The following is a 288,358-nucleotide window of genomic DNA, read 5'->3' as shown; positions in this document are numbered from 1 at the left end:
TTTTTCTGATCACCTGTACCTCAGTGCAGTTAAGACAAATTTAAATGTGCACTCATATTTTACAAAAACGTGAAAATTAGTGTTCAGATATATAATAATGAAACTAGTATACATTGAAGTAATAATAAATCACAATTACAAACCAAAGTAAATGTATACAAAGAAGCTTGTCAATAGATATATGATTTCAATGTATTGGGCATGAAGAGTTCCGCGTTCACTCCCCCAATATTTCATTAATAGATTTTTTTTCCAGTAAAATTTCGTAATTAGTTTTCTGGCATGATGTATAGCCATGTTTATTCCTCTGCTACTTTTATTTATATGTTTTTATTCTTCGGTATGACGTCATTCTTTTGTGTCTTTTTTATATAATAAGCACGCTTCTTTCAAGCCTACAACCCCAAAACATGCAGAAAATATTATTCATTCAGATGTTCATAATTGACTTCTCTACTTCTTTAAGATTATGTGGTCGTAAAAATGATGTATCTCGACGAATGTCAATGACTTTTCTTTTACGCAGTTATTGTCGAAATGCGCATCTGGTGCAACAAAATTGGTACCGTTAATTTTATTACTACCACTGGGTCGATGCCTCTGCTGGTGGACTATTAGTCCCCGAGGGTATCACCAGCCCAGTAGCCAGTACTTCGGTACTGGCATGAAAATACGGATTTTTTTGTGATATTAAAATTTGCTGTTACAAAATGATGGAAATTATTATAAATTAAGGAATGTATCTCCCTCATGCAAAGCTCTGATTCCTTTCACGGATTTGACTATACTTTTTGGACCTTTTGGATTATAGCTCTTCATCTTTTATATAAGTTTGGATTTCAAATATTTTGGCCACGAGCATCACTGAAGAGACATGTATTGTCGAAATGCGCATCTGGTGCAACAAAATTGGTACCGTTAATTTTATTACTACCACTGGGTCGATGCCTCTGCTGGTGGACTATTAGTCCCCGAGGGTATCACCAGCCCAGTAGCCAGTACTTCGGTACTGGCATGAAAATACGGATTTTTTTGTGATATTAAAATTTGCTGTTACAAAATTATGGAAATTATTATAAATTAAGGAATGTATCTCCCTCATGCAAAGCTCTGATTCCTTTCACGGATTTGACTATACTTTTTGGACCTTTTGGATTATAGCTCTTCATCTTTTATATAAGTTTGGATTTCAAATATTTTGGCCACGAGCATCACTGAAGAGACATGTATTGTCGAAATGCGCATCTGGTGCAACAAAATTGGTACCGTTAATTTTATTACTCTTTATAGCCTTGATGGAAGAAGTTTGTTAACAGGTATAATTATTGAAATTATTAATTAAGTTGTGATAAATAAGTATTGCAATTTCTTTTTTATTAAATCAAAATTTATCCGGAATCAGCTCTTTCATAAAAGAAATTAATATCATAATTTTGGACAGTCCTAGGGGTTCCAAACGGTTGACCGACTAAATACAATCTTAATTAGTAGGAGAAAATACGCCAAATTTTAATGCCTCTCGTATCGACTAGTTTGATTTGAAACATAACCGATGAACGAGATTTTTGTGATGAAACCGGAAATAACATTTTGGCATATTCTTGCATATTCTTTTTTTAGTGGAATAATTTATCTCTTCGTGGAAACAATTATATTTTTGAAGTGCTATTTATTTTGTATTACTTGGTTTCGTTATTGTGTCTTGTTGTGTGTTTGTACTTTTGGTAATGTCAACCTTACGATGTTAATTGATTAAAAAAACTGTCTGTTTGAAAAAGGGTCGCCGAAATATCATATAGAATTTATATCATTAGCTTGTCTGAATGGTTCGACTATATTAAGAAACAAATGACAGTAATGATATGTTATGGCTATGAAGGTCAGTACACAAATTGCAGAATACTAGTCATCATTTCAATATTAACACAATCGTAAATGTATGAACTGAACTAGAGTATACTTAAACGTGTTGAAGCAGCTGTCTTGCAGGTTACCCTGAGCTTCTTTATAATTAGTTTTTGTCAATAAAATAGTGTCCAAGATTTAATGTAGATAACTGAATAATGATTACGTCCTGTATTAACTTTTTGAATTAAATTTATTAGTTAAAGGGAGTTAAAAGAATAAAATTTATGATACATGCGAAACCTCTTGTTTGTGTAAGAGGTCGGTCATTTGAAAACGTATCCACCGTATCATATACGTTGACGTATACGCATCTGCATATATACCCAGAAATAGTATGTGATACCAAACTTGAGACTATTATACTTTCGCTCCATTTTCTTTTTATCTAATTGGATCCTCTTGAAAACAATCAAACACAAACTTTCAATATTTACGATGATGGTGTTTTGCAAAAAAAGGGCGTCTATCAAAGACTGCTGCATGCTCTCGAAAAGGAGCACATGTGGGGCAGTGACACGAATTTCGTACAAATCCTTTCTTAAAACACGTAAAAATATTACATGATCTTACCTGAATAAACACCAAAAAATCAAACTGTACTAATTATAAATATGTAAGAGCTGTGAATATGTTCATTTGCGATTTTATCAAAAATGAGTAATAGATACATATACTGTTTTCGTACATACACACTGAGCATCGCTATATTCGTCAAACAACAATTTGCATGGTTCTACGAGCGCACATGTTAGCACATAAACAAACGATTTTACCGTATTCACTCATATCATGTCTGTAAACTGTACTAATCTTTGATATTAATAGTCGGATTACATGTTTCTCAAAAATCGATGTTTCGCAATTGTTATCAAGTGAATGTCACATGAAAAAATATATCATACACGCGAGTTTCAAGTGAAATTAATATGAAATCAGTTCATATGAATTTTACGTATTCATAAGCTTATTTTACCCGAAAGGGATATAATTCAGGGGAAAAAAATCATTACATTAATATTCTAATACCCGAAAAGATGAAATATATATACATTCCGCATCGTGAATATTCTTCACATCAAAAAAATATAAGATTTTCTTGGGAAGTTGACGAGCTATTATAAAACTAGATTTCACACTGACCTAATCCTGACAAAAGATGCCTTTCTTTGATTTATAATTAGAAAAAATGATTAGTATATCTTTGAAATTATGTTTGTCAATGATGTTAAAGACATTGTAAAGCAATACCTACCACATATACATGTGCACACATCGTAAGTGAACGACATTTAAATCATGTGAAATTGAAGCAAACATATTCAAGACGTTTACCAAACATTACGTCAGATACACAGACAAATATATACTAACATTAGAAATTAATCAATTCCCTATCTGCATTATTGAAAGGATATATACAATATTAAGACTTGAGATCACATAGTATTTTTGGTATATCTTCAGATTCGTACACGTCAACTGATATGATACAGTTGATTACGTCTTTAAATGAACGACCTCTATAAATGACTAAATGTTATACATCCAATCAAAATACGATAACATTCTGAAGGCATTTCCTTATTTCATTTCAAATATCGAACCTAGTTGTTGGTTACATAAAAAGTCTGATATACATTGAAAGCAATAGAAAAGAGGCTACAGAGAGGCACATTCAAACTCATATGTCGAAAATTAATTTACAACGCCATGGTTAAAAAAAAGATAATAGGCAAACAAGAGTATACAAAACACAACATAAAAAGTGCAGAGTTAGTAACACAAACATCATCAGGTGCTCTTGAAGGGTTAGCAGGTTCTGATCTATAAGTTGCATTCGTCGTGTTGCTCATGTTAAGTACTGGTCTTTGTAAAAATCATGCAGAAGGGGATTCATGATATGTCACAGAAGTAATTGTTTTTGCCCTATATCATAAGAACTTTGGTAGATGAGTAAAATTCTGTCTTTATTTTCCCTGTATTATACCCGTTGCCATGGTAACCATCAAATCAACATTTTGCCTGAATATGCGAAAAAAGACCCTTTTGAAAATATAAAATAAGGGAATTTAAAGTCCCATAGAAATAAAGTTAATCAATTCAAACAATATGAATATTTACAATATTGACAAACAAAACCCCAAACTATACACAAACGTTAAAATTTTAAATTTGATAAATAGTTTGTTTCCATAGCAATCATTTAAAATGTGTTTAAATTCGAAAATGAAAAATTTCAAAAAACACCTAAATTTTAAATCTGTTTATCTCCCAAGACCAACAGTATTATGACATGTTTTTCGATTAATTTTTTTTTTCAAAATTATAAAATTTGTTGAAGAAAATGTGGTATCTCATTGTGTTTACTTGTGAACAAAGTTTTTTACGTTTTTTAAAAATTTTAGCATAACACAACTTCTAAGGTTGAGGGCAGCATATGTTCCCCTCCCTTCAATCGTATATGTAAGATTTGTCATTTTGTTATAAAATTTGTTGAAGAAAATGTGGTATCTCATTGTGTTTATTTGTAAACTAAGTTTTTTAAGAATTTTAGCATAACACAACTTCTAAAGTTGAGGGCAGCATATGTTCCCCTCCCTTCAATCGTACATGTAAGATTTGTCATAAGTTTTTTAAAAATGGTAATACGCAAAACCCGTTGTCGTGACTTAGAATTATGCTGTCAGTGAAAATGAATAATGTTGAATCTAAAACTTAATTACTGGTAAGTCTATGTATAAAAATAACAGGATGTGTTTTAATTGTCAATGAGACAATTAACTCTCCACCAGAGAGCAAAGACATAGAAATAAGCAACCACAGGTCACCGTATAGCCTTCAACAATGAGCATAACATGATTATCTATAAAACAAATCTTAACGAACATTTAAGAAAAAAATAGCTCAGGATACTTTCTCTTTCAAAATGGTTATAAAAAAGTTACAGTAACAATTTAATGCAACTCATTGTTGGTTTTTGAAACAGATTGATTCTTTAAAAACTTTAACCATAGGGTAAGATCTGCTAAACTAGAAGTCTTACCCTGAAATGTCTGGTTGGTTTTATTTATCATTGAATTACTTTTACAACTATGTAAGTGTTATGTAAAGATTATATAATACAAGTATCATTACAACTTAACATTATCAATGTTCTAAGAAAATGGGGTCAGGGTAAGATTGACAGATGAAAAAGAGAGAATGGAAACGGAAAATTCAGCACCTTTTCCATTTTTCAAGGGGCATACCTTATTGACAGCACAAGTAATTCCAATAAAATTCTAACTCTTCTGTATTTTATGGAAATAAGCATTGTGAATAAGTTTCAAAACATTTGGTTGTGGCAAACTTAAGTTAGAAAACGGAAACAAAAAAATCTGGATTGTTTTTGTATATTTGTATGGAAGGGACGTACAAAATGTACTTACGGACAAAGGCACAACGTAATGCCCCCTTTGTTACGGTGGGGGCATACACATTCTATATATTCTATCTGAGGAAATATATACCAACGATTTACATTAAATTGTGCAAGAATTTGTCAATGTTTCTATTGTATATGGTGGAAAAGGAAAGCTTGTCTATTATTTTTTTTTTTAAAACCTAACTGAATTACTTTTGGTATACAGCAGAATAATCGCATCTTTTATGGTCCTAACTATTATATACTGTTTTGATTCTAAAACCTTTATGACAACCATGTGCAATGACCATTCATTCAATTTTGCCTAATTTTGTGTTATATTTACACGTTTTTATGCCCCCGTCGTGGCGGAGGGGGTATTAAGGTTTATCCTTGTCCGTCCGTCAGTATGTCCCAAAGTTGGTTTCTGTTCTCTATCGTTATAAAAAAGAAGATGTGGTATGATTGCCAATGAGACAACTGTCCACAAGAGACAAAAATGACACAGACAGTAACAACTATAGGTCACTGTGCCTCAACTAAATATTATGAGACTTAATCACATTGCTTATTACCATAAAACACAGACTAAGTTTGAATTTTGGTGGTGTCACTTAAACCGTCCAAGAGTTATGCCTTTTTACAAATGGAAGTATTGCTGAATTTCCCGTTTCTGTTCTCTAACTTTATTTTGTTTTACCAAATGCTATTAAAATTATACACAATGCTTCAATGCTTCAAACCACCAAACACAGATCAAGTTTGAATTTTGGTGGTGTCACTTTTACTGTTCTATGCCATGCCTCTTTATAGAGGGAAAAAGTTGCTGAATTTCTTGTTTTGTATTTATTTCTTTAGTTTGCTTCAACCAAATGTTATGAAACTTTTATACACTAGTTATCCCCATAATAGTTAGTACACAATTGGTAAGTGTCACTTTTACCGTTCTTCAGTTATGTTCGTTTATAACTTTTATGATATGCAAACAGGAGCATCATCCTTCTGAAACTGAATTGTTTGCATGAACACAGAAAAAACTGTTTGCAGATGTTTGCCTCTAGCTGCAAACTTCCAGCAAACTTTGCTGCAAGCTCGCGGCAAGTTTTCAGAAACATCAATGTTTGCTGTAAGATTGTCAGAAAGTTTAAAATAATAAAGAATGTTTGCCGTAAGATTGCAGAAAACTCTGACCATTCAATATGTTTGCCGTAAGATTTCAAAAAACGTTGACCATTCTATATGTTTTCCAGAACATTGCAGGAATTACACAATATTGACTGGACATGACTAGTTGGCACTTCCTGAATGCTAACAATTTGAAATTATGGCTAGGTCATGTTGGTTGTGTTTGGAAATGCATTTCACATATAAAGAGATCAAGGAGGCATTTTGGTTCAATAATATGGGATAATTAGTATGTAATTTTGTAAGTACAAATGATTCATAGAACTTCATGTTTTAATGAAATAATTAATGTTATCATCATACAAAATTAAGTAAGCAACTATAAATACATGTATACATGTGTTATTGAAAAACTAAAGCCGTTATAAGTTTGAATTTCTAACTGATGTACTGCACCACCGTAATCATGTTTATTAAGATTAAGTTAAATTCTGTAATGCAATTATCATGATTATAACCTACCTTTATAGTCTCAATACACATTTGAGATTTTACCTAGTTCATTTTTTAATACAGGTATTTTATGTCATTTGAGAATGATTCCTGCCCCTTTTTCAAAACTCAAATGCATGTATGTATTTCTCTAAATCTCATGCGTTTGCAAGAGTTCGTCCAATAACAGTTTGTATAAAGACAGGAATTGACTTTTTAAAAATGTTGCTGTGTAATTTTTGAAAGAGATAAATTGAATGTGTCTTCACACATGACATGAGTATATGTGTAGTTCCTGCAAGTTTGCCGCAAGTTTGCAACAAACAATTGCCGCAAGCTTGTGGCAAATCTAATTTGCACAATTATGTTTGCAGCAATGGTTGCGGCAAATGTTTGCCGCAGGGCTTTTTTTCGGTAAGGGTGCATCTGTGTCAAATGGACACATTCCGCATTTATTTCAAATCTTTTGCATAAGTTAGATTATTATATATTATAATAGAAAGAAAGGTTCTGTAGTTCTTCTTTAATTTTATATTTTAACACAGTTAAATCGACATAGTGACAAATAAGTGTTTGCATAAAGGTTTCGATACATGTCGATTTACATGGGAGGTAAATAGTAACAGCCATTGTGGGTACATACATGTAATCTGACTCTGCGCAATAGTAAGTATACTAATCAAAAAAAGAAATAATACAAGCAATGCATTTTCTATAGATAATGAAATTAGATACACTATATTTTAGTTTATTTCTGATAGAACGGACGTAGTTTTTTTTTAGCTCACCGTTTCAAAGGAACTGTGAATTTTGCCATCACTTGGCGTCCGTTGTCGTCTGTACGGTGTTAAATATTTGAAACATCTCTTCTGAAACTGCTGAACCAGTTCCAATAAAACTTAAACTGAATGATCCTGAGGATATCTAGAATAAAGTGTGTTTTATTTTCTATTTTGTAAAAAAAACATGGCCACCATTGGTAAAAATAGAACATACGGGTACAATGCAGTGTGTGGCTTATATCTCAAACACTAAAGCCTTAAGGTAGATACATGGTATACCGACATCTTGGATTGTACAATCACAGTAAAAAATCGGTCAATTTATTTGCCTAAATCTGCAAATTTGGAGACAGATTTGCAATTGAAAGCATAGACTGTTAAATAATATTAAGAAAACTTGGTAATTTACTGTATAATACAAAATTTTAAACAAATATACTGTTGCCTTTATTATTCAGTAAAGTAAATAGTTATCAAAAGTACCAGTATTATAATTTACTACGCCAGACGCGCGTTTCGTCTACAAAAGACTCATCAGTGACGCTCATATCAAAATATTTATAAAGCCAAACTAGTACAAAGTTGAAGAGCATTGAGGATCCAAAATTCCAAAAAGTTGTGCCAAATACGTGCCAAAGTAATATCTACAAATAAGTTTATATGACCAAAATTGTCACTTGAATCCATATGGAGTTATTGCCCTTTAAAGATTTTTTTCACAATTTGTTCATCTAGTTTGCTTACTTAAAAAAAATCTTCTTAATCTGAATATGCTAAATCAGTTTCAGCCCAACTTGGGAGTATCTTGTATAAATTTTGCATTTTATTTCCTTGTACTTCAAGAAACTTAACCACTATGGCTAAAATGGAACATCGGGGTAAAATGCATTTTTTGCTTTTGAAGAAAAAACGATAGATACAAAGAACATTTAAATAAAACTTTTAAGCCACTCATTGATATATATTGAAAAGCACAGATAATCATTGATGCAAGATTTAACCAAAAAATTACAGGTGATCGATTCAGGCTCTTTACAGCCTGTTGTTTAGAAGTAAAATTTAAAGACAGTCTGAGACTAAACTTTTATTTACATAGATTGAAAAAAAACTTGGACAGAGTCTAATTTTAAAAATCATGAAATAGCATCTAAAGGTTTTTAATTTCAATTTGCACAAAACAAGTGTATTTAGGGACGCAGCTATCCTTCATTCAGTCATCAGCTTTTCGTCTATTTTCTGCTGCTGTTTGTATGGGTTGTTGTCTCTTTGACACATTCCCAATTTGTAAAAAAAAAATCTTAATATATAAAAATAGTGTAGGGGTTCTATTGTTGCCCTCAACCTTTAAAGAAATTTCATATTTTAATGCTCAAAATGTTCACAATTAAATTCCATCTTTTGAATTTTTAATATTTTTTGGAATTTTGAAAAAAATGATTTTTTTCCAAAAAAAGGGGGGGAACATGCCCAGAGAAAGAAAAAATTTCCTTCTCTACCAAAATATCTGTATCAATCATATATTTTCATTTATTTATTACCAAATTTGTGTCAGAAATTCACGTATAAATGGAATGATGTTCAAAATGTTTCAGTATTCATCTGTTTGGTAATCGGAATTTTGGTGAAAATTGACAATTTTTTGACTAAAATTATTTTTTTAAAGAAAAGAAAACACACGACTTTCTTTTTTTTTTTTTTATTAATTTATAGAATGTGGTCTTTTAAAATTTGTCCATGACATGTCATAGTATTGTTGGTCTTGGGAGATAAACAGATATAAAATTTAAGAGTTTAAAAAAAAAAAACATTTTCGAATTTTAACACATTTTTACATGGTTGCTATGGAAGCAAACTATTTAGTAAATTCAAAATTTTAACATTTTTGTATAGTTTGGGGTGTTGTTTGTCAATACTGAAATATACATATTGTTTGTATTGATCAACTTTATTTCTATGGTTCTTTAAAATCCCTTATATTTCATTTTTCAAAGGCTACTTATTTACGTATTTAGGCAAATTTTGTAATGATGATTTCCATGGCAACCAAGGTTCACAAGAAAAAAAATAATACATAAAACTTATTTTCATACCTTACCTTCTTCATAAACAAAATATAAAGACATTTGAAGAGGGATCATGAATCGCCCATCAACAGGAACCTGCATGATTCTTACAAAGACCGGTACTTAATACAAAACAAATAGTTTTTTTAAACACTTAGGCTTTTCTCTATCAGGAATAGATTACATCAGCTGTATTTGGCAAAACATTTAGGAATTGTTGGTCCTCAATGCTTTTCAACTTCGTACTTTATTTGGCCTTTTTTTTTACCTTTTCAGATTCGAGCGTCACTAATGAGATTTTGCAGGCTCGTCTAGAGCAAGTACAAAATTTCAATCCAAGTTTATTTGGTAAGTCACATTCGGGGAAAAAATAATTTGACAACAATACTCAAATATTGTCAGAGATTTGTCTTCTGTGGGGAATAATACACTTTCGTTGACATAGACGTTTATTAAGCTATAATGAAATTCAGTAGGATGAAGCCTAACTAAATAGGTTTTCCTGCTATTATGAATGCATTGTGACGTCACAAAGTTTTATTGAATAAGCATTCATTACATATGATCTGAAGATAGTTTTAATTCCTTTCATCTATATTTAATAATGTAAAGCATACTGTTGGTGTCACAAGATGGTATGCATAACTGAAACTTGAACGATGATTTGAAATTTATTGTAAGTACGAATTAAGTGTTGTGTTAGTCCAAATTATTATGACGTCGTCACAGCATTTATTTATAGTAGACTTTTAATACCGTCATAATAATGATAATTATTTAGACTAGTATCGTGAAAATAACTGTATGAACTTCATTATATATTTGTTACCAAAAAAACGTCAATGTTTGTGATTACCTGTTCTTTTTGTCGTTAATGGAAGGTGTCCGTTGTTATTCTGCAGTTTACATGGTGTAACAACTAATATATTATTTATTTGTGTGTTTCTCTGTGATGAATGTGTTTGTGCTGTATTTCTGTCACGCACTGCTGTTATTTTAGCGATAAGTCAGGAATATGGTAGTTGTTTTCAAATAGTTCTTTTCTATTTATGTTGGTGTTTGTTTCTATTGCACTTCAAGGTCTCTGTAGTTCTTATGTTTTCCTTTATAGTTGATCTGTTTCCATCGGTTTAGTTTGTAATCCGGATATGTTTTCTCTCGATTGATTTATGACTTTTGATGTGGTATGATTGCCAATGAGACAACTGTCAGCAAGAGACCAAAATGACACAGAAATTAACAACTATAGGTCACTGTACGGCCTTCAACAATGAGCAAAGCCCATGCCGTATAGTCAGCTATAAAAGGCCCCGATATGACAATGTTAAACAATTCAAACGAGAAAACTAACGGCCTTATTTATATAAAAAAAAGATTATTGTACAATGCGTTGTAGATCTGTGAGTAGGATTCTGTTGCAATTTGATACTAAAAGACTTTTATATAAATACAATAGGACAAAGAGTATAGTACAATTTTTTTTCATATGAGTGTGCTTACATAATTAAATAAAATATAGCATTGTTGAATGAAATTTAAACAGTCTATTTAAAATCTGGATAGTTCAAACTAACCAAAGGCAAACAAAATGATGGAATATATTAAAATGCGCTTTAATATCTACATGAATATTTTCCTCTTGGCCTTGGACAACGAACGTAGCAAATATTACACTTAGTTTTGCAGTTAGCGGCACATGCCCAGTACCTCCCAAAGTTTGTCGTTCCCGAACAACTGCTCACACAATATGATGTGTAAATAATAAGGCACTGCAATGAACAGGAATATGCATATGATCTCCCAAGAGAGATCAAAACAATGCTTCAGACAGCTGCAAACACGAACTTCATTTTGATCTGAAAAAAAAGAAAAAAAGGAAACTTCAAAATGAATGGTCTCAAAGAAAAAAACTGATAATATTAATGTAAAATAAACATTTTTTTTTAAACTTGAAAAGTGATTGAATTTTTAAGACTGTTCGAGAAATAACAGGACTATTTATTGTCGATTTTTTTTATGCATTGGTTACCATTCAAGGTTTCATGACTATGCATTTTTTGTTTATAAAGATAACAAAATAATCGGATTGAAATAATGATTGATATAAACAGTATTATACACACATCATGAAAAGAAAATGAAATATGATCTGTAACGAATTTAAAACATCCATCAAACCACATGCGTCAGCATATAAAACATTCAGGCTTTTTTCTCAGATCAGTATTTCACTTTAAACATCTACTGCATGAGAAAATTATAATGACATTGAGATAAGGCTAGTTAAGCTTGTTTCAAAAGTAATGTGTAGTGTCAGATTTACCTTATAGACATGCTTATTTTATAGTAAGAAAATACTGTATATGTATTGAAAAAATGAGTTTAATGCAAAGGAATTAAACATTCATAATGCTAGTATCTAACAGGATTCGACAATTGATTGGATAGTAGAAGTTAACTACAATTAAAGGGGCACTAGCTTCGAGATATATAAAAAAATCTAAAGTTTGATTTGTTTTTGTTCAATCAATAATTAAAGTGAAATAGTGAAATAACAATTCGCTTTCTGCAACCAAAAAGGTTTAATTTTGTCAAATTACGCTAAGAAACATTGATAATTAGTTATTCACTTGCAAGTGAATGAGTAGACCTCTTTAAATCCGTAGTCATGTGAACTTCAATTTAATCCCTAGCTAGAGATTGACAACGCATGCATTGTACATGTACTGGTTATTTAAAGAAAAAGAATGTCAACAATGAAAGTTAAACTACGGTGAATCATTTGATTACTAATTCGATGCACATACAATCATTCTTATACGGTTAAAAAAAAATGAGAAACATCTATTTTTAATCTATGAAATAAAATCAAACAGACCTATAAAAATCCAATTGCACGTGTTGGTTTAATCTATTCATATCTTTATTTATGTTTACATCGCTGATATGGTCATATGATGTCAAATCGATAGTTAATTAGATGGCGTTTGGACTAAAATACACACGAAACGAACCTATATATTATCTACCCCATGCTCTGTAAACTGTTTATTTTAGACTTCTGATAGTTTGGATAAATGTTTTACATTGTTATAAATCAACTATGAGAATTTGAGTCCAATCGGTGACCATGAATTTGACAGCTAGTGCCCCTTTAAGACATGCTTAAGAATTACACTTACAACGAGTAAATACACACATGTAAAGAATGAAGAATCCAATATCACAAGCAAATATTACCTATAACACAGTTTATTGTATTGTTCGAATCAGTGTACTGGTATATGTTTTAAAAACATTCAGTTGAGACAAAAGTCAAATAAAAGAAATCAATGATAATTCCCAGTATTTTGAAAATTCATGTTTCAAATATTAGCAACGTATGGCCATCTTGAATTTGTATGTTTACAAAATGTTTTGAAAAGGTTTTATTGGGAATTGTGTCTATTGACTCTTTTATGTTGCATATTATTTACAGATGACAGCAGATATGAATACTACAATCTCGTCTCTTTTTCACAAATATGAACTAACGAATTTAATTTATTCCGGGTTTTTATTAATATTGGCAAACAAAGGACGCACATGTGAAGCAGAATCTGCTTACTCTTCCAGAGCACGTGATATCACCCCCCCCACACACACACACACACACACACACACACACACACACACACATATATATAATTTTAAGTGGGGTTTGTGTTGTTTGTCTTTAGTTTTTATGTAGTGTTTTGTGTACTGAGGTTTGTCTGTTTGTCTTTTTCTTTTTTAGCAATGGCGTTATCAGTTTATTTTCGACTTATGAGTTTGAATGTGACTTCTTTCGCCACTCTTACAGTCTGTTTATAATAACCTTATAAAGCAATGACATAGTTGACACTCCTGCATGCAGAGATGACATATTGATTTTTAGAACTGCGTATAGCATCCAGCAAATATGTTGTTACTTTTTCAACATGGTTTTCACGAGATCCATTTATTTTTAGTCAGTCAGTACTCTGTAGTCTTTTTGAAGTTTTATTCACAAAAGGAGAAAGATTGTGCAATGTGATACTTATTCAGATAAAAGCAACATATACAAATACATTATAAGATTTATTAACCTAGCTAAACAGAACATTCCTTCAGATTTTTCTTATTGTTAGAAAAGCTAACACTGAGCAGCAACGCCCACAAAAAACCCTTACGCAACGTTATTATCTAAATATCTCATGACGAACTTTGAACGAAATAACTTAACAACAGAAATAAGAAAAGCTATAATCTAACTTATTAATCAGATGGACAATTTAAAGAGAAGATGAGTGTGTTGGAAGTTAAAGAAAATAACGGGAATTTGCTTAACATTATTTTAAACATAACAATAGCGGTAAAAGGGTTCAAAAATTGAAACAATAATAAGTTCTTTATTTCCATAAGGTTACACAGTTTATTGAAAAAAAAATCAATCCGCCCCGTGGTATTCTATATTTACAAAATATAAACACAATATTTAAAAAGTATAATCACAAAAATACTGAACTCCGAGGAAAAATTAAAAACGGAAAGTCCCTAATAAAATGGCAGAATCAAATGATAAAACACATTAAACGAATTGACAACTGTCATATTCCTGACTTGGTACAGGCATTTTCAAATGTAGATTAAATCAACATACATAAACCACAGGGTAATAGAACAAAAACGTGAACATACCCCCACACTGTAAACAAGAGTACGAAATCTTAATTCCTTAATTAAAGTATAAGGACATACCATATAAGATTAAAATAAAACGTCATCGTGTTGGGACAACTTATACAAGACAACCAGTAACCCGACAGAAACAATGTCAAAATCTCAATATACTCATACCGAAATACCGAGTTTCCATTGGACATGTATTAAATGATCTTAATTACTAAAATGTTAACCTTTCTAAAAAGGTACGGGGTGATTCGTAAAACAACACTATCGTAAAACAAAAATGCAACATAAAACAATATTTTTATCGTATCTAAAATACTCATACTTTAATTTCAGTCCTTATTTTCTGTATTACTATTTTCTTCCATCTACCAAGTATTTATCAATGCTCATAATTTCGCGTTAATTGAATGCAAGACTTTCTGACCCAATGACCTTGCTTAGTCAGTTGATCGAGGACATTCCAGCTTATAGAACATTAGCCCCATCACACCAATCAACTAATCAAAAACAGTATGTGTTCTTTAATAATTTCAAGATCGTGAAATTATCAAATATAACCAATGCAACTAACAGCTTTACACCGTGACACTATATAGCAAAGCAAAACTATTCATTCATAATGTATCGGATTAGATCCTTAACATACATACTGTCAGTATTTTCAGTATTTGATATCTTCTCCTGTCCGGGACATGTTCTTAATTCTATATCTTATTCTAACAACAAGAATCTTTCCCATATCATAAAGTAACAGTATTAAACTAATGGCTCCGCATCGTGACGCGAAGCATTAATGTTATCATAACTTGTGAGCCATCAATGGCAGTTCAAGCTTGTCGTACTATCGCCTAATTTCCGAAAATTCAAATTATGTCAATATGTTGAATAAGAACATAATATGGTAAATAACATTTGGTACATATGTTTTGTTTGACGGGTAGGGTTCATACATTTTTTGTCAATCTCTATTAGCAGCTGTCAATATATTAATCAGCTTATTCAATTATTTAAATAAAACAAAAAAGTAATGTTGTATGTATAAACTGTATCAGAATCAATGTTATTCTTTTTATATGAAGATGCTAAAGTATTTTGGCATTAACTAACTCTATTGGAATAACTCAGAACCATATGCGTATAATACAATTTTAAAAACTTGGGTACTCAATCCTCTTGAACTTCGTCTTTTATTAAGTCTTCAATTGAATTTCATTCCTTAATTTTGTAAGGTGTCAATAGGTAAAGCCGAAACCATTCTTTCAAAAATTAGTTTTCTGTCTATTGCATTGTCAGTTTGTTTTCGAGTTTGGCTACCTGTAAGTGTTTTTGGTCTCTCATTACTGAATCAACTTGGAGTTTTGGATTTTTGTTTATACCTTTATGTAGACGTGTGTTTGGCGTACACAAAATAGCATGTATGTTTAATGAGTTTTTTACGGGATTTGAACATCAATAAAATATATTATACATTTTATTTAAACATTGTTATTCCCACGTATCAACAATTGAGATACCTGTTCAAGAAAAAACAGTTTGTCCAAAACACAATTTTTTTACTTATTTGGTAAATACAATTCTCCAAAACACTATAACGGAGATGATTGAATACTAAATGGCATTTTACATATATTCATCACTGATTTCAGTTCTTGAAATGATATTTCCCAAACACCCTATTTATCTTTATTTTTTGTCCTCCCAACACTTACTACTGTTATTCCCATTTACAAACACATAATGTAGAGATACAGATTTGTGAATATAAATCCCAAACCCAGAGCTAAATCACCGATTTATGAGATGAAATTTTTGTAAACATAAATAAAGGCAACAGTAGTATACCGCTATTCAAAACTCATAAATCTATGGACAAAAAAAACAAAATCGGGGTAACAAACTAAAACTGAGGGAAACGCATTAAATATTAGAGGAGAACAACGACACAACATTAAAATGTAACACACACAGCAACGGACTAAGCATTAGACAAAATCCGATGAGAATAACAAATTTAACATCAAAACCAAATACATGAATTTGGGATAGAAAAGTACCGTGACACATTTTATAGTAATATGAATTCACAATCAAATATAGGAGAAAACAAACGACACAACGGAAACACAACGTAAAAATGTTATACACACAGAAACGAACTATGATATAACAATGGCCATTTTCCTGACTTGGTACAGGACATTTTTAAAGAAAAAAATGGTGGGTTGAACCTGGTTTTGTGGCATGCCTAACCTCGCACTTTGATGGCATTGTTAAATATAACATTAAAATGACAACATAATAATACAGGACTACAATACAAATAAATAGGAGAACGTATTAGGCAAAGAAACACATGAATAATAGATAACAAAAGGCATCAGGTTTAAAATTCAATACGTCAAAAAACGCGCCTCGTCCACACAAGACTTACCAGTGACGCCCAGATATAAAAGTTTGAAAGTCCAAAAAAGGGGTACGAAGTTGTACAGCTCTGAGGAGCAAAAGTTGAAAAAGGTTGTGCCAAATACGCCATGGTTTTCTGCTTGTGATAAGAACATCCTTATTATATAGAACAATATGTGCTATTGCAAACAGTAAATTTTATCAAATGAATATTAAAGATTTACATGATAAAGCTGACGTCTTAACTAATTACAGAAAACAAAAACCGAATACATAATACATTGAAGACCAACACATAAATAGACACACCTGACGCAGTCCAGGCCTGAAAATTTCAATTGATCAAAACAGTAATACTGTTTCTCTAAATGATATGTTACACGATAAGGTTAAGTGGAAGCACAGTTTTGTGAGAGACAATTGTCTAAATGAATAATATAACCAATAGGCTAAAATACATAGACATAGAGACGATTCTCTCAGAGTTGAACAGATCTGGAGCCCGTATATCTTTGGTTGCTGTCTCTCTTATGGAGTTTTTGTAAATGCTTTTAGCATACAATGTATTGTTCTATTGAATATATTTCACATTCTGTCACATCTTTTAAAGCTTTTCTTGTTTGGATTTTTTAGTTTTTGCTTGATTTGGTCTTACAAATTGTTTATTTGACAGCTGCATGAGGTTTTTCTACACAACATGCTCGTCTGGTGTTACGAATTATAAGCCTGGTAATTTTGATGAATTTCTATATTCATTTTCATCCCCATCCATTGTGGTCTAGTAGATAATTGGAACAAATTCAAGTCATTATTTCTTAAGTGACATATTTAAATATAAAATAGGGTCAAAATTCTCATTTTACGGCTACAGTTTTTTTCAAAATGAGACTTAAAACATACACAGACATAATTAGTCAATTAACACAGAGAAACGTGACCTTTGTTTCACAGAAAGACACCAACTTTACGATTAAGTTCCTAGGTATCCAGTATTGATATTGTGCCATTGATTTTTGACTGTTGCGTGACTACATAAGAAAACAATTGTATTGTTTTAATATCTAATGAGAGTTTTATAATTACGAATAAATACTTGTTGCCAACATGTGCGATTGTGCATCTGTGTTCCCGATTAACAGCAAGTATGTACATTCAACATTCGTAATCAGCGCTACATTGTTTTGTAATTATCTGATATAAAATGTTATCTATTCTAATTAAAACTGGTGTAACGGTAATCATCCTTCAAAGAGTGATAACAGCCAATACTACTTTAACTGCAAGTGTACTTTAAAAATTAGCGTGCAACTTACAAACTGTGAATAATCAAACTGTGTAAAACTATGGTTGTGTTTTACTACCATTTATATTTCCTAATGAATTGCCGTTGTCATCATAAAATAAACTTAGAAATCATTACTGAGCTAATAAGGTCAGAAATCTTTCACTAAGTTCGCTACATGAATTTGTAGTAGGCAATGCAATCACGAAATACACTTCAAAATATGGATTTGTATTCAGCTCTGTCATTAAATAAACCTATGTAATAAAATTGAGAATGGAAATGGGGAATGTGCCAAAGAGACAACAACCCGACCATAGAGCAGACAACAGCAGAAGGTCACCAACAGGTCTTCAATGCAACGAGAAATTCTCGCACCCGCAGGCGTCCTTCAGCTGGCCCCTTAACAAATATATACTGGTTCAGTGATAATGAACACCATACTAAACTCCAAATTGTACACAAGAAACTAAAAGTTAAAATAATACAAGACTAACAAAGGCCAGAGGCTCCTGACTTGGGACAGGCGCAAAAATGCGGCGGAGTTAAACATGTTTGTGAGATCTCAACCCTCCCCCTATACCTCTAGCCATTGCAGAAAAGTAAACGCATAACAATACCCACATTAAAACTCAGTTCAAGAGAAGTCCGAGTCTGATGTCAGAAGATGTAACAAAATAAAATAAACAAAATAACAATAATACATAAATAACATCAGACTACTAGCAGTTAACTGACATGCCAGCTCCGGACCTCAATTAAACTGATTAAAAAAATATGTCTTCATCATATGAATATCAGGCACAATCCTCCCCGTTAGGGGTTTAGTATCATACCATCATAACATATATGAGAAGAACATAACCCGTGTAATGCCAACAACTGGTTTATTAATCATAAATGTGAGAATGTTCCGATGCAAAGACCATATAAGTGAATCAATATTAACGCCAAAATATGCAATCTTTGATGACCTGACAACAGTATCGTAACTATATCCCTTCTTAATAAGTCTATTTAAAGGTTTTGTTAGCTTCTGAGGTGAATACTGACATTTTTGTGCTTTATAAAGAATATTTCCATAAATCATTGGATGTGAAATACCTGAACGTATAAGAAGTCTGCATGTTGAGCTATATTTACGAATGATGTCCTTATACCGATGATAAAATTTAGTAAATGTTTTGACTAGTTTGTGATATCGAAAACCCTGGTGTAATAATTTTTCAGTAATACATAAATTTCTCTCGTTAAAATCTAAAACATTGTTACATACACAAGCGAATCGTACAAGTTGAGAAATATAAACACCGCTTTCAACCATATGATTTCAAAAGATATAATAAAATCATAACTATCTAATAATTATCTTCTATATCAATAAATGGTTGAAATACTAAACTGAATTCGAAAAACAATTGCAGACACAATTCAATTTAATTTTCCTTTTATTGTATTTTTATTAAAGTGTAAATTACAAAGTAATCTCGTCATATTTTAGAAAGCTTTTTATAGAATACTGTTATAAGGAATTGCAGTTGTGCATTTATTAGATTTGATTTTCGAAAGCAACAAAATTAATTTTTGACAATACGGCATAGAAAACTAACCAAGTGTGTATATGAAAAAAAACTTTCTAAAGGAAAACTATGTCAAATCAATGTGCGCAGACAGAACGACAAAATACTGACCCAAAGGAGAAGAAATTAAGACAAAGAACAGAAATTTTCCATCTACATAGTACGTTGACGATTCAGAAAAACTTGGTACAAATCCCAAAATATTTTGATAACTAAAGTGCTATCTGTATTGTGGAGCATGAAGATTAAAGCTGTTATTCGAATACTCGAATTAATTTGGAAATATAAAATCCCCAAAAAATGTTTGAATGCATGAATAATACCGTCATGCCCAATTATCGTGATTTATTTTCGTAAGACGTTTTTTTATTTTGTTTTATTTGAGATATCCAGATCGGCTCTATTCTGACGAGGTTGTCAGTTCAGCAAAGTCACAGTTCTTGACATGAAGGCATTTTCTGTAAGGTGTTAGAATCCGCGATTTTTTTTAAGGATTATCTAATTTTCATGGTGACTTTAGTGATAATATGTTTTCATTAAAATTTTAAGGAATTATGCATACTGACTATGTAACTAAGTTGAAGAATTAGATACAATGTCTTCATTAGAGACATCTGAATGTTACAAAAAAAAAACGTTTCAGCCACCTAAAAAGAGGTACCTTAACAAATATATCGAAATACGGGGAAAATCCGATACGAAAAGTCTGTAATCAAATGTCAATATCAAAAGCTCAAACACATCAAACAAATGGATAACAACTATCAAATTCCTGACTTGATACAGTTTGAGTCCTTTTATAGTATTTGGGCAAAATCCTCTGTTTTGTATTCCTTTTTCATTTTTCATCTTCATTTTCGAATATTGTTTATGAAATCTGCATTGGCTGTTTTGATACGAAAAACGGAAGATAACTTACATCCCAGTTATGACGAGTTCGTGTTTGACATTAAATGACAGTATTGTACCGCTGCTCAAACGACATAAATCGATTTTGAGAAAATTCTGGTTTCCATCTAAAACTGAAGGAAACATGTCAACAATAAGAGGAAAACAACGGAACAGAAACACTCAAGTACTACAAAAACAAAGGCACACAAACATAGAGAGGGATTATTTGAGGTTTTGTCTCTGTTCTTTTTCTTCTTTTTGTTTGTGGCCCTATAAAGTTGATAAATCTGAACAAAGAAAAACGACTTCTACAATACGTTGAGTACAACATAGTCTCTTGTTTCTTCTGTTTTTTCTTCTTTTTTTAATGCACTTAACAACATTTATTTTTTAAGACATTAACCTATTTTTGTCTATTATCTTAATTCAATAAATATGCAATATTTGTGTTTACTTCGATACCAATTTACCAATCTTTAATATAAAACCACTTGATTCATAGAATAATATATATATGTTCTAAAGATGACAAGACAATGCTATTAAAGTGAATGTGCTGACAATGAATTGTTTACCATTACGGATTTACAATTCTTTACGTCATATTTTTTATTTAATAATTTTTTATTTAGTAGTGCAAAGGTTTCATCATTGATCATGTTCTAAGTTAATCTTATCATTCATGAAGATATTTCTAATCCCATTATAGTTTCATCAGAAAAAATATATTGAAAACGAATGAAAACATGGTAAGTGGATTATCCTATTAAATTAAGTGGGTGTTGCTTCCTATGCTTTTATAAAGGATTTTTTTTATATAAATAAAGAGTTTCGGGATGTTCTTCATAATAACATATCTTATGAATATTGACCGAAATTCTGTTTTTTCTATGAAGATTGCAAGATGACAGTTTAGATAATTAACCTTTTGAAGATTTTCTATAAAAAGGTTTTCTTTTACTTAGTGTTAGGTTCTAATGACTTTGTTTTTCGATATGTAATGTATGTTGTCACCGATACTGTAATGAAATACATTGTCTTAATCTTTTTACTTTTCTTTTAAAATTCACTTAGGTTATATGGCATTTTTTAAAATGTGTGTTTATTGTATTATGATTATTCTTAACGTTTTAAATGAAAATGTATTAAAAAACAACAATTGGCACCACTGCTTTTTGATTTACAATCATTTTGTCATTTTAAATGATGGCTTAATAAACCGATGACACCATCTGCTTCACTATGGTAGAAAATTAATCATTTGTCTTTTATTTGAAATTATTTTGAAGAGTTAAATAGATATTCTTCAAATTAACTTTCGACTTTTTTAAGCTGTCATGAAAATATAGATTTTTAAAAGTAAGACTTATGTTGACGATATCAGATATTCGCATAGTCTGAATGCTAACAGAGTTGTCAGTTTATCAAAATGATTAACATTTTCGATATACGAAAAAAAAAAAATTGTTTGAAGCCTATTTTTTTACGATTAAGCAATATCCTAGTTTGTTTCTTAATTTTTTGTTATTTCGTAAGTTTGTAATGTTGATAAACAGAAAAAAAGAAACAGATATAAATAAGAAGATTTGGTATAATTTCCAATGAGACAACTCTCTACAAGAGACCAAATAACACCGAAATTAAAAGCTATAGGTCACTGTACAGCCTTCAACAATGAAGTCTATATTGCATAGTCAGCTATAAAATGTCCCATATTCACAAATGTAAGACAATTCAAACGAGAAAGCTAACGGTCTAATTAATGTACAATAAAAAGAAAAAAAAAACAAATATGAAGCAGCTACAGAGGATAATCACTGAACAACAGGCTCCTGACTTTGGACATGCACAAACATGCACATACATACAGAACGTGGCGGGGTTAAACATTCAGAGGGAATCCCAACTTCTAAAAACAATAATGCATCTAAGACTAAATTATCAATCAGTGCACATTCAACCGCCAATGGATTAAAAGATGGAGACATCATAAACAGTTAATAAAGACATAACCTTGTGCAATGCAAAAATACAAGAATCGACAAACTGTAGAAAGATGCGTTTGTATATAACCAAAAAAAATAGTTTGCTTTCATTTTTATGAATAAATTACAAGATTCTTTTTCAATATGTTCAGTACAAAATAATTTTTTGTATTTTTTGTGTTATTCTTTAATTCAATGCACTAAGCAAAATTCGTTCTTTCACGACCTTAAAACCTAATTTAAATTTATCATTCATAAAACATACAATACTTTTTTATACTCTGATACCAAATAACCAACTATCAATATCAAACCACTTAATTCTGTTAATGATATTTATGTACTATAGATGTCGAGAAATTCACTTAAAACATAAATATGCAGACATTCATTTTTTACCATTACTGTTGAACAAACCTTTAATTCATTTATCTTTTTTATTATTTTATCTTTGTATTTAGCAGTGTAACTTTTTATCAAGGTCAACGCTCGAGGTCTAAGTAGATCGTATTTTGCAATCATTTCGTTGGTACAGTTAAACGAATTATAAGCTGTTTAATCATTCAGGATTTCCCTACAAAATCTCAAGAACTTCGACAACATTGATGCGGCATATTTTCATTTACTATCAAAACTGTTCTGATTACTGCACCACAATTAATTTGAGTACACAAGCGGCACCTTGCAATGGGCCCCAGGTCAGGACTGAATTATCGGAGTAAGAGTAAAATAATCTCTAGATTTCGGAGGTGACATGTAACTTCTTGATGAAAAACAACTTTTCCTTGAGAGTAGCTCGTCTATTTTCGAAATAATTTTATTAAATGTCCGTTGGTTTTGCCTCTCTAATCATAATAGACCCGTCTGCATACGAAATAAAAAGGATGCTAGATACAAAAACGACAGATCCATAGATAGAAAGCAAGCTTTCATTTACGTATGTGTTTTGTTATTATCATTTTTTAATCTTATCAAGAAAATAGAAAGATAAGGGACGAACATTGCAAGACAAAAGTTGCAATAGTTAAATGCCGTCTTATATCAAAGCCAAATCGAATAAATAAGGTGGCAAATAGTTGCACCGGATTTAATAGTTATCAAAGGTATGTATGCCAGACGCGTAAAAAAATTAAATGGTCAAGTGACTAAACAAATGTAGTAAATTTATTGACTAATATTGAAAGAAGTAAGCAAAATATTACATAATGTCTTACTTGCCATATTGACACAGATCGGTAAGTTTGAATCCCTAAATATGATTTTCAATAAGGTAAGATGTCATGCGTCGTGGTATGGATCAATGAATTTTAAACTGGCTTTTGATCATATGCTTTTTTCAGTAATTTTGTGATTAGATGCCAAAAGGTAGTATTGATATAAATTGGTCGTATCATTTCTTTATAAACTTTGTATAACGTAGCTGCTTGAAAATTAACGTCGGTTTTAACTCATTTGTTTATTTTCGTGGTAACGCATTGTGGTTTTGTGATATTTTGTTTCAAAGTAAATATTTTGCCCGGTGATCATGGGCTAGCAAAAAGGAACCGGATGTGTATGCATATTTAACATTTGGAAACTATTTTAAAACCTTTTTTGCTGATGAAAACATTTTCAAATAATCAAAAGATAAAGTGGAAATATCTATCAATATTAACCCTGCTATCTGTATAATCAAGAGTCTAACTCACGATGTGGACGTCCGATTCACAAAACAGACATACTCATTTAGTGTTATATAGATCAACCTATTTCTAAAACAAACCTCGGAAAAAAAGTAAGTCTTATAATTTTGTGAGCAAGATACGCGTTTCATTTTTATGCTCCACCTACGATAGTAGAGGGGCATTATGTTTTCTGGTCTGAACGTCCGTCCGTCTGTTCGTTCTTCCGTCCGTGCGTCCGTTCGTCCCACTTCAGGTTAAAGTTTTTGGTCTGGCATACAAGGTAGTTTTTAACGAAGCTGAAGTCCAATCAACTTTAAACTTGTACACTTGTTGCTTATGGTAAGATCTTTCTAATTTTAGACTTTTGACCCCAATTAAATGGTTCACTGAACATAGAAAATGAAAGTGGGAGTTTCAGGTTAAAGTTTTTAGTCAAGGTAGTTTTTGATGAAGTTGAAGTCCAATCAACTTGAAACTTAGTACACATGTTCCCTATGGTATAATCATTCTAATTTTTATGCCAAATTAGATTTTTTACCCAATTTCACAGTCCATTGGACATGGAAAATGATAGTGCGAGTGGGGCATCCGTGTACTTTGGACAAATTCTTGTTTTTTATAATCGACAATGACAATCGATTAAAAGACGGTGCTGAAGAGTTTGGTACCAAACGTAAAGTACAAAACTTGGTCAAAGTTACTTGTGAATTTACACTTTTTATTATTCTATTACGAAAACAAGAAAATAAGTCGTCGCATTGAATTTTAAAGTAAACTAGACATGATTTTGAATATCTAGTCAAATGCCGAACTCATTACTATTTTTTACTGACTTTGTAAAAGTTTTTGTGTGTTTCCATCCACTTAATATATTTACCTGTCTGTATTTGGCAAACCGTGCAAACTTGTGTACTCAATGTTCTTCGGCTTCGTACATTATTTGTCCTTTTTTTTACTTTTTTATTAGAGCGTCACTGTTGTAGAATAAACAATCATCTTGGGTAGGACATTTTACCTGATTAACTCTGATCAGTTTATTTACAATCACTAAGAAGGTCCTACTTATTTTGAAGGTATCCTGCACGAGGTATCACTATACTTAAAAGTCAGAACATTTGTGTTTGAATGAATGAATTACCATTACTAGTAATTATAAATTTGCTGTTTTCAAAACATTGAATTTTTGAAATACTGAGATTTTTTACTGATAGCAATTAATTACATCAGATGTATTCGTCAAAATCTTTTAGAATTTCGGGTTCGCAAGGTCTTCAATTTCGTTCTTTATTTGACCATTATAACTTATTTGGATTCTGGCGCCACTGATAAGTCTATTGTTGACGTTTCTGACGGATGAATGTTTTTAAGTTTGGTATTTTAGAAGAGTTAATTTACTGCTTGCACGTTTCATCTAAGACTTGTAAGAAAAAAACAATTAATTATATATGTTTTGTTCATCTCAAACTAGGCAGATATAAAACAAGATTCAAATACAGAGATTTACAATGTTGAGAAAAACATAGATGTGAAATTTCTAATGATACCAATAAAACAGAAAATATCAATTAACAAACAAAATAAAGAAAATACAAGTATGATAAATATAGATTTCACAACTTCAACAAGTGTATTACGATATCTCTCCACTCGAGACAGTTAAATTTTGATATTTAAAGCCCGAGGCTTGCCGAGCTTTTTAAATAATTAAAATTTAACTGTTGAGAGAGGAGAAATATCGTAATACACGAGTTACAGTGGTGGAATCTGTTTCTCTTATGATTTTTATCCTTTCTTTTCAAATATTTGATAAAAATTGTGTACTTTTGATATGACATCATCAGGCATGGTCGCCTTTTTTCATGACGTCACAATAAGAAAATTCAGAAGAAAACAAGAAAATTTAATGTCACAATTAAATTACAACCAATCATTTGCCGAGAACAGATTTTTCACTAGTTAGGAAAATTATTTTACTCACACCGGTTAGGAAATGTGAAAATAGCACAGAAATTAGAGAAACTTCGAAAACAATCACAACAAACGTACGATATTCTTTGATTCCTCATTTTATTAATTTTCTCTTTCTGTTATTGCAATTACTTAACAATTGCAGTGTGGTCAACGATCAATTACAAGTTTGATATATATAGTATTCCACTGCATCGAATGTAATTTCACATTTGTCTTATTGTGGTAGTTAAATTTCAAATATAAAACAATTTGAGGAATCGAGTGCTAGTACGAATTATATTTGTACAACGAAATCAACGTTTTCCATTCAACAGAACGATCAGGGCAAACGATACAGTTTTGATCAGGATATGATTGTGTAATTGAAACTTGAATACACAATACTGTTAACATATACTATTCATTTTCAGATAATTTGCATATAAACATATACCCGCATGCGCTTATGTTATAGATACATAAGGTCGACATTTAGACATTCCGGTTTCAGAGATATGTCTATCCTTATGACAGACGTACTTTTTGTTGCAAAAGTAAACCACATGAGTTATTTTGTAAAAAGATTTGGAATAGCTTTATAACTAATTTTGTTCTTGATAATTTGTGTAACATTTAAATACTTTTCATTTTTTTTTTACTTAATCTTCATGATTCAAAAAAGCGGCATATTTTGCTGCATATTTTATATCTAATCTAAAATTATTTTATCGGTGATTTCTTCATAAAGATTGGAAAAAATATTAATCATACAGTATCAAGTCAAATAATCTTCATAATTTTTTAAACAATTCTATGGTTTTCATTTTTTTTTTTTTTATTATTATTATTAAATCTTCATTATGAGAAAAAGCGGCATATATATTTCTGTATAGTTATATCTAATTTCAAATTATTTCATCGGTGATTTCTTCGTAAAGATTAGAACAAGTAGTCATTATATAGTATTAAGTAAAATGTCATTTTTTATAAAGAGAGGGTTACTTGAACTCGTTTTCAAATAACTTAATAGATGCATCATTTCCTGATATTTCGCTGTCAGCGTCGACGAAAATAACAACGTCATTACCTTAACAAAGATGACAACAATGAGTCCTTTGTTAGGAACAAAAAAACTTACTAGGCTAACTGATTACTTAACTTGAGTGTTAAACATTAACAAAAACAGTATTCAAATTCATTCAAACTGTTTCCCCTACACTTCTATCTTTGACTAAATTAATTCAAACGTTAAAGATCAATCAAAACGACTTTAAAAAATCGTTTATTCAATTCCCCTTTTATCATGATTAAGGATAATTATTTGTAAATTCAACATATATGACATAAGTACCTCGAAGTCTCATCTTTATTTAGCAGTCAAAAACTACAAAAAATCAAATCCATGTGGCCTGTATTTTTTTTAACTGATGAAAACAAAAATCCTAACAATAGTCCAGTTTTAGTGATACATATATGAATAAATTATTTCTATTTGCAAATGTATGATTTTAACTTATTTTCCTCCTCTTTATATTTTCGAATTTACTTTATATTATAATAAATTCTTTTTTGTGTAAAAAATTAAATGTTATATATCTCCATACATACAAGAACGAATGTGTAGCTTAAAAGGCAACTCTTATCTATAAAATACGAGATCATACAACAAAACAACTTCCGTCTGTCATATATTGACAAAAACAAAGTAGATGACTTAGTCTCTACATTGCTTATCTGATACTTCTCAATTCTCTCAAGGCAAGTATTTTCATTATCAAAATATGGGTTAATAACACAACTTAATCCTTGAATTTTATCTTATATAAATAAATAAGTAATCTTATAGCGTAAATATCTCTACATTTCAAAGCAATCTAAAGTGTTTGTTTCCTTAAATCTTTTTAAAGTAAATATTAGATATTGTATTATTTGTGTGTACAATAATGAACATAAGTGTCAACTGACAAACGCCAGATTATATTACTAAAAGTTCATAGAATATAAGTTGCATGGCAAAATATCGGTGAAATCGATTCTTAAAATAAAGACACAGTTGCGAAAATATCGTATTGTCCTCGTCCGAAATAAATTATTTGCACGTCACATATGAAAATCGAATGATTTCTTATGACTTGTCAAATTATAAACATTGTATTATACAGTTATCCAATTGGTGTGTCTTTTGATATCGCGTAATTTTCTATTGACTGGGTAAGAAGTGTTTTTTTCTCAAATTTCAAAATCAACTTCTATCAGATTTATATCATGTATAAGATCCGTAAATTAAGAGCTTATCAAATTCTAATTTAAAAAAAACAACCGAAAAATACCAAAGGGCCTATAAAAGTCAAAATTAAAACCTGACAAAAGTTCAAACAACAGCTGAAAGCTTCCTACCCTTCCAAAGCACCTAAGCTCGACTGCAGATTTTGGTTTGGTTTGTGTTGTTCAGACTTTAGTTTTATAGGTTGTGTTTTGTGAACTGTTGTTTGTCTGTGTTATCAAATTATTTTCAGCTTATGGTTATAAATGTCCCTTTCAAATCTTTGGTCTGGTTTTATTTTTCCTGCTCCTATATAAAAAAACAATCTTGCTTGTCTAGTCAATCTAGAAATCTCAAAAGCTGAAAAACGAAATTGTTTACAACCCAAATACAGAGCGGAATATACCAAAGGAATATTCAATCATATAACACGCAGACAAACTGACACCACTGACAAAAACAAACAACGACGAAAGACCAATAACATAATTGTTTAGTTTTATGTGTTGATATTCAAATTAGGTAGAACTCATAAAACATAAGAATCATGTTCAATGACATGAACAAAAAATCAAAACATCTTGCAAAGTTCTTTGTCGGATATCTGTGTTTTGTCCTTGAGATTATTGATATTACTGCAACTTGAAGGTCTTTTTTTGTATTTTACTTTTATCTCGATGTTGACACAGATGAACGACTTCAAAATTAGATTCCTTGACAAACGTTGTAGTTTCCATCAATAAATTGTCAACGTATTATTTTGTAGCGCTTTGTTCTTCCCAATCGAATCGCGTTTACAAATACCAATAGCTGCATGACACTGGTGCATGTTTACTGTATACTGACTTCATGAACATAATAGTGTATGTGTACATACATAATTTATCCAACAGATGTAGAGAGAACGAATCCTTGAAAACAACAATACAAACGTTGTACGTCACCTTTACGAGTCGGTTGCCAGGTTCAATATATTTGTTTCTTTTATGGTTGTGGTCTTTTGTCTATTTCTAGAGATATCGTATCACACTGCAAGGAGTGTGATACGAAAAAAGTATTTGAAAATATGCGTTAATTTGATTGGCTTATTCAGCATCATTAGACGATATACAAAATGTAACGACATTATTATAAGCTATTCATTATTTCATTGATAACTTTCAAAGGTTATGTACATGTAGAATTTCTTCAATAATATACAACACTCACTTTTCATATGAAAACCTTCATTTTGTCATATTTTATTACATTCTGGAGAGACCAAAATATTTTAAAATGTCTGATGTTTAAATTGACATCGGAACATGACATATAACGTCATACTGGATTGTGCAACATACTAGAACAACGATTCGCGTTGAACATGAGATAAATAGATTTTAACAACTTGTGAGAACTGGATATCGTTTGATGTGAACTAATAAACTGAAGGATCAGGTTATATTGAAAATAAATAACTCGAGTTGGTACCAAGCGATGTATCCTATTTTCATGTTCGCATTCGTTATAAGTCTTTTAACTCACCAGCGCCATATAAGCACATCCAGTTTTCTGGATAGGAGATCTTAAAATTTAAGAATAGCCGTTTCATCTAAACTTATATGTCTTAAACCCGATTGTGACACTGTCATCGAGTTTGGATTTGCATGGCAGGGATTGCATGCAAAGCACGAGACGTTATCCTATTGATCGTCTCGTTTATGATTATATTATAGATATTGTTCCATAACGTAAAATTTCCAAAAGAATGATTTCAACTCCACCACTTAGAACTTTTTACATTAGTGTTTTGTTTTTTTTTTTTGGCTAGCTGCGATCCTCTATCAATTTGTATGTAAATATTTTAAAAAGTATTTCGAGCGGTATAAAAGTCTTCTTGAACGTGCTGTAAACGAAAACAAAGTATGTGTCCGAAAGAGAGACGAAAGATACCAGAGGGACAGTCAAACTCATCAATCGAAAATAAACTGACAACGCCATGGCGAAGATCTATTCCGGATATACCTTCACCAGAAACGGCCAATCCTACATATTTAATATTGGATGTATATTTGCGTATAAGTAAGGAGCTTTAATATCAAAAAGTACCTCATAAGAAAAGCTATTTTTTTTTCAAAGACTTGAAACGTTAAAATCTTCTCAACGAGAATTTAAGCGAAAAAAGTTTATGAATCATTTGGGTACCGAAGCACAAACTACTGAGCTGATAATACATTTGGGGACTTACAGTTCACGAGTAGTAGTAACGACCAATGCCTTATAAATGGAGATAACACCTTACACATTTTGTGCATTGGAAGTGATTTCAAAGATACGTTCCCGTATTCTTTCTAGTTCAATGATTCCCAAATAACTGGCAATATAAATGACATCATCGAAATCATTCTTCATTTGGCATATGTGGATATTATGATTTTAAAATATATATCATGGGGGTTTTGTCTACAAATGTTTTTTTCATCCTAGTTTGATCGAGATGAAAGCACTGAAATACTTTATACTTTGACGCAATATCCGACATGGTGAAAATGATTACACTGTTTCCCTTTTCCGTAATTTATATCAATTTACAATCAAGCCTTTAAATTCTTCTATGGAAACAAACTTTACAAACAACGTGCAGATTGTCTATAATAATTAAATAATATTTAACAGGCAATTTTCAAATAATTCAGTGCGATGGATTTTCCTTAACGACTTTAACAGTTAGCTGTATTTGAACATCGTCTGAAAACAATTGTGCATATATTCTGTCCTTGCATTGCGTGAGATCATTAACGTTGAATTTTAATGAATGGTGAAGAATAAACATACCTTAATGGCATTTAATGATGTGTGAAGCATCACCATACCTTAATGACATTTGTACAAAAAGCATTTGTCACTCCACACTGTAACATCCTGGAATAGCTGTTTTCCATCTTTTTTTTTTCACTCTATGAGCTGTTCCATGGTCCGTGAGCTGTTGAAATTATTCAAATCACTTTATCTGAATTCAAACCACAATTAAAAGGTTTAGGCTTTTCTACCTCAGGCATAGATTACCTTAGCTGTATTTGGCAAAACTTTTAGGAATTTTGGTCCTCAATGCTCTTAAACTTCGTACTTTATTTGTCATTTTTAACTTGTTTGGATTCGAGCGTCACTGATGAGTCTTTTTTAGACGAAACGCGCGTCTGGCGTATTTACAAAATTTAGTCCTGGTATCTATAATGAGTTTATTTACTACCACTGGGTAGATGCCACTGCTGGTGGAGATATATTTCCCCGAGGGTATCACCAGCCCAGTAGTCAGCACTTTTGTGCTGACATGAAATATCATTGATATGGTTATATTTATAAATTAACTGTTTACAAAAAGTTGTAATTTTTCAAATACTAAGGCTTTTCTACCTCATGCATAGATTACCTTAGCTGTATTTGGCAAAACTTTTAGGAATTTTGGTCCTCAATGCTCTTCAACTTCGTACTTTATTTGGCATTTTTAACTTGTTTGTTCTCTTCATTTTCTAATTAGTCTGCCTTTCTTTTCATAAATAGGTATACCTTATACTAGAATTACTCATAAGAATAGACCAACTTAAAACTTATGTGTTAAAAAATGGTGTCACTTTACTTGTCCTTTTTTAAGGGAACACATCCAGTTTCAGAGAGTACCTCCTGAAAGAAAAGTAGCTACTTTTGATATACAAATAATACATCCGGTGTCATAATATAACGAAAGTTACACTGATAGAAAAATATAGGTTTTCGGTTTCTATGTTTACCATTTTAAAATTACACAGATAATTGGCTACTTCATGTTAACAAAATGTAATAGGCCAGGTGTCAAATAAAAGCTAACACTGATCCGAAAATATATATATAAGTATCTCCATACTTTTGCTTGAAATAATGAAGAAACTGTGCCTCTTTCGGTATATTGAAAACCATTTTAGATTCATATGATATAAAGCTCTACAATGGGTCAAGAGTTCCAAGTGGTAAAGTTGAAATCCCTTCGTTTATTTTACGGACGCCATCATGATTTTGTTGACCGTTATAGAATATCGGTTTTACATATGACGAAAGATATGTTCCAATTGCCGTAACTATAAAGCCGTCCCCTTTTCTCCGAATTTGACCTACCGAATGAGACTTGTCACTAGGTATGTGCTTATATGAGCAACATGACGGGTGCTAGGATATGACTAAACTTCTGGAGCACCTGAGATTATCCCCAGTTTTGGTGGAGTTTGTGTGTTTAATTTTCTATGTTGTGTTTTGTGTACTTATATTTGTCTGTTTGTCTTTTTTTCTTTTTTAGCCATGACGTTGTTAGTTGATTTTCGACTTATGAGTTTGCATGGCCCTCTGCTATTTTTCTTTATTACCCTTATAGAGCACCTGAGATTATCCCCAGTTTTTGGTGGGGTTTGTGTGTTTAATTTTCTATGTTGTGTGTACTTTTGTTTGTCTGTTTGTCTTTTTTTTTCTTTTTTAGCCATGACGTTGTTAGTTGATTTTCGACTTATGAGTTTGAATCGCCCTCTGGTATCTTTCTTTATAAGATCATAGTGAGTTTTAATAAATTACCATGAATATAAATTTATTGTTTTTTAAGCTTTAGTTTAGTTTAAACATACTTATTTATAGTGGATTGGAAAACAAGTTTTACAACTTATATTAATCCCTTTCCACTTTGCGGGTGCGAGTGCTGTCTTGTAGCGGCATAAGCCTGCTCTTTTTCGAAATCTACAAGGGTGCCTTTAACACGCAAGATATATGGATCTCTCTTAACACGGGTCAGCCATTTATCGTCCCCTTCCGACGGACGTTTCCTCAAGACCATACTCGCAAATGGTGTCAAGGGAGAGCCGAAAATTCAGTCCCTGAAATTTTCATCCCGGAACGGGAATCGAACCAGGAACCTTTGTGTTAGTAGTCCGATGGACTAAACTCTACACCACGGCTCTGTTTTTGCTTTCTTGTAATAAATTATATTCGTTATTGTACTAGCTGAGTTCACCTAGCATCGTGTTGATATGGCATAAAAGAAAATTATCAAAAATAAAGTTTAAATTATGATACTCTAGAATGTTTTATATTGTTAAGCATTTATTTTATTGCTGTTTTTTGGGGCTAAAAAGGTTACTCTTGAACATGTTGACCAAATGAAAGATGTCGAAATTACATTGAAATGTAACCAAAGACGAACATGTAACATGATATAAGTAATTGTCTATTCCATCAAAGTTAAATCTTTGTTTAAATTGAGGCTACTGACAATTCCATAGTACCTGGGTTTTTTTTCTTCAAATGAAAGCATCAAATGATTTGGCAATGTCTAATTAATAGACATATTAAAATATAGATTTTAAATCAACTCCCTTTTTAGACTACGTTTACATTAATACTTCATCATAAATAATATGAGGCAGGCATTACCTGTAAATGGGGTCAAAAAAAAGTCTGTATGAATTATTTTTTTGTAACTTAAATATTAAATTTTGTTTAAAAAAAAGAAACGGAAATACCGTAATGTTTCCGATTTTGGTTCTGTTGTTAGGGATTTAGTTGTGACGTTATTTAAATTATGACGTCATATGCAATGTAAACAAAGAAACGCTATCATCAGGTAACGTTTTTTCATATCAAGGAATTATTAAAAATGAAATTGGTATTGCGCGTTCCTTCCTATCTTATACTAGACTGATAAATATATATTTTTCTCAAAGTTTCATACAAACGAGACCGGAAAAAGGAAGTACATTGTACATTTCTGCGCAGGTCCGGGATTTCAAAACACGACAAAAAAAATTTGAGCGATTTTGAGTTCATTAGTACAATGAAAAATTCGGGACATTTTCCCGTATTTTTTTTTTTATTGAATTTTCTACTGTTATTGGGGACTCCGTCCCCATATAATTTCGTAATCGTGTGATAGTATGCGTGGTTCTAAATTCATATTAGAATAGCATGATTTTTGCTAAGAATAGTTATATAAAAATGATAAAATATTCAATCTAAATTTAATTTGAATGTTTATAAAATATCGAAGTGGACCGTTATCGAGGTAAAACAAATTAAGTGAAATGTCATGTAAAAGGTATTAATTTGTTAATTTACCGTTTTGTAAATAATTCATTTCTGAATTCCTTATGTAGAATAAAAATAATTCTTTTGAAAAATTATACAAAGAAACGAGTATGGTATTGTATTATGTGCTACGGAAACGCGATTAATAATATCAAGAGATATATTGATCGTAAGCTACTTTTCCTAAGTTGTGAATGTTAATTGTCACTATTTGCATTGAATGATAGATCCTTTCATGGTAGATGCATACATCCTCGACAGCAATTTTCAAATTTACAGAAATGACTCTCAAATCAACTTTAATCGTAAGAGTGTCATCATTTGCATGCCAAATGTTGGTTTTTTTCTGGATTCGATGTGAACTGCTATACCTTCAAATATAACAATGTATGAAAACTAGATTAAAAACGCAGAAGAGGCTTTTACCTTAATACAAATTTAACATTGACTTCTGATTGAGACAATTATTATAGTCAAGACATGTCACCAGTAACACGACATTAACCTTGAATTTCATACTCGTTTACACGCCTTGTTTAAAATGCTTAAAGCTACTTAAGTTAAGATTTGTTCTCATAGGACGGATTTTTTTACGTGTCTTATGATAAATTAGTGAGAAAATGCCTGTACCAAGTCAGAAATATGACAGTTGTTATCTACTAGTATTCGTCTGATGTGTTTTAGTTTTTGTTTATGCCTTTTGATTATGGACTTTCCGTTAGTATTTTCCTCGGAGTTCAGTATTTTTGTGATTTTACATTTTAGTACTACGATTGGAAAACTCAACTGAAATGTTTTTATGCATATCGACTTAGAGTCACACAATGTGATTTGTGTATTGCCTTCAACAAAAAATATGTTTATTTGACAAATATGTTAAAACTGATCATGTCGTCTGAAGAAAGAAATCATTCTCTACCATTTCTGAATCTCTCTTAAAAGTTAATATTTAGTTGTTGTTTAGTTTGTGATTGTCAGAAACATTTTCTGTATTTGGCTACCGATAACTCCGGTAATGTAGTTATTAATAGTCTCTAATCCGAATTCAAGTTTAATCTACCTCTTATGTATATGTTCCAGACCATATGAGTATTTGGACCGTACGCGTACGGTCCGGACCGTATACGTATACTCGTACGGTCCGACCATACGCGTACGGTCGGACCGAATGAGTATACGCGTACGGTCCAGCTGATCATACGTTTTGGGATCATATGGGTTAAATTTAAACAAACATTTATCAAAATCTTTATTTTTAGTTATACAAATTGTTATTATTACAAAATAGATGGCCGATGATAAAGTGAATAAGCGTACAATTGAAATTAAATATTTGCTTAATTGTATATTCGTGAATTCTATTTTGTTACTCTGGCCGAAGGTGACACTTGCTTCTAATAAGAACGTCGTATTTTTTACATTTACATGTTTTGTTAATGCATGTTCCTTTACGTATGCATTTCTTTTGTAAAGTTCATAAATATTCTAAAACAATTGTCCTCTCGTATTATGTTTACTTCCGATAACTTCAATTTCAATGAGCATACTGAGCTGCAATTAATGAATTACCGGCCTGCAAAATACAGGAGATTAACAGATTAAATAAGCGTGATCTTTTTAAATAGTTAAAATATTAAGTTTTTATGTCAAATGCTGTTGAACTTTTTATTTTAATTGGAGATATAAGTCATGTTGATCTGTTATATACATTTGTATCTAATAAGCTTGACCAACTTCTTAATATCAGTCAGACCGTACGCGTACGGTCCGACCGTATGCGTATTTTGAAAAAGTACGCATACGGTCCAAATACTCATACGGTCTGGAATATATATATCACTTACATTAATTGTACTTATCATAGACAAGACAAGACAAATACTTTATTAAAGTCTCATCACTTGTTACATATAAAATATACAGCTTTTTAAAACACAAGTTAACAACAAGAGCCACTCTATAAAGAGGTATGAGAGACTAAAACAATTTTTTTTAAATTATAATACAAATACAAGTCAACTATTATGAATATAAAATACATTTTCCCTTTATCAAAATTTCATAGCAGAGTTTTGGCAGTATAAAATACCATATTTTCATTTGTAAAATGAATCAGGCATGTGTAAAAAATTCTCATCAACAATACTAGCATGGTTAAAAATAACATTACGAATATCTGAATATACAGGACAGTTTAACAAACATGTTTTTCATCTTCATAATATTAATATTGATTTCTTATGATGTGAATACTTAATCCTCTCTTATCCTTTGATGTTTATTTCCTTTTGTGACCGATCACTCCTTTAATTTAGTATATCAAGATAAAAGATTCGAAAAAATAATTTTGCGGTAGTCAACCATCGCAATTGTAAAAGATCTAACATCGGATCGTGAATAGAAAAAATACAATTCCACTTCAAAAAAGGTGAAATTGCCTTTGTATTTGTCAACACAAGGGGGAATAAGAAAAAAAAAGAGAAAAATATGTAAAAATTGATCAACTTGCTGAATAATACTGAGCTTTAAGTAAGTAAAACGCAGTGCTTTATAAGAAAACAAAAGGGGCGACCCATAACTCTACTGCAGATCATGAATCACGAAAAATGAAAAAGGTCACATTCCATCAAAACATGATCTATTCAAAACAAATGTGTTGGTATAGCTCATTAAAATGAAATTGATGTTTTCCTAAAAAAAAACGTTACGATAATTTCTTCGAAGAAGGATTTTGTTTGATCATTGTTTAATGTTGTACGGTGATCTATAGTTGCTCACAACTTAGCTAGTTTGTCTAAGGTGGAAAGTCTGATTTTTTTGTTACTGGTGTGGGTTAACCGTAATCTTTATCACTCAAATGTAAGTTTTTCATTTTGTAATTCTCTATATTATTTTCTTTTGATTTGCGTATTTGTCAATTCTTGGCAATTGTTCAAAAAAGAAAAGATTTCAAATTTGTAATACCCGTTATGTAATTAAAATTTAAAAAAAGTAACAGATTTCAGTGTGAGATGTTAGTTTGAAATACTTGTACAAAGTGGTATAATTCGAAACAAAAACTTGTTTAACAACGCGTATCAATTGTCCCTTAAAATTCAATAAGTAAGAAGATACGCAGGGAAAATAGGAAACCGTAATTCGGAAAAAGACATAAGCAACCTCATTTTCAAACCTAAAAAAGAAACGAAAAAACAAATCACAGTCCACAAAACCTACACAGAAAATGTTAGACTTAGTTACACAATATAATGTGAGACAAGTCAAGTCATCTCAAATAGTAAACAGATTTCAGCTCCTCTTAAACACCCTGTGTGTTTCTCAAGACAAGGAATATCCTATGATTAATGACTTTCAGTGATGTTGTTGGTGTCTTAGGCACTAGCTACAAATTGGACTAAAAATTGGAAAGATATTGTATATATTTGTTTTTAATAAAAACATTTATACAGTCTAGCATCCAAGCCCGAGAAATCACATCAAAATAATGTTGGGCTTATCATCTGCACCACTTAGAAAAACACCATAATTTCAAATTAATCTGTCACTCCAATTAAAATTTGTTAGTTGACAGGAACCACATGCTATGTTATTCTGATCCACAAGTGGCAATTGTTGCATAAATAGGTTAATAGTAAATACACAGCACTGTCTCCCCTTTTTTGGCAAGGTTCATATAAAAATGAACCTCGGTGTTTATTACATATTATGTAAAAATGCATTAAAGTTTGATAATTATATACTGATTTGGGGTATGTATGATCTTCATATCATATATAAAATTGCTATTCGGAATCTTAAATTATAAATGGTCAATATTATTGAATTAAACCAATTAATTTGAAAGTTCACCTTCCAAAGAAGTTCCCAAATGAACCCTGGAAATTTGTCTCCTGATTTGTGTATAAGTATATTGGTTATTCTGTCTTAAATATATTTATCTTATTTATATGTAACTACCACAGGCGGATCCAGGGGGCTTGAGGGCCGCCCTCTCCCCACCCCATTTCGTGGGAAAAACTTGGTTGATTACTTAGGGAATCACAGAAACTGAACTGGAGCGGGACCCCCATTTTTTCAATAAGAGGGTGTGGTTCAGAGCTCTCATAGTACTTAAATAACAACACCTTTATTTATCTGTAAATATGAACTTAATTAAGCTGTTTAGAAATTTACCATAAGATTCGATGCTTAAATATTTAACATATAAAACTATGAAAAATTATTCAAAACTTGTGCTTCTTCTTTTTAATATATGATGAGGTAATGTGTAGATGTAAAACTAATCAGAATATTTACTTTTTATTTCGTAATGTCTTTACTTGAGGGTTTATCAAAAATTCAGACACTCAGGTTTTGTTTTCAGCATCTGTTTTATGTAATATTATCTGTCCCCTAATCAGTAGTGGATGCATGATTTATTTCTCTACTTAACCATTTTATAATTGAGAGAAGATATGAAATTTTCACTCTGAAGGGCTTAGTTTTAAAGACTGTATAACAGTAGAATGCAGAAATATTATTTTGCAGTTACATTCAGTTTCTGAAGAAATGCCATTACATAATGCAAACATGATCATTAAAAAAATAAATGTACAAACAAAGGTTAATTATTACGTTACTTCTGACTTTATCAGTTACTTTATCATCCATGGTATATATATACAAAAACAAAAATAAAAAATAATAACATAAACAAAATAGTCACAAAGTACCGATATAAGATTACTCAAAGTTACTGAAATCTGGTCCAAAGCCCATTACAACTTATAAATAAGTTATGTTCGCCATGACAAAGACTTAAGCATCGATCAGTACATAGTAGATTTAAAGACATCGCAGCAGTCATTGAATCTCGTGAGCAAAACGAAGATTGAAATTTAAATTTGGTAGCAAAAAAAATCTTTTTTTAATGGAATCATCGTTTGATTTTTTATTATTTTTTTTCTTCTTCTTCTTTGCAGAAAATAAATCTCCTGATATTGTTTGTTATTACTATCATCGAACAATTTTACCAAGCAAACATACCAGTCAACCAATATTTCTGTAATAAGACTTTCTGTACGTGTGATGCAAAAGGTTCAGCTGTATGCTCCAGCAGATCACTGGAATATGTTCCAAAGTTTCCATTCTTCGTACGAGAAGTGCCAATGATAAATACAAGACTACATTTAATCAGTGAATATACACTATATAATCTTACATTCAATAAACTTGATAAATTAAAATTTTGAGGCAAATTTCATAGACGGTTTCAGTAAAACTGCATTTAGATTTTTAAAGCAGTTAACTACCTTTGAAGTTTCCAAACAACCACAGCTGATTGTTCAGCATAGGTAATTCATAACAAGCATAACTGCAGGCTAAGTTTACAACACATAATTAACTATTGATTACTTAATGTTCAGTGGCAAATATGTCATGCGTATTATATTGATGTATTATATACTAGTGTTGACCAGAAATTAACAAATATATGTCACCATACGGCCATCAATAATGAGCAAAGCCATATCGCATAGTCGGCTAAAAAAGGCACCAAAATGACAAATGTCAACGAATTCAAACAAGAAAACTAACGTTCTTATTTATGTACAAAAATGAACGAACAATGAATATGTAACACACCAACAAACAACAACCACTGAATTACATGCTCCTGACTTCGGACAGGAACATATATACAGAATGTGGTGAGGTTAAACATGCTAGGGTCTTCCCCCCTAAACCTGGAACAGAGTTGTTACAGTACTACATAACAACAAACTATAAAATTCAGTTGAAAAAGGCTTATTTAACTTTAAATAACAGATGAATGCAAATAGAAATACATCTAAGTAACAAAAACATAATGGACTGGACGTTACCGTTACCCAACAAAAAAAGTCACTAAATACAGATCTGAGAGTACTTGCAGTTACTGACAGCTAGTTCAAAGCCACTAACAACTAATAACAAAAATCATGCATCTAACTTCAAAGACTTAGTTCATAGTTTTTTATACTTCTGTTGATTATATTTAATCTTAGTTTTTTCCTTCTGTTAAAAAGAGATTAAATAACAGACGCAATGTTCAACATATTTGTTTTAAGATGGCAAATTTGTGTTACATTCGTTTAATTTATAATAATACACACAAACTAAAGAGACAGAAAGACAAAAGTTTGCCTCCAACGACAAGCAAGAATAAACCAAGAAACAGAAAACAGACAATTTTCCAATGTCCTATTTGGCTGGCTTTCATATTATTCCCATTGTTGTTATAAAATAGACAGGCAAAATTTATAATAAAAAGTGAAAAATGGTATAGAATATTACAGAATACAGAAATGAAGAAACCACTTCAAGACCAGACCCTTTTATAAGTTGCACATTTTTTTAAATTTTTTTTGCCTTTTAAATCTTTCTGTTCGGACACAATATTGGTCCGACACCCCAATAGCCTGACGCCCTATTAGTCCGACGACCCATTTGACCGACACACGAATACTAGTAATCCGACACATAATTATTGAGCAATACTTTGTATGAATAATATTTATATTTCAAGAGGATAATCCCAATAGTTTAAAATGATCCTACTAAGATTCCTCAAAATAATAACATATTAGAGTACATGTATTAAACATTTGCTTAATGTCCAGTGGCAAATATTACACGCATGTTCAAAACAATTGTTAAATAAGTACAATAGGTAAGTCCTGTAAAAGATGTCATCTGGGGTGAAAGGTCAATGAAACTTGGACTGCCACTGGACAACGAAAGCATATTGAAGGTGGACAGGAATTTGCCCTGCTGCATATTCAGACAAAAGGCCACCGACGGCCTCTCAAAGAGTTGTTGCAATAGTTATTAACCTGCAGAGATCATGGCACTCTCTTTCTATACATGCTATATGAGACATCCGATTAAAGGTGACCAATCTTACATTTGTTGAAAATTAAACAGATACAGTCTGCTTTAAAAAGTGTTATAATGAAACAGTACTGAAGAAATTAGTAACGAAACACTACTTACGAAATCAGTACTGAATCATTACTGACGAAATCAGTACTGAAACAGTACTGTCAACATCAGTACTGAAACAGTACTGTCAAAAACAGTACTGACAAAATCAGTACTGAAACAGTACTGTCAAAATCAGTACTAAAACAGTACTGTCAAAATCAGTACTGAAACAGTACTGTCAAAATCAGTACTAAAACAGTACTGTCAAAATCAGTACAGAAACAGTACTGACAAAATCAGTACTGATTTCATTGAAAGTATAACATTATAAGTTTTCAGTCTTTCCTAACAGTACTGATATGCACGAGGGTAGAAATGTACCAAAAAAGTGTGGGTAAATTATTGGTAGTGTACAAGTATTGTTGACAATTTTCTCACAAAGGCTTGGAAAGTGATTGTTATGATGTCCAATGATTTTGCAATGAGTGAATGGTGTCAATGGGAGGTTGATGTTGTTCAAGAAAAACGTCGTAAGCATGGCAAAGATGGAGTAATCATTGTAATATTAGCAAACATTGACTCAAAACCATGACTAGTCCACTACGAACATTATTTGATAGTTCACCTTATTTGCGATATCAAAGAGGAGATGGTGAAGGGCTGTTCTGGAATGCTCTCGTAGAGGCTGCCAACAAACCTATAGGTCATCCACATGTCGCAGTGGTATGAAGTCCAAAAATTGTCATGATGCATGGTAGCATGTCAATGAAACATGAGTAGATTAGTTGTTTTGTTTTGCTTGTCGCTATGATTGATAATCGATTACCATGCAGTCACTTTAATATGATTTTGAAATGTAATTCTTTCATAATAAATTCATGATAATTATAGATACTACAATGTCATATTTGTGCTTGGAGTGCGGTAAAAAACTATCGATACCATGGTCTCCTTTTTATCTTAACAGATGTGTTCAAGCTGAGGGAAAGGAGGACCATAAATGATAATAAATCAAACCATAGACCTTTTAAGTTATGAACTGAAAAAATAGAAATGAAACAAATGTTGGTTCCAATAATGTTCATTTAAACGACTTATATTGTTAAACTGATGATAATTTAATTTTAGAGAACTAAAAACAATTAAATTACTTTAAAAATTCGGATGTGTTATCCCGTTTGTAATAAAAAAAAATTGGCAGGCGCATCCTATGAGAAAATTAACTTTTAGGGAACAAAATATATTAGCAAAACCTAGTGTAGTGACATTCAGAACAAATGGACACCTTAAAAATTAGTCACTGACATTTTTAAATTTTGTGTACATCAATGAATAGTTCAAATACTTGTCGCTGGGCAAGCCGATCATCCGCTTTGCATGGCTAAATGAATTGGAAATGATTCATTTTGGTGACTTTGTGCCAATCGAATTATGTAATTCTAATTCTATAATCACTCTCTGTCCAATATCCAAATTCAGATTGACTCGTGTCGTGTAGAAATCGAAATTTTAGAGCATAAATTGAATCTGTGCTGCTTCCTACTTACACGGGAGAGAAGAACATCAAGCTAATTAATGCCATATGTGGATCTTTTAAATACATAATGGCAAATCTATGATAAAAGTGATGATCTTTCATTTCCTATTGTTAATTATTCCCTTCAGATGGTGACGTTCCTTTATCATCATCTTATGGTGTTTATATATCTCAACTTGTACGATTCGCTCGTATTTGTGACAACGTATTAGATTTTAGCGAAAGAAATTGCTGCATTACTGAAAAATTATTACACAATAGTTTGCGATATCACAAGCTACACAAAACATTTACAAGATTTGTTCACCTGTACAAGGATATCATTTGTAAATATAAATCGACATGTAGACATCTTATACGTTCAGGTTTTTCACATTCAATCTTAAAGGTAATATTCTATATAGACCACGAAAATGTCGTCATTCACCTCAAAACGTTACCATAGTTTAACTTTTAAAAATTCTTATTCAGAAGGAATATAGTCATGATACAGGTTATTCAAGATGCCATATTCTAGTAATAATATTGATTTACTCATAGGGTATTTTCATCGGAAATAAAAACATGTATCTTCTCATATATATTATGACGGTGTGATACTAAACTCTTAACGGGAGGGATTGTGCACGATTTTCAGTTGATGGGGACACATTCTTTCTTGCGGTCTGGAATTGGCATGTTAGTAACTGCTACATGTAGTAGTCCTTAGTAAGTCATGTATCAATTGTATTGTGTTTAGTTCATGTTATTACATATTTTGACATCAGACTTGGACTTCTTTTAAACAAATGGAAGTTTTTAACGACCTTGAATGACTATACAGCCCTGGTACGGTCGGTCAGGTTACTGTGCTTATTGATGTGTGTTAATTTGTTCTACATAGGTTAAATTTGGAGTAGGAGTTAGGTCTCACTAATCATGTTTAACCCTGCCGAATGTTTGATCAAGCCCCAAGTCAGGAGCCTCTGGCCTTTGTTTATACTGTATGATTTGAATTTTAGTTCATTTATATGCTTTGAAGTTTAGTATGACGTCCATTTTCACTGAACTAGTACAAATTTTTTAGGGGCCAGCTAAAGCCCGCCTTCGGGTTGGGCCTTTTCTCGCAGTTTTGAAATTAATAACTCAATTGTTTTTGTTTTTTTTTTATTTCTAATTTCCGGTATCAGTATTAGACTTTGACCTACAAAGAGAAGGAAATGGGAATTTTTTTTCTCATGAAATTTAAAGATAAAAAACACTTCACGTGATGAAGTAGTATCTAATTAAATTGTATTTTATGGAAATATTGCTTCGCCGGATTTTTAATTATTAAGTGCCAGTCTTCGTAAGGATCAGACAATTTAGAAAAATTTCAAAACATGGCCGAAAAAAACCCACCGACCTAACCATCCTATTTTGAAGTTACCCTCATCCTGAGTTATAAATGGTAGGTCTTTTGTTTCTGCGTGTCTGGTAATTCGAGAAATCTCCAGTTAACTATTGGTTAGAATGATAGCAAATTACGGAGTAAGCTCCCCTTAATTTTTATTTTCTAATGCATTTCAGCCAAATGATATCTTGAATTACCAGAACAAGAAAAGGAAACGAATACTATATTCGTGTACCATTATACAATTTGAACATAAATTAATGTCAACTTGAGTGGGTTTTTGTTTGTCATTTTTTCACCACTGCCTGATTCTTAGGCAGATTGGCACTTAAGTGTGAAAACATGTACACGTTCTACGTTCGCTATAAAAAAAAAGTTATTGTAAAAAGATTTTTTTTTTTTTTTTGGTAAACCTAAATATATATATAATGTGTGTTTAGTTGATATTTTCAGTCTGCAAATGAAACAACATGAGGTTTAATGTTGTTAACTTTATTTTAAAAACTAACTTATTCTTTGGTAATAACTCTTAATTCGTCATTCAAATGTATTGCAAGCTTTTAAAAGGCGAACTGGCATATAAAAACTATGACTGTTTTATCCATTGTCAAATACATATAACATTGACCATTAGCTAATACTGTTGTACGTACTTGGTAGCCTGGTAGAAAGGAATATTTCGGAGGTAAAAATAATATTATATCCACGTACACAACATTTTATTTGTTTTAAGTCAACTTTTTTTTTAAAGCAACAGTATTTTTTCTGTTATTAATTACTAGACTAGCTTTCAAGACGGTACTTTTCTTTTTTTTTTTTTTTTTTTAAGACTGTACTTTTCATTTACATATACATATCAAATGAAATTAGTCTTGAAATAAGAATTAAACAACGTGTTTTCTTACCAGATAAAAACAAATACATCAAATAGTGTTTAACATAATAAAAAAAAACATCGACCATTGGGTTTTTTCACACAATACCGAAAGCAGCCAATTGGCGGGCCCAAAAGGTCAGACAACGCAATTCTAAAATATTTAAAATACAAAATGCAATCACGAACTTAAGAGTGACAATGTAAATCAAAAATGGTATATATCGGAAAACTTTTGTATTATGTTAAAGATAACCGATATACTACCTTAAAATTTCATACCATAATCAACTTATAAGCCTGGTATCTTTTTAAAACTATTTACAACCTATTGATTTTTTAGGCCTGGTTATGTTGTAACCTTAATTTTAGCTTCTGTCATATGTTAGTTATTTTTGGAAGCTCATTTATTAAACTGATACTGTTCATTTCTATCAATAAAACATATTTTCTTTGGACTTTGGCGATAGTATTGATGTACGGTCGTATATGAACTTATAATTTTTACCCACATTTATACCTATTTAAACACAAAAATAAAGATCTAAATGTTTCGAAAATCATCACTGCGGAATATTCCATACTGAATGAGAAATTTTAAAGAATGAACATATAGAAAGCTCTACATTTTCATCACGTGCAATATAGTCATGCATGGATCATCAATAGTCTACCCAAAAATCGAAAAGTTATTGATCAGTTGTTTCAACAAGTCGGATAGGATAGGATATGTTCGTGCTATATTTAAATTCTAACAATCGCATTTTTTTTTCCAAAAGGCTATCTTATTGAAAAGTAAATTGAATACACGGAGTAATACAACAGGTAGCAAAACCCCTCGCAGTCAGTCTTAATATATACTTGATATACCTTGAAATGGCATGCTTGGGTTCTAAGAGACGAAACTGCCGGATGCACTATTTAAAATGTTGAATTTTGGTAGTTCTGGTTTTGATACTTTATTATATTAAAGTGAGAATTGATATAATAACTGTTGGTAGTATTGCAAAGCACAGATTCTAAAGGTTCATTTTATGTATCGATCTATCTACGCGGTATTAAGTGAACAAAAAAATCCATTTTTTCGTTGTTGCCAATATGTGATTTTTCGTCCTTTTTAGTTGTATTTTGCAATACCAGCCACACGAAAAGGATTGTAGTGTTAATTCTATCATTGATATACTTCTAAATGGCTTTCTGGGGTATCCAGGGACAAAAGTTTCAAATGCAGTATGGGGAAAATGGGATTCTGCCTACTGGTGATTGGTTGTTAAGAGCTGGTATTTGAACTTCTCTACACAATTAAGGAGAGAATGTGCAAGTTCACATTTTGTAGTGGTACGTAGAAATTGTGCTGCATCGCTGTTTATATACCCCTTGTTTCACATAAGACTACTTCAGGGAAACAAAAACAACATAATGACAGGGTCTACTCCCTTCATTTGACATGGTTGGTGTTACTCCCTCGTAACCGTTCCATCTTCTTTTATTAAAATATGAAGGGGTGTGACCGAAAATTATTCATCCAACACAATCACACATACGTCACTCACTTGAGGTCTACCTTTCAAGGGGAAGGTCTAGAAGGAAATATCATTTTACTGCTGATACCTTTTATGACTCCTGTATTAGTATCAAAAGTAAGATAATTAGAGACCAACTTAAATTCAGAAAAAAAAACATATTTGTCTTAACATTTTTATTTAACAAAATCATTTTAAAATGTAAATGTTCATGTAAATAGATGCGATCATCAAAATAACAATCAATAATGTTTACAACCATATAAAATGCCTGCTTGAAATAATGCGAAAAAACATATGTAAATCAAAAATATGGTAGTTAAGAAATATTGCAAACAAAAAGACAAACTATACATAAAACATTTTTTAAAAGGATTTGCTTGTTGCACTAGAGATCATTTGATTTATATATTTACTAACAAATTTTCAATCAAAAAGATATAATAGACACATTCATATTAAAATGATAAAGAAGAAATGATTGATAGAATAGGAATGAAAGATGGAATGAAATTATACAATAGAAATGAAAGATTGTAACAATGGCAAGACAAAACATTAGCATACTGGTTTCCTTAGTCAGTTACTGTTGTTATCACTCCACACCGTTCACATAACTTTGGTCGGAAACAGATAAGTAATCAGACCGTTCTTTGTTCCTCTTATAAAATACTCAGTTCATATTCCTTTCCGCCACAATGAACTATTCTCTAAAGCGTAGTCAAACAATATGTTTAAATCAATAAATATATTTATTTATTGCTATTAACTAATCCTGCATCTTTAGCCATACCATAAAACATACTTTCACAGTTGTCTAGTAGATTTGATGGTGTGTCAAATTCACTTATATTTCCAGCATCCAGAACCATTATTCTAAAGAACAAAATATATATATGAAAAATTATTGAATGTTATTATAATAAAGATATCATCCTTTGAGTAAGTTATATTTCTTGGAATGTAAGACTCAATAAGTTCTCCCTTTTAAATTTGCTAGTGTATTTTAGCTGCTAATTCGGGTCCTTCATAGACAAACAGCGAGATGTGGTATGATTGTATTGAGACAACTATCAATCATAGTCCTAATTACTTGGATGGAAGATACTTAAGGACACTACGGTCTTCAACAATGAGCAAAACCAAAATCATATAGTCAGCAAAGGCTCTAATATATATGCCGTTTTGATGTACAGCAACGTCAAATCAGAACGTTTAAACCGATGTATTGTACAAGGTGGATTTCATGCAAAATGTATGTTATAGAATCCTTGCTGCAACTGTCTAATGGACCTTAAGTTGCCTGTTTCAAGGCAGTATTTCTGTAACTAAGTTTTAATTATCCGTTCAACATGGTCAACCTCAAACTTCAATGCAGAACTTATCATTTATATATTCTCTTCCTTAATATACATGAAATGTTTGCCACAGTGCGTTTATCGAGGAACGCTAAATCAATTCGATTTAAGAAATGCAGTTGTCCTTTTTCTGGTCTACTCAACAGAACCTAATGATCATTCGTATATATTTAATTTCATATGCGACAGCAATTATCAATAATCACCTCGTGTAGTCCATGATTGTGTTGAGTCTGTGGGCTATTGTGAGGATTGTACAGTCTGAAAACTCTGTTCTAATAGTATTCTGTATTAAATCATCTGTTTCTAAATCTACAGCTGCTGTAGCTTCGTCTAGCACCAATATTTTAGTCTTCCTTAACAATGCTCTGGCAAGACACATAAGCTGTCTCTGTCCAACACTAAAAACAATATAATACTTGATCATTATTTTATATTTCGTACAAATGTTTTAAGAAACATGCACAATAAAATATTAACATTTTAGGACAAAGAGCTATAACTCATATTGTCTTATTTCAAACCTTTTAAAACATGTAGGAATCGCGATCGTAAAAGCAGGTACGAATTATGACTTTTTAAAATTGAATTACCATTTGATAGTTGTTCTCATTTAGACGAAGAATTATGAAACAATAAAAGTTATTAAGAGTTATTCGAATTCAGTTTATGTTATTTTGATTTTAACGTTATTAGCGGTGTTTTAACAGACTTGAATTAGGAAGACATTGGTGGATCCAAGGGGGGGGGGGGGGGGGGGGGGTCCGGGGGTTGGAACCCCTTTATTTTTTGGCGATCAATGCATTTGAATGGGGACATATAGTTGGAACCCCGCCCCCCCTCCCCCCTATGTCCTGGGTTGGGAACCCCCCTTTTTAAAATGGCTGGATCCGCCCCTGGAAGATGTTCTCATTTTATATATTTCGCTATTAGATATGATATCAATAAAGAACTAAGCAGTTTATCATTTAAATTTCAGATCCTTTTATAAATAAAGGCAACAGTAGTATAATGGTGTTCAAAATTCATACATCGATAAAGAGAAAAACAAGTTCGGGTTACAAACCAAAACCGAAGGAAACACATCAACTTTAAAGAGGGGAACAAAGGAATAACAGGAAACCCGAAGTGCAACCAAACCAAACGCCAACACACATAGAAACGAACTATTTGATAACTTGTGCCATATTCCTGACTTGGTACAGGACATTCAAGCAAATCCTTTTTGCATTATATTTGAATTATTACCTAAAATTTTCTCCTCCTTCGGAACACATGTGGTCTAATCCTTCCTCCAAACCATCAACAAATTTCTTTAGATGAGCATGTTCTAAAGCCTTCCATATCTCCTCGTTACTGTACTCTTCGAATGGATCTAAATTCATTCTCATGGTTCCGGAAAACAGAACAGGATCCTACAAGGAAAATAAATTTTTATTTGAATGAAATATAAAATGGCATAAAAGGATATATGATGGATTAAATAACTTAAACATCTATATTTTTATTACGCTTGTGTGTTTATAAACACAGAAACATTTAATATCTGGCCTTGAAGTTATAAAACTTTCGAGTCAGTTTTTTGTACTCATACTCTAAAATCAACCAATCAAAATGCTTGATTTTATGTTTCGAGCATGATTTTTGTGCTCCGAGCCGTGGGAAAGTTTTATGACTTCAACCCCATGTCTCCGTTATATTTTCAAATTATTCTACCGTAATTTTATTTTCTTGAACCAAACTGTAGCAAAACAAGGTTTGAATATGTACCTGTGGTATAATGGTAATTTTAGATCTCAAATCATGAAGACCGATAGTTGATATATCAATTCCATCAATGATTATCTTCCCTTTAGCTTTCTCAAGGATTCTAAACAAAGCCATTGTTAAGGATGACTTCCCAGCACCAGTTCTGCCAACTATACCAATCTGGGAAAAAAAAGAAATAGACATCAATTCATGCTATATTGGTCGCATTTACATACTTATACTTTTTGCTGTTGGTTACGTTTTATGGTACAAATTGGGTTAAGAATTTCGTAAAATCTAAGTCAAGAATATGACAGTTGTTTCCCATTCGTTTGATGTGCTCAGCCAGCTATTGATATGGGACTTTCCGTTTTGAATTTTTCCTTAGAAATTGATATTTGTTATTTTACTTTTTAGATTTTTACGTAATGTATGGACACCTTTTTATTAGTAAAGGCATTAAGTTGACTGATAATTGTATGAATATATGTGTATCGTTTGATTTTTATACAGTATGTAGTGATGCCGCCTCATTGATGTGTACACAAAGTCTCCATTTAACCATGTGTAAACAATGTAAAGTCAAAGTAAATATGGTAAATTACCTTTTCATTTTGTTGTATTGTACACGTGATTCCCTTCAGCACCAAGTCTAGACCTTCTCTGTATCTTACGCCATAATCTTGGAATTCTATGCATCCTATCTCTGGCCAGCTTGAACTAGGTTCCTTCTCTGGGATTTCCCATGCAGCCTATAATCATTGCAAATGATAACTTTTATTTGAAGAGGTTTCGTGCAGATCACCAATTGCTTTGAATAAAATTGTCATAAAAATGGCTTTGAGAATACTAGCTTATTTATTTTGTGAATCGTAATTTACCTAGAATAAGTGGTGTTTAATAATATTCCTGATTTATTGAAATAGATAGAAGATATATATAAATCTAAAGAAGTTAAAATGCATACCTCGGTTGGATTTTCTGTATATTCCTGGATCTTTTCAATCGAAACTGTGTTACTTTCTAAATCAGAAATTACTCTAACAACCCATTGCAAACATCCGGTTATCTGAAACAAAAATATACATATATATTCTTAAAAATTATAAAAATTTACTTTATGCACTCGCTTTTGAATGTTCCTTTGATATCTTCCACTTCTTTTTTAACAATACTCTTTTCTTTTTTAACAATAATCTATCTTTTTAACATTAATCTATGTTTTTTAACAATAATCTTTCTTTTTTAACAATAATCTATCATAATTTAAAATCAATTCCTTTAGAATAGTTACTTTTTACTAAAGTTTTAGAAAATAAATTGAATTTAACAAACTATTCAAAAGATCAACAAGAATCTGTCTTAAGTACAACCTACTTCTAAAGCATATGTTATTATAAGTCCAACTATTCCTGCAGACAATGTAGCTTTTCCAAGCACAGCAAATATACACACAAACAATAAAATCAGAGCTCCCATAAACTGAAGTCGAACTGATAGCCATCTAAAAAAAAATCAATATTGATAAAAGGTTGAAAAAAAAATAACGAGGGAAATTCTAATCAGAAAGTCCTTATAAGCAAATGGTAATAGCAAAAGCTCAAACACATAAAACAAATAGATAACAGCTGAGAAATATTTAGTTATAAACAGCTTCCAATTGCTTTTGAGCATTTCCATATGCTCAAGTCAATGGGTGTTTCGGATAAGCAAGAATTCTGATATAAGAACTTTGGTAAGCGACCTTTTTATTTATAAAAACGAAGAACATGAATTCCCGAATTCTCACTATTAAGCTAAGGAATATAAGATCGACAATGTACATATCAACAGAAACTTATGTTAGCCGAATTTGGATAAAATAGATAAAACCCATTACCTTGGATAAATAACTGCTCTTATCCGAATTCGGATAAGAGGCAATCTATACTTCTTATCCGAATTCGGATAAGAAGTATAGATTGCCTACCTCACAGAGTTTAGTATGCAGTGAGTATCCTTATGCAAAATGGGATAAGTATATCTATATCTAATATTAATTTGTCTTGGTTGTTATCCGAATTCGGATAAGAAGATAAAATGAATAATACATATGAGTACCAATCAAGATTTTTTTTCTTGAATTCAGATAAAAGTGATATATTTTTATATCAATTAGCCATGTGATTAATTTTCTGAGGTAACGATTGATTGATTGTTTCTTGTTGAACGTTCAGTGGCAAATATTTCATGTATATGCACATGAAAAAGCGAAAGTTAGTGAGGGAAGGGCAAATATTCGTTCTACAAACTGCTTCTTTCTTTTGTCATTAATTGTCAAAATCAAGCATAATAGAAAAAAGAGAATAAGAAACACCGTCCGACCATATATATAATAGTTATTACATCTATGGTCCGACATACCATCAAAAGGAACCATGAGAACATCGCCACGACGGTTGAGTATCATAAAACTTTCAGGTCAGACCGGGTACATTGAAATATAGGACATTTTGACGACAGATAATTCAAAGATGTTAAATGAAAATATACTAGTAAATCGACTTTTTTCATTATAATTCCATTCCAGGCGCATATTTACATAATATACGGTTTAAAAAATATATGAATCGAAGATTCACCTAGACAAATGTTAGGCACTCATAGTACATGTAGTACATTACTTTCACAAGTTACCACAAACAGAAATCGATCGTTACATTGATTTCCGTATAAAAACAATGACAGGATCCTCTTTAATAAGATTTGCCAAAAATCTGCATAGAATAACAATATCCTTTAAAAGTTTTATATTGTATTGTTCCTTCTCGTCTTCAATTCTTTTTAACTCATAAACAGAGTCCATAGATACACATTTGTCACCAAGAATGCACCAACTATGCAAAAAGAATCCGACATAAATTATACTTGTTAACCTGACATAAATTGCCACCATTAATAGTGAATGAAAATATACTAATAAATCGACAAATCTATTGTTTATTAAAAGTTCATTCCAGGCGAATATTTATATAAGATACAGTTACAAAACATATGATACGAAGATTCACATAGAAAAATGTTAGGCACTCATGGTACATTACTTTCACAAATTACCACAAACGGATTTCGTTACACATGTTACATTCCCTATACAAAACAATGACCAATACGGTGTAAACAAAAAATAAAAGCACGCAAATTGTTCAATACTATGCAGAAAACACGCAACAGTGTCCTTTACTGTTCAGACAAATAACACAAAAATAAACACAAATGAATAATAATGTAGCACAACATTTCTATGAATCTATAATGGTCCTCCCAATATCTGCCAAAATCTGCATAGAATAACAATATCCTTTCGAACGTTTCATATTGTATAATTCCTTCTGGTATTGAATTCTTTCATCTCTAAAACAGAGTCCTTGTATAAACATTGGTCAACAAGAATGCACCAACTTTGCACCAAGAATTTGATCTAATAAATTTTACTCGTTTACCCGACCTAAATTGCCAACAAATATGCACCAAAAATGCACCAACCTATTAATACATAATACAATTCTAGTTTTAAAACTAACACATGTAAGAAGGCTGTGACCTCTATGAAATCGGATACATTACACACTACTGAGAACTACGATACAAAAATAAATTGTAAAAAGTATGAAATAAATGACTTTAACAGATAAGAGTTATACTAGCTGTCTTATTTATACTCTATCAAACTAAGGATGTTGTGGGTGTTCTTTTACACACTTTTGGACACTCACTGTTCATTTTATACGAGGCATAAGATTTAATCGTTACACCAAACAGATGTGATAATTGGGATGTATGAAAGAAGTGAAGGAATGTTATTATTTCTATAAAACGGTCAACACGTACGTTTCATAGGTAAAAAATGTGACTGTTAACACTCATCCCAGATCACAGGATTAAAATTTAGTAATTACGCCAGACACGCGTTTCGATTACAAAAGACTAAACAGTGACGCCGGTATAAAAAAAAAAGTTGAAAATGACAAATAAGCTAACGATCGACAATGGTTGACTATAAATGTCATAGAGAATGGTTGACTAATGTCATAGAGAATGGTTGACTAATGTCATATCATGTTCCTTCCATTTAACTCAGACATCACTAGGTTAATATAATTGCGAAAAAAGTAATGTCAATTTGGTCTGATCTGCGGCCAGTTTCACAAAGCTGTCTACTAAGACTTAGACATGTCTTAGGATTATATGATGTCGCCGTTTTCGTGTCAGTCGTAAGGTTGCTAATTTATAAACTAGCAAGCGGCTCGAAAAAACGTTCCACTAAAGCAGGAGAAATGATAATGAACATATCATATTTTTTTACAACTGTTATAATTAAATTAAAAATACGTGTCCATAAAAGAGGGTCTGATTGTATTGGGGTAAATTTACGGAATACAGAATAATGGGCAAATACTGCAGAATAAAATACAAAAAAAACGAAGATTAGAGAATGATGCTTAAATATAAAGAATAAACTATATTGGTAACACAAAATAAATATTAATAAATTAATGACCCTCTATCCAGACCCTTATGATAAAAAGAACATATCAATACAAAACACCTAATCATCATGCATAATCAACACTAAGAACATTGGAAACTCATAGCATATTCAATATAATTTAGTTCCCTCTCGGACCATTTTCTAGAAAACGAAAAGTCGGTGACAAATACTTTTCTTTGGCAGCGTATCGTTGCGATGCGGTCTTTAGGATTTATGGAATATTTTTTTTTGGGGGGGGGGGGAGACACACATAGACCAAGAGTAGCAGCATGTTAGTGTACAGCTTCCGGAATTTGTAGTTTTCTGTCCAACAGAGGGTTGTAAATAGGAACAATGAGTTTCGACAGTTTTCTCATATCACTATAACTATAGTTTTCTATACTACATGTTGAAATACTTCATCAAAAATCACATTTCATTTTTATATTTATCCGGCGCAGCCTGTCGGGTTAATACAAAGCAGGGTCAAAATTGATATGTTCTAGGTCTGAATACTTGTATGCATTAAACTTGCCACTGGACGTAATTTATTTGTGAAGTGCTATTTGAAACACATGTGTTGAAAGAAATTACCCAGATGTCGTCCATCTTTCCCGAATATTCCTTTGCCTCTCACTTTGGGGGGGGGGGGGGGGGGGCATGAAAACGAGTAATTTGTAGAGTAATCATATTTATTGAAATATTAAATTAAAATAACGTCAGTTGAAAATCATCCAAAATTTTACATCGGTTTCTGACTGTCGAAATCAAAGAAAATTTAGCACCATATTATATTGTACATGATACTCAATCTCTCTTTAATGTTTTGTTCAGGCTAACATAATTTGGGCACAAAAAAAAAAATCATATTTTGTAGTATTTCTTCAAACTCTCGTTAGCGAACTGTAGGACCAGCAAGTTGAAAATAAGGCCGCTAGACGTCAAATAATACACATATGCTTAGTTATATATTTTGGTACTATTGATGACCTACAGCAACAATAAAATGCTACGCTGAGCGCAGCCTAATACGCCCGCAGAGGTTGAACAGTTTGGGCACGTTTGGCCACAATATTCAAGCTTGATATATATATACCGTCTGAATTTGGATTCTGATTAATTTTTTGACATAACATAAATTTCTGACACAAAATATATGTGGTCGAAGGATTAAACTATTGTGCAATTAGAGATTTCTTCTTGATATATTTCGAAAAGTTTTAAAACTTCAAAAAATTGCAGAATATAATTATGACCCCTTCCTCTTGTAGTAATTACCCCCAGCCTTCTCTTTGTGGTGTGGAACCCTGTAGTACAATTTTAGATTAGATCCATACACTTTAACACAAGTTATTGTAAAATAGTAAAACTAGTGAATTGCTTGTTTTTGGCCCCTATATAATTCCTGAACGTTTGGAGCAATTACATGTACCCCAAACTCAATTTCAGCCTTTCATTTGTGATATGAAACCTTGTGGTGCAATTTCAGAGATATTCATTACTTCTCAATGTCATATTAGAAATGAATGAAAATCAAAACGGAATTTACATCAACAGATATAAACAATTCATCAAAGTTGTATGAAAATTGGTGAAAACATCTTAATAAAGTTAGAGTACAAAAACTGGAAAATCACCCCTTTTTAATGAATAAAACCCATATCTCGGAATCGAAAACAACATCGGTGACCCCAATTTTCTTTTCGCCTAAAATATTGTAATAAGTATGATCTGTCTTCATGCAAAATTTCAATGAATTATGATTTCCCTTTATTATAAGATATATCTAAGACCTTAGTTGGTTTCACAAAGTGGTCCTCAATTAGGACATCTCCAAAGTTGGTCAGACAGTTAGGACTACACGAGAGGTGTCTTATAATGGTCTTATGATAGTCATAAGTTTATTTATATAAATAACACTCATTTTATATATCAATTTTGCAAGTTATCCAATTATTAGGCTAATTATCTACTCTCCTTTTCCTGCTTATAACTAAATCTGTATAGGTTGACGAATAATTCAATTTATCCTGCAATTGGGTGTTCTACTACAAATGTATACAGATACAGCCCTACAGATATCGCTATGCTGTATCTAAAATTGAGAATGGAAATGGGGAATTTGTCAAAGAGACAACTACCCGTCCATAGAAAAAACAACAGCAGAAGGTCACCAACAGGTCTTCAATGTAGCGAGAAATTCCCGCACTCGGAGGCGTCCTTCAGCCGGCCCCTAAACAAATATATACTAGTTCAGTGATAATGAACGTCATACTAATTTTTGAATTGTACACAAGAAACTAAAATTAAAATAATACAAGACTAACAAAGGCCAGGGGCTCCTGACTTGGGACAGGCGCAAAAATGCGGCGGAGTTAAACATGTTTATGAGATCTCAACCCTCCCCCTATACCTCTAGCCAATGAAGAAAAGTTACTGTAATCTCTGTAAAAAGTTACTGTAAAAAAAATCTGTATGCTATACAGATATCGCTTAAAAGCTCCGCCCACTGCCGGACTGAGTATTGTGTGAACCTGCGTGACCTCAGAATGTGTATTGCAGTTGCATTGCAATGACGTTTCAAATGCGAATTAACAATTACTTTTATACGTTCTGTTTGTTTTCAAACATTTCTTCAGAGCAATAAGAATCACACAAATTTTCTGATAGCATAAATACACACATGAAAAGCAGTCTCTTCTACGATGACATCTATCGATTTCAAAACTTGAATGTGTATGATTGTGTATCAAAAACAACCATGTCAATCTCAGCATGCATGTTTAGTGAATGTCGAGTCTGAAGCGTAGTACAACTCGTACACTCCTGTTTCAAATTGGACAATGTTTTGTTATTTGTTTTTACTGTTGAAATTATTTGTTATGTTAAAATAGATAATTATTCACCTTGAACTATGTATTATTGTTGACCATTCGAGATTTATTTTTTTGCGAACCCGTCTTCAGCTGAAATCGATTACTGTATCGTACTACTACACGGGCCCCAAGGGATTTCAAATCGAAAATAAATGCAAAACATATGCTTTTGTGTCTTTCAAAACACAAATAATATACAGAATTAATTGCAGGATAAAGACAATAACTGTTTAGTGTCTTTAAATATCAGCTGTATTTGTACTCGGATCGAAACAGGTGTAATAGCTCGCTAAAAGCTCGCATACAGCTTGTTTCCTAGCCTCGTACAAATACAGCTGATATTCAAAGACACTAAACAGTTATTGTCTATGTATTGATATCATTTTCTATGTTCAGTGGACCGTGAAATGTTGGTCAAAACTCTAATCTGGCATTCAAATTAGAAAAATCATATCATAGGGAACATATGAACTTAGTTTTAAGTTGATTTGACTTCAACTTCACCAAAAACTACCTTGACCAAAATTTTAACCTGAAAATCAGGACAGACATATGAACGGACGGTACGAAGAACGGACGCACAGATCGATTACCATAATGACCATCTTCTATCGTAGGGGGCATAAAAACAACTAGACTGTACAGCTTTGTACGGGTTTTGCAGAGATTGGTTGAATGTTGTTTGATTTTCGTCCAGTGACAAATATTTCATACATTTTCTGGACGAGGTTCACAAGTGGTGTGACAGTACTATGATATCGTAATTAATCAAGTAAAAAAATCAAACTGGCTTATTATTTGATTTTGTTCAAATCTAGAAGTGCATACTAGAAAAATCATCGTCCCTATCCCTTGCAAACACGTATACCTTTGAAATTCCCATCCTACATGTATAGTTACAAGCAATGATATCAGAAAATGATTATTCTAAAATAAATTGTATAATCTTCAATGAACCAAGAATTGTGTAGGGGCGTGTTTTATTTGTATCTTCTGCACATCTCTAGAATGTCTTCTAGTGAAGAGTTTAAAAAAGAATCTTTAATTAATTACCTCTTCCGGAGATATTCTGAAGATCAATAAAACGTGTTTGTTATTTTGGGTGACATAAATGAAGTATACGGTGATTGTTTTAGAACAGGAAGATACGTCCGATAGACATTACTATAAACAGTGTTCGTAACATTTGTCTTTATGCTTTCCTGTTACTCAATTTTGCTAAACAAATCAGGCTACCCCCCCCCCCCCCCCCCCCCCGTTATTGATTTTTAAGAATAATAAACTGTACACGAATTCGTCAATTTCTGTCTGGAATATGATAAATAAGGACATCGTGTCTAACCAAATTTGTTTTTAGGTAACCAAACTGGAATACTTTGGAATAAAGTAAAGTTAACGGAAAGTTATCAGAATTATTTTCTCTTGTGGTCCTCGAAGGAAATCTTTTGGTTCTAACTATTATTGCTATTGCAAATATCGATGGTTAGAACCTTCGGATCAACCTCATTTCAAAAACTTTCATTGTATATGGATCTATATGCAAGTCATACAACTTATCCAGAAGTTTGTACGTCAGACTATGTTATTTTGTATTTAATGAATTCGTAGGTTGTTAACTGATTGATACTTCAGTCCGGGAGAACAAGATTGATTTCAGTACTAGTTGCAATTAGCTTTGAATATATTTCCAGTAATTGCAAATACTATTATTTCGGTGCTTTGTGTCTATGGTCCAGATGTTAGTTTGTTTGTTTGTGTGTCTCGTACCGATCTTCAGAGTTAATCTACTTGCAACTGATTTTTACAGGTTGTTCTTGTATTGTTACACAACTGTCCCAGCGTCGGGGAGGGTTGAGCGCTCATTCACATGGTGTACTGTTACACAACTGTCTCAGCGTCGGGGAGGGTTGCACGCTCATTCACATGGTCTACTGTTACCCAAATGTCTCATTGTTGGGGAGGGTTTAGCGCTCATTCACATGTGTACTGTTACATAACTGTCCCAGGATCGGGGAGGGTTGAGCGCTCATTCACATTGTGTACTGTCACATAACTGTCCCAGCGTCGGGAAGGGTTGAGCGCTCATTCACATGGTGTACTGTTACACAACAGTCTCAGCGTCGGGGAGGGTTGAACGCTCATTAACATGGTTTACTGTTACCCAACTGTCCCAGCGTCGGGGAGGGTTTAGCGCTCATTCCCATGTGTACTGTTACACAACTGTCCCAGGGTCGGGGAGGGTTGAGCGCTCATTCACATGTGTACTGTTACACAACTGTCCCAGCGTCGGGGAGGGTTTAGCGCTCATTCACATGGTTTTCTGTTACACAACTGTCCCAGCGTCGGGGAGGGTTGAGCGCTCATTTACATGTTGTACTGTTACACAACTGTCCCAGCGTCGGGGAGGGTTTAGCGCTCATTCACATGTGTACTGTTACACAACTGTCCCAGCGTCGGAGAGGGTCTAGCGCTCATTCACATGTGTACTGTTACACAACTGGTCCATTGTTGGGGAGGGTTGAGATCACGATAACATGTTTAAACCCTCCACATTCTGTATGTTTTATTTGCCTGTCCAAAGTAAGAATTGTCGTGGTTGTTGTTTGTTGGTATGTACGTTTCACATTTGTTGTTCGCTAATTTTTTCGACATTAGTTAGGCCGTTAGTTTAATAATTTGAATTGGTTTACAAATTCGATTTCGGGGACTTTTAAGGCTGTCTATGCGGTTTGGGCTGTGTTTATCGTTGAAGGCCATATAATGACATATAGCTGTTAATTTCTGTATCACCTGTCTCTTGTAGAGATGCCACATTTCCGGTTTTATATTAACCCTGCCCTATTTATTAATGTGCTTGTCCCAAGTCTGGAGCCCTTAGTTAAGTGGTTGTCGTTGGTTCATGTCTCGACTCATATTTGATATTTTGTTTTGTTATGTATAATTAGACCGTTAGATTTTTCGTTTGAATTGCTTTACACTTTTAATGTCGAGCTTTTTATAGACGACGCTATATCATCTTGTTTTGTCATTTGTGTTGAAGGCCTTACGGTTGCCTAAATTGCTTACATCTTATGAATAATAATGCCCTTTACCTTTCCCAATCCTCCATCTATAAATATAAACTGACCACCACGGAATAGCTCAACAGTTTGAAAACTAACGTTAAACACCAATCAATCAAAATCCCTCTCCTGAAATATCAAATAGTCATACTTCAACTGTCATATAGACTAAACGACGCCATATTTGCCTACACAGTTGCAACACTAGGTCAGCACCTCATAAGGAACATTCATGTCATGTTTTATGTTATTCCATTTAGTAGTTCTCTAAAAGAGTATATTCATATGTATTTCCCAAAGGGTCCCATATTAAACTATGTCTCTCTCATGTGACCGTCTTGGATGATTGATCGGCTTCAAAGTAACAACTTTGGTTTCATTCCATTCAGTGTTTTTTTAAAAGAAGACATGTGTATGTATTTTCAAATTGTCCTATGTTAAATGATGTCCTCACTGGCGGCCATCTTGGATGATGAATCGGCTTCAAAGTTACTACACTTGGTCAGCACATCATAAGGAACATTCATGTCATGTTTGATTTCATTTCATTCATTGTTTCTTTAAAAGAAGACATTTTTATGTTTTTCCCGTAGGGTCCTATGTTGAATAAGTCCCCCGGTGGCGGCCATTTCGGATGATGGATCGGCTACTAAGTAACAATATTTAGTCAATACCTCATAAGGAATATTCATGCCATGTCTGCTTTCAATCCATTCAGTGGTGCTCTAAAAGAAGACATTTGTATGTATTATACATAGGGTCCTATGTTAAACTACGTCCCCCGCTGGCGGTCATTTTGGAAGATGGATCGGCTACAACGTAACAACACTTAGTCAGCACCTCATTAGGAACATTCCTGTCATGTTTGGTTTCATTCTATTCAGTGGTTCTCTAGAAGAAGTTCAAAATTAAAAAAAAAAATAACGACGACGACGCACAACGACGGACGCCATGGGATAAGAAAACCCTTCGGGTCAAGTGAGCTAAAAAAAGGGGGGTATGTTTTTTGGTTTGATTTTTTTTTTCGCCAAACGCGAACCTTTGTTTTTTTTTTTTTTTTTTTAACTTTTTCAGCGCTATCACTAAATTATTTTTTTTTAATATTGAACACTATAAGGTATGACGTAAATCTGGATTCAATATATATTATTTTGATCATCTGCTTGGCCTGATTATTTTTTTTTTAGCATATTGGGGAGAAGAATATTTTTCTATTAAAAAAGCATAAAGTCACCTTCGACTTCGTCGGAAGGGGACTATAACCCCCCTTTTTTAAAAGTTCAATGGTTGTTCCCTTATTAATTAAAATAATAAACGAAAATAAATGCTAAATCTTTCCTATGAATCAAATACTGAACTAATTTGTATATCGCGGCAAAATCAATAGTGTCCTTATATTCTTTTATTGTTTTAACCTACATAATTCATAATTGCTCAAATTAAAATGAACAAGTGAAACTGCGAGCTACTGCTCACTGATGATACCCCCGTTGATTATATAGGGAATTATTCAAGCATGACTGGAGCGCCCCCCCTTTTTTTAGGTCAGTCAGCGGGCCCCCCTTTTAGGAAAAGTTCTAGATCCGCCACTGCTAACATATATATTAGTAGACTTGCTACATGTCTTGTTTACTTATTTTTTATTTTTTTCAATTTTGCCTCTATTTTATGCAATAACTAAGAGATTACCATTATACTGACATCTTTCTCCAAGGGCAATCAGTATACTACCAGTTTTCTCAGTAAACATATATAAGTTAATAAGAATGAAATAAAAGAAAGGGTATAATATTGTAGCAAGTCTACAAAGACGAAAGAACTATAAATTGGTAAATTGTTAGTTATACAAGAGAAGTTAGTTTGAAAAAATATTTTCAAGGAAACTAAAACAACATAATATTATAGTACATGTATATTAAGCACATAGACAAACAAATATTCTACGTTTATAAATTATTTTAAATTGTATAATATGATATATAATTAATATACCATGATCATTTGCATTTGCATGAATTTTTTTTTTTTTTCAATCCATTAGAAAATACTTTATTGTAATATTGATATAATTCTTGAATGCTGTACAATCATGCAAGTGATGGAGAAATGACAAGGTCGATGTCTCAAGAAATGTATAATTTATGAGGTCAGAACATTCTGACAACCCCCTCTGATACAGAAAGAAATTCGGTTAATACTTACAGCAGATGGATAACATTTAAACTTTCTAATCTAAAATGTGTAGTAAATCACAAATAAAGGGTAAAGGCACTAATAATAAAGGCGCGAAGTTTCTCTCACGTATTTTAACACAGTAATTACAAATAGGACAACAGGTCACCTGGAAAATGAAATTGACTTTTTTTTTTCGAGAATTTTACTTTACTAAGCGAACGAATGACGGGGGAGGGGGGGGGGGGGTTATTTTGTTTTTTTATAAAATAATATTCTGATTCCCGAGCTGATAAAAAAAAGTTACCAGAGAACAAAAATATATATTATGTTGAATCCTAATTTCCCCCATACCTTATAGTTGAATAATTTGATTGATAGCGTTGAAAAAATGAATTAAATTGTTAAATGGTTGTTCCCTTAAAGATTTTTCACTGGGTGATGCCTTTGCTGGTGGACTGATAGTCCCCGAGGGTATCACTATCCCAATAGCCAATACTTCGGTACAGGCATGAAAATACGGATTTTGTGTTTTTATTTAAAATAAGCTGTTACAAAATTTTTGAAATAATTTGAAATTAAGGAATATACGTAATGTTTGAAATAATTTGAAATTAAGGAATGTACGTATCTCCCTCGTGCAAAGCTCTGATTCCTTGCCCGACTTTGTCTTTCTTCTTGTCCTTTTTGGTTTATAGGTTTTTTAATAAGCTTTGGATTTTCAATTATTTTGGCCTCGAGCATCACTGAAGAGACATTGATTAGTGCAGACAAATTGGTACCGTTTATGTTATTACAACCATTGGTCTGATGCCTCTGCTGGTGGACTGATAGTCCCCGAGGGTATCACTGTCCCCGCAGCCAATACTTCGATACTGGCATGAAAATACAGATTTTGTTTTATTAAAATTTGCTTATTTGAAATTAAGGAATCTATCCCCCTCATGCAAAGCTCTGATTCCTTGCCGGCTTTGGCATACTTTTTTGTTCTTTTTGGTTTATAGCTCTTCATCCTTTCAATAAGCTTTGGATTTTCAATTTCATTTGGGCCTCCTGAGAATCACTGAAGAGAAATTGAAATATAGTTGACCTATTGCTTATTGTTTCTAAGAAACAGACTTAACCAAGAAAACTAAACATTGACCAATGAACCACAGGGGCGGATCCAGCCATTTTAAAAGGGGGGTCCCAACCCAGGAAAAAAGGGGGGGGTCAAACTTTATGTCTCCATTCAAATACCGTGATTTGTAGGCCAAAAAAGGGGGGTTCCAACCCCGGAACCCCCCTCCCCTGGATCCGCCAATGAACCATGAAAATGAGGTCAAGGTCAGATAAACCATGCCAGGCAGATATGTAGAGCTTACAATCCTTCCATACAACAAATCTAGTTGACCTATTGCATACAGTATATGAAATACAGACCAAAACACAAAAACTTAACTATAACAAGCGATCAATTTCAATTTAAAGGCAAATTGAGAAAATATCCGTTGTTAATAGGAAGGAAATCATAAGAAAAAAGGTAAGGTGTCTATCAAAATGGTTTAATTTTTGGTCCTTATATAAATTTTTCCTATCATTAAGCCGCAAGTCAAATTTAAGACTTAAATCAAAGTACTGAAGTACTGAACATCGGATGACCGCAGGTTCTTGTGGATGGTCAAAAGCACATGTCACAGAAACAGATCACATCTCTATACCTGAAACTTGGGTTAATTTACAGAGATATTTTTTTCTGATACAAGTTCGTGCTTGGATGATGAATAAATGACAGGAAATTCAACCTCACCGTAATAACTATTATATTGTAGTGCAAGAAATCAGTATACCTTGGACTATTATACTTATATAATAATAGTCGTAGAGAATACACTGGTTTGTTGTTATATATATTATTAATATTACGATTGCATGTATATCTAATTTTCATCTATTTGTATATGATACTTCTATTCTACTATTATTATAGTGCAGTGCAAGTGCATGGTGGACACTCTTCTGTAAAAAAAATCAAAGCCTTAAAGGCTGTTAAAGCAATTGCTGCCATGTTAATGTTTTGGGGACTTTTATTTTTCATCTACATATATAAGAATTAAACCTGACAGGACATGGTTTTCTAGTGAAAAGCAAGAAGGTTTTGACTTTATTTCAATAAAAGACTTAAGCAGGAAATCATTGTTAATATGTTTTATATTTCACAAGGAGACAACAAGTTTACCAGGCTAAAGTTGGGGGTAATTATGGATTATCCCCTGGTAGTGTTTGTAACTGGGCAAGAATTACTTTTATTTATTTAATTTTAACAATTTTCATAATTAATTTAAATTAACCATTCAGTTAAAACATTTCACCTTTCGAGACGCTAATGGTGAAAAATGGGACAGAAATAAAATAACTTACAAGACATAAACATGTAAAAAATAAATATATATTTCAGCTTACTAAAAATATTTTCATAGTGTTACTTTGACATCATTTCTTAAAACTAAGTCCCACACATAATTGTTCATTTGATATGTGTCATCCTCATGCGATACGAGAAGTTTTCATGTCGCTAAATAGTCTTCTTGTCGCTTAATTTATTCTTCTTGTCCGTTCTTGACGCTTCTTGTCGCTAAAATTCTTCTTGTCGTTATTAGTGAGACCGCTATTTTTAGATGACAGGTGGTCATTTACACTACAAGTATAACCTGTGTAGTGATTTTTATTTTACGATAAATTTAATAATGAACGATATTTTATGAATGAACAAGAGCACCTGACCTCTTTCTGAAACACCAATTAAACATATAAAATCGTATTTATTAAGATATAATTCAGTCAAATTTTCACCACTAAATCAACAACTGAAATGATTCCATATTTTGTTGAAACATCGTACAACCGGAGAACAGAAATCGCAGGTATGAAAATGCACTTTTTTCACTGTTGTTAAAAACCCAAAACTAATTTGACTATTATTTATGAATGACGGAAATTTAAGCGATAACAATACATCGGAGTGACCTCAAGGACATCCTCTGTAAAAATGGTACTTCGCAAGATCTGGTTTGTACTAGCCCAGCTATAATTAGCGTGGAACGTTGTCTTCTTGCGGATAGTGTTCCAGTATACTAGCACAATAAAGTCCTGCAACTACGGTAGACTAGCACAAAGCAGTCAAAATTATACATACACCCTTAAGTTTTTTATTTATTTTATTACTTCTCTTTTTCTTAATCATACAAAACATTTTTCTAATTATTTTTGCAAAATCCACATACACAAATTTAGGCATATTTCGGTTTACACAAATATTTGGCAACTAAATTCACATACACAATTTGGCATATCAAAATTATCCGCTCTTTACTTGGCTGCTGGTGTACCAGTACAACCGTTGCTGCCGCTCACTGTTGTTTGCTTGGCATAGCTTTCCTCCTATTCCTACCTTTGGTGGCTCCGTGTTTATTAATTATTTATTTTTACGTATATACTTTTTATTTTTGGTTTATTTTTGGTTTTCTGAAAAAAAATCATTTTGATATTCTTTTATTGTATTTATTACGGAAGCGTATTAGCGCCACACATTTTTTTTTAATTTTTCTTCCTATGTTTGCGTTATAACGCAAACCTTTGCATTATAACGCAAACCTGTACTTTTGCGTTAAACGCAAACCTTTGCGATATAACGCAAATATCTTGATGTCTTGACTTGAAGTTTTGTATATATGTTTGTCTGTCATTCATTTCGAATGTGATTTACTAGTAGATAAAAAAAGAAACATACATACAAGGCCAAATCATTATAATAAATATGCATAGGAATAATGGAATACTTGAAGTGCAATTATACATAAATTAAGACTGATTTGTGCATCAGAAAAGTATATAATTTAACAAGAAAATAGATATAGTTTAGTATATAGTCATATTTAAATTGAAAGATCAAAAATAATGTCATACAATTGTGAAACCTCCGAGTCAAATAGACAAAATGATCTTTCTGCTTTAAAATGAATTATTAATAAGGAAACATTTTTTAAAATCTCAGAATATGATCAAGATTCTTTGATAGAAAGTCCTTGAATTTTCATTTCAATATAATGAAGTATTTTTAAGATGCTTGGGTAGCAATGTGAATAGAGAGAACATAATTTTATTAATAAAACATCTCCATTCTATACATTTATTGCCAAAGGGTAGCTTGTTTGCATCTAACCTACTTTACACAGTTCTCAAACGAGGTCTTACTTTGGAAGTATATTTATATTCGGTTATAGCTATATTAGCAGGGTTGATTTTTTTTCTTCGATATAACCTCAATTTACTCAATTTTCTTTGTAATATATATACTAGTAGTAACATGAATATCGTTTTTGGGGGCCTTTGTAGTTTGTTGTTCAGTGTGAGCCAATGCTCCGTGTTGAAGACCGTCCTTTGGCCTATGATGGTTTACTTTTACGAATAGTGACTCAGATGGAGAGTTTTCTTATTGGCACTCATATCACATCTTCTTATATTATTCTGCGCATTATTGGTCAATGATATGATCTAATTATTCAAGCATTTTACCATGCAATGACTACAAAGGTGATTGATTTTAATATATACAGCCTCCTCCATTAATAACTACTGTTTCCTTTGAATCTTAAATAAGAAATAAGATAAAACAAATGTTTGCGTTATTACGCAAAGGTTTGCGTTATATTCCAAAGGTTTGCGTATCCCAAATGCGTTATAACGCAAACCTTTGCGTCAAACGCAAAGGATACGCACAGATTTGCGTTATACATTTGCGTTATAACGCAAACCTTTGCGATATAACGCAAACCTTTGCATTTAACGCAAAGATAGGAAGAAAAATAAAAAAAAATGTGTGGCGTTAATACGCTTCCGTAATTTATTGTCATATTTTTTCTTTTATTTATTTATTCAATTATTCAGGAATTTATTTATTCATTTAATTATTCAAATTTTTTCTCTACTTTACTTTTATTAACTTTTTTGTCATTCTAGATTATATCAATTACCATATGGTAAAATTAAATTTATTTATTAACTTTGTGTGAAAAAAAAACAAACATGTTTTGATCCAAAATAAACTCATTTCAATTAATAAACTAAATCTGGTTTTGTATCACATAGTACAGTAACATGGATGTATTATTTTACCTGAACAGTTTAAGATTAAAAAAGAATTTTCAGACAACGTGTTATTCTTGACCGTGAAATAAATGCGTGCTCAGACAAGACTATATGTTTTGCTAAACTCTGTTGACCACATCCTTACGACTCTGGTGGATAGTTGTCTCAAAAGAGCTTTCTTACATTTTGACTAAAGGAACGAACGGAGCATGTATTACACATTTCTACGATAATGCTGAGAGTCTGTGTTTTATCCGGTAAAACAGCATTCTTTTCTGAATTAAACTTGTCTTTAAAAATTTAAATATTGCAAATAAAACACGCTTTTGATATCCAAACAAACTTATTTCCGATACGTTACTATTGTTTCCCACGATTACACACATTTGCGCGGGAATTGTGTTCAAATTTAACATTTTAATGAAATTTATTAAGTATGATATTCTAAATTTAACGACAAGATTCACAAGTTATTTTTATTTTTAATGAGTATGCCATCATCAAATTGTCAACACGGATCATAGTGAATTGCAAGACAAGGATGCTGCAATGTTTGAAGTAGTTAGAACTAAATAATTGATATAAATCAAAACATCGTGTTATTTCTGATTAGTTTTTCGAATTACTTTATTAAGGTATCGAGAACCTTTGGTGACCCCATAGTTTAAGTGTCTTTAAAAAGTACATAGTGAGCAGTGGTCGTTACATACAAACGTTCACCTTAATTGTCCCAGTCAATGGATGAATTTAATGTGTCAATCAATGGCCACAGCCACACTGCTTTGAATTTCATTCTATTTACGATTGTTCTTTAACCGCATCAAAACTAAATACTGACACCTGATAGTTTCAGATACTTATGTTCAATCAGGCAAGTGATAACATCAACCTATAGTATTATATTTAATCTGAATTTCTCACCCTTTTAAGTTTTCATACATCATGATGGAGCATTAAATAGTGACCTATTCCAGCGGCTCATCTCTACCATTCATTACATAGGAATTGCCCCACCCCTCTCGAGTATATTATAATCTAACTCGAAGTCAACATCCGGATGTAGTGATACTGCGAGCTGCTAGCACTTTTGGCAGCTCAAACCTAACAAAATTATATCTTCAAGTCTAACACAAAAAAGACACAGCCTTGTGTTTAGACATTGGAGGCATTGAAATGATGCAACACAACTCCAGAAACTCCAGAAACAAAACCAGAACGGTAAAAATGACGCCACCCAAATTCACACTTGATTATTGATTGTTGGAAATAAACATTGCGTTTAAGTTCCATAAAATGTGGCTGAGGCCAACTTAAGTTAGGGAATGGTAACCTAATTCTAGGGGGACGCATAAGTACAGACGGTCAAGGGTGAAACTTAATACCTTCTCGCTACGGAAATAGTCAGATTTCTTTTGTTGATTTTTTTTTAAATAATTCTCGATTTTTGTTCTAATATTAAACTAAATTAAGGGATTATCCGCCGATTTTTTCCATAGGCATAAAGCTTATGTATATCCTTTCCCGCTTTTCACGTGCAATCTAGTAAAAGTACAGCGTAACCGAGAGCGTAATGATTGGCATAAATACTAAACAGATGAGGCTGTTACGATAACAAAAAATCAAGAAGTCATTCAACCTTAGGTCACCGAAATACAAGGAAAGCTACGTCATAGTACTTTATCTGTACATGCGTATTTGAATCAGGAAAAAGTTTGTGATCGAGTCTTGTTCTTGACTAACTTGGAAATTAATTAAACATATATTATTTTTTTTCGTTTACAAAAGGTAAAGTATTTGTTTATATATATAATTTTTATATACAAGTAAAGTGTAAATTATATATATGTAAACAGGATTTAAGTAGCAACATACACCGACATAAAGTAATCAGATGCTTAATGTTTTAACAACGAGCTGCATCAATTATTTGACGATACTATTTATCGTATTAAAGTTAAAACAGTCAGGTTACAGAATTATCTATTATAAATTATTTTTTTCATGTTTTGATTTGGTCTTAAATATTTTCATTTTTTACAGAAATTTTTGACAGTTTTTACAGATAATCATAGAAGTAAAGTGTGTACTGAAATATATACATATGATTGTCTTAACTACAATACCAGGTTTGGTCGAATCGTCATGTTTGAAAACACGCAGAAAGACAAAAAAAATAAAAAATAAATGAAAAAAGTGTGCTCATATCTTCTTTAAGAACTCTTTTCACTCAGAGGCGGATTTAATGGAGGGAGCATCACCTCCACCTTCTTGAGATGCTTCATATACTGTTGCATTATCTACACTTTTTACCTATTTGAATCCAAACTTTTTCTAGGTAGGGGAACCCCCATCCTTTTTTTCAAATCCTGGATCTGCATCTTTTGCTATACGTTACGACTTTAATTATCTATTTGGTAACATGTTAAAACTTTCAAAATATATAATTTGTTTACTGGCAAACAATTGATATGCATGGTTAAAAGGTCCTCCAAATGATAAAGTAAAACGAGACGAACAATTGTATCTAAATATTCAACTTCAAGATACACATGTACATTCTTCCAACTGATTACATTGAATCAGTAAATACAACAAAAACTTGCATATTCATATATTATTTTCTTTTGTATGAAAATGCAGTATTTCGGAATATCTTCTTTCTCTTTTTGTTATATTTTTCTATGAATTTAAAGCATTACACATGATGACATGTAAAACCTTGAAAAAATAGAACGACAAATGATCTGGGAGAGAAAAATAAAAATTCCTTCACTTCTTTCATTCGTGGCTAACCATATTCGAACTAGTCGCATCGATTTAGTGTAACGATACATTCGGATGTACAATGAGAACATAGCACTGCCAAAACTTAAAAAAAAAATGCAACAATCAGTGGAGAGGTCCTCATTGTTCCTTTTGATGGAATGTTGGAGGTTATTTTTTCTACTGCAGTCTAACATACTAACATGTACCAATGACAAATGAAATACTTGTAGAACCCAATGTGCCGTCAATAATTTGCTTTCAAATTTGCATGTACATGAAATATTTCCCACTGGACGTAAAACAAACAACAATAAATCATCAATCACATTTTTAACTAATTAGGATAGAAAATTAATGTAAATGTCTAATCTAGTCTTTCATAATAAGGCTGCTTGATATACTCATTGTTTTTGGTACCTATAATTCGGAAAAGAAAATCACAAAAAAATATCTCCTACTGTATATACAATTTGTTTATCTATTTATCCGAATTCGGATAACGACCAAGACGACTTTATATTGAATGTAGATATACTAGTACTTATCCGAATTCGGATAACCACCAAGACGACTTTATATTGAATGTAGATATACTAGTACTTATCCGAATTCGGATAACGACCAAGACGACTTTATATTGAATGTAGATATACTAGTACTTATCCGAATTTGGATAAGGATCGTCACATTGCATACGTAGCCCTGTGCTGTAGGTCATGTATTCTTCTTATCCAAATTTGGATAAACAGTTATTATTCTTTGATAATGTGTATCATGTATTCTATCGAAATTCGGATAACATTTAATTTAGTTTCTCTCCTTTTGTCTAAACAATGATAATTAAATTATGTATTCTTCTTGTCCAAACTAAGATAATAAAATAACTACTGCAATTTTAATAAATACAGTTTTATAAAAACAAAGAAATAGGTCTAAATACATTATTGTATTGAGTTCATCTTAAATAAGTGTTGCCTTCCAACATTCTTATTTCAGAAATCTCGCTTATCCGAAACACCCATTGACTTGAGCATATGGAAATGCTCAAAAGCAATTGGAAGCTGTTTATAGAAATATAATACATACATACAATATTCATTTAAATATCCGTAAGTATCGTTATAAAAAGAATTTAAATCAAACAAACAGAACAAATAAACAAATGTCAAATATTGTTTTCCATTAGAAAGAGTGTCACACGTCTTCAATAATATATAAAATATATTAATTGTATTCTCTGTTAAAACTTTCACAGTTTTGATTTTTTTTATATTGAAAGCATGTTTTCCGCAAATTAATGAAGATAAAATATTAATATCCTTACTGGCTAACAACTCTTGCGGAATTCTGGGCTTTTTTATGTTCATCGATACGTTCAGCTGATTCAGCAATGAATCTTCCTTGTTGGTTGTAAGCTCTGATGGTTGACGTTCCAGCTATAGTTTCAGCAAATTGGGAGTAAATAGGAGAACTTGCAGCTGTCTCAAAATGTCTAAGCTGTTTTGAAGTTACTGTATAGAATCTCTACAAAATAAAACAAAATACATATGAATTGGGTTCGCCTGATTACATTTAAAGTAAAAATTAAAATGAAAAACCAATTTTTAAAGTAAAACCTGAAACTTTTTCAGACCAGAATGTTTTTGAAATTAATATTTGTTATGATTAAAAACAGTAATAAATGATAACTTACCTGTACAAAGAAGTAAAGGATGGTTATTGGCAATAAAACGCAGAGGAACTGCGGTGTTCCAAAACATATTATCACAGCATTACAGATGACTACAGCAGCACTGATAATACAGTCTTTGAATTGGTAGATGATCTCGTTATCTATTCTGGCAACATCGTAGGAAAAGCGATTCACTATTCTGCCTACTGGTGTTGTGTCAAAAAAGGTCATTGGCGAACGGAGTATGTTTCGCAGAAGGTCTTTATGAAGTTTTCTTGATGCATTCATTCTTGCAGTACTGACACTATATCCAACAAGTAGCAAAACGACACCTGAAGAATATGTGATATTTCTACGTTAAATAAAAATAATATTTTCAATAATTTACGATTAAAATGAAAAAAAAACTAAAAAGAAGGTTATTTTTTTACAAATATTTATTCCCAATAAGGAATGTTTATGACTTGAAATAATATATCGAAAAAAAAAAATTATTTAGAATATGATACTGTACCTTGTAGTATTCCGATTCCAGCATAGACACTAAGACGCATATTTCTCTGTGTTGTATCAACATTACCATTAATATGAGTTGTATTGTCACTAGTCCACTGACTTATCCACACATCAGAAGACCGATGTAGTATTTCAAATGTTATATTGAATATTATAATAAACACACTAAGTGGAACACCAATGGCACTCATGTAGAACGCCATCACAGCACCTTTAGCCTGAAATTCAGTAAAAACAATATTATCGTCATCCTTTACGATAGACAAAAACAGCTGATCTGCAAGGTTTACCATCTATTTGCCATTATAATTATTAACTGTGTTACAACACTAGATGAAAGCAAAGGGGAAAGGCACTCGACTAACGAAAGATTTAAGTTTAAAAAAACTATGTCGAGTAGTCTAAGGTGCTAGACACAGTGCAGATGTTGCAACGATGTCTCAGATGTAGGATTTGAATGTCAATAATTAAATACCATCAAATGTGCGTGTGTCTGCAGATGTTTCATCAATGATGTTAGGGATTGAAAAAGTATAAGGAAGGCTATAAAATTTACCTCAATTTAGGATATACTCTTGGATTTTAAAGAGTCGAAATAGGATGAATGGATCATATAAACCATGATAGGATCATTATAACATTATTTACAGCAAATGCGAAAAATAACAACTTGGGAATGGAAACAGGAACGTGTCAAAGAAACAACAATCTGACGAACGGTAGGAAACAGCTCTAACTTGTATATTTATTCCATCATTTTTTAATATGTGCTTTAGTAATACAAGCAATATTTGGTTGTTAATTTCCTTCAAGAATTCACTATAAAAGTAGTTTTACAATTGTATTACCTTTCCTGATTCATTAGATTCTTCATCAATGATTTTATCCTCGGTTTTATTGTCTGTTTCGTTAATGTCATTCGTTGTTTTCACAGTGTTGGAATTTTCATCTTTTGTTTCGGATACATTAGAAGTCTTGTCTTTCTCTGACAGTGTGTCGTCTTTGTCACTTCCTTTGTTAATCATATAATTGTCCAGAAATTCGGCAAATGCTCCTTTATGGTCAATTAATTCTGTAAAAGTTCCCACTTCTCCGATTTTACCATCTACCATTGTGATGATCATGTCTGTTTTGGGTAGGAAATTAACACCATTTGTTGCCAAAATTCTTGTCTGCAAAACATTACAAAAATTACTCAATAGTATTTAATATATATATAACTATCATTATAACATATTGTTTGTTTGTGTTCTACATATTTTATTTCAAAATCGCTTGGTATGAGAATTTGAATGTACTAATTCGTTATTTCATGGATGAAAATTGTCGAGATCTATGAAAATGTTAATACCTTTACAAAAAAAAACCACTTAAGACCTCTTAAGTTCTAATCATTAGTTTACTTTATATGATTGGTTTAGTTTATTGTAAATTAAAATATGTCCTTATGGAGATGGAGCGGGTTCACAGCTCAAAACAAGCAAAACTAAAACTTTCCAGAAATTCATATAAATATTAGATTGATTGATTGATTGGTTGATTGCTAAACGTCCACACGAGTATTCGATAATTGTAATAATAAAGAACAGTCTTCCAACAAGTGTGCAATTTATAAAATGTCAGAATACCTTCTTTCCTAGTTTTCCTTTCTTGTCAAGTACTTCATCAAATATATGTTTGCCAACATGAGCGTCTACAGCACTAAGGGGGTCATCAAGAAGATAAATATCTGCATCCTGATACAATGCCCGGGCTAAACTGACTCTCTGTTTTTGTCCACCACTAAGATTAATGCCCTGAAGATTTACAAAAATATACATGTATATATAGAAATTGGATTAATGTCTGTTCTCAATAACTTTGAAATATTTTATTTTCTTTCTATATCACATTTTCCTATAAAAAAATTTTCTTTTATTAGTATAGCAATTTAAAGGGTTTTCAACAAGTTGTAAACATGTGCAGGTTTCATTGAATATTTCTCCATTGTTTGATGTGCGTTTAGATATGAACAATAAAAGTATGAAGACATATTTTTACGAACCTTTTCGCCTATTTCTGTCTGATCACCACCAGACAACATATCAAGATCAGTACGAAGTGCAGTGGCATTGATGATATCATTGTATTCACTTTTATTCATGCCTTTTCCAAACAAAATGTTATTCTGCAGTGATGCATTCCTAATCCAGGCTTGTTGAGAAACGTAGGCCACTGTTCCCTATAATGAGAATAAAAATGTTAGAAACATCCAAGATAAAGTTTCCTACCACGAATCATTTTTTAAAAAGAATAAGTCATTATGGAATCATTTTAACAGATTTATTTTTTTAAAGATGACGGATCATGAAATAGAAATAAATGTATTACAAACCTTCAGATTGACTTTTCCAGACATTGATTCCATTTCTCCTAAAATAGCTGACAACATGGATGACTTTCCTGAACCAACAGATCCTACGATAGCAACAAATGATCCTTCTGGTATGTGGACATTGATACTGAAAACCAAAACACACGGATATTATTATAGATATAATAAGAAGATGAGGTATGTGTGCCAATGAGACGACTCTCCATCCAAGTCACAATTTGTAAAAGTTAACCATTATAGGTCAAAGTACGGCCTTTCAAATCGGAGCCTTGGCTCACACCGAACAGCAAGCTAGAAAGGACACTAAAATGACTAGTTTATAAGCAACCAAACAGGACAGAACAAAACTAGTTTCTGGTTAAGTATAGCGGCTACGGTTGAGTATTTAATGAGAAAGGCAAGTCTCTTTATGTAAGTGATTATATTTTTCTGAATCTGATAGCTTGACAAAAAGTTGGGATGGGGTAAAAAATTATTAAATGCCTGAATGCATTGCTTATATTAACACAAACAATCTAAGAGGGTTGAGTAAGCGTATAGGAAAACATGCATACTTATATTTCAATTCAGCGGTCAATGAAGAAAATCTGGTAATAATGCAAATTGTTTTAATTAGTTGATAAGATTATTCTTTAAACTGTTTAGCAACAAAGTATTGTTACCTTAATATATATGCAAACTTATTTAAATATTTTCTACTTACTCCTTCAAGCTAAAATCATCTTCTTTATTCCATGCAAAAGTACCATTGTCAACTGTGACTGCGTATTCTACAAGGGATTATATAGCATTTTATTGAATAAAATAAAAGACTAATTGTTTTTGTTTATCTTATTCCAATATTGTGTATTTATAAGTTAAGAGAATTAAATTCACGCACAAAATACATCTGCATTGACAAAATGGAAAATTCCATGTTTTTAACTGAAATTCACAATTGAAAAGGTAAAAAAAGCATAAATTGTTGAACTTTCATAATCTATATTCCAGGTGAATTTTGTTACACGTCTAAATAATCTTACTTTTGTCAGGGTTCCTTGTCACGGCTTCTTCATTTAGTTCTTCCTTGTTCAAAAATGCTTGGATCCTTTTCAAAGCAACATTGGCCTAAAATTGATAACGTTCTACCTTTAATACTAGTATAACATTTTGTAGGATTCTCGATTACCTTAATCTTTGGATAAAATCATTTTTAGCATTTTGAACTCTAGAACTAAGAGTTCGTTGACGAAATTGTAATTCTGAATTTTCAAGCTTTACATGCCTCTGATAACATTGCAGTCATTTGGGTTTTAATATTTCTTCAAACTGAAGTACACTTTGTCAAAACAAATTACGATTTGCCATTATTATCTGTTATAAGTAAAAGTACAATATCAAACTCTCTTAAATTCAGTGTGTTGTGCAATTATATTTTAAGATTAGATTTTCATATTTAGTACATCTGTTTTGGTTATAATCTTACTAATTTATATTCTATGTTTTCAAATGTCACACGCATTGATATAGTTTTATTACCTGTACGTAGTGGTTCACAATGTGAGGCAATGCATTCAAATTCCAGCTAAGCATTCCAAATAAGGACATCGCCACAAAAGCTTTTTCAGCAGTCAGCACATTATCAGGGTCGATCAAAACATACATAGCAAATGTCCCCAATGAAACCTATCGAAAAATTAAAAAAAAACAATATTTAAAAGATCATCTTATGTTATGTTTTGTTTTGAAAATTACTTTCGTAACTCAAGTTGAGAACTCGTGTACTCTATCTTCTGAGACTATTTTTTAACTCACCCGAGATGCAAAAATTAGAATGCGATGATTTACAAAATAAAGTTATAAAATCTTCTGAGACTATTTTTTTCTTTATTTTATAATTTTTCAAATTTAAGTTTATAGCTCACCAAAAATGGCGTCAAGCACCATGCCAAATGCATACAGGTACCAACAAGTGCTTGGTTTTTGATGACACCCATTTCTTTGTCACGAATCGTTGATATTTGTTTCTCAAAAGAATCTTCCCAGGCATAGAGTTTCAATACCTATAAGAAAGGGAAAAAATGAGCACTTACCCGCAATTGATATGTAAACAGTCGATATTTATGGTCATTTTAATAGTTTCGAAATAAGATACAATGAATTCAAGCTTTTTTAAAAAACGTTTTAATTCGTTTATCATATAAAACATCATATATTTTAGTATATGTACATCTAATATTGTATTTGTATAACTTCTATGAGCCTATGGGATGCCGAAAAGAAGAACTTACCTTTATGCCATTCAAAACTTCATTCATCATTTTAACTCTATTGTCTTTCAAATCCATAACCTCTAACTGAAAAAGATTTAATTCAACTTTCTATCAGTTTATTCATTCAGATACTATAATTGTATATATATTTTTGTTTTTCTAAATGTCCTAACACTTACAAAAAAAAAAACAAAAAAAAACAAAAAACAAAAAAACAAAAAAAAAAAGATTTATTTCAACTTTCTATCAGTTTATTCATTCAGATACTATAATTGTATATATATTTTTGTTTTTCTAAATGTCCTAACACTTATTAGAATATTTATTTAACTGGAGTTTATATAACTAGAAAACAATACAAATTTGATTAAGAATACTTATATGTTCTGAAATATTTGACTTAGAAAAGATATTTAACTGGAATTTATGTCACGAGAATACAATACAATGATGTTTAAGATAAAAACATGTTCAGAAATATTTGACTTACATGTAAATCTTTTCCTTTTTTAACCAAATATGAGTTGAAAGGAATGAGAACAATCACGATTCCAAGTCCAATGAAAGCAGAGGCTCCAAGTGTCTGCCAAAGTAAGAATAACGTGGCACAGAACATAAACGGTATAGTCCAGAGGTGATTTATATTATGGAATACAGAAGATATTCTACCAGCATCTACAGACAGTAGATTGACTATTTCTCCTGATGTTGAAGACTTCTTTGCTGAGTTGGAAAGTCTAAGGGTCTGAAAAAAGAAAATGTATTTAGAATATTTTGTTATTTCTATAACACCTAACAAATAATGTCTTTTACAAAATTACAACAAATCCATTAGATTTCTATTAATATTCATTATTTCCTTAAATATATGTAAAGTTCACCCTATTTCTGAAAAAAAAAAGTAATGTTCATTTACCTTTTTGTATATGACTGATGAAATTGCAATCCACATACGCCTATCACCGTTCATATTTCTTTGTCCTTGTTGTGTTTCAAAAAAAGTTTTACCAATGGTGAGTCCAAACATCACTAAAGCGTACATATATCCTTCCCATATTGCACTGGTATGGTTTTCAGTAAACTGTATTAATAATCTGAAAGATGCAAGTAAAATATTACCCGATTGGTAAAAAGTTGCTTAACTGTATCGAATGTGAAAAATCTATTAATCAAAAGATAAAGACAGTCATGTTACTGGTACGTGATCAAGTCACATTTACTTTAAAATTACAAGCTTCATCTTTGACATATTTCGGTTCTCATCATCCTTGGCTTTGATTACTTTCTGGAGATAGTAAATAACAAAAAGCGCTTCATACGCATAGACTTATATATAGTAAAGAGTTATTTTCTTTTTATTCAGTGAATATGAATATAACACTAGAAATTATATTAGTTTTTTTTCAAAACTTTTATACATACCTAAGGACGAAAGGAGTGAGCAATCCAAATATACTTGATAGTAAATTGAGCATAGCTGCTCCTAGTACATATGGCCCAAACGCCTTTAATAAACATTTAACCAGTTGTGGTTGTTGTTTTAATTCTTCGCTGCCTTTGTCCGTCTTCTTTGTTGTTAAAGAATTTCTGCAAATTCAAGAATAAAAAATATTTAATGGAAAATCTAATGTTATGTAACAGTAATCCATTTTGGGATTATGAGTCCGAAATGATTTTCCGAAATAATTTTTGAATTTAGCAGCAAAAGCGATAAATCGCTCCGGAATCAGAATCACAAAAGTGGTTAAAGAACTGCTATTAAAAGACGTTATCATTGTATCGCTTACTCCAAAAATTATATTTCAAAGGTTGATGCGAAAAAAATAAATTTGAAGTGGTAATTTCACAAAGGTAATAAAACAGATAAGTGAAAATACAACGAACCTTTTTATGTAATCCGCTTCCTGGTTCCAGTAATTTTCAAATCGTGGCACGACACAAGCTGATGTATCATCTTCATTCAATGGAAATAAATCTGTTTTGTCTAATTTTTGTCTGTACCTTTTCATGATAAGTCTGTAAGTGAATATTGTTTGATTAATTACAACTTAGCTCCTGTGTAAGAACTACATGGATATGCAAAGCCATAACATGTTTCAGAATTATGTGTATACATTGCTCTGTATTTTACCATATAGTCAGATCAAATATTCTAGTTCACAAGCACGCGACATTGCGAGCGAATACGATATGCGTGATATGTTCATTCCAAGCCAGAAGTGTGCGTGCTTTTCTTAGTGTTGCGTATATTACATATTTAGGATTTAGCTAATTTAAAACCTTACCATTTAAAAATGAAACGGCGAAATTGAGACTCTTTAGAAAAAGTGTTAATGAATGAATGGTGTAAGGCAATCGGACAAACCAAATGACAAAAATAATTAAAAGACATATAAAAGGCATTTTCCACGCAACTGTTAATCTGAAAATCTGATATAATGTGAATCATTTTAAATTAAAAAAAAATACACTTACTTTGTACAATATCCAAACGTTAGCTTGGAAAAAAAAGATGTTCTGTTCTCTGATGTCGATTTCTAAAATAAATTAATGAAATACATCAATAGACTAATGGAAATCGTTCATTTTCAGCCACGGCGTTGTCAGTTTATTTTCCTTGTAAGTATCTTTCCTCTCTTTTTTGCATGACTACTTGAATAAAGAAATATATAAATAGAATTTATTGCGGTTTTAGTTCCAGGTGTGATATTTCAGGAATACAAATAAAAAGTTCTTTTTTCAGCTTACCTCTTCAAACTCAGAGTTCTGTCCTCTCTCCGTGGAACGATGAATGTATCTTTGTGTCAACATTGTCAGAACCAATAACACATACAATGCCAATAAAACACCATTCATAGTTCCGTGTGTGGTGTATTTCTGAAAATATAATTTTATTTTACATTCATTAACATATTTTATCGTATATTTTAGTTCACTAACTAATTGTGTATCTTTCTTAAATAAAATATAATACAAGTCATAACTAAAATGTAGCTTGTGGTTTATTTAGCATTATTTTTTTAACTCTTTCTTAAATAAAATATAATACAAGTCATAACTAAAATGTAGCTTGTGGTTTATTTAGCATTATTTTTTTAACTCTTTCTTAAATAAAATATAATACAAGTCATAACTAAAATGTAGCTTGTGGTTTATTTAGCATTATTTTTTTAACTTTCACAGCGTTGAATATAATCTACCTACCATTTCGAATGCAACAATAACTTGGGTTAAGGTTCCAATTACGGAATTTTCTCCTATCATTTCCTGGATGTTCTTCAGCATGTAACATGTTGTAAGAAAAGCAATCAGTGCCGTGAGAATCTGAAAAAAAATGGAATAAAAAATAAGTCATTTGAATACATGTGATTTGTTAAATCTTTTTTAAAAATAACGTTAACCTTATTCAAAATTTCTTAAAACTACAGTTTTTATTCGTTTCTTTCCTTTTCAAGCGAATTTCAAGATTTTTGCATATCATTTAATTGCATTTCAAACACTTGGTATAGAGCACACTGAAAATCCGTCAGGGAAGAGATCAAAATGGTTGCATAAAATATTGATTGAAAGTAAAACGTACAGATAAAAATTAAACGCACATATGATATATTAAGGCCAAAGTTTGATTTTGTTCGATTAAAATAAACAAAAACTTACAATTCTAAAATTGAATAATCTTTTAGAATATCGTTTGTCCTTCTTTCTGCTTGTTATCTGGAAAAAGCATATAGGAACACCGATCAACAGAAATGCACACGTACTCCACTGGCATGTAGTCTTTTGTAAATTGTTTGTCAATACTGTAGTTGTGTTTATTTTCTCCTGTAACACCTTAAAGGTAAATGCGTATTGGTTGTAATGAAAAGAATGTAGCGAGCGATTTATGCGCACATTAAAAAACTACAGCAAATTGAAGTTCTTCATAAAAAAGAAGAAGTACTAGTATCTTCAAAGAAATGCTTAAAACCAATAAATTTAATGCAAAACTGTTAATGTATTTTTATAACAAATGTTGCATCATTCATTAATATTAGTGACACAAATTGTTCATGCAGAAGTAAGCCATTATATGCAATGCCCTGAACTAAAGTTGCTTTTAGAATAATAAACACAGTGTATTATCCCAGACATATCCAAACACATTAAAATAAAGCATCAAAACATATAGCTAGAGCTTTAAAGACTTAAAATCGAAAAGGTAAACTTTTTTTAATTTTTTTGTTATTTCCAATTTGAAATTATGTGTTGCATTGATATAATACTTTTGATTCCCAAATTACCCGTAAACCCACCATGAATGGTATATCACAAGATGTGTCTTCCATAGTAAGTTTGTTCAGTCTAAATTGTTAGTTTGTTGTATGCCACTGCAAGATTGCCATTTATATAGGCTGAGGATTATTACAATAGAAATACAAAATAAATCATAAATTCCCCTTTTCCATCCGACTGACCATGTGGGAGATACTTAAATATCTCCGTCTATTTACAGACTGTTTACATTGGTGACCCCGTTCATATCATTTAATTTGATCGATTATTGGTTAAGTATAATATGGATTCTCCATATATTAATAGATTATTCTTACATTTTGAACTTTACAATAATCATATTGTTGAGCAATGTGCGTGACGTCAGTAACATGTAACGAAATCAAAGAGATTTCCCTTTAATTTTAGATTTGGAAGATTGATTTCGTTAATAATTTAAGTCTACATACATGGTGATGGTCATCAAAAGCATTTCCTTACTTGCATTCATTATATTAAAATGTTATTCTAGAATGATTCATAAACAAGCTTAGAATTATTTATTTTTTAACATGATATATATATATAATAATACTAGCTAGGTTCATTGGGAAAATTAGAGTAAAATATCGAATAAAGAAAGTTCAGAAAACACACTTTGCTCAGAAAAAAAACCTCGTCAACAGGAACCGGCTTATAATGTCATACACTAGACAAACTATTCGCCAATGAATAAAATAATAATCGTCAGTTTTGCTCGAATCAAAACAGTATAAAATATAAAGGCAATTAAAACCAAAGTTCGAAAGTAATTATTCCAAACAATACTAAGACTATCTATGACTCGACGGTACATAAACCTAAGTGTTTCGAATGAATTAAAATTCTATAAACAGTAAAATAAGAAAAAAATAGCCTAATCAAAGATATTTCATGTTTAACCAGGAGTACTATAACTTATGGGCGGCTGATGCCATCATGTACGAAACAGTCACAAGTAGTCGCATCTACCCAGTGGTTGTAACAAAATACCAAAGCTTCATGACTTTCAATTTGGTACACAATACGCGTGTCTCGACTTAATGAGATTCGTCAAGGGTGCTCGGATCAAAATAGTTTATAGAAGGTATAAATTCAACAATAAGTTGAAGAGAATTGAATTAACATTTATACTAAGAAGAAAAAACTGAAAGTAATAGCAGCATGCGAAACATGTGTGTTAGTGACATGTTTAGGGGGAAATAAATAACGTTGAACAAATGTTTACACTGCTTCCTTTTTCAAGTATATATTAGAGGTCAATATGTTTTTTTCTTATACACAATTTTGTGCTGACATTAAATATCAATGACACAATCGTTTTATATATAATTTTTTTTAGCTTTAACACTTAATCCGGAACCTTGTCAGCTGTTATCGTATGTCACATGATAATGTTTTTACTTTTTTTTTACTTTTGTTTTCTTTGAAGAATTTGGTGCTGATAGAGTCGAAATTATATAGAATACTAGTATAATGATTTTGTTTGTGGATAATTTGTTCGAGAACAAATGTCAAACCTAAACGAAATATTTTCCTCTCAAATAACTCATTTTGGTCTCTTGTGGAGAGTTGTCTCATTGGCAATCATACCACATCTTTTTTTATATATATATTATAACTATCATATTCTTCTGACCTATTCCAAGGTTTTATAGAGGTATAGAGATATATTGACTTAATTTTCAACTGTCCGTCAGGAAAAACCCATGCTGGAAGTCAACTTGATTGTGCAGGATATATACATACGCGGCAACGTCTAACCCTCTTTTCAAAATTTTCTGTCCGTCATTCCACATGTTTGATTTATTGTTAATTTGATCTCGTCATGAATAATGAATAAAATATTTCCAACTTCACGTAGAACAAATGATAAAATCAAGCATGTTAATCTATAAATTAATTGCCTGTATCAACATATAAAGGTTACATTCTATATACGAAGTCCCTGTGATTTGATAGAGAATAATTAGAAAACGTCTAAATCACGCTCTATTGAAATGTGTTTTACATTGGTGTATCTAGCTAACTGTGTATATGTTGGCATAAACTAGGAGGAAAAGACATTTTTAAAATCAACATCACTCGCTCATTTGTTGCTGATGGTTCTGACCGCTATGGCACAATCAGATAATTCAAGGTTCGAGTTATAGTTAATATGATAGTTCCATTTATATTCATTTTTTCAAATATGACATTTTAAATGAGATCTGATTCCACGAGATATGTCCACATTCAATATAAAAGGATTTACTGAATAATTGCTGTTCTTCATCTAGTTAAATTCGGAAAGGCCTTCAACAGTGTACTCATTATTTCTACTTCCCGACAAAGATGACCCTCTAATGAGAAGTTAAGCGATATTAGGGTGTTCATCGACAACCTTTGAATATGTTTCTAGAGGGAAAATCTTGAACTAAGCAATTTAATTCATATTGAACAAGTTCTTTATTTCAAAAAGAAGGATATAAAAACCACAAGAACTACAACCAGACGGAGAAAGACAATTATATTTGTGGAACTCTTGAAAGAAAAGTTTGAAATCAGCAATTGAAATTGATTGACAAATTGACTCAATTTTTAATCAGAACGATTCCTTAATTGAAAAAAATGAACACACAATAACCACAAGAAATCTTGTCATCAACAGGCACGATACTTTTCAAACGCTGGATCCCTTTTACTACATCCGTGTGAACAGTCAACACGCTATAGATGTATACATTGACCTGCTTCGTGTTTTACTTCTTAAAATCAGTTGGTGACAGTTGTCACTTAACTGTTTACTACTTAGTACAGTTGAACAGTGCATTTTCATATGCAAATGCTTAATCGCAATTCTCTGTAACCACCAACCAAGTTGCGGCACGCATAGTCTCAGATTTTCTTGAAATTTGGATTTTTGGTAGCTAAAAAAAATGACATTGTTATCAAAATAGCTTTAAAACAGTGACAGATACAAAATAAAAATTACCTGGGACATGTTGTGCATTCAATGACCTAAAAGTTGACCTAAAGGTTAAAGGTTATTGATGACCTTGACCTTGAGTCTTTTTAATTTAATTTGTTAGGAAATTGTAACAAATAAACCCAAAAAGTATTTAGAAAAAGTGTTTAGACTAAACTTTGCTTTTATTTGGTAAGAAAGCAAGATGTCAGAGGTCAAGGTCATGTTTTAAGTTCTTAGCAACGACCCTTACTTGATATACAAGTACCTAGCAACCATACATAGTTGGGTTCAGATTAATACGAACTATGATATAGATCCTAATTAAAATATCTAACTCTTTCTTTTAAAATATTCAAAGATATTTATGGTGGATAGCCACCCCAAACTATATCATACGGATGTTTGCATTCTTGATTGGCACTTATAGAAATTTATAAGAACGGATCCATATTCTCGTGGATTCAAATGATAAAATGCGAAAAAGAAACATCAACATAAAAAATATATATTTCATCTCGCGTCTCCAGACGAATCTACCTTTTTTCGTTTTTGTTTTGTAGATGCAATATACTAAATTATTTGACATTTTCCAAGATTTGTGATGCAAAATATGCAACTTTCAAGTCTCTTTTTATGATGTAAACTAACCATAAACACAAATAATGACACAACAATTGTATGTTTGCTATATCACAATTCGCCGTTTCAGAATCTAAAGCATCATGGGTAATTTCATTGTTCGTACCCCAAAGTGAAAATAACGTTACGTCATTGGTTTAATTTCCATTGTTTATAACGTTTTAAACCAATCAAAATGCTTTGGTGTACGCTTTTGAAAACATTACCCAGGATGCATTAGATTCTGAAACGGCGAATTGTTTAAACGGATATACCAATCGAATTCATCAAGATCAAGTGTATAATCTAAAGGAGATTTTGTTAAACAAACAAGGCACATTTTCTGTGTGGATTTATGTAATAGTAAATTGACTTTTTGAACCCCGAAATGTCTCATGTGACGTTGATAATATAAGATCAAACAAGGTGTTAAGTACAAGTGTATGTATTCAAATGTGTTTTAAAAAGAAAGATTGATATTTGTTTATTCGTTTTGAAAGATTTTTTTTTTTAATCTACAATAGTCCCCTTCTTTATTTATACCAATGTGGACTGGTCCGTATTATTAAACCTTGTTTGGTTCAATTAAAATAATTTATTGTTAGTTAAGCTTTTACATGATCAAAATTCCTCATGCTTGTAAACCGTAGGAATCAACCGTTTGAAGAGCTGTCAATAATTTGCTGTCAATAATGTGCTACATTTAATACTTAAAAGTACTGTATTCTATATGAAATAAGGAAGACGACTTTATGTATCTAGCTTTCAGTTTAAGGATTTGTCTTGTCCAAATATTTACCTTGATAAGAAACGCTCAAGCCCCCCAAAAAATAAAAGACTAGCTATAGGATGTATTACTACCCAAAGACGTGGAGAGCTATATGATTAATATATGTGGATTTCTGTTTAATGTTAAAACTGCTGATTTAATAATATAACGCATGTGTTTAGCAAAGTTCTTTAATTGTCTTTTTTCTTCCTGTTGAGAGTCAGTACTCCAACTGTTCATTTGATAAACTTTCGATCGTAATTGACAAGGATGTGTAGTACTACACAAACTCGTGGAAAGCTATACATGTAACTTCAAACGATTTTAGTTTCTGTTTGTATTGTAAAAAGTTCTGATTTTAAAAATCTGAGGTATATGCTCAGCCATTTCTTGTATTTGTTTTTCGTGTTGTTGTTTAGATTCAGTACCAACTGTCCAATTAGTAAAATTTCGAACACAATTGTTATGTTTTTACTTGATAATTTAATGACAAGGAGTATAACTACCCGTTCACGTGAGAGAAGAGAACAATAAATGTCCACTTCGTAAACTTTCGAACACAAATATGCATTAATTTCATAACTTGATAATTGAAAGACAAGGATATTCAACTACCTAAACACGATGAGAGCTATGATGATCAAACTATTTTGGTTTCTGTTTATATTGTATCTATTTTTTTTAATTGTTTCGCTTCTTCTTTTTGAGATTCGATGCTCTAACTGTCCACTTTGTGCATGTACTCTAGATAATGTCAGGGTTATCCATATCAATTACTTGATGTATGTGTTACCAAATGCAGCCTAAAACTTGTTTTCCAATTTGTCAACATCTATTATAAAAAAAAAACAACATGTTAAAGAATAATTGTGAAGCTACAGATATACTCTTCCGAATATGTATTATGATAGAAAATGAGACATCTATCCACCCAACACCAAAGAATGAAGCCCATATGACTGGTACGTAAAAAGATTCTGGTCACCGTATGACTTTCACCATAATATACATATAAGATTAAATTACTATCAGCTTTCTTTGACGACATATACCATTCCTACTAGAAGGGTAGATAGCTACTCCCTACATGCCTTAGTGATCAGGTCTTCTCACTTAAAAGATAAAGCGTCCATACAGAATCAATTTTGATAAAAGAATTGCAATTTCAAAAGGAGGTCAGTACAAGGAGGAGGAATGTTGTTTATCTAAACGAGGCTTAATACAACACGTGTGCATTATGCTGAAGTCCATCAAAATTATAACATCACCGTGGAAGTTATATATCTTAATATGTGGAGTTTTAATTTCAAGGTGCGTAAAGATAGTATAAAAAAATTACGTATGGTGTCAGTTATTTCTTTATTATGTTATCAAAACATTTCAAAAATAGCAATTTCTTTCTAGAATATGTACAAATATTAAAATAAAAGGAAACAAGCTGCTGTGCTATGCCATTTTCTATCATAAAAGTTTGAAAGATTTCTAATCAGGCTTTTGTCTGTTATGAGGACTTACAAAATGTACTTTCAGAGCAGTTATATCGACGCAGCAGTAATTATCCTAAATTTTATAAAAAGACGTGAAAGATTTAATAAAAGTAAAAGACTTGTGATTACTCGGGTTTTATAAAAGGATAATAGTGTAGCATATTCTTATATTGGTGCTTCGAGTGGTTTAACCTATGTGCCCGGCACTAGCCAGTCGGCACTGAGGTTTTTGGTTAACGAATCCGGCACATGGCAGGTGCGTTTAACACCTACATTACTTGACTTGATTTTCTAGTTTTCCTGCCAAATGTCGTTGGTTTTATTCCTGCTCTCCTTCTCCATCTCCGGGTATAAACTGGCTTCCACAATATGCCAGCTCAAGAGTGCCGAAAATGGCCTCAAAACGTAAAAAAAAATCATTAAGTTTGATCTTTGATTGATTTAATTGGCGCTAAGAAAGATAACCCTGTCATAAAACATAGTAAATCAAATGTAATATTAAGAAATCAACTGCTTTCATATGGTAATTGACAATTATATTTCAGTAGGTAAGACACCGGATATTTGTTTGCACTTTTAGAATACTTAAGTTATCTCTAATGTTCTCAATGATTATTACGGTTACAATTTCTACGTCTCTCAGCAATCTCTACAATTGAGAATCCAATACTTGAAATATGAAAATTAACTAAATTCATCATCACACTAGATATTCCGCTCCAAAACCAAAGAGAGATCTGAATGCGGTGGAACAATTCATCCCTTCACTTCGAACAAATACGAGTTATCGTTCTCTTCTTTATCGGGTATATATACTCTGTAACACACAAATCGATATATCATTATAATGATGCATCCACTAGATGCGTCTATTGATGATGTAAACTATTGATTTACCTAGCTTTCAGCGATAATGACTTATTAATCAAAAGACCACATATAGAACACGTTCCATAACTACAGATTATTAATCTAGGTTCGGTTTTACTACAAATTAAATAGATCAAAGCTTCATTTTGCTGTTGAATATGTAAAATCAGCGATACATAGTAATTGGAAACGTCTATGGTAACATCAACTGTAAATTACTTTAAAAAGGGACGAGATACCCAGGTGGCAATTAAAAACCAATACTCGTAGTGCAGACGTAGTAGACAGGACCCGATAAAGTGGTGGTACATCTTGCAAAGTCTATTTATATTGCAAAAAAAATCCGCTTAATTAATATGCCTCCTTATATCAATATTCTTTTTATTATTTTCTGGTGTTTTTTTTATGTTGTACAGTTAGTTAATAAATCTAATTTTTAAAGGTTATTTATAATATTTGTTAGTTTTTGAACAAGTCAATTACTTAGACACCGCCCCCCTTTTTTTTGGTTGAAGGCATATTGATGGGATATTTTAATTCAAACGGTATTTAACATTGATGAAAAATATTAGGTTTTACTATACATATAAATGTTTGAGTAGTATTCATGTTTTCAAGACATTTATTTGGCAAGTATATGTCAAAACAGCGATAATTAAAAAACCTATTAAGGTAATATAACATTACGAGGTCTGAAAGTTAAAAAGTCTTTTGATATAATAGTTTTCTAAATATGATAAATACAAAATGTATATATAATACGGCGACTTTGAATGGGTATAAAGTATCGATATTGTAAATAAAATCCGAGACTGATGAAAAAAGGAAGCACTTTGTTTGATCGAATGTTACGCAATAATCCTTCTCAATAAGTATTATGTGCTATATATTCCGTTACCCATTTAAAGTAAATATGTAATTGAGTAGTCGGGTACACACTAATGCTCTTTTAATTGGTGGATTGGCATTTAGTGTTAACAATTAAAACGGTAATAAAATAATTTTTTTAACATGAGTAAATATTTATCTTAGACATACATTTTAAATATAAAATTCTATAAAATAAAATAGAAGTATTTACTCATGTTAAAAAAAATATTTTTATTATTAATTTACTCTTTATTCGTTGAAGTAATTTTTTCTTGAGCTTACTGTATAAAGCTTACCTGAAAATTGTATCAAATGAAATCAAACGAGTATCTCCAGGGGCGGATCCGGCCATTTTAAAAGGGGGGGGGGGGGGGTCCAACTACATGTCCCCATTCAAATGCATAGATCGTCCAAAAAACAGGGGGGGTCAAACCCCCGAATCCCCCCCCCCCCGCGGATCCGCCAATGATCTCAGAACCTAAATGCTCACCTTGAAAATATATGCAACAGTTAAACCTTTAGTCACAATTTCACGTGAGATTCACATGAATTTAGATTCACGTTGATGTTTGTAAAAATTCCCTGTGTATCTCTAACATTTTTTCAATATATTTGCAAAAAACATAAGTATTTCCCGTTTCCATTCTCTCTTCTTTCAACTTTGCAATATTCAGCTCGACGTGTCTTTCCTAAGTCTGGAGTGTGTAATTCAGTGTTCTCTGGTTGCTGACTAATAAACTTGTGTTGCGTTTGTTGTTTTATCATAAATGATACCGTTCTGGTTTTTTTATACTTAGTTTGACTCTTTTGTATTTGATCATGCCGGAGTCTTTTTATAGCATACTATACGGTATGGATTTTGCTACGTGCATTGTTAAAGACCATACAGTTACCTATTGCAGCTAATATCCACACCATTTTGGACTATGGTTGATAGCTGGCAAGCATTTTACATAATCCTTAGTTTTATGTTCAAGAAATGACTACTAGAAAGAGGGTCGATTGACAATTCCAGACCAATGAAAAAAAAAAGATTATGATTTCTGATCGTTTTGTCATTTGAAGTTAACAAGGTGTTTTTTCTTCTTTTTATTTGTTTGTATGATGTTCCGTGATTTTTTCTTCTTTTGCTTATTGTTGAATTTAAAGATAATATCCACAGATGTAATTCCTATATTTTAGCCAGAGCACAAGCGACAATATCTTTACCCAATTTTTCAAAGAATCAAAGAAGAGGATTGTTTTGTAAAGGTTTACGACGGCGACGTTATGTTATAGTAGTCTCAGCGTCAAGTGATCACATGTCGTCCCGGAAATGAGCTTTTTTAATGCAATAATTCTGTATGAAACCGAAAGCACATTTTCCGTTGTGGTTTTCGAAATAAACGCTGTAATGAGAAACACATGTTCCAATCTTTTATTTATAGGAAGTTTATGGAGGGGGGGCAAGGGGGGTCCACATAACAGCAAAACAGTGAATTGATTTGGTGAAAAACAGATAACAAGGAATTGAAAAGGGACAATAACAGATAACAGTAAATGAAATATGAAAATAAATCTGTCCAGGACCAATCCAGTAGATGACTCGTAGATCTTAGTATATAACTTGTGGTATGGACCTAGAAAAATGTAATTTGTGTAAACAAGACGTTTCGGCCGTTGAGGCAGTTTTGCCTTGGTTGATTTTTTTCCGTAACTTGTACAATAAGTTATAGTATGGATGTTGAATTTTTCTGAACGAAATTACTAGTTTCTGTTTTTGATATTGGGATATTTTTAATCTAGGGGATTTGAGGGATCAATTTTTAATGATTTAGGTTTTTTTATTTAATTTTTGAAAGTAGTGCAGCCAGTGACACTTTATTATCAATTTGATTTTTAGATTTTTTATTTCTGAAAAGCAATATATATACATTTGTACTTTACAAGTAATAAAAAAAAAACATTGATGCACAATATATTTTTTTTATTTAATGACCTCATGATAAAACTTACTTATAAAATACAAAAATACACAGATCAGTGGAGACAAGACATGTAACTGACACACACATGCCAGTTATGGTTATTCTGATAATAGAAATTGACTCAAGTGACAATTCTGATAATATAATAGAAATTGGACCTAGTGAAAATTTGGATGACACTAAGTGAAGCACCAATCATGCATCTTATGTGAAATTATAGAATATGGAAAATTTGGGTACAGCATTGTAGAAGCTGTAGGATTTTTAAAAGGGTATTTGTCGAAAAATTAAACTACAGACACATCTTTATTTGCATCAATGGTTTCTGAGCTTCAATTTTCGCCATGTGAAGCAGTTAACAAGCTTTTAAAAATATGGTGGTCAGGATTCTCTTTCATGTAAATGAAAAGAGAGGGAGTAGCACTTATAATATAAATGCTAAAAGAAAAAGATGTTGTATAATTCCCAAAGCCATAATTCAAACCCATACCACTTAGTAATGTAAAACAATTCAAAGGAGAAAACTAACTGCCTAATTTATCCACAAAATAGTGAACGAGAAACTTAGTAACACAGTAACAAACTACAACCACTGAATCCAGTCTCCTGACTTGGAAATAGGCACATACAGAATGTGACTGCGTCAACTTAAGCATGCTAGTTGGTGTCCAATCCTCCCCTAATCAGGGACAGTGGTGTAATAGAACAGCATAAAGATTATTATGTGGTCATTGAATAAAAAAAATCTATAGGGTGTACCAATGCTTTTTTTTATAACAAAAGCCATACTATAAGTGATTGTACAAGTAATAAGTGAATTATAATTTGTACAAAATGCTACATGTTCACAGACAACGGAATTTATTACAAAGGATAATAATAATATATACTGGAATGGTCCTGGGTCCAATTGATTTTAATATGTTTATGTGATGTATGTTACTGAAATTCTTCTGCAAATACAGGGCCACCCGATATTACCAGTAGAAAGAACCCAATAGATATACATTGTAAGAAGATGTGGTAAGCGTGCCAATGAGACTATTATCCATTCAAATCACAATCATTTTCAATTATTTTCAATTTCTAAGGAAGATTGGCTGTCAAAATGCTAACATTCCAATTTTCAATAACAGTTAACAGCAAATAGATTATCATAATAACAGATAACAAAATAGATAATAGTCCTATAACAGCTAACAAAGAATAAGACAATAACAGCTAACAGTAAATATATTTTCAGAATAACAGATAACAAAGAATTAAAATGCCCCATAACAGCATAACAGTTAAACCCCTTGCCCCCCCTCTTTATGGGCGTATACAAAATTTACGCTTTTCAATATTTTCAATTTCACGTTACATTTGATATATTTCTAATCGTCTAGACAACACTTTTCACCTGTATAACAAAATTTCCGTATTGTTACGTGTAGTCAATGAAAACCGTTGATCTGTGACACAGTCACATGCAATAGCGATCAACGGTGACACGGTTTCGGGCTTTCAACACAAAGATAGACAACTTATTGATTTTTTCATATCTGAAATTACTGCTCCCTGGCATAATTACATATTAAATATGCACAACACTGTTGTGTATGTTTTTGAACAGAGAATATATTCGCTGTGACTAGTATGGAGATATGATTATGTAGTTGATAATTACGTTTGACAGTAGAAGTGTTAATCACATACAGTAGTGGGTAACGACAAGTCACCGCTAGCTTTGATTATTTCCGTGAACTAGCTGAATACAACCATACATCTGCGCCATGTCGAGCTTATTTTCTTGTCTCGGGAAGAAAAGTAAAACGAAAAAGAAAAACAAAGGAAAACCCCCAGAAGCAAAACAGGTTAGTCTTTTGACAGTTAACATGTTTATTTTTATTGAAACATAATTATGATAATATTGTTTACACTTAACTTTATATGCATAAATTTGTAATGATTTTTTTGCGGGTTTTTATGCGTTGTATTATCTGCATTGTTAATTCGCCCTGATGGCTGTTTTTTTTTTTTTTTTGCAAAAGGGGGGAGGGGTCTTGTTTGGTTTTATTGATTGTAACTATCATTTTTTTTTTTTTTTACATAATATGAAATAATATTTCGGTTAGTACATTTTCTAGCTGAATGGTGAAACATATTGATTGATTGCTCTGTTTACTACTGTATTACATAATCATTAGCATAATCGCATATTTAACGTTCCACCAATACAAGAAAACACATAATTTACAACTTTTCTTTTCGGCTTCATTGAAAACTGGCTTCACATACAAAATTTTGTGACTTAACTCCACGTGGTTTTTACCGGTAATACAGCTCATTAAATTGCGTCCTTGGGGTTTTGAAGTGCATATTGAACTTTATATTTGAATAAAGATTAACTTTAAACTTTAATCAGGTGTAAAGGAAGGATTTAAACGATAAAAAAATTTTTAAATTTTGACGCAGTTTATGTATTATTTCCCTGTTGGTCATTAAGATTGTTCATTGATTTTATACCTAATTTAATTTCAAAAGTCTTTTTTATCTGTGAAGAATCAATTATTGAGCATTGTGGCACCGTTAAAGTCCACAATTCCTCTAAAGTCCACAACACCGCTAAAGTCCACAACAAATTTCCGCTAAAGTCCACAACGCCGCTAAAGTCCACAAAATTTCCGCTAAAGTCCACAAAATTACCTCCGCTAAAGTCCACAAGAAAACGCCGTTAAAGTCCACAATAACAAGTTCCGCTAAAGTCCACAAAAAAGCACCGTTAAAGTCCACACCAATTTTTTTTATTGTTAAAAACATATAATTCGTTATTTTTATCCCGTTAGTACAATACAAAGCATTGGCCTTTCTTCTCGGTAGTATTTTTTTTTATCAGTTTGATACATGAAAAAAGTACAGTATCGGTATATGATTTTGTTCTATCAATTTTGATCTTGATGGCCAATTTGGACATCATTTCTAAAAAGTTTGTAAATTCGTTATTTATTATTACTGCATTCAACAAGTAATTTTTTTCTCTTATTCTTTGCATATAATCACTTTTTGACATAATTAATGTACAAAGCAAATGTGCCTCCTAATCTATAACATTTGAACGACATGCAACAATCTTGATTATATCATTAAACAAAAAAATACTAAGTTTATGAATTCCCAAAGGTCTCCTGTCGCAAAACTTTTAACCAACGTTTAACGTTATTAATTTCTGTTATGATTTTCAGAACGGAAAAATGAAGCCAGTATGATAAATTCCAAATAAAAAAGAAAATTTTCTATGCTTTAAGTTATATTTTTATCGATTAGTATCAGATATCGATGCGTTGAATGGGTTTCTACCAAAATGTCACAACAAAACCTGATTTGATCGATAAAGGAAGATGTGGTATGAGTCACAGTGCCAATAAGACAACTCTCTATCCAAGTTAAAATTTATAAAAGACCATTATAGGTCAAGGTACGGCCTTCAACACGGAACCTTGGCTCACACGGAACAGCCAGCTATAAAAGTCCCCAACAATTACAAGTGTAAAACCATTCAAAAGGAAAAACCAATGCCCATAAATGGGGCTTAAGAAAATATACATACACTAGTTGTTTATCTTGGTAAAGTGTTTTAATCACATGTAAAATTACTCACAAGATTAATTTCTATAAACTCACAAAACGCTAAATCTGTTCTACAGTATTAAACCAATAAAATTGTATTGAAAAGAACAGAAACATTCTTTGATATAATATAATTCGTAAAAGTTTCAGATTAAAACTTCATACTAGTCTTCCATTTAGCCTTTTCAAAATACTAAAAAAGTATCTTTAAAAGAGAATAAAGAAACGAAATTAACTCTGAAAGCGATACCGTGAACTTTGATGTGACGTACATTCAATCAATCAATATGACTATAGGATAGTTCAACAATTGTTGGTGTTCGGGTTCAATGCAAGATGAACGTTCCTATCGCCTTTATTCTATATCCACATCCTGTCTTTATCCTATTCCCACACCCCCAATGCTCATAGACACTTATTTTTATTAGTTCTGGATTTCTCAACACACAAATACGTCAGCTAGGTTTTTTTTATTTGGTCATACTTTTCTTCGGTTAGTTTTGTTTTTCATTTTTGGTGTAAATCAAATTTTTTGGATAAGATATAAACTTTGTGTTATATCATCAGAAATTGAGAATTAACGCTTCAAAATAGATAAATTACCAAATAAACAAATAAACCTATGAGAGGTCTGCTTCTATTGGTACTAATTTTGTTTAAAATCTTACATGAAATAGTTCCTAATATTTGTTATGAAAAATACCCATAGATTTCGTGATATATGTATAACAACTAATTATAGGTGACAAATACTCCTGACCATTTTACTTTACTGGATTATCGGTTTTTGAAGTACAACGTTCCTAAATGTTCTAAAAACTTATCTTCCAAAATATACATGTATGTACTTCCATAACTTCAATTGCAATTTGAGCATTTGAACTTAATTTCATACTAAAAAATGTAGCGTCACTTTTTAGCTCACCTGGCCCGAAGGGCCAAGTGAGCTTTTCTCATCACTTTGCGTTCGGCGTCGTCCGGCGTCGTCGTCGCCATCGTTAACTTGTACAGAAATTTTCCCGTCTGAAATTACTTAAACAAAGTGTAACTAAACTTATCCACAATCATCATAAGAGTATATAGTTTTAAAAATGTGTCCAATGACCCTGCCCGCGAACGAAGATGGCATACATGGCTAAAAAAAGTACATAGGGTAAAATCAGTTTTTGGTTTATATCTCTGAAACTGAAGCATTTAGAGCAAATCTGACGGTGGCAAAAATGTTCATCAGGTTTAGATATATCTGCCCTGAAATTTTAAGACAACCAGTTGTTGGGTTGCTGCCCCTGAGTTCTTTGCTATTATCTTAGATATTATCATAATATCTAATGATATCTTATACTATACATTATGATTTTAACCTATTTTAAATGATTTCCAAAGGATCAGTAAATACAGGTGAGCGACACAGGCTCTTTAGAGACTCTAGTTTATTTGGTTAAAGTTTTTATTTCATTTTCTGACTCTTGATAAATTTGACAAATGCACATGTATGGTCGACCTCATACTAAACCATACGAGTATACTCATACGGTACGAGTATACGTTCAGGTATACTTATATGGTCCACATTGTACGCGTAAGGGTTCAAATCAGATATACTCATATTGTCTGGAACATATATATACATGTAGCATTGTTGAAAAAACTTATACTTGTACTCATCATGGATAATACACAATACAGAACCACATCCGCGTATAATTTATTCAATTCATCTTTCATTCTGAAACAAATTCATTTTCCTTTTTGAAAACAAAACAAACAGTTGTTTATAATGTCTGTGTCATTTTGGTCTCTTGTGGACAGTTGTCTCATTGGCAATCATACCATATCTTCTTTTTTATATGCAAACCAAAGAGTGATGGAAATCTGCTGAGCACCACAAAATGCATGAATGTGTGGTATTCTTTATCATTATTTTGATTTCAAAAAAGAACATGATGGATCCAAGTCTATTTTTGAGATTTACGGACCGTTTTGGCTGCTGTGGAACCTAACAGACACTGAATGGAAATCTTACTTATGTTTTATAGATATTGCAAAGGAAATTTAAATATCAAATATAGGCTCCAAATTATGTCTCCAGCATATACATAAAGAGAACGCTATGTTGGAGTTTCTTGTGGATGAACAAATATTTACTAAAAAATAAAAAGAGTATAATAGTTAGATAACTTTTCAGAAATGTTGCCTGTTTGATTGATAGAAAATCGCATAAAAATCGATAAAGCAAATACTATAATTTTTTCATTCATCAAAAATATAATTTATGCTGACAAGAAATACTTTCTAAGAACAGAAGTCCGTGCTTTTAATTAGATTTATAATATCGGGTGTAAAAAACAGAAAATTGTCTTTTGATAATGAAAAAAAAAATGTTTGGACTTTAACGGTGCTTTTTTGTGGACTTTAGCGGAACTTGTTGTTGTGGACTTTAACGGTGTTTTCTTGTGGACTTTAGCGGAGGTCATTTTGTGGACTTTAGCGGAAATTTTGTGGACTTTAGCGGCGTTGTGGACTTTAGCGGAAAATTGTTGTGGACTTTAGCGGTGTTGTGGACTTTAGAGGAATTGTGGACTTTAACGGTGCCACAGAGCATCTATTATTAAATGGGTTTTAAACATATTTATTCGACATAATTACAAATAAATAGGTAACAGGTGTAAACTATATACGATATTTTCATTCTGTAGTGAAAAAGAGACCATTAAAAAGGTTAAAATGCATTGATTTGTAGTAAAATGATCAACAAGGACATAACAATGGATACTCAAATAGTATGAGTCATAGGTATCATCATATGATCAAAAGAAAGGGGGAAAAGACAAATAGTCTACAAAATGACAAAACACATGAAAAAGAACAAGTAAATCACATGAAAATCGGGCATTAAAGGTGGTCCTCCCTTATTCACGTGAATTTGTGTAAGTGGTATAGGATATTATAGTAAGTTGTATGGCAGTTTAATGTGTGGATCTCCCTTTATTGAAAATTTCATTGGGCCACCCCTGTTCAGCTGTATACCTCTACTGGGGGTGAACCGAAGTTAGGTGGTCAAGAGGCAGACATTTTTGAGAAGAGGGGCGGGTGCCCCTCTGTTGCTACATATAAATTCATGGTTACAATGTAGCGAAAAGACTTCTCCCCAACCTAACATTGCCTTGTTTGCCCCTCGCCCTTTTCAAAATCCTGGATCTGCATTTTGGGTGCTTCAGAATAATAAGCAGTTCTCGTTCCGCTAGTCATTGTGTGCTTGTCTCAATGTCGAAATTATTGTTTAGTTGTATAAAACTCACGATAAACCTCTAAACCGTAGTCATGTCCGAATGTGAAAGTTTGAAAAGTAGGTACGAACCTAAATCGGGGATGGGACGCTTAAATAGTCTTAAATGTCAACCCACGTAGATTGATTGATTATTTATTGAATACCCCACAAAATACAAAAACAGCCTCTTGTATTGCTATAGTTAATATGCAAAGCAATAGCAAACGATAAATTTCATAGTAACAAAGTAATAATTGTACCGCCAAATCTATCAACGTCTACATTGTATAAAGCAATAATTCACTTCTAACTGTTCAGTACACTTAATAGCCATTATTAACTAATGGTTCTAGGAGCATTTATTTGAAGAATGAATGTTACTATTTGCTAAATTGGTAATTTATTAAAAAGCTCCCTTTTTACATAAGGTTGTGACTTAGACGAATGAATTATATTTAAACATTTATATTCATAATATGAATTGTTTACTTAATCAAAATGTGTGTACCATGTATGTTTACTATAAGTTTCCCCCCCCTTAATTAATATTAATGTTGTAATATGCTCCTTGTGGTCCCATTTATTGGAAACAAAATGTATTTATGTCTATAGATGATATAGAAATATATATACAATCGACAGATCAAATACACTTTTAAATCAAATAGACTTATAATGGAGATGGACAATTCTAATTACACGATAATACTTTTATCAACTATGGACTTTTGACGAGGTCAATTCGTTTTATACCGACATGTTTAGATTATGCTGACCGTGTCAATATAATCTTACCAGTCCATATGCAATGTATTGACTACGTGAAAGTCAATAAAATATATTCTAGTATTCTATATGTAAAAATGTAAATATATTATATGTATCAATGTAGTGTACTATGAAAATGGACTCAATGTTCGTTTTGTTTATGTTACTCTATATTTTTCGAGACTTTTAATACCATGAATACTGACTGTCTATATAAATAGAATCAATGCTTCAGATACATCGAGTAGATCCCTTTGATTCATTTGCTCGTAATAACCATTGAAAACTTAATGCTACTCCATACATGTATGTAATAATAATTGATATCGTATACCTATTATTAGGTTGAAGACCAACCTAAAGACGATGGAGGAGACAAGGATATTCATATTGAAGAAGACATCCCTGCAGACAAGGTTCGATTATTTATACAATTATATGAAGGTTCTCCTTTCTTCTCCCATATTTTTTTTCTTAACAGTGAGTTATAACATATATGTTCAGAGCCAATTCATTCAATTATAAATCTTAACACAATAATCAATAATTGGTATTGATCTGCAATGTAATGTAAATTTAATATGTTTTTCTGTATACCTTAGTTCAACTTAGGTGATACCAGAATAAAATTATATATAATCTATAATAAATGCTTCATGGCGAGTTTTCTTGGTCAGATTATTGCTTTATGGAAGAAAATAGAGACTAATTGTAGTCCTACAATCAAAGACATTTGTGTCAGAAAATTTATACCATTTTGTTCCAGCTATGCTGCCTTAAAAAGTTTCAATGATAATTATTGAAGGTTGAAAATTCAGATAATGTAGACATTCGAATGTGGAAAGCAAAAATGTTTCATCTATATTTTGTTGAAAAAAACAAGAAGTTGCACATGTACGCTAGTTCAAGTACATCTATATATCATATACGCAAAATAATTACATTTGCTGCATCAGTGTGTGTGATGTAACCTTGGTATTCTGTCCTATATAGATATAAGTAAGTTAAGCGTACATCTATAGGGTTGATGGTATATTTTATCAAAGGACATAATTAGTACGCTTAAATTTACAAATCTTGACAAGTTACTTGTATCTGCAAAAATAATCACGAGTATAATACATTTCATGCTTCAGGATTAACCGCTATAGCCTAAACTTAAAGGCGCTGGAGTTAGGTTTTAATACACGGGAACCATCTTCCATTTCTTTCAAAGTAAAGTTTTACAAATTTAATTATTTTTTACTGAATTACCGCAAACATAATGTGCCCATGCATTTGAGGCGTTTGTTTACCTCAGTTCAACAGCTAACTATGCCCTTCCATGAAACCTAAGACAAATTAATCAGTAGTATGCTTTATATCCTATATCTATTTATAATGTGCCAGATTATCGATAGCTTCCATGGAACTATACAGTATAAATTAATTCGTTTTCTTTCCTTTGATTTCCAAATAAAAATTGCTATCAATATCATATAGCTGTTGTTGTTTTCAAACAATATATGCCATAATATTAATGATGACATTTTCACGTGTCCACTAATTCAAATTATGACTGCGTGTTTGTGTGCGAGTTTTGTTTTAGCTTTTCAAAGTTCAAGGTAAATTTTTTCAGTTTACAAATCTTTTAAGCTGTCCTTGGCGTAGTTCATGTTTTTTATTCAGGCTGACAGCAAATATTCAATTCTTTTTAGGGGAGACAATTTCAAAATCAATTTGCTATGTCATGTATGTATTATTTATTATACGATGAATAATATAATTTAAATATTTTAAATGCAATCTTCTGGGATATTATTTTAACACGCAAGAAAATCTAAGATCTTAATTCTCATAAATGATGAATGTTTCCATAGAAACACAACAATATAATGAGACGTTCATTTAGTCGACGTCCGATATTAAAGAGAAAAACAATCTTTTGTATAATGTTAAAACGAAATATACAAATCTACAGCAGAAAATATAGATCCGTTGGCAAAAAGTAGTCTATGAAAAGCACTTGGTAACACAATTATACAGGCATAGTTGATGTTTTAAAGTGTAAGAATGCATAATTCTGTATAAGAAGATTTTTTTTTATTGATATCAAGGAATTCTTTATACGTCATCATTTTGTGTTTACATTATTGAGCTTTCAAAAAGGGGGTATCTATGAATTAAAACGGATACGACGTTGATATAACGTCAGTGAGACAGGGACCTAACAACATAAATCATCAATAGACATCTAGAGGCCAACTTATAGTCTTCAACAATAGACGGGTGTCTCTATACAATATGTCAAAAGTCTAAAATCTGTAATCGATTGAATAAATTCAACACACCTATCAAATATTTGCCATGTGTGTTATCTGCCCGGATATGCACATAATACTTGCTTCCAGACATTAATCAGCAATCAATAGATCAACCATTTAGCAGTGCTTTACTTGTAGCTGTAATATCGATATTTTTAGAAGGGACTGTTTCCAGAAGGATTTATATTGTGGGTTGTTTTGTTTATCTTGTTTTAAGAAAATCACATAACAGTTGTCTCAGCCTCTAAATGTAAGAATATCACATAACAGTTGTCTTAACCTCTAAATGTAAGAAAATCACATAACAGTTGTCTCAACCTCTACATATAAGAAAATCACATAACAGTTGTCGTAACCTCTAAATGTAAGCAAATCACATAACAGTTGTCGTAACCTCTAAATGTAAGAAAATCACATAACAGTTGTCTCAACCTCTAAATGTAAGAAAATCACATAACAGTTGTCGTAACCTCTAAATGTAAGCAAATCACATAACAGTTGTCTTACCCTCTAAATGTAAGAAAATCACATAACAGTTGTCTCAACCTCTAAATGTAAGAAAATCACATAACAGTTGTCGTAACCTCTAAATGTAAGAAAATCACATAACAGTTGTCTTAACCTCTAAATGTAAGAATATCACATAACAGTTGTCTTATCCTCTAAATGTAAGAAAATCACAAAACAGTTGTCTTAACCTCTAAATGTAAGAAAATCGCATAACAGTTATCTTAACCTCTAAATGTAAGAAAATCACAAAACAGTTGTCTTAACCTCTAAATGTAAGAATATCACATAACAGTTGTCTTAACCTCTAAATGTAAGAAAATCACATAACAGTTGTCTTAACCTCTAAATGTAAGAAAATCACATAGCAGTTGTCTTAACCTCTAAATGTAAGAAAATCACAAAACAGTTGTCTAAACCTCTAAATGTAAGAATATCACATAACAGTTGTCTTAATCTCTAAATGTAAGAAAATCACATAACAGTTGTCGTAACCTCTAAATGTAAGAAAATCACAAAACAGTTGTCTAAACCTCTAAATACAAGCAAATCACATAACAGTTGTCTCAACCTCTAAATGTAAGAAAATCACATAACAGTTGTCTTAATCTCTAAATGTAAGCAAATCACATAACAGTTGTCTTAACCTCTAAATGTAAGAATATCACATAACAGTTGTCTTAACCTCTAAATGTAAGAATATCACATAACAGTTGTCTAAACCTCTAAATGTAAGAAAATCACATAACAGTTGTCTAAACCTCTAAATATAAGAATATCACATAACAGTTGTCTAAACCTCTAAATGTAAGAAAATCACATAACAGTTGTCTTAACTTCTAAATGTAAGAATATCAAATAACAGTTTTCTAAACCTCTAAATGAAAGAAAATCACATAACAGTTGTCTTAACTTCTAAATGTAAGAATATCACATAACAGTTGTCTAAACCTCTAAATGTAAGCAAATCACATATCAGTTGTCTTAACCTCTAAATGAAAGAAAATCACATAACAGTTGTCTCAACCTCTAAATGTAAGAAAATCACATAACAGTTGTCGTAACCTCTAAATGTAAGCAAATCACATAACAGTTGTCTTAACCTTTAAATGTAAGAAAATCACATAACAGTTGTCTTAACTTCTAAATGTAAGAATATCACATAACAGTTGTCTAAACCTCTAAATGTAAGCAAATCACATAGCAGTTGTCCTAACCTCTAAATGTAAGAATATCACATAACAGTTGTCTTAACTTCTAAATGTAAGAAAATCACATAACAGTTGTCTTAACTTCTAAATGTAAGAATATCACATAACAGTTGTCTAAACCTCTAAATGTAAGCAAATCACATAACAGTTGTCGTAACCTCTAAATGTAAGAAAATCACATAGCAGTTGTCTTAACCTCTAAATGTAAGAAAATCACAAAACAGTTGTCTTAACATCTAAATGTAAGAAAATGACATGACAGTTGGCTTGACCTTTAAATGTAAGAAAATCATATAACAGTTGTCTTAACCTCTAAATGTAAGAAAATCACAAAAACAGTTGTCTCAACCTCTAAATGTAAGAATATCATATAACAGTTGTCTTAATCTCTTAATGTAAGAATATCATATAACAGTTGTCTCAACCTCTAAATGTAAGAATATCATATAACAGTTGTCTCAACCTCTAAATATAAGAAAATCACATAACAGCTAATTGCCTTAACCTCTAAATGTAAAACAAATCACATAACAGTTGCCCTAACCTCTAAGTTTACAAATGACCTACACGCAATAACCATGAATGATACAATATCGTGCATATTTACCTATCTCAAATTCTAAAAATATAAAAAAGTTAATTAACGTCATATTTTTGTTATTTAATTATGTTACAAGCACATACCAATATCTACATCAATAATTTCTGTAGCATCTGAATGTAAGTAAGGCATGAAAGGCCTAAATCATAAATATCAGGTACATAAAGTGTACATTATAGATCAACATCATGATCTTGTTATTCTGTTACGTGAATTGATTGGAAATATATTAATGTCAAATGTAAATATCGTAAGGTTAAAGGAAATAAAATTGAGAAAAGAAATGGCGAATATGTCAAAGCGACAACAACCCGACAAAATAAAAGATAACAGCCGAAGGCCGCCAATGGGTCCTTAACGCAGCGAGAAAAGCCCCTTCACAAAAATTTGTACTAGTTCATTGAAAATGGACGGCATTCTAAACTCCAAAACATATAAATGAACTAAAATTAAAACAAACATACAAGACTATTAAAATCCAGAGGACAGGTACAAAAACATATGTTAAATAAAAGAGGGGCGAAAGATACCAGAGGGACATTCAATCTCATAGATCGAAAATAAACTTACAACGCCATGGCTAAAAAAGAAAAAGACAAATAGACAAATAATAGTACAAATTTCAACATAGAAAACCAAAGACTAAGCAACACGAACCCCACAACAAAAATTAATAAATCAAAAGGAAATCAGTTCATAACAGTATAACCACATGTATATCCTTCGCTTTTTCCAATATTTGTATTCTAAAAGTAAATGTAATTCGGTAAAGAGCATGCTCACACATATAAAAGTACATATTACATGTAGTAATATCTATTGTCACTTCAAGGCAATGTCGACAAAGGTCCTTCATTATAAGATGTTTAGCCAAAATAAGAAGCCGTTTTTATCATAACGGTTTTGGAGACGTTTTACTTTACTCGACTTGTAATATAAAGATACCGTATATTCAAACGAAAATGTCACTTTCCCCCCCACTAAAGTCATTCACCGTTTTAATTTACATAAATTTGTTTCAACTGCTTACATTGAGGTTTTAATCTATTTGCGGCCACTGTATTGATAAAATATAGGTGCGTGGTATATTCAATGTACAAAGATGAAATAAATGAATAATTCTATTGTCACAAGGCTAAGTATTTCAAGCTAAAACTTTCGATGTGTGCCTTCACTTTTTGTCAAGTTAAATATAAGACCGTGCATATCTGTAGCTAATACTGATCTTTCCTTTAAACCTATTTTGATTTAATTACGAAAACTAATATGCTAATTGGTATTCAAATGGCTTTCTGTTTTCACTGTTAGAATCTAGGTTAGAATAAGATATATAATCAGTCAACCATTTTAACAATTATGTCACCTTGGTACATGATTTACTGTTCTACAGTCTAAACAAAAACTAACATTGAAATTCCAAAAATTGTAACATATCTATAATGGGCGTTATTTTACAAGTTCACTAACTAATTGAAGCAGACAGAACACATGGCAATGATCGATCCTGTCACATTTTATAAATTATAACAATTTCCATCAAAGGGTTTTACAAATGAAAAATAAATTAACAACCATATATTAAAGTTAAGTTTGTGTCTGTCGTCGTACAGTTTCCCTGTCGACGTTATACTGTAGCATATGTAATTTATTTTCAATTTAGTCCCAGGACGGGCACATGATATATCATCGGATACTCGTTACTTGTCTGACGGTTAGCCTTGAGAATATCAATCCAGTAAAAACGGTTATTGTTACGCAAAGGAAAAGCGATTGATAAAAAATTAAGACGTCTATATAGATACACAATGAATGTAAAATGACTTCTTAATTCTCTAATTAAAACAGACCGAAAAATATGTTATGTCGGTGAGATACATTACATATTCCAGCACAAAATGATAAAACATTAATACTGTTTCTACGCAATATCTGAAAACAATTATGTGTGTTATATGAAGGACGCTTTGATATCAAAATGCTACAAAACCTACATTAAACAGCTTTCAATTTCAAAATAGAAATCTAAAATTGTTTAGCCTACTGGCATATAATAATTGCTATGTGTAGGCACAAAATAACTACTCGTGACATTTGGCGTAGGAGAAATAATTTGTAAGATTACACATAGATATCGATTTTTCTTTAGAATTTCTTGATTTATTTTTCAGACATAGTTAGCATGTTCTTTATAATATATAAACCATTTTAAAGTCGTTCGCGTTTCTAAATTATAAGTACTTTATATATTAGTACACATATCATTACCACTGATTATGAAATATTATTCCCCCAAGGTCTGTTCACGATTCTTGTATCTACATTATTCATTTTAATAGAATATGTGGCATAATATATATAATTGTCTTAAACCTAAGGTCAAACTATAAGTATCCCCCATTTTTTAAGTGGTCTGTTTATTTGGTGTCGAAGGATTAACCTTCTTGTCTCGCCTGTAAGACGTCATAGCAGTCCCATACGTTTCGTCGTTGAGAAAATTATGGTTAATTTTATTTTGAAATCATTTGATTTACGAAACTTTGACCGAACAGCAAGCTATTAAGGGCCACACAAAACCTTTATCCAATTTCATAAAGTTTTTTTTTTTATTTGATGCAATTCATTGCTTGATATGGCGTTTAGAGCCCTGAGTATACTTGCTCAAACACAGGCACTTGTCTCAGAAAAATAATTTCCTATATACCTTAATATAACGTGTTATATTAAGGTATATAGGAAATTTTTTTTCTGAGACAAGTGCCTGTGTGCTGAAAGTGTAAGTGGGTGTCAAGGTGTCTAAGTGATATTATTTTTGTTGAGTTGTCGTATTGGCGTTTACCCCATACCTTTATTCGTAACACTAACAAAATTATCTGTATATGTGCTTCGTATTTTGTAAACACTCTCAACTAAGATAGTATCTCCTTCTCCTATCTGAGTATTGTGCTTGTATGTATACATGCAGTCGGTTGTTACAGTGTATTAAACTTCTTGATATTTGTTATGAAAACGATTGGATCCTATGTATTAACGTATGACATGCAATGTAAACACGTACTAGACTTTTTACTTGACTGTGTATTAACTCTCAATTAGATTAACTTACTTAACTTATTAACTTATTTTTATTTATTTAATACTTGTCAATAAAGCATCAACCACAAATAATATCATTTTTTTCTCTTCATCTGATCAGGTAAATGGTCATTTGAATAATGACGAAGAGGAGGAAATAGATACCGGACCAGTCCAATGTACAGAGGAGACACAAGAGGTCACGCTCATCAAAGAGCTCAAATCAAAGCTCAGCATAAAGAAAGAGTGTGAGATAAAGGACGATAACTCTGACAAAACCGCAGAGGTTAAAAATGATCAAGTCAATAAAGGCCCTGAAGTATCTGAAATCATAGAACGTGCTGCAATTAAATCTGTTGGAGCAGAAATAGTAAAAATAGAAGCACAAGCCAAGGACAAGGGTAAACTTTTGATATCTGAAAGCATATCCGAGACAAACTTAAAACAAACCAACCATCAACTATCAGAACAGAATCAGAAATTAAAGAGGTCCTTTGAAGAGGGCGAAAAGGAAATTTTAAAACAGCAAGAAGATATACAAAACTTGAAATCAGAATGTTCAACACTTAGAGCAAATCTGAATGCCCACATGGAAATGAAAGATATCATCAGAGATCGCAATGACATATTGTCTTCAGTTGAGGAGCTAACGAATGTCTGCTCATCGTTGAAATTGAGACTTGATGAAGCCGAAAATGGAAAACAATTAAAGGACAAGCCAGCTTCCGATCTGGAATCTAAAATAAGCTCAGTTGATTCAGAACACAAAGGATTAAGCGTTAGCATAAAGAATACCCTGAGAAGTGTTCAAGAACTTGAATGTCGCGTAATAAATCTTGAACTTGATAAAGAAAGTGACATGGAGAATACAGATGAATCCGTGTCGAATTTCAAAGAAATGGAAAGTTTGAAAGCAAAATTTGAGCAGGATCTCATAGTTGCACTAGACAAAGGAAAAGAACAGATGAACCATTTAAAATCTTTAGAAGGCCAAGTTGGAAAATTGTCCTCAGAAATTTCAGAACTTCAAAAAGAAAATAAACAGCTTAAAGCGCAAAATTCACACGACAAAGAAACAGAAAAGTTGAACCAATTGAACACTTTTGAAAATAAAGTTGGAAAACTGAATCAGGATATTACACAGCTGGTAGAAGAGAACAAGGAACTCAAATGTCAGTTGGAGGCAAAAAAAGATGACGAAAACCTCATGAAATCATTAGAAGGTCAGAATAATACACAGAACAAAGAACTTTTGCGATTGGAAGAAGAAAATACAAAACTTGCAGTTCAAATATCTAATGACACAGGAAAGTTCAAACAGTTAGAACAATTAAAAACTTTAGAAAAGCAAGTCGAAAGTCAGAAAACGGAACTCGCCCAGCTTCTAGAGGACAACAGGCAGCTTATGGATCAAGTAAATAACGGAGTTGGAAAAACAAATTCATTGAATTCTATTAAAAATCAAGTTGAAAATTTAAACAAGGAAATATCAGATTTACAGAGTAAAAATAAAATGTTGGAAGATAAGATTGGAGAAAGTGTCAAATCCACTAAGACAAAAGATGAAAAGTTGTCGTCCCTGCAGAACATAGAGACCGATCTCCAAAATAAAATACATAACATGGAATCCAAAATGGAACAATATGAGGCTCGACATAAAAGCGAGACACAGGAAATGGTTAATCTGAAGAAAAAACTGGAGAAGTTGGAAAGTCAACTTAGAGAGAAGGAAATAGCACATCAGGATACCATACGAAAACTCGCAGAGGCGCAGAGCAAACAAGAGGAAATAAAGAAGAGGTAAATAATCTTAAAGTGTATATACACATGCATGTAAGATCGTATATATGATGTCATATTCTAAACCTGTAAACATGTCTTATTTCGATTTGTTTAGATACTGGTTAAATAAAAATTTAAATATGGGACTAACACAGATAATTTAAAGGAGTACAAACAACAAAATAGTCAGAAATCAAATGTTAATAAAGTGTTTTGCATCCAAAATGAACAGACTTTCTAAAGCAAACATAAGATTTCAGTATATGAGCAGTTCCAGTACCTGTCCAGACATCGTTCATTTAACACTTTGATGCCCATTTGAAATATCTCATTATCCATAAATATACGATGATGTTCTTTCAGGTTAAGCCATATGGCTAATGAGAAGGCATCACCTATTAACAACATATCATTGATGTCCTGTAATGGCGACGAGGGTCCGGTACAAATAGGGGAGAAGTTTCGAGAGCTGTACAATACTGTATGGCGTGAAGCATTTGATAAAGTACATACTGTCTGCAAAAGGGATGAAAGGAAAGTTTTACTGATTCTGATGGAGTATTTAACTGTAAGTTTGTGAATTATTGATATGTATACTTGACCAATCAATTATGTTCAATTGCTTTTGTCACTTTCAGTACTTCGAGCAGGTGCTCGTTGTCAAAAAACAAACGGTTGTGTAGAGATTGTGTTACATAATATTGCGTATGAATAAAATATTTAAAGAAAAGTTATCTGTTGGACACACTTTTCTTAGGCGAAAATAAATTATGTTAGTAGCAATCATAGTTGAACGAAAAGATAATATGTTCTATTTATAACTTTTCTTCTGACGATTAATGAGGTAATATTGTGTAAGTGTTGCTAAGTTCTTCTTTATGTTACTGTGTGTGATGTTATTGATTAAAATTTGTCTTGGGATGTGTTCTGCATTATTTTGTTTAAACTTGCAGCATAGGCTGTACTAGGAATGCATCAAAAATGAGAAGATTTGTTGTTTTATGAAAATTTATTAAACATAACATTTGCAATAATTATATTGAACAAACAATTTACCAAATGGCTGTTGTATCATTGCCGCATACAGATCGTCGTCATTGATAAGTACTGTTAGTCCCGAGGGTATCATTATCCCATTAGCTAGATACAAATCATAGAATGAAGATAAAAACATTTGTCTGAACCTTTTTTAATTTTTCTTTTTAGTATATAAAAAATGTTTTTTCTGTTACAAATCATGATGTATTGTTTTATGTGTACATGTTATACTGCCCATCAAGGGCCCTTGATTGGAATAATAAATATTCTTATTCTTATTCTTATTCTATGTTTTGTTGAAATGTGCCGTTATGGATATCATTTTAAACTAAAGAATATATCTCAGAATCTCCCTGCAAAACCCTTAGTCCTTGTCCAGATTTTGCTATATTTGGATTTTAAAATAATTTGGCCTTGAGCATCACCAAAGTACATTAATAATCGAAATGCGCACCTGCTGTAGTAGAACTTCTACCGTTAATGCTATTATTCGTATATTTTGTCTGACTGGACATCAACTTCGAACAGAGACTATCTAAGTATTCATTTGTCATAGTTGAAATATCCCACGCTTTTAAAATTGTAGGAGAAAAGGTTTAGTTTGTAACCCGGATTTTTTCTCTCTCACTCGATTTATGACTTTTGAACACCGGTATACTACTGTTGCCTTTACATGGGGTATAGAACAGTTAAACAATCATTGCGTATATATTTCATAGTAGGTCCTACATACATTAATTAATAAACTGTATGAAATAAATACACTGCATTTTCAAGTTCTATTGCAATATTCTGAACAGTTTTAATATTGCCTTTTAAATTATTTTCACTGTTGATTACAAGATATTCTTTTGAGAGATGGATATTAAATAACACGAAATCCACAAAAATCATGGGTTGAAATCAGGTATTGCTGGAGGGTAAGCTGTCCCTGCTTTACACATGGTCCCCGTCGTGTTGCTTTTAAAGTAAAGTAATCTGGTGATAATATTGTATCAGCAACATATATATTGTAAGATATACTGTCGTTCCAAGGTCGTATTTAATGGTGATGGCACTAATAGTGATTTGAAATCATCAAATCCTCACTATCAATTTCTAAATGTAACTCAAAATTTGAACAGTTCAGCCTGTTGTTGTTTGTAAAGAATATGAGTAAATGTGCAAGATACATATACTGAATGTATAACTTGAACCATACATAATCTTAATTACCGGAACGAGTAGAAGAAAACAATAATAAATTGATTTGAATATTATTTGTGTTTTGTAGGAATGTTATCTGTACTGTAGGAGAACTGCAAGGCATCAGATGGATGCTTTGTTATCACTACTTGTAAGCCCAACCAATATGAGAGGCAGTTTGCACAAGAGATTACAAGGAGTATGTTTTTCTTTTCCTTTTAAATCTATGAAAAAAAATCCCTTTTTACAAAATGATATGTTGATCATCAGTTTAGAAGACATTAGATCAGTAAAAAAAAACAAAAAACTTTTGAATATTTATTCATATATTGACAGAACAAATGCCACAGAAATATCAACACATTACATTGTTGTATATGTCAGTATACAACCTATAATTGATAAATACATGGTTATGGCAAGAATTACATCAGCTGTTTTTATTTGCTAATATTTTTATTAATAATATTACGAGATATTAGAATTTTAAAGAAATTAGACATTGCTTTTTTCAGAGGGCTGGTAGCATTGACCACATCCCTCCTGGACTGAAACAGAATATAATGGCATTTAGACGTACTCCATCAGACAATTTCATAGAATGTATTTTTGAGGTAAGCGTCAATATCAATTAATGACAATGCATTTCGCTTTAAATGTGTGTTTGTATAAAGTCTTATCGCTGTAATAGCGGGATAGCAAAGCCTTCTAATACAATTTCAAAAACAAACATGACAAATATAAATGTTTAAACAAATATATGATTTCGATGTTTGTGCACACTACACTTATTTCTTGTATTATGTTGATTAGATATGTTTGTCCAGATATATGGGTTTGAATGGAAATAACAGCGTACTAACCAAGAGGACATAATCAAAGCAGTCCAAAACTAAAAGAAAATATTTGCTTGAGTAGTCATACTTGTTGAACTTTGCTTACTTACTTCCACATAAAATCGTCGCCAATACCTTTGTTCGTGCAGTATAAAGAGTCTTTTGGTCAACAATTTCTTTGTTGGTGCAATATAAAGTTTTTTTGTCAACAATTTCTTTGTTGGTGCAATGTGAAGAGAGTTTTGGTCATCTATTTCTTTGTTGGTTCAATATGAAGTCTTTTAGTCATCTATTTCTTTGTTCGTGCAATATGAAGAGTCTTATGGTCATCTATTTCTTTGTTCGTGCAATAAGAAGAGTCTTTTAGTCATCCTTTTCTTTGTTCGTGCAATATGAAGAGTTTTTTAGTCATCTATTTCTTTGTTCATGCAATGTGAAGAGTCTTTTGGTCATCTATTTCTTTGTTGGTGCAATATGAAGAGTCTTTTAGTTATCTATTTCTTTGTTTATACAATGTGAAGAGTTTTTTGGTCAAAAATTTCTTTTGTTTATGCAGAATGAAAAGTCTTTTGTCAACAATTTCTTTGTTCATGCAATGTGAAGAGTCTTTTAGTCATCTATTTCTTTGTTGGTTCAATATGAAGAGTCTTTTAGTCATCTATTTCTTTGTTCGTGCAATATGAAGAGTCTTATGGTTGAATTTGTACTCGGCTCGAAACAGGAGTAATAGCTCGATAAAGCTCGTATTACTCTTATTTCTTAGCCTCGTGCAAATACAGATGATATTTAATCTATTTCTTTGTTCGTGCAATAAGAAGAGTCTTTTAGTCATCTATTTCTTTGTTCGTGTAATATGAAGAGTTTTTTAGTCATCTATTTCTTTGTTCATGCAATGTGAAAAGTCTTTTGGTCATCTATTTCTTTGTTGGTGCAGTATGAAGAGTCTTTTGGTCCTCTATTTCTTTGTACGTACAATGTGAAGAGTCTTTTGGTCATCTATTTCTTTGTTCGTACAATGTGAAGAGTCTTTTGGTCATCTATTTCTTTGTTCGTGCAATAAGAAGAAGCTTTTGATCATCTATTTCTTTGTTGGTGCAATGAGAAGAGTCTTTTAGTCATCTATTTCTTTGTTCATGCAATGTGAAGTCTTTGGTCATCTATTTCTTTGTTTGTGCGATGTGAAGTCTTTTGATCATCTATTTCTTTGTTCGTGCAATGTGAAGAGTCTTTTGGTTTGGTTTCCATCGCAGACTTTTTAAAGTACCTTGGTTAATGAACTTTCAAATTGTAATTGCAGAATCTGCTTTATAAAAAAATCTGATTAAAATTATAGATACCCTTGCTGTGTTTTGCTAGGTGCGGAAAATTGACTTATTGAAAAGGGATTACGCAGGGAAAAGGTGAATTTAAAAAAACCTTATTGACAGAATTTTCTGCAAAAAATGATTTAGAATAGAAAAAATAGATCTCCACACCTTTTTTCTTGTTATGAAGCAAAATTACAATGCTTACTTCTTTTAGAAAATTAATTATCTGTGTTATTTCCCTTACAGTCTTTTGTGATGCTGATACGATTTTTATTTGATCAATGAATCAAAAAATCTTGTATTTGTCAAAACAGTCGTAATATCATGATAAAATCACAAAACTGTACATAATAAATGTTAAATTTTAATATTACGAAAACGTTACCGAAAAATATAAGTACTCGTTCGGTTGTTTTCATTGAAAGTGGGATCATCAATAAAGTACATAATGTCAAGACAAACATCTGGGATGTTTCTTTCTTTAAACTTATTGCAACAGGAAATGTTCGAGAAATAATTGGTAAACCGGGTTTTTTATAAGGTTTTAGTAAAGTAGGGTATTTCCGGTTATGGATTGATATATGCATTATTTAGTTTGTCATTTCGTGAGGTAAAATGATAAGTTATGACTTCAGCAATACGATTCAAAGTTATGTTATAAGAAACGAAGTTTCGTCCTCTTTCATAGATAGCCCGAGTCTCATACTATATGATAATGTATAGATATACCATGTATTTTAATAGAAGGCCGACCAGCTCATTTGTTTTCAGCCTGCAACTTTTTTTGTCGGAAACGAGACATAGTGATGCTACATTTCGTTTCCACCGGCGTCAACATTTAGGTTCAGTCTCAGATTAAATATCATTCTAACAGGTTTGTCAATTCATTGTGGAATTTTACTAACCTTAGTCAGGAGGTTTTTAATAATAAAGAATGCATTCAGAGCACCAAATGGTTAAGCAAATTTTTATTAAATTTGTTTAAACCTATTATAAAAAAAAAGAATACATTCTGTTAGAAAATGAGTTTTAAACTTTTGTAATTAGATTCTGCAAATATGTCTTCACAAAATTTACAAATTCCAATAAAATAAAAAAATTACATAGCGAAACATGTTGCTGTTGGTCATTTAAAGTGTTTCAGACAGCAATTACTATGTTAAACCTTCATGTGATTCATTCCACAAAACTTAGATGAAAGCTTTTGTATGACGAAAAGACCATACATATTCAAAGAAAAATGAGGAAAATGTGTCCTGTTTAAATACTAGTAACCTTTCCGTATTTTTACTGATAAAGCACTATGTTTTTTACTTTGATTTGTTGGTTTGTTGTTGTTGCAGTTCACATTACATATAGTCTCTTTACACACATTCCAATGTTCAATGTTTTATTGACAGTTTACTTATTGTATTACTCTTTTTACAGGAATTTATGAATGTGGTAGATTACCAAAAATCAAGACATCTTAGAAACATACAAGCACGGGATATAACGGAAGTGACGCCGTTTGTTCGGAAATGTATTGGTGTATGCTGGGAAATGGTAACTCAAGAACCACCCATGTATCTATTGTTCAAGTTACGTCATAATCAAATCATAGAAAAGGACAGGTTTGACACCTACAGCAGTGATGGAAACAAAGTAGACTTTCTTGTTTGGCCCGCCTTGATGCGTGATGAAAATGGACCAATTTTAGAAAAGGGTGTTGTTCAAGCAATTCGTTCTTAAGTTGTAGCGAATTTTCTTTTAAAAATTAGATGTATAAATAAAAGAGTCACCCTTTGTGTTTTAAGTCAGAACAAAATTTTAATATCAGTAAAAACTATTGACGAGCTTCAAATGGTTGTATGCCTTCGGTTCATGTGATTTTTTCTTTTGTAATTTAGATGTATATAAAACATCAATCTCAAATCCGAGTACTTAGAACTAAACTAAATCATCAATAGAAAATATTATTGAGGTTCAAAATGGTTGTATAACATATCATAACATATATATTTTTGTGTTTCTCGGCATTTGCATTCTTATTATGAAATTATTTTCTAGGATTTGAAATCATAACTTCACCGTCATTATGTAGCAAACGGGTAAATGCATCTCAAGTGTACAAGAGTGGGTGGAATGTTTTAAATCACAAATCTTGCCATACATGGATTGACTTCATGGCTTGAGAGTATTTTCTAGTAAAGGAATTACTGTATATGTTTTAACTATGGCTATGTGTGATAAGTGTTGTCCCGTGCTACACATCTTTTTGATGTTTTGTCTTGAAAATTAAATAATTAAAAACTTGCGTGTTTTATTTTACTTTTCTTCTCTTTTGGAATCTTTAGACAAACGATGTCTGCATAGAACGACCAGGCTAACGAACCTTGCACCACTCAGCTAGGAATTCATGAGTGCCAATTGTTTTAATCCATGTCTTCAAGATAATGCCTGTTATTGTTAATTGAAAATTAATGTTCATATACGTGACCTTTAAAATACAAAATTGCTATTTAACCAAAACATTAGAATATTATACTAGTACTATAAACAGGTATAGTTTAAGAGCAAAACAATATGTACCAATTAAAAACTGAAAACATTACAATGACAAAACAGACCTCTCAATGAATTAATTACAAGATATAGAACCTACAACAGTAAACCTTGAACAGTTAGACCTGAAAATCAAGAGAGGTGACAATTATATAAAACTCAAATGTCAAAAAGGCGGATGCAAGCATGGAGAGAAAGAACATAAAAATACCTGTATAAATAAGGAAAAACTCTCACGATACATTTACCAGTCGATGTCAAAGCATTACCATGGTATCTTACTTGAATTGAGTAACAAGGCATGTGCCACTAGTCGATCAGATAAGGCTTACCATCTTGTAGCACATGGTTTGCGTTGCTAAATCGTAAGTTTTCTATGTAGTTAACTTTGGTGACAAATTTAATCAAGCCAGACACATTGGACATAAAATATATAATAGGATTTGTCTACATTTTAATTAAGTTTAAAATTGATAAGCAGGCAGGTTGAGAATTTAACTTTCCACCATGACCTTAACTTTTTCCATTGTAAACAGTTATTGTATTATTAGGAACATCACTGTATATGTAGTATATATCGCCATGTTTATACGGTAAAAAGTAAAATAACAGAAATACAGAGCTCCATAGGAATATTCCAAATGGAAAGCCATTAAAGCATTGCAAAATCAAAAGCTCAAACACATCAAACGATAGGAAATCAACCGTTATAGTGCTTGACATGGTACCGAAAATAATGGATTAAACCTGATTGTACAGCTAGGCAAACCTCTAACTTTGGATTTTGTTTCATGACTGCTTTTTCCAATCATTAAACAAAAAGTAAAATCATAAAAATACTGAACTCCCAGGAACAATCAAAACGGATAGTCCCTAATCAAATGGCAAAGTCAAAATGAACAAAGGGGTTGCTGAAAACCAGTTAGTTATTTATCAAAGGGTTCTAAATGGGGATTTTCAAGTTAACACTAAGCAAAAGATTACATAATTTGAATAACTGTTATGAATTATCTTCGTCGGGAATAGCAACAGATATGTTTAATTTATCATAGCCACATTTTTCGTTGTTGACATTACCTAATGCGACTTGTTGACCACTAGATTTCTACTTGTCATGATTAATTAGTTAGCAAGGGTACCAGGCTTATAATTTAATACGCCAGACGCGCGTTTCTTCTATATAAGACTCATCAGTGACGCTCAGATCAAAATCAAATATTATCCTTTAAAAAAATTGTTTTTGACATCGCGTTCATCAATCTCTTTTTGTAACCTTTATATCTTAATTTTCTAAGGTCATGGAAAATATTAGTTTGTGAAGGACCACACTGATTCCCAAAATAAAATACATCCAAGTGATATCATCAAAATGCTGGACAAAATATATGTTGAGTTGATCGATTGATATTTCGGCACAGTAGAGTAGTACATGTGCATCACAGCTGGTTGAGATGAAGCATATTTCATACAAAAACTTCACAACGACAAACACAAAAGCATCTAGCAAAGTTCTTTTATTTCACTTCCTGATGTATCATAGATCTTCTGTCACTTAATTATCCACATTCCAATGAGTGCTTAGTTCTCATATATCGTAGTAAGCGTGAGATAAAGAATACTGCCAAAAGAAGGTCTCTTTATTTTTCCTTGATGTTTTCATAAACAGATTAACGACTTTAAACTAGAATATATGACAGTCGTGATCTTTTTAACATTCCATTTCCAAGCACTGTCATACCATCTGCCCCGTCGTATGGCGTTTACATATGTCAGTTAATATATTTCGCTCGTGCATGTACTTCCTTTGATATAAACTAAAACTGATCACAGAGGTATGAGGACGATCGAAACATATCGATACTATTAAGTTTTACAATAACCATCACTAATATGGTGTCGGAGTCTCAACTTACTAGCGGTATTTTTCGCGGTCTTAGATTTTTTGATACCATGCAATACCGTCGTCTGGTCTGTTATTTTACCAATGCTGTCATGTTCCCTATTTTGACATTTTAATTGAGTGTAAATTCGCATAATGGGCGATTCAAACATAGCAGGACCACTTAATAAGACGACGCACCATGTCTCGCTTTCTAGAGTTACCGCGGTTGTTGTTCTTCATCTTGTTTCGTCTCCTCTTAATCGATTTATGAGATTTGAACATCGTTAAACAAATGTTATCATAAATAATATCAGTTTAAAGTCACCTGATATGTATGTAATTTAAAACTGACGGTTGTAGTTATAATAATAATGTTATATCTAGTGTTGTTAACGTTTAATGGGTTAACTGGTTAACTGTCGGACGAATCGATTATCGAATACCAAAAACGCCTACCGGTTAACCGGATTCCCCCTCCAATTCTAATAGTTTTGATAAAATGGATATAGAACTCATTAATATGTTTTCAAATGATAGTCTTGCTTTATTAATTTGACAGATCTATAAAATTGCTACTGTTAATTTTGAAAAATGAACAATCACAAAAATACTGAACTTCGAGGAAAATTCAAAACGGAAAGTCCATAATCGAATGGCAAAATCTTACTTGGTACATCCCAATTTTGCAAAATCAATCGGTCAAAGATTGTCTAAGAAACCGGTTATACAAAACTGCAAAATTTGACAACACTAGTTATATCCTGTAGTAGTCTAAAATCGTTCATCTTGTCAGTTCGTTAGGTATTTGTGTTTGAACTTAACACACGGGGAAACTCCGCATTGACGTCACTACGCTACTTCCGGCGTAGAAAAACAATGTAGAATACGTTTTTTCTGCACTTTTGAATAAAAAAACATTTCTGATGGTAAGTTTTCATTGTTGTTCTCAATTATTGCTAAAAAATGCCAAATTTCTAATGCCCGTTTCAATCCCGACTTCCGAATGTCTAAAAACATTCTAGAACTTCACAAAATCCCCATTCCGGCCTCCATTGCTTTGTGTACATTCCATTCAGCGTCATCAATCTTGTGGCAGGCAATACAGGTCAAGCAAATCGTATTTTTAGGAATTTTAAAATGACATGCTCCTTACGTCTTTCACGATTTTCCCGCGAAAAAAGCCCAACCAAAATGAAAGGAAAACTAATTGAAAAAACGATGCCCATGCCATAATTTTGTACAGGAATATAGAGTAGGTTAATGAAAAATAATTTACATTTATTTTTCATAGAATTTTCTTTTTATTCATTATAAAAAGATCGATATTCTGACCATCATGACTGTAGATAAATATTCATACAGAATTCCATTGATGTCAAAAGGGATGGCAAAAAAAAAGAGTTTTCCTGTTGAATAAAACCCAAAATTATTGCAAACTATTTTGAAGCAATATCCCACAAAGAAATAACGTAATTGCCGTAGACTGGAAAATCCCCTAATTGACAGTAGAGCAATTTGATTGGGTAGAACGAATTGACATCACGTGATTTTGACGCCATTGAAATTTAAATGTAAACAAACAAGGTCAGAAGGTTCAGTATGGGACAGCATCGTACATTTAGTTACTGACAAATAATTATGAGTTACCAAGCTTGACAATGCATGGTAATAAAAAATGAAAGCTAAGTGTACAGAAAAAATAAGAAAAAAATAGCATTAGGATAACGACTTATCATTACACCTGGATATCATTAAAAACTCAAATTGATAAGTGTTCGTCTTTGTACTAAATGAACAAGAGCAGACAGCAATAAGGTCGTTATTTGACGTTAACAAATACTATGATACAAATATACTCAGTTAGTTAGTCTGGTGTGCTAAAGACTAAACACAAATAAGCAACAGTAGTCAATATAAATAAGATGTGGTATGACTGCCAATGAGACAACTCTCCATCCTATTAAATCACAATGTATAAAAAGTTAACAATTATATGTCAACGTACGGATTTCAACACAAGTAGGCAAAACTATTACTAGTATCACTTCTAATTGCATTGACTGTTCCGATCTAGTTATAAAAACCACTAATATTATGCGGTTTGTGGAAAAATTACATGTAAGTACTATACAGTCAAAAATAGACAAGAAAATTGAAGGAAAAAAAATATGAATCATAAAACACACTGTTTTCCATATATTTGGTACATATATAGATCACGAAAGGAACAATCACTTTTTCTTAACTGCCCTGTTCCAAGTCAGGAAAATGGCCGTTATTATATTATAGTTCGTTTCTGTGTGTGTTACATTGTAGTGTTGTGTTTCAGTTGTGTCCAAGTCTTCTTATATTTGATGTGTTTCCCTCAGTTTAAGTTTGTAACCCGGATTTTTTCTTCTCAATCGATTTATGAATTTCAAACAGCGGTATACTACTGTTGCCTTTATTTATTTTCATTTAATCGCTTCTAGTTCACAACCTACTGATATTCTACTTTCTGCAATCTTGTACCCCTGGTCTTCGCAGTCAAAACCCACTTTCTACTCAATCATTCTCTGTGGCTGCCTTTGATCCAAGTTCATAAGAATTGCTTTACCCGACATGTTTAGAATTGGGCTTGTGTGTGGCCTCAAATGTTACCCTAATTAGAAATATGAATGAACTGTCCAACATCAAAACCTATGTATAGTGCAACTAAAGGCGTGGACTAATAGTGCGACATTCACCTTCCTATATTTCTTTTTTCCAAGTATATGGTATAACATTTTGCTTTCAAAATTATCTCTTTGGTCTTTAGAGTAGTCTGCTATGTATTCCATGATGTACCATAAAGCTGTTAAATAATGCTCCTGTTCTATATCTTTTTCCATATAGTCACTGCTTGTGTGTGTGGTTAATGTTATCGGTAGTACATTTGTATATTTTGTTTTTCTTCCTTTTTGATGGTTCAAATGTTTGGAAATCAAGACAAAATATATCCATCGATTTTTACGATGTTTTTTTTAAAGGCACAGGATGTATTTCCTTCTTTTAGTATATCTCGCCATGGTGTATCCTCTCGTTTATGACTGCGGATATGGATGGCCATCTTTGTATGTCGCGCACTAAAGAACTAGAGTGTTCGCGGCCAGGATAATACATATCACATGTAGTACTTAAAAACCACATGAACATGAGTTGCTGGTTAAACTATTTGACTGATATATCCGTCATCGATGTTTATCTCTCAGTATGATTACATTATCTATAATCGTAAGCTGATCAAAGTGTCTTTGCAATATACTAGGTGGTAGTTGTTCTTTTATCAGTTCCATATCAGACTTTACAAGTTCACAAACTGTCGAATTTCGGAATCCTACCGCTGCTACTGTTCCCAGTCAATAGAATCTACATTCTGCATATGCATTACAATGCTACTTGTATCCAACAACATACGGTGCTGATATAGCTAATTTAATGTCCTCGATGGATTCCTTAGATATAAAAACTTATAAAAGAAATACCTGGCTCATAATGTTGTAAACTAACATATATTGTTTTCGCATCTAGTTTATGAAATCGTGACAATGCATATGCTTCTGAGTTTTGCTTTACTGAAAAGGCAACAGTAGTATACCCCTTTTCAAAAGTCATAAATCGATTGAAAGAAAATAAATTCGGATTGCAAACAAAACCCGAGGGAGACACGTCAACCACAAGAAGAAAACAACGGAACAACAGAAACACTGCACGATATAGAACGTCAATATTGCATGCAGCTAACGTTTATAGCCCCTGTTGCCTTTCGAATCTAGCTTTTCAGTGGTCAAAACATATGTGAGCGGGTTGTTATCTGTAAACACACCATAGGATTTCAAAAGATATTATGATAAAAATTGCCTTTACTGTCTATTCCGAAGCCAAGTTTTAAGTATGTGGGTTGGGTTATGTCTTTAAACCATGTGCATGCAATCTTCGACGACTGAAAACGCAATGACCAGTTGCTAACCCTCAGGTTCCTGATTTAGCACTTCTTCTAATCATATACTACTAGCTTCTGTGTGCAACTAAATTTACTTCTGTTGGTTTGATCCGAGTCTTTTATCTAGTTCGTTAAATGCTGTTTCCCATGTTTCGCCCATGCCAATGATTTCTGTTGTATCTTTTTCTGATTTAATGCGTTTGTATTAAAATTACAAACGGTCTGGTTGTCTGTCAAACAATTTTTAATTCTTCTGTGCGAAGCAAAGCATATACATCTTACATGTTCGTGTTGTTCAATGAGCGAAAATCCACACACATTCTCTGAGAGTCTACCTCGCGTACTGAAACCAAGTTGAACTTAACAAGGAAGGTTTATAACAGATCTATGATAGCCAATATCGAGATTGATTGACATTAGTGAGATTTATAAATGTTTTAAATGTATCATTAGACAAATCTTTCTGTAAAATTAAAATAATGCTGAACATCCGACTAAATGCTTTAATTTTCATAAAGGTTTATTCTGAACTCTTAGATCAAGTATTGCTGGTATTAGATTCATTTTCATTGATCATAAATGATGTTACTTTGTCTTTTTTACTGGGTAGTATCTAATATAATACAAGACGTAAGTAAATGCTCTGCAGAAACTATACTTATATTTCACATTTACAGTGAAAACAATCGGCTTAGTAACATCTAAATTTATGTCTCACTCGAGTGGATGACAAACGATTTTGATTTTGTTGATATTTTAATTGAATGTTGTAGTTTTCCTTCAACCTTGATATGAACAAGCTGTGATTTGCTACTTGTTTGATACTAGGAGATCAAAAGTTCTTTAAAAAGGCATAGTCTGTAATCGGATATAATTATATAGCTCTTCTCAAGTTTCCTACGTTTATATCCTTGACTTTCAAATTTTGACTTTGAGCGTTCCTGAGCAATAAAATTTATTTCATAAGTCAGTGCTTATGTACTTACAAATCTGTCTTAATTTCTCCATTCATTATTCATAAGTGTATTTGTGAAACTTCGGTTCCAACTCATTCATGCATTGTTTACCTTAGATAGATGTGACTACTATTATAGGTCCTTTTTGTAATATATCTCTACAAAAGTTCGGGTGTTATACATCCTGGACTTTCAAACGTTTGGCTTTGAGTGTTCCTGGTAAATGTAAATGCTGAAAAGCGCGTCGGACGCATAAAGTAGATTGAGTGTTTTTCACTTCATTTTTTAAAGGCGGATTAATTTATACTGCCATCTCGAGCTCGCATCGTGAAATAGCGGGACGTAATAGTTATTTGCTTCAATTTGATAATTTTGAGACAGATTGATAATTTATAAGTTACTGAGGATTCATTATTATTCGTTGGATACCAATTTTCCTGGATTTCATGGGTACAGGTGAACCACGAATTTAAAAGTTCAATAAACTGGAAATATTTTATAGGGTTGTAAGCAGACATTGGCAAAACAACGAAATCAAATATCAGGGAAAATGCAGATTCTCATCAATCCGCGAAAATTAGTACCCACGAAAATAAATGTATTCACAGTAGACTGTTTGTTAAAATAAAGATAAATATATGAGATGTATTCTGTTATTTGAAATGTTTTAAAAAAACAACAAATATATTTAAGCGTTCAAATCAACTTTTTTATTAAGCCATTTAAAGATTTAAGGGGAGATAATTCTTGTATTGGGGGCATATTGTTTTACCTCTGTCCGTCCGTTCTTCTGTCTGTCCGTCCGTCCCTTTGTGGGTATTTAGTAATTTAGCATAACTCCTCCTACAGTTTGAATCCTATGAAGTTTTCACTTTGGTGTCCCTTTGTACATATATATTGTGTTCAGTGTTTTACTTTTTTTTTATTAATATTTGCTCTTTTGGGTGACAGTTGAACTTTGTTATTTTTATGGTATATGTGGATTAATGCTATAGTTATTTTAAAATAACACTTTGCATCTGCGGGAACATCAATTGTGTCTCTCCGACGCAATAATATCTCAAAGAAAGTCCTACATTGATTTTGTTAATAATAATACAGTTACTTCTGAGTGGAGTGCTAGTGCATCATTTTGTCTAGTCGTATATTATTTCAAAACTCTATCTCATAGATTTCTTTCAATTCACAGAAAAGTTTTTTACATGTATAATCTATGCAAAATAGTAGTGCTTATTGTGGTAGTGTTGTTGTACTTGTGGAATTTGATAAAATTGCTCTCCGATATATATATTGCTATTATTTGAGTAGCTTTTTTTATGTATAGTTCACTGTTGTCTGCGTATATATTTTTATGGTCCAACCACTGCCTTGTGCTTTCAATTAAACAAAAAACTACAAAAATGTTATGATTGTGTGCGCTCATTGCCTTTCAATACTGGGTAAACATTGTACTTAATAAAAGTATGGACAATATTTAATTTTGGAAGCTGGAATATAAAACTTTTCAAAGCATATGTGGTAATTATCAAATGTTGGTAATTAGGCCAAATCCGTTTACCGTCAACTTCTTGGTAATGAAATGGTGTACGCTCTAATTTATGAAGGCACCGGCTACGATTTCATGAATACGGTATTTTCTAACAAAATTAATATATTTTTTTTTATCGATATATGGTATCAGCTGGTTACTTTTAAACAATTCAGATAATTATTCAACGCCTACACCTACACCTATCCAGCTTACGGGTAACGTTTTAAAGAAGGGGTTATCTCAACGACCACAGGCATTAATAATGTGTTTTTTTTTATTATCAAATTTTAGATACTGTATAAAGCTTTTAATTTTGAATGGTTTTTTTATTTTGTCTTTGAAATTGTATTTTAAGGAATTTCTACAAACAAAGTGTTTTGCATATATTTTTTTTTAAACTATTACCATTTTATTGTCCATTGTATTTTTGTATGGTCAGTGAATGTATGATACTATCGGTGTCTGATTATCGGTGACAAGCGAATTCCAGTTATTTAAATTATTCTAATAACACGGATTTCAGACAGTCTTTTTCCGACATTGGTTTTAGATTTTTATCGTCTCACAGATGGCGCCATCGACATCCGTCAATATTCAATAATCAAATACATGAAAATAGCTGTTTGCAGCTCGTTTGCAATTAACTAGTACAATTTAAACACCGACAGGCACATTTACAAATTAAAACCGTTAGTGATGTAACATTTTAAAACAAAGAAAGTAAGTTTGTCTTTAAGATACGAATGCTATTATCATTAAAACGTGCTTTAGCCTTTACCTTCTTGATGTTTATGACATCTTACACCAAAAAATATTGGTCTTTATTTACTTTAAATTATGAGTCTTAACTGTAAATAACTTTACTGAACTTATCTATATAAATCCTAAAACTAGCCCTAAACTGTTTAGAAAAAACCTAACCATTGTGGACAGGGGTCCTTTGGTAAAAGAAACTACTGAGTACTGTCATGACTGTAAATTCAGAAATTATTGCATGCATTTATTATTGTCATCAATGGTCATTTTGGACTTAAATGGGATTTAATTTTTTTGCGATATTGAGAAAAATCCTGTTTAAATTATTACACAGCTTTAGCTGTTTAGTACAAGTAATCTTGATGTACAGTTCTAAAGATGCATATCAAATGTACATCTGTAAAGCTGTATTTAATCTGTATAGCGGTAAAGCTGTATAGAAGCTGTACATCTGTAAAGCTGTATATAAACTGTAAATCTGTTAAGCTGTATTTAAACTGTACATCTGTAAAACTGTATATAAACTGTACAGTTTTAAAGTTGTATATAAACTGCAACTCTGTAAAAATGTACATTAACTGCACATTTAAATCTGTGTATAAGCTAAACATATATAGTTTCTACCAGTGCATCTTGTGTGATATGATATCTATCCACATTTTATATACAGTTTTACAGATGTACAGTTTATACAGTGAAACCTGTCCAAATCGAACACCCACGGGACTTTGCGTTTTGTTCCGTTTTCACAGGTGTTCGGATTGTAGAGGTAAACGGAAGTCGACACCAAAATAATTTTGGCATTTACTGACAAGGGATAATAGGTGACACAACAGACGACAGTTTATTTTTGTGTTAATTAAGATGTAAATGTAAAAATAAAAGAAGATGAAGATAGACGGTTTGCTACATTTTTGTTTATAAATCAAACGCCACTCCGTCAATCACGCTCGTCGTTGGGAGATGTCCGACGTGGAGCGATTTTGCTTTTTATAATTATTTTCTCATCCGTTAATTCACTGACCAATTCAGATTCACAGTCACTGTCAAATGACGATTCCGTAGTTGAATCGGGAACGTCATTGTACACACAAGTTCTCGGACTAAACTGGTCACCTGCTGATTGATACTTCGGCACACGATTACAGTGAAACAACAGCAGGGGTCCAGTTTATTCTCGGACTTTATCGTTGCTAAATAGCTAACGGAAGTCTTCGGGAGCATTCGAATCAAATATATAGGGCCTCTAAAGGTAATCCAGCAATCGAAATCCATTGACCTTGTTGTGTTGCACGACTTCTTAATCCGGTGAAAGGCTTTAAAACTATTATTTAATTAAACAGTTTAGCTACAGAATGGCAGTTTCGATTTTGTGGCCGTAATTATTTGAGTAAGGTGCATTTAATTGATCTGAGGGAAAGTTCCTTTCTTGTCATTATCGGCGATGAGGGTAGCTGACCAGTTTAACGTTTCTTTACAAAAAAATCACTTTTTACATGGACACAGACATGCTAATTAGTTTGTAATAACAACCCACAAGTTCATTAAACCTCAAATACCTTCGGGGATACTCTGCCATCCTGTGTTTGTTTAATTAAATCATGCAAATAATTAATAATCAGGGATCTCCATGGATGAAAATTGAACCATGGAGGAACTTTCACCATTACAAACCGTGTCTACGTTGTACAGTGTAGCGCGATCGGAAGTATTTTATCCCTCCATACAAGGAATGGTGAACATGCTAATTCATTGCTTATTTAAATTATATTTATTTGAATTTTCATTATAGAATTAGAAGTATCAATATGTTCATTTATTGCCGTTTTTAACCATTCAAATGCCAAGTCTTCATAGTCCCCCCTTAGTCGAGAATGACCAAAGGTGTCATGAAGGTCCCCATGTAGATTTCTTGTATTTTTGGTAATTGTTATGGGGGTTAAAAATCATATGATGTGGAGCTTATTTTTCGTATTTTTTAACAACAAAACGATTCGTACGGGTTATGTAAAAGGTTAAAGAGATTTGTAAAGCAAATGAAAAGTTTTTTAATGACTTTATCTGACAAATTGATGCTGTGCAACATGCATCTTTCGAGTCTGAATAGAAACCGGAAACGCGGATGTATCAATTTGATTGTAATATACGAAATGAATTCGGAATTACGATACGATATTTCTTTACAGGAAATATTTATAAGTTTTTACTTTTAAACTTTTAAAGTCATTCTAAATTATTGTTACAGCAGTACTCGAGTTATTTATGATGAAATAATATTTACTGTTTTGCGTCTTATTTTGTACTTCTTAAAAAAGGGGGATGCTGATTGCGTAAGTCAAAATAAAGCACGTGTTCGACTTGTTAAATTGTTTTCTTTGTAACTGGATTATTAATTTATTTATTTAATCTAAATTATCATAATCATTAGCTAAACTTAGTTGATTAATTCGACAAATGGATCGTCTATCCTCAGATAGTATTCTCCTGTCTGGTTTGTTGATCTACCTGTACAAGCTCAGGTACAAGTGATTAGCGATCTTAATCCGGATATCCCTCAGGCGTTAGAACTGTGTTGGATTATAACATAAAAAGCCTAAGGGTTATGCAATTACATGCATTTGATTATAATTGATAAAACAAATGGCGTCGGGCTACAAAAATGATGAAGTTTTGAACGATGGCGGAAGACAATTTAACGATGGCACAAGACAATTTAACGATGGGGCGAGTCATTTGACGATGGCGCAAGACATTTGAACGATGGCGGGGCGCCATCGTTAAACAGGCCATGGAGATCCCTGAATAATATTCTATTGTTTTGATTGGTATTGATCAATTTTGACAGGTAATTTTTAGGTACAAATTTTATACTAACGAGCCTTCAAAAAGCGTTCGGAATTCGGTGTTGACAGGGTTCGTTTTTTTCAGGTTAGATTAACGTTAATTGATAGAGAAATTTTGTGGGACTTTGAAAATTGTTCGGTTTAAACTGAAATTCGGTTTTATCAGGGTTCGGTTTACCCAGGTTTCACTGTATACAGCTTAACAGCTGTACAGTTGATAAACAGCTTTACAGATGTACAGTTTATATACAGCTTTACAGATGTACATTTTTAGAACTGTACATCAAGATTACTTGTTCTAAAGTAGCTGTGTATGACTATAACCCTGTCACATTTTTCGCAATAATAAAAACCTCGCAATCATTTCTGAATGTACAGCATATATACATGTATCATAAATACATTTTTTGTAACTGCAAGATTGTGACATTTCAGCATTTCTACTTTACTCTTGACATCATGCATAAGCATGATAAGTATTTATCATCAGCAACATGCTACTTTAAAAAATGTTAACCTGATATTTTTCATTGCATTTTCGATAATATCCACATAATCAAGAGAAGTTACATGTACATGTATGTATGTTTATGCATATTATTATTTGCTTTAAGGTCTATTTTCTCAATTACTTTTTTCCTCCATTGTGAGAATACTTTGTTCATTTAAGGACATGTTTTATTGCATTTTTCTGTAGGCTCAGCTTGTTTTTTTTACTCCTTGTACTTTCAAGCTTGGTTTCTAATACATTTTAATTGTTTCTTAATCACTGAATTTATGATGTAGTAATTAGCTACAGCATCTGCCCTCTTTTGTTCACCTTTGGTTTCTAATGACTGCTAACCATGTCACACATCATTTTGGTCTCGTCAAATCAAAACACATTAGGGCTGGCAATATTTCAGTTTTGGAAAAAAGGAATATATTTTTTTTCTCATCATACTGAAGTCATATCTGAATTATGTATTATTAAACTATTTTACAGCCTCCATCATGGATGATGATGATGAGGACAAGTCTATTTCTCTCACTGGGTTTCTGTTTGGTAACATTGACACCAAAGGAGAGCTTGATGAAGATTTTCTAGATGAGGTAAGATGTATTTGCATGTAATCAGTCCACAACATTCGTAAAGCAAAAGGTCATGTATATGTAGTGTTTCTGTCTGTGTTGAGAATCTTAAGTGAATTTGTTTCTTCTTTGAACCATTTCCTTTCTCAGTAATGACTTGCTTAAGCATTTGCAGTTTGAAACAACTATTGCAGTATATGTCTCTTGTTTATCATGTAAAAATTTGCAAGATTGACTAATAAGTCTTACTCTTGTAGATACATAGTTTGTCAGTGAATTGCTATTTTAGAAATAATGGAAATTTTCCTTTTTCTTGTAGGAATCAAAGAGGCATCTTGGTTCCCTTGAACTTCTGGGTGGTATTGGGTCCATGGTGAAAGAGATCACTGATTCTGAAGACGGAGACAGAAGTGATTCACTAGATGGAGCAGGTAATTAAGGAATAACAGTGCTGTATTGAGTACTTGCTGTTGTCAATTAGGGATTTGCTAATTTAGTTACAATGGCTTCATAGAGTGAAATTACATTAATTACATGAATGATTTTTGCAAAACTGATAGTTCATTTAATTTGATAAATATATTTCTATCTATAAACTACTTTAGAATATCTACACATGATTGATGCTTTGATAAAAAAAAAATACATTTGTAATCTGTGAGCAGCAATAAGGGGGCAATAAAACAACACAAGATATACTACCATACAGTCAGAAAAATGGATAAGTGCCAACCCAATATATATATTTTAATGTTACAGATCTTATCTGACTTTATTTACAGTTAACACCTAATTAACACACAAACCAGTGACACATTAGAGCATAATCTTGTAATGTTGATTCAATATAAACAGATCCTTGTGTCATTTTGCAGAAGTTTGATATAAAGTTGTAAATTGAATATTTTCAGATAACTATAGTAACAAAGCATCTACAGCAGTGGACTACTCTGATATAAATGAGACTGTAGAAGAGGATGAAGAACAACGATCATTTGCATTTGTTGGTTTGTATGATGTCTTTGTATATATGGTCACAATGCATGTTCCCTGGAAGATGTTTTCTCTATATCATTTGGTTGATTTATTATTGCTGTATAACCTACATCTGCATATATTCACATTGTCTTTTGAAACTGTAGTCAAATTTCAATAGCCTAAAGTGGCCTCTGTGTCCGATAGGTCTAAGTTGTTCATCTACAATATCTACTTACCTGTCAATAACAAGTATCATTAAAATATTCTGAAGTCCATGAAAATCATTAATTTAGATATTTATAGATTATCGTTGATACAAGATTGATTTTCTCACTTGAGTCGGGACGGCGAAACCGAGAAAAGCAATTGAGTTGAGATGGCCAATGATGATCTGTTTATCGCTATTTTACCTATGACACTGTTGTCAATTTCATTAGCAATGCCACGTGACTCCTAAGTTTATAGCAATAATTTTCCATCTCGAGCGAGTAGCATGATATAAAAAATTATCACAAAAAAAGCTCAATGGAAAATGCACAAAATAGCGAAAATGCTGAGTCTTTGACTCTTAAAAATTAATTCAATTTTATGATAGTTAGCAGGCGAAATGCACTCTAATTTTTAGTTATTCTATTGCTCTGGCATGTTTTTTCCTGTATACAATCTGATATAAAGATTTTAAGAGTGTTAAGTATTGATTGTAAAATAAGTTTTGTACATTTATGTAAACAGTATTACATATAACTTTGGAAATTTAAATCCTTTAGTATTTCTAAAATAAAGAGTAATTGAATTTTAATTTGATTGCTGTCATAACATTTAATTAGTAAATACCTGTATACAGAGTTTTCAAGGGAAGTAACTGTTTACATACATGTACTGACATAAAACCTTGTACACATCCATTGTTTTCAAGGAGAATTTTGCATAAAGGTTAGTAAAAGCAAGATGTTTTGATTGCTTAATGGCTAACAGTTCCATTATAAAATAGATGAGGACACCTGTGCTTTGTTGTCTCTGAATAATTCTTTGCAAAAAGAACACTAGTATATTCAAGTTTTATCATTACTTGTATTACTAAAACACTGCAGAAAGAAATTTTTTTTCTGCAGTGTTTTAAATCCTGTGGAATACCCATGAGGGTTTGGACAGTTCAATTATTTTTACATTTAGTTCAAAACTACAATTTTAATTTAAGTACTTTTATAATTACAGAATGATCAAATCAATTAATTATGTAAAAAATAAATACCTATGATTTATAAAACTGTCAAATGTTAAATTTTATCTGAACCTCAACTATTTATATCATTTATAAATGGGAATTGTTATTTGTTATTTATCATTTAATTTCTAATTAATTTAATATAGTATATTTAAAAGACTCCAGACCAGCACTTCATACTGCCCAGTATTACCTAGTTAAATCCTCAAAAGATATTTGCAGCCATAGATAGCTTATATAAGTACTAGTTGAATTGAACCATCAAATAATGCTGTAATTTTACAGACATGTTCTTTTTTTATATATAGGAAATGAAACAGGTGAATATGAAGATAAAGATTCTAGACTTATGCCACCTCCATCATGGCTGCCAAAAACTCCCAAGGCTGAAGATGAGGCTGGATTTACCTCCCCTGATAAAAACTCTGCCAACAAATATCATACACCACTTGCTTCACTGAGACCACCAGAGTTATCCAATGTAGATGTTACTGAACTATTCCCAGAATTCAGACCAGGCCAGGTAAGATACAGATATAGGTACCAGTGCAAAATCACTCTGAGAAGTCGAGAACTTGTCAGTCAGGTCAATCTTATTTGAAAATTATCTTTGAAATTGTGCATATTAATATGTATTGAAATTAATGCTGTTTCCATCATCACGGCTTAATTTTACAGCTTTTTCTAGAATTCTATAAAATAATGACAAACATTGCAGTTATTTTTCTAAGAGGTCAAAATAAATGCTTACTTCATTGTTATTATATATCTTATGCTATATACAGAAGGTGGATGGTGAGGTAAGAGTGTGTCATTTTCTTTGGTCTTTGGACTAAGATTGAATGCTTAGTCTCAAGTCTTTGGGTTATGTTTGTTTTAGAAGGGTTTCCGTTGACAATCACACTTTCTTATTTTGCGAAAAATAGCATTGTTGCGAATATGATTTATTCTTTAACAAATATTGTTTTTCTAAAGAAAATTGACTCTGGGGAACCCTGTAATATGTATGAAGAATTTTTTTAAAACTTACAAAAAAAGACCTGATTCATATGTTCAAAAATAATTGCATTAATAGTACAAACACATCTATGGTAACTAATGTTTTAGAAATGTACTTTTCAAGACTCCTTTGGACGATTTATATGCCTCATTTTGCCAAACTTATTGTCATTTTTTACTGACCAAGACTTGAAAACAAATCTGTTAATTTCTATTTTATATAACGTAAAACTGCTTGCTTTGGGGGGTTACTGTACTGTCTTTTCTTCTCTAATTGTGGGATGTATGTTGGAATATTTTGTTTCAGTTTTCCATCGCATGCATGATAACATGTTAAATGTTTTTGACATATATTTGGATTTAAAAATTCCACAATATGAAGCTATTTCGGAACACACATTGAGTGAGTCATGTTTATATGACACAGTTCATAATTGAAAAGTAAAATCACAAAAATACTGAACTTAGAGGAAAATCTAATAGGATGGTCCATAATCACATGACAAAATCAAATAAAAAACCACATCAAAAACGAATGGACAAGAACTGTCATATTCCTGACTTGGTACAGGCAATTACAAATGTAGAAAGTATGGGTACAGCAGTCATCATCATGTAACAATTTTAAAAGGAACAATTTAACAGAACACAAAAACATCTATGTACAAACTCATTCATTGATTTGGGTGTCTGAAGTCAGAAAATTTTATACGTCACATATATTTGTCGTTCAATGTACATACAAACTATTTTAAAATTTCACATAGGCAATGTTAGCATACAGGGTTAAAAAATCAAAGGTATGTAAGAATTAATTTTAGAAATAGACCGAGATTTAATATAGTCCAAAAGTTATATAGAATTTATAAGAATCCACAAATAGTTCATTCCACTATGCGATTGAATAATTTTGACGTTTGTGGTCCAACTTTTTTGTAATTCATAATAGAAATATATCATAGTGACATAAAATAGAACAATATCATACTGACAGGATCTTTGAAAGTACAGAGTCACGTAATTAGAACCAACAAAATACAAAAAGTTATATACAAAACACACCAGCAAAAAATGAAAGATAATACAAACACATCAACGGGATGTTTAAGTACCGAGCCACGTTTAATGGATATCACATAAAACAATCCAACAGTTGAAGTAATATTAATAATAAAACAAAGACAAATGAAAGAACAATAAAACACGTTGTTAAGATGATAAACGACATCAGTATGCAGAATCTATACATCAAGACCATCAAGTATTATTTGTGAAGTTGATATGGAATATTTATCAACAAGTGATGTTTGCCATTGAATTTTTTTTTTTATAGATCTCTTACAGGAAGGCACCAAAGCAGAAAATTAAAACAGACTTCCAAGATATGATTATTATTTGGACTAAACATGACTATGAAATTTTGTAATATAAATGATTTGTCTGATGAAATAAGCCGTGGCCATCAATAGTTATCATGTTCCTTAACTTGAGCTTGCTTCAGTAATAATATCTATTAAACTGTATTTATTGATATGATAATATAGAATTTATTGTTTTTGATGCTATTTCAGGTTTTGAGATTTTCTAGACTATTTAAGCCAGTACATGTACCACATCTTTATAAAAAGAAAAAGAAGAAGAAAACAGAAGATGGAAAGGATGATAAACATCCTGATGGAAGGAAAGAGGAATATAAGGAGGAAAAACTTGAGAATGTTTACGATGCTGATGGTATGCAATATGACACATTAGTTTTGGGAAATATTTAACTGTTTGTCATGCTTGTATAGCATTTGATAAACTGAACTAACACTTCAGAGGTCAATTTTGAAATGGCATTTTGAGATATATATTCCTTTGATTTATAATTTTCAAAATCTTAAACAATGAATTTAAAAACAATCCAAATAACTCAAACACAACGAAGAATTTTACAAATCCAGCATTTATTCAAAAATTTATAATGTTGTGTCGTTGTTCTCCTCTTATATTTAATGCGTTTCCCTCAGTTTTAGTTTGTTACCCCGATTTTGTTTTTTGTCCATTGATTTATGAGTTTTGAACAGCGGTTTACTACTGTTGCCTTTATTTATAAACCAGGTTAATTCCATTTTCCAAATTTTATGCAAATCTCCTCATTAAAAAATGAAAATAACAATAAATAAAAAGAAGGATTAAAATGATACATACAGCTGTGCAACCAAAACAAATTGTTTCAGTATAAATGAAAAATTTATGATGTCCTATAGTTGCTTACATCATTTGGTTTAGGTTCACATTTATCTCTTTGGCAATCATACCACATCATCTTATCTTTAAGTTTATCTTAAATTATGTTAGGCACAACCATATGATCTATATTTATTAGTTGATGAAGACAAGAAGGATTTATCTCACATGACAGCCGCCCAGAGAATCATGCATGGTCTAGAGAACCAGGACAGTGGAATAGAGGATAGATCTTCACCCAGTGAGGAGGAGGAGGATTGGTCAGAGGAAGAAATGGAGGATACTTTCCAACTTAACCTTGGTCGACCTGCCAGACCTGAGGAGATAATGTCGGATGATGAGGTTTGTTATTTTATTATATCCTTTGTTGCTTTTTTTTAATTAAGTTATAAAAAAAGTTTTGAAGAAATAGATTCATTGTATTATATCATATCATATTTGTCAACAAGTTGTATTTTGTTGAACTTCAGGGGGTGAAATTCATCTGTCTTGGTATGGTAACTTCATATATTGGCTCCAAAGCTTGACCTCAGAGTTTTACCTGTCTATTTAGCATTGTAAAAATATTGTCATGGATTAGCTTCTGATATAAAGTTCTTTATATGAAGAATCTGTGTTAAATATAGATTCCACAACTGCAACAAGTGTATTACGATATTTCTCCACTCGAGACAGTTAAATCTTAATATTTTAAGCGCGAGGGTTGCTGAGCTTTTTAAATAATTAAAATTTAACTGTTGAGAGTGGAGAAATATAGTAATCCACGAGTTACAGTGGTGGAATCTGTTTCTCTAATGATTTTTATCCTTCCTTTTCAAATATTTGAGGAAACTTGTGTACTTTTGATGTGACATCATCAGGCATGGTCGCCTTTTTTCATGACGTCACAATAAGAAAGTTCAGAAGAAAAGAAGAAAATTTAACGTCACAATTAAATTTCAACCAATAGTTTGCCGAGAACAGATTTTTCACTAGTGAGGAGAAATATTTTCTCACACCAGTCAGGAAATAGCACAAAAATTAGAGAAATGCCTTACACCCTCATTACACAATGAAATGGACCACACTTTTCAGTCATGGCTTGTCTTTAAAATTTTGAAACATTTAGTCATATCAATAACAGATAAAAAATGTGTAAAATCCTTGCTTGACTTTGAGAATATGTTTTATGAGTCACTGTTATGAAAATAAAAGTCAGTAGCTGACATTTGCATATTTTCTGTAAATCAAGTGTCATGACTCTTATTTATTCTACAGGAGAAATTAATGAAGCCAATAGAGGCAAAGACAACCTCAGGACAACAGTTAGTGACAGGTGAGGTAGAGGAGAAGGCAGAGGTAGCTCCCTGGAGGTATGGACCTGCTGCTTATTGGTACGATATGTTAGGGGTCGATGAAACGGGAGACAACTTTGATTATGGATTCAGACTTAAACAGGTATGACGATAGTGAAATGTTTTAATGTTACTTACTTTACTTGCTGATAGATACAGGAAGCATTAATATGTATAGCAGTTTAATAGTTTAACCAAGAGAAACAGGATAGTTATTAGAGGGCAACAACTGTTTTTTTTTATACAAGGAATATTCATCAGTTACCTAAATCCATTGACTTGGGGTAACAAGTTGGATCTGAGGGTCAAACAGAATACTATAAACCAACTTATTTGTGGATACTTTATTTTGTGTTAAGTCCATTGATGCCAATTTCAAGGCGATTTAATTTTGTGATTTTCAAAATTACTTGATGTAGTCCAATAAGGAGAGATCTAAGTTTTACTAGTTTGCGACAATTTATATTTGCATTATTTTTCTACTCGCAAATGACACGAAAATTATTTGGATTACAGTAGTTGTCAAATACATTCTAGACATTTGCACTATTAAAGAAACAGCATTTTAGTCTTTGACATAACACCATTCTATCCCATCCCACACACACAGAATTTCTGAAACAGGATGATATAGTGTTTCACTGTTCTTTCGTCCATCAGTCTCACTTTTGCATCTGCTGAGAAATGCTTGACTCTTCAATCTAAGAAAACTTGTACTTTCAAAAATGATTGAATCTATATTGTAAAAGAAAACATTTATATGAAGGAATAGCAAAATCTTTTATTCTACAAATACCCAGAAATAGACTTAACGGCAAATATCATAGCTATCAACTCAAAGTAAGTGGTTAGCTTGTTCTGAAATAAATCTTTAAATGTATTTTAGAAATCTCAGTCTGACCAAGAAGACATTCCATCAGACGATGCATTTGAAGATGAGGCTTACCTGATGGTGACTCAGTTGCACTGGGAAGATGACATCATATGGAATGGAGAGGAAGTCAAACAAAAAATCCTTAATTCATCCAAACAGAAAGCAATGTCTGCAGGCTGGATACCTAGTACTACATTCAGAACAGCTACACAATTTACACAGCAAGGTAGAATTTTTTTAAAAGTGCAAGCAATATTAGTGAAATAATGTTATAAATCAAAAATAATTATGAAATCTTGAAGGTTACTCAATTCTGAATGTCTAGTGGCAAATTTAAAAGGACCGGTATAAAATATGTCAACAAATTGCAGTATTAGATCTTTTCAAGCCAAAAGTATGAAGCAAAGCTTTACATTAGATACATTTTTTAAATTTCAATGAGTTGAACCTGGACAACTGATTACAGAATTTCAAAGAAACTTGCACATTCTTCTTAACAATCTAGGGATATTATCAGAGATATAATTTCTGATAAATAGATTTGATATTTAAGCAGATAAAATAAGACTATTACACTGACAGCACCAGTTTCACACGAGATACAGTGTTTTGTACTTTGTATTTTTCAGATATAATATATTTATAGATAAACCAGGAGAAGGATACATATGGTCCGAGACCACAATTGTCGTCCCTTGATTTTCGTTGTTCACGAATATAGTCCCTAGTGTTAACAGTGGGTTACTTGCCATTAATTTTTATACCCCTTCGAAATTTATTTCTCCATGTTTAATGCCTCAAATTGAAAGTAGGGGGTGAAATTGCACTGTAAAAAAATTTGGGTTCAGAATTTTACAGGAAAGTAGTGATTTGGTCCAGCTGAAAAAGGTTAAAAATTAGCACTTCGGCAGCTGTCAAAAGATTTCAAGACACCCTAAACACAAAATTGTCCATAATTTGAGTTAGAGCCGATGAAGTTTTCTATAATTTTGATATAATTTGTCCCAAAAGTAGTACAACACACTGTAAAAATTTCATTGAGAAAGCGCAGGTGGGATTTTTTTAATTTTCATTTATGTTCTAAAAGAAATGCACTACGAATTAATTGTGGTCTCGGACCATATTTTTAAGATATAATAAATTTACAGGTAAACCAGGAGAGAGTTACACAGGCATGGTTCCTAAATTTCCACAGTTACCTGGTTATTCTAAGACCATTCCAGGGATATCTCCAATGTTTCACCATGGACAGAAAGGTATGTTGAATAATGTAATATAAAGAGTGATGCATCTGTCAAATTTTAGACCTGTTAGCCTTAAGCTCATTCTCCAAAATTGATAGAATATTGTTCTGTATATTTAAATAATTTGAACCAGTTGGCCTTTTAGGTATTTCCATTTTATTGAATAATATCAACCAAATAGCAATTTTGTTGTCAACTAATTTTTATGTACATTATGGTACACATTAAGAATCTTTCTATTTTAAGAAACATTTTGTGCAATACATGTATCTTACATCCAATATAATTAAAAGTATTCATTTCAGAATCAGATGATAAAAATCAAGAATGGTTTTCTATATTTCCAATAGAGAACTATGAACTTATTTATGGCAGATGGGAAGATGATATCATATGGGATGCTCAGGTAATATATAAGACAATAATGAATTGCATGCTTTTACGAAAAAAACATGAATAATAGGTCTGCGATTGAAATATTTTACAGAAAACTGTTTTGGTATCAACCATTTCAGAATGGCATCTTATTAGCTAAATTACTTTCTCTACTATTTATGGGATTTATCCTTTTGCTGACCTGTTGATTATTTTTATTTAATCAACATGTGGTTCCTTTGTTCTCAGTTCTTCATTGGTCAAAATTAGATTATGATGTCAAATTTTCTTGCTTTCCTCAGATTTTCCTATTGTGACTTCATGAAAAAGGAGACCATTATGATGCCACATTTTTGCAGATCATTCCAAAGGGGAGGATTGAATTTGTCTGCATATTGTTTAAAAATCATAAGAGAAACAGATTCTACTAACAAATTTTGTGCAATTCAATATTTATCAACACTCCGCAAGTAAATTTTAAGAGCTCGGCAAGCCTCTTGTTTTTAATTTGAAAATTCAAATGACTCTAATGGATAAATATCATATCATACTCTTACAGTGGAAGAATCTATATTTATTTAACAGAATAAATAAATAACAGCTATATCTTGATGCTTGTGTCTTGACCACTTGATAGGTCAAGAGGAAAAGGTTTGGTTATCTACAATCTAAGATATGCATGAATGATCATTGTATTGATGGATTGATGAGGCGAGAAATTAGCTACCAGAAACCACTGTTAAATATATGAATAGTAAAACTTGGTCAAATGTTGAACAACTATTGTAAAATTTTAGTTGTAAATACTTTTGTATTGAAAAACAGTTTAAGAAAATATGATAATTCATGTATAGAACAAACAGACATCACTGAAGTAAACTGAAAAATGTCAATTAGTTTCTTAATTGGTCAGTTTCAAAAAGGTACTAAATAACAACTTGTACTATATTTTCAGAACATGGATAAGATTCCTAAGCCTAAGATTCTAACACTAGACCCTAATGATGACAATATTATATTGGAAATACCTGAGGACAGAGATCCTAATGCTAAAGAAGAGCCATTGAAGAAAGAAAAGGTATAGATATCAGGACCAGGGAGGAAACATACCAATTTTGGACTGATTTATGAAAGTCCCCAAAGAAATTTTCCATATTATCATATTCATCTTGAAAATTTGAAATTTCAGAGAATATGTATTATCATATATAGGTATTTTGTTATTCTGACATCATGATGAGTAATATTGCAATATTTGTTGACAAAATAATTAAAAAAGGCAAAATTTAAGATGGTTTTATACTCTCATGGGTGTCATTTCACACTTGCCCCCCCCCCCCCCCCCCCCATCAGATTTAGTATTGTAAATTATATTCAGCAAGTAATCAACAGTTCAACCAAACATACACATTCTTCTGTGAACCTTACACTAATATAAACACAATAATAACATTCATCTATAAAAATAATAAAAACAAAAAAATCTGGAAAATTTTATGCAAAATACATGCCTTCTTATCCCTAGACCTTTAATTGGTTTTATTTATTTTTTAGTTCAACTTCATTATATGTAATTATATTTTTACAAATACATAAGATGGCCTACATTAAACAATTGTAGTATATATATATATATATTTGCTAAACTTGGTTTTTTTTCTCTAGGAAATAAAGAAATCTAAGTTACTTCTAGGAAAGGCAGGACTTATTAAAGATGATGAAGAAGATGATGAGGTAATTAGTTTTATTTAAATTTGAATTACTTCCTGGTGTCCGGTATCTGCATCTTTTGATTTTTTCTTTAGAGTAGTTTTGTGTTTGATACCCTAATAATGAAAAGAATACAATTGATTCAACCATAGATTGTAAATAGAGCTGCTAAATGTATCAGTAACCTGATATTGGCATTTAAGTGAAATGGTAAATATGCATGCACACAGTCACTTACTAAATTTGACATTATTTGGTGTAAAAATTTACAAAAGGAATGAATTGAATGTTATACACTTTTGCCAATAGCATTATTTTGCCATTTCATATACAATGTATACCTTATTATGATATTAATTTTACTCCTCAGGACCAGACAACTCCCAATATGCCCGTTAAAGATCCATTTAATCTCTCCAACGATGAGTATTACAATCCTAAATTGTTAGAATCTGCATTGAAAGGAACCATGGGATCTAGTCTAATACAGGTATTTGTTTGTATATACATTCTCTGTTTCCATTCTCATTTATAATTGCTTATATTTAAAGTTCAGCTTAATGTTGTGTAAGTTATCCAGAAATTTCTAGTTATTATAGATCTAATTAATTATTAAGAAATGCCCAATGGTTCACTCAGATGTTTAAAGAGAGCTGTATTTCGGTGTAGAATTACAAAATTCAGGGGGAAAGCAAGTTTGTTCATATTTAGTTGTATATGACAAAACATTCATTGTTAAAGGCTTTTTAAAGGGACTTATTTAAAGACGGACTAACATGAAGGTCTCATTAAAATCTAATGAATATTGAATAATTGAGGGAAATTTTGAATAATATATAAATGCTTTCTTATATATTTTTGTCTGTCTGTATGTGTATTTATTGGATATTAATTGATTTTCAGCATTCCACTCCTGGCCTTGAGCTACGTCAGCCATTTTTCCCCACACATATGGGACCTATCAAACTACGACAGTTTCATCGGCATCCATTGAAGAAATACTCACATGGTCCGGTGGCAACAAAAGGTCCACATTATGTTACACCATTACTTAAAACAATTAAACGTAAAGCAAGGGTAAGTAGACACTTAATTGTTTTAATTTCTTACATTCAAATTGACAAAACTAATTTTTTTTAATTACTACTGAATAAAACACAGAAAGCTTCTAATTTCAAAGGAAGAATGCAATATTTTTCTTAAAAGAAATAATAAAAAATGTTGAACTTATTTAATTAAAATATTAAGTGATTATTTAAGTTTCTTAGAAGTCCGTTTTCATAAAAAAAAAAAAAATACTATATCATTTATGTATTAAAAAAAATTAATGTAATGTTTTCATTAATCCCTAGTTAAGAGACCAGGAGCGACAAGCCTTTGGTGGAGGAGATATATTCTTTATGAGAACACCACAAGATCTCACCGGAATGGATGGAGATTTATTTTTAGCAGAATATTCAGAGGAACATCCCCCTCTTATCAACCAAGTTGGTATGGCAACCAAGATTAAAAACTATTATAAAAGGGTTGGTTAAATTTTATTATTATATTGAATTGTTTCAAGGTGAAAATTAAAAGTTAAAAACACATCATAACCTCAAGATGTTTGTATTGGTTTGGTTATGGTAAATACCCTTTGTCTCCTAAAGCTTTTAAATCATCGACAATGACTATACAATAAAGATATTAAAACCCAAAGAAATCAAAACGTGTCATGTATTTGTCGTAATACATTTAGGTTTAATATTTGTATCACTAAGTAGTGATCAATATCTTCAAGCAGTGGTCAAAATCATTGAAGTATTGGTCAAAATATTGTTGTTACTGAAATTGTAATTGATATTGAGAAATTTTTGTTTACCATTTGTTTACTTGAATTTTTATTTTTGGCCTCAGCAATGAAATCAAATTATGATATATTAATTTGGTAAGTTGAATGAAACATATAATTTATGAGTCATTTGCAGAATAAATTACGACAAAATGATAAGATTGAGACAGTGCTGTAAACCATTTATATGATCAGATATTGGGTTTTTTTCAGAAACCCGGCAAGGATTCCAATCCCCCAGTATTTAAGTTTGGAGAGTTAGCCTATGCCCATACTTCACCATTCCTGGGTTCTCTGGTACCAGGACAAAGTCTGCAGGCATTTGAAAACAATATGTACAGAGCACCAATATATGAACATGATGTCCCTCAGACAGATTTTCTTATCATTAGGAACAGACAGGGGTAAGTACTAAACTTAAAATAAATTTAGGTTTTTTATCCAGAAAAAGTGCCATCTACAGCATATCTATTAGCACTACTGGTAATGATACGAGACTATTTTGCAATGCATTGCATCTAGTAAAATTGAATATAGGGTAGACAGTCATGAGAAAATATCTTAATATAATTCTTATGGAAAAGTTCAAATTTGGATTGGTTTAATACATAAGATGACAACCAGAAAGTAACTGCATGGTGCTTAAGATGACAAAACTCATATACCTCATATCAAATACCATCATATATAAACATTTCAGCAGACAAAACTTGCATACAAAAGTGACACAAAATTATATACGATAAAGTTAACATATGCATTTATTTTTAGGTACAATATCCGTGAAATTAACACAATTTACGCTATTGGCCAAGAATGTCCTATGACAGAAGTTCCTGGACCTAACTCAAAACGAGCCAATAACTTTATAAGAGACTTCTTACAAGTGAGAAATATCTAATATCAGTTATTTTATAGGGTTATTGCATGAATATTGGGGAATATTGTCCCGAGTAGAATTCTATATTGCACGAGCTTGCGAGTGCAATATATGTTCTACGAGGGACAATATTCCCCAATATTCATGCAATAACCCTTTTATTGTATAGCAATATAATATTTGACAGTAAAAATTGGTTTAAACTAAGATTTAAACGTTGATGACGTCATGAATTTTGAAAATTTATTGCACTAGTGCAATATTAGAATTTATTGCACGCTAACTTTTGGTTACGTTCTGTGGGAAATATTATATTGCTATACAATAATATTTTTTATTGAATCATTTATTCACAATAGAATACATTAATATCATTAATATCTTTGTAAAGTTAAGGACTTTGTGTTTGAAATCAGACTTAAATTTAATTTATTACCCTTGAAAGTACATTTTGATAAGAATTGAAAGTTCAAACAATGAACTTTTACTAAGGATGGTAACATTAATATTGATATTCACCTAATTTATAACTAGTAGTTTATAATGTTCTTACATGAAGGCGATGAACCATATTGTTATGCATGGTAACTCCAATTCACTATATATATATAGCTAGTGACTACTATTTTATTTCTTGAATAGCCCAAAATGAATATAGTAGACAATATACAAGACATTCATATTTGACTTTCTTTTTCTTTTCTCTGTCTATTTATAGGTGTTTTTATATAGATTATTTTCATATAATACTTTCTGTATCTATTTATAGGTGTTTATATATAGATTATTTTGGAAGAGTAAAGATAATCCAAGAAGGATTAAGATGGATGATATCAAAAAGGCATTCCCATCACATTCAGAAAGTAGTATTAGAAAACGTCTCAAGTTATGTGCAGACTTTAAAAGAACAGGTGATTAAACAGGCTTTGATAATGTACGAATGTGCAAATGTCAGCATTCTATAGTAAACCATTCTATCTACATACACTAGCCCTTTCAAATGATACCAGTCTTTGATAGCATTAATTTTTGTCTTCTAATTACCCTGTTTAAATAGATGGTGTCAAAGTTTGTATACTAATGGCTTTGAAAAACTATTTTATGGTGTACAGATCTAGACAGCTATTCATCCTTCCATATGATCTAAAGTCTTATGTGAAAATGTTGATTTGTCATTTAATAATCAGACCCTCAATGCAATTGCATAAGACAAAAATACACATAATGAAAAATGGAATAACATATATCGATTGGAAAATCATTTTATGTTAGATTTAAGTTCATTTCAAAATAATGAAATTAAAACTCATTATCAATTGAAAAAACATGTTTTTATTTGTCAGAAATCAGTGAAATATTTTTTTGTGAAATTAAAGACATTCTAAATATTTTATCATATAGAATAAAAAAAAGCCACATGAATTCATTCCTAATTTAAGTGTTAGTTATGCATTGTGTTACAAATAGATGAAATTTTTGTTGATTTATTTGTTTAGCAACTGCAGGTAGAATACTTATATAGAATTTTTGTTTCTCAATTTATTAATTACATTATTTGTAATTTTTTGTTACCATATTTTAACTTTTTTCAATTCTAAAATATTTTAGAATTATTTTTTTTTTATTTGTTATGCATGATAAAGGAGAAAGTATGATGAGGGCTTTTTTGGCCCTTCGATTACTGAAATTATTAAGTATTGAAAATTTATGATTTATTGTGATTTAGATTATCACAAATCTTTACTCTGTTAGATGTCTAACGGTAGAAAAGTATTCACAAGATTGATTTGTGCATTCAAATTCATGAATACAAGACAAAACTGCCTAAATTGCCTCATTTTAAGATCTCCTATTTGAATATTAGCAACAGCCTTACCCAACATTTTGTATTGCTTTATCTCATTCAAAGATGTGATGTGATCAAAATATCTTTAAGAGTAAGGCTGTTGCTCAGTTAGTAGATGTACAATGACTTTTTTTTGTAACATACAATGACTCACATTTAATGTTTCTGAACTTAAGTGACCTGATTATATTACTGCATTTATTTACTCCTTATATGTATATGACCTTGTAAAAATGGTAACCAGGACTAACAACAACTTTTACATTTAATAAGAGATCACGAAAGAGTATGAAAGACTTTACAATTTAGACCTAGCACACACATGTCTACCAAAGTGTCTACTGCAAAATTTCTGATTTTGTTTTGTATAAATTTTTTTTTTTAATAGCCAAATAATCCCTTAACACTCCTTTCAAAAATGTTCTGTAAATAGGGCTTGGTATATATATCTTTTTTGATGCTATTATTATCAAGGCTTTTTCTATTCACGATTTACTGCCAAATATCCGCCCCTAACCAATGCTTAAAGGGCTAGGTTTTCCCCAGAATTCTTTTTGAGAGCAGATAAAATGATAACCTTTTAGTTTTGTGCAAAGGCATGGCAAATTTGATTAAAAACCATAATATTGTAATGATATTTATAAACTTTTTAAGCATGGGTATTTTTTTTTAACTATGACATAGACATATAAACAGATTATGAATCTTAACTGGTCCTTTAATAGCTTCTGGTTCATTTTGAGCAATGAAAAGATAGGTGCTGTTTTCAGGTCTTAGCAAATATAAACCAGTCACCATGACAACAAATGTGTTTATACAATATCTTTGTTTTTCTTCCTAAACCTATTTATAATATTCTGATGTGCATAACAGAAAATAACTTCAAGAAATCAACTAAAAAGATTGATCAAGAAAATTAACAAAATTGGAAGCTTTTGAAGTAGGAAAAGATAACGAAGACTATGAATAAATATTTCTTGTGGTTTATATTACCAAACACAAGTCAGTTTTAGGCGTCTAATATCAAAGATAACATCATGATAAATAAAGAATATCAAGACTGTCCATATAACATCTTTGTCAACCTGTAACACCAATATAACCCCAAGAGCACTGCTTGATGGATTACATTGGTTCAGGTTTGATATACTGTGTAATATTGTTTTTTTTTGTTTTTTTTTATGATTTACATAAATCATGTGGCATGAAATAATACTGATTAGGGATTTTGCAGTTTGATAAAGTCTTTGTTACCATGACTTATATCAATACCTTTAGAATGGCTGATATAGAACGATTGCCAGTGATTGTATTACACATACAATTTACTTGTATTTATTACTAAAGATAAATATGTAACAGCTTTTGTTAACAGCTGGTGTTGAAATATTCTGGTAGCTGTGCATATATTGTTTAAAAATTATGACACAATTCTTGATAGCATTTAAAGTTTTAGATAATGTATTCTTTTATAAATCATTTATAAATTGTCATTTAAGTGAAAAGAGCCTGCTATTTATAGACACCTTCATGGTTAGATTTTTAGTAGTAAAATGTACAAGTAAAGGATATTACTTTGCTGTTATGTTTCAGATAGACTATATTTATACACAGGTACTCCAGTTACTCAAATAATTTGTAATAGTTTATGAAACTTTTTAATTTTCGACAATCATTTTCCCAGAAACATATTTCGCAAGCTTATAGCCAACAAATATGCATGTTGCCAAAAGTTTGTATCAGAACCAATTAAAATAAAAATCTGTTTGCATTGTTGATAACATGTTTCATCATCACCTAACAATTTGACCATCTATTGTCATATTTCATGCCCATGTTAAAAATCTAATTTATTCACTTCACGATACCTAACTTTGTTATCCTATGTTTAGTTTTGTTGCTCATTTAAGGTATGGACTCTAATTGGTGGGTGTTGAAGCCAGATTTCCGATTACCTACAGAGGATGAAATGAGAGCAATGGTATCTCCCGAACAATGCTGTGCTTATTATAGTATGTTGTCTGCTGAACAGAGGTTAAAGGTCAGTCACAGAGTGTTGAATATTAAAACTCATTATTACATAGGTTGCTATGAATTGCATTGATTTTCCAGTAAAATTAAAAACCGATAATTTCACATGTGGAATGAACGTGGTTATTTCACTCCTCTGACCTCATACAACAATAGGCGTTGTCAAGACGTGGAAAATGTCAGATTAAAGCAAATTGTGAATACATAGAAAAAAAATAGTTCCTTACATTTTTTACTTCAATTTATAAAAAATTATGCCAATATAATAAAAAGAATAACTAATCAAAGAATTCAAATTTTGAAAAATATTCAACTCATGACCAAACAACACTGATAATTAACTCGTGCTATTCGCATTCTTAAATTAATGTGTTGTTCAGTCACTCGTTGAATATTTTACTCTATTTGAATTCTTTGATTAGTTATTCTATAATTAGATTGAATGACAAAAACTAAGGACAAACACAAAAATATAAATTCTGTCTAACAAATTATATTGTGTGCCTCCACCATTTACAGTTGACTTTTCTAAGCAGAATCAAAAATAAAGACATTCCTGAAGACTTCTGAAAAACAAAACCTCTAAAGTGGAGGAAAACAAATCATCTTAAAATTTCGTTATCCAGATCTAGAAATTTAATTGATTCAAACATTAGAATGAACCACAGATTAAAAAGTAATTGGTGCGCAGCACAGTTAATAAAAACACTTCTTTTTGCAATTACAATGAAGAGAAATCAAAACTCCTAGTCAGTATTATTTTGTAAGATTTATATAATTTGAAACATAAATGATAGATATAAGAAGACATGGTATAAGTGCCAATGAGACAACTCTCCATAGGACAGGTTCAATTCATGAATTTATCTTATTTATCATTTATGCACTGCATCATAAATGTCTATGTTACAACAGGATGCTGGTTATGGAGAGAAATCATTGTTTGCTGTTGATGAAAATGACGATGAAGATACTCAGATGAAGCTAGATGATGAGGTATGTTACTCATTCTTTACTCACATTATATCATAAACAAATCAAAATTCAAAAAATTGCAAAATGAATCCTTCAGTGCTCAAAAGATAAGTTCTAATTTTTTGTCTTGTTTTTTTTGTGATAATTTTTCATTTCATGCTGTTCGAGTGATAAGGGTTTTTCTCAGTCATGTAGAAAAAGAATACATGATATCTTGAGCCTATGTTATTGACATTGCCTGGATAAATAATGATAAACAGATTATCAATTGTCTTTTAAACCCAGAGGTTCTCGTCTACATGACATCTTAGGGTTATCGCCCTTCCATAAGATTGTAGCTGAGAAACACAATCTTGTTTGAAGAACCATTGGTAATCTATAATTATTGACTTATTATTCATTCATAGTTGATGCTGTATTCTTGTTGCTAACACCTGTAGCATCCCATATTTTCAAAGAAATAGAGTTTCATCTCTTCAATATCAAAAAAATAAGGAGATGTAGTATGATTAACAATGAGACTTACATCAACAGGAGTTCAAATGATGTGATTGTAAGCAATTCTAGATCAACTTTCTGCCTTCAACAATGTACAAAACCACCCCATAGTGAGCTATAATAGCCTGCTCATCAAAGCTATTAATTAAGGAAAATTTCAGTTAGGTATATTTTATATTCCTAAAAGTTTTACATTTGCATTCTTTATGGTTTTGACTAAATTCCTCACAATTGACAATCAATTTAATCATGATTTTATTACTGTTATAATTTGAATCAACATAATTTGCATTAAATTTGTATTTAGGTCAAAACAGCTCCCTGGAATACAACTAGAGCTTATATAGGTGCAATGAAAGGGAAATGTCTCCTGGACCTGTCTGGACCAGCAGACCCAACAGGTTGTGGGGAGGGATTTTCTTATGTTAAGGTGCCTAACAAGCCTCAGCCCAGAGATGAGGGAAAGGATAATACCCCGGTGAAAAAAACTGTGACTGGAACTGATGCTGATCTCAGAAAACTACCTCTCAAAGATGCTAAACAACTGCTTAGAAAGTTTGGTGTTCCTGAAGCAGAGGTATTTAAAATAAAAAATAAATTCATAACTGTATTTAAGATATTGTACATGTTATGCAAAACTATCAGAAGTATTTAAGAAAATAAGAAATGCTATGTTCATCTGTAAGTTTTCTGACCAGTTCAGTTTAAGAAATATCTAATTACTGATACATTGTATTGATATCATTTTATGTTCAGTAACAATGCAGTCCATTTAATTGTTGATGTGTTTTTTGGTGGTGTTGGGGGAGTTCCTGGAAGGAGACAAAATGCATATTTCTGTGTTACAAGTTGCAATAGCATTATTTATAATTGTTGAACATAAACGTAATTAAAGACAACAACACCCATCAATTACCGCATGGTGATTAATTTATTGTGGTCGACATGTTTCGCCAACAAGCGTGGCGTCTTCAGGACAATATTATACATCAAATCAAACAGTGAAGTACAAATTTTGCGGTTGTGCGGTTTGCCTTAACAATAGAGGTTGTTATGACGACGTTATAGATATAAATAGAAAGTGAAAGTAAAATAAGAATCTAGTATAGTTCAAAGAGAAAGTTAGTCAATAAAGTTATTAACGATGTGGTTATCTCCTATTCTTGCACGTCTGTGTAGTGGTCCTCATAGAAGTTTCTAGTGGTAATAATGTAGAAATGATGGAAGTAGCTCATAAAATGTCAGTTCATTTCCAAATTGGACAACACCCCATTGGCCATCCCGTACCAATTCAACTGGCTTCGCTCCGAGGGAGGTACTGCTTCCATTGAGTAGGTAAAAGGTGAAGTGTGTGATCGCCGCAATTTTGGGAATTGTAAATCTTGGTAGATGTGTTCATAAAAATTATCTTTGCTAATAAAATGTCCGTGGATGAAGCTTTTCTTTATAAATATGGTTTTTGGTTTATGTGGTTCATCTTGGTTCTGGTTCCTTCCTTTTTTCCTAAGTAAAATGCCTGGTATTCCGAATTTCTTTGACTTTGTGTACTTATGTATGGTATGTAAATCTTCAGTGATGGACTTCTTCTTCTTTGTATGTTTCTGTGGTTGCTTCTGTTTACAAATCTCTCCTTATTTTTTCTCCGTATCTGGTAATTTTCGGCAAGGATCGAGAACTCTTTAAATGGTCCGGTATTTCGTTCATGCTGTGTGGTTGTTAGGTACAACGCTAGTTTGGCAAAGGTGGATCCTCTCGGATGCAGGGGTTCACAGTAACACTTTTTTAACGAAATACCGGACCATTTAAAGAGTTCTCGATCCGTTGCCGAAAATTACCAGATACGGAGAAAAAATAAGGAGAGATTTGGAAACAGAAGCAACCACAGAAACATACAAAGAAGAAGAAGTCCATCACTGAAGATTTACATACCATACATAAGTACACAAAGTCAAAGAAATTCGGAATACCAGGCATTTTACTTAGGAAAAAAGGAAGGAACCAGAACCAAGATGAACCACATAAACCACAAACCATATTTATAAAGAAAAGCTTCATCCACGGACATTTTATTAGCAAAGATAATTTTTATGAACACATCTACCAAGATTTACAATTCCCAAAATTGCGGCGATCACACACTTCACCTTTTACCTACTCAATGGAAGCAGTACCTCCCTCGGAGCGAAGCCAGTTGAATTGGTACGGGATGGCCAATGGGGTGTTGTCCAATTTGGAAATGAACTGACATTTTATGAGCTACTTCCATCATTTCTACATTATTACCACTAGAAACTTCTATGAGGACCACTACACAGACGTGCAAGAATAGGAGATAACCACATCGTTAATAACTTTATTGACTAACTTTCTCTTTGAACTATACTAGATTCTTATTTTACTTTCACTTTCTATTTATATCTATAACGTCGTCATAACAACCTCTATTGTTAAGGCAAACCGCACAACCGCAAAATTTGTACTTCACTGTTTGATTTGATGTATAATATTGTCCTGAAGACGCCACGCTTGTTGGCGAAACATGTCGACCACAATAAATTAATCACCATGCGGTAATTGATGGGTGTTGTTGTCTTTAATTACGTTTATTTGCTTTTATAGTGAAAGACAACTGTGAATACCGCGTGGTATCCACCCGCTATTACCCAACCGCACGATAACCACTTCAGGTGTTGGTTCACCATTATTAAGTTGAATTGTTGAACATGTTTAAATACATTTGCCTTTTATACAAGAATTGATTCTATCTTGACCTACAGCCATTTTAGACCATACCAATGAATTATAACACATTCTGAAAACCTTTTTTCATGTGTCTTACATAATTTGAAAAATGTTTTGTATCAATTCATATTATTCAAAACTTTTCAAGTATAAAGTAGAATTTTTATCTCAAACTTAGTCTGACTGAGAAATATTTTGAGAAACCCATAGTTCAACTGAAACTAATACTGAAGATTAGAATAAACAAGGGAAACAACTCTTGTTCAGTTTGGTAAGACTAAGGTAAATCCAGATGGATATGGTTGAAGAAGGGAAACAACTCTTGTTCAGCTTGGTAAGACTAAGGTAAATCCAGATGGATATGGTTGAAGAAGGGAAACAACTCTTGTTCAGCTTGGTAAGACTAAGGTAAAGCCAGATGGATGTGGTAGAAGAAGGGAAAGAACTCTTGTTCAGCTTGGTAAGACTAAGGTAAAGCCAGATGGATGTGGTAGAAGAAGGGAAAGAACTCTTGTTCAGCTTGGTAAGACTAAGGTAAAGCCAGATGGATATGGTAGAAGAAGAACATATACTTGTAAAGAAATAAAATTTAGGCGCTAAGGAAATTATGACTCAGTTGAAATTTCATTTCAACCAAGTTCGAGACAATGAGAGTTAACTGTACTCTCACCCTTTAATTCCTGAATATGGTGTGAAGTCACCCACAGTTGTGTGATCATCTTGCTGTGTTAAAGACCTATTGGTGGCCTTCAGCTGTTATCTGCTCTTTGGTAGGGTTGTTGTTTCTTTGACATATTCTCAATTTTATTCTATATTATAGATGAAGAAGTTATCTCGATGGGAAGTTATAGATGTTGTCAGAACGATGTCAACAGAGCAAGCTAAGGCTGGTCAGGATACAAAAGGTAAAATCATTATATAATCATGTAGTTTTATGAATGTGTTCATTTTCACACAAAAAAAGTACAAAGATTGTTGTTTTTATCTTATGTGTACCACATGCATATGTATCAATATTTTTAAAAAACATTTTTTTCCCGATGTGTAATAAGTTCATGATATGCTGATCGTGTTGACTTCATGAAATTATTTTAAAGATTTTGAGTGTCTCATTAGATGTTCCCTGTCAAAGAAGTATGTTAATAAAGTTCATAAAATACTTCTACTTTTATCAAATGATAAAAATGTAATATACATGAACTCAATATATATTGAATACTAAAGAAAGTAATTATTATAACAGGTGGAATGGGAAAGTTTGCCAGAGGTAACAGGTTCTCTGTAGCAGAACATCAAGAGAGATATAAAGAGGAATGTCAGAGGATATTTGATGTACAAAACAGGTTTGTATGATGATCCTTATGAATTGGGTGTCAGCGAACTTATGTCAAGTAAGGATAAAATTTTACATTATACCAATGATTTATTTACAATTGTTTTATATGAGCTTCGTTGGAAATAGACCTTATACAAGTACACATATACATGTACATGTTTAAGACTTTGATTAATTTTGGTACATTCAAATACGACATGAAAGATGATTTTTTGTCTGTTTTGTATGGTTCGTATAACAACTCAATTTTCAAACATTTACAGACTCTGCATAAGACTTTTTCAACCAGAGATAGAATGACAGATGTATTGATATTCATTTAAATTTATATTAGGTTGATTTCAATATGATGCTGCTCATATTTTAGTCTCATACCCATCTACTAAATATTAGCTGTGAATTACAATTTTATGGTTTAAATTGTTGTATAAACTTTTGACAGATGTATCCAAAAAGTATGATAAGCTATAACTTAAACAATGAATCACTAAGAGGCTGTTATTCTTATGTTAAGATTTCACATTTTCTTGTTGAGAATAAGACTGATGAATGCATTTTTCTGTGTTACAGAGTTCTTGCCTCTACTGAAGTTCTCTCAACAGATGAAGATTCAAGTTCTGCTGATGAATCAGATTTTGAAGAAATGGGTAAAAATCTGGAGAGTATGCTTTCAAACAAGAAAACAAGTTCTCAGGTAGACTTTATTCATATTGCTTATACATTTCAAGTTATTACTTTTTTTGCACAAACTTTGTTTGGTTATTCTTAATTCAGACGGTGATTTAAACTGAATTTTTATGCCAAATGATATATCTGTCCATTTTTATTCCTCAAAATCTCAAACATTCCTTAACCTACAAATGTACTTTGGTGTTAAATGTGATTACTGCTATATAATTTAATTTTGGATGTAACGTTTCTTCTGATTGGCTGACGTTATTTTGTTATCAGCCCATAGACATAATTTAGTCATGTGACCGTGTTGTCATCAACGTTTTTTTAGGTTTAAAATGAAATTTAAAATTAAATTATAAGGAATGACTGTAATATTTTTTCTGTCTATTCGAAATAACATAAAAATGTGGTTCACACTGTTAAATAACCCGCTATGCGCATTATTCAGTGTGCATCACATTTTTTATGTTATTTCTTCATAGACAGAAAAAATATTACAGTCATTCCTTAAATAATTTACTGTTTTAGATTTATTATGATTATTTTGTGAAAAGTTAATTTGTGTAATTGTACATAAAGTATGTTTTAGAACTGGACCCTATTTAGTAATGCCATTTTTTTGTGGCATACAGATTTTACTGCAAAATTTGTTTACTTTTTGCTGTAAAACTATACATTGCTATATGTCTTCCTAATTATAACAATTCTCATGACTTAAATCATGTAAATATGGTTTATAAATGTACTTAACTTTAACAGTTAAGTCATGAAAGAGAAGAACAAGAAAGAAAAGAATTACACAAGATGTTATGTGGAGGGGATGATCCTAAAGATAAAGGGAAGAAAAGAAAAGATGACAGTGATTCAACACCATCGATCGTAAGTTTGGCTTATTTATTTGAGGATTCAGTTTATAGATATAGGAACATGTGGTATGAGTGCCAATGTCTCCATCCAATTCACAATATAAAAGTAAACCATTATAGGTGAACATGAAGCCTTGCCTCACACTGAACAGCAAGCTGTAAATGGCCCCCAAAAAAATTACTAATGTAAATCATTCAAATGGGATGTTTGTTAAGTTTCATATGTATGTTAATTTTGTGATCTTTCAATAGTCTTTACCTGGCTGTATCATGTTTTTACATAGTTAAGAGTTGAGGTAAAGATTACAAGATAAAAGAATTATAATCAGCATTACTTTTATAGCATAAAACATTTTAGTGGATATTTTAGGAACTGCTAGACATTTTTTGAAGGATAAGATTTTGGGGTTTTAAGTCTATAAAGATTATAAATTTACTTCACAAGTTATACATATAAAGATACACACAGGGTCATAAGATTACTTTACTATACCAGTTGTTGAATGTCTTAGAAATTTTCAATATCTACATGTATTTTTATATTTCAAGCTAATAAGTGCTGTATTTTGTTAAAATTATTGATACTTTTTGTTTGTACATCAAGGGTGGTAAGAAATTGAAGATAACAAGAACCTTTAAAACAGAGGATGGTAAAGTGTTCATCAGAACAGAATGGGTAACCAAACCTGTTATTATTGATACATACTGCAAAATCAGAGAGAAGAAAGATCCTAATTTTATGTAAGTAATTAGGAAATATATCATTGTTATGATTGTGTCATTCAGAATCCTGAACATGCACAAATTGTTTGCCACTAGACACTTAGCAAGCATGAATCATGCAGTTAGTCAGTCTGTTTAAATAATATAATACTAGTACCCGACCATATGTGAGAATGAAAACCTCCCCAGAAGAATGTTTTATATAAGAAATAAGTGACAGAAAATCTTAAATAGATCTTAATCAATATACAGGTCAAGCAGAGAAAGGTAAAGGTCAATGAGACAGTTTTAAAAAAAAAAACAAATATTAAAATTTGATTTTATATCTAAAGCTACTGACAAATGATGACACACTATTTGAATTTTGGTTGGTATCATTCAGATTTATAGTGAATTTTATAGACAAAATATAGACCTTTACATTATAAAGTACTTTATCCTGAAATATAATTGGTTTCAGTAAACAAGTTGCTGCAATGGATGATCAGTTAAAGGAAGAAATGAGGAGAGAAAAGAGAAGATTGCAGGAAAGATTGAGGAGAATAAAGAGAAATGAAGAAAGAGATAAGTTTAATCCACCATCAGCTAAAAAGAAGAAGAAAATAGAGACTCCCATGAATACGAAGGTAAAGAATTCTTGTTTGGAAGTTTTGCAAATTTCTATTTTCCCAATCTTACGAGAAATAATAGAATGCAAATTTCTTGAGTAATGACAGGGTATGACATGAATACTTGTCTGATTGCCCAAGTGAATGGTATGTAAGCTCAACCAAAATCTACATTTCAATTTTTCCAGGGCCGTAACTACCTATGAGGCAGGGGAGGTAACTGCCTCCCCCTGAATTTTCTACAGCAAATTTTTTTTTTGAAGTAATAAAATGAAATATTGACAATATGTACACGAAGAACTTGAATTTATATTATAAACAACACAAGTTTACAGTTTTAACAGTGTTATCATGACACCTGATATATCTGTCATTTTCCGGATTTTTTACCGAAAGTGAACCGTTTCAGTATTTTATTTTTCGTGTGGCCGTCCGTCTGTTATTCAGTATTTGTAAGAGAATACATATGTGAAACTTTGCTTTCGACAATTTTGAATAAAACTTTTCACATTTATTTAGGGGCTCCATGAAGCAGAGGAAGTTCCCTATGTATTGTGAATCTTTTATGATATTTGAAATTCGTACCGGCTGAATCTGCTATTGTGTCATTTTTTTAACGTCTCCTGGCCGATCGTACGAGAACATTATGGTCAATGCCTTAGTAGTTAAACACTCCCATTCGTTGAAGCAGAGACTTTCTAAACTAAGTATATACTAGTTTAGAAAGTCCCTGGTTGTAGTTATATACATGTCTGTTCAGCTTTCAACAATATTAAAATTCAAGGTCCTCAACAAAAAAAAATATCTTGCTTTCTATGATCTTGCTTTATATGTTTTTTTTAACTTGCTCATTTGATTTCTAACAAAAATATCTTTAAATACAGATAATAGTTGTTTGTATAAAAAATTGCTTCAAGGATCCAGCAATATTGGTGTTTCTTAAAGTAAGGAAATCGAAGGAAAACGGGTGATTTTTATTCATATTGAGAACAAAATCCGCGGTCACAATGTATTTAATGTTAATAATTATAGGTATAAGTACTTCCTTCAAGACGGAGCCTTTGCTTACCCCGAACATCAATCTCAGTTTGTTTTTGCATAAAAATTGCTTCCAGGTTCATGCAATACTGATGTTTTTTAAAATAAGTAAATCGAATCAGGTCATTTTTAGCCATTTTACTGCGAGAAAAAAATCGGCAGGTGGCTGCGCCCAAAAACCCCCTCTCTCTTGGGGGCCTCAATTGGTGGCCCCAAACCCCTGCCTCCCCTGAATTCGAACCCTAGTTACGGCCCTGTTTTCTGATTGGACAAGTAAAAAATTTCTCAAACTAAACTGATCTTCTCAGCAACCCTGTCTATGCGTGTCATAACTATCAGAGAATTTTAAAATAGAATTAAAGCTACAAGTTTGATGACTGAAGTGTATAAATGATTCTATGTGTTTTGTTCCTATCCATTTATTGACCAAACAATTTTTTTTTCAGTTAAAATGTGGAGCTTGTGGCCAAGTTGGCCACATGAGGACTAATAAGGAATGTCCTTTGTACAGTAAGAGTGGTAATTTACCACCTGTACAGGTAGCCATGACAGACGAACAGATTGAGGAGGAACAACAGATCTTACCTGAAGATGATCTTATTAAAGTAGAGGGGACTAAGCTCAAATTGTCTAAGAATCTCATACAACAGTAAGTACATGTTTAACCCTGCCACATTTTTGCGCCTGTCCCAAGTCGGGAGCCTCTGGCCTTTGTTAGTCTTGTATGTATGGTTTTACCTATAGTTTCTTTTATATGTTTTGAAGTTTAGTATGATGCCATTTTCACTGGTACACATTTTGGATTTAGGGGCCAGCTGAGGCCCACCTACAGGTGCTGGATTTTCTGGCTGCATTGAAGACCGCTGATGACCTTCAGCTGTTATCTGCTCTTTGGTCAGGTTGTTGTCTCTTGGACATATTTTCCAATTTTTTTGCTGCCTCCTTGCAGAAAAAAATATTCAATATAATTTTTTAATTTATCTGAGTATTATACATTTAGACAACAAAATTGTACATGTTTACACAATGCTAGATAACAACCAAGAAATTTGATGTGAACAAATTTAAGTAAATGTAATTTGTATTTCAAATCAGAAGTTCAGAAACAAAACTTAGGTGGAAACATTTAATAGCTATATGAAAATAACGAGGTCTGATGTAATGGCCTCATGTGAAGTTTTAAGATAATGCAAGAAGAAAAGAATCCAGAACTACTTTTTAATGTAATGTTGCATACTGTTAGTTTAAAAAGAATAAAAGGTCTTCCAAACAATTAGAGTTTACAAAGATGAATAATTGTTAAGTATTTTTCTGTTTACATATAAATTCTATGTGCTTTTGATTTAAATTTGAATTGATAAAGATTATGAATTGAATAATTATGCTTATCTGTTGTCTTTAGTGCTGAGGAAGTGAAGAGAAAAGCTTTAGTGTTGAAGTTCCCCAAACAAGTTGCCAAGTCTGATAAGAAGAAAAGATTAAGTACAATTATACAGAATGATTATCTCAAGGTATTTCATCTCTTATATTTAATGAATGGCTTTTATTTATTTTGAATTTATTGAACCATAAAATTAATTTTTGACTCTTCACATTGAATTATCCGTGAAGCGGATTATGTTAAATGTGAACAGTCAATAATTAATTTTATGGTTCAATAAATTCAAAATAAATTATTGCCATTCATTATAAATAAATTTCTATCAAAAATAAGGCTCAAAGATGTATATTATACTAATAACAATGTACACAGATGTTTGCATATGAATACACAACGTTAGAGTGGGCGTGTCTCCATAAAAATTGATAACATTGAAAATAAAGCCAATTCTTTTAGCCAATCAGAAGACAGTAAATACACCAAATTTATTTATATATATATATACTCAAAAATTTGCAAACTTTTTGAGAAAATAAAATGCATGTAGATAATAAATGTAGATGTACATTTATGACAATTTATGTGAAATAGAATATAAATTTAGTTCCTTCTGTGTTATAGTACACTAGTAGAATGGTAATGCTCAAAATAACCAATGTCTCTGAAATAAATGGAATTAATCTGTTTTTTTATCAATTTAACTGAACTCAGTGACATTAGAATTTCAAACTAATTGAATATTCATTATTTTACTAGAGACCTAAACAGACATCCAACAGAAGAAGAACTGACCCTGTCATCACCATGTCAACGATCTATGAACATATTCTAAATGAGATGAGAGAAATGCCTAATGTAAGGACAGAGTAGATAGTTTACTTGTATCCTTATTTTATCTTTAATCTATCTCAGTTAAATCACACATAATAGAAGATTACATATAAAAAGTTGAAGATATGATATTCAATATTAGATATAGTATAGCTTGTGGCTTCTTTTTCTTTTAACCTATTTACATAATGTTTGTGGAGTTGGTGTAGATATTGAACTTTCATATTAATAATCTACATTAACACACAGAAAAGAAATGTGTTTTAGGCAATCGTTTCTTAAATGCTCTATTTATTAAAGAAAAGTAATTGTAAGGGACAATCAACAAACCTATTCTATTGAAAGATTTGATATTGTTAATGCTAGTTAGTCCTTCCATCCATCTGTCTGTTGGTCCATCAGTCCTATGGATATTTTTCATCACATTTTTCTTAGGAACTACAATACAAGGATTTCTAAGATTTGGATTCAGGATTGATATAAGTCACCTATACAGTGTGATACCTTTTCAGATTCATCACTTGACAACTTCCTGATTACCGAGTACTTGTATCATTTTTTAAAAATAATAATTTAATTTATCATATTTTATTGAAATCTATGTATATTTGTTAGTTGAGAAACATTTTACACATGATAGCCAAGTTGAAAATATTCGACACATTTTTCTAAGGACTACAATACAAGGATTTCTGATATTTGGATTCAGGATTATATAAGTCAGCTATACCATGTGATGCTTTTTAAATTCACCACTCAATAACTTCCTGTTTACCAAACACTATCATATTTTTACACTATTGAAATTATCTACTTGTGGCATTGGTATCATTAGTGATCAGTATAGCTCACAGTTTCACTTGTCTATTTCAGACCCAACCTTTCCTGTTTCCAGTCAGCACTAAGGAAGTTCCAGATTATTACAAGTTTGTTAAAATTCCGATGGACATGCAGACTATTAGAGACGTAAGATTATCCTTCATAGTCCAGATTATATCTATCATAGAGGGTGGAGGTTATATTAAAGGAAAGTTTGTCTGAATGAAATACATTTTGTGATTTTACTAAATTAATCAATTCATATCATATTATGTTCTTTATTGTTCGTAATGTCCACAAATATATTTAACAAAAAAGAAAACTTTTTGTTTATTTACCATATTCTTATTTTTAGAACCTTAGAAGTAGGAAGTACCATTCAAGAGAGCAGTTTTTGGTGGACGTCAATCAAATTGTAGAGAACTGTAGACTTTATAATGGTATGCTACTTATTTAATTCTAAAAATGGGAAAATGTAGAAATTATTGTGTGTATTTATCATTACCATTTTTGAAAAATGGACAAAAATACCAGATTAATTACTGAGATTTAAGGAAAATCTGCATACTAATACATGTATATTTATCTGATATCAAAATGCAAATTCTTATAATTGCCAAGTCGCATTATTTGCATTAATAAAAACCTTCGCAATAATTTCTGAGAGTACAGTACCATTTATGTTATAACCATTTTGCTAGTTGAAAATAGTTAAAGAAAACCCCAGAATTGAGGTGACTTTAGTTCAGATCTACTAGCTAGAGTCATGTGAGATATTTTGTTTAATGCGATTCAGCAGTATGTTAATTTACCTTGTAATTTTTAGGTCCTAAGAGTGCCTTGACACTGACTGCCCAATGTATTCTAGATTTATGTCTCAAAAGATTTGCTGAGGTAAGTTTTTTAATATTTGCTTTACACATCGGATGTAGAGAAGATTTATATCCATATACATCTTTTATACACAAATCTCATATTGTTTTTCATGCTTTCAAAAGGAGAAGGTTCAGTAAGACCCCTTTTTAGCCCCAAAATATAGCAGTTTTACAAAATTGTGAAAATGTAATCTTTTAGCTATTTACTGGGAAGTAGAATGCTTCTGCTACATAAATATGGGCTGTTTTTGACAATACAATGCACATATATCGGGTACTAACATCATTAAGTCATGCTAAATTATTGAAATCTTCACAATTTCAGCATTTTAGTAAAATTTTAGACAGTTTCCGCGTTAAATGAAAGTGGCCGCATTCGTGTTCATTCATAATATTGAAATGTAAGTTGTATTTGATGATAATACATAACATATATAAAGGTTTAGGATGAACACGGATGCGGCCACTTTCATTTTTGACAAAAACCATCTGAAAAGTGACTTTTTTTTGCATATTTGATAGATTTTTCATATTAAAGCTTGAATTGGAGCGTTTTTGATGACTTAATCAGTTAAAATCTTTCACATTAACTAATTGAATCAATTGAAATCTTAAGTGTTTAAAAAGTGTCCACAATCTTTCGTTAGATGAACCTGAAATTTGAGGCCAAAATCGGCCCTTACCGGATCTACTCCTTTATGATGTCACAAACAACCAAGGGTGAGTAGAACCTCAGATGGTCAAATATTTCCATTTGGTCTTTTGGACTTTAGCTTAAAAAAAATCAATAATAACTCTAAAGTAAGCATGTTGAACATTGAATTGAGCAAGAGGTTACTAAATTAAAAAAGCCATTTTTTTCTACAACATTAAAAAATGATATGATAGAGAAGCTATAAAACCAGGCAATTCTCTTAGTTATAATACTGTTCTATTAGGTATTTTAAAAAAGAAACATTGGGCACTTGAATTAGCAGTTTTCCTAAATATTTAGGACATCATTGTATATTGAATCTTTCAGATAGCACCATAGTAAAAATATAGCACCACTCCTAAGGCCCAGGTATTAAGAACACTGAACTATATAAGCTATATTTAATTGTCTTTATGAATGTTTTCATTGCAGAAAGAAGATAAGTTGATGAGACTGGAGAAAGCCATTAATCCATTGTTAGATGATAATGATCAAGTGGCATTCTCATTTATCTTGGAGAGTGTTGTAGCCCAGATGAAAGCTGTAGAAAATGTAAGTATCTTTTATTTGTCCTTTATTGTCCTTGTCTTAAATGTTATACATTGTAGTTCTTATAAATTATTTTATTTTGATTTATTGAAATTCAAGTTTTCCATTTCAAAAATATTCTTACCATGTCATTTGACAAATCTAATAAAAAGTGTATTTTTGCGCAATCTCAGCCATTCTATAACCTTTTCCTCACAAATTTTAGATGCTAATGATATTTTTTTTTCTTGCAGTCTTGGCCATTCCATACTCCTGTGAATAAGAAGTTTATCAAGGATTACTATGAGGTGATTAAACAACCAATGGATATACAGACACTGATGAAAGTAAGTATGTCAAACAAACTATTCAAATATATGTAGGTTTACTAGACCTTGTGGCACACAAATATATGTAGGTTAACTAGACCTTGTGGCACACAAATATATGTAGGTTTACTAGACCTTGTGGCACACAAATATATGTAGGTTAACTAGACCTTGTGGCACACAAATATATGTAGGTTTACTAGACATTGTGGCACATTTTTCTCAATTTTAAAAGTTCACTTTAAGATGCCATTGATTTTCATCAGTCCTTATTAGAATCTATTTAGGACATGTAGCTATAGGGAGTCATGTCTAACAAGTTTATTAAAGTTTGTATAAGATTGGACTACATGAATTTACCTATATTGAAAAATTATACAGCACATTATTTAAGACAAATTCTTTAATACCATGCTCTATGCTCATTTTAACATGGGTTTATTACTATTTCGATTCTAATATGACAATTTAGAACTTTTGTACTTTGAAGCTGACTTACAATGTATTTGATGAGGCTGAAACATTAGATAATCTTCTTTATCATATACTTAGACTAAATAACATATGATTTTTACTGTATGATAATAGCATTAAATTAACGTAAATTCCATATTTTTCGAATTGGTGCTTAGCGCTGAAGCACATCTCAGGGTGCTGGATTTCCTCGCTGTGTTGAAGACCCATTGGTGGCCTTCTGCTGTTTTCTGCTCTTTGGTTGGGTTGTTGTCTCCCATTTCCATTCTATTTCCATTCTGAATTTTATTAGTCCTCTACCGACAAAATTGAAGGGGACTTTAGGTTTGCACTCCGTCCATCTGTCAGTCTGTAGTTTGAATTTTGTTCTGGTCTAATGATTTAGTCCAGAGTTATGGACCATAACTCTTGACCATATCTAATGTTAGAGTACTATGTTAAACCATATTTCTGTACAAAGAGAGATAACTCAATTTTTGAAAGACAAAGACATTCTTTGGTAAATTGTTTGAAGATTTTTTTTGGCAGGTTTGTTTGTTATTTTGTATAAACTAATTTTCTGAATGCTATATTATTAGTATATATATATAAAAAAAATATGAAGTGAAATCCTTTACCAGGTAATTAGATAATAATCTATTTTTATTAATGTATATATTTCATTAAATTACATTGTGTAGATAAAAAAAAGTTGACAGTTTATAGATAAGTTATAGTCCGTTCAAATCTATATAAGTTTGTGACAAATGAAAGAAAAAATATTTGAAACTATTAATTATATTTGATTATAATTTGAAAATAGATATAAATTGTATTACGTCATATCTAATGTTGGAGTGTTTTCCACACTTTTTTTCCTCATGCTTGAAGATATTGATTAATAATTGGTATATAGTTTTATCATGACAAGTTACAGATCAAGTTCAAATTTTTGTTTCAGTCTAATAATTTTGTGCAGAGTTATAGTCCTTGACCTTGTTACTTTTAGCATTTCGCAAAAAACCAACTGATGTTGCAATTTCAATTGTGATGTCAATCACGTGTAGCCCATGTTCTATAGGATTAAAAATATTGCTATGTTTCCAAAGCAAAAAAGGAATGTCATATTAGAATGACATTTAAATAACTGCTATTGTACTGAGTAGATGTAAAATCAGAATTAATTGGCTGCATTAATTATTGTATATCTTCAACATCTGGTACATATAGAACTAAGAAGATGTGGTATGATTGTCATTGAGACAACTCTTCACTAGAAACCTAATGAAAGCATTCTTCTTTCAAGATTTGTTATAAGATTTATTACTGCAATTATTGTCTACCTTGTATATAAAGGAGAAGGTCCGGTAAGACCCCTTTTTGGCCCCAAAATATAGCAGTTTTACCAAATGGTTAAAATGTAAACTTTTAGTTATTTATTGGACAGTAGAATGCTTCTACTACATAAATATGGCCTGTTTTGACAATACAATGCACATATATCGAGTACTAGCACCACTAAGTCATTCTAAATTACTGAAATCTTCACAATTCTATCATTTTAGTTAAATTTTAGGCGTTTTTCGCTTAAAACGAAAGTGGCCGCATTCATGTTCATCCTTAATATTGGAATGAGAGTTGTATTTTATGATAATACATAACATATATAAAGGTTTAGGATGAACACGGATGCGGCCACTTTCATTTTTGGAAAATGACGCGTCAGCGGCATTGTTCCAATACCATTGACCAGAACAACAGGAAGTCGATTATTGCCTCCGCCTACCGCACTCGGTTTCATATTTACTATTTTACAAACTAACTGGTATCTGCTTGTATTCCGCTACACTCAAACAAAGTGTTGTAGTCGGAAGGGAACCAGTTTACATACTTTATTGTATTTACAACAAAAATGTTGACCTGTCCATAGGAAGGCTTGTATATTCCGCGCTTTTATTCTCCAAAATTGGACCTTCCAGTGGGGATGCGGACTATATAGTACAATTAGCAAGAAATAAGAGAACAAGTTCAATATTCGCGGCGAGGTGGTTTGTTTACGTTCCGCCGTCTTTGTTATTGATATTGTAGAGGGCGCTCTCATTTTTTTTCAAACTTACAATTTTAACTCATCCATATTAATAAGTTATTTCTTTTTACTATCAAAGTAAAAGTGATAGATATAAAAACTAAACCTTTCATTACAAATTTCTCCTTTCGGTTCAATGCATTTAGAATTTGTAAACTACAAAACGTAATCGGTTATTGTTCATTCCGTTTTGGTGTTTCGTACCGACTTAAATGGTTTGTATAAACGTAAGACCCTTCAAACATTAATGTGATAGGAATATTAAAGACTGTTTTACAAAAGGATAGAACTGTTTTATTTTCAAAGTCGTATTATAGTGATATCTGTCATGTACGGATTTCGACTCTCACCGGTTAATTCCTTCTTATACACGTGCTTTTTAAACTTCCTTTCAAAACATCGCAAAGTTCAAAACAGCATTAAGCCAACACTCCTGTAAAATGCTCAACTGGTTAAAAAAATGCATAACAAAATATCCAATACCGTTAATTCCTAAATATACCTCATATATGTAATTAAAAATACACGTTCCAGACCATATGAGTATTTGGACCGTACGCGTACGGTCCGGACTGTATACGTATAATCGTACAGTCCCACCATATGCGTACGGTCGGACTGTATGAGTACTGAGACGCGTATGGTCCAGTACGAGCTAACCATTTATCACAATCTTTGTTTTTAGTTTTATAAATTGTGTTCATTACAATTACTTTTAGATGGATAAATTGAACAATTGAAATTAAATATTTGTTTAATTGTATATCTGAATCCTATTTTGGTACTCTCGCCCAAGGTGACACTTACTACCACAATTAATGATATATTTTTTACATTTACATGTTTGCAGTTCATTCATGTTCCTTTGCATTTGCATTATTTTGTAAAGTTTCTAATATTCTAAAATTGTCGTCCCATATCATATTAATTTCCGATATCGTAAATTTCTATGATCATAATTCAATTAATGTATTACTGATCGACATGCTAAATACAAGATATTAACAGATTTAATAAGCGTGAATTTTTGTATGAGTTAAAAAATAAAGTTTTTATTCCAATTACAATTGGAACTTTTCCATATTAATTTGAGAGTTAAGTTATGTTGATCTGTACATGAACTTTACATGCATTTGTAACTTATAAAATTGAGCAACTTCTTAACGATATTAATCAGACCGTACGCGTATGGTTCGACCGTATGAGTATTTTGAAAAAGTACGCATACGGTCCAGACCGTACATGTATGGTCCAAATACTCATACGGTCCGAAACATACACATTTAGTTGAGAAAAATAAATATATACAAAATGTACATGAACCCCCAAAAATATGAAAGTTAATATTTTTGGACAATCCCTTCCTTAGGTATTTAACTCTTTTTGCTTAAATACTGAAAACAAATCTGGCAACCCCTTTCTTATTTTTACTCTTTTTTCTTAAAATACATTTAACATGGGTTACGAATTGAATATATCAGGTGTCCATTTAACCAGGTGCAGATTTGACTATACCGGGTGCCGATTTGAACAGGTGCCGGTTTGACTAGAATTCTTTGAAATTACCGGAGTTTCATAAGACCTTTGATAACAGTAACAAAAAGATTATTTAAAATTACCTAAAAATTTCTGGGAGAAGGGGGTTTCGGACTATGTACCAGTGAGAAATATACAAGCCTTTCTACGGTATTTATTTGTACAATTCAGGTAGTCTTGACCTATTCATTTGTCTTAAAAAAAACAGCCAGTTGTCATCTTCACTTCACACACACATATATACGAATATCAATTATATGCTTACGAGACATGTTGCATTGTTAAACTAATTACGGTATGTGAAAATCAAGAGTTGCATAAAAAATATCCCAATATTAGAGACAGTGGCGTCATTTTTCCTCAGAGCTTTCAGCTCTTTGATTGACAAAAACCATCTGAAAAGTGACATTTTTTAACAAATTTGGTTGATTTTTCATTTTGAGCTTGAATCGGATCTTTTTTAATGACTAAATCAGTTAAAATCTTTCACAAAAACTAACTGAATCAAATGAAATAGACACTTAAGTGTTTAAAAAGAGGTCAAAATCTTTCGTCAGATGAACCTGAAATTTGAGGCCAAAATCGGTACCTACTCCTTTACTTCAGCAATCAAAATCATTTACTTTTAATTGTGACTTTTTTATTTTTAATTTAAAAAAAGGTTTCATTTATTTCTTTATTAGATGTACTGTGGCAAGCAAGTAAAAATTTATAAGTGTATAAAGTTACTTCCAATAGATTACAAGCTAAAAAGAAGAAAAAAAGGAATAAATGTTATGCTGTGTGAACACTTGACATGTTTTATTTTATTATTATAGAAAGTTCAGGGTAATAAGTACCATTCACGAGACACCTTTATAGACGATGTGGAATTAATTGTACAGAACAGTAAACAGTACAATGGGGTAGACAGTGCAATAACCAAAACAGCTCATACTTTGCTAGATGTCTGTAAAAAGGCACTATCAGATGTAAGTAATAGTTGTGTACAATAGTAAACAGACAATGCAATCCATTTGTAAGTTTTATTGGTCATAATAATAAACTTTGGTTTTACTGTCGCAAGTACCGGGCAACACTATGCATCACTAGTTAAACTAAACTTACATGGGCCAAGCTTAAAGTACAATACAGTTATTCCTATTTCTGTAACCAGAACAGCTATCCCTACATCAGATGTCTATGAAAAGATGTTTTCTTCAGCAAGCTTAAGTATAAAAAGAATGTAACTATGTCTAAAGTAGCTAAAAGATAATAAGCTACATTTTAAAAATAATATAACAGATTCATCTGATTTATAAACAGGGGGGTATTGAATCATATACACAATATCAATGTGTTTCAAAAGATTTATGTAGGCTTGTATTCATGAGTTAAACAAAAATGCCAACTTGTTACAAAGTGCACAGTTTGAATAATTTTTCATTGCAAGAATAACATATTTTTTCAGAAAAACAAGGTTTATACATGATTAATTTGTTCAATTTTAGAATGATGAAAGTTTGTCTCAGATGGAGGGAGATATACAGGCTGCCCAGGAGGCTGCTTATGATGCTGCAGACATTGATAGTATCATGACTGGTACCTCAGTAAACCAGGAGGATAGCTTGATGGGTAGGTATTATAGGAAATGTAGAGGATCAGTGACTGTTAACTTTTCAAAAGCCATATCTGCAAACTAAGCTTAATTTTAAATTTGGGAATAATCAATAATGTGTTTTGTAAAACACATGTTTACATTTAGTTCAATCCCTTGTCAGAAGTGATAAAATGAGAAGTTCAAATGCTAAGATAACTTAAATTTTGTTGCTTTTCAAAATCAGTAAAAACTCTTTTCATCCTTTTTGCCAGATGCAAATAAAACCCTGTATTTTAAACGTTCGCAGAACATAAATTTACATTAGCAATAGCTATTATGAAAATTAATCAATAAGAAAATAATGTCAGGAATATACATACATCAAGATGAAGTTCCTGAATAGCCAAACAATGGGGAACTAATTCCAGTAAACAGCTACAATTAATAACATTAACAGTACCAATTTTTCTGCACTAGATGCAAATTTCGACAAATAATGTCTCTTCAGTGATGTTCGTGGCCAAAATATGTAAAATCCAAAGCTTATATAAAAGATGTAGAGCTATAATCCAGAAGTTCCAAAAAGTATAGCCAAATCCGTGAAAGGAATCAGAGCTTTGCATGAGGGAGTTACATTCCTTAATTTATAAGAATTTTTATACGACCGCAAAAATTTTAATTTTTTGGTCGTATATTGCTATCACGTTGGCGTCGTCGTCGTCGTCCGAATACTTTTAGTTCTCGCACTCTAACTTTAGTAAAAGTGAATAGAAATCAATGAAATTTTAACACAAGGTTTATGACCACAAAAGGAAGGTTTGGATTGATTTTGGGAGTTTTGGTCCCAACATTTTAGGAATTAGGGGCCAAAAAGGGCCCAAATAAGCATTTTCTTGGTTTTCGCACTATAACTTTAGTTTAAGTGAATAGAAATCTATGAAATTTTGACACATGGTTTATGACCACAAAAGGAAGGTTGGGATTGATTTTAGGAGTTTTGATTCCAACAGTTTAGGAATTAAGGGCCAAAAAAGGGCCCAAATAAGCATTATTTTTGGTTTTCGCACAATAACTTTAGTATAAGTAAATTGAAATCAATGAAATTTTAACACAAGGTTTATGACCACAAAAGGAAGGTTGGGATTGATTTTTGGAGTTGAGGTCACAACAGTTTATGAATTAGGGGCCAAAAAGGGGCCCAAATAAGCATTATTTTTGGTTTTTGCACCATAACTTTAGTATAAGTAAATAGAAATCTATGAAATTTAAACACAAGGTTTATGACCATAAAAGGAAGGTTGGGTTTGATTTTGGGAGTTTTGGTCGTAACAGTTTAGGAATAAGGGGCCCAAAGGGTCCAAAATTGAACTTTGTGTGATTTCATCAAAAATTGAATAATTGGGGTTCTTTGATATGCCGAATCTAACTATGTATGTATATTCTTAATTTTTGGTCCCGTTTTCAAATTGGTCTACATTAAGGTCCAAAGGGTCCAAAATTAAACTTAGTTTGATTTTAACAAAAATTGAATCCTTGGGGTTCTTTGATATGCTGAATTTAAAAATGTACTTAGATTTTTAATTATTGACCTAGTTTTCAAGTTGGTCCAAATGGGGGTCCAAAATTAAACTTTGTTTGATTTCATCAAAAATTGAATAAATGGGTTCTTTCATATGCCAAATCTAACTGTGTATGTAGATTCTTAATTTTTGGTCCAGTTTTCAAATTGGTCTACATTAAGGGTGCAATCAACAGTTTTTTACGTGACGTCATTCTGTAACAGGGCATGTAATAGTGGACCCATCATGCAGAAGTCAGATATTCATAGTTATATAGATATCTATACATCAATGGAAAGATAATTCTATGAACTTTCTGAATAAATAAAAAAAAATCCAACATCTCTTGTTTAAACATGCAAATTGGTACAAGGTATCAGCTGGAAATTAGGCATTTTCCCCCTAAAAAACCTTAAAAACAGACCACCTTTGGACACACGGATCAGTAACCTGTGCATATATTTGAGATTTCTTATAATGTGCATTTCGAAGAGCTTATCCGGCTGATTTAAGAAAATGTAGTTTCAGCCTACGTTCGCCTGCTCCGAAAGGAGCTATCTTATCTGACAAATCAAAGTGCTTTTTGCAACAGGTGAAAATCAGCTGTTTATGGAGTTGCCTCCCATATAGTAGGAAGTCACAAAAACATTTTTTTTTTTTTTAAATCTTGACAAAAGTGGCATTTTAATTGAACTTCAATATATGTTTTTCACATTGAACATAAAAAACAATCAACTTTTTCATTTAGTGGTATATAAATAGCAGGGAATTCCATCAGTATGTAAATCTCACTGGGGAAATACCCCTAGTTTTTAGTACGAAACTGTTTATAGCACCCTTAAGGCAAAACTTTGTATGCAAAATATTATATTTTCTAGCTTTTCTCAATCTGTACACTATACCGAGTAAAATGATGTCTTACTTTAAGGATTGTGACCACGAATAGGGAAGTTACAGCTCTTTTTTTATGTCGCGCAGTAGTGGCATATTGGCCAGTGGCAAACAGTTAAACTGGCAAATTCCAAACATTTCCTGTATCACATTTTCATCAGTTTTACAAAGAAAATAAATCATAAAATTGGGTTTCTTTTGAATAAATGGAATAAAAACTATGAAATAGGCATGAATAAAGTTACTTTAAATATATTTTGTCCCTAGTACTATATGAACTAAGTTATAGCTGAGTTGAGAAAATATTGAAATAGTGTTTTTCTTAGGAATGGCATGTGTACCTTTTTGACTACAAAAAGTACCAAATATATATTATAATGAATAAAAATTTATGTTACACTGATCAGGAGTAAAGGTCAAAGTAGAAAAAATCTACACTTTTCATATGCAACTTTTGGTTCCAAATATATGAGAGATTGAATAAAAATATCATGACGTCGCAAAAAATGAAAAAACTTCAATATTCGCACAGAGTCTGGTTTTCTTATATCTGGTTGCTATGTACAAATCTGTAATATTTGCATTAAATATACCAAACCGATGCTTTTAAATTAATGTATACATGCCGTACAATGTTTTTCGGAATTATTTTACTCCATTTGCTAACATATTTCTATGCTAAAACATCACTATATTTTATATTTGTCCCTTTAAGGGTGCAATCAACAGTTTTTTACGTGACGTCATTCTGTAACAGGGCATGTAATAGTGGACCCATCATGCAGAAGTCAGATATTCATAGTTATATAGATATCTATACATCAATGGAAAGATAATTCTATGAACTTTCTGAATAAATAAAAAAAAATCCAACATCTCTTGTTTAAACATGCAAATTGGTACAAGTTATCAGCTGGAAATTAGGCATTTTCCCCCTAAAAAACCTTAAAAACAGACCACCTTTGGACACACGGATCAGTAACCTGTGCATATATTTGAGATTTCTTATAATGTGCATTTCGAAGAGCTTATCCGGCTGATTTAAGAAAATGTAGTTTCAGCCTACGTTCGCCTGCTCCGAAAGGAGCTATCTTACCTGACAAATCAAAGTGCTTTTTGCAACAGGTGAAAATCAGCTGTTTATGGAGTTGCCTCCCATATAGTAGGAAGTCACAAAAACATTTTTTTTTTTTTTAAATCTTGACAAAAGTGGCATTTTAATTGAACTTCAATATATGTTTTTCACATTGAACATAAAAAACAATCAACTTTTTCATTTAGTGGTATATAAATAGCAGGGAATTCCATCAGTATGTAAATCTCACTGGGGAAATACCCCTAGTTTTTAGTACGAAACTGTTTATAGCACCCTAAGGTCCAAAGGGTCCAAAATTAAACTAAGTTTGATTTTAACAAAGATTAAATTCTTGGGCTTATTTGATATGCTTTATCTAAATATGTACTTTGATTTTTGATTATGGGCCCAGTTTTCAAGTTGGTCCAAATCAGGATTCCATATCAAGTATTGTGCAATAGCAATTAATTTTCAATTGCACAGTATTGCACAATAGCAAGAAATATCTAATTGCACAATATTGTGCAATAGCAATTAATTTTCAATTGGAGTTATCTTTCTTTGTATAGAATAGTAGTTGATAATATATGTTGGAAATTTGCCAGACATGACTTTGATGTCATTTTCTATTTTTATTTGCCAATAACTTTATGTAAATAACTTCATTGGAAATTTGCCAATATAAAATGTTGCTGATGAAGCTTTTTTTCCTTATCTTATCTAAAATGTTTTTAGATAATGTATGTTGGACATTTGCCAGACATGACTATGATGTCATTTTCTATTTTTATTTGCCAATAACTTTATGTAAATATCTTCATTGGAAATTTGCCAATATAAAATGTTGCTGATGAAGTTTTTTTTATTGTTTTATACAATAAACAATGTATATTCACTTTTACTACCAACCAATCTTTACCATTCAGTGATAACAAGCACTTTATTTTACATTTTAATATTTTATGATGTATTTAAAAGAGTAGTTATTGTTGCAAACTCCATTAGAAATTTGAATTGATATCAGTTTTGGAAAAAGGGAAACGGGGATGTGAAAAAAAGGGGGGGGGGGGTTTAAATTTTTCTCATTTCAGATTTCATAAATAAAAAGAAAATGTCTTCAAACATTTTTTTGAGAGGATTAATATTCAACAGCATAGTGAATTGCTCAAAGGCAAAAAAAAACTTTTAAGTTCATTAGACCACATTCATTCTGTGTCAGAAACCTATGCTGTGTCAACTATTTAATTTTAGATTTAAAAAGTTTGAAGAAGAAATCTTTAATTGATTTGTAAAATCTTGACATTTGTTTTGTGTAAAAAAAAAACATGTAATGTCAAATATTTGATCACAATCCAAATTCAGAGCTGTATCACGCTTGATTGTTTTGTCTATACTTGCCCCAACTGTTCAGGGTTCGACCTCTGCGGTCGTATAAAGCTGTGCCCTGCGGAGCACCTGGTTATCATTTTGTAACAGCAAATTTAATAACACAAAAAATCCGTATTTTCATGCCAGTACCGGAGTACTGGCTACTGGGCTAGTGATACCCTCTGGGACTAACAGTCCACCAGCAGAGGCATCGACCCAGTGGTAGTAATAACATTAACAGTACCAATTTTTCTGCAGCAGATGTGCATTTCGACAAATAATGTCTCTTCAGTGATGCTTGTGGCCAAAATATGTAAAATGATTTTCATATCATAAAGCATGGCAAACACTTCTAGCATGCTGTTTTATGTCATTATAGGATTTATCATATCAAATACAATCTAATATTTCTGTGATGAACATTTTTTGAAATATCTAAACTTTTTCAGATAATGAGAGTATAGATGATAACAGTATTAGAGAGAATATAACAATAGCAGAGGACATGTCAGAAGCAGAATATATGAAGAGATGGTCACTCAGTGAGGGCAATACCACAGGTCCACATGTAAGATATGGTTACTTGATAGTGTGGGCACGTAGTTTTAGCATACCTTGCTTTTGCTATCTCTTCACCCACCTGGCACTAAAAGCAATTTTAACGAATGCATTTATTTGGCTGTGTGGAACATAGAAATACACAGGCACACCCAGTCAAAATAAGGACATTAAATGTAATACCTCATAGAAAGAGGGAGAATTCTAAGCCCTCTACATGTAAAATAACCCTTACAACAACCCTATTAGGGGTCTGTAGGTGGCTAATTGCAAGACAAATTAACTGTCCAATCCAACTAAATCTACTGATCCAGTGGCAGTCGAAATTTTAATGAATCATCTCATTACATCCATTTTGCATGAAATTTTGGCTACTGGATGATAAACAGAAAACAATCAATCAATCAATCAATCTAATTGACATATTTTCCCAACAAACAATACAAATTATAATGTTAATATAAAGGTGCTTTCACACTAAAGGTTGCAATTCAAATCTGCATTTATATTGGTATAATGTTTTGATCATTTCTACTTTCTTATTTGTGCTTAATGGTATCTAGAATATTTGTGTGTTTAATTTCAGCATGAAGAATATGATTCTGAGTTTGTTGATGTAGAAGGAGATGAAATGGAATCAAGTCATAGAAGTCGAAGTTACATGTCAGAAGTGAGTGCCATAACTATAGTAATAGTATCATAAATATCAATGTTTTACTCATTAAAACTTAGACAGGTGATGATAGAAAACAAGTCATCAATTTAACCCCAAAAAAATGAAAATTAGACATCATTCTTTAGTTTACTTTAAAGTATTAGTGATTAGGTCATTATCTAAACTCATCAATGACCTGAAATTGTTAAAGTTTCAATATATCTGATCCTTTGTTGTTTAGTGGATAGTTATTACTCGATTTATTTCACTTGACTAGGCAGAGTTTAACCGATTCGCTCATTTTAAACCAGTCCATCTATAGATAGGTGTTTTAGGATAACCTCATCAATGAAGTGTCCAGTCATTCTTTTGTAAATTCCTTTGATGACACCGATAGGTGATTAGAAATCAATAATAATTATAACGGCAATCATCCTAATCACACACATCTTCAAATAGACTGTCCTTATGCAAATTAAAGCGTAAGCTCCGCCTGATCAGTTAAAATAACATTGGTAATAGCTATACCACATCTTATTTTCATATCAAAGGAGTAAACTTCTTTTGCTGTTCTGTCTCCAGTTCATACATGTATTAGAGTACCCCTACAGTTTTTTTTTAAATAATAGCATAGTCATCTTATTAATGCTCATTGCTATCATTCATCTCCTGAATATTTTCTTTTTGTATGCACAGAAAAAAATGTGCATTCATATAAAATATAGGATTTAATAATTTTATAGAATACATGATTTAAAATTATGTTTGCTTGTCATTGGGTAACACAGTTAAAATTACTGTAAATCAAAAATTTTGCACTATTTTTATTATTTTAACATTTGTGGTAAAGAAGTATAGCAAAAATAAAAATTTGCCTGAATTTTGATAGCATTATCTGTATGCAGCATTTCCTCTGTCGTAATAGTTAATATCACAATTTTATCTTTTGTTTAACTTCTGCAATAATAAATGTACACAAACATTCCAGAATGTGAAGTTATTTAACCTTATATTTCAGGACCATAGACAAAGTTCTAGTGCAGAAAATGAGTCTTTAGCTAAAGACTTACAAATCACTCCAGATCACTCTGAAGATGAAAATCTCTCAGGTAGAGTATGATTACATATGTTTTGTCAGAATTTATAGGAAAATTAAGGGTTCAAACCTACCAACATCCAAAACTAAAATGTTAGACATTTACATCCATGTTTATAACTATGAATGCTGTTAGGAATATTGATACTGCAGTCTGTAAGCTTGTTGTCTAAATCAATTGCCATTATTTGATTTTATCATATACTTAGCATTGGTATGATAGCTTTTGCATATGTGTAATGAGCGGAAGTACACAAGCCATAATTTCCCACCCGGGCTGATAACCCATATCAAGGGCGTCTCGTGCAAAAACCCATAACAGTGCTTCTCGTGCAAGTTACTTCCTGTGTTTCTGGTATCGATTGTTTACTTTTCCATTGTGACGTCAGATATTTTTTATGACGACGTCAAAATTTACTGGAACTTTTGTGGGGATAGTTTAGTACTTGCTAACAAATGCCATTGACAATTAAGAATCATTTTTATAGTACAACAAACAGGGAGTAATAATGATCATAAAACTCCTCCAAATTTTCAATGTTTCAAAATGCCTCTATAGGAAATGTTACCATACATATATATTGATGGGGTCTCATTGAGGGGTTCTGATCCCGGGTCCTGCTTACTGTTTTGTAAGATTCCGGTATCCCGCGTACGCTATGTACGTAAGCAATTTTCATTTTTTTTGTAATTTCCCGTGTCCCGCTAGACTTCAGTTCCCGTTTTCAAGGCACAATAATTCGACTTTCACGTTTCACGCTTATAAACAATCGGCAATCCCGCGTCACGCTTAGACCCCAATGAGACCCACTATGGAGGTAGTGATGCTGTTGTTGGACAATTATAGTATATTTGATTCATAATTTAACTTCTTTATACAGTTTTTGACTGTTTTAGTTATTGCATTTGTTTATTCGCCTTACATAAAACTATTGTCGGAAGTATATGATAAAGCGATTAATACATGGCCTTTTCCATATCAGCCTGGGTATCATCCCTCGACCCATATCAGCACCTCGACTCCGTCTCGGGCTGATATGGGGGTCTCGGGATGATACCCAGGCTGATATGGAAAAGGCCATGTATTAATCTCTATATATGTATCATCCTAATATATAGATATAAGAAGATATGGTATGAGTTCCAATTAGACAACTTTCCTTCCAAGTCAAACCTTTTAAACATGTTGCATGTATTACCTTTTAATACTTGAAAAGAGAGCTTCCAGCAACTGCCTTGAATAAAACATTTGTAAAATGATTTAATGATATAATATACATGTATTGATATCTTACCGTTCTGTGATTAATTTTTGATTGGCTGACTCGCTACATTTAAGTTTTATCTTAACTCTTATTTCTGTTAAGGTGAGAGTGATGGTGAAGAGAAAATGGATATGAGTGGTGAAAATCAACAATTCTATTCAGAACAGCAATATTATGATCAAGAGGGAGGAACCTTTACTATGCCAGGTATTCAGGACGAAGACGAGAATAGTTTTGATCCCTCAGACTTTTTCATGCACAGTGCCTTGGCTACTGAGGCACAACAACAGTTACAACAAGGGGACATTAACGAAGATCTGCAGGTGTCAGATTCTGATGAAGAGGAAAATCAAGCTGATGGAGGAGATGATAATGAAGGATTTGATATTGACGAATTTTTGAAATGATTTTAGTAAACTATCATTGTAAGAAAATGGTTTAATGAATGTTGATTGAACATTGATAAAGATTTTATACTGAAAGACATGCTAAGTGACTCTTATAAACCAGGTTGTATGAGAAATACTGTTTTGAGTGTATTTTTTGTAAAATTGAGTTGCATGCAAGTATTAAGATCAAGATGTCAGTGAATTTGTATATAATCCAGGACATTTAATAGAATCAAGATTTCAGTGAATTCGTAAAGGAACTAGATATAAAGATCAAGATTCAAGTAAATTTGTGTAAATGAATGAAGTTTTATGCTGGTAATTATCAGTATAGAATAGTGCTGTAATTTTCAGGTTCAGATCATTATCATTTTTCATGGAAAGATTGTAAATGTGTGTTCAATTACATTTATGTATAGAAAAACAATACAGTGCTATATTATGTTTCATCAGTTTCAAACAATGTTTATTTTTGTAGCAAACTGTCTCTAGTTCTCATATGTAAATTGTGGTAAATTGCTTAATTTAAAAACATAAATCATTGTAAAATATTCATAATCATGATAAAAAATTACAAAAATCAGTGCTTGTTTTACTGTTTATTTATGCATATACATGAAGTTAAAACCAATCACTGTAGGATGTAGGCTATTCTGTCTATTGTTATATATTTTCATCACCTTGAAATATTACTTTAAACAATTTTTTTTTTAAATCAACAGATGTGCTGCATCGGATAGAAATTGACCTCATGCAAATGCATGGTACACATGGTCATGTATACGACTTTGATTGAGTTTGGAACACTCAAATTTGAAATTACAGATGTATTTTTGTCTTTTGTGTAGTATTATTACATCAGCTTAATTTTCATACAGTTACAGACTTTGCAAATAATTTTTTTTAACCCCCAATAGTTTGACAAATGTCAGTCAGGGGTACTACTTGTACAAGTAATTTTTATTAACTTGAAGAAGTAAATATTAATATACTTATATAAGTAAATTTGTAGGATACTTATACAAGTGTATTTTATTTACTTGTATAGGTAAACATTTTTATTTTGGCTTAGTTATGTCCCTTAGAGGCTTAGACATTCAGATTTTTTTACTTATTAAAGTAAAAAAGTCCTATCTTTTTTTCATGATTTCTTAAGACTTCTTCGCTCTAATAGAATTTTTAATTGTCTGTCCTTTGTAGATGTCTTTACTAATCATTTTAGTGTAATTTCATGGACAATGAAAATCTCATGTCTGTTATCTTCAGAACACCCAAGGTGCAATTTTTGAAGACCTTGTGCAAATACTTGAGATCTTTGCGCAATCAGTTTCTTTGTTGAATTAATGAGATGAAACATTGAACTCTAATAAAAAATTACGAGCTGACCTGAGAAAAATTGTTAAAGGCATATTCTTACATCTCAAAACTTGAGAATTTTTGTGGGATTGTAACAAATAAATACTTTATAATACAAGTAAATTTTTTATGAAAATTAAGGGGAGATTATTCAAACATTATAATTAACTTGTATAAGTATATTATATTTACTTCTTCAAGTAAATAAAGATTACTTGTACAAGAAGTACCCCCTGACTGAATGTGTTGACTTTTATTTGCATTAGGTCGATTTCTATCCAACTCAGCTCAAATGAAAGACTACATTATTTGTATTTACTTATTAAAGCACTGTACATGATATTATGCAGGAATGACAATATGGTTGTGTCAAGGTTAACCATTGATGCCATATGTTTATGGGACCTAGGCTTTTGTCTAAAGGGTCACATTTTTCCAGCAGCATAAAAACCATTGTGTACTCTTTTATCTTCAGGTAGAAGTCTGTGTGAACTTTTGTCCATCTTCTGATTTTAGCCTCCAACACCATTGGTCCAATTTTTGTTTGGCTGACCTTAGATGTGGTATGATTGCCAATGAGACAACTATCAACCGAAGTTGAACACTAATGATTGATTGATTGTTGGGTTAAACATCACTTTTAGCACTATATACCTTGGTAGCCAGTTTCTATTGATGAAGGAAACTGGAATGCCTAAAGAGAACCCCTACATTCAGCAGAAGCACTTGCAATCCTAGTCAATTAAGATTGGAGTTGAAGAACACAAATGCTGTGTGCAGAGTTCGAACTCAAAACATTGGTGTTGTAAAGCTACTGCCAGTGATTCAGTAGATAAACTACTTAAACCAATCAGCCTCCAACCTGTCTTTTTCTTTTTTAGCCATGGCGTTGTCAGTTTATTTTCGATCTATGAGTTTGCCTGTCCCTCTGGTATCTTTCGCCCCTCTTTTCTGAATACTAAGAATAGGTCACATTTGTGCAATTTAAAATGATGCACCTCTGACAGAAATGATATCTGACAGTATCCTAACATGGGTGATATTGCTACCAGCTTTTTAGGTCATTGTTTTATTGGCTGTCAGTGTATAGAACAAAAATGGAAGCAGCATTTAAAAAATCTGCTAACCTGCTCAAGGTAAAATCCATTAAGAAAAGTAAAATTAAATGAGGCAGTATTTCAAGGATTAAATTATAAAGTGTACCATTAACATTAGTAGTACTCAAGTAGAACTGTTGGTTTAATGTGTCTGCTATGGCTTAATGGGATTTTTTTACCTTTATTCCATGCCATACCAGCCTCTCATTTCCCATCTGTCATAATAACAAAAAAAATACAACAAACGTAAAACAAATACTTTAATTTGTCTGTCATTTCTGATATTGTTTAGTGTGTCTTCTGTTGTGATGTTACACTATTGTTTCAGGTAAGGGTGAAGGTTGGATTTGTTTGCACCTGTCCTAAGTCAGGAATCTGAAGTTCAGTGGTTGTTGTTTGTTGATGTGGTTCATAAGTGTTTCTCGTTTCTCCTTTTTTTATATAGATTAAACAGTCGTTTTTCCTCTTTGAATGGTTTTACACTAGTCATTTTCAGGCCCTTTATAGCTTGCTATTGGGTGTGAGCCAAGGCTCTGTGTTGAAGACCATACTTTGGACATTTTAAAGGTTTACCTTTACAAATTGTGACTTGGATGGAGACTTGTCTCATTGGCACTCATACCACACATATTCTTATATCTACTTGTATATTTATCATGTAGTTTGGCTAGATTATAGAGAAGGCTAATATAAAATACAAGGCATAACGTAGGAATGTTTGTTTAATGTTTTAAAAATTGTGCAAGTAACTACAAATGTGTTAACATACTTCTAAATCCTTTCCACTACCTTTCCTTTGGAAGCAAAGACAAACAAAAATTTCAACTATAATCCTAAATATAAGAAAATATGCAAATTAATTAATATATTTTGTGTATTTTAAACTTGCAACTATATACCCTTAACTATCTACTAGAATTGTGTCTCAAGATTAATATTGTAGCTAAAACAAAACAAATCACACATAATAGCCTACTGGAATGTAGGTAAAAATTAACACAAGTTTCATAAACATGATAATAAAGAGGTACAAAATATTAAATGTATCTTCAAACTTAGTAATGTTTGAGACCTCTGGAATGTAAAACAGAAATGATGTGTGGTATTGCAGAAATATCAATATACATGTACTACAGTATAACAAGAGGCTGCCAAAATGACAACAAACCGGGTTTTATTACTTTTTTCAGTGTCATTGTTATAGCAGTAAAGCAGGGGCGGATCCAGCCATTTTAAAAAGGGGGGGTTCCTAACCCAGGACAAAGGGTGGGGGGGGGGGGGGTCCAATTACATGTCCCCATTCAAATGCATTGATCGTCCAAAAAAAAGGGGGGGTTCCAACCCCCGGAACCCCCCTCTGGATCCGCGCCTGAGTAAAGGACCATAACTCAACTTACTGAAAGTAAATAACTTAAATGATATTTTCCAATCAATTCAGGATTCCTAAACCTCAAATATGAATATCATCAATATCAAACTTTATCATCTAATTTTATGATCAGTAACAACATTATAATATGTGACATCATTGACCAAATGGTATATATCCAGAAATTGGTTGAGCCCACCCACACATTCAACCCAAAATCAATAACTGGATTTCTGTCTGAAAACCTTTTTAAAAATGCATTATGGTATAATAATCCTTGCTAAAGCCCTCTCTAATTTCAGGCAGAAAATAAATGTCATAATGCATAAAATAGCACTAAAATGTGGAGTATTGGATTATAAATTAAGATGAAGGTCAAATTTTTTGAACGCCTTGATTAACTGAGGAACATTTGAACATATACAATATATATAATTTGGTAAAAGCAACAATTTAAACAAGTATTCTTGTGCTTTTAAACATAGTTAAGCAAGGGCAAAAATTCAAAAACATACAGTGTTAAAAAAGTTTGGACGGATTTGTTATTTCAAAAACTTAACAATGATATAATATCTAACAACTACAAAATATGAAAAACTACTCATAAAATAAATAATTTGTTGCATATAACATTTTAAATATTTATGGAATGTAAACCGTTACATGTACAAACTATGTACAAACTTTAAACACAATGGCACAACAACTGTATAATTTTAGGAAGAACAAAACAAGAATGTGTCCCATTAGATGCCCCATCGGCACTATCATTTTCTATTTTCAGTGGTCCATGAAAATGGGGTAAAAAATCCAATTTGGCATTAAAATTAGACCGACAATATCATAGGGAGCAATCACACTCAGCATGTGTACTAAATTTCTAGTTGATTGGACTTCAACTTCATCAAAAACTACCTCAACCTAAAACTTTAACATGAAGCAGGACAGACAGACAGACAGACAGACAGACGGATGAATGGACAGATGAACAGACGGACAGACAAACATACGCATAGACCAGAAAACACAGAAATATGTTACTTTATCCAATAATTGTTAAAACATGCAAAATAAATCTTAATAAAAATGCATAGCTTGAAATATTATGCTTTCTACTATAGCATCATTATATTTCAATAAATTTGTTAAAAACAATTACACCGTGATATATCACCTCAATTTAATAGAGAGATCTTATATGATTAATCTTATATGTCAAAAAGACAGGATTAACAATAGTGACATATATAAATAAATATAATTGATTTAACTCTTTTTAATAACATAATTTAGCACTTGTTTAATTTTTATTCTAGCCCTGACTCGTAGAATAAGAATGGGTTAATCCACAGTCCAGTAGAATCAGAATGGGTTAATCCTTAGTCAAGTAGAATCAGAATGAGTTAATCCACAGTCCAGTAGAATCAGAATGGGTTAATCCACAGTCCAGTAGAATCAGAATGGGTTAATCCACAGTCCAGAAGAATCAGAATGGGTTAATCCACAGTCCAGAAGAATCAGAATGGGTTAAACAAGTCCAGAAGAATCAGAATGGGTTAAACACAGTCCAGTAGAATCAGAATGGGTTAATCCTCAGTCCAGTAGAATCAGAATGGGTTAATCCACAGTCCAGTAGAATCAGAATGGGTTAATTCACAGTCCATCAGAATCAGAATGGGTTAATCCTCAGTCCAGTAGAATCAGCATGGGTTAATCCTAAGTCTAGTAGAATCAGAATGGGCTAATCCTAAGTCCAGTAGAATCAGAATGGGTTAATCCTCAGTCCAGTAGAATCAGAATGGGTTAATCCTAAGTCCAGTAGAATCAGAATGGGTTAATCCTAAGTCTAGTAGAATCAGAATGGGTTAATCCTAAGTCTAGTAGAATCAGAATGGGTTAATCCTAAGTCTAGTAGAATCAGAATGAGTTAATCCTAAGTCTAGTAGAATCAGAATGGGTTAATCCTCAGTCCAGTAGAATCAGAATGGGTTAAACACAGTCCAGTAGAATCAGAATGGGTTAATCCACAGTCCAGTAGAATCAGAATGGGTTAATCCTCAATCCAGTAGAATCAGAATGGGTTAATCCACAGTCCAGTAGAATCAGAATGGGTTAATCCTCAGTCCAGTAGAATCAGAATGGGTTAATCCTAAGTCTTGTAGAATCAGAATGGGTTAATCCTAAGTCTAGTAGAATCAGAATGGGTTAATCCTAAGTCCAGTAGAATCAAAATGGGTTAATCCTAAGTCCTGATCCAGTAGGTGAGAACGGGTTGACTTTAGCCCACATCAATGCTTCATTTGGAGATACTGCTGATTTACCATCTTCCAAGAAGTACGCCAAACCCTGCAAAAATCAAGTGAAAATTTTATACTGAGATTAATGAACATTTTTGTGTAGACAGTTGAGTATAATATGAGATGTAAAATGCAACAGTTCAGAAATGTTGTTGCATTATAGGAATGTTTTGACCATTCTGATTGCTCAAACGTCAATTATGAAGACACTAAAGAGACTCAACATAATTTACAGAATTGGTCATGAACTCTTTAGGGAGCTACCATTTGATTTTTATGGGGGGGCTAGGATGAAAAATGTTGTCCTGCATTTTTTTTTAGCTGTAATCTCTGTCCTGCCTTTTTTTTTTTTTAGTTTATCCTGACTTTTTTTACCTAAATTGTCGTCCTGACTTTTTTTTTTTGTAAGTGTCTCATCCTGCCTTTTTTTTTTACTCAAAACTCCTGTCCTGCCTATTTTTTTCAAATTTCATCCTAGCCCCCCCCCCCATAAAAATCAAATGGTAGCTCCCTTAATGAAAACAAGCCGCTCTCAAGAGCCTGAATCGATCACCTGTATTTCAGAGGAGAAGATTTTTAAATGTTTGCACAATTGATGAACAAATTGTGTATAATTGTCTTTAAAGCTAAAAGGGAAATAACTCCTCAAAGGGTCAATTGACAATTTTGGTCATATTAAGTTTTGGAAGATCTTACTTTACAACATTATAGCTGTTTACATCTATCTATAATAATATTCAAAATAATAACCAAAAACTGCAAAATTTCCTTAAAACTACCAATTTAGTGGCAGCAATCCAACAATGGGTTGTTCGATTCGTCTGAAAATTTCATGGCTGATAGATATTGACCAATTAAACAAATTTACCTAATGTAAGATTTGCTCTAATAGCTTTAGTTTTTGAGATTATAAGCCAAAAACTGTGTTTGACCCCCTATTTTCTATTTTTAGCCATGACCGCCATGTTTGTCAATGGCTCAAAACTTCGAATACAATTTAAAAAAAATACTTCTCCCTCTGAAACTACTGGGCCAAATACCATTCAAACTTTAACAAATTGTTCCTTATGGTATTTAGTTTATAAATTGTATCGGAAGTTTTGAGCAATCGACAAACATGGTGGTCATGGCTAAAAATAGAACGCCATGCTCATTAAAGTTCTTTGTTTATGAAATAACTCTGTGCTACCCATATATACCAATTACTAATGATCATAGTAATGAGGTTAGGACCAACTTTTATTGTCTGAAAGGCAATTTGTTAACAAGAATCTGTTCATAGTACACAGTGGCCCACTCACACTGTCTTTTTCCATGTTCAGTGGACTGAAATTGGGGTAAAAACTCTAATCTGGCATAATTGGAAAGATCATGTCATAGGTAGCATTTGTAGTAAGTTTCAAGTTGATCAATCTAATTAAAAACCGATCTCTCATCGCTCCTGTTTCTGATATGTCGCGTGGGAGATCTAACGAAGCCGGCTTTGAGGTCACATGTGAGTGAACTAAACGTTATGAATTTATAAAGATATGCAAATGAGTTGACGACCTATTAATAAGCCAATCAAAAAAGTTTTATGAATTATTTTGACTGACGATTTCGTCGTAAATAAAATGAGTTACATCCCTTTGCCTTACGTTAAACTTCCAAGATCGTGGAAGACTCAATTTCATTGGTCGAAAAAGACACACCTACGAGGTCACTCACATGTGACCTCAAAGCGGATTTCGTTAGATCTCCCACGCGACATATCAGAAACAAGAGCGATGAGAGATCGGTTTTTAATTAGATTGCAAGTTGATTAGACTGTAACTTCATCAAAAACTACCTTGACCAAAAACTTTAGTGGATTTTGGATATCTGACAAAAAGTGTAAAACAAGAGCAGCCAAATCCTTAAATTGGTTGTTGATAAACCATTCAGTCAAGATATAAACTTTCATGATATTTCATGTAACATGTTATTCAATGTATCAATTTTCATTTTAATGACAGGATTTTGTTTCATCAACATGCAACACACTTAACAAGAGAATTTAAAAATATGTGTTTAGTATTCTAACATAACAAGATTCTACATCACTGACAAAAATAATTATCAAACTGTGAAGGAGACTTTATCCAACCAATATGTTGTCCTATGTAATTTTGGCTGTAACTGTATTATGGAGTTGTTATCATGTAGAGGCTGGTCAATGTGATGCTGTGCAAGGTAAGGTTTTGGAAAACTTTATAATTAAGTAACTGTATGGCTCAATAGACAACTTTCGAGTTCGATGCATTTTCTTCAATAACTTTGGTTTTAGTGAATATCATTCATGCGTTTACAGTCAGGATCCTACTTCGTCAAAATTATCTCCCCATTACGCCAGTTCATTTTCACAATCGTAAAAATGGAAGCCATTGTAGCGATGACGCGCTACCAATTTTGCTCTTGGAAACCGATAAATTTATCCACATTGCACCATAACGATCTTTATATGTCAGTTGTATTTTAAAAGACAAATGTATCAACTAGCTAATGAGCATCAGTTAATGATCTTGTCTGTATTGATTCAACTTAAAACTATTGTCTGATCGGTTGTTAGGTGGAATTTTCGAAAAATCATAAACATTTAAAAAAAATCTAATTAAATATTTCGTGGAAGGGCAGACTAGATTTTTTTAGTGGTTGAAGACTATAAACCCTAGTTATCACACACAAAAAAATTAGAATTTTTCGAAGATATGCATTTTCATCATCCAACTTGTAAGACTGTCATCAAGTACTTTCAGTAAGAAAATAGCTATTCGAACACACCTTCCCTGTTTTTGTGACTCATTAGATAGGTATTTCACTTGACCCATATATTTCATCTTTTAGTACTGTTATTTTTTTGTGTTATAAACAGTCAGGGGCATTACTTAAACAAGTAGTTTTTTAAAGTTACTTATGTAAGTAATTTTTGTTTTTGAAAATAAAAAAAAATACTTAATAGAGTTATTTTAAATTTCAATAAAACATAGACTAAATGTAGTTTTGATGAGTTTTTACATAATTTTATATCATAAAGGTAAGAATTTATTATATTTGAGAGAATTATAGAGATAAAGGGTTACTTTAAAAATTATGACAAAAATATTACTCGAATAAGTTATTTGATACATTTTTAATAAAATTAGTATTAAAACTTATTTAAGGAACATGCACATGTGTACTTGGTTTGGGTTACAAATTATAAATAACTTCAAGTCTTAATCAATTCACAAGTATCTATCTATTTATATCAGTCTACCTTCAAGATTTTGGAGGAAAATGAGAATTTAATTGTCCCAAGATACCAATCTTTGACCAAGAAGCATTAGTGTTTCAGAAGGATTAGATTTAATATGTCAGGGGAAAAATAACCAGATGACTGTGAAAAATCGTTAAACCTAGTAAAATCTGTATTATTGGACACCTATAAAAATTATATTCAGAAAAGTTACTTATATAAGTAATATTTAAAATAGCCTTGTTTTCAACATTACTTAAATAGGTAATTTTAATTGTTACTTGTTTAAGTAATGCCCCTGACTGATAAAGTCAACCTGTAGCTTTAATTTATAAAAATGATAGAATCTGAAGCGAGACGATGTATGAAATATTCTTACTTTGAACGATATCAAGACAAAATACTCAACTCAAACACGCCCTAACATAAAAAGGTGCACTCGATTTTCTCTTTTCGATACAATTGTTACCTATTTTTTGGAATTTTTTCTTCAGTCACATAATGGAAGGGCAGACACGAAAATTACTGAACTAATAGATTGATATCTTTTCCGTCCGTGGTAATTTTTTCAAAAAAATCGGAGGTTATGCATTTTTGTCATCCAACTTGAAAGATACCCATGTCGTCGACTTGATATCTAATTGTTCTGCTTAACTATGTACTAGATAAATTGAAAACTTATGCAAATGGTGTTTTTGAAATAAAACACCTCGTAATTGAGAAGAAAATTGCAGTTTTGTTTGTTTCTATTAACTTTTTAAAAATTTGTCACTATAGTAAACAATACAGTAAACATTTATCGCCTTCTCTAATAGAGAGCTTCGATTCTTTTGTTCTATTTCAACCTGGTTTCCGACTGCGTTTAGGGGCATAGTCACTTCCGTTACAATGTTGAATGAGTGGTCTGAAAACTAAAATTCTATATTGCATAAATTACTCGGCAAATTAAATTTTCATATTTGACAATCAGCACTGCTGTCATTAGGGTGACAGATGAACTCGAAAGTGGTCAATTGAATTTATATAAAAATATCTTTTTCACCTCAGTTACCAATATGAAAGTATAATACTGTAAACCAACTAATTTTTGTCAATACTTTATTTCAGGATTTACACTTTCTAGTCCACTTTGGGTCTATTTAATTTCATGATTTTCTAATTTATTTGATGTATTTTAATTTGCAAAGATCCAAGTTTTACATATTCACGATGATATATATTCACAAAGTTTTTCTACTTGCGAAAAAATAAATCGTTCAGGAAAATATTTTGTTTTACAGTAGTGATCCAGGCTGAAGACCAATATGATACTCAAGAGAAATTAAAAACAAGTAATAACCCATTTTAATTTTGATTTTTAAAATTTGTTTTAGGAAAGACAACATGTATAACAGAAGATCTGTTAAAAATGTTGATGGGAATGAATAAATGTTCCTGTAAAAGTACTGGTAAGTACAATTTTATATTTACATTTTTCAATGTGGATTCATTTATTTTCATGGGTATCAATTTATGTGGATAGCTGAATACTTGCATATTGGTGGATATTTGATTTCACAGTTTTACCGATCTCTGTTTGTATCCAACGAATAAAATAATAAATAATCCAATGTATGCCCAAATGATGTATACGAGGATTCAATAATAATTCAGTATGACTAAAAGGAGGTGTACGTTAATGAGACATAGACAAAAAGAGGCAAATAATCAAAATACATAATATCTAGAGGTACATTCATTAATAGACAGATGTCTAAATCATAAGTCAAGCTCTAAATCTTCCAAGGTTCAAAAATTTTTGAATTTCCAATAGTTAAACAATAGAAACTATTAAAGATCTGCCACCAAATAACAACAAGAAACATCATAAGTAAGATATTTCAAGTTTTATAACTATTTTCAGTACACAGGAAGGGAGCAGTATTTTTTGCTTTCCTGAAGGCAACTACAACTTTTGGTGGAAATGATGTATTAAAGTTCGATAAAGTGACAACAAATATTGGTCAAGCCTATAATCCAAAGACAGGAAAATTTACAGCACCCTGAGGTGGAGTGTACATGATATCGTGTGTCATGATGGGAGCTTCTTCATCCCATATCCACTACTATTTGTTCAAAAACAACAGCATGTTCTCGATGGGATTCACCAGTAGGTCAACTGTTCATCATGCCAGCGCCAGCAACAATAACTGGATTGTTGAACTAAAAAAGGGGGATCAAGTCTACATCAAGCATAGAACAGGGGGTAAAGAAACTGTCCATGGAAATTATCATTCTTATTTTTCTGGTTTTCTTATACAATAAATAAATTATTACTTCATTATTTTGTCTTTATCTAAACTGCAAGTTATTTTACACCTCGGTCTTGGAATATCAAACAAAGCACACTTTCCAACATTGTAGACATGAATAGACCATGACAAAAATCTCTGTTTTGTTGATCTTGTATTATTAATGTTTTAGTCTCTTTAGTTTTTTTGGCTTATTAATAGATCTTGCCTTGCTGATAATTTTTGTGATTTAGAGTGTTTTTTATCTTTCATTATGAGGCATAACAGAAAAAAATGTTCTCTCTAAATATAGTTTACATGATAAGTGGCAAAAATGAAAAAAAATATCGCAAAATTTGACATTTATGGGCAACTCCTATAATAATTTGTCAAACAGTTTCACATGTATCTGGACAATTGGTATCTAGCTCATTATTCTAAACATTTTTTTTCCTTTGGGATTTTCTATATTTATAATGGTTCAAAAAAATAAGAAACAAGAATGTGTCCAAATTAAAGTACACGGATGCCCAACTCACACTATCCTTTACCATGTTCCATGGACCGTGAAATTGGGTAATAATCTAATTTTGCATTAAAATTAGAAAGATTATACTATGGGGAACATATGTACTAAGTTTCTAGTTGATTGGACTTCAATTTTATCCAAAACTACCTTGACCAAAAACTTTAACCTGAAACTCCCACTTTCATTTTCTATGTTTAGTGGACCTTGAAATTGGGATCAAAAGTCTAATTTGGCTTTAAAATGAAAAAGATCATATCATAAGCAACAAGTTTACTAAGTTTCAAGTTGATTGGACTTCAGCTTCATCAAAAACTACCTTGACCAAAAACTTTAACCTGAAACTCCAACTTTCATTTTCTATGTTCAGTGGACTGTGAAATTGGAGTCAAAAGTTTAATTTGGCTTTAAAATTAGAAAGATCATATCATAAGCAACAAGTATACTAAGTTTCAAGTTGATTGGACTTCAGCTTCATCAAAAACTACCTTGACCAAAAACTTTAACCTGAAGCTCCCACTTTCATTTTCTATGTTCAGTGGACCATGAAATTGGGGTCAAAAGTTTAATTTGGCTTTAAAATTAGAAAGATCATATCATAAGCAACAAGTGTACTAAGTTTCAAGTTGATTGGACTTCAGCTTCATCAAAAACTACCTTGACCAAAAACTTTAACCTGAAACTCCCACTTTCATTTTCTATGTTCAGTGGACCGTGAAATTGTAGTCAAAAGTCTAATTTGGCCTAAAATTAGAAAGATCATATCATAAGCAACAAGTGTACTAAGTTTCAAGTTGATTGGACTTCAGCTTCATCAAAAACTACCTTGACCAAAAACTTTAACCTGAAACTCACACTTTCATTTTCTATGTTCAGTGGACCGTGAAATTGGGGTCTAAAGTCTAATTTGGCTTTAAAATTAAAAAGATCATATCATAAGCAACAAGTGTACTAAGTTTCAAGTTGATTGGACTTCAGCTTCATCGAAAACTACCTTGACCAAAAACTCTAACCTGAACGGACAAACGGACCCACAGACGGACGGACGAACGGAGCCACAGACCAGAAAACATAATGCCCCTCTACTATCGTAGGTGGGGCATAAAAACAACATGTTTTTACACCCCTTAGTTCTACTTTTAGTGATGTCAGCCCTGTTGGTTGGTAGGCAGGGTTATCTAGGATTTTTTAGCTAGATACTTTAATGATGATTGTGGCTAAGTTTGGTTAAATTTCTCTCAGTAGTTTCAGAGGAGATGATTTTTGTACAAAATTATGGAAATTTACAAACGATTGTCCAAAATTTACTACAAAGGACAATAACTCATACAGGGGTCAACTATATGTCCCCATTCAAATGCATTGATAGTCCAATAAAAAGGGGGTTCCAACCATCCCCCAGAACCCTTCCCTGGATCCACCACTGAATCTATTAGCAGCAACCCAACAACGAGTTGTCTAATGCATCTTATAATTTCAGGGCAGATAGATGAACATTTCTATTTCATGTCAGATTTGCTCTAAATGCTTTAGTTTCAGCCCAAACTGCATTTTACCCCCATGTTCTATTTTTAGCCATGGTGACCATCTTGGTCAATGGGTGCACGTGGGGTCATTGGATACATTTTAAAACTAGATACCCTAAGGATGATTGAGACCAAGTTTGGTTTCATTTGGCCCAGTAGTTTAAGGGGAGAAGATTTTTCTAAAAGTTAACAGACCACCACGACAATGGACAATGCAAGACGCTCAGTGATGAAAAAATTCACTTTGCCCTTTTGGGCAAGGTGAGCAAATAAAAAGGGGGAGGAGCAGGGTTGCTTTATGATTAAAAGGCAGATATAATGCCCCCTTGTATAAAAAGATGGCACACATTGAAATGTCTCACCTTCTTTACTAACCATTGATATTATATTGATATAAAGCTTTACAACAACTATCACATCAATTTTAAAACATAATCCAAGAAAATAAGGTCAACATCAAATGATAATTATCTGACAGACATATACAACTTATTCATACACCAAATATAGTTGACCTATTGCTATTTGTGTAAGAAAAACAATCTGAAAAAAATTAATTAAAGATTGAGCGATGAACTGTAAAAATGAGGTCAAGGTCAAGGTAAAAAAATATACAATGTAAAATGTTTTTAAACACAAAATTTAGTTGCCCTATTGCATACTGTATTACAACAACAGACCAAAACACAAAAACTAAACTTTACCCATGAACCATGAAACTAAGATCAAGGTCAGATGACACCTGCCAAATGGACATAATCACCTTACAATCATATCACGCACAAAATATAGTAGACCTGTTGCATACAGTATTAAAACTAGAGGCTCTAAAGAGCCTGTGTCGCTCACCTGGGTCTATGTGCATATTAAACAAAGGCCACAAATGGATTCATGACAAAATTGTATTTTGGTGATGGTGATGTGTTTGAAGTTCTTACTTTACTGAACGTTCTTGCTTCTTACAATTATATCTATAATGAACTTTGCCCATTAGTGACAGAGAAAATTATTTGGTAAAAATTTACATAAATTTACCAAATTGATGAAAATTGTTAAAAAATGACTATAAAGGGCAATAACTCCTTAAGGGGTCAATTGACCGTTTAGGTCATGTTGACTTATTTGTAGATCTTACTTTGCTGGACATTATTGCTGTTTACAGTTTATCTCTATCTATATCAGTATTCAAGATAATAACCAACTAGAGGCTCTAAAGAGCCTGTGTCGCTCACCTTGGTCTATGTGCATATTAAACAAAGGACACAAATGGATTCATGACAAAATTGTATTTTGGTGATGGTGATGTGTTTGAAGTTCTTACTTTACTGAACATTCTTGCTTCTTACAATTATATCTATAATGAACTTTGCCCATTAGTAACAGAGAAAAATATTTGGTAAAAATTTACATAAATTTACCAAATTAATGAAAATTGTAAAAAATTGACTATAAAGGGCAATAACTCATTAAGGGGTCAATTGACCATTTAGGTCATGTGGACTTATTTGTAGATCTTACTTTGATGAACATTATTGCTGTTTACAGTTTATCGCTATCTATAATAGTATTCAAGATAATAACCAAAAACAGCAAAATTTCTTTAAAAATTACCAATTGGAGGGCAGCAACCCAACAACCGGTCGTCCAATTCATTTGAATATTTCAGGGCAGATATATATTGACTTGCTTAACAATTTAACTCCTTGTCAGATTTCCTCTAAATGATTTGGTTTCAGAGTTATAAGCAAAAAACTACATTTTACCCTTGTTCTATTTTTAGCCGTGGTGGCCATCTTGGTTGGATGGCCAGGTCACGCCACACATTTTTTAAACAAGGTACCTCAAAGATGATTGTGATTAAGTTTGAATTAATTTGGCCCAGTAGTTTCAGAGGAGAAGATTTTTGTAAAAGATTACTTAGATTTATGAAAAATGGTTAAAAATTGACTATAAAGGGCAATAACTCCTAAAGGGGTCAACTGACCATTTCGGTCATGTTGACTTATTTGTAAATTTAACTTTGCCGAACATTATTGCTGTTTACAGTTTATCTCTATCTATAATAATATTCAAGATAATAACCAAAAACGGCAAAATTTCCTCAAAATGACCAATTCAGGGGCAGCAACCCAACAACGGGTTGACCGATTCATCTGAAAATTTCAGGGCAGATAGATTTTGACCTGATAAACATATTTACCCCATGTCAGATTTGCTCTAAATGCTTTGGTTTTTGAGTTATAAGCCAAAAACTGCATTTTACCCTTATGTTCTATTTTCAGCCGTGGCGGCCATCTTGGTTGGTTGACCGGGTCACGCCACACATTTTTTAAACTAGATACCCCAATGATGATTGTGGCCAAGTTTGGTTCAATTTGGCCCAGTAGTTTCAGAGGAGAAGATTTTTGTAAAAGTTAACGACGACGGACGACGACGGACGACGACGACGGACGCCGGACGCAAAGTGATGGGAAAAGCTCACTTGGCCCTTCGGGCCAGGTGAGCTAAAAACGGCAAAATTTCTTTAAAAATTACCAATTGGGGGGCAGCAACCCAACAACCGGTTGTCCAATTCATCTAAAAATGTCAGGGCAGATAGATATTGACTTGATTAACAATTTAAATCCTTGTCAGATTTGCTCTAAATGCTTTGGTTTCAGAGTTATGAGCCAAAATCTACATTTTACCCCTGTTCTATTTTTAGCTGTGGCGGCCATCTTGGTTGGATGGCCAGGTCATCGGACACATTTTTAAAAGTAGATACCCCAAAGATGACGTTGGCCAAGTTTGGATTAATTTGGCCCAGTAGTTTCAGAGGAGAAGATTTTTGTAAAAGATTACTTAGATTTACGAAAAATGGTTAAAAATTTACTATAAAGGGCAATAACTCCTAAAGGAGTCAACTGACCATTTCGATCATGAGACTTATTTGTAAATCTAACTTTGCTGAACATTATTGCTGTTTACAGTTTATCTCTATCTATAATAATATTCAAGATTATAACCAAAAACAGCAAAATTTCCTCAAAATTACCAATTCAGGGGCAGCAACCCAACAACGGGTTGACTGATTCATCTGAAAATTTCAGGGCAGATAGATCTTGACCTGATCAACATTTTTACCCCCATGTCAGATTTCCTCTAAATGCTTTGGTTTTGAGTTATAAGCCAAAAACTGCATTTTACCCCTATGTTCTATTTTTAACCGTGGCGGCCATCTTGGTTGGTTGGCCGGGTCACGCCACACATTTTTTAAACTAGATACCCCAATGATGATTGTGGCCAAGTTTGGTTCAATTTGGCCCAGTAGTTTCAGAGGAGAAGATTTTTGTAAAAGCTAACGACGACAACAACGGACGCCGGACGCCAAGTGATGAGAAAAGCTCACTTGGCCCTTCGGGCCAGGTGAGCTAAAAACAGATCAATACAACAAAAAATAATTTTGACCACTGAACCATATGAAAATGAGGTCAAGGTCAGATGACTCCTGCCAGTTCCATACACCAAATATAGCAGGTCTATTGCTTATAGTATCTAAGATATAGACTTAACCCTGAAAAAACTGATAAAATAGGTGTAATTTGGGTTCCCTCACGCTACATCCTTACAACTGACCATTATTCTGGTTCCTGTTATCACAGATATGTGTACATCAGAGTGAGAGGGTAGATGTGAACTGGCTACCAGGTCAGGTCCAACTCCTACTAAACTTTTCTCCACACCAGCTTTCTTTACCAGATTCTGGAAGTCTGTCAGGATATCTGGTGATACATTCAAACTTGTTACATCTATCTCAAATGTCAAACTAAAATAAAACATGGTACCAAATGCTTATTTGTTTATTATTCAGTTTCATCAACACTTATCAAAATCCTTGTATGTACATGCAAGCACATGTATATTATTAGTATGTAACAATATCAAATGCCATTATATAAATAACACATAGCTGAGAGGGTGATAGAGCAGATTGTTACCCCAAGAAAACATTGTCAACCATGGCAATGATTGGTCTTGACGAGAGGGTATCATTCAAAAATATTGTCACCCGCTCAGCCATGTGATAGAGTAAATTAACACCCTCGTATTAGCCAATCAAAATATGGCATTTTAACGTGAAGTATAATAATTAGGAGATAACTGTATTGTATTTTAAGCTCGGACGGCATCAATTGGGGATTTGATGGTCGCAAATTAAGTTTACTGGCGACGTGTTAGCGGAGACAGTAAACAGGTATTTGCGCCCATCAATTCCGTCGGAGCTTAAAATACAATATTGTTATCTCCATTCTAATGAGACTGACAGAAAACAACGTTAAAACATGTATTTAAAATCTGTCATATGCCGTCTGCGTTTGCGCGTACGTCCCATAGCATCAATTGTCAATTGATGCCATGTAAGAAAGTGACGTTATCCAATCAAAATGAGCGTTACAAACGTTGTTGCATTAGAATTATTATAATTATCTTCTAAATCTTAAAAGAGCACACAGACTGAAATTTTGCACCTGCTTACTGGGAATGGGAGATAATCAAATTCATACTATGTTCCATTACCAATAACAAGAATGTGTCCATAGTACACAGATGCCCCACTCGCACTATCATTTTCTTTGTTCGGTGGACCGTGAAATTGGGGTCAAAACTTTAATTTGGAATTAAAATTAGAAGGATCATATCATGGGGAACATGTGTACTAAGTTTCAAGTTGATTAACCTAAGAATAAAGTTTAAAGTTCTATAATACAGATTAAAGATTTTCTTTTGAGTTGTATAAAAATAAAGTATTTTACTTTAGACAATGAAAATTATTGATATAAATAAATGATATCGCACCTCCTTTCGTCTTTATGATTGAGTATTACATTCCATGCTTTCTGTTCTTTCTCTATCATCTGGTCTGTTATAGGTAGTGTGAGGTTATGTCTCTGCATCAAAGTCCTGATAAAGAAATAACACCAAACTATAAGTTTTATTTCTGGCTTGATAAAATTACCATCAGGAGTCTAAGCTCTCCCTGATGTTCCCTGTAACATTCCACTAATTAACCAGGGAGATTATTAATTGCAAAATTCAAAATACAGCACAAGTATATTCTAGAATATCACACACTGTTTAGATATTGTTAAATAGCTACTAAAATATTGTTTTTTAATTGTCACATTTTCATATTATTTTGTTGATTTATTTTATACAAATTGAAAACACATTGCTGTAAACAGTATACAGCTAACAGTATGATGCACTATCTTTAAAATCTTACCTTGCCAAAGACAACAAAAACAGTACAATCTGATCATATCCTTTTCTGATGGCCATTAGTGCACCGATATACGAACATAAACATAATACTTCATATCTCATCCTGCAACATAAGTATTATATTTAAATTATTAAGGACAATACAAAAATCAATACAAAAATCTGAATGAGGCTGTCTTGTTACTTGAATCCATGTCATTTTGTACCTTTCAATGCCACTCACACTCAATCAACTATTTATTCCCAAGTTTTACAATCTTGTACCTTTAAGAAGTCGTACTTACACCAACTTGTACCCAATAATAAAGATACTAAAAGAGCATATGATTTTCCTTCAAATTTTTATAACTTATTACCAATAAGTATCATGCAAATAATAGACTTAAACTATTTCTCAAGTAACACATGTCTCATATACCCCAGTATTTATACCATTTCAAAAGACATACAAATCATTTTATTGTCATAGGAGTGATATTACAAAATCAATAAACCATGTGAGTGCTGTATGAGAAAAAGACATAGTCTCTTTGAATACAGTAACTAAAACTTACTCATTATTTTGCTCTAGTTTATCTGACCTAATACATGAGATCAGCTGTAATACTGAAAATATTTCATCTATATCCCAGTACACTGAAGATAATTTTTCTGAAATACATAAATCATTACTTTATATTCTAATGTGTTCCACTTTCAAATACAGCTACGGAATTTGTTCCCCATTTAATTAGCAAGTTGCAAATCCTATTATTTCCTACAATTTTAGATTATTGTCTTCATCATGCAATATGACATTGACTCTTTTATATGTTTAGTTTTGTATTCCAAGTCATTTGATTTCTAAAGAAACTGACAATGTTCAAATGTCGATCCTATAAGAGGACCCCAAAATAAACTCTTATGTAAACAGTCAACATGAAAGATAATGAAACCCCTGTCATAAGTATTTATCTATTGCATATTTAATATATAAACAGTTCAGTATAATAACATCATAAGACATTTGAAAATAAACAGGTAAAGCAAAAATAAGAAGGATAGTAGTTTTCAAATCAATAAGGCCAACATTAAAAATATCTTTGTTTCCCCTCTCCCGACTGAGGTTGTTAGGGTATGGGTAGGTAGGTAGGCAAATTATTTTATTTTATTCCTTGATATGGTTTTCTATATTGAATTTGTACAAAATTCAACAGGTAAGGCTCAAGTCAAGTGGGGTATTCCCTGTATTTTAATTTAGTGTACACTCCAGTTTTCTGGTGTTAAGAAAAACAGAATACAGGGACCTCCTTTTTTTCCTATTCATTTTTATAATGTAATGCAATCTATAAAAGCGCACATTCTACTTGTGATAACAATGCTTAATGGTAGCAAGTGTTTTTTTAGTTAAAAAATCAAGCTTATTTCAAGTCTAATTTGATACATAACTCACAACAAAACAATTTCTTTGTTCACCAATTCATACCTTGATCATCAATTATGAGATGACAAAAGATACATGCAGGTATGTTAATTACTTGGGAATTAAAGAGGCCCCTCATGGGGGGTCCTAGTAATCACATAATCACCATTTTTTTGCCAATATAATCACATAATCATTAAATATTTGCTTATCTTTAGTAATCAAATAATCATAAACTAAAAATACAGTCCTAGGTAATCAAATAATCATGAAATATTTGGCTTAATAATCAAATAATCATTAAAAAAACGGCCAAGTAATCACATAATCAAAAACCCCATGAGGGCCCTCTTTAAATTTCAATGAATAAAAATTTTCAATAGAAGTGAACATAATTCAGACTATGTTCAGTTACACCTGGATCATGCAGCTTGGTCAATTGATTCCTCAACAAAGATTTATATGTTTTTTCGAGTTCTAGAAGAAACAAGGCTTCACTTTATATTCATGTTTTGTATTTCCTAAAATACTTTCAATAAGTATTTACGAATTCTACTGATGCAGTTATAACGTCCCCCTTTGTAATTTTCATGCCAAAAATTAAAAAAAAAAAACCCATTTAAAATGGGTTTGTTTTACACCAGAAAACAGGGACGTTCCCTGAAAGCATGGAATACATGTGTCCCACATTTCCTGACTTGTGCCCAACCTGTTCAAAGACAAAGTAGAAAGATTTTAAAGCACGAGTTGGGCCATTTTTACTCAAAGTCTTTAAGATTTTATCGTTTAAACAGGAACAGAGGTTAGACACAAAGCAAATATAGATGCAATCAGTGGGTTGAAAGATGCTTCAGTTTTTTTTATTTTTAAAAAAGATCACACTTGCACACAAACAAATCGTGTAGCAAAGCATTTTGTTTGTTTTCCTTGATTCCGAATCATGTAGACGCTTCAATACAAAAATACCTTGATTTAAAACGCTCGTTGACTACAGCATCGGAAAGGTATCACCAAAACACAACGCTTGTTGACTACAGCATCAGAAAGATATCACCAATAACCAACATAGCAAAAAAAAAAATAGTGGAAAAGAATGGCCAATAAAAATTTTCGGGTCGCGTTGGTTTTACCGGGTCGGTCGTGTGAGGGGAAACAAACAATATTTTATTTTTGGCCTAAAAGTCATTGATTGACCTGTTATAATTTGTTGTAACGAATATCAATTACATCCTTCATCAGACATAACATAAGATTTAACATCTCCTGACTAAATAGATAATTTTAACTAAATGTACCACACTTTAAGAATGCAATTTTTTTTTTTTAGAAATGAGCCTAACAGACAATAACAAATTGCAAATAATTACATACAAAATGAGTATTGGAGAAACTCTGATTTAGTCCAGAATAAATTCAATTTTCCTTGATAAATTTTAAGAAGATTTCAGCAAAGAACTTTTAAACTTACTTTTAACATCTTGAAGACCAATATTTAAACCAATTTCAGGACTAGGAGATAATAAATAATATTTGGCACATTCAAAACAATTTATGACATTTTTAAGCTTCTCAGCTTCTGTTAAACAATCTTCTGTTGAAGGAAGGCCAGCCTGTAACATAAAATAGAAATGAAATAAAGTTATCACATTAAAATAATTGAAGCAATGTCAACGCAGGTTCTATTTAGTGATTCAACTAACAAATCTGATTGACTGACTTTCTGTTGTTTACTAAGTGTTCATACACTAGTAAATCTATTCAAACTGAAACAGTCATTTTGATCTGAACATGTCTTAAAAGACTGAACAATAAATTAAAAGGTCTTTCAGTCAACTTTTAGACTTATCCACTGTGATAAATTCAGAACTGTCCCGACTATGCTTAAGTCCCTATAGATCTGATAAATCTATTTCAGATTGCTCAGTAGTTATTTACGCAAACAAATCAACAAAGTACTAAATTGCCTAAAAAGCTACTTAACAGTAATGGATTGCCAGCAAGCAATTCAAACAGTACTAAAGTCTGCCATTTTTACATGTGTAAAATAAACAGTCATGATACGTTTTTAGTTAATTTTGTTGCATTCTGTTATGAATTCTTGCATTTTAGCCATAACAGATACTTGTGATGGAAATTCAAATGACAGAAATCTATGAATTTTATTATTTTAATTCACAATCCTCAAAATTTGATCGTTTGAAAATTTATTTTTCAAAAATGAAAAAAAGTTCTAGGGTAAGTCAGGTTACTGGAACCACACATATATTTTTATTTGGCCTAAATTTCCACTCAGGTACATCAATATCTGCAAAAACAATAATCTTATGATACAATACAAAATTAAGGCTTTATCTAATATCAGTTACACCTCTTAACACAGTTATGACTGAAAAGGTGTTCCAGTGTCTTTAAAAAAGTTAAGGTCAAAAGTTCTTTCAAACTTTGTAAATTTTTCTCTTTTTTTCTTTTCTTCATCACCATTATGCAATTAAAACAGGCTGATGTAAGAACGTACAAAATAATCTGTTGCATTATGTAAATTATTCTATAAGTAATGCATACCCTCTTATGAAGACTGTTAATCTCATCTTTACTTGCAGAACACCGAGAACAACATTTGGCCAATAGTAAACTGTTGTCTGGTATAAGTTTTAACAAATCAATAGCCAGTTCCCTAAAGTAAAATAAAATAAAAATTCACATTCAAATTTCATATTCCATCACAAATTAACCCTAAAGGTAAGTTCTGTACTTATATGAATATCTAGGTTGGTATGAGATGTAATATATAAATCATAGGATATTCTGTATCTAGCAAAGGGAGGTTATTGGTGTTTTAGTAAATGGATTTGTTTAAAAGGGCATTGTCTACAATTTAGACAAAAATTCAAAATACATTCCTTTTTGTTTTAAGTATAAATAAAAGGGGAATATTGAATCTATTTCGTTGTAAGCAGCCAGTATTGCCCAAAATTAAATAAGAAAATAATTCAACCTCATGTGACCTCAATTTAACTCCTTTGCTGGAGACAGTTACCCACAGGTACTAGGCATTATTAACAATTAAAAGGAAAAAAATGTCAACATTGAAATAGAAACAAGGGCGAACTATTTCTTTGACTGATTTAATTCACAAAAAAAACATTCTTATACAGATAAATACAATAATTCACATATTTTTTAACCTGTAACATGAAATCAAACAGACATAGAAAAAGTCAATTGCACCTGCTTCTCATTTTTTTCTTCTTTCATGTTTATGTTTATATTGGATTGTATGTCTGACGGAATCTCTATGGTTGATTACATGGCGTCTAGACTGAAATACACACAAAATGCTGATACATACTATTGAGTCCATGCATTGTTAGTTGATTATTTTAGACTTTTTGTAATTTTGATTTATGTTTTAGCATGTTATAAATCAAATATGAGAAATCAAGTCAAATTGGTGCACATGAAATTTGACACCAAATGCCCTTTTAATAATTAAAGGTATTAGCTGTCAAAATTAAATAACAGAAGTATAATTTGCTTGTCCTTGCCCTATGTGCCAAAAGGCATAACAAGGACTAAACAAAACAATTTGCTTGTCTGATATCCACTTTCACTTTTCTTAACAAATACATTTGTCTTACCATTTACCATGATGTTCACATCTTCTTGATAAATATTCTATTGCTAAATATGTCTGCTCTGAAACATTTCCTAAAACTGTTCCCATAGCAACTGCCAGTTCCAGCTCATGACCTCTAATGAGTATTCCTATTGCACCCTAAAAATAAGACCACATTCTTAAATATTTGATTCTGTGTAACTTTTTGTTCATTTCCTATTTAATATAATTTGATAACAACTCTCTGTAGAATGCAATATCTAAATAAAATTGGTAAAATATCTATAGTGAAAAAATCTTAACATAAAGGGTTCAAAACACTTGTCTGCATTATACATTTTAACTTTGTAAGGTACAATCTAGCCAATTAGTTATCTTTCTTTACTTGTCAATTTTATTTTTTGGTTTATTTCTTCTTGTTTTTTTTTGTGTCTTTTATTATTTCATTTATAAATTTTAGATTTAATTTACTAACAGACTCATAAGAATTGCACTACCATTACAAATAAAGAGATGCGCCATGAGCCCATGATATCCCTGTTGCTTTTTTAAAAAATAATGTTCCATAACTCCTCAATGTCATATCAGAAAAAAAAAAAAAATAAGGGAGGTTATTCTAATAGATATAAACCAGTCATCAAAGTTTCATGAAAACTGCTCAAAGCACTTTTGAGTTTTTGTCCAAAAACTGGAAAATCCCCCTAATTTCGATGAATAAACCCCATAAAATTCCCTTTTTTTAATAAATAAAACCCCATAACTTGCTCAAAGCATTTTTGAGTTATTGTCCGAAAACTGGAAAATCCCTCCTTTTTTATGGAAGAAAACCCATAACTCGGAAAAGTAAAATTAATGAAAATCAAAAGCGAGCTCACTTCAATAGATATAAACAATTCACCAAAGTTTCATGAAAACTGCTTAAAGCATCATGAGTAATTGTCCTAAAACTGGAAAATCACCCTTTTTTAATGAATAACACCCCATAACTCGGAAATAAAATCTAAAATTTATAAAAATTGAAAGGGAGCTCATGTCAATAGATACAGTCGATTCCACTTAATTGCATTCCGCTTAATAGCATAATTCGGTTATTTGCATACTTTTCTCCTGCACAAAACCATTTCCCATTCATCTAATGTTAAATTGTCCGGTTATATGCATAGCCTTACAAGTGGCATTTCGGTTAATTGCATAGAAAATAATCGCCAGCTAGATATGCTTAGTTAAAACTGACGAGATTTTTGACCGGAAACAGCAATTTGGTAAGTATATTTTTCTTGAATGCATCATTATTTTCGTTATTATTTCACATTTACTTCTGTGTTATTTGAATAAAGTTTTAAAACAGTTTCTTTCGTTTTTATATGATTATAAAAAAGTCCTTGATGTTTACACAGGTAAAGTTTCCATATTCTATTTTAAGCCTCGAGGTCATAAAAATGTCAATCAGCTGATTGTTGTAAAAACACAACCATTCTATGATCTATTTCCAAAGGTGTTAATTATTGATTGGGTTTCAAACATTGTTCATAGATTAAATTTTTGATGAATTTTTAAAACATTAACGCCTGCTAATTATCGATCTTAATCCAATGTGTTAATCTCGTAATTCGGCTAGGGGTGATCTACATTAATGTTAAATATTACAGGACATTTATATATGGTTGAAGAATTTTGTAATTCAATCTTTCATTTTTAAATATTTTTTAAAAGAACATTTACTTCCAATTATTATATTTTCTAACTTTCAACACTCGTGTCCAGCAAATAACCCGTACAGGGCCCCATTACCTGTTAACTGCTTTGCATACACGAGGTTAAAGTACAAGTGTTACATCATTGTGCAATCGGTAAATACTGCATATCAAAGGCAGTTCATTACACATTTATTGTTTAAAATGATTATAAACTGTGTACCATTGTTAAACAGTTTGTTTTAATCAAAGCGTAACAATGTAATGTGTACATCCGGGTCATAGAAACAAATCTATTTTTAGAACAATTTTATTTTCGTATCACAGGTAAAGGAAAAGTCGGTACATAAATAAACTAAAAACAAAATGTGTTTATAAACTTTATTGAAAGAATGCAAAATGAAATAAAATGTCTGACACTAGACAAATACTTTTATTAGAATAAATAAGCAGTCCATATGTTGTAATTGGATTTTGGACGTTCATCTTTCTTCTGAAGGGATTTCCTTTACTGATCTGCACTACCGACGTTATTTGACTCCGTAATTTGACATTTCCGATATAAGCATACTCCGCTTTATTGCATAATTTCGTCTGACAAATAGGCTATGCAAATCACCGGAATGTACTGTATAGACAATTCACCAAAGTTTCATGCAAGTTGGTTTAAGCATTTTTGAGTTATTGTCTGACATGATGACAAAAGACGGAGGGACGGACAGAAGTACTGACAGACAAACAGACGGACTGACGGATAGACAACAGTATACCATAATACGTAAAAAAAACAGGCGTATAAAAAAAATGATACAACAGATTGGCAATGAAGATAAGCTTACCTTGACATCATCTTTAGACAGGTAACAACAAGCAGATAATATAGGAGATCCATTATAGAAATACCAGTCAGCTAATCTATGTACACAGTTCTTTAATAACCTATATAAAGGATATAAAAAATAAACTGCTTTAACCCTTTCCTCCATAGTGACGCTTTTTGACGCCACCCTCTTTACTCCATAATCATAATGACGCCTTTTGACGCCTGTGTAGTACCTCAGTTGAAACGCTTCGACTACAAAATGTCTGCATCAGACTTAAAAAAATTAGTATCCAATATGAAAAGGATATTAATGAGAATATCTAATTTGAATTTCATTGATGAAATATTCATTTTCACAATGCATTAAAATACTTTAAACCCGATGAATTTTTTTTGTTAAAAAAATCCTATGCAAATCAAGTATGTAAAAAAAAAATTCCATGGAGGAAAGGGTTAACCCTCTGCACCAAAAAAACTATAGAATGCTTAATAATTCAAAAACCTTTCTACCAAAGAATTTTTGGGATAAGATGGATAGGTTTTTTGCAATGGGCTTGTAGAATAATTGAACTTGCATCAATCGATATTAGCAATAAATTCTTATTTGTACTGAAATTGACTTAAATAATATTTCAAGAACAAAGGAAACCCTTCTCTAACCAAGGTACATTGTTAACCAAAGTTTGGTTTATATATTACTGAAATAAATGAAGAATGTATCCATGGGACACATATGTCCCTGGCTTGAAAATATACAGCAGATTCTGATATTTTTTAATTTTCCGAGGGACATAACTCAGGAATGGTGAAGTATGCCACCCAAATTCGAACTTGATCTGTGTTTGGTGGTCATAAGCTTTGTGTATAAGTAAGACTGTGGAAACGACAAATTTAGAAATTTTTAGATTTATAAGGGACATAACTCAAGAAAGGTCAAAGTGATGCCACCTAAAACAAACTTGATCTGTGTTTTGGCCATTAAAAAATATCAATTGATGCTAATATGTACACAGGCAAAGGTACATAATATAAATATGATGCAACTCATAAACAAAAATTCTAATCACAAAAATATTCAAAACTCATTCAAATGTAAAAAATCTGTCTAAACTTACTTCTCTTCCTGTTTAGAAGGTAAATCAGTACCATTAGGTACCCCTGGTGAGGAGGAGGAATTCTGCTGAGGTATAAATGTTCCTTCACATGCAACCTGGGCTGTCAATACTGCCTCAAACAACTGCCCTCTAGTGGTGAAATTACTGATTAAGAGTTCAGTATCACCTACAGCTACACCAAATGGTACAACTTCATCACTTTCATCTTTGATCAACCTTAATGCATACCTTTATATGAGGAGAAAAAGGGAAAATGTCTAAGGTTATTAAATCATGAGATTACAGAAATGTCAATACTTTTTTTATTTGTTGGATACACTTTTATTTTTTTTTGGAATATATTATAACCAACTTTTGGACCTTATAAATTAGTTTATCTGTTTCAATCAATAGTCTAATATTTTTCAGATTGATTCTATTATCCAATATTTGAAAATACTGCCATGAATAACATGTGCAACAAGAATGTGTCCACAGTACACGGATGCCCCACTCGCACTATCATTTTCTATGTTTAAAGGACTGTGAAATTGGAATAAATTCTCTAATTTGGCATTAAAATTAGAATGATCTTATCAAAGGGAACATGTATACTAAGTTTCAAGTTGATTGGACTTCTACTTTATCAAAAACTACCTTGACCAAAAACTTTAACCTGAAATTTGCACTATCATTTTCTATGTTCAGTGAACCGTAAAATTGGGGTCAAAACTCTAATTTGGCATTTAAATTAGAAAGATCATATCATAGGGCACATGTATACTAAGTTTCAAGTTGATTGGACTTCAACTTCATCAAAAACTACCTTGACCAAAAACTTTAACCTGAAGCCAAAAACTTTAACCTGAAATTTGCACTATCATTTTCTATGTTCAGTGAACCGTAAAATTGGGGTAAAAACTCTAATTTGGCATTTAAATTAGAAAGATCATATCATAGGGCACATGTATACTAAGTTTCAAGTTGATTGGACTTCTACTTTATCAAAAACTACCTTGACCAAAAACTTTAACCTGAAATTTGCACTATCATTTTCTATGTTCAGTGAACCGTAAAATTGGGGTCAAAACTCTAATTTGGCATTTAAATTAGAAAGATCATATCATAGGGCACATGTATACTAAGTTTCAAGTTGATTGGACTTCAACTTCCTCAAAAACTACCTTGACCAAAAACTTTAACCTGAAATTTGCACTATCATTTTCTATGTTCAGTGAACCGTAAAATTGGGATCAAAACTCTAATTTGGCATTTAAATCATAAAGATCATATCATAGGGCACATGTATACTAAGTTTCAAGTTGATTGGACTTCAACTTCCTCAAAAACTACCTTGACCAAAAACTTTAACCTGAAGCCAAAAACTTTAACCTGAAATTTGCACTATCATTTTCTATGTTCAGTGAACCGTAAAATTGGGGTCAAAACTCTAATTTGGCATTTAAATTAGAAAGATCATATCATAGGGCACATGTATACTAAGTTTCAAGTTGATTGGACTTCAACTTCCTCAAAAACTACCTTGACCAAAAACTTTAACCTGAAGCCAAAAACTTTAACCTGAAATTTGCACTATCATTTTCTATGTTCAGTGAACCGTAAAATTGGGGTCAAAACTCTAATTTGGCATTTAAATTAGAAAGATCATATCATAGGGCACTTGTATACTAAGTTTCAAGTTGATTGGACTTCAACTTCATCAAAAACTACCTTGACCAAAAACTTTAACCTGAAGCGGGACAGACGGACGAACGAACAGACGAACGAACGAACGAACAGACGGACGGACGAACGAACGAACGGACGCACAGACCAGAAAACATAATGCCCCTCTACTATCGTAGGTGGGGCATAAAAAGTAGGCTATATTAACATATTTGATAACATTCTGTATACATACCTTTTAGTTAATGATTTCCAATACTCTAATGAAACACCTGGTGATACAGCTAAGGCTTTCTCCCACTGGAAAATAATCAAACTTTCATAAGCATAATAAACTAAATATTTTGCATGCTTTTTGTTATTGATAAAAAAAACTTATTTTTTTGTAATTATTTCTTTTGGTGCTTGAAGTAGATGAGACTATGATTTTCCCTACAACTACATTACTTCAATTTCTATAATGTTAACTGGTATTTGTTTTTAGCATTGACTCATCAGCACCTAAAGGAACAAAAAGCCTGAATTTTTTAATAAATTGCTGTAGCTATAGAAAATCTTCTTATTTGTGTCATACAGATCCACATGATTTTTTCACAATGTAAATTTCTTGACCTCATTCATTACTTTTTGGGGATTTTTTTCTGTGAGTAATTTGTCAGATTTCACATGTGGAACAAAAACTGTACCCTTCTGACTTGAAAAGATACGAATTCTGTAAACACAAAGAACCTGAGAACAGTGGGAGCCAAAATTAAAAATTCAGATTACTTAATTGCAGTATCCTGTCTTTTTAATTTACCAATATTTGAAAACATATTGTAGAATTTACAACAATTATTTTGGTATTAACATAATTGATTACAATATCTTTGTTACTTTAATAAACAATTTAAGAAATACATGTGAAATACAGTCTTATATCAGTAATACAACAAGAATGTGTCCATAGTACACGGATGCCCCACTCGCACTATAATTTTCCATGTTTAGTGGACCGTGAAATTGGGGTCAAAACTTTAATTTGGAATTAAAATTAGAAAGATCATATCATAGGGAACATGTGTACTAAGTTTCAAGTAGTTGTGACTTTAACTTCATCAAAAACTACCTTGACCAAAAACTTTAACCTGAACTTCGCACTTTCATTTTCTATGTTCAGTTGACCATGAAATTGGGGTCAAAACTATAATTTGGCATTAAAATTAGAAAGATCATATCATGGGGAACATGTGTTCTAAGTTTCAAGTGGATTGGACTTCAACTTCATCAAAAACTACCTTGACCAAAAACTTTAACCTGAAGTCGGACGAACGAACGAACGGACGAACGAACGGAGGCACAGACCAGAAAACATAATGCCCCTCTACTATCGTAGGTGGGGCATAAAAATCTGCGATTTGGTTAAAGGGAAATAATTACTATGCATTTGTTAATTTAAAGGGAGATAATTAAACTGGATATTCATTCAAATTAACCAGATTTTGCATTATTTTGTGAAATATCTGGGACCAATTCCTGTATTAGTCCTTAACAATATCAATAAAAACATGAGGACCATTTTTATTTTTATTTCAAAAGAGCTATTGATCCAATATTTACCAATTATAACTGTAAAGTAGTATAATTCACTAAATGTAATACACTTTATCGCTAATCCTGGTTGACCCTTGAATTATTCAAGTTACAATTATCTGTGTTAACTTGTGATGGGGTTCATTTTTTTGTTGTCTTGTCTGACTTTTTAAGATGTTTTTAGTCTTTATAACTTCAGATCTATATTTTTATTAGCATGGAAGTGATAAGAACAAAATAGGAAAGAAACCATTTTACTCTTTAATAATACCTAAAATATGATGTAAGTTTTAATACCTGTCCCAGTTCTACAAGAACTTCACAATATCTTTGTATGTTTCCTAATTGCATATGTATCTTAGCAGACTCTTTTAAATGTTCCTCCCTGGTAGGTGCACCAATACCACCTCCAAACTTGGACATTTTGGCCATTTCTAATGTCTGAGCTTCTGACTAAAATAAGTTAAAAGAAAAGAAAAAAATCTACAAAACCAAAAGTTAAGAATATAGTGAGGACTCTCCATTTATGTATTTGCAAAGGAGTAGGTCCAGTAAGACCCCTTTTTGGCCCCAAAATATAGCAGTTTTACAAAATTGTTAAAATGTAAACTTTTAGTTATTTATTGGATAGTAGAATGGCTCTGCTACATAAATATGGGCTGTTTTTGACAATACAATGCACATATATTGGGTACTAGCACCATTAAGTCATGCTAAATTACTAAAATCTTTACAATTCCATCATTTTAGTTAAATTTTAGACGGTTTCCGTGTGAAACGAAAGTGGCCGCATTCGTGTTCATCCAAAATATTGAAATGGAAGTTGTATTTGATGATAATACATAACATATATAAAGATTGCGGATAAACACGGATGCGGCCACTTTCGTTTTTGACAAAAACCATCTGAAAAGGGACATTTTTTCGCATATTTGGTAGATTTTTCATATTTGAGCTTGAATCGGATTGTTTTTAATGATTAAATAAGTTAAAATCTTTCACATAAATTAATTGAATCCTATGAAATAGACACTTAAGTGTTTAAAAAGTGGTCAAAATCTTTCGTCAGATGAAACTGAAATTTGAGGCCAAAATCAGTCCTTACCGGACCGGACCTACTCCTTTGTAAAATTACTTCAATAACCATTCTTTCATATATATTTTTTATTTCTATGGCAACATTCCATATGATCAACTTGCAAATAATTTGTTCCATCAAATTAGTTTAAATGGTCATTAGAACACAGAAATTACTTTATTTAATAGTGGTGTTGCTGTTTGTTGAAATAAAACTACCGGTAGGATCATAGAACTAAACATTTTTATTAGATACATATATAGAGTTTATATAACATTTACTGTATATACTTACTGCCTTGAATTTAGTGAGATGTTTAACATGCATGATTCCTTTACTGTAATTCTCTCCAAGTAATGCATCATCCATACCCTGGACTACAGACACCAAGTCCCATAAATTATTGCTACCTGCTGGTTGCTGCAATATTGTAAAACTAACTTCAATTTGTGAGTTACTGAAATTTAAGATCAAGCTGGGAGATTTTTTGGCAGTAAAATAATTGTCCTTTAGTTTTCTTATAGTTATGTTGAGTCTTTTTTAAAGGTCAAGGTTTTTACTTTAAACTTAACATTATCAATGATCCATGAAAACTTGAAAGATAAATCTACCAATTATGTTCACCTGCAAAGTATTCAATGTACTAAATATGGTTAACCTATTGCTTATGGTATTTAAAAAAGGCCCAATAATTTTTCAGAAAATAATCTGTTAGTATTCACAAACTTCAGAAGTACGTAAATGCTATAGTTATGCAGATAACCAATACATTCTATATCTACTTAAAAAAAAAAACAAGTATTTAAAAAAGTTAATTATAAAACTTACACTAAAAAACTTTGAAAATACTTTGAGAGTTTGAGGTCTGACATCTTTTAGACCAGCCAGTTCTAATTGTTTTATTTTACGTTCAATAGAAGCTCTTCCAATCATTAATGGATTCTGACCAGGAACCATTGCTGTTTCTGAAATCACAAAATGTAATGATCTTTTGTGAGGCATATCATTCACTGAAATATGCATAGAGTTTTATCATGGAAACACATATTCACAAAAAATAAACAATTTTATTCACTCATTATATTTATTTCTCATACCTCACCATCTTTAAAGGAAACATATATTATAGCTGACTATGTGGTATGGGCTTTGCTCATTGCTGAAGGCTATACAGTGACCTGTAGTTGTTAATTTCTGTGTCATTTGGACTTTTGTCAAGGTTGTGGCAATCACAAACCACATCTTTTTATTTTTTATAGCAAATCAAATCATGGTTATTTTATATTTCACTAATACCTAATTAAACAAAAACTGAGAATATAACAAAATACCAACCAACAGTTCCAAAGATTTCAGACCAAGGTTTTCCAGCTATGATGTTCATCTCTAATGGTTGTACTAGTGGTGTAATGTTCCAAAGTCGGACTGTCGAATCCCTAGAGCTAGAGGCTATCAGAAATGGTCTGTCTGGATGACTTGTAAGACCTAAATGAAAAACTAAGTTTCAAGTTGATTGGACTTCAACTTCATCAAAAACTACCTTGACCAAAAACTTTAACCTGAAGCAGGACGAACAGACGCACAAACCAGAAAACATATTGTAGGTGGGGCATAAAAATGTTTTACAAAAATCTTTAAACTTTGACCAACATGGAAAACAAGAGTCAATAGTACAAACATATAGGCACATAAGGGTATGGAAGTATGCTCCAGTCACAATTATACTGAGACACAGGGAATTCAATATTTGAATACTTCTAAGACTGATATCATCAATTTGTGATCTCTTTATGTACACATCTTTTAATAGCACATGCCCTCAATTTCTCCAAAACAAAGGTTCTTGCATTACTATCTTGTATATTAAATAACAGAGGGATTTCCCAAAGGAAAAAAAAGCTCCAAGTTTAAGATTTAACCAACAAGATATATTTAATCAAAGAGCTGAATAGCTCTGAGGGGAAAGACGGCCCTTGTTTCTATTCATTTTTTTTTTGGGGGGGGGGGTATCTTTTGATAGTCTTCATATAAAGAATGAAAAAAAGAACAGCTAGAACATGTAGAAAGGTTGACAATATTGAAATCAATTGTTGTTTAATGTAATTTCCTTTCCTTAGTTTAGGATTCAATTTTGACCAATGGAAGAGATCTGCATCTTCTAAATCTAAACATTCGATTAAAGTTGATAGTTAATTATCTAAAATTCAACTGAATTCTGTCATTTAACAACAACTAAAATATTTTTGGAAATCTTAATTGTGTACCACTGAACTGCAGACTAGGGCCATTTTCCATTTTTTGTGACAGTACTCTAAGATTTTAAAGTTTTTTCTTAAGAAAGTTTGGACTGAAAAATCTAATCAGTTTTAGATTTCCATTGATAAAGTTCCCATTTACAACTCTCATCACAGGGATACAGGTACTAATAAAAAACAATATGATTGATGTGAACTGTAACTCAATTCATTTTTACCATTACAATGATTATGTTGGTACACAAAGATTTAGTTTAAATGGAAGACTACTAATCATATATCAAATGAAATGTCACATTTTAAGTGTTCAGATACATTAACTTTTATTTTAGTGGATAATTACTAATCAATTGAGGTGCTCCTGAATTGGAGGAAGATTCTCAAAACAAAATTTTACAGAAAAAAATGAAGAAAATCGTTTCTCTCCCCTATCTCATGTATCCCCACGATCTTTGTTTACTTTGAAAGTTGTTGACCTACAAATTAAAGTATTGCATGTTGATGTTTGAATCACCTACAGCAAACATTACTATGTTTAAATTTAACAAATACCAATTTTTAATTAGTGCACGATCTCTGAGAATGATTTAAACCAGTGAAGGATATCCCTGCTTCTGCGTAGTGTGGCATTCCAACAATGAGGTCACTATAAAATACAATGTAGGTTGGATATATTTAGAATATCTCGTCATACTGATTTTTCCGGATTGTAAAAGAAATGTAAATAGTGTAAAGGAGAGCTCAAGATACGATAATTTCGCGAGAAACAGAAGGGAAATGTGTAAAAAAGTGTTTAAAGTCAAACTATTCATTTGTGTGTCTCCCTCTCATCAATTTCAGTAAGATTTGTTGGGGGGTTTTCCACACTATAAAAACAAAATGAATGATGGGAGGGAATGTCACTCTGGTCAACCCCATAGAGGATTGACGGCTTGAAGCCGTCTTTCCCCAAAAAACAGATAGGTATAGAATTTTACTACTACATTAATAACATTGGTTTATTTTTAGATACCATAAACATCAGCTCCATGGTCTAAAATGGTGTCAATACAGGCTCCATCTCGTAGATCCCAAATTCTGATAGAGTAGTCCCAGCTCCCAGTTATCAATAAATATGGTATTTCTGTGTTCCATAAAAGACCTCGTATAGGGGCAGTGTGTCCATTTAATATACAAATACAAGCTCCTTGAGTGTAATCCCATACTCGAACTGTCCTACAATATACTTTTACATTATTGAGCATCCCTTTTCTATATAACTTCATAAAAAAATCATAATATTTTGCTAATTTTGTATCAAGCAGAGTGTTCACTCTCCTTCTCATATAACCTCCTTGCTTATGTTACAAGAGGTCTTGTACTTAAGGTCACTAGGGTAAATATCAGCCAATTAGATTCTGGGAAGATAATTCAATATCTCTTTTTAAAAAAGTTCATATTCACTTCTTTTAGAGTAAAACATGCATTCAAGTATATAAATTATGTTCAACTTTTTTTTTAAATTTGAAGTTTTATATGACTTTAACTGTTCTTTTTCCCTTTACAAATATATTTGATAAAATATAGTACAAACCCATCATCTGAACCACTACAGATAATACTTTCTCTTAGTGGACACCATTTTACTTTGAATACTTTAGCTGTATGACCTAAAAAAAGAAACACAACTATTTAGGTGTCATAGACAACAAAAATCCATATTCATAAATGGTTCTACATTTGACAGTTTCTTAAATGGAAGAAAAAGCTTTAAAACTAAGCATAGAGTAGGCAAATTGACATATCTCACATGCACAAATCATGCACAAACAATTACTTTTATATTATATAGGGATAAAAAACAAGTGGCTTCATTCTTCTAAAGTTTGTTTATGAATAAATACAAGGAGGTGTTGTAACTATATGACATATATACTACAAATATAATATCTAGAAACAATGAATCATGAAAATGAAGTAAAAAATTATGCTATTCCTGTTGGACATACATGTTACAATTAGAAACTTCAATTTTTTTAACGAATATTCAAAGCTGTATCGTTTTTATGAAAAGACTGAAAGACTAATGGATTAAATCAATAAATACAGAACTATGTTAAATATGAATCATTTCTATGCCTTTAAATGATATAAGTACACAACAAAAAATCATAAGCTAGATATTAAAATAAAATCATCATAATTCTATTATAAATTTATAGATATTTTATTGTAGAGCTCAAAATACATATCCACCTGCAAAAATCAGCCCGTTACATTTGAACAAAAAAAAAATCCATGTCTGCTGCAAAAATCCATTGAGTTTGTGCAAAATGTAGACCGTTGAAATGAAGATATTTCTTGTTAGGGTTACATCAGCTTGTGAAATGGACAGAATGCAGTTTACCAAATCTTGACACCTAATGCCAGCGTCACACATTGGCGTTTAGACCAGCGTGCACCAGACTTATAGAGAAAATTGACAAAGTTGGTATACGTTAGTTGCACACCAGAGGAACGCTAAGCCATGGTTAAACACGTGTTGCATAAGTTTGAAGTACATCCAAATGCAAATGTATACGCTTGGTGAACACTCTAACTCCAGGTAATTTTTATGCAGCACAAAAAATTTCATCTAGCTCAAGCTTTTGTCTAGCGTATACCTGTACGCTACACACACGTTATACATACGCTACAAGCGTGTGGAAAATGCTACAGAGAAGCTTGAGACAAGTTTAGGGCATGTTGTATGTGCTTCAAGATTGTTCAACTTTAACTAAAATGTATGCAAATGTGTTTGTAACAAACACCCCATAATAAAAGGTCCCAGACACGCCGAATGCATGGATTATCGCCCCAGATTCAACCGGGACGCGTCCCAAATATGTTCAAGAGACTTTTTATCTTTTGTAGTGTGCATTCCATCTATGTTAACCAAACCCCAGGCATACTCCAACATACGTCACTTGAACGCCCAATAAACGCTTAAGTACGCCAAATACAAGCTGAAAGTTCGTTGTGCACATGATACAGATATAATTGACAGGTTAAATATATCCAAATTTACAAGCATATTTGCAGCGTAGATGATTTTTTACCACGGCCAGTGTAAGTCCGAGGTATACGCTGATGTGTGACGCCAGTATTATACATCAAGTTTAAAACAATAAGATAAACAAGCACTCAAGTAAAATACAGGTAAAATTTGTGCAAATGTAATTTCAGTCAAAATTCAAAATTGTGCAAATGTAGGTTTCCTGCCAATCAATTGAGAAATGAGTAAGACATCTTACCAGTAAATACTTTGAGAGGAGCATCAGCTGTAGTAGGTATATAGTATACTCTGACTTTCATATCTCCACATCCAGTCACTAACATATCTCTGTCAAATATCATAAAAACAGGAGTTTATATGAATTCACTTGATTTTAATGCATTATTTCTGTTTTCTGGTACTTAAATCTTTTCTATAATAAAAAGTTCGACATATATGTTGTTTGTTTGTTCTACTTTTTATTGCCTTTTTTTCCCCCACATCTTTGGTTGTATTGGCTTATCCTGATAAAGAATGTTGAAGAGAAATACTTTCAAACAGTTTTAAAAGGCTTTATAGACATAGATGACGCAATGTACATGTACTGATTTTGTGTCATGAATAGATACCCTGTATCCTTGGTTTTACTTTTATATAAAGGTTTTGTAGATTATCACTAAATAAAAATGTTCTTGGACTAGATTAATCATCATTAAATTTAATTTTACACTTAACTTATTAAGCTTACTTATTATGTGGACTCCAATCACAGCCAAAGACAGGTTCAGGATGTCTGTATTTCTGTATAACTTCACCATTTACCAATCTTATGATACTGAAGAATAATCATTCTAATATATAGCACTTGCTAAAAACTTGACACTACTAAAATTTGTCAGAGTTTATTATTTTTCACCTGAAGAGGTTTACTTTTGCATATTGTACTTTTATTTCATAAATCCTCAAGTGAAAGTTGAATGTGTGAAAATGTCATTGAAGGTGCACCAATTTTAAATGATTTATTATCAGGAGTCCAGTAGCCCTTTTCACAAAAAATCCTAAGTGTATAATTAATCTTACAATAAAAATTTTAGTTGAATTGTTAGGGATTATTTTAGACTTACGATAAATTTTACCCATAAGGTTTTTTGTAATCAAAGAGCTGAAAGCTCTGAGGAAAAATGACGCCACTGTCTCTAATATTGGGATAGTTTTTATGCAAGTCTTGATTTTCACATACCGTAATTAGTTTAACAATGCAACATGTCTCGTAAGCATATAATTGATATTCGTATATGTGTGTGTGTGTGAAGTGAAGGTGACAACTGGCTGTTTTTTAAGACAAATGAATAGGTCAAGACTACCTGAATTGTACAAATAAATACCGTAGAAAGGCTTGTATATTTCTCACTGGTACATAGTCTGAATCCGGGTCCGTTCGCGCCCACTCATGTTCGCCCCTTTCACTTTCACACCCTACATGTTCGCACCCAATCTTAATTGGTTTTGTGTTTAATAACTCTGTAAGCAAGTGTTTTCTTATAAGTATAATTGTTGTCATTGTCTCAAAATAAAGTGAGACAGCATTTTTTTTTGTGTTGAATAAATCTTAATCATGTTTTAGATAGCGCATTGTTAAAAATTATAATAATCCTTTCTAAATAAAGTGGTATTTTGTCAACATTTTATTTTGTGTTGAATAACTCTTAATCATGTTTTGTTAGTGTATTGCTATAACTTTGTTTCATTGACTTCTTTCAAAATGAAGTGAGATTCTGACTATGTTTTTTTCTGTGTGTTGAATAGATTTTATCATGTTTTGGTTATAATAGTGGATTGCTATATTTTGGTTCCTATATTTTATTGTTTCGTTGTTTCAGATCAAAGGGACCAACCTGTTAAAAACAATTATCTTTTGTGTTTTTCCTTAAAAATCTTCAATGTTTTACTCATACCAAGCTATAAATACATTCAGTATTTACACCAAAGCAATTTAAAACAACAATCATTTTTTCCAATTATTCAACTTGAATTTGAATTAAAATTGGGCGCGAATGAGTAGAGTGCAAACGGACCTTGGGTGCGAACGTGTAGGGTGCGAAAGTGTATTGGGCTCGAACAGACCTGATACCACATAGTCTGAACCCCCTTCTCCCACAAAATATTAAGTAAATAATCTTTTTGTTACTGTTATCAAAGGTCTAATGAAACTCAGGTAATTTCAAACATTGTCAAAGAATTCTAGTCAAACCGGCACCTGGTTAGATTGGCACCTGGACAAATCAGCACCTGGTTAAATCGACACCTGATTTAGTCAATTCGTCACCCATGTTAAATATAAATTTTAACGGTATTTTATGCAAAAAGAGTAAAAAATAAGTAAGGGGTTGCCAGAATTTTTTTCAGTATTTAAGCAAAAAGAGTTAAATACTAACTTTCACATTTTTGGGTGTTCATGTACATTTTGTATATATTTATTTTTCTCAATGACTTTTTTGGTGTATTTTTAATGATATATATATGAGTAGTCAAAATAATTATTACGTCTGGCAAGGCTTTTTAAATTTTATTCTAGGACACCTTTCTATGACCGCAAGGCTATGTTAATTTTTTTCTGGGACGCCTTCCTACGAACTTCATAGGAAGACATCACAGAAAAAAAATAAAATAGCCTTGCCAGACGTCATAATTATTTGGACTAATACATGAGATATTGGATATGTTTATGCATTATTTAAACCAGTTGAGCATTTTACAGGATTGTTTGTTTAATGCTTTTTAAACTTTACTGAAAAAAAAACACCTTAAATTTGCTTATTATTTGGCATGAAAGTTTGATTTATTGAAGGCACTGGCTACGGTTACATGGAAATGTAACAATAATAAAAATATTATTGTTACATTGGAGACTAAATGCCGGAATGCATGGTTGGGTGAGGACCTGATTAATTACGAATGTAACAATAACTATTGAGGCTACGGTTACATAGCGTTATTGTTACATGAAAAACAGCAATGTACGATGGGACTTGTAATATGTACTAAATAATAAAAGTTTAAGACATTTATTTTATATTTACAATACATACAATGTCTTTATTTTTTTTTATTTACAATTACAGTTTATAAATATCCAGTAAGTGGTTTTTGGAGCAAGTTTAAGTCCGACACATCATTTTGACGAATCCACTCCAAGCAGCCATCACACACAAGTAATAAGGGGGCAGGACCTTTTTCGGGATGCGGGATTGGGTGTTTTTTTAAGCTCGGGATTTCGAGATTGATCTTTCGGGATGTCGGATTTATTTTTTTTTAAATTCGGGACCTCGGGACTTCATGTTTTTAAGCCCGGGATTTCGGGATCAGGACCCCTCCTACCCTCCGCTGTGAACGTCTGTATCACATACCGTGCAATTCAATTCTGCGATATTCCTTTTAGAAGATAAGGAAATCTTTAATGTTACAAATGGAAGTTTTAACGACCTTGACTGGCTATACAGCCGGCTTGCACGGTCGGTCTTTAATGTTTGCCATGCTTTCTGTGAGAAATACTATTTTACTCTCGCAATGTTTATATTCTCATCCGATCTTTTGGTTGAAAGCATGTGGTGTAGTTTCATGTTGTCTTTTAATATGATTGCATTGCCGTCCATTACGGATGTTAGGTTTACCTCAGATTTCAGTATCCAACTTAGCAGTTAACAAACTTTGCTTCAGTTGATGTATCAATTTTATAGAGTTGCTTTTGTATAGAGCTATAGCTATAGAGCTGTATGAAATTTGTGTCTTGATATTGTTTCATTTTCGTTTCAAACGCATCCCAAGTTTTTCATCCAAAACTAAATTGGTAAAATAAATCTCTTCATCCATTGTTCAAAGTATATAATGACAGTAATAAGAGAAGGTGTGCAGTTAAATACTTCAAACAGTGAACACTTTATCAGCCCCAGTTCTCAACAACAAACTATATTTTTGCATTAATTTTGACACTACTAATCTGAGGTATTTTTATTACCTTTAAGATTAATATGTAAAACTACTTAAACACCATTTGTATAATAATAATACTTATTAATTATCATTATTACAAGTATTAATTAGTACATATGAAAGAATTAAGCAACACAGCTAAAGAAGATTTAAATTTAATAAATTTAGCGTACATTGCTGTTTTTCATGTAACAATAACACAATGTAACGGTAGCCTCAATAATTATTGTTACATTCGTAATTAATCGGTTCTTTGCCCAACTTTGCATTCCGGCAATTAGTCTCCAATGTAACAATAATATTTTTATTATTGTTACATTTCCATGTAACCGTAGCCAGTGCCTTTATTGAAAGGGACTCATAGTTTTCCATTTTATTTTAATAATTGTCTAATTGTTAAAACAACAGCTTGGGTAAGGGCTTCGTTGTTTACCTTTATACACAACAACATATTCACTATGTACTTGGTAACAGTTATTAATTAATTGAATAGAAAATATTATAACAAATATTATTGGATGCCGACTTGACGTCAAAATGCGGTCACAAATAGGTGCCGATTTGACTAGATGCCAATTTAACCAGGTGCCGACTTGACTTGTACGTTTCAATTCCTCTGCGATCGTTTGCGGTATTTTCTTGAGAAAAACCTATTTTCCATCATCAAAGAGAAGAAGAAACTGCTTGAAAATGATTCTGGAACGCTTCATGATTGTTAAAATAAGTTAAATTCACTCAAAAAACAATTTTAAAACTTGAGATGTTTAAACAGGAAGTTTCAAAAGCACGTGTAAAAGAAGAAATTAACCGGTGAAAGTGGAAATCCGTACATAACAGATATCACTATAGTACGACTTTGAAAGCAAAACAGTTCCATCCTTTTGTAAAACAGTCTTTAATATACCTATCACATTAATGTTTGAAGGGTCTTAAGCTTATTCAAACCATAAAAGTCGGTATGAAACACCAAAACGGAATGAACAATAACCGATTACGTTTTGTAGTTTACAAATTCTAAACTGGTTCCCGTCAAACTACAACACTTTGTTCGAGTATAGTGGAATACAAGCAGAAACCAGTTAGTTTGTAAACTGGTTCCTGGCTGATTACTACACAGTGACCTCTCATGCATAATGATAACACAAGCAAATTCCAGTTTGTATAGAAAATAGTAAATACGAAACCAAGCGCGGTAGGCAGAGAAATGTAATGAAGTTCAGGTCGCCAGTTATGGAACAATGACTGCGTCATTTTCCAAAAAGGACTACAGATATTTTGTTATTCTCTTATATTCTGTTAAGGTTGTTCTTTTAAAAACAAATACTGTAAATTAAGAAATTATTGAGTGCATTTATTACTGCGTTTTTTAATTTTTGCAATATTGAAAAAAATCCTGTTTAATACACATAGAAAATTTCAAAATATGAGTTTATATTATTGCTATTATAACCCTGTTGCAGTTTTCACAATAATAAAAACATGAAATAATTTGTTAATTCACAGAAAGGTAATACTACCAATAAGTATCTTGTCCAACAGACATAATCCTTCTGGAATCACTCTGGTTCCAAGCCACACCAAAAACAGGGCTTTCTCCATGCTGCCAAAATACATAGGTCATATACAACAATTTAGCATATAGATTGATAAATTTTGTATCAAAGACAATCCCACCCCTCCTTTTGATCTTTTATTTTGCACCACTACGTAAACCTCACAAAGCAGTATAATTTTGTTAAAGAGATAGCACATCAAGCTATCTTATAGAAGCAGATGAGCACATGACTTTATGACACATGATATAACTAAGTCATAATGAGATCACAGGCATGCTATTAATTGTAGATATCTGTGGTAGTAACTTTAACACAAAATAAAAACAAAAGAGATTCGCAATCTATGATCTTTCGAAAACAACTGAACACTGCACAATATGAATATCAATCAATTGCACACATTAATTTTTGGTGAAAAGTAAAATAACAAAAACTCCCTTTTCAAATGGCAAAATCAAAAGCTAAAGTACATTAAACTGTTTTCTGACTTGGTACAGGCATTTGCTTCTGTAGAAAATGGTGACCTTGCTTACATCTTTGGTCTCCCATTGATAGTTGTTCAATTGATATAGTGCAATCATACCAGATCTTCTTATTTTCAATATGTGCTTATCTGATCTACCGTAAACATAACTCATTTGTCAAAGATTTCTTACAAATCAAAATAATCTCCATCATTTGTTCTGTAGTGGATAGTTGTCTGATTGACATTGATGTGATTATGTCACATCTCAATGTTTTTATAAATATGCATCTGAATCTGATCTACCATAAATATAACAGTTATAGGGCAAATATTTCTAACGCGTTCAGACATGCAATATTTACCTCATGGAATCTTTGTGTGATTCTGTTGGTGGTATAATTCCATATGAATATCCCTTTCTTAGAAGTACCTGCTACCAAACAATTTAAATCAGCTGGGGCCCAGCATATAGAATAAATCACTCCCTCATTACCTGGGGATGTTTTTACCTATAAAGAAACACCTAACATTAGTCTATCAGGGTCCTTTTGGAGAGTATCTGTGTAACACATTTGGTAATCTTCAGCTAAACTGAAGGTCTCAAATTAATTGGACATTCTGTTCACTATATAAGTATTCAGGCAAATTATATTAGACTTATTATATTAACTTGTATTTCATACAGTATAGAAGTAAAGTTCCTACATCAAAACTAATGGTAAAATGATCTTCCTTGTTTTAGATGGAATAATTACCCAAATATCTGTATCATTAGTGTATGCTATGTTGCAACTAATGATTCAAGCCATTTATATGGTGTGCTTATACACCAATGTCCCAGGTTAGCCATAGGGGAGGGTCGAGTGCCCTCAAACATGTTTTAACCCTGTTCCAAGTCAGAAGACTGTAATTCAGTGGTTGTAGTTGGTTCCTGTCTTATCATATTTGTTTTTGTTATTGTCATATTGGCCTTTTCATTTTTGTTTTTTAAAGCTGACTATAAGGTAAAAGTAATGCTCATTGTTGAAGCCTTTATGATTCCCTATACTAGTTGCATGCTTACTTTCCACATTCTTTGGCCTCAGATGGATATTTATCTCATTTCCTTATATTATAAACAAAGCTGTTAATTAATCTACTAAATAAAAAAAATTTGGAATAGTATAAAACATTTCTGACATGACTTACAGCCTCCATATTAGTAACATTCCAAACTTTAACTGTACCGTCAAAACTGGCTGTGGCTAACAAATCTACATCATCAGGGCAAAATATACACTCAAATATGGTTTCTATGTGTCCCTAAAAAACAGAAAAGTAACAATCAACATCATCAGGGCAAAATATACACTCAAATATGGTTTCTATGTGTCCCTACAAAACATAAAAGTAACAATCAACATCATCAGGACAAAATATACACTCAAATATGGTTTCTATGTGTCCCTACAAAACAGAAAAGTAACAATCAACATCATCAGGTCAAAATATACACTCAAATATGGTGTCTATGTGTCCCTACAAAACAAAAAAGTAACAATCAACATCATAAAAAGTAACAATCAACATCGTAAAAAGTAACAATCAACATCATCAGGACAAAATATACACTCAAATATGGTGTCTATGTGTCCCTACAAAACAGAAAAGTAACAATCAACATCATCAGGACAAAATATACACTCAAATATGGTTTCTATGTGTCCCTACAAAACATAAAAGTAACAATCAACATCATCAGGACAAAATATACACTCAAATATGGTGTCTATGTGTCCCTACAAAACATAAAAGTAACAATCAACATCATCAGGACAAAATATACACTCAAATATGGTGTCTATGTGTCCCTACAAAACAGAAAAGTAACAATCAACATCATCAGGACAAAATATACACTCAAATATGGTTTCTATGTGTCCCTACAAAACAGAAAAGTAACAATCAACATCATCAGGACAAAATATACACTCAAATATGGTGTCTATGTGTCCCTACAAAACATAAAAGTAACAATCAACATCATCAGGACAAAATATACACTCAAATATGGTGTCTATGTGTCCCTACAAAACAGAAAAGTAACAATCAACATCATCAGGACAAAAAATACACTCAAATATGGTTTCTATGTGTCCCTACAAAACATAAAAGTAACAATCAACATCATCAGGACAAAATATACACTCAAATATGGTTTCTATGTGTCCCTACAAAACATAAAAGTAACAATCAACATCATCAGGACAAAATATACACTCAAATATGGTGTCTATGTGTCCCTACAAAACATAAAAGTAACAATCAACATCATAAAAAGTAACAATCAACATCATAAAAAGTAACAATCAACATCATCAGGACAAAATATACGCTCAAATATGGTTTCTATGTGTCCCTACAAAACAGAAAAGTAACAATCAACATCATCAGGACAAAATATACACTCAAATATGGTTTCTATGTGTCCCTACAAAACATAAAAGTAACAATCAACATCATCAGGACAAAATATACACTCAAATATGGTGTCTATGTGTCCCTACAAAACATAAAAGTAACAATCAACATCATCAGGACAAAAAATACACTCAAATATGGTTTCTATGTGTCCCTACAAAACATAAAAGTAACAATCAACATCATCAGGACAAAATATACACTCAAATATGGTTTCTATGTGTCCCTACAAAACATAAAAGTAACAATCAACATCATCAGGACAAAATATACACTCAAATATGGTGTCTATGTGTCCCTACAAAACATAAAAGTAACAATCAACATCATAAAAAGTAACAATCAACATCATAAAAAGTAACAATCAACATCATCAGGACAAAATATACACTCAAATATGGTTTCTATGTGTCCCTACAAAACAGAAAAGTAACAATCAACATCATCAGGACAAAATATACACTCAAATATGGTTTCTATGTGTCCCTACAAAACATAAAAGTAACAATCAACATCATCAGGACAAAATATACACTCAAATATGGTGTCTATGTGTCCCTACAAAACATAAAAGTAACAATCAACATCATCAGGACAAAATATACACTCAAATATGGTGTCTATGTGTCCCTACAAAACATAAAAGTAACAATCAACATCATCAGGACAAAATATACACTCAAATATGGTTTCTATGTGTCCCTACAAAACATAAAAGTAACAATCAACATCATCAGGACAAAATATACACTCAAATATGGTTTCTATGTGTCCCTACAAAACATAAAAGTAACAATCAACATCATCAGGACAACATGTACACTCAAATATGGTGGCCCGAGACCACAATTAATTCCTCTATCATTTCTTTATAACGTTTTGTCACATTAAAAAAAATTTGCCTATTCTTTTTGTCTAATTTTTTGTGTGTGTAATGAACAGTACAAGTCCAAAAATATATGCAATTTTCAGAAAAATTGCATCTGTACATCATACAAATTTGGCCAATACACATCCATACCCCTATAGGCAAGTCAAGAGATGTTCCGAAAAGTGTAAATATAACCTTTTTGCACCTGGCCTAATCACTCTTTCCTTATTAAAATCAGTTAAAATAAAACATCCAAAAGTTTATTTCAGCTCTCTTCTTTCATTTCCACCCCAGAAAAGCTAAGAAATGAATGAGAAAGGGAAAGAAAAAAAATAAAGAAAAAATACACTATAATTAAAGGGAACTATATTCGTGAACAACGAAAAGCGGGGTCATTAATTGTGGTCTTGGGCCTGGTGTCTATGTGTCCCTACAAAACAGAAAAGTAACAATCAACATCATCAGGACAAAATATACACTCAAATATGGTGTCTATGTGTCCCTACAAAACATAAAAGTAACAATCAACATCATCAGGACAAAATATTCACTCATTTGCAATAGGGTTTCTATGTGTCCCTACAAATCAGAATAGTAAATAGGTTCACTTCTTATGTCTCTTAAAGAGGCATTGCCTACAATTTAGAATAAAAACATTTATAACAGCTTAATATGGAAATAATTTTTCATATAAAGAAGTAAGTAGTTTGATTCAATTTTGTTGAAATAAGGGCAATAACTTAACATTTTTTTTTCTTTTCAATTTTCATTAATATCTTTCATAAAGAAACGAAGGCTAGAGAAAAAAATTATTCGTTTTGCATTTTCCGATTTACTTAATACTTCTAAGGGGCATAACTCTTTCACAAATATTTGATCAGCACTGAATTTGAAACTGTCCAAGACAATGCTTAGATGGAGATTGTGCATGCATTCCAACCAGAAATACACACGAAATGAGGATACATCATAATGATATTCAGACATGGGGTATTACAAAGATGTATATTGTAAGGATCTTTTTTTCTTTTTATTTTGTTTTAAACAGTATATATAAAGTATATAAAATCAAATTTGGGAGTCTGAATAAATTCAGTAGGCTGGGATTTGGCAGCTAATACCCCTTTAAGCAAAAAAAAACATGCTTCATGTGTTGTCATTTATGACTGTTAGCAACCATTTATATTGCACTGAAATTAGAAATAATGTCCTGATCATTTATACAAAGAGCAAATCAATAATCATCTTTGCTCTGCTATTTTATAAGTAGTTTGTACTGAAACTAACAATACATGCAATGCATATGCAACAGCTAAAAATAGCAAAAACTAATTTAACTTCCATTAAAGTTTTGGTCCATTAAATAAATGCATCAACCTAAGTAAATAGTCTTCAACTGATAACTGTTTTCTACAATAAAAGCATCCACTAAAAAATAATCCTTTTTACAAAACAAACAAAATAATGAATTGTTCTTATTTAAAAAAGTTCAAAAGAATCACTTAAATTGGATCATCTGTAAACAGAAGCTTAATGGATATATTGTCTCATTTATTCAAATATATATGATTAATTTGGTAAAATTTAAAAAAAATAATGATATTGCTAACCAATAAGGTAAACTAAATTCATACTACATATAAAATCGTATATAAGTCTCATGTAAAGAAGTGATGCTTATTTGAGGAGTCTTCAAGATGAGTAAGGAAGTGCTACATGTTTGTGTAATGATAGTTTTCTTTAATATAACATTATGTCAAAACATTGATGACTACAAAAGACTGTACAATGATTTATTTGACAGCTATAATCCTGAGTTAAAACCAGTTCTAAATAATTCTGACAATATGAGGATTTCTATACTATTCGGCAATCTAGGAATAAACCATTTTGACGAGGTTGACGGAATATTATCACTATCGGCCAGCATTAATATGTCTTGGACTGACTCCTCACTTAAATGGAACCCTATCGATTATAACAACATTACAGAAATAAGTGTGTTTAAATCAACTGTTTGGTTTCCGTATTTATTACTTATAAACGACATACATAAGATTAAAACATTCGGCGCCAATAGTTTAATCAAAGTCTCTGTTCAGCATGATGGAAGTATTATTTGGATGCCAGGGGATATCATAAATTCAAAATGTCCAGCTAACATAAAGAAATTTCCATTTGATGAACAAGAGTGTTCATTGACATTTGTAGTATGGGATGCTGCTTGGCAAGTATTTCCACAACCTGCAGAAATTCCTTACACAGATTTTTATGCAACTCAGAACCCAGACTGGAACATTTTAAGTACAAAAGTTGGAATAAATCAGCTATTTGGGAATATGTCATATGAAGTCAAACTTAAAATAAAACGAGTACCGTTGTATTATAACATCCTGATATTTTTACCGATTACTCTTCTATCTTTATTGAATCCGCTCGTCTTTTTACTTCCCCATGAATCCGGTGAAAGGCTATCATATGGAGTGACTATCTTGTTGTCGTTTGTCATCTTTTTGACAATAGCGTCAGATAAAATACCAGCTACGTCAAATCCTATATCATTTCTCATAGTATTTATTGTCATGGTATTTACAACAAGTGCTATCATCATGTTTTTTAACCTGATAAACTCCTATTTTTTCCATAAACATCCGACTGAGATTAGAGGATTTCTACAATACACACTAAAGTCCATGTGTTGGAAACAGAGAAAGAACCAAGTTATGCCACTGCATAAAGATATCATTACATACAAAGACCTGGCATCAAAATCAGACAAAGTTTGTTTAGTATTGTCTTATGTTACAATGTTCCTTTTAATTGCTATATATTTTATTGTATTACTCTACTAAATGAAAGTAAATGATATAGATCTATGTCTCAACTGAAAAACAATTTTGATTGTATGTATACTGTAGTAACATTAATTTTCATTGTATGTATACTGTAGTAACATCAATTTTGATTGTACGTATACTGAAGTAACATTAATTTTCATGAGGTTAAAATTTTGTGGTGTTGTCTCTCAATAAGATTTGAAGGGGATTTATTTCATGGTTTCCTTAAATGTAAGTGGTATTATATGGAGGTTAAATTTTCGTTGGGGTTTTGATTTCATGGATATAATCTACCCACGAAATAAACGAAATAAAATCCTCCACGAAAATTTCTGCTTTTACAGTATATATTGGAGTTATGTTGTTAATGTTTCTATTGAAAAGATTTTCAAATGTTGCAAAAAAATTGTCCCTTTACGCATTTACAATTTGTTTCCAAACTTTTTATCTGTAGCACTTGATTTATAACAGAAATACTGGTTGTTCACACTATAAAAATTAGTAAAACTAAAAGAATTAACATATCTATACATACAGAAATTCACTGTTTTTAACAAATAACTTTAACAAGAAATACTGATGAAAATTTTTCTATTTACACAAAAACGTAACAAAAGTAAGGTCTAGGTCCATATATATACACAATCAAAAGCCGATTACTTGCATGTTTATTTTTGCTTGAAATTTCATGAATATGAGCACCTGAGTTACCTTCACTCTATTTTTTAGAAATGACATATTACAATGTTTTTTACTCATCATTGATATTATGTTGATAGTTAATAATTATAAAGCTTTATTACAACTGTCACATAAACTTATCATTAACCAAGAAATCTAGACATTGACCAATGAACCATGAAAATGAGGTCAAGATAAGATGAACCATGCCATGCAGACATTTACAGCTAACAATTCTTCCATACAACAAATACAGTTGACCTATTGCTTGTAGTTTAAGACAAGAGTGTACACACTGAAATGTCTCGCCTTCTTTACTAATCATTGATATTATATTGATAGTCCTAAAAAGTCCTAAATAAGAAGTTTTTTTACAACTGTCACAGAAACTTAATGTAAACCAAGAAAATATAACATTGACCTTTGAACCATGAAAATGAGGTCAAGGTCAGATGAACCATACCAGGCAGGCATGTACAGCTAACAATTCTTCCATACAACAAATATAGTTAACCTATTGCTTATAGTTCAAGAAAAACAGACAAAAACACAAGAACTTAACACTGAGCAATGAACCGAGAAAATGAGGTCAAGGTCAAATAAAACCTGCGCGACTGACATATAGATAATAAAACATTTCCATAAACCAAATGAAGTTGACCTATTGCATATACTATTAGAAAAAAAGACCAAAACTCAAAAACTTAACTTTGACCACTGAACTATGAAAATGAGGTCAAGGTCAGATGACACCTGCGAGCTAGATAGGTTCACCTTACAATCATTCCATGTACCAAATATAGTAGACCTATTGCATACAGTATAAGAAAAACAGACCAAAACACAAAAACTTAACTATAACCACCTGAACTTTGAAAATGAGGTCAAGGTCAGATGACACCTGCCAGTTGGACATGTACACATTACAGTCCTTCCATACATCGAATATACTAGACCTATTGCTTGTAGTATCTCAGATATGGACTTGACCACCAAAACTTAACCTTGTTCACTGATCCATGAAATGAGGCCGAGATCAAGTGAAAACTGTCTGACAGGCATGAGGACCTTGCAAGGTGAAAATGAGGTCAAGGACATTGGACATGTGACTGAAGGAAACTTCCTAACATGGGGCATCCATATACTAAGTATGAAGCATCCAGGTCTTCCACTTTCTAAAACATAAAGCTTTTCAGAAGTTAGCTAATGCCGTTGTAGCCGCCGCCGCCGAATCACTATCCATATGTCGAGCTTTCTGCGACAAAAGTGCAATATTGTCATTCTGTACATAAATTACAAATATCTCCGACTTTTGCTCGAATTTGAACTTATCTCAAACTTTATATTTCACCTGAAATTAACAAGTTACACTGCATTGAAGGGGATCCAATTTATCTTCAAGTGTTGCTATAGATCTTTTACTTAGACAAATTTATCAATGGTAAAGAGAGATAACTTGTGTAAAGTTTATTCTTGCTTTAACAAGTAAGATTAATTTGTATTTCAACAAGCAAGATTAATTTGTATTTTTCAACAAGTTAGATTAATTTATATTTCAACAATTAAGATTAATTTGTATTTTTCAACAAGTATTAAAGATTAATTTGTATTTCAACATTTTTCAACAAGTAACATTAATTTGTACTTCAACAAGCAAGATTAATTTGTATTTTTCAACAATTAAGATTAATTTGTATTTTTCAATAAGTAACATTAATTTGTATTTCAAAAGTTAGATTAATTTGTATTTTAACAAGCAAGATTGCTTGTATCTTTCACTAATGGATGTTTGTTATATATATATGTGTGTGCATGATTTGAAACCAAACATGAATATGAAGCTGTGAAACACACAACGTGACAACACAGTGATCAATTAATTCTTTAGTAAAACAATCGCTTAAAAATGACAAAGTTGCTGGACATAACAATGTGAAAAGTCTTGGTTAGTACAGGTAGATAATTGATATTTTATAGCGTGTCTTTCTATGTTGTGATGTTATACTATTGTTTCAGATAAGGGTAAAGGTTTGGCACCATTAAAACATTTAAACCTACTGCAATTGTTTGCACATGTCCTAAGTCAGGAATCTGATGTTCAGTAGTTGTTGTTTGTTGATGTCGTTCATAAATGTTTCTAGTTTCTTTTAAAAATTTTATATATATTAGACCATTGGTTTTCCTGTTTGAATGGTTATACACTAGTCATTTTGGGGGCCCTTTATAGCTTGCTGTTCCATGTGAGCCAACACTCCAAGTTGAAGACCATACTTTGACCTATAATCATGATAATAGTTTACTTTTATAAATGTGACTTGGATGGAGAGTTGCCTCACTGGCAATCATACCACATCTTCTTAAATCTAGATAATGTCAATAAGAACAATTGTCAAGTAATAGAAATAAAATCCATTTAAATTCTTAATAAAGCTTAGTGAGCTTGACACAATGCAAAAGACCTGTCTCATTTTCTTGGCAGAAAAAAAAATTGGAATTTCACACAGACATTATGCATTGTTTCTAATACATGTCAACCATGTTCTTTGCATTATGTTTTCTGTTCTCTTGTTTCGAGTTTAAACCAATTCAGATATGGCATCATGCATAACAAATTTCTTCATCTGCCTCACTGCTTTGGGAACTAGATTTTTTGTTTAGAAACCCTTTTTATAAATCAAGTTTCCTGAGACTATTTCCTCTGTTTTACAACATTAACTCTACATTTAGAAAACTCAAAAATCATTGGGAAATTATTAGTAAGAAAATAGCTAAGCTAAAACATTAGTAATGGAATCCTACTTCTTTTTTACCTGATAATTATTTCTAAAATATCAAAATTGATTCAGATACCTTAACAGATTTTTACCAATTCATAGATCTATCAGTCTTTAAACAATTGATATAAATGTTGTTTTGGCATGTATCCATAGTATTCATAATGTTTTGTGAACAGAAGAAATTGTTAAGCCATCTTAATTTAATAGAATTAGTGTTAAAACATGTGTTTTAACCTAGCTTTTTCCATATTTCATCTAAAAGTAAATCTATTTAAGATACAACTCCAGGAAGGGTCATACATATGACTCATGTTAAAATGAAGCATTCATGAGCTTTTTTTTTTATATCTGGATATGTACTTATGTTAGTGAGTTACATTTAACATGTTTTTGTGTTTTCTTTTTAACAAAAATAACATGATTCTTTGGCATATTAAAATAAACATTTTTTCATAGCTTGTTTTTCTTTTAATATTTCCTTGCCTTTATAGTGACAATTCATCTGAATTTACTTTGAAATTTAGTGAAGCATACGATTATTTTTAATTCAATTATATTTTAATGATGCATTATAGAGGGGGTGCAAAGAGGGGATACTCTCTTCCACCTCCCTTTTTAGCTGTCCACCCCTCATTATACAGTTAGATACATTATTAATGGTGTCTTTTCTATTAAAACAAAATTGTCTGGGGAAAAATTTAAATTATCATGTTAAACTTTTTTCATTTTCGTCCTGTCAAAATTCCATTGTATCTAAAATGCACAACAATTAGAATGCTAGGTAGACTGTTTAAATTGGCACTAAAATTATTACAGTATAATATTTTTAACAAGGACTAATACAGAAATTATGAGTGTAAAAATGCTAAAGTATCAAGTTTGTCATTATAAAAACTTGCATTCATAATTTCAATACATGTAGTAAAATTTTTGCAATCACATGTATAATAAATTTTGCATGTTTGCCAATGTTAAATATTTCACAATGCAATAATAAATAAATGTATTAATTTCTCAATTTACAGTATATATTTCCAGATAACCCATATACATAACATCACAACCTAAAAAGCATAAACAAAAAAATTACAATTACCTCTTCTCGTAAAAATTTCCACTTCTTTAGTCCAAGATCATACAAGCCTACTCCCCCATCATGGAACGTACACAGTATTTGTGCTGGAGGTACAGCGAAATGTGCCTGATTGACCAGTGCAGGAGAGTCAGCAGCACTTGTAGATGACACATGACCTTCTCTATCTTTAGACTTCATTATTTTAGTCGTTATGGCTTGTAAAGCATGTATACCGGTCTTTTTTATCTTGATAGTTTCTATTGGTTTAGACATAGAAACATTCCAAATTCTTAAAATTCCACTTCTAACATCTGAAAAATCAAAAGAAAAAAAAGAAAGATTAAATATTTACAAAAAATATTTTTTTACGTCTTCAAAAATTAGAAAATGTTTTTTATAACTCTTGGGTTTAAACTTTCCTGACTTAAATTACCATGTTTTCTTTCTTGAATGTCTCCTTAATTTTGGTCTACACATGTTACTAATTGATGTTTCAATATCTTTCCTCAGTATCTCCTGTTACCTTAATTTTCAAATATTTAAATTTCACTTAATTTCATTTTAAAGATACACTTGTATCAGACTTTTTGGAATTTATCATTGTTTGTTCCAGAAATCGGAATTACAGAGAATCAAAATTTGGTTTATGAATGACTTTTATAAATATGCTATCTTCATTTTTCTGTAGCCTGATGTATTATACAATAATTTTAACTTAAAACCTAAACCTACCACCAGTAACAAATATCCCAGGAGCGTTATTTATCCAAGACATAGCACTAATACTAGACGCAGCACTAGGTGGGGTAAACTTCATGATAATTGACTGTGACTCTGTGTCAATCAGTCGTACACCAGCTCGGACATTACACATTATTAAGTAGTCTGTAGACAGAGGGTCCCACTGTAGACTTGACACTGGGTCCTCCACCTCAGAATCATCTTCATCTTCAGGTCCTAATGTATTCTTGTAACTTTTACCTCCTACAAACAAGACAAATTGTTAGAATTAGGAAAATAACACTTCCTACAAATTTATATCATCAGAATCCTATAATGACCACTCTTGGTCATGTTTCCCTTGTCATGCTTTTCAACATTTATTTGTTCCACCTAACAGAAGTTGCACTGGAAAATTTGTTATAAAAAGTTGCACTGGAAAATTTGTTATAAACAATGTCATAATAACTGTTACTGCTGGATTAAATATTCTTTAACATTTATTTCGATAGAATGAAATTACATTTTTTTCTATTTAGAACTTCTATTATGAACTTCAAGGAACTTTTAATTTCTGACACCTTAGCATTTATTAATAGTTATTAGTATGTAAATAAAGGAAACAGTAGTATACCGCTGTTCAAACTCATAAATCCATGGACAAAAAACTAAATCGGGGTACCAAACTAAAAATTGAGGGAAACGCAGTCCTTTATTAGATCTAACAAAAACTGTGTTTTTTATATCCTTTATGGATTTACTTTTTGCTCTATATCTTTCATTATTATATCAACTATATTCTCGAAAATTGTAAGAAAATATGTTCAAAGATTATAAGAAAAAAAATCCTATATTAATATAGTTTACATTTTAAATACTAACCTACATTACAAATAGATATTGCACCATTCTGATGACCAACAGCTAGCCGCCCTGTATTCTTAGGATGCCATCTCAACAACAAAATATTTGAAGGAAACCCTGAAGCTTCCCTACATGTTTTTATCATCAGTCCATCCTGGAATTTCCACATTTGAACAGGTCCTTTCCCACCAGCAAAAGACAAGGTATCTAATTGGTCATAGCACCAACCAATGGCTTTAGGTGTGTCAGCTGTATCCATTCTAGCAACCAGTTTTTGATTGGCCACATTCCATATAATAACCTTTCTGTCAGCTCCAGCACTTGCTAAGAGGTCAGGGTTCCTTGGGTTAAAGGCTATGGCTGTTATAGTTTTCTTGTGCTCTGACATGATGGAAACCAGTCTGAATTCTTGGAACTTTCGATCCAACTAAAACAAACAATTTAGTTTATAAAAACTATATATGAAAGGCTAATAGTTTTGTGCAATGATAGCAGTACTTGTGTATTGATATGACTTAAATAATACACTCTGACATATAAACAGGTTTAAATAACTAAAACAAGTATAGCATATGAGCTGTTTAGGATAGAAATCGACTGTATGCAAATGAATATCAATATATCTGTTAACTTATTTTATGTTGAAAAAAATCTTTTTGGAAAGATTGTAACTGTTTGAAAATTTGATTATTCTAAGAACCAGAAAGAAACAGACCAAAATTAATTTTCATTTCTTATTTGAAAGTTCCAACATCAGTCAAAGTCTTGTACATGTACATATTTACATGCACTAGCATATAAGGTAGATTTGTATCTGAGGCAACTCATATATTAAACTCTACAAAAGTTGACATGCATTCAGTTTAATTGTTCTGTAAGGTTACTTTGGTTTAAATCTCTCAAACATTTCAAATATTTTGTTTTTCAAATTGTATTAGATAGTATATTTAGGAATGTGTTTTGCACAGGGAAACTATACATAAATGTTATTTTCAAATTAATATAAAAATAATACTAAAACATGTAGACATTGGGCAAATTTGACCAATCAGACAATTTTGTTTGGATGTTTGTTTTACAATTTTTTTTTTCAAAGTATGACATAATTGATATACATTCTAAGTAGTTTCCCTTTTGTTTCTTGACTATGATTTCCAATAAAGAGAAGTAATTACTTTTAATAATGTTTTACATTTTTGTATGTCTTTAAGGTGGTACCTAACACTACAGAGAGATAACTCTGTAAAGTCAGCTAAACCTTTTAATTACGTTGTGTTGTAAAAGGAATATTTAAAAGCTTCTTAATGATCAAAATTGGTTTTTGTCAAAGTGCTATATAACCAGTGTAATTTTTCTGACAAAACGGTTGGTTCAAAATTTTTGAAATTTTTTATATTTTTGTTTAAGGGTCAAAGTAAATACTTTGGCAAAATTTTAGGAAAATTAAACGAGCCAAATTAATTTTAGTGAAAGTGTTGGGTACCACCTTGAGTATGTTATTTAAAACGAAGAATTGTTCAAATTATAAGAAAAATACAAACATTTTGTAAATAATGTTTAGTGTCTGCTCTTCAAAGTAAATCATTATTTTTCTGTGCAAGATGATAAAAATAAATAATTTTCAGTAAATGTCAACCTTAGAACAAATTGGTTTCATTGATTATACAGGATGTTTTAAAACAATCTCAAAAGACAAAGCCATATACATATAAAATTAGCTTCGCATAAAAAGCAATATAGAACGGTCATTATAATAATAGCCCTTGGATATAATCAAAGGATCAATACAATAATCTATTAACATGAGATAAGTAGCAATATACTACCAGATAAATATTAACATCATTATTCTGAAAATTGACATTCTAAAATCATTATTTTGAAAATTGCCTTCTACAGAATTTATATTAAACAGATTGATAGCTATATTGATTGACTTGATGGTTTGCTTAACATCCAGTGGCAAATATTTCATACATCTAAAGAATAAAACTGCAACCTCAATTATAGTATTTTTTAGTTTACCTGATAAATATAGACACATAGTGTGGCACAGTAAACAAATCTGTCCCCACTGGCGGCCACAACGTCCACATTCCAGGGTTGACAGCCTGCGGGAAGTAATCCAACCTGTTTAGCCATTCTCTTCCAATTCTGAAATATTCAATCACTATAACTTACATGTTATTTATAAGAAAACATTCTTGCTGAAAGCACCTCATATTTAATACGAAGACATTTACATAAACTTCTGATAACCACCAAATAATAATTACACTTCAGTTTTATCTATGACAATGAAATCCCAAGAAATCACAATTACTAAACCACCCATGGTACTTAATTAGGAAATGTATGGAGATACTGACTTGCATGTTTATATCTCATCAATATAATCTAACAATATCTATTGTTGACCAAAAAATCAATCGGACAATCACAACAAATTTCATTTTTATTATAAGGCCATTCAATTTAAAAAGAATCAATCTAAACTTTAATGCTTTTAAAATGACAAATAAAATTACATAAGGTAAAGGTAACACTAACATGTGTTATAAAGAGACAGGTATTATAGATATTACAGACAAACCATAAGAGTGTAAAACTTTTGCACTTTTCCTATAATTCTAACTAATTTTTATGAATAATATACATTTCAGGACTGATGTTATCTTGTCTCTGAAGAGGAATGGAGGTATTAGGGTCATGACACTCTGACTTTAATATTTAACCTTCAATTTGCATTTTCTCAAACATAAAGTATGATTTCTGATTTCACAAAGTGCTGAAAGTATTCAATAAAAGACAAAATTTAAAAGTACATGTAGGCCAGAGGATGTCTGCATGAAAAAAGAAATATTAAAACATTAGGTCATGTAGGTGATTGAGGCTTAGACTCAACTGTTGAAAGGTAATAGCTATGTGTAGTTTAAAATGTAAGCTTTATTAACTATTATGAATTTTCACAGGGATTTAGCAGTGGAGATAAAGTCTAGTTCTTCACAAAATTTGGCAAAGTTGTCTGCTTTGTTTTTTGAAAATAGTAAACATATTCAAGTAACAAATAATGATTTACATAAAAGGCATTATTAATAAGGAAAAACAATGAGGTCAATCAATTGATTGGAATTTGCAGGTGCTCTAATTAGTTTGTGAGTCAAAAAAATGTCTGACAAAATTCTATGGACAAAATGTATAATGTTTCACAACAACATGTAGAAAGGTCTTTTCTATGCCATCACTACCACATTTATTGTGACATCGTGAATCTAGAAATACAATTTTGCATTACCTCAACTTAAAAACACAAATACATAGAAATATCAAATAGAGTTGAAAATTTAGTAAAACAAGACCGCTGAAATGTCTTGCCTGTTTTACTATTAACCATATTTGAATTATATGCTGATATTCTAAAGATAAATTTTTACTGAAGCATCACATAATATAAACATTAGGAATCATCTCATTCATCAGTAAAAATGAGGCCAGGGTCAGACAATCCAAGCCAGACAGACATGTATGCTTACGATCATTCCAGGTATCAAATATGGTAGACCATATTTCCTATTATCCAAGGTCAAGGTCAAAGTCAAAGTCAGATGAACCCTGTCAACAGACCAATACACCTTGCTATCATCAATGATCATTCCATACACCAAATATAGTTGAACAATTTAATACTAATAGTATACCAAACCATGAAAGCTTAATATTGACCTAATAACCATGCAAATGAGGTCAAGGTCAGATGAACCCTGCCAGACAGACCTCAAAAGTATACAAAAATAGACCAAACAATGAAATTCAAACATTGCATGACCAATAGACCATGGAAATAAGGTTGAGGTCAAGGTCTGATGAGCCCTGCGATGTACACCTCACAATCATTCCATGGATGAATCAAAGTTGACATATTGCTTATATAGTATCTGAGAAACCAGAGGCGGATTAAGAGGGGGGCCCAGGAGGCTGGGCCCCCCCCTTTTCTGGGAAAAATTTGGTTGATTATCTAGAGAATCACTGAAGCATGACTGGAGTGGGCCCCCTCTTAGACTACTTAACATTTATGGACCATGAAAATGCCAGACAGACATGTACACTTTACAATCACTCCATTTACCAAATAAAGTAGACCTATTCCTACTTTGTATTCATGTACAATATATAGTTATTCTATTACTCATAATGAATGAGAAAACACATGACAAAACAACTAAACTTAAATTTTTACAGCAGTCGTTGAACCATGAAAATAAGGTCAAGGACAACTGACATAAATAAATAGCATACAGAAACTTCTAAACATAAATCAAAGATGTAATAATATAAATTATGGAGCTACCACGGGTTGAAGTCATAAAACTTTGTTCAGTGCTTGGAGCACAAAAATCATGCTCGAAACATGAAATCTGACATTTTGATTGGTTGATTTGAGTATGAGTTCTAATAAATTGCTTTGCCAAGCCAAGCTGTATTCAATGGCAGAGGTCCAACCCTGAACAGTTGGGGCAAATATGGACACAATATTTGAATATCTGTGCTTAATACAGGTCTGAATTTGGATTGAAATTAAATATTTTACACATAATAGGTTTCTGACACAGAATAACTGGGTTTTTTTTGCTTTTGAGCAATACACTATTCTGTTGCGAATTGACCCCCTGTTCCTTGAAGAAAAAAATGTTCTCTTGAATTTCTGAAATTTTGAGGTGAAAAAAAATGCCAAACACTTACAATTATGTAAACTACAAACAGTTTAATATGAGTGGATGACATCAAAATAGCAGGAGATTCAAGCTTCAATGTGTAAACTGGGCACAGAGCAGTATACTCTGAATATTTTGGAAAAATATATATAGGCTTCCGCCAAGATCATGAGAGTTGACAATAGTTATTTTAAAGGAAAATCATGATCTTCTTTTATATGAAATTTGCCACTGAAAAACCATGTTGAATACATTGGATTAAAGCTCAGGTTAGACATGTTAGATGTCATGGATGTTGTATCATATCTTTATGGTATTATGAATGTTCAGATGAGGGAAGATTAGGAATCCGACTAAGGACTAAGTGAGAGAGTGTAAAGTACAAGTACCCGGCCACGTCCACTCTGACTGTGCAGTATTTGTTTTTGTGTCCATCTAATGAGTTAAGATTTTTTCAACTGAATTTTATAATTCGTTCTTATGTTGTACTATTACACCACTGTCCCAGGTTAGGGGGAGGGTTAGGATCCTGCTTACATGTTAAACCCAATCACATCCTGTATGTATGTACCTGTCCCAAGTCAGGAGCCTGGAATTCAGTGGTTGTTGTTTGTTTATGTGTTTGTTTTTCATTCATTTTTGGTACATAAATTAGGCTGTTAGTTTTCTCCTTTGAATTGTTTAATTTTACATTGTAATTTCAGGGCCTTTGATCATTTGTTGATAGTTAACTATGCTGTATGGACTTTGGTCATTGGTGAAGGTGACCTATAGTTGTTAATTTCTGTGTCATTTGGTCACTTGTGGAGAGTTGTCTCATTGACAATCATACCACATCTTCTTTTATCTACTGTGACATTTATTTATTCCATTGAAAATTTGACTTAAAGTCGATATTTAAACCTGTAAAGTGAAAGACACATTGATATCACTATTTGTCCACCATTACTGGACATCACAGAGGTTCCCACTATTTTTTATGTCACAATAGAAAATATCTGATACTTGCTGATGCCATGAAAGAAAGATGGATTATTTGATTGATTGGCTGTAGAAAAGATATATTGTATCTGAATCTTTACCTACGTAAACTGGGGGTTTTGATGTAGAAAATTGAGAATATCTGGTAGTATAAATAAGTTGGTCGTAACGCAAAACAGCCTTTTTGCGTATTACTGTATTTACGCTAAAGGTACGGTAGATATATTGTGATTATACTGGTTGACAATAATAGGTCGTCATATTAGAATCAAGATTAATGCACAGTCGCACGTATCAAAAATGTTTTTGGGCGAAAATATTTGCTACATGTAGTTAACTGGTATACATCATACATAGTGTTAACAGCGAAGGGCATATCATACATTTTTTGGGGGGGAATACACCTTAACGCTAATCCCGGCTGCTTGAACTTTTGACGCATACAACAATCACTTTTCCATTGTGGTGTCAGATATTTTGTTTTATGATGTCAAAATTTTACCGGAACCTGTGTGATATCCAGCAATGGCGGACAAATAACGATAAGGTGTATTGATAATTGATATACTGATACAGACAGTAATAAAATTCATTGCTGTCTTTTGCATGTTTTGAGCAATATAAACCAAAATCCAATAACAATGCATATCTTCTTTGAAAACAGATCTATCACTGCCATACTCTGTCAAGTTTGTGAGTTTAATCATACTTTTTAAGTTTAAAGAAACCCGTAATTTCAATCTAAACTTGATGCCATTCCAGTAAGTTTCGAAAATTATACTAAAACATGTGCTTTTTATCCATTATCAGTGAGTTCTTCGTGGTATTTTCCCGGTGAAAGATATTTTTATGGAAGTATATATCATAAGAAACATACGTAGTCAGTTATAGTGTCAAGGATAAATCATTTTATCGACGTAATAGGTCCTTCCAATTTAGCAGACCTCGGCATCCATTTTTACCCTTGTTTACCTTGCCAGCAAGTCATGTGACCGCTTTCACTTTTCCTTTTGAGAAAGCGGGAATTTCAAATATGTTTAAGATGGCTGGCGCGTTTTTCGAACAGAACAGCGGTATAGTACTGTTGCCTTTATTACAATCCATATAACGATTTTAATAATTTGTCAAAATAAAGTTTTAATCATGCTTTTTTTTTTTAAATATAATAAAAAGTATGACTGTATCACACAGGCACTTGTTTCTATCCATTGGAAGACCCACTATCAACGTATATTACGAGCTCGTTGATAGTGGGTCTTCCAATGGATAGAAACAAGTGCCTGTGCTGCATCATGTGTATGGGTTCACCTGACTTTTTTTTCACGCCGTTGGCAAAATTGTCAGATTTTTTACCTAAATATATTATGCATGGAAAATCCAATTTTCACGTTGTGTTAAAACAAAACTACATCGTAGAATTTAATGATCAAATGTAGGAAGATATATAGCTCTTACATTATAACATGCTTTTAGATAAGAAAATGAGAAAATGGAGGTCATCGAACTTCATATGTATTCTTGCTTCACGGCATAATTGAAAAAGGTTAATTAACAACACTTTCTATCTGTATCCGGGATCTGTATCTTTATATTTTCTGCCAAAAATCTTTCATTTCCATTGCAACTCGCCTAAAGGGTTGTTTAAACTCGTCGGTACTTGGGGAAAATCGGAGAAAATGATAAAATTCAATAACGTTAGCAGAAGCGGATTTAGAAGTGAGGCCCAGGGTGCCCGCGTCCCCCTCGTCTGGGAAAAATTTGGTTGGAATCACTGAAGCATGACCTACGCAAGTCCCCTCTTAGGCAGTCAGTGGACCGACCATCCCCACTTATGAAAATTTCTGGATCCGCCACTGGTTAGCGGGTAATGTCATTTTGTTAACATATTCGTATAAACGTATACCTTAGATTGACAGACGTTGCGACCACAATGTCTGAGCCACCTATAAAAAATGATATCAACTTGTAGCACAAGAACATGGCAACAAATTTATAAAAGTAGATGTATGCTTTGTTGTAACAACTTTCGGCACTTAGCACACTCCCGAGAATCTATCACAGTCTTGTCGGTCACTTCCGTTTTATAAAGAGAACAACTTAGTCATGGAATCGGTGGACAAACTATTTATGCGATCCCCTGGCCAATAGATAGCTGCAGAAAGATAGCATAATACTAGGGCAACAAACTTATAACACTAAAGTTGTGCTCTACTATAAACTTGCCGGTACCTAGGAAAAAATCGCTGAAAATGATGTCATCCAATAACGTTAACAGGACCGGTAATGTGATTTTGTTAACGTATTATTATAAGGGCCATTATAAAAAAAAACACGCAAAACTATGTTGTTTGGTCTTTTTAAGTCAAAAGACATGAAAATATATCAAAATGTATCAAAATAACACTTGCATATGTTAGATATGAATGTTTTGTGATACACTATATACAGTTTCAGGGGCGTATCCAGCCATTTAAAAAGGGGGGTTCCTAACCCAGGACAAAGGGGGGGGGGTTCCAATTACATGTCCCCATTCAAATGCATTGATCGTCCAAAAAAAGGGGGGTTCCAACTCCCGGGAACCCCCCCCCCCTCTGGATCCGCGCCTGAGTTTACAGTATGAAATGTTATAAAAACATCCTTAATGATTCTGACGATTCTATCAAAGGATGACATAAAATTGTTAAAATTGAAGGAACTCTTCATTTTTCCCTTGCATATTACTGAAAAAAGTTGCTACCATACTATAGAATACACATTTAATTGTTTTAAACAATGACATCCTTTTTCCAAATAGTCCTTCATCTAAATTTGCACTCTTTTTTTTATAATGACCCATAAACGCATACCTAAGATTGACAGACACAACATTTGAACCACCTATAAAAAAATGATATCAACTTGTAGCACAAGACCATAGCAACAAATTTAAAACAATAGATGTATGCTTTGTTGTAACAGCTTTCGGCATTTATAGCACACTCCCGAGAACCTTTGACAGTCATGTAGGTCATTTCCGTTTTATAAGAGAATCTATGAATGTAGATAAACTTTTTTTGCGATCCCCAATAGATAGCTGCAGAAGGATGGCATAATGCCAGGGCAACAAACACTAAAGTTGTGCTCTGCCTATAATCTCGACGGTACTTAGTACAAATCGGAGAAAATGGTAATGTCATTTTGTTAACGTATTCCTACAAACGCATACCTTAGATTGACTGACGTTGCGGTCACAACATTTTAGCCACCTATACAAAATTGATATCAACTTGCAGCATAAGACCATAGCAACAAATTTATAATAGTAAGTATATGTATGCTTTGTTGTAACAGCTTTCGGCATTTAGCACAGTCATGCATTCCCGAGAATCTATGAAATTAAAGTCGTGTCGGTCATTTCCGTTTTATAAGAGAATCTATGAATGTGGACAAACTATTTATGCGATACCCAATAAATAGCTGCAGAAGGATAGCATAAGACCAAATATCGAATCAATATCTTCATGCATGATGAACAAAAAAGTGTAAAAAACTAATTATTTGAGTAAATTTCTAGTCCAACTGCAAGGACCATAATTTTGCACAAAAGCATCATACCAGAACAAATTCGAACTTAATCTGTAACTTGTTATAATGAAAATATGATACCAAATATCAAGTCAATATTTTCAAGCACAAAGAAAAAAGTGAAGAAGCATTATTTGCCGGACTGATGGATGGACAAGACGAACAGAGTTCAAACCTAGAACCACCTTCGTCTTCGCCAGAAGGGGATTTAAAGTTGCATTATTTTGATTACGCCCTTTTGTTTTCTACACATTAAATATCATCAATTACTAACAACTTCCAGGTTGAATCTGATACCGCTACAAATAGTTTATGTCACATGAAGTTTCCATATGTAGTATGTTATGAATCTTCGTCCTTTAATCATGGTAATAGGAGCATCATCCTAGGTTGTAATGTTATATCATTGGTAAAGATTTAATAGCTGTATTTCCTACCCAATGTCCATAACTGGTCTTACTACCAGAAAGCTAACCTTCTCTCAAAGCCATGACTGGTCTTACTACCAGTAAGCTAACCTTCTCTCAAAACCATAACTGGTCTTACTTCCAGAAAGCTAACCTTCTCCCAAAAACCATGACTGGTCTTACTACCAGAAAGCCAACCTTCTCTCAAAACCATGACTGGTCTTACTTCCAGAAAGCTAACCTTCTCTCTAAATCATGCCTGGTCAATTACTACCAGAAGGCTAACCTTCTCTCAAAACCATGACTGGTCTTACTACCAGAAATCTAACCTTCTCTCAAAAACCACGACTGGTCTTACTACCAGAAAGCTAACCTTCTCTCTAAATCATGACTGGTCTTACTGCCAGAAAGCCAACCTTTTCTCTAAATCATGACTGGTCTTACTACCAGAAAGCCAACCTTCTCTCTTAATCATGACTGGTCTTACTACCAGAAAGCTAACCTTCTCTCTAAATCATGACTGGTCTTACTACCAGAAAGCTAACCTTCTCTCTAAATCATGACTGGTCTTACAACCAGAAAGCCAACCTTCTCTCTAAAACCACAACTGGTCTTACTGCCAGAAAGCCAACCTTTTCTCTAGATCATGACTGGTCTTACTACAAGAAAGTCAACCTTCTCTCTAAATCATGACTGGTCTTACAACCAGAAAGCTAACCTTCTCTCTAAATTATGACTGGTCTTTCTTCCAGAAAGCTAACCTTCTCTCAAAAACTCATGACTGGTCTTACTACCAGAAAGCTAACATTTTCTCAAAATCATGACTGGTCTTACTACCAGAAAGCTAACCTTCTCTCTAAATCATGACTGGTCTTACTACCAGAAAGCTAACCTTTTCTCTAAATCATAACTGGTCTTACTACCAGAAAGCTAACCTTCTCTCTAAATCATGACTGGTCTTACTACCAGAAAGCTAACCTTTTCTCTAAATCATAACTGGTCTTACTACAAGAAAGCTAACCTCCTCTCTAAATCATGACTGGTCTTACTACCAAAAAGCCTACCTTCTCTCTAAATCATGACTGGTCTTACTACCAGAAAGGTAACCTTCTCTCTAAATCATGACTGGTCTTACTACCAGAAATCTAACCTTCTCTCTAAATCATGACTGGTCTTACTACCAGAAAGCTAACCTTCTCTCTAAATTATTACTGGTCTTTCTTCCAGAAAGCTAACCTTCTCTCAAAAACTCATGACTGGTCTTACTACCAGAAAGCTAACCTTCTCTCTAAATCATGACTGGTCTTACAACCAGAAAGCCAACCTTCTCTCTAAAACCACAACTGGTCTTACTGCCAGAAAGCCAACCTTTTCTCTAAATCATGACTGGTCTTACTACCAGAAAGCTAACATTTTCTCAAAATCATGACTGGTCTTACTACCAGAAAGACAACATTCTCTCTAAATCATGACTGGTCTTACTACCAGCAAGCCAACGATCTCTCTAAATCATAACTGGTCTTACTACCAGAAAGCTAACCTTCTCTCTAAATCATGACTGGTCTTACTACCAGAAAGCTAATCTTCTCTCTAAATCATGACTGGTCTTACTACCAGAAAGCTAACGATCTCTCTAAATCATGACTGGTCTTACTACCAGAAAGCTAACCTTCTCTCTAAATCATGACTGGTCTTACTACCAGAAATCTAACCTTCTCTCTAAATCATGACTGGTCTTACTACCAGAAAGCTAACCTTCTCTCTAAATTATTACTGGTCTTTCTTCCAGAAAGCTAACCTTCTCTCAAAAACTCATGACTGGTCTTACTACCAGAAAGCTAACATCTCTAAATCATGACTGGTCTTACAACCAGAAAGCCAACCTTCTCTCTAAAACCACAACTGGTCTTACTGCCAGAAAGCCAACCTTTTCTCTAAATCATGACTGGTCTTACTACCAGAAAGCTAACATTTTCTCAAAATCATGACTGGTCTTACTACCAGAAAGCCAACCTTCTCTCTTAATCATGACTGGTCTTACTACCAGAAAGCCAACATTCTCTCTAAATCATAACTGGTCTTACTACCAGAGAGCTAACCTTCTCTCTAAATCATGACTGATCTTACTACCAGAAAGTTTACCTTCTCTCAAAATCATGACTGGTCTTACTACCAGAAAGCTAACCTTCTCTCTAAATCATGACTGGTCTTACTACAAGAAAGTCAATCTTCTCTCTAAATCATGACTGGTCTTACTACCAGAAAGCTAACCTTCTCTCTAAATCATGACTTGTCTTTCTTCCAGAAAGCTAACCTTCTCTCTAAATCATGACTGGTCTTACAACCAGAAAGCCAACCTTTTCTCTAAAACCACAACTGGTCTTACTGCCAGAAAGCCAACCTTTTCTCTAGATCATGACTGGTCTTACTACAAGAAAGTCAACCTTCTCTCTAAATCACGACTGGTCTTACTACCAGAAAGCCAACCTTCTCTCTAAATCATGACTGGTCTTACTACCAGAAAGCTAACCTTCTCTCTAAATTATGACTGGCCTTACTACCAGAAAGCTAACATTTTCTCAAAACCATGACTGGTCTTATTATCAGAAAGCTAACCTTCTCTCAAAACCATGACTGGTCTTATTTCCAGAAAGCTAACCTTCTCTCAAAAACCATGACTGGTCTGACTATTAGAAAGCCAACCTTCTCTCTAAACCATGACTGGTCTTACTACCAGAAATCTAACCTTCTCTCAAAAACCACGACTGGTCTTACTGCCAGAAAGCCATTTTTTCTCTAAATCATGACTGGTCTTACTACAAGAAAGCCAACCTTCTCTATAAACCATGACTGGTCTTACTACCAGAAAGCCAACGATCTCTCTAAATCATAACTGGTCTTACTACCAGAAAGCTAACCTTCTCTCTAAATCATGACTGGTCTTACTACCAGAAATCTAACCTTCTCTCAAAAACCATGACTGATCTTACTGCCAGAAAGCTAACCTTTTCTCTAAATCATAACTGGTCTTACTACCAGAAAGCTAACCTTCTCTCTAAATCATGACTGGTCTTACTACCAGAAAGCTAACCTTCTCTCTAAATCATGACTGTTCTTACTACCAGAAATCTAACCTTCTCTCTAAATCATGACTGGTCTTACTACCAGAAAGCTAACCTTCTCTCTAAATTATTACTGGTCTTTCTTCCAGAAAGCTAACCTTCTCTCAAAAACTCATGACTGGTCTTACTACCAGAAAGCTAACCTTCTCTCTAAATCATGACTGGTCTTACAACCAGAAAGCCAACCTTCTCTCTAAAACCACAACTGGTCTTACTGCCAGAAAGCCAACCTTTTCTCTAAATCATGACTGGTCTTACTACCAGAAAGCTAACATTTTCACAAAATCATGACTGGTCTTACTACCAGAAAGCCAACCTTCTCTCTTAATCATGACTGGTCTTACTACCAGAAAGCCAACCTTTTCTCTAAATCATAACTGGTCTTACTACCAGAGAGCTAACCTTCTCTCTAAATCATGACTGATCTTACTACCAGAAAGTTTACCTTCTCTCAAAATCATGACTGGTCTTACTACCAGAAAGCTAACCTTCTCTCTAAATCTTGACTGGTCTTACTACAAGAAAGTCATTCTTCTCTCTAAATCATGACTGGTCTTACTACCAGAAAGCCAACCTTCTCTCTAAATCATGACAGGTCTTACTACCAGAAAGCTAACCTTCTCTCTAAATCATGACTTGTCTTACTACCAGAAAGCTAACCTTCTCTCTAAATCATGACTGGTCTTACAACCAGAAAGCCAACCTTCTCTCTAAAACTACAACTGGTCTTACTGCCAGAAAGCCAACCTTTTCTCTAGATCATGACTGGTCTTACTACAAGAAAGTCAACCTTCTCTCTAAATCACGACTGGTCTTACTACCAGAAAGCCAACCTTCTCTCTAAATCATGACTGGTCTTACTACCAGAAAGCTAACCTTCTCTCTAAATTATGACTGGTCTTACTACCAGACAGCTAACATTTTCTCAAAACCATGACTGGTCTTATTATCAGAAAGCTAACCTTCTCTCAAAACCATGACTGGTCTTACTTCCAGAAAGCTAACCTTCTCTCAAAAACCATGACTGGTCTGACTATTAGAAAGCCAACCTTCTCTCTAAACCATGACTGGTCTTACTACCAGAAATCTAACCTTCTCTCAAAAACCACGACTGGTCTTACTGCCAGAAAGCCATTTTTTTCTCTAAATCATGACTGGTCTTACTACAAGAAAGCCAACCTTCTCTATAAACCATGACTGGTCTTACTACCAGAAAGCCAACGATCTCTCTAAATCATAACTGGTCTTACTACCAGAAAGCTAACCTTCTCTCTAAATCATGACTGGTCTTACTACCAGAAAGCTAACCTTCTCTCAAAAACCATGATTGATCTTACTGCCAGAAAGCTAACCTTTTCTCAAAACCATGACTGGTCTTACTACCAGAAAGCTAACCTTCTCTCTAAATCATGACTGGTCTTACTACCAGAAAGCCAACCTTCTCTCTAAATCTTGACTGGTCTTACTACCAGAAAGCCAACCTTCTCTCTAAATCATGACTGGTCTTACTACCAGAAAGCCAACCTTCTCTCTAAATCATGACTGGTCTTACTACCAGAAAGCTAACTTTTTCTCAAAACCATGACTGGTCTTACTACCAGAAAGCTAACCTTCTCTCTAAATCATGACTGGTCTTACTACCAGAAAGCTAACTTTTTCTCAAAACCAGGACTGGTCTTACTACCAGAAAGCTAACCTTCTCTATAAACCATGACTGGTCTTACTTCCAGAAAGCCAACCTTCTCTCTAAATCAGTACTGGTCTTACTACCAGAAAGCCAACCTTCTCTCTAAATCATGACTGGTCTTACTACCAGAAAGCCAACCTTCTCTCTAAATCATGACTGGTCTTTCTACCAGAAAGCCAACCTTCTATCTAAATCATGACTGGTCTTACTTCCAGAAAGCTAACCTTCTATCTAAATCATGACTGATCTTACTACCAGAAAGCCAACCTTCTCTCTAAATCATAACTGGTCTTACTACCAGAAAGCTAACCTTCTCTCTAAATCATGACTGGTCTTACTACCAGAAAGCTAACCTTCTCTCTAAAACTCATGACTGGTCTTACTACCAGAAAGCTAACATTTTCTAAACAGCATGACTGTTCTTATTATCAAAAAGCTAACCTTCTCTCAAAACCATGACTGGTCTTACTTCCAAAAAGCTAACCTTCTCTCAAAAACCATGACTGGTCTTACTACCAGAAAGCCAACATTCTCTCTAAATCATGACTGGTCTTACTACCAGAAAGCTAACATTCTCTCAAAAACCACGACTGGTTTTACTGTCAGAAAGCCAACCTTTTCTCAACACCATGACTGGTCTTACTACCAGAAAGCTAGCCTTCTCTCTAAATCATGACTGGTCTTACTACCAGAAAGCTAACATTTTCTCTAAATCATGACTGGTCTTACTACTAGAAAGCTTACCTTCTATCTAAATCAAGACTGGTCTTACTACCAGAAAGCTAACCTTCTCTCTAAATTATGACTGGTCTTACTACCAGAAAGCTAACATTTTCTAAACACCATGACTGTTCTTATTATCAAAAAGCTAACCTTCTCTCAAAACCATGACTGGTCTTACTTCCAGAAAGCTAACCTTCTCTCAAAAACCATGACTGATCTTACTACCAGAAAGCCAACATTCTCTCCAAATCATGACTGGTCTTACTACCAGAAAGCTAACATTCTCTCAAAAACCACGACTGGTCTTACTGTCAGAAAGCCAACCTTTTCTCAAAACCATGACTGATCTTACTACCAGACAGTTTACCTTTTTTTCAAAATCATGACTGGTCTTACTACCAGAAAGCCAACCTTCTCTCTAAATCATGACTGGCCTTACTACTAGAAAGCTAACTTTTTCTCAAAACCATGACTGGTCTTACTACCAGAAAGCTAACCTTCTCTCTAAATTAGGACTGGTCTTACTACCAGAAAGCTAACCTTCTCTCTAAAACTCACGACTGGTCTTACTACCAGAAAGCTAACATTTTCTAAACACCATGACTGTTCTTATTCTCAAAAAGCTAACCTTCTCTCAAAACCATGACTGGTCTTACTTCCAGAAAGCTAACCTTCTCTCAAAAACCATGACTGGTCTTACTACCAGAAAGCCAACATTCTCTCTAAATCATGACTGGTCTTACTACCAGAAAGTTAACATTCTCTCAAAAACCACGACTGGTCTTACTACCAGAAAGTTTACCTTCTCTCAAAATCATGACTGGTCTTACTACCAGAAAGCTAACCTTCTCTCTAAATCATGACTGGTGTTACTACCAGAAAGCCAACCTTCTCTCTAAATCATGACTGGTCTTACTACCAGAAAGCTAACATTCTCTCTAAATCATGACTGGTCTTACTACCAGAAAGCCAACCTTCTCTCTAAATCATAACAGATCTTACTACCAGAAAGCTAACCTTCTCTCTAAATCATGACTGGTCTTACTACCAGAAAGCTAACCTTCTCTCTAAATCATGACTGGTCTTACTACCAGAAAGCTAACCTTCTCTCTAAATCTTGACTGGTATTACTGCCAGAAAGCCAACCGTCTCTCTAAATCATGACTGGTCTTACTACCAGACAGCTAACTGTTATGATATTGTAATTATTATGTTTATTTATGTTGGCCTAATTTGTGTTGTATGGCCTGATAGTTGTTTACCAAATAATCTTATAACTGTGCAGTTTAGGAATCACTGGAACAATCACAGAATGATTGGAACTTTCTAGAATGATCCTTATAAAAGATGCGTAATTTAAACTTCTACGTTATTCCAGAAACTTCCGTTGTAACTTTCCAGGATTTTCCACAATGTTCCATTATAGAGTGTACTAGAATTTTCCATGACAACACTATATATACAGACACTAAAGTTAAACTCTCATAATTAAAACTTGGACATAGACATTGATAGACATTAGTATTCACAGCATTTGGATTGACACTTTTATTCTACAAACAACATCATACTGGATTGTGACATTAGTAGTGAACGTAATATTCAAATTGGATTCCGAAAGATTTCCGGATACAGATTGGACTCATATTTTGACAGTTAAGTTGACAGTAATATTTGTGTAAAACTTTTTGTAATCTTTTGTATATTAAATATTGTTAAATTTTATTATTGATTTGTGTCTTTTGTTGGCTACAATTTAAAGGCGATTTCTGGCCGTAACAGAAATTTGGGGGCTCGTCCGGGAGACTGAAAATATTTTATTCAAAATTTGTTTAGTATTTGTATTATAACTAGCCAACAAAAATCTACAAAATGGCATTTGATGCTGGTAAATTTTTGAAAACGCCAGACCTGGAGAGTTTTGATAATTTAAAGAAAGACGAATTAGTGTAGCTTGCTAAACATCTGCAGTTAAATTTTAAAGTATCTATGAGAAAACAAATTATAAAAAATTTGGTTATAGACAAATTAGTTGACGCAGAAATTTTAGGTGAAGAGGCTCTTGAACTTAAGGTCGAAAATGTAGATGCCTTTAAATTAAAACAGCTTGAATTAGAACATGAATTTAAATTAAAACAAGCAGAACTGGAAATGAAGGAAAGGTTAGAAATGAAAAAGAAAGAAAAAGAAGATGAATTTAAATTAAAAGAACTGGAAATGAAGGAGAGGGAGAAAATAAAAGAACTTGAAATGAGGGAAAGGCTAGAGATGGAAAAACTGAAAATTGAAATAATTAAAGAAGAAAACAACTTATGAGATATTTAGGCATGATTGGATTTTACAGGAAATTCTGTTCAAATTTTGCTACTGTTGTTCAACCATTGACTCATCTTTTACGGAAAGATTCTAAATTTATCTGGAGCGGAAATTGTCAAAAAGCTTTTGAAAATAGCAAATCACTTTTAATTAATAGTCCAGTTCTGATTACTCCAGACTTTGAAAAACAATTTAAACTTGCCGTTGATGCAAGCGATGTAGGAATAGGAGCTGTTTTATATCAAGAGACAGATGATAATGTTGAAAAACCTATATCATATTTTTCTAAGAAATTAGATAAACATCAGAAAAATTATTCAACTATTGAAAAAGAGTGTCTTGCAATGTTGTCAGCACTTCAACATTTTGATGTATATTTGAATCCCACTGTATATCCTATTCTTGTTTATACTGATCATAATCCTCTCACCTTCATGCATAAAATGAGAAACAAGAATCAGAGGTTGACTAGGTGGAGTTTATTGTTACAGGAATATGATGTAATTGTAAAACATATTAAGGGTAAAGATAATGTAATAGCTGATGCTTTATCTAGAGCTTATTAAATCACTTTGTATATATAATGTATTTTTGTTAACGATTATTCATGATAAGTTTTTGTTACACTAAAACTTCTTTTTAGGGGGGAGGTGTTATGATATTGTAATTATTATGTTTATTTATGTTGGCCTAATTTGTGTTGTATGGCCTGATAGTTGTTTACCAAATAATCTTATAAGTGTGCAGTTTAGGAATCACTGGAACAATCACAGAATGATTGGAACTTTCTAGAATGATCCTTATAAAAGATGCGTAATTTAAACTTCTACGTTATTCCAGAAACTTCCGTTGTAACTTTCCAGGATTTTCCACAATGTTCCATTATAGAGTGTACTAGAATTTTCCATGACAACACTATATATACAGACACTAAAGTTAAACTCTCATAATTAAAACTTGGACATAGACATTGATAGACATTAGTATTCACAGCATTTGGATTGACACTTTTATTCTACAAACAACATCATACTGGATTGTGACATTAGTAGTGAACGTAATATTCAAATTGGATTCCGAAAGATTTCCGGATACAGATTGGACTCATATTTTGACAGTTAAGTTGACAGTAATATTTGTGTAAAACTTTTTGTAATCTTTTGTATATTAAATATTGTTAAATTTTATTATTGATTTGTGTCTTTTGTTGGCTACAATTTAAAGGCGATTTCTGGCCGTAACATAACCTTCTCTCTAAATCATGACTGGTCTTTCTTCCAGAAAGCTAACCTTCTATCTAAATCATGACTGATCTTACTACCAGAAAGCCAACCTTCTCTCTAAATCATAACTGGTCTTACTACCAGAAAGCTAACCTTCTCTCTAAATCATGACTGGTCTTACTACCAGAAAGCTAACCTTCTCTCTAAATCATGACTGGTCTTACTGCCAGAAAGCCAACCGTCTCTCTAAATCATGACTGGTCTTTATATCAGAAAGCTAACCTTCTCTCAAAATCATGACTGGTCTTACTACCAGAAAGCTAACCTTCTCTCTAAATTATGACTGGTCTAACTACCAGAAAGCTAACATTTTCTAAACACAATGATTGGTCTTATTATCAGAAAGCTAACCTTCTCTCAAAACCATGACTGGTCTTACTTCCAGAAAGCTAACCTTCTCTATAAATTATGACTGGTCTTACTACCAGAAAGCTAACATTTTCTAAACACCATGACTGTTCTTATTATCAAAAAGCTAACCTTCTCTCAAAACCATGACTGGTCTTACTTCCAGAAAGCCAACCTTCTCTCTAAATCATGACTGGTCTTACTACCAGAAAGCCAACCTTCTCTCTAAATCATGACTGGTCTTACTACCAGAAAGCTTACCTTCTCTCTAAATCATGACTGGTCTTACAACCAGAAAGCCAACCTTCTCTCTAAATCATGTCTGGTCTTACTACCAGAAAGCTAACCTTCTCTCTAAATCAAGACTGGTCTTACTACCAGAAAGCCAACCTTCTCTCTAAATCTTGACTGGTCTTACTACCAGAAAGCTAACCTTCTCTCAAAATCTTGACTGGTCTTACTACCAGAAAGCTAACCTTCTCTCAAAACCATAACTGGTCTTACTACCAGAAAGCCAACCTTCTCTCTAAATCATGACTGGTCTTACTACCAGAAAGCTAACCGTCTCTTAAAACCATGACTGGTCTTACTACCAGAAAGCTAACCTTCTCTCTAAATCATGACTGGTCTTACTACCAGAAAGCTAACCTTCTCTCTAAATCATGACTGGTCTTACTACCAGAAAGCCAACCGTCTCTCAAAACCATGACTGGTATTACTTCCAGTAAGCTAACCTTCTCTCTAAATCATGACTGGTCTTACTACCAGAAAGCTAACCTTCTCTCAAAACCATGACTGGTCTTACTACCAGAAAGCTAACCTTCTCTCAAAATAGTTTCCATGTCTGGCCATGACTGGTCTTATTACCAGAAAGCTAACCTTCTCTCAAAACAATAAGTACAATTGCAATAAATGAATAATATAGGTAATAGTTGTTTACCGCTTTAGCTGTTCAATAGTCATACATCAGAGATGATCTATTAAGCAAAAACATTCCGGGTCACAAACCAAAACTTTAATTTGACCTACAGATGCCTTTTGTATTTTGTGTCTTTGGCTTACTGTCTCAATGGCCATGTTGGCATATACATTCTCTCCTGAGGCTCTGGCTTCCTCCACCAACAAAAACTGATTGCTATGAAACACCAATCAATCAATCATTCATCCAGGGGCGGATCTAGCCATTTCAAAAAGGGGGGGGGGGGGGTTCCCAACCCAGGACAAAGGGGGGTTCCAACTATATATCCCCATTCAAATGCATTGATCGTCCAAAAAAAAGGGGGTCCAAGCCCCGGAACCCTCCCCCTGGATCCGCCATGGGGTACCTAGTATGTATACAGGGATGTGCCAAAAAAATGGGTCATAATTTATTATGACATCCTTTATCAAAATTATTTTATGTTTGATAATTGCATATTGATTTGGGTTATGATATACATATCATAATATAAATAAGATATTGAAAATCTTAATTACATTAAATTAAATCAATTTCATTTGATAGTTTACCTTTCATGCCTTTCAGACAAGTTCCAAAATTAACCCTGGAAATTTGTCTCCTTATTCATATTCTAAATATTATATAACTAAAAGTACTGAATTTCAGTGAATGTTAATATTAAAACGCAAACATTTTTATGGCAGAAATGGCACACCATGCAGCCACTACCTACAAAATATTGAAGTACCACCTCCCCTTTCTGATTATTAAAAAGCATGTACATGTAAAATGATGTATGCATCTGGACCTGAAAAGTTTTACGTATTACTGTAGTGTAAGCAAAACATTATCTTGTGTCGTCAATGTTTTTCTAGGAAGTTCATGAATATATATTATATGCCACTAAAACTTGGAAACATTTTTAACATGTTTAAGCATGTTAACTTCAACAGTTAAGTCTTCACCAGTATTTTTCACAGGATTGTTGCATAGATCTAGAGAATTAGAACTTATTTGATGTAAATATAATATACATGATATATAAATACAGTATAATCGTATAACAATTTAAAAATATTTAAAAAATAATTATAAAAGATCTAAAGCATTAAAGAAACTGTATTCATACGGTATTCGTGGATCTATATTAGAATGGATAACTGACTTTTTAACTGGACGTAGACAACAAGTTGCGGAGAAAGGGGAAAAATCTGAATGGCAAAATGTAATTAGTGGAGTGCCCCAAGGCAGTGTACTTGGACCTGTTCTTTTCATTATATTCATTAATGATTTACCAGATGTTGTGGAGTCTATAGTAAAAATTTTCGCAGACGATACTAAAATTTATGCACCTACTTCTAAATCTGATGTCTTACAGAATGATCTAGATGCCCTCTACGATTTGTCCAAGTTATGGGACATGAAATTTAATGTGAACAAATGTAAACAAATCCATTATGGAAGAAATAATCCTGAAAATGTTTATACCATGAACAATATTGATATCATTAAAGATGAACAAGAAAAGGATCTTGGAATTATTTTTCAAAATGATCTTAAATTTTCTCAACATATATCAAGTAAAATAAATAAAGCCAATAGTATACTTGGGCTGATTAACCGAACTTTTATCTTTAAAGATCAATATACATTTTTAAGACTATACGTTGCGTTGGTACGACCACACGTGGAATATGGAAATACAATATGGTATCCGCATTTAAAGAAAGATATTAATGCTGTAGAAAAAGTGCAGATGAGAGCAACTAAATTAATTCCTGATATACGACATTTAAGCTATGAAGACAGATTAAAAGTACTTAAACTACCTTCCCTAACTCACAGAAGGCGAAGAGGTGATATGATACAAGCTTTCAAAATATTAAAAGGATTCGAAGATATATCTTATGAAAGATTTTTTACTGTCATCAGTACAAATACCCGTGGGCATAATTGGAAATTAGCAAAACCTAGATGTAACACTTCTTTTCGATTAAGACATTTCTCACAACGAATTATTAATGATTGGAATAACCTACCAGTTGAAGTTATTTCATCAAAAACTGTGGAAGCCTTTAAAATTAGTATAGACCGTCATTGGGAGTCAGTCATGTATCAGTTAAGAAATTGATGAGGACACAAATAGTTTTCTATATAACTTTTTAATTGTGTGAAATATTGCACCAAATCATGTAGGATTGATGATTGTATCAGTTTTGAAAGTGTACCAAAATAGGGTGGGCTAAAAAGGATAGGATCCTTCCATATGAGCCCCACAACGATCTTACAGGTACAAATGTATCTTACAGGTATTGCCATTGGATAAATTTATTACAGAAAATATGATACAAAATTAAACTGCTCTACAAAATTAATGTTCCTGTAACTAAGTTACATGTGAATGTGAAGAATTCAAAACATTTCCTATATTTCATTTAAATGCATACTGTTGATATTGGTCATTAACTATCTTCCATAAACATGTAAAATAAATCGTTCATTGCGTTTTCCATTTTTTTTAACCTTTTGTAACTAAATGTTTGTTACTAGAATTAGTATTTTAGTCCTCTGGTCTTTCAGGAGGTGGCCCACAAGGCTGCAACATTCTTTCCATCAAATTAAATCGTACACGTGCTTTTGCTTCGTTCTCTGCCAGTGAAAAATAGTTCAACATGTCATTGTGTCCCATGTAAGATGCATTGCTGTCTCTGTGTTGGTTTGTCATCCATTCCCATTTGTTCGTATCTGCATGACCAGTTCCGATATATTTGGACTGTAGATGTTCTAACTGACTATGAATATTATATCGATCTCCCATATTTTCTGTTTATACAACAATATTTTCAATTAGCACTCACTGCCAACAGAGGGGGAATATAAGTAAGGGGAGGGAAACCAATGATAATATGCTTGGAAGATTCTATCCGAACGGAAGCTAGACAAATCGCCCCACACTGGTTTACCAACTCGCCCCACTTTAAAAAAAATAAAATATATAAATCTGATAATCATCTGAGAATAAAATTATGTAAACACACATGATTCTTGACTAATCTTATAAAACATTGAATATATTTACCAGGAAAAAACGTCACATAAATGCTGATGCTACCTTCTTTCTGTTTTATTTCAACCGAAAGAAAAGAACAAAAAAAAAAGATGCATCAAGTTCTAACGATTTCATAAGTTGGACAAATTGGAAGGCATACACTCATTACAATTTATTTATTCTATTCATCAGTGGGACTAGTTAGTAGCCATTAATTCTATTCATACTTTTATTTATCAGTGGGAACGTTCTTCTTCTTCTTCTTCTTCTTGTGGTATCCAGTTATCCATCAGATTTTTGATGATTACTAACTGCTGCGCATGCGTAGGATAATAATAAATAAATATTTACAAAAGAAAGTGCCAAAAATAAACAAATACTAACATGACATGTGGTTAAAACTATTTACATAACTACTAGGTTTACTGTTTTATATTGTAGAGAACAGTAGGTGTCAACTGTTCTCTAAAAATATTTAAGGTCGGAGAAAGTACTACCTTTGGAGGTAGTACATTCCATTGTGTAATAGTAAACGGAAAAAAGGAATATTTGTAACAGTCTTTAAATGTAAGTATGTGTCTGTAAGTTTGTGGATGGAATTGTCTGGTTCTATTGTCTGTTGGTATGAGTAAATCTGATGGTATGGCGACAATATGGTGAACAATTTTATAGAACATTATAAGTCTAGTTTTAAGTCTGCGTTGTTGTAAGGTAGGCCAATTTAAGGTATTGAGCATGTCTGTAACGCTACTGGTGTTGTGGTAACGATTGCAGGCATACCTAGCTGCCCGACGTTGAACCATCTCAAGTTTATTGCATTGTTCAGCAGTATGAGGGTTCCAAACCGAACAAGCATATTCTAGTTTTGGTCGGACAAGTGCTAGGTATGCCTGGGACTTAATGTTTGTGATTGATGTTTTTAGATTTCTTTTTAGAAATCCTAGACTTTTATTTGCATTGCCAATGATGTTGTTTGTGTGCTGGTTCCATTTTAGGTCAGATTGCAGTGTTATACCAAGATATTTAGCTGCGGAGACAGATTCTAGTGTATGACTGTGGAGAATGTAGTCTTTTTTAATTGTATTTTTCTTATTTGAGGCTGTGAGAACTGTACATTTGTCTGGATGGAAAGCCATCAGCCAGTCTTCTTCCCACTTTGCAGCAGCATCAAGATCTTCCTGAAGACTATCACAATCTTCTTTAGATTTGATGCTTTTGTAAATGATGCTGTCGTCGGCGAACAGTCTGAGTTTACTGGTTTTCAAATATTCTGGTAGGTCGTTTATGTAAACCAGGAATAGAACTGGACCCAGAACTGTTCCCTGTGGGACACCAGAAGTAACTGGAGCAACGTCTGATGACTCTCCATCCAGGACAACTGTTTGTGTGCGGTTTGATAAAAAGGCAGAGATCCAGTTAAGTGTTTCATTTTGTATTCCATAGAAGTGTAGTTTGTATAAGAGTCTTTGATGTGGGACTTTGTCAAAGGCTTTGGCAAAGTCCATAATTACAAGGTCTGTTTGGGTGTTATTGGCTACGTTGGCTACTTGTATTTATCAGTGTGTGATCTAAGCGTGACGCGGGATTGACGATTTTTTGTAAGCGTGACACGTTAAAGTGTAATAATTGTGAAGTCTAGCGGGACATGGGCAATAACAAAAAAATGAGAATTGCTTAGGTACATAGTGTAAGCGGGATACGGGAATTTGACAGCGGCGGGATCCGGGATCAGAACTCCCAATGATACCCCATCAGTGGGAACGTTGGCAGACATAAATTCAACGGTACTGAATCCTTGTTCATAGGTGTAGAGAGTTGGCATGACTTAATATTAGGATTTTGCTATTTTTCATAATTGGGGCGAGTTGTCATAACTCAATTTATTAGAATTTTTTCTATTTTTCACAAGTAGGACGAGTTGACATCCACGTCACCGAAATCAGTGGCGGATCCAGGGGGGGGGGGGGTTCCGGGATTGGAAACCCCCTTCAAGTTTGTCCTGGTATTACAGACTAGGTGAGGAACACACACACCTTTTTTTTAATGGCCGAATCCGTCCCTGCAAATACTGATACTCGCTTCTTGTGCTTCAGCCGGCCCCTATTAAAACAAAAATATATATATACTAGTTCAGTGGTAATGGACATCATACTAAAATCCGAAACATACCGTGACAATAAACAAATTAAAATCATACAAGACTAACAAAGGCCGGAGGCTCCTGACTTGGGACATGTACACGTTATTGTGACTTTTTCATTTCCTTTCATCATATCAATAAAATATATTAAAGATCATTAAAGAGTATAAAGAAAAAACTTTCCACAGAACCCAGTGTATCACCTACTTCTGTTGTAAAAGTGTTATGTAGCAGGCACGACAATAATGGGGGAAAAATTATTAAGATTTATTCGTTCTTTAGATACTATTTTTATGCCCCACCTACGATAGTAGAGGGGCATTATGTTTTCTGGTCTGTGCGTGCGTTCGTTCGTCCGTCCGTCCGTTCGTTCGTTCGTCCGTCTGTCCCGCTTCAGGTTAAAGTTTTTGGTCGAGGTAGTTTTTGATGAAGTTGAAGTTCAATCGACTTCAAACTTGATACACATGTTCCTTATGATATGATCTGTCTAATTTTAATGCCAAATTAGAGATTTTACCCCAATTTCACGGTCCACTGAACATAGAAAATGATAGTGCGAGTGGGGCATTCGTGTACTGAGGACACATTCTTGTTTTATTATGTCCCAGTGTGTTAAAAATCCATGATGGTTTATGAATCTAATAAACAAACTTTAACCACAGAATGAATATATGTGGACGCCTCCGTCGACGACGGAATGTAAGATCGCTGTATCGCTTTCGCGACAAAAAGATGTGGAATGATAGCCAATGAGAAACTCTCCACAAGAGACCAAATTAGCAACAATATGCCACCGTACGGCCTATAACGATAAACAAAGCCGTAACTACAAAGTCAGCTATAAAAGGCACCGAATTGGAAATGACCAATGTAAAACAATTAAAACGAGAAAACTAACGGTCTAATCCATATACAAAAATTAGGGGACAACCATTTGATATTCTGGAGGGGGGGCAGGAGGATTTTGAAAATAAATAACTTGGCCTTGAAAATCTCAAAAATTGTTCTGTGGTAGTTTAAAAATAAATTACCTGACTTGCTATGTATTGAAAATAAATAACTCAGCAGGTCTAATCAAAAGTATGAAATGGCACCAGATTCTTCATAAATTCATCGTCCCCCCCCCCAAAAAAAATAGGGAAACTCTTCCCAATTTTTTTTAATAATAAAAGTATAAATATTATTTAGATATACTTGATGAAAATGGTTTCATTTTACGTGGGGCATGTTGTCTCAGGAAACCTTACCTCACTTTTATTTTAACAGGACCGTAACTACGCCTTATGTAGGAAATTTCAAAACCAAACGCTTGTCTCTATATCAAATTGTGTTCACGGCGAGTGCCTTGCAAGTTCTGTTTTTCACTCAGACGTAGCCCTGGTTTTTCGGGATCAATGTTTCTTATTTATTTGTCTTTCTTTTTGTTCATTGATTGCCCTTTTGTGTTCTGTTAGTGTTGCATTCCTTTTGTAATCTAGTAATTTTGTTATGAACTTGATCATGAGTTTTAAAAAAAACAGCAGCCACAGACTTAACTATGTGAATTCCATTTTTGATTTATCATGCACATTGGTCTTTTGATGTTGTCCCTATAGAAACTAAAGTCTTACACTGAATTTATACATTTTGCTTTGAGACCAAAATATTGTAAAAAAATATTAAAACAAGAATGTGTCCAAAGTACACGGATGCCCCACTCGCACTATCATTTTCCATGTTCAATGGACCGTGAAAATGGGTAAAAAATATAATTAGGCATTAAAATTAAAAAGATCATATCATAGGGAACATTTGTACTAAGTTTCAAGTTGATTGGACTTCAACTTCATCAAAAACTACCTTGACCAAAAACTTTAACCTGAAACTCGCACTTTCATTTTTTATGTTCAGTGGACCGTGAAATAGGGGTCAAAAATTTAATTTGTCTTTAAAATTAGAAAGATCATATCATAAGGAACATATGTAATAAGTTTCAAGTTGATTGGACTTCAGCTTCATCAAAAACTACCTTGACCAAAAACTTTAACCTGAAGCGGGACAGACGGACGAACGGACAGACGAACGAACGGACAGACGGACGGACGAACGGACGAACGGATGCACAGACCAGAAAACATAATGCCCCTCTACTATCGTAGGTGGGGCATAACAAAAATTGCATTTTCAGATTATAAAAGGGTCTTCAGAACACCAAGGAAGCATGATTATGCATAATTTATTCTATAGCTTCTTGGGCCTGCAGTGGCTCCAAAACCCTTCAAAATTTTAGTTGACTTGGCTCCGCTCGGCCAAATATGTTTGCCAAATGGCAATACCTTTAAAAGAGGCTAGTTACAACCAAACTTTAATACATGTATATGCAGATGGGAATATAAAAGATTCATTTCTGCAGAGGATGATGATTAATTCTGATTAATAAGTTATTTATAGAATTATTTATAATAAACAAATCATTTTAAAATTGAATGTTTTCAAATATAATAAATATAGTTGTGAAAATGAATAATCAGTCCCTTGCTTTAATGTAAATGAAATATCTTGCTTCAATAGTGCAGAAAATGAATAATCTGCCCTCTTAGTTTTCGAAAATAAATAACCGATCAAAAACAAATCCTCCCCCCCCCCCCCCTCCCTCCCCCACACCAGAATATCAAATGGTCGTCCCCTTATGAACGAAGAACAAATATGTAACAAACTCGGCAACTAACGAAAAACACTGAATTACAGCTGGGAACAATATCTATCATATATGTTCCTGATTACAGGCTTCTGACTTGGGACAGACACATATGTATACAGAATGATGGGTTAAACAATTAAGCAGGCGCTGATGATAGAAGTTTTTAACGACCTTGTGTTGAAGTGAAAACACTTTGCTCTGTGCTCGGAGCACAAAAATCATGCTCAAAACATAAAATCAAGCATAATACTTTTTCGTGTAATATCTTTCTCTACTGGGGCATAAAATATTGCATAAAAGCAAGTACACTACCCAGGTTGTAAAACATATCTACACTGCTGAACAAGAGGTTCTCCTTAGTGATTGGTCCATTTTAAATTTGACTGTAAGGTTACGCCGAGATATTTTGCTGATGTTACTGATTCTAAAGTATGCATGGTTATAACGAATGTAATCGTGTTTGAATGGTTACTTTTTTATGTGATGGTTAAAATTGTGCGGCATTTTCCTGGATGGACTTAGCTAATTATAGCCTCGTAATTTGCAATGATCGAGGTATTCTGGAAAATCGTAAGTATGATCAACAACTGGAAAGGCAACTCATGCAGAAGTGGATCCTGCAAATCTTAACTTTTGATTTTTTTTTATGGTTTCCATTCATCTTTTAGAACTAGTTTAGCTTATTTATTTGTCTGCTTTGCATGTGCTTATAATATAGTTTAGTGCTTTACTTTTTTGTGCTTGCTTTTATATATATGAACTTTGCTTATGCAATATATCTGTCTTTATATTGTCTATTGCGTATGCTGTATATGTCCTATATGTCTTAATATTGTATGTGTTGTTATTGTTTTTAATGTCGGCAAAAACTCCGCAGAGCGTATGTTTGTAGTATAATATTTCATGTAACCCGCGCGCATTTCATTTAAAGAGGCAGAATTGCATTTTAAATTACCATAAAGATTCACATTAGACATTCATACCGCGACTGAATAGACTGAAACTAAAAAGATTTATGATCTCCACACCCCTAGAACATTTTAGCGCATTTAAGTTTTCTGCATATACTTTGATATTGTCTCTTGATGTCACAATCATCATTTAAATCCGTTCTAGTTGACTTATAACATTCTTTTAAAGAATCCAGTCCTTAACAACTTGGTAGAAGAAGAAGAAAACATTACAAACCAATACATTTCAAGAAAACATTTCCCACCACTTACATGGCCATGCATATTAGAGACATTTGTAATACTATATGTATTATATGTCTCTTGCCATATCGATCTTAGATAAATCCAAGAACAAGTCCAATCACTGCAGCAAAATATCTAGACATTACAAATAAAGTTTTCTTCAAACGGAAAACCCGTTACATTGACTGGCAATCAGCAGCAACAGCAAATCAATCTTCAGTATCTTTCATCCCTAGACGAAATTATCCACGTTTTCCAGAGACATATAACATTTAGTATACATGTCTCTGCGTTTTCAAATATTTTTCAAGATCTCTGAACTTTTAATCACAAAAACCGGAAATTGGATATATTCCGAGTTCAAGTTTAATTTTATATATTTATAAAACAATGTCAGCAATGCGTTTTAAATCTACTAATGAGATAAAGGCTTCGTATGTAGCATATCTACATTGAATTATTTTTTTTATATTTTGATTAGGAAACCAAAACGTAACTTTTCTTCAAATTTTCTACAACCTGTATTGTGTATGAAAATCTTCCACGAAAATACATTTTTTAAAAGACTTATAAATTGCGATTGCTTCAGTCAGTAAAGTCTATAGAAAGATGAAACCTCCCTAAAGACAATTTTATAGACTGAAACCACAGGGGCTTGTAACAAATTTGCCGGGTTTACTATCCATACGAACCCCTAAAAAAACACAAGGGAGGAAGCTCATTTGCGACAATGCTTCAAATTATTGCTGTAAAATTTTTCTAAGACTTTCACTTACTTTGTGACCTAAATAAATCTGTTCCCACTTGAATTATCTCTTCAATGACATATACTTATTACCTTAAGTAACCTCTATAACTATTGTAATCCTTAAAACAAACTCGACATTTCTGAAACAGAATGAATCGAGGCCCTACATTTCAAAAAGAAAGTATTAAAGCAACACCTACATGCCTACCGGAAAATATATTTTCGGCATTCTCGGGTGTTTACTATAAATGTTATGTTTTTCAGTAGTCTACTGTATTTTAGATTTCAATAATGTAAAAATTGGCGGGAATTATTAGGTACACACTGTCTTTCATCGTCATATTGTGGTAAACTCCTGAGAGAGCCGAAAATGTATTTTCCGGTAAAAAAAAACCAATAAGAAGCTTTATGACAGGAAATGTACCGGATAACTAACTAGCCAAAAAGTTTCGGTGGAACTTATTATCTAGTTACTTTGTTCTTCCTAGATGGTTTAAAAGTTCCACCGGAACAAAGTGACTAGTTGAAAAGTTCCAACGGAATATATCAACTAGTTAGAAAGTTCCTTTTTGCCAAATTAGTCAAAACCGTAACTAGCAAACTAGCCCAAAAGTTCAAATGGAACTTGCATGTACCAACCAGTCACAAAGTTCCATTTGGAGAATTGATGCATAGTAAAAGCGCAACATATTATATTTGAACCTTTCAAAGGGGAACCAAGATACTGATTACAAAAGTCAAAAGGAACTTATCAACTAGTTTCAAAGCAAAGTTCCTCTTTGGCAAATTAGTCAAAACCAGAACTAACAAATTAAACTAGCCCAAAAGTTCCAACGGAACTTATCAACCAGTCACAAACTTCCATTCGGAGAATTGATGCAATTAAAACAACGGAATAAGTTCTAGTTAATTGTTATACAATCTGAAATTGATATTTTTAAAAGTACCCACATGAGGAGGGGATAATCTTCCCTCTCTTGAGGGTTCTATGAATACTAAATTTGCATGATAATGCAACTTACTCCGTTTTATGTGAGCTATGAAATACAACTAAAATTTTGCTAACTAGTTGTTCAGCCAGAACTATTCTACTAGCTACATTGTTCCGGGACTTTTCAACTACATGTAGCTACTTTTTTTCCAGAACTTTAACAGAATTAAACAACTAGTTGGAAAGTTCCATTGGAATGAAATAACAAGTTGAAAAGTTCAGCTGGAACAAAGTAACTGACGTAACATAGTGGCTGATAACTGATATTATCTCACTGGGCTTAAGGAAGTACAATGCACCAATCAATCAATAAAATGTAGTAATGAATTATTTGAATATAGATTTCACTTTAATTTATTCTACCTTTCAGATTCTATTTCATATTATGGATGCAGATACATGTAGTTCTAAAACCAGCAGTGAGTTAGATCTTCCTGCTGAGGAAGCTACAGATTCATTGGCTGATATTTTATCAACTTCAGACTCTAGTGAAAGCTCTTTAACCAGTCTCACTTCAGATAATCTGCTTCAACAGATGTCAACAGAAGAGGAAACACTCAAACTGAATGAAAAATCAGAAACGGAAACTGATACGTCAGATATGACACAAAATACTCCAAACAATACAGAGTTACCTAACCTTAGTTCACAAGACTGGTATTTACATCCTTTGTTTCAAGGTTATTGGAAACATTATGCCCATGCTATGTCATGGTGTCAAACTCATAGAATAGTCACACAAAAACTACTGCAAAATCAACATCATATTCATCAAAGACATTCTCAACCTAATAGTTTTATTCCAAAACGAAAAAGTAAGAACTTGAAAACTTCTAAACAGCCAATGTTTAAAATACCCAAGTCAAACACAGAAGCACCAATTCCCAAAGAAAGGAGGAAGCAAAATGTGTCCTTTTCAGAAGAAAGTACAACATGTGACGATACCCACTTGTCTGATACTGGCAGTGAAGTATATGAGATGGAAATAACTGATGAAATGGTGGATTTCTTTGCACAGTCAGAAAAACATAGAAAAGAACGAGGTAAAAATGAACCTGTAGAAGGAGTTTTGATATCTCTAATTTGCAGTACATGGCATTTTTTAGTTTAATGAGAGCTGATTAGAAAATGGTAGATTAAACCTGGTTTTATAGCTAGCTAAATCAGTTAATCTCTCACTTGTATGGCTTATATACATACAACAGGCTATTATTTAAACTTGGAATTATTTTTAATTATGGAATTTGCATAATTTCTTGTGCTTGAAATTTTTAATAAATTCCATGTTTATATTGTACTTAAATGTACTGTGCGGCGCACAACACTATCTATATTAAATACATTGTATGGGAAGCGTTATGAACTGCTCAAAACATCATAATACCAAATAAACTTTGAATTTATTAAAAATTTCAAACACAAGAAATTATTCAAATTCCATAATAAAAAATAATTCCAAGTTCAAATAATACCCTGTTATACTAATAAAATAGAAAAATAATATACAAAACAGTCTGTGGTAATACATTGGAAGATAATGATAAAGAATAAGTGGGTAAATGCTAACAAAGAAAAGACACTGACGTAATTTAGGCCTATAAGTAAGGAAAGATCATATTAGATTTATATAATATGCATTTATTTCTATTTTCAGATGAAAGCAAAATAGGTGGTGGTAAAGGTGAATCCTTAGTTGATATTGGAAAAGGTAAGTATTTCAAAAAAAGGGACAAAGTATTTGTTAAATAGAAAATTCAAATGATATAAAGAATTACCCAAAAAGGGTATAAAATATATATATAAAAAAATATACATTGTAACTGTATCTTAAATTGATAACTCCAAGGGTCATTATAAATTTCCTTTCCTTCATTTTAGTCTTCTGTGCAAAACAACCAATTGGATTCATATTTAAGGATGGTTAATTTGTTCTTGTCCTGAATATGTGTAAAATATTTGTCAATGGATTTTAAGCATAAAATTTAAACAGTCATCAGATTAAAAACTATATACATATAAAAATAACTGAAATATATATGTGCATTCAAATGTAAGAATAGATCTATTAGTCCCTGAACATTTTGATTTAGCACTAAAGGAAATGATAAGATCAATGCATTCACCACTTATTGTTTCAGGTTGCATTAAAAAATACTTCATTATTTGCAATAATGTTAAATCATCTCACCCTGTAGTTGTTCCTTCACAAAAGAACTAATAGTTTACCTACAAGTATAAAATGCAAAATAAAAACATTAGAATAAAACTTCATATTCAGCAACATTTGATACAAATAACTCGGTTAATAACCCTTGTTAAATTTTTATTGTAGCCAGCAAGAAAATACCTACAAGTGAAGCCCCAAAGGAGAGACCTGGTATACGTAGAACCTCTGAGATGACACAGCTGTATGGCAAAGGAGCTGCCATGATACATGGAATGGAAACAGCCCTCCAGATGACCTATGATAGGAATGTTGACATTAAACAACCACCTTGTTGGCCTAACATGCCACTTAAAATTGTATTTAGATAAAGCTGCAATAAAGTTATCGTTTTCTATTATAACTTTTCTTTTTAATGAAAGTAACATGTTTTCATGATGCATGTATAATCATACATTTTGTGTCTGTTTGAGTACTGCTATCGCATATTTGTAGTATACTGTAAACCAACCTATTTTTGGGGATACTTTATTTCACATTTAACCTTTTTAAGACCACTTCACAGCTATTAAATTTCACAATATTCTGATTTACTTGATGTAGTTTAGTGAGGAAAGATTTAAGTTTTACATATTCCAAACGATTTGTATTCATGTTATTTTTCTAATCACAAAAGTCCTGAAATCGCTTGCAATAATAAGTTGGTTTACAATAATTGATAGTAGAATTACAAACAGTCAGTATTTATGGTCTGTTTTCAAATGAAAGTTTTCATCAGTGAAATTGTACAGGTTTAGATGAGTAATCCTGGTATAACATGATGTGTCATATGTCAGAAATCTAAGCAAAAAACAGGGTTATTGTTTCTTACAACTGAATGTTATTTTGTCATTGAGTTTTGTGGTTAATTACACCTTATGTAAGAATCCTGGGTTTTGATTGGTTGATAGCCAGTGTATTTTTCACCAATTTACTGTTATCAAATGAATATCGTTCATTTTTTAACGCCGCCGGAGTATTTTCAAAAAGGATATGTCTTTTTTACCCTCTCTGCCGTGGTATTTGCCAAAAAATTCTCTATCCGACTGGACGCTTGTAACGTCACGATCATCAATGTGTTTTTCAACATTAACTTTCGGTGTAATTAAACAGATATAGCATGTTCTAGAGGGGTATTTGCGAAAATTATAAGTCTTGAGAATGAATTTCCCTCACCTTACGGCTCGCGAAATTTAACATTCTCTCGACTGGTATTTTTCGCAAATACCTCTCCTTAACATGATATATCTGTTTAATATATGACAGGTCTGCACACATTTATTTTATTCAAAATTTTCTAAACTTCAAAATCATCACAAGGACATATTTTTAGTTGATTGATTAATTGGTGTTTTACACCACATTCATCCCCCTTGTGCTTTTTTGCGGCATTCAGATTTGATTAGTGGAAGTAGCTGGAGTGCTCTGAGAGAACCACTGATCTTTGGTAGGAAAACTGACAATCCTACTGACCTAGTTACTTTTTAGAGTTTGGAGACATGTGCACCTGTCCAGTGTGGTATTCAAACTCAAATCCTCAGTTTTGACCCGATAGTGATATACTTGTAGACAACTAAGACCCCCAATCACTGAGGCCCTTATCTTTGGTTGAAGACTGTATCCTGACTTGTAGATTAAAGTTAGTGTTATTAGTTACCTTCTCACTGTATGCCAACTTATTGCAGAGAGGGGTGTAAACTTTTTTGTTGTTGGTTAAAATAAAAAAAAATGCGTTTTAGTCTGTTTTTATGCCCCCCACCGTAGCACAGTAGTAAGTTTTACCCTTAACCTTCTGTTCGTCCCAACATTGGTTTCCATGTTTCTGTTCTCTTTCTTTAACTAGTTTGGCTCAACCAAATGTTATGAAACTTATACACAAAACACAGATCGAGTTTGAATCTTGGTGGTATTGCTTTTACCTTTCAAGAGTTATGCCCATTTACAAATGGAAAAATTGCTAAATTTTTCGTTTCCGTTCTTTAACTTTAATTTGCTCCAAATGTTATGAAACTTATACACAATGTTTATTACCACAAAACACAAATCAAGTATAAATTTTGGAGGAGTCATATTTGCTGAATTTTTCATTTCCGTTCTCAAACTTGAGTTTGATTCAACCAAATGTTATGAAACTTATACACAATGCTCATTTTTAAAAACATTTTTTTTAGAGAATTTTTACTCTACTAGGGACTGGGTTATACCCTTTTACAAATGGAAAAATTTCTTTTTCGTTCTCTAAGGTCTTTTATGGTCCATTGCTCAATGGTAAGTTGTTGTTTTTTGGTCTGTTTTACTAATACTATAAGCAATAAGTCACTTGATAAATGGAATTATTGTATGGTGTATACACTATGTCTGTATTGAAATTTTCATCTGCTAAGACCTCATTTCATGGTACATTGATTTGTCGATCAATTTTATAAGTTTTCCTGGTTGAGCTTGTTTTTTAGATACTATGTGGCACAGTGCAATAGGTCAACAGCTATGTTTAAAACATTTGGCTTATGCAATGCTAGTAATGTGTACATGTATTTCCAGTTTAGTTTATATGACCTTGACCTCATTTTCTTGGATCAAGTTAAGTTTATGTGACAGTTGTAGTAAAGCTTTATATTTATGCACATCAACATAAAAAAAATAAGAATTGGACCTGTCTTTTTGTAAAGGCGTTGACCGAAGTACATTTTGAATCAAGCGCGGAAACTTGAAATATATATATATTTAATTTTAAAAGGACGGATACTATTTTCTATCCAATCTGTTATCATATCGTATTATCCTGGTCAAGATTTTTTCTGGTAGAGTGATGTGAATAGATAAAGGCAGATGTGGTGTGAGTGCCAATGAGACAACTCTCCATCCAAATAACAATTTAAAAAAGTAAACCATTATAGGTTAAAGTACGGCCTTCAACACGGAGCCTTGGCTCACACCGAACAACAAGCTATAAAGGGCCCCAAAATTACTAGTATAAAACCATTCAAACGGGAAAAACATGTAGAGCAGGATCTCCCTATCCTTCTGGATCACGAGATCACCCTTGGTCTTTATGTTGGGTTCGTGTTTCTCAGTTTTTAGTTATTCTATGTTGTGTTTTGTTGACTTTGTCGTTTTCATGTCTTATCTTGGCGTTGTCTAGCTGTTTGTCTTCGAATGTTTTTCATGAGTTTAAAAATCTATTGGTATCATTCCATCTCTATAAGATTGATCGCAGAAGACCATCGCAAACAATCAATATATTCAATGACTTTATCATAATTTCATAAAACTGACGATTTTTAGGATACAAATGAGAAATGCATTTAAAAAGTTTTAATATAATTTAATACTCAAATAACAACAGATCATTCAATAAGCCAACCAGAGAATGTCCATCTCATATAGTTAGAATGAAGGTGTCCTTGGGGTACTCCCCAGTTTGAGGTGCGAATAAAAACAATGTCATCTTTATTGAGCACCTTGATTACGAACCCAGTTGCTGAATCGTCGTCGTTTAAAGTTTCCGTGTCAGCATGCAATGATCCATGTACTTGTCCATTGATTATCAGTTCTGTCCACACTTCACCATTTGCAGTTGACCCACCACCAGCGACGAATATTGTCCATGTAAAAGCATAAACTCCGTCTTTTGGTGCACGAAAAGTTCCAGAATAAGTGTCATATCCGTTGCCGAGATTTGTTTCAATCTGGTCAAAGACAATTTCTCGAAGTTTTCCAATCCCTGGACCAGTGTCCAAATGTGTAAGATATGCAGAGAATGCTATATTAGATGTAGAAGGATTATCTGGTAGTAGAAGCCGTTTTCGTTTATCTTCTGGAAAATATTATAGAAATAAAATATTAGTTCCATACCTGAATGAAAACAGACAAATGGAGTACTAGAGTGTTCAGTCTAGAAATGCTCACGAATACAATAAACACATTTGATTTTGTATAAATATACCGCTTACACCAATATTTTCTTATGATTGCCTTACATTTCATACAAAAAATTGTATTACAACGTAAAATGCCAGATAACAAAAACAAGTAGGCCATCATTCAACAATACCATAATACTGCATTTGCGAAGCTAACCTTGATCAGACACTGTTTTTCAAATATCAAATAAACCATTCTAGTCAGTAGTGCAGGATGCCATTTGATCCCCCAGAAATATCAATGCTTACAGCTTGCAGCAGGTTTACAGTAGCCAAATATGCCTCATTGACAGCAAGATTGTAGACTGGCTGGGTGGGTATTTGGAGAAAAAAAAATCCAGAAAAAAATCTCAAGTCTGTTTTCTATCAACCACTCAATCATTACACGGAAAAGAAAACTTAACAAAAGGTTGCAGCATGCATTTTAGAAAGATTTTGTCACCTGATAAATCTGATTTCAGCACACATTCTGTTTCAAGTCTTTCAACTTTACTTCCCAGCTTTTGAATCTCGTTTAACAAGACTTGGATCACATCATCTTTCTGAACCAAAGAATCGCAGGTTTCAGTCAATATTACGATGGCCGCAAATAGTTTTAACAGCCTCATTTCCATATCCTAAAATCAGAGTGCACAATATAGTATGTTTCGTGACAACAATTTTACTAATAGGACAACGCATTTCTGTATATATAGGTTATCTTAGAGATAAACAAATAAGAGGCTCTAAGTAGACGGCCATAGCTTTTATATGTAACTAACTTTTACTGGATTAAAAACGAATGATTAACCATTTAATTATTACATAAATATAAAAACAACAACAACGAATAACTGCCGTTAATAAAAATAACATGTTATTATAATTTCGTGCTTCCGAAGCGATTTTCTGGATTCATCTCATTCAGAACTCTCAAACACAAGACAAGGACGTATAAGACCTAAATTCATGAAGAACTTATTACCTATGACAAAAGAGATCTAAAACTAGGTTAAATTATCTGAAGTTAACTTTGTTAAATGTGATCTCAGTTTTTCTTCTTCGACACTTACCAACGGAAATAGATTTCAGGAAAAGTATGTTAAAAATCATGTCAGTACCGGAGAACTGACTACTGATAACCCATCGGTCTTTTTAATGCCCGTTCAAGAAATGAATATTTGTCAAAATTTGTTATTGTCTACATGCTACGAAAGTAGAAGAATGTGAGAGACATAGTGATTATAATTTTGCGGCGATAGGAGCAACGGCAAACATTTATGTACACATTCTTAACTTTCAGGGGACGGAGGACCTGGATGCTTTATACCTTGTATAATTTTATACAAACGCATTGTGTTATGATATTTTCATTGTTCAGAAACTGATTATTTTCATGCAATTTTCTCACTTATAGTGAGTGATAGGATAACTATATTTGACACAAGGGATCCTTGCAAGGTCTGCATGTCCGTCAGATAGGGGTATACTTACCAAAATGATACAAAAACTAACAACTATATGTTATCGTGCGGCCTAAATAATAAGTAAAACTGATACTGCATAATAAGTTAGCTATAAATGACCCCGAAAAGACAAATGTGAAACAATACAAACGAAAATGCTAACGGCCTGATTTATGTACAAAATGATGAAGTAAAACAAATATTTTATACAGAAAAAAGCGACGACCGCAACGGCAGGCTCCTGAGTTGGGACAAGCACAAATAGAATGTGGCGGGGTTAAACTAGTTTGAAGGCACGCCAATACTTCCCTAACATGAGACAGCGGCGTAACAGTACAACATAGTAACAAACTATAAAAAAACAGATGAAGAGGACTCAACTCATTAGATCGACACAAAACAGAATTACATCTAACAAAACACAAAGTGTACGTGTCAGGGTATCTAGCTATACATCCCCACAACAAAACACACTAAGTACATATCTGAAAAAAACTGGCATCGTTCATTTGACAATGACCTCATGTTTATGGTTCCTTTATATTGGTGAGGTCTATTTCTCAGATGCTTGAAGGATTACATCAACTATATTTGGTAAACGGAATGATTTTAAAGTATATATATTTATGTTTGGCATGCCAAAGTTAATCTGGACATTACCTTTAATACATGGATCATTGAAGATGTTATAATTCATGTTATGTGATACTTACTGTATACACAGCTACTTTTGCATAGGTACTATTTCTGTACTAAAAATTTGTAGTACTGGAAATCTACTTTTAATATTCAGTACTATTTTGTTACTCTAAAATTATTGTAATATATAGGTACCTGTATTTTACAGTGCTTTATTTGTACTTGAAATTTAGGAACTACAGATTTTTGGTTACTACCGTTACATTTTCAGCATTTTGAAAGTTTTTCTATTTCAAATCTCTCAAAGTTATGATTTTCAAACATGGAATATTGTATTATTTCTGTACCAAAATATTTAGTACAAATCAAGTACTGTAAAATACAAGTACCTAAACATTACAATAGTTTTAAAGTAAAGAAATACTACTAAATATTAGAAGTAAATTTCCAGTACTGCATTTTTTAGTACAGAAATAGTACCTATGCAAAAGTAGCTGTGTAACATTTTCCACTCTAATACTTTCAAAATGATTTCAATTATAATCAGTAACTGTAAAGCATGCAAGATATTCCAGAGTGTACACTCTTGAATTAATATGATACAGACCTGTACAGTGGTACACGAATAATCAGTCTCTATCGTGTATCATCAAGTCTCTGGCGAATAAGAATTATTATCGCTATTTTGTGCATTTTTCCTTTCATCTTTTTTTGTGATAATTTTCATATCATTCTACTCGCTTGAGATGGATAATTATCGCTAGACACTAAGCATGCCCGTGGCGTTGCTAACGAAATTGACATGAAATTGACAACGTCGTCATAGGTAAAATAGCGATAAATAGATTATCATTGTTCATCTCAACTCGATTGCCTTTCTCGCTTTCGCCGTCCCGGCTCAAGCGAGAAAATCAATCTCGTTTAGATGATCACCGATAATCTATAAATATTTGATTTTTTGTCCTGCCTTCTTTTTTAAGGTCGTCTGTGCTTATCTTCGATGTCGGTTAGAATGTTCAATTTATTATGATCTTTAATAGCACTGTATGCGGATCATTTCTTTTAAGTTTTGTTGCACTTGATGCCCTGTAATATGTTTTTTTTTCTGCATCTAACCCCATTGTGTGGGGACTGTAGTAACAACGTGACAGAAACAGCTTATAAAATTTGATATTACACACCTTCAGAATTATTGTGAGTATATATAAAATTATATAAGACTCAGTTTTATTTCTGACAAAATGAGAAAAACATACAGATAGGCCGAACACCGTCCGATAAACTTCTGGTTTGAATTGTTTTACATTGTCTTTATCGGGGCCTTTTATAGCTGACTATGCGGTATGGGCTTTGCTCATTGTTGAAGGCCGTGCGGTGACCTATAGTTGTTAATGTCTGTGTCATTTTGGTCTTTTGTGGATAGTTGTCTCATTGGCAATAATACCACATCTTCTTTTTTATATATTCAATTTCCTTCAATAAACAACGTTGGCTTCTCGCCATCTTATTTGTCACACACCTAAAATAATTTCCAAAAAACTTGAGGCTCTTTCTACAATGCTTACAGTGAACCACTAATTTGATTCTTTCTTTCTTCTAAGAATTTGAACTTATGTGATTTTTTAAAAATCTTATTCATTATATATTTAAGTCTAAAAAAGTGTATTTTGGCATTAATATAGGTTTTTATTATGCTAAAGTTTTTGAACTAGATAACCCTATATAGCTATAGACAAAGAATATAATAGATAATATTTTCTTACAAAAAAAAAAACTTTGGATTTTGCAAGATTAGTCATAGATTTCTGGATTAACACCTCGAAAATAATAATAATTTGTTTTTATATGTATTTTTGAAGACCATGCTTCCCTTTTTATATCAATAATAATCACACACAAGAAAACGATGATTCCTACATTGGAAAACAAAGCCTGCCAAAATGTAGACTTTATAACCTTGGTTCAGTTCTATACATTTAAAAATCTATGAAATAGAACTTTTTGTTTTCACTGGTCCAGTTTTGCCTTTTCGTTTAATAACCATGTAATACATGATAGTAACATGTTTGCATGCTTTAGATAGTCATACAAAGTATTCTCAGCTCTTCCCAAAATATTTCCTTATATGAGATTACAATCTGACCCATTATACTAAGTACTACATATCATATATATATGTCACATTATCGATAAGAATTTTTGTACTACGTAACTTTTCAGAATGTTTGTTTGTAACTTATTAATTGTGATCATATTTTTGGTTTCTTCTGGCTCTTCGGAAACTGACACTGACACAAAAGTCGCATTTTTAATGAAGGAAGTTCAAATGCTGAAATACAAAATTGAAAATGAGTGTGTTTTAAATCTAAATATGACGATAAGAAATCTATATTTTCAACATTGTGACATCAAAGAACTGTTTTTTTAAAACAGGAATAGCTACATGTATAATTAAAAGAGGCGAAAACGAAATAAGCCAAGGGATATGCAAGAGCGTCTGCTTTCGTTTGAGAAAATAAGAGAACATATAAATAAACAAATTATTTCCAAACACAAGCGATTAACATTTGGTAATGGTCAGCAGAATTGTTTTCAAATTGACTCAAATTTTATTGGCGTGGATGCAATATAAGCTTTAACACAATTACAGTATACGACATTGGAATAATTTAATTCACACAACATACATCGATTTGTTAACGCTTGACTAGTATAGACAGAAACTGCTTTTGAGCAGTGATAGTATACACAAGCAGCGATCGATACCGACCAAAAAATAATAATTAGGAAAATAAGATCAGCTTGAACTCTAAATTGTCTCTGGAACAAAATTTATAATTGAAGCTTTTGACCTCATGTTAAGAAAAACAAAGAGTAAAACATTTGAGAACATAATAACCAGAAAAGTTTATTCTGAATAAATGAAGAAAAAGGAGAAATTTTTTGAATGTCAAAGAAATATTGGCTTCTACGTGTATAAAGTAATGCTAAATACATAGGAGTATTCAAAGCCAAATATATAAGTTATGTTAATTATTAAAAACTTTTGACTTTGTTCAGGTGTCGTTTCGAAAAGACTTCTCTTGCCAGAAACCCCTTCTCACCAGCCTGTAGCATTTTCTGCTTTCGTGACAGATTTAGACGATGGTCCAACAATAGATAAACATAGGGAGATTGTGTTCAATAAAATAGAGACAAACGTTGGGAACGCATACGACAGTTTTACGGGAACATTTCGTGCACCTCAAGCTGGCATTTATGCGTTTTCTTGGACAATATATGCCCGTGGAGGAGGTTCAGTTGCAACTGAAGGCGAAATCTTGACTGAACTTATTGTTAACGGACATGTTCATGGAAACTTACATGCTGATACAGAGACAATTGCAGATGATGATTCCGCTACAGGTTTTGTAATCAAGACTCTGTCGAAAGACGACGTAGTATTTATTCGTTCTGGAAATTCATTTGTTCCACAAGGTGTTTTGCACGGACATATGAGATGGACATTTTCGGGATGGCTTATTGATTAAAATGCAATATTATCTCTGTTTTTTTGCATTAAGAATTACATTTTGAGCCGATTTACTGATCATAATGTACTGTACTTCATCTAAATGTATAACTTTAAAGATATCATTTAAAAAAGTACTAATACTCGCGCTATATAACTTCATGAACAAATCTTCTAAATACAGGCAAAAAACAAGTTCGGGTTACAAACTAAAACTGAGGAAAACGTATCAAGTATAAGAGAACTACGACACAACAGAAACACAACACCGAAATGTAACACACACAGAAACGAACTATAATGTAACAATGGCCATTTTCCTGACTTGTTACAGGGCTTTAAACGACCACACACACACACACACACACACACACAATATATAATGCTAAAAGTGGTGCGTAAATAATGGTTTTTATTTTCACCGAGTTGACATCCTTAATATATATATATAATTCGTCTGAAACGGGATTCTGATATATCGTGGCACTTAATCGCCTTGAACTACTATGTCCAGCACGCTAGACCATTAGAACAACTAAGCTCGACTGGTCCAGCACGCTAGACCATTCGAACACCTAAGCTCGACAAAAATCAAGCTTTCGGTGACCGGGTGTTACCTTTCCTCGACAGTTTTTATCTACCGTTGTATCACCTTACATGATATATATATATAGTACGGCGATTCGTGAAAAATTGTGCACATCCTGCTTCAAGCTACAAAGTAAACACTACTGAAAAAAACGATATGGCATATATTTCAGTGAAGAGTCCTCAATCTGTATGCTCGATGTAGAGTTTTAGATAGATTGATTAAACAAAATAAACACATCAAAAGTACTAAAACATCGTTAGAATTACTAATATGACCGCCAATACACGTTTATTCACATTCACCCCACAAGCACATAAAGCTGTGCCCAGGAGACTTGATTTCCCCCATCATGGCATCCTTTCTTACACCCATAATGTACAAGATCCTGACAAGATATTGAGGCCTCACAAAGAGTTGTCCAAAAGGGTTCCCATGGATCATATTTGTCCCTTCGCCATTTATAAGCGTCTGAACCAGTTTGCATAGGCACCAATTTCAAGCTTGTTACTCATTCACACCCGCCATGGTATATTGCACGATTTACATGCTGAAAAGACTAGACCGAGTCGTGGGAAAAGCCTCAATCAGTCTTCCTCTTCCATGATAATATGTTTTCTTGCTTCGTTAACCCCATCTGATAAGTTTGTTCGATCTTATAGTAAAACCACGTATCGTTCTATCAACGACAGTATCAAATGCATATCTGGTGATGTTGGCTGATCAATCATCATTCTATAGTAAATGCTCATCTTCAAGCGCCATCCATGACTTCAACGCAGTCTTTTTTCCCTTTTCCAGCAAACGTGTAATCGCTCAATGCCTAGTGCATTTGAAAGGTCATAGATATATATATTTATATTCTAATTCGCCAACTCAAACGAATATAAATTATTTAATAAATAAAACAACACATAAATAGGATAAGTGTGCCTACAGCTGTAGCAGCCTTTAATATTAACTTTACATTCAATATGATTCTCAAACTAAAGTCCTTCACTTTAAATTCAGGCACACTACCAATCCAATCATACAATAGCACAGTAATATACAGTAACACAATCAAAAACTATCTACAAAAGAGGAAGAATTCATATTAATATAATGTAATATATGCATATACTCCCATTTACGATAACCATCTCATAAAGGGGTGGGTGGGGTGGGGGGGGGGGGGGTAAACATAATAACGAATGCTGCTACGTTGAACTATAGGCAAACTTCGAATAACTTAATTTTCTTAAACTAACCCCTTAAGTAATACTCAATCATGCTTTTCACGAAAATCATGAGGGCATATACCCGTAAAACCGGCAATACGGGTATATGCCATCCAATCAAGTTGAACGTAAACACACACCAAGTGCTTGATATAAACACACACACGTGTTTATAGTAAACAATCACTTGACCGTTACAACGTCATGTGACTAAATACCTTTAATAAATATATATATTTCCACTCCCAAACGCAAGCCAAAGTTCGTTTTCCACTATGTCACATTGAATAGCGAAACAACACTGACAGAAATATCATTATCGACTGTTCGAATCATGATTCATTTAAGTCTGTAGTTCACTGCATCAGACACATGCATCATGATTCATTTAAGTCTGTAGTTCACTGCATCAGACACATGCATCATGATTCTAGTATCAGCCTCTTCCTGTGACCATGGTGCTTAAAATCATCATGTGGTGGATGAAACAGAACATTTTGAGCATTTGTTGCTACAACTACCTTTTTCTCAATTTTTATTGAGCAAGCTGCTGTGAAAACTAAAAAGTTCTTTCTTATTGTCGTCAACTCTCAGATGACTTTGCCAATTTTGAGGATTTTTTTTTACCCTGGATTCGTCTGTGTATTCTTTTCCCCTAGCTCTTGCTTCTCGAGGCAGCCTTCAAACTATTGTCTATGTGCACACCAGAGACTACATTCACTGTTGTTACAGTTTCAAGGTGTTTCCTAACGAATATGCTGATTTGGTATTATGTCATTACCTTAAGAAACACCTTGAAACTGCAGCAAGAGTGGATAAAGTCTTGGCTGTGTATGGTAGTTGTAGCAACAAATGCCTAGGATGTTATATCTTATACACCATAATGATGTTTCAAGTTTAGTAACATGTTCACATGAAGAGGCTGACACTAGAATCATGGTGCATGCGTCTGATGCAGTGAAACACGAACTTAAACGAGTCATGATTTGAACAGTCATAACTATTTCGCTATTCCGTGATATAAGCGTAGACGAACTATGGCTTGTTTTGGGGAGAGTAAAAAGCTGTGGATAATTATCTATCCATGACCTTTCAAATCTACTAGGCAATGAGTGATCACACACATACATACTGTGATCCATGTCTTTACCGGTTATGATACGGTTTTCTGTTTGCTTGAAAAGGAAAAAGACTGCGTGGGAGACATTGATAGCATTTTAAGATGTGACTTTAACATTAAAAATTATGATTGATTAGCCTAAATCACCGTGGTTTTACTGTAAGATCGCACAAAATTATAAGATTGGGTTAACGAAGGAATAAAATAACAATCTGTGCAAAAAGGGAAGGCTAATTGAATCTATTCCTTCAAATTGGTCTTGTCTTTTCCATCATATAAAACGCACAATAAACTGTCTAAGGCGGGTGTTTATTGGGACAAGATTGGAATTGGATCTTATGCTACCCAATCCAAGCGCTAATGAATTGCGAAGGGACAAAGAGGATCCATTGGAACCTTTAAAATAAACTCTATTTAAACATTTACAACGTAATAGAGAATTAGTGGTTTTGAGGATAACTTAAAAGCAAAAGTTTGGTGGCCAGCACAACAAACATTTTTTTTTTACAATTTTGAAAAAAGTTGAATATTAAAATAAAAAATGATATTTCTATGTCCGCTATATTACCGGAAGTAGGGGTTTTAAAGACATATGTCCCATAAAGAAGCACCAAAGTAAGGTTCCTGCACAATATAATGAAGTACGTTAAAACACATTTCAATTGACCTCAATAAAAATAAGCTTATTTTAGTACAAAGTCCGCCATATTGAATTTTACAGGAAGAAGGGTTTCTGAAGACTTATCTAAATAATATATCCAGAAAAGTACATAGCAAAAGTTTGTACCAGATATTATGATAGTAGCATGATAACTACATCTTTTCACATACTAGCCTTCGAAGTTTGGCTGATTTAAGTATGATGTCCGCCATTTTGGATTTTACTGGAAGTGAGACTTTTTTTCAAATGCCTCTCTATTTGAATTAAAAGAGTAATAGTTGAGGAAGGTCTATGCCAAATTTCATGCTTGTAGCAAGATGTGCACAATTCGTCTAAAATATGCTTGTAGCCGCTGCACTACTATTGTGACATTAAGATTAAGTGAGGGTTCGTTTGGCGAATGAAGCATGCATAATGGAGAACGTCAACCCGTTTAGTTCTAGATGCAGGCAATGTTTACGTGTCTTTATTTGGATAGTTTAGATTGATTTCCAGCCTTAAAATCGCTGAACTAACTGAAGAAACCTCACCTTCTGAAACAGGAAAATAAACAACGAAAACCGACCCCGGCGTCTTACATTTTATTACAGAGTTTCCTAATATCAAGAGGAGAACTATAATTGCTTATCATATTTGATATATTTAAAGTCAATTTTCTATGGTAATATTTGCAAAATTATGAGATAATTCTTGTTATTTAAAGCACATCTGTCATCACGGTTGCGGTATAGCCCAATAAATAGCCGATGAATTTACAGGTCAGACGACATGACTTTATGGTTAAAAGTGACATAAAGATCGTTATGAATTAAGCCATTTAGTTTCAATTTACCCGGATAGTTTTTCATATATCCTAAATTAAGTTATCCACTTTTTTTTATTATCAACGTAGGATTCATTTATGAAACAAAACTTTTGGTTCTCACAATATTCTTAAATTTTAAGTTTACTTTTATTTTAGAAATGCAAGAACTATGCTTATTGAGTGTCATCAATACATTTGAAACTGAAATTAAAAAATTTGTCAAGATGATTTTCTTTAAATAAAGGCAACAGTAGTATACCGCTGTTCAAAACTCATAAATCCAGGGACAAAAAACAAAATCGGGGTAACAAACTAAAACTGAGGGAAACGCATTAAATATAAGAGGAGAACAACGACATAACACCGAAACGTAACACACACAGAAACGGACCATGCATCAGACAAAACACCACGAGAATAACAAATATAACATGAAAACCAAATACATGAATTTGGGATAGACAAGTACCGTGCCACGTCTGATCTCAGTATCTCAAAAATAAGAGAAAACACAAACGACTCAACGTTAAAATGCAACACACACAGAAACAGACAATAATATAACAATGGCCATCTTCCATTGTCAACTTACGTCAGTTGGAACCTGGTTTGGATCTTTAAGTCTTAGAATGTAATCTGCTTCATATGAGTAGACAAAACAAGTCGGCCAGTAATAGTGAACAATGCATATACATCAGTTAGAACAACGACTGTTTGTTGAAATATCTGTTAATCTAAATCAACAAATATACAAAAACTCTTCTTCAACATTCAGTTTTTCCTTTTGTAAAAGGAGTTGATTGTCTTTCTTTCAGAACTTGGTTTTTTATTTACGTCTTAAGCTTATTCGACAATTAATAACTTAAACCATTACTCGCTTTTTAAAAATATCAAAAGAATCCTTGATTTTATATTTTTAAACAAACATCTTGAACAAAGATAAATTCACGAGGTCACTTATTTCAATTTCAAAACACTGGTTGACTCTTTTTTCTCTTCATTTCTTGTTCGTCCACTCAACTTTTAATTGCAAATAAGTATCGCTGTATATCATAAATAATTTGGTTCATAGTTTTGTAAAGAAATCGGTCCGTTATTTTTTCGTGGTTGTCATGTCGCGGCCTTTGAAGTTTGGTTTGAGGTGTTGATTTTGCTTATTGATAAATGTCGTACGTTGACCTATAGCTGCTTACTTTTACGTCAGTTGGAACCTGGTTTGGATCTGTCTGATTGGCAAGCATACCACAACTTCATTTTTTGTGTTCAGTTATGTCTGTATCACAAAAAAAGGTTTTACAATTAAATGTTCGTTTGGACAAATAAAAAGACAGTTTATTCGATTAATGTGCTACCGGACTGTGACAGTTCTTAACTGGTCCTCCGGCTTCTGAATGTATAAGTTATAACCTATGACTGTATGAGCATAACATTATTGTTATCGATAGCTGATAAAAAAAAGGGTTTTCCTTTTCTTTTTAAGTTTTTCCTTACTGTGTATGTACTGATTTGTGTCATGGATAGATACCCCATGTCCTTCCTTTGTTTTTCTATTAAACGTGAATGATTTAGTCCTTTTAACAAGACAAATATTGAGTGTGTCCACATTGTTACAGTTTTAGCTCTTTTCCATAGTTTAACAAAATTTTATCACTGTAAAAATCATGCTCTAGCCTTTAAATAAGTAACAACTAATTTTACTTTTTACTATATAAATATGTTCAGTGATAGCACTATATTGCACAAATAGTACTTTCACAAATGGAGGAATAAAGGTATGCTTTCTACATTGTAAGTATTAATTAAATTATTATTATAAGAAAATTAATACTTTTTCATTCATTATGTTATTTATCCATTTATTACTTGGGCCCCTTTTTGGCCGCTAATTCCTAAACTGTTCAGACCTCAACTCCCAAAATCAATCATAACCTTCCTTTTGTGGTCATAAACCTTGTGTCAAAATTTCATAGATTTTTATTTACTTAAACTAAAGTTATAGTGCGAAAACCAAGAACATGCTTATTTTGGCCCCTTATTCCTAAAATGTTGGGACCAAAACTCCCAAAATCAATCCCAACCTTCCTTTTGTGGTCATAAACCTTGTGTTAAAATTTCATAGATTTCTATTCACTTTTACTAAAGTTAGAGTGCGAAAACTAAAAGTATTCGGACGACATCAACATCATACCAATATACGACCAAATTTTTTTTAATTTTTGCGGTCGTATAAAAACTATTAAAAAAATAACAAAGATTTTATAAGACTTTTCCAGACATGACAGATGGCATATAGTTTTACATCTAAAAGATTTATAGAAAGAAAAATGGGGGTCAATTGGGGGAATTTTTTAAAGACGATAAATGAATAAAACCTGAGGATTCTGATAATGACAAAAATCACAAAACATGACAAGCAAACATCCTTAAAGTAATATATATATAGTAAATGATAAATTTTGTAGACATGTTTGGAAATTGTCTTTGAATAACTCAATGTATCCTATATATATACAATGTATGCATCATTTATATTTACCTAAAACATAATTTTCTTTTCTTTTAAAAGCATGTTAGATCTATACTATAGTATATACAGGATCTGATCATACACCAAAGAACATATTTGATAAACCTAAGAAAGAAAAAATAATAATAGTTTTATATAAATTAGTATATAAAAAAAGTTTAGATTTTTTTTACCCTCCCTTAAATAGATGATTATGAAGTTTATGTTTAACTGTTACAGTCTTTAAATAGTATATACATGTATATGTGTGGCTATGGCGCGGAATCAGGGTCAACAATACTTATTTACGTGATTGTGAATCTGCTATTAAACATGTCGCCTCTTGTTTTTGGTGGTTTACTGTTGTTCAGTCTTTTATAATTAGTTTTCTAAATAGTGGTGTGTGGACTTATGGTTGTTTTTTTGTTTTGTAAGACATAAGTTTCACTTCCTCTTGTAAGTTTTGAATGTCTCTTTTAATTTTTCTGTATCATCATGACCATTCTTTTTAAGATTAACAACTCATGGAAGGAGTTGGCAAGACAATTTTTGTGCTGTTAAGCTATAGTATTGGTTGACTTTGCAATCAAATTTGAAGTTAAACAAGTTTTTCAGTATATAGTTTAACGACTAGTTTAACAACTATCGCTAGTTTTCCCCAAATTGCCGATATGATGCATGATTTTAAGGTAATTTTCATTCCAGCTATTTGACCTTATGACCTATTTGTTGATCTTGTCTTTTTGAACATAAACATCGGGGCGTTTTATAGATGACTATAGGGTATAGGCTTTGCTCATTGTTGAAGGCCGTACGTTGACCTATAGTTGTTTATGTCTGTGTCATTTTGGTCTCTTGTGGACAGTTGTCTCATTGGCAATCATACCACATCTTCTTTTTTATATTGTTGACGTGCCAATACAAGGCCATGGCAAGTATAGGCTGACCAATTATTTATCTTGTTTGTTTACCCCTTCTTCTGATGCAGGCAAAATGACACATTTTTCAATCACCAAGTGGAAATGTCATTATGAGAATTTACAATGTACATGTACATCATACATGACAAGTTGATAGCTACAGCTTATAATTGTTTGCTACAAAACAGTATCTAATACTTACCCATTTATATTCAGTTGTTGGAATAGTGATTGGCACTGAAAAATTAAAAAAATATACTTAATGTTCATGCATACATGTACAAATAATTTGCATAATCTGCAAATATTTTTACAAAATTTACTTGACCATCAGGTGGATAGTTGCCAATGTCATGTGTGTGTGACATTGGCATTCATATTGCATGCTGCATCTGCTAATTTTGAAATTAGTATGGTATCTTTTTTTAGATTTATATCAATTTGACAGTTCTAAAAAAGGTTTAAACTTCAAAATGGTATTGCTTTTGGCATTGCAATTTTGTAAACATACATGTATACAGATGCAGGATTCATTTTGTGATTATAAGCATAAGGCCAGACTTTTTTTATTATCTGTTTAACGAGATCCGCCGACTCCACCTTTCCCGATTTTAGAATAAAAATAAAAGTAGTGCTTCTTACTTTTATTATTATTTTTCCCGCCGACTGTTACGAAATCCTCAGAAAAAAATAAAATGTGTTGTTCACGATACTCGCTTTCAGTCAATTTCGTTATCGGTAATATCTCATTTTTACCAAGTCAATGAAACAGCAATTTTCATTTAAAAGTAAAGAAATTCAAGGCATAAACGATATATTTTCTTCTAAAAGATTTTTAAGCTGGTGGCATGCTTTTCATACTTGTTACACGAGAGCGTACATCAAATCATTCTAACTTTCGGCAAAATCAGTTATTACTTCATCAGAACTTGATGAAATTAGCCTAAAGTAAACTTGTCATCCATGTATTGCATTAGAAACGTCATATTCCTTCCCAAATAGCGTATCAGCTATCAAACATCGTTTATTTTTGTAAATTTTTCTTCGTCCGACATTTAAATTTGTAGAACTACGGATCGGAATCGGGATTTCATCGGAAACGGACCCGCTAAAGCCTATGACCGAAATCCGGATTCTTGCGATAATGACTACAGACGCATGAATGGTACTGCTGACAGACAAAAATTGATCCCAAAAGGGAAAATTACGCATTCCACACGCATTAACATACTTTTGGTTAGATCTTCTTGATTAATGTATATATTTCTATGTATAAGCATTGTTTCAATTTATAGGTTATAAGCCAAGGACGAACGGACTTGACATCGTTGACTCAACGGTCTTGGCACTCTTGCTATGAATGTTTGTTTGTTTGTATATAAATATATGGCAACGCTGATTAGCAACGTTTCAACATTGCATTCAACATACTTAATATATGTAGTGTGTCTCAGTTTGTTTAAGCGATCTGAGTGATCTACCCATTTATTAATTATTTACCAAAATAACTTAATAAGTTATCTGAATCTGCCTCTTGTTTCGTTGACTGTTTGACAAGTCGTCCCCATTTTTGAAGCTGTAAAGCGACCTTCTTCTCGGAAAATAATCCGCCTCTGCTTGGTTTGCATATCTTATTCCATTTGTTTTAATTCAAATGTCCGTCTCTCCAAGTCAATATTTCCTGATATTTCTCATAAACAATCGCACCCAGCGTCCTTGTCGTCTGCGTCATAACATCTAAAAAAAGGAAAACCGAATCCGGACTAAATATCCCGATTACGTTACTGGTTCCCGCTGACGCATGTTCAATGTTGAGTATATTATTAGTTCTGTCGTTATTAATACTGCCTTTTCAAAATAAGAGTGACTGGCCTCGGAAATTTGCAAACTGATAAAAAAATATATCGTTGAGAATAACGGCATGACACGGGTTAGGTTCTTCTCATATATATGTTATGATGGTATGATACTAAATCACCGGACACAATTACGAACGATTTTTGAACTGTAATTAATATTTTTTTATTCAGACTACTTTTCTTGAATTGAACGGGACACCGGGATCGGGTGTTTTTAAGCTCGGGATTTCGGGATTGACCCTTTCGGGATCCGGGAATCGGTTTTTTTTCGGATTTCGGGACATCGGGATTTATTTTATTTAAATTCGGGACCTCGGGAATTCGTTTTTTAAGTCCGGGATTTCGGGATCAGGACCCCTCCTATCCCCCCTCTCTTCTGACATCAGACTCGGACTTCTCTTAAAATTGAACTGAATAAATACAATTTCTTGGTATTGTTATGCGTTTACTTTTCTACATTGGCTAGAGGTATAGGGGGAGCTAGGGTTGATATCTCATAAACATGCATGTTTAACCCCGCCGCATTTTTGCGCCTGTCCCAAGTCAGGAACCTCTGGCCTTTGTTAGTCTTGTATTATTTTAATTTTAGTTTCTTCGTGTACATTTGGAGTTTAGTATGGCGTTCATTATCACTGAACTATTATATATTTGTTTAGAGGCCAGCTGAAGGTGCGGGAATTTCTCGCCCTACATTGAAGACCTGTTGGTGACCTTCTGCTGTTGTTTTTTTCTATGGTCGGGTTGTTGTCTCGTTGACACATTCCCCATTTCCATTCTCAATTGTATTTATAAAATTGCACCTGTCTTGACACCTTCGACTTCGTTTATCTGAAAAACTAATAGAGGGGGGGGGGGGGAGGTTTCACTTTAAATTAATATGTAAAGTGCTAAAATTATGGTTCATGATGTATTCATTCGTAAGTTAACCTTACCTGAGACACACATGTTATAGTAGTCTCAGACCTTACAAATAGATCCCAAATAAACTCCAGAAATTAGCTGCATATTTATGAATTTTTAGTGAGGGTGGGGGTTGGAGGAGGGTCTGAATGGGGGGGGGGTCTGTTATTCTGTAAACATTTAATTTTCACCCCTTTTTTCTCTAATCTTCAAAAAATAAGTCTATTCTTTAAAAGTGATTTTTTACGCATTATTATCTAATTTTTTCCCCAATTTTCTTTAATCTTTAAAAAAAAAAAAGTAAAAAAACATTCTTTTAAATGAATGAGAACGGTGATTTCCAAACAACAGCAAGGCTTTCATTTGTTTCTCAACAATGACGTGTTGATGTGTATTGTTCTGCATGATTAAAGTGCTAGTTCCTTGAAGTAACAAGTCCAAATTCTCATCAGTTCTTTCCAGTGATTTTGACTACATATAAGAAGATGTGGTGTAATTGCCAATGAGACAACTCTTCAAAGAGAGCAAATGACACATAAATTAACAACTATATGTCACTTTATGGCATTTAACAATGAATAAAAGCCAACCGCATAGTCAGCTATAAACAGGGCCGGATTCAGGTTTTTTGAAAGAGGGGTCGTAGTTTGTAAATAATTTTGTTTTGGCCCCTTTTAAGAACTAAAAACATTAAATAAGTGAAATATGCACTTTTTAAACGGTTCCTAGTGTGGGGCATGCATATTTTGTAGTTGCTGGTAAGGTGTAAGGGTTGGACATTTTAGATGCTGTATCTCCCTTTGGATCCAAGAGCTATGTACTGATACATTTAATGTGTGATTTGTCAGTAAAACATAGGCATGGAAAATTCTCGCACGTTTGTTGTAAGTTAAGTTAGAATAACCTAACAGAGTTCTTGTTGTTAAGATATACGCTGGGCTATTCGATTGAATTTGAAATACGACCGACACGAGTTAAGAAAGACAAACAAGCAATTTTTATCCAAATGTTTGGTTGATATGTTTCACCCAACAACATTAAGGGAAATAAAGGGTTCCAAATCAATCAAAGGCTAAGAATGAGTCTGAAATGACAACGAATTTATAAATGCCGGCCGACAAATGAAGACATAAAGGCCACACCCAGCAGGCAGGTTGCAGTCTGGTCTTGAAAAAAGTATTCCATATATCAGTTCGGCGAAACAGACATTCCGGTCAGACATGAAAACCCCTGCCACAAAAAAATATGCCCGCTTTTATTCATCATGTTCATTTAATGCTAAATAATTCTGTTGGGAATTTTCGTTTCTAATAGCAAAAAAGTGGACAAGATTTTTGTTTTGCGTCTAGAATTTTTGTTTAAGGCAAAAATCAGAGTTAATTTTTTTTCTCTCAAATATCTAAGACTGTCTCCTCAAATCAAATGGTTCGTACTTACGACTTTAAATCTATATAGAGCTTAATATGCTGACTGGGGATCATTATTCAGCTATATTATTTTAAAATAGGCTGGGGCGTTTGGGGTTAAACATGTTTCCGTAGTTAGATACTATTGCTGTGGAACTTTTTTTTCATGAGAGTGTCATAGTCTATAGAGCATTACTTTCTGTTTGGTGGAATAGTGAAATAGAGGTCAATATGTTCTTGCTAAATCCTGTGTCGCTTTGAAGGTGTCACGATTGTCATCCTCAGCCTACGCAATGTGTTACTGTAATTTAAATTTCAAAATGACTAAGAGACGTTTTATTCGCCCTCTACGCCCCCCTCTGGATCCGCCACTGAATTAAAAGTCCGAGTTGAAGTATCGGAAACCAGTTCACATTGACTGAATCCTATAGTCTGTTATCACGAAACCAAAAAAGGTTTACCAAGTTTGTTTTCACTTTAATCATATTTTTACAATGCTAATTTTAATAATTTTCTTTAAATTTTAAGAAGGGAAAATTCTGTTAACAGTTAATTTTTAGCGTTTTCTTTTATTAATCATTCAATATTCATTATATTTTTAGACCACGCATTTCTCTAATCTTTATTTTTTTTGCCCGTTATTCTCTAATCTTCATTTTTTAAGGGCATTATTCTCTAATCATTTAACCCCATCCAAACCCTCTTGGAGGGATCATCATCCTGAAATCCCAGGCTTAAAAACATGAAATACTGATGAGGTCCCGAATTTAAAGAAATTCAAAACCCCGACATCCCGAAATAAAAAAAAAAAGATTCCCGGACCCCGAAAGGATCAATCACAGGGGTTTAACTGATAAATCGACAGGTTTGAACGAAATTTCCATGTTCAAAGTCAGTTGATTGGGTTGTGCAGATTAATTAAAAATACTTATGTCTCTGGCATACAGGTCATTCTTTCTTAAATATTTGTATACATGTAGCTATAGGTACTGAAAGTCAGTGCATGTTATATTAAAATGGGTATATTTTTAGGCAAAAATGTTGTCACACCCTTCTGTGTTTTTTTTTTGCACTGCTCAAGATGCATTCTTATTGACAAAAATGTTGTCACACCCTTCTGTCTTTTTTTTGCACTGCTCAAGATGCATTCTTATTGACTTTATATAGTTTTGAATTCACATATACATGCACCAAGATACATAAATATATATAGTTTTTCCATCCGATGTTATGATTTTAACAATCAATATGCTCTTAATGTTCAATTACCATGATACTTGTCAAAAGCATCATGATACTTATGTGAAGACGAAAAATTTCTTTCTTTCAAAATTTCCATATTGTCAAATTATAAGATCAAGAAGCATATATCTAGAATAAGGGAGGATTAAAGTTGAAAATAAGGGGTACAGGAACAAGCAAGCATGTGTAGCAGCAACAACAAAAATTATCAATCCTGAAAAAAAATCCTCCTTTTCTACAGTGGCGTTTTAAATGGCCCGGCGTACACACGTCTCCTGATGAAAATAAAAATAATAATCTTATAAGCTTGAATAAAAAGAGTGGTGTATGCTCCCAAATGTCACTCGCCATTTGGGGTACATGGGGCTCATAACAACGACCCCCTAAAACCAAAATGATTATAAAGTTGAGATTTATTTTGCTATTTGACTGTCAAAGCCATAGCCTTATATTAAGACCAAAATTTCTGGCTACATGGAGACATCTAAGTCTACTATCAATATTAACAGGATATTTTGTATGACAGGAACAGAAGCGGTGACATTGTAGAAGAACAAAGTATTAACGGATTTTATGTTAAAAATGGTTTTTATTTTCAAATCAAAGGGGGCATATATATGACCTCTATGCCATCGTATTAAGAACTATTTAAAATATTACCCTCATTCGTTTTTAATTGAGACAAAATGAATAAAGATAAAAATAAAGAATAGCAATCAGTGTCTATATATATATATGTTTAAATTACTGGATGGTCATGAAGGTGAACTGGACTGAAAGGCAAAACAATGTTTCATGTGAACTCCAGTCCTCTTATTTTTGACTGATTAAGCAGGGGCGGATCCATGTAACCATTTTTTTTTCAGGCCCAGTCATGGATAAAAGGGGGTGGGTTCTAACCATATGTCCCATTCAAATTCATTGATCATCAAAAATGTGATTCCAACCCCCTTCCCCCTGGATCCGCCCGGGCACTATTAAATTGCAAATACTTTGATAATTTCTGTACATTTATTTATTTATTTATTGCATAGCTTTTATATAGCGCCTATCTAATAAACATAATAGATCATAATACTCTAAGCGCTTAACATATAAAATTGAAGGAAAATATATATCACAATGCATTTGCCAACTGTCTTCACTCTTTTTATGAAATTGAGACAATTGCCATACTAAAAGTTTCATTAGAAATATGAATAAAAGGAAATACAAAGTATCATAATGTGGTTAATACGTAAATGAGACCGAAGCCCCCTTCCCCCCACAATAATAAAAGAAATTACTGCAAATATTCTGGGACTATAGTCCCAGAAATTTTAGACCTTTCAGAAGACCAGCCAACTGTAAAATGAGAATAGATTTGAAAAACCAAAGGCGGATTAGGGGGAAGTGCTTACTGAACAACAAAGATATATTCTCAAACGTATTTTATTGAATAAGACCTTTAGCGTAGACTTCAAAATTTCATAATAACTTATAAATATCTGATTCATTTATTTACACAGCCCGGTCACACAGTCAGTCAGGTTTTAACAGCATCTGTGATTTATTATAAATAGATATCTTTTTCAAATATGGTTTCAATGGTAATTAATTTGGCGATAATTTGTGAATTTCCTTTAATTTTTGGTTACTTATTTCTTTTCGAATTATTTTTTACAGTCAAAGAAAATATTGTGTTCGTCTAATACCTTTCTCTGCATGTAAAAATGTATAGGTAGAGGCTATGTTTCGCTCCCCTGTACCAATTTATCCCTTTGAAAGAAAACAGAATTGAAGTTGGGATGCTCTCTGTCCTGCTTCCTACATAAAACAGTGAACATTATTTTGTTCTGATTAGTGAGTGTATAAATATATTGTTAAAATGGTAATTAAGCCAGTTGCTTAATCATAAGGTCAGGATTGAGTAAGGCTAAGACACTGTAAGAGGGTGAAAACTGTTGTAGTACCT

General features: G+C 32.3%; 7 protein-coding genes across 8 annotated transcripts; 4 read left to right on the top strand and 3 right to left on the bottom strand.

Annotated features, from left to right (window-relative positions):
• Window positions 1-47,034: 47,034 nt before the first annotated feature.
• LOC143085240 (multidrug resistance-associated protein 1-like) lies at window positions 47,035-79,256 on the bottom strand. Its single transcript, XM_076261476.1, has 23 exons — window positions 79,131-79,256; window positions 78,669-78,833; window positions 78,163-78,340; window positions 77,737-77,991; window positions 77,265-77,330; window positions 76,899-77,036; window positions 76,513-76,659; window positions 76,017-76,101; window positions 75,698-75,764; window positions 74,995-75,121; window positions 74,665-74,841; window positions 74,249-74,416; window positions 73,469-73,792; window positions 72,619-72,838; window positions 72,126-72,436; window positions 71,757-71,956; window positions 51,297-51,423; window positions 50,887-50,988; window positions 50,525-50,671; window positions 49,941-50,099; window positions 49,419-49,585; window positions 48,377-48,571; window positions 47,035-47,688 (listed from the first exon to the last, which is right to left on the bottom strand). The coding sequence occupies exons 1-23, from the start codon at window positions 79,253-79,255 to the stop codon at window positions 47,565-47,567; spliced, it is 3,774 nt and encodes a 1,257-aa protein (XP_076117591.1). The 5' UTR covers window position 79,256; the 3' UTR covers window positions 47,035-47,564.
• A 31-nt stretch (window positions 79,257-79,287) lies between these two features.
• Window positions 79,288-81,077, bottom strand: LOC143042977 (uncharacterized). The gene is made up of 5 exons (XM_076215477.1): window positions 80,904-81,077; window positions 80,451-80,570; window positions 79,995-80,123; window positions 79,722-79,783; window positions 79,288-79,366 (listed from the first exon to the last, which is right to left on the bottom strand). The coding sequence occupies exons 2-5, from the start codon at window positions 80,529-80,531 to the stop codon at window positions 79,288-79,290; spliced, it is 351 nt and encodes a 116-aa protein (XP_076071592.1). The 5' UTR covers window positions 80,532-80,570; window positions 80,904-81,077.
• Window positions 81,078-92,534: 11,457 nt separating this feature from the next.
• LOC143085238 (uncharacterized) lies at window positions 92,535-114,383 on the top strand. Its single transcript, XM_076261475.1, has 7 exons — window positions 92,535-92,923; window positions 99,057-99,128; window positions 106,528-108,206; window positions 108,552-108,756; window positions 110,500-110,610; window positions 110,927-111,025; window positions 113,983-114,383. Exons 1-7 carry the CDS (start codon window positions 92,843-92,845, stop codon window positions 114,283-114,285), a joined length of 2,550 nt encoding a protein of 849 aa, XP_076117590.1. The 5' UTR covers window positions 92,535-92,842; the 3' UTR covers window positions 114,286-114,383.
• Window positions 114,384-123,987: 9,604 nt separating this feature from the next.
• Window positions 123,988-175,666, top strand: LOC143085237 (transcription initiation factor TFIID subunit 1-like). Its single transcript, XM_076261474.1, has 42 exons — window positions 123,988-124,148; window positions 128,013-128,119; window positions 128,418-128,529; window positions 129,010-129,105; window positions 130,610-130,824; window positions 132,872-133,031; window positions 133,669-133,871; window positions 134,787-134,966; window positions 135,750-135,963; window positions 136,886-136,993; window positions 137,287-137,387; window positions 138,312-138,434; window positions 139,022-139,090; window positions 139,437-139,556; window positions 139,970-140,143; window positions 140,419-140,592; window positions 141,111-141,301; window positions 141,669-141,783; window positions 142,547-142,688; window positions 145,534-145,664; window positions 146,570-146,650; window positions 147,435-147,704; window positions 150,690-150,774; window positions 151,113-151,212; window positions 151,776-151,899; window positions 152,640-152,759; window positions 153,351-153,487; window positions 153,930-154,095; window positions 155,562-155,764; window positions 156,518-156,626; window positions 157,253-157,351; window positions 158,201-158,293; window positions 158,502-158,586; window positions 158,973-159,040; window positions 160,148-160,267; window positions 160,498-160,590; window positions 165,466-165,618; window positions 166,138-166,261; window positions 171,569-171,687; window positions 172,264-172,347; window positions 173,351-173,441; window positions 174,796-175,666. The coding sequence occupies exons 2-42, from the start codon at window positions 128,021-128,023 to the stop codon at window positions 175,098-175,100; spliced, it is 5,556 nt and encodes a 1,851-aa protein (XP_076117589.1). The 5' UTR covers window positions 123,988-124,148; window positions 128,013-128,020; the 3' UTR covers window positions 175,101-175,666.
• Window positions 175,667-179,330: 3,664 nt separating this feature from the next.
• On the bottom strand, window positions 179,331-237,229 carry LOC143085234 (WD repeat-containing protein 17-like). Its single transcript, XM_076261471.1, has 27 exons — window positions 237,139-237,229; window positions 232,594-232,722; window positions 230,587-230,995; window positions 229,717-229,968; window positions 229,006-229,295; window positions 219,472-219,585; window positions 218,646-218,792; window positions 217,779-217,861; window positions 213,020-213,106; window positions 212,531-212,619; window positions 210,832-210,907; window positions 210,271-210,473; window positions 208,339-208,488; window positions 207,832-207,968; window positions 207,298-207,423; window positions 206,223-206,378; window positions 204,589-204,653; window positions 202,689-202,916; window positions 201,590-201,689; window positions 199,079-199,215; window positions 198,003-198,114; window positions 196,909-197,050; window positions 194,593-194,689; window positions 194,040-194,141; window positions 193,613-193,717; window positions 192,392-192,581; window positions 179,331-181,250 (listed from the first exon to the last, which is right to left on the bottom strand). The coding sequence occupies exons 2-27, from the start codon at window positions 232,708-232,710 to the stop codon at window positions 181,131-181,133; spliced, it is 3,834 nt and encodes a 1,277-aa protein (XP_076117586.1). The 5' UTR covers window positions 232,711-232,722; window positions 237,139-237,229; the 3' UTR covers window positions 179,331-181,130.
• Window positions 183,257-186,777, top strand: LOC143085231 (uncharacterized). 2 transcript variants are annotated; one of them, XM_076261464.1, is made up of 3 exons: window positions 183,257-183,412; window positions 185,828-185,902; window positions 186,358-186,777. In XM_076261464.1, the coding sequence occupies exons 1-3, from the start codon at window positions 183,331-183,333 to the stop codon at window positions 186,498-186,500; spliced, it is 300 nt and encodes a 99-aa protein (XP_076117579.1). In that variant the 5' UTR covers window positions 183,257-183,330; the 3' UTR covers window positions 186,501-186,777. The 2 variants fall into 2 exon arrangements, with proteins under 2 accessions (XP_076117579.1, XP_076117580.1); XM_076261465.1 differs by having other exon boundaries at window positions 183,283-183,413; window positions 185,835-185,902.
• Window positions 237,230-261,805: 24,576 nt separating the features above from the next.
• On the top strand, window positions 261,806-264,016 carry LOC143085229 (gem-associated protein 8-like). Its single transcript, XM_076261463.1, has 3 exons — window positions 261,806-262,498; window positions 263,110-263,163; window positions 263,788-264,016. The coding sequence occupies exons 1-3, from the start codon at window positions 261,841-261,843 to the stop codon at window positions 263,988-263,990; spliced, it is 915 nt and encodes a 304-aa protein (XP_076117578.1). The 5' UTR covers window positions 261,806-261,840; the 3' UTR covers window positions 263,991-264,016.
• The last annotated feature ends 24,342 nt before the right edge of the window (window positions 264,017-288,358 follow it).

Source organism: Mytilus galloprovincialis, chromosome 8 (genome assembly GCF_965363235.1).
Source record: "Mytilus galloprovincialis chromosome 8, xbMytGall1.hap1.1, whole genome shotgun sequence".
NCBI classification, from domain to species: Eukaryota; Metazoa; Mollusca; class Bivalvia; order Mytilida; family Mytilidae; genus Mytilus; species Mytilus galloprovincialis.
This window is presented reverse-complemented; position numbering and strand designations above follow the sequence as displayed.

What these genes read in the sequence shown, in the direction of transcription:
- LOC143085240 (XM_076261476.1), bottom strand. Translation starts at nt 79,255, where the DNA reads ATGAAAAGGTACAGACAAAAATTAGACAAAACAGATTTATTTCCATTG. An exon ending in AAAAAGGAAAAGATTTACAT is followed by an intron (nt 77,331 to 77,736) that starts GTAAGTCAAATA and finishes AATCTTTTTCAG; the next exon opens with TTAGAGGTTATGGATTTGAA. An exon ending in GGTGCTTGACGCCATTTTTG is followed by an intron (nt 76,660 to 76,898) that starts GTGAGCTATAAA and finishes ATTTTTCGATAG; the next exon opens with GTTTCATTGGGGACATTTGC.
- LOC143085238 (XM_076261475.1), top strand. Translation starts at nt 92,843, where the DNA reads ATGTCGAGCTTATTTTCTTGTCTCGGGAAGAAAAGTAAAACGAAAAAG. An exon ending in AACCCCCAGAAGCAAAACAG is followed by an intron (nt 92,924 to 99,056) that starts GTTAGTCTTTTG and finishes ACCTATTATTAG; the next exon opens with GTTGAAGACCAACCTAAAGA. An exon ending in AAGACATCCCTGCAGACAAG is followed by an intron (nt 99,129 to 106,527) that starts GTTCGATTATTT and finishes TCATCTGATCAG; the next exon opens with GTAAATGGTCATTTGAATAA.
- LOC143085234 (XM_076261471.1), bottom strand. Translation starts at nt 232,710, where the DNA reads ATGGCTAAACAGGTTGGATTACTTCCCGCAGGCTGTCAACCCTGGAAT. An exon ending in GTTGGACAAGATACTTATTG is followed by an intron (nt 213,107 to 217,778) that starts GTAGTATTACCT and finishes ATTATTCTTCAG; the next exon opens with TATCATAAGATTGGTAAATG. An exon ending in TCCTCTCAAAGTATTTACTG is followed by an intron (nt 210,908 to 212,530) that starts GTAAGATGTCTT and finishes TTCTTTTTTTAG; the next exon opens with GTCATACAGCTAAAGTATTC.
- LOC143042977 (XM_076215477.1), bottom strand. Translation starts at nt 80,531, where the DNA reads ATGCTGAAGAACATCCAGGAAATGATAGGAGAAAATTCCGTAATTGGA. An exon ending in AGAACTCTGAGTTTGAAGAG is followed by an intron (nt 79,784 to 79,994) that starts GTAAGCTGAAAA and finishes AATTTATTTTAG; the next exon opens with AAATCGACATCAGAGAACAG. An exon ending in ACGTTTGGATATTGTACAAA is followed by an intron (nt 79,367 to 79,721) that starts GTAAGTGTATTT and finishes GGTAAAATACAG; the next exon opens with AGCAATGTATACACATAATT.
- LOC143085231 (XM_076261464.1), top strand. Translation starts at nt 183,331, where the DNA reads ATGTTGTCCTATGTAATTTTGGCTGTAACTGTATTATGGAGTTGTTAT. An exon ending in TCAATGTGATGCTGTGCAAG is followed by an intron (nt 183,413 to 185,827) that starts GTAAGGTTTTGG and finishes AATTTGTTTTAG; the next exon opens with GAAAGACAACATGTATAACA. An exon ending in ATGTTCCTGTAAAAGTACTG is followed by an intron (nt 185,903 to 186,357) that starts GTAAGTACAATT and finishes AACTATTTTCAG; the next exon opens with TACACAGGAAGGGAGCAGTA.
- LOC143085229 (XM_076261463.1), top strand. Translation starts at nt 261,841, where the DNA reads ATGGATGCAGATACATGTAGTTCTAAAACCAGCAGTGAGTTAGATCTT. An exon ending in AAAACATAGAAAAGAACGAG is followed by an intron (nt 262,499 to 263,109) that starts GTAAAAATGAAC and finishes TTCTATTTTCAG; the next exon opens with ATGAAAGCAAAATAGGTGGT. An exon ending in CTTAGTTGATATTGGAAAAG is followed by an intron (nt 263,164 to 263,787) that starts GTAAGTATTTCA and finishes TTTTTATTGTAG; the next exon opens with CCAGCAAGAAAATACCTACA.
- LOC143085237 (XM_076261474.1), top strand. Translation starts at nt 128,021, where the DNA reads ATGGATGATGATGATGAGGACAAGTCTATTTCTCTCACTGGGTTTCTG. An exon ending in AGATGAGAGAAATGCCTAAT is followed by an intron (nt 157,352 to 158,200) that starts GTAAGGACAGAG and finishes TGTCTATTTCAG; the next exon opens with ACCCAACCTTTCCTGTTTCC. An exon ending in CCAGGAGGATAGCTTGATGG is followed by an intron (nt 166,262 to 171,568) that starts GTAGGTATTATA and finishes AAACTTTTTCAG; the next exon opens with ATAATGAGAGTATAGATGAT.